This window comes from Ochlerotatus camptorhynchus, unplaced genomic scaffold (genome assembly GCF_037179485.1).
Source record: "Ochlerotatus camptorhynchus isolate MF236.1 unplaced genomic scaffold, CSIRO-AGI_Acam_v1.1 ptg000007l, whole genome shotgun sequence".
Classification (NCBI taxonomy): Eukaryota; Metazoa; Arthropoda; class Insecta; order Diptera; family Culicidae; genus Ochlerotatus; species Ochlerotatus camptorhynchus.
The window spans coordinates 3,709,949-3,998,306 of record NW_027040499.1 but is presented as its reverse complement, the minus strand read 5'-3'; the positions used below and the strand labels follow the sequence as shown (position 1 = coordinate 3,998,306).

The window sequence follows — 288,358 nt, the reverse complement described above, 5'->3', positions numbered from 1 at the left end:
GGCTTCTCAACAGTAGATTCTTCGTCATGTTTGATTTCAGAAACGATTTCTTCTACTTTCTCGATTGGCTCAACCTCGACAGGCTTAGCTTCTTCGACTGGCGAAATTGGCTTCTCAACAGTAGATTCTTCGTCATGTTTGATTTCAGAAACGATTTCTTCTACTTTCTCAATTGGCTCAACATCGACAGGCTTAACTTCTTCGACTGGCGAAATTGACTTCTCAACAGTAGATTCTTCGACATGTTTGATTTCAGTAACGATTTCTTCTACTTTCTTGATTGGCTCAACATCGACAGGCTTAGCTTCTTCGACTGGCGAAATTGGCTTCTCAACAGTAGATTCTTCGTCATGTTTTGTTTCAGTAACGACTTCTTCTACTTTCTTGATTGGCTCAACATCGACAGGCTTAGCTTCTTCGACTGGCGAAATTGGCTTCTCAACAGTAGATTCTTTGACATGTTTTGTTTCAGTGACGACTTCTTCTACTTTCTCGATTGGCTCAACATCGACAGGCTTAGCTTCTTCGACTGGCGAAATTGGCTTCTCAACAGTAGATTCTTCGACATGTTTGATTTCAGAAACGATTTCTTCTAGTTTCTTGATTGGCTCAACATCAACTGGCTTAGCTTCTTCAACTAGCGAAATTGGCTTCTCAACAGTAGATTCTTCGACATGTTTTGTTTCAGTAACGACTTCTTCTACTTTCTTGATTGGCTCAACATCGACAGGCTTAGCTTCTTCGACTGGTGAAATTGGCTTCTCAACAGTAGATTCTTCGTCATGTTTTGTTTCAGTAATGACTTCTTCTACTTTCTCAATTGGCTCAACATCGACAGGCTTTGCTTCTTCGACTGGCGAAATTGGCTTCTCAACAGTAGATTCTTCGACATGTTTGATTTCAGTAACGATTTCTTCTACTTTCTTGATTGGCTCAACATCGACAGGCTTAGCTTCTTCGACTGGCGAAATTGGCTTCTCAACAGTAGGTTCTTCGTCATGTTTCGTTTCAGAAACGACTTCTTCTACTTTCTTGATTGGCTCAACATCGACAGGCTTAGCTTCTTCGACTGGCGAAATTGGCTTCACAACAGTAGATTCTTCGACATGTTTGATTTCAGTAACGATTTCTTCTACTTTCTTGATTGGCTCAACATCAACAGGCTTAGCTTCTTCGACTGGCGAAATTGGCTTCTCAGCAGTAGATTCTTCGTCATGTTTTGTTTCAGTGACGACTTCTTCTACTTTCTCAATTGGCTCAACATCGACAGGCTTAGCTTCTTCGACTGGCGAAATTGGCTTCTCAACAGTAGATTCTTCGTCATGTTTTGTTTCAGTGACGACTTCTTCTACTTTCTCGATTGGCTCAACCTCGACAGGCTTAGCTTCTTCGACTGGCGAAATTGGCTTCTCAACAGTAGATTCTTCGTCATGTTTGATTTCAGAAACGATTTCTTCTACTTTCTCAATTGGCTCAACATCGACAGGCTTAACTTCTTCGACTGGCGAAATTGACTTCTCAACAGTAGATTCTTCGACATGTTTGATTTCAGTAACGATTTCTTCTACTTTCTTGATTGGCTCAACATCGACAGGCTTAGCTTCTTCGACTGGCGAAATTGGCTTCTCAACAGTAGATTCTTCGTCATGTTTTGTTTCAGTAACGACTTCTTCTACTTTCTTGATTGGCTCAACATCGTCAGGCTTAGCTTCTTCAACTGGCGAAATTGGCTTCTCAACAGTAGATTCTTCGACATGTTTGGTTACAGTAACGATTTCTTCTACTTTCTTGATTGGCTCAACATCGACAGGCTTAGCTTCTTCGACTGGCGAAATTGGCTTCTCAACAGTAGATTCTTTGACATGTTTTGTTTCAGTGACGACTTCTTCTACTTTCTCGATTGGCTCAACATCGACAGGCTTAGATTCTTCGACTGGCGAAATTGGCTTCTCAACAGTAGATTCTTCGTCATGTTTGATTTCAGAAACGATTTCTTCTAGTTTCTTGATTGGCTCAACATCGACAGGCTTAGCTTCTTCGACTGGCGAAATTGGCTTCTCAACAGTAGATTCTTTGACATGTTTTGTTTCAGTGACGACTTCTTCTACTTTCTCGATTGGCTCAACATCGACAGGCTTAGATTCTTCGACTGGCAAAATTGGCTTCTCAACAGTAGATTCTTCGTCATGTTTGATTTCAGAAACGATTTCTTCTAGTTTCTTGATTGGCTCAACATCGACAGGCTTAGCTTCATCGACTGGCGAAATTGGTTTCTCAACAGTAGATTCTTCGTCATGTTTTGTTTCAGTAATGACTTCTTCTACTTTCTTGATTGGCTCAACATCGACAGGCTTAGCTTCTTCGACTGGCGAAATTGGCTTCTCAACAGTAGATTCTTCGACATGTTTTGTTACAGTAACGATTTCTTCTACTTTCTTGATTGGCTCAACATCGACAGGCTTAGCTTCTTCGACTGGCGAAATTGGCTTCTCAACAGTAGATTCTTCGTCATGTTTTGTTTCAGTAATGACTTCTTCTTCTTTCTCAATTGGCTCAACATCGACAGGCTTAGCTTCTTCGACTGGCGAAATTGGCTTCTCAACAGTAGATTCTTCGACATGTTTTGTTTCAGTAACGATTTCTTCTACTTTCTTGATTGGCTCAACATCGACAGGCTTAGCTTCTTCGACTGGCGAAATTGGCTTCTCAACAGTAGATTCTTTGACATGTTTTGTTTCAGTGACGACTTCTTCTACTTTCTCGATTGGCTCAACATCGACAGGCTTAGATTCTTCGACTGGCGAAATTGGCTTCTCAACAGTAGATTCTTCGTCATGTTTGATTTCAGTAACGATTTCTTCTACTTTCTCAATTGGCTCAACATCGACAGGCTTAGCTTCATCGACTGGCGAAATTGGTTTCTCAACAGTAGATTCTTCGTCATGTTTTGTTTCAGTAATGACTTCTTCTACTTTCTTGATTGGCTCAACATCGACAGGCTTAGCTTCTTCGACTGGCGAAATTGGCTTCTCAACAGTAGATTCTTCGTCATGTTTGGTTTCAGTAATGGCTTCTTCTACTTTCTCAATTGGCTCAACATCGACAGGCTTAGCTTCTTCGACTGGCGAAATTGGCTTCTCAACAGTAGATTCTTCGTCATGTTTTGTTTCAGTGACGACTTCTTCTACTTTCTCGATTGGCTCAACCTCGACAGGCTTAGCTTCTTCGACTGGCGAAATTGGCTTCTCAACAGTAGATTCTTCGACATGTTTGATTTCAGAAACGATTTCTTCTAGTTTCTTGATTGGCTCAACATCGACAGGCTTAGCTTCTTCGACTGGCGAAATTGGCTTCTCAACAGTAGATTCTTCGTCATGTTTGATTTCAGTAACGATTTCTTCTACTTTCTTGATTGGCTCAACATCGACAGGCTTAGCTTCTTCGACTGGCGAAATTGGCTTCTCAACAGTAGATTCTTCGACATGTTTGATTTCAGTAACGATTTCTTCTAGTTTCTTGATTGGCTCAACATCGACAGGCTTAGCTTCTTCGACTGGCGAAATTGGCTTCTCAACAGTAGATTCTTCGTCATGTTTTGTTTCAGTAATGACTTCTTCTACTTTCTTGATTGGCTCAACATCAACAGGCTTAGCTTCTTCGACTGGCGAAATTGGCTTCTCAGCAGTAGATTCTTCGTCATGTTTTGTTTCAGTGACGACTTCTTCTACTTTCTCAATTGGCTCAACATCGACAGGCTTAGCTTCTTCGACTGGCGAAATTGGCTTCTCAACAGTAGATTCTTTGAAATGTTTTGTTTCAGTGACGACTTCTTCTACTTTCTCGATTGGCTCAACATCGACAGGCTTAGATTCTTCGACTGGCAAAATTGGCTTCTCAACAGTAGATTCTTCGTCATGTTTGATTTCAGAAACGATTTCTTCTAGTTTCTTGATTGGCTCAACATCGACAGGCTTAGCTTCTTCGACTGGCGAAATTGGCTTCTCAACAGTAGATTCTTCGTCATGTTTTGTTTCAGTAATGACTTCTTCTACTTTCTTGATTGGCTCAACATCGACAGGCTTAGCTTCTTCGACTGGCGAAATTGGCTTCTCAACAGTAGATTCTTCGACATGTTTTGTTACAGTAACGATTTCTTCTACTTTCTTGATTGGCTCAACATCGACAGGCTTAGCTTCTTCGACTGGCGAAATTGGCTTCTCAACAGTAGATTCTTCGTCATGTTTTGTTTCAGTAATGACTTCTTCTTCTTTCTCAATTGGCTCAACATCGACAGGCTTAGCTTCTTCGACTGGCGAAATTGGCTTCTCAACAGTAGATTCTTCGACATGTTTTGTTTCAGTAACGATTTCTTCTACTTTCTTGATTGGCTCAACATCGACAGGCTTAGCTTCTTCGACTGGCGAAATTGGCTTCTCAACAGTAGATTCTTTGACATGTTTTGTTTCAGTGACGACTTCTTCTACTTTCTCGATTGGCTCAACATCGACAGGCTTAGATTCTTCGACTGGCGAAATTGGCTTCTCAACAGTAGATTCCTCGTCATGTTTGATTTCAGTAACGATTTCTTCTACTTTCTCAATTGGCTCAACATCGACAGGCTTAGCTTCATCGACTGGCGAAATTGGTTTCTCAACAGTAGATTCTTCGTCATGTTTTGTTTCAGTAATGACTTCTTCTACTTTCTTGATTGGCTCAACCTCGACAGGCTTAGCTTCTTCGACTGGCGAAATTGGCTTCTCAACAGTAGATTCTTCGACATGTTTGATTTCAGAAACGATTTCTTCTAGTTTCTTGATTGGCTCAACATCGACAGGCTTAGCTTCTTCGACTGGCGAAATTGGCTTCTCAACAGTAGATTCTTCGTCATGTTTGATTTCAGTAACGATTTCTTCTACTTTCTTGATTGGCTCAACATCGACAGGCTTTGCTTCTTCGACTGGCGAAATTGGCTTCTCAACAGTAGATTCTTCGACATGTTTGATTTCAGTAACGATTTCTTCTAGTTTCTTGATTGGCTCAACATCGACAGGCTTAGCTTCTTCGACTGGCGAAATTGGCTTCTCAACAGTAGATTCTTCGTCATGTTTTGTTTCAGTAATGACTTCTTCTACTTTCTTGATTGGCTCAACATCGACAGGCTTAGCTTCTTCGACTGGCGAAATTGGCTTCTCAACAGTAGATTCTTCGTCATGTTTTGTTTCAGTAATGGCTTCTTCTACTTTCTCAATTGGCTCAACATCGACAGGCTTAGCTTCTTCGACTGGCGAAATTGGCTTCTCAACAGTAGGTTCTTCGTCAAGTTTCGTTTCAGAAACGACTGCTTCTACTTTCTTGATTGGCTCAACCTCGACAGGCTTAGCTTCTTCGACTGGCGAAATTGTCTTCTCAACAGTAGATTCTTCGACATGTTTGATTTCAGTAACGATTTCTTCTAGTTTCTTGATTGGCTCAACATCGACAGGCTTAGCTTCTTCGACTGGCGAAATTGGCTTCTCAACAGTAGATTCTTCGTCATGTTTTGTTTCAGTAATGGCTTCTTCTACTTTCTCAATTGGCTCAACATCGACAGGCTTAGCTTCTTCGACTGGCGAAATTGGCTTCTCAACAGTAGATTCTTCGACATGTTTGATTTCAGTAACGATTTCTTCTAGTTTCTTGATTGGCTCAACATCGACAGGCTTAGCTTCTTCGACTGGCGAAATTGGCTTCTCAACAGTAGATTCTTCGTCATGTTTTGTTTCAGTAATGACTTCTTCTACTTTCTTGATTGGCTCAACATCGACAGGCTTAGCTTCTTCGACTGGCGAAATTGGCTTCTCAACAGTAGATTCTTCGTCATGTTTTGTTTCAGTAATGGCTTCTTCTACTTTCTCAATTGGCTCAACATCGACAGGCTTAGCTTCTTCGACTGGCGAAATTGGCTTCTTAACAGTAGATTCTTCGACATGTTTGATTTCAGTAACGATTTCTTCTACTTTCTTGATTGGCTCAACATCGACAGGCTTAGCTTCTTCGACTGGCGAAATTGGCTTCTCAACAGTAGGTTCTTCGTCATGTTTCGTTTCAGAAACGACTTCTTCTAGTTTCTTGATTGGCTCAACATCGACAGGCTTAGCTTCTTCGACTGGCGAAATTGGCTTCTCAACAGTAGATTCTTCGTCATGTTTGATTTCAGTAACGATTTCTTCTACTTTCTTGATTGGCTCAACATCAACAGGCTTAGCTTCTTCGACTGGCGAAATTGGCTTCTCAACAGTAGATTCTTCGTCATGTTTTGTTTCAGTAATGACTTCTTCTACTTTCTTGATTGGCTCAACATCGACAGGCTTAGCTTCTTCGACTGGCGAAATTGGCTTCTCAACAGTAGATTCTTCGACATGTTTGATTTCAGTAACGATTTCTTCTAGTTTCTTGATTGGCTCAACATCGACAGGCTTAGCTTCTTCGACTGGCGAAATTGGCTTCTCAACAGTAGATTCTTCGTCATGTTTTGTTTCAGTAATGACTTCTTCTACTTTCTTGATTGGCTCAACATCGACAGGCTTAGCTTCTTCGACTGGCGAAATTGGCTTCTCAACAGTAGATTCTTCGACATGTTTGATTTCAGTAACGATTTCTTCTAGTTTCTTGATTGGCTCAACATCAGGCTTAGCTTCTTCGACTGGCGAAATTGGCTTCTCAACAGTAGATTCTTCGTCATGTTTTGTTTCAGTAATGACTTCTTCTACTTTCTTGATTGGCTCAACATCGACAGGCTTAGCTTCTTCGACTGGCGAAATTGGCTTCTCAACAGTAGATTCTTCGTCATGTTTTGTTTCAGTAATGGCTTCTTCTACTTTCTCAATTGGCTCAACATCGACAGGCTTAGCTTCTTCGACTGGCGAAATTGACTTCTCAACAGTAGATTCTTCGACATGTTTGATTTCAGTAACGATTTGTTCTACTTTCTTGATTGGCTCAACATCGACAGGCTTAGCTTCTTCGACTGGCGAAATTGGCTTCTCAACAGTAGATTCTTCGTCATGTTTTGTTTCAGTAACGACTTCTTCTACTTTCTTGATTGGCTCAACATCGACAGGCTTAGCTTCTTCGACTGGCGAAATTGGCTTCTCAACAGTAGATTCTTTGACATGTTTTGTTTCAGTGACGACTTCTTCTACTTTCTCGATTGGCTCAACATCGACAGGCTTAGATTCTTCGACTGGCAAAATTGGCTTCTCAACAGTAGATTCTTCGTCATGTTTGATTTCAGAAACGATTTCTTCTAGTTTCTTGATTGGCTCAACATCGACAGGCTTAGCTTCATCGACTGGCGAAATTGGTTTCTCAACAGTAGATTCTTCGTCATATTTTGTTTCAGTAATGACTTCTTCTACTTTCTTGATTGGCTCAACATCGACAGGCTTAGCTTCTTCGACTGGCGAAATTGGCTTCTCAACAGTAGATTCTTCGACATGTTTTGTTACATTAACGATTTCTTCTACTTTCTTGATTGGCTCAACATCGACAGGCTTAGCTTCTTCGACTGGCGAAATTGGCTTCTCAACAGTAGATTCTTCGTCATGTTTTGTTTCAGTAATGACTTCTTCTTCTTTCTCAATTGGCTCAACATCGACAGGCTTAGCTTCTTCGACTGGCGAAATTGGCTTCTCAACAGTAGATTCTTCGACATGTTTTGTTTCAGTAACGATTTCTTCTACTTTCTTGATTGGCTCAACATCGACAGGCTTAGCTTCTTCGACTGGCGAAATTGGCTTCTCAACAGTAGATTCTTCGTCATGTTTTGTTTCAGTAACGACTTCTTCTACTTTCTTGATTGGCTCAACATCGACAGGCTTAGCTTCTTCGACTGGCGAAATTGGCTTCTCAACAGTAGATTCTTCGTCATGTTTTGTTTCAGTAATGGCTTCTTCTACTTTCTCAATTGGCTCAACATCGACAGGCTTAGCTTCTTCGACTGGCGAAATTGACTTCTCAACAGTAGATTCTTCGACATGTTTGATTTCAGTAACGATTTGTTCTACTTTCTTGATTGGCTCAACATCGACAGGCTTAGCTTCTTCGACTGGCGAAATTGGCTTCTCAACAGTAGATTCTTCGTCATGTTTTGTTTCAGTAACGACTTCTTCTACTTTCTTGATTGGCTCAACATCGACAGGCTTAGCTTCTTCGACTGGCGAAATTGGCTTCTCAACAGTAGATTCTTTGACATGTTTTGTTTCAGTGACGACTTCTTCTACTTTCTCGATTGGCTCAACATCGACAGGCTTAGATTCTTCGACTGGCAAAATTGGCTTCTCAACAGTAGATTCTTCGTCATGTTTGATTTCAGAAACGATTTCTTCTAGTTTCTTGATTGGCTCAACATCGACAGGCTTAGCTTCATCGACTGGCGAAATTGGTTTCTCAACAGTAGATTCTTCGTCATGTTTTGTTTCAGTAATGACTTCTTCTACTTTCTTGATTGGCTCAACATCGACAGGCTTAGCTTCTTCGACTGGCGAAATTGGCTTCTCAACAGTAGATTCTTCGACATGTTTGATTTCAGTAACGATTTCTTCTAGTTTCTTGATTGGCTCAACATCGACAGGCTTAGCTTCTTCGACTGGCGAAATTGGCTTCTCAACAGTAGATTCTTCGTCATGTTTTGTTTCAGTAATGACTTCTTCTACTTTCTTGATTGGCTCAACATCGACAGGCTTAGCTTCTTCGACTGGCGAAATTGGCTTCTCAACAGTAGATTCTTCGTCATGTTTTGTTTCAGTAATGGCTTCTTCTACTTTCTCAATTGGCTCAACATCGACAGGCTTAGCTTCTTCGACTGGCGAAATTGACTTCTCAACAGTAGATTCTTCGACATGTTTGATTTCAGTAACGATTTGTTCTACTTTCTTGATTGGCTCAACATCGACAGGCTTAGCTTCTTCGACTGGCGAAATTGGCTTCTCAACAGTAGATTCTTCGTCATGTTTTGTTTCAGTAACGACTTCTTCTACTTTCTTGATTGGCTCAACATCGACAGGCTTAGCTTCTTCGACTGGCGAAATTGGCTTCTCAACAGTAGATTCTTTGACATGTTTTGTTTCAGTGACGACTTCTTCTACTTTCTCGATTGGCTCAACATCGACAGGCTTAGATTCTTCGACTGGCAAAATTGGCTTCTCAACAGTAGATTCTTCGTCATGTTTGATTTCAGAAACGATTTCTTCTAGTTTCTTGATTGGCTCAACATCGACAGGCTTAGCTTCATCGACTGGCGAAATTGGTTTCTCAACAGTAGATTCTTCGTCATGTTTTGTTTCAGTAATGACTTCTTCTACTTTCTTGATTGGCTCAACATCGACAGGCTTAGCTTCTTCGACTGGCGAAATTGGCTTCTCAACAGTAGATTCTTCGACATGTTTTGTTACATTAACGATTTCTTCTACTTTCTTGATTGGCTCAACATCGACAGGCTTAGCTTCTTCGACTGGCGAAATTGGCTTCTCAACAGTAGATTCTTCGTCATGTTTTGTTTCAGTAATGACTTCTTCTTCTTTCTCAATTGGCTCAACATCGACAGGCTTAGCTTCTTCGACTGGCGAAATTGGCTTCTCAACAGTAGATTCTTCGTCATGTTTTGTTTCAGTAATGGCTTCTTCTACTTTCTCAATTGGCTCAACATCGACAGGCTTAGCTTCTTCGACTGGCGAAATTGACTTCTCAACAGTAGATTCTTCGACATGTTTGATTTCAGTAACGATTTGTTCTACTTTCTTGATTGGCTCAACATCGACAGGCTTAGCTTCTTCGACTGGCGAAATTGGCTTCTCAACAGTAGATTCTTCGACATGTTTTGTTACATTAACGATTTCTTCTACTTTCTTGATTGGCTCAACATCGACAGGCTTAGCTTCTTCGACTGGCGAAATTGGCTTCTCAACAGTAGATTCTTCGACATGTTTTGTTACATTAACGATTTCTTCTACTTTCTTGATTGGCTCAACATCGACAGGCTTAGCTTCTTCGACTGGCGAAATTGGCTTCTCAACAGTAGATTCTTCGTCATGTTTTGTTTCAGTAATGACTTCTTCTTCTTTCTCAATTGGCTCAACATCGACAGGCTTAGCTTCTTCGACTGGCGAAATTGGCTTCTCAACAGTAGATTCTTCGTCATGTTTTGTTTCAGTAATGGCTTCTTCTACTTTCTCAATTGGCTCAACATCGACAGGCTTAGCTTCTTCGACTGGCGAAATTGACTTCTCAACAGTAGATTCTTCGACATGTTTGATTTCAGTAACGATTTGTTCTACTTTCTTGATTGGCTCAACATCGACAGGCTTAGCTTCTTCGACTGGCGAAATTGGCTTCTCAACAGTAGATTCTTCGACATGTTTTGTTACATTAACGATTTCTTCTACTTTCTTGATTGGCTCAACATCGACAGGCTTAGCTTCTTCGACTGGCGAAATTGGCTTCTCAACAGTAGATTCTTCGTCATGTTTTGTTTCAGTAATGACTTCTTCTTCTTTCTCAATTGGCTCAACATCGACAGGCTTAGCTTCTTCGACTGGCGAAATTGGCTTCTCAACAGTAGATTCTTCGTCATGTTTTGTTTCAGTAATGGCTTCTTCTACTTTCTCAATTGGCTCAACATCGACAGGCTTAGCTTCTTCGACTGGCGAAATTGACTTCTCAACAGTAGATTCTTCGACATGTTTGATTTCAGTAACGATTTGTTCTACTTTCTTGATTGGCTCAACATCGACAGGCTTAGCTTCTTCGACTGGCGAAATTGGCTTCTCAACAGTAGATTCTTCGTCATGTTTCGTTTCAGAAACGACTGCTTCTACTTTCTTGATTGGCTCAACATCGACAGGCTTAGATTCTTCGACTGGCGAAATTGGCTTCTCAACAGTAGATTCTTCGTCATGTTTGATTTCAGTAACGATTTTTTCTACTTTCTCAATTGGCTTAACATCGACAGGCTTAGCTTCATCGACTGGCGAAATTGGTTTCTCAACAGTAGATTCTTCGTCATGTTTTGTTTCAGTAATGACTTCTTCTACTTTCTTGATTGGCTCAACATCGACAGGCTTAGCTTCTTCGACTGGCGAAATTGGCTTCTCAACAGTAGATTCTTCGTCATGTTTTGTTTCAGTAATGGCTTCTTCTACTTTCTCAATTGGCTCAACATCGACAGGCTTAGCTTCTTCGACTGGCGAAATTGGCTTCTCAACAGTAGGTTCTTCGTCATGTTTCGTTTCAGAAACGACTGCTTCTACTTTCTTGATTGGCTCAACCTCGACAGGCTTAGCTTCTTCGACTGGCGAAATTGGCTTCTCAACAGTAGATTCTTCGACATGTTTGATTTCAGAAACGATTTCTTCTAGTTTCTTGATTGGCTCAACATCGACAGGCTTAGCTTCTTCGACTGGCGAAATTGGCTTCTCAACAGTAGATTCTTCGTCATGTTTGATTTCAGTAACGATTTCTTCTACTTTCTTGATTGGCTCAACATCGACAGGCTTAGCTTCTTCGACTGGCGAAATTGGCTTCTCAACAGTAGATTCTTCGACATGTTTGATTTCAGTAACGATTTCTTCTAGTTTCTTGATTGGCTCAACATCGACAGGCTTAGCTTCTTCGACTGGCGAAATTGGCTTTTCAACAGTAGATTCTTCGTCATGTTTTGTTTCAGTAATGACTTCTTCTACTTTCTTGATTGGCTCAACATCGACAGGCTTAGCTTCTTCGACTGGCGAAATTGGCTTCTCAACAGTAGATTCTTCGTCATGTTTTGTTTCAGAAACGACTTCTTCTACTTTCTCAATTGGCTCAACATCGACAGGCTTAGCTTCTTCGACTGGCGAAATTGGCTTCTCAACAGTAGGTTCTTCGTCAAGTTTCGTTTCAGAAACGACTGCTTCTACTTTCTTGATTGGCTCAACCTCGACAGGCTTAGCTTCTTCGACTGGCGAAATTGTCTTCTCAACAGTAGATTCTTCGACATGTTTGATTTCAGTAACGATTTCTTCTAGTTTCTTGATTGGCTCAACATCGACAGGCTTAGCTTCTTCGACTGGCGAAATTGGCTTCTCAACAGTAGATTCTTCGTCACGTTTTGTTTCAGTAATGGCTTCTTCTACTTTCTCAATTGGCTCAACATCGACAGGCTTAGCTTCTTCGACTGGCGAAATTGGCTTCTCAACAGTAGATTCTTCGACATGTTTGATTTCAGTAACGATTTCTTCTAGTTTCTTGATTGGCTCAACATCGACAGGCTTAGCTTCTTCGACTGGCGAAATTGGCTTCTCAACAGTAGATTCTTCGTCATGTTTTGTTTCAGTAATGACTTCTTCTACTTTCTTGATTGGCTCAACATCGACAGGCTTAGCTTCTTCGACTGGCGAAATTGGCTTCTCAACAGTAGATTCTTCGTCATGTTTTGTTTCAGTAATGGCTTCTTCTACTTTCTCAATTGGCTCAACATCGACAGGCTTAGCTTCTTCGACTGGCGAAATTGGCTTCTCAACAGTAGGTTCTTCGTCAAGTTTCGTTTCAGAAACGACTGCTTCTACTTTCTTGATTGGCTCAACCTCGACAGGCTTAGCTTCTTCGACTGGCGAAATTGTCTTCTCAACAGTAGATTCTTCGACATGTTTGATTTCAGTAACGATTTCTTCTAGTTTCTTGATTGGCTCAACATCGACAGGCTTAGCTTCTTCGACTGGCGAAATTGGCTTCTCAACAGTAGATTCTTCGTCATGTTTTGTTTCAGTAATGACTTCTTCTACTTTCTTGATTGGCTCAACATCGACAGGCTTAGCTTCGTCGACTGGCGAAATTGGCTTCTCAACAGTAGATTCTTCGACATGTTTGATTTCAGTAACGATTTCTTCTAGTTTCTTGATTGGCTCAACATCGACAGGCTTAGCTTCTTCGACTGGCGAAATTGGCTTCTCAACAGTAGATTCTTCGTCATGTTTTGTTTCAGTAATGACTTCTTCTACTTTCTTGATTGGCTCAACATCGACAGGCTTAGCTTCTTCGACTGGCGAAATTGGCTTCTCAACAGTAGATTCTTCGTCATGTTTGATTTCAGTAACGATTTCTTCTAGTTTCTTGATTGGCTCAACATCGACAGGCTTAGCTTCTTCGACTGGCGAAATTGGCTTCTCAACAGTAGATTCTTCGTCATGTTTTGTTTCAGTAATGACTTCTTCTACTTTCTTGATTGGCTCAACATCGACAGGCTTAGCTTCTTCGACTGGCGAAATTGGCTTCTCAACAGTAGATTCTTCGTCATGTTTTGTTTCAGTAATGGCTTCTTCTACTTTCTCAATTGGCTCAACATCGACAGGCTTAGCTTCTTCGACTGGCGAAATTGGCTTCTCAACAGTAGGTTCTTCGTCATGTTTCGTTTCAGAAACGACTGCTTCTACTTTCTTGATTGGCTCAACCTCGACAGGCTTAGCTTCTTCGACTGGCGAAATTGGCTTCTCAACAGTAGATTCTTCGACTTGTTTGATTTCAGAAACGATTTCTTCTAGTTTCTTGATTGGCTCAACATCGACAGGCTTAGCTTCTTCGACTGGCGAAATTGGCTTTTCAACAGTAGATTCTTCGACATGTTTGATTTCAGTAACGATTTCTTCTACTTTCTTGATTGGCTCAACATCGACAGGCTTAGCTTCTTCGACTGGCGAAATTGGCTTCTCAACAGTAGATTCTTCGACATGTTTGATTTCAGTAACGATTTCTTCTACTTTCTTGATTGGCTCAACATCGACAGGCTTAACTTCTTCGACTGGCGAAATTGACTTCTCAACAGTAGATTCTTCGACATGTTTGATTTCAGTAACGATTTCTTCTACTTTCTTGATTGGCTCAACATCGACAGGCTTAGCTTCTTCGACTGGCGAAATTGGCTTTTCAACAGTAGATTCTTCGACATGTTTGATTTCAGTAATGATTTCTTCTAGTTTCTTGATTGGCTCAACATCGACAGGCTTAGCTTCTTCGACTGGCGAAATTGGCTTCTCAACAGTAGGTTCTTCGTCATGTTTCGTTTCAGAAACGACTGCTTCTACTTTCTTGATTGGCTCAACCTCGACAGGCTTAGCTTCTTCAACTGGCGAAATTGGCTTCTCAACAGTAGATTCTTCGACATGTTTTGTTTCAGTAACGATTTCTTCTAGTTTCTTGATTGGCTCAACATCGACAGGCTTAGCTTCTTCGACTGGCGAAATTGGCTTTTCAACATTAGATTCTTCGACATGTTTGATTTCAGTAACGATTTCTTCTACTTTCTTGATTGGCTCAACATCGACAGGCTTAGCTTCTTCGACTGGCGAAATTGGCTTCTCAACAGTAGATTCTTCGACATGTTTGATTTCAGTAACGATTTCTTCTAGTTTCTTGATTGGCTCAACATCGACAGGCTTAGCTTCTTCGACTGGCGAAATTGGCTTCTCAACAGTAGATTCTTCGTCATGTTTTGTTTCAGTAATGACTTCTTCTTCTCTCTTGATTGGCTCAACATCGACAGGCTTAGCTTCTTCGACTGGCGAAATTGGCTTCTCAACAGTAGATTCTTCGTCATGTTTTGTTTCAGTTATGGCTTCTTCTACTTTCTCAATTGGCTCAAAATCGACAGGCTTAGCTTCTTCGACTGGCGAAATTGGCTTCTCAACAGTAGATTCTTCGACATATTTTGTTTCAGTAACGATTTCTTCTAGTTTCTTGATTGGCTCAACATCGACAGGCTTAGCTTCTTCGACTGGCGAAATTGGCTTCTCAACAGTAGATTCTTCGTCATGTTTTGTTTCAGTAATGACTTCTTCTACTTTCTCAATTGGCTCAACATCGACAGGCTTAGCTTCTTCGACTGGCGAAATTGGCTTCTCAACAGTAGATTCTTCGACATGTTTGATTTCAGTAACGATTTCTTCTACTTTCTTGATTGGCTCAACATCGACAGGCTTAGCTTCTTCGACTGGCGAAATTGGCTTCTCAACAGTAGATTCTTCGACATGTTTGATTTCAGTAACGATTTCTTCTAGTTTCTTGATTGGCTCAACCTCGACAGGCTTAGCTTCTTCGACTGGCGAAATTGGCTTCTCAACAGTAGATTCTTCGTCATGTTTCGTTTCAGGAACGATTTGTTCTACTTTCTCAATTGGCTCAACATCGACAGGCTTAGCTTCTTCGACTGGCGAAATTGGCTTCTCAACAGTAGATTCTTCGACATGTTTGGTTTCAGTAACGACTTCTTCTACTTTCTCAATTGGCTCAACATCGACAGGCTTAGCTTCTTCGACTGGCGAAATTGTCTTCTCAACAGTAGATTCTTCGACATGTTTGATTTCAGTAACGATTTCTTCTAGTTTCTTGATTGGCTCAACATCGACAGGCTTAGCTTCTTCGACTGGCGAAATTGGCTTCTCAACAGTAGATTCTTCGTCATGTTTTGTTTCAGTAACGACTTCTTCTACTTTCTCAATTGGCTCAACATCGACAGGCTTAGCTTCTTCGACTGGCGAAATTGTCTTCTCAACAGTAGATTCTTCGACATGTTTTGTTTCAGAAACGACTTCTTCTACTCTCTTGATTGGCTCAACATCGACAGGCTTAGCTTCTTCGACTGGCGAAATTGGCTTCTCAACAGTAGATTCTTCGTCATGTTTCGTTTCAGGAACGATTTGTTCTACTTTCTCAATTGGCTCAACATCGACAGGCTTAGCTTCTTCGACTGGCGAAATTGGCTTCTCAACAGTAGATTCTTCGACATGTTTGGTTTCAGTAACGACTTCTTCTACTTTCTCAATTGGCTCAACATCGACAGGCTTAGCTTCTTCGACTGGCGAAATTGTCTTCTCAACAGTAGATTCTTCGACATGTTTGATTTCAGTAACGATTTCTTCTAGTTTCTTGATTGGCTCAACATCGACAGGCTTAGCTTCTTCGACTGGCGAAATTGGCTTCTCAACAGTAGATTCTTCGTCATGTTTTGTTTCAGTAACGACTTCTTCTACTTTCTCAATTGGCTCAACATCGACAGGCTTAGCTTCTTCGACTGGCGAAATTGTCTTCTCAACAGTAGATTCTTCGACATGTTTTGTTTCAGAAACGACTTCTTCTACTCTCTTGATTGGCTCAACATCGACAGGCTTAGCTTCTTCGACTGGCGAAATTGGCTTCTCAACAGTAGATTCTTCGACATGTTTGATTTCAGTAACGATTTCTTCTAGTTTCTTGATTGGCTCAACATCGACAGGCTTAGCTTCTTCGACTGGCGAAATTGGCTTCTCAACAGTAGATTCTTCGTCATGTTTGATTTCAGTAACGACTTCTTCTACTTTCTCAATTGGCTCAACATCGACAGGCTTAGCTTCTTCGACTGGCGAAATTGTCTTCTCAACAGTAGATTCTTCGACATGTTTTGTTTCAGAAACGACTTCTTCTACTCTCTTGATTGGCTCAACATCGACAGGCTTAGCTTCTTCGACTGGCGAAATTGACTTCTCAACAGTAGATTCTTCGACATGTTTGATTTCAGAAACGATTTTTTCTAGTTTCTCGATTGGCTCAACCTCGACAGGCTTAGCTTCTTCGACTGGCGAAATTGGCTTCTCAACAGTAGATTCTTCGTCATGTTTCGTTTCAGGAACGATTTGTTCTACTTTCTCAATTGGCTCAACATCGACAGGCTTAGCTTCTTCGACTGGCGAAATTGTCTTCTCAACAGTAGATTCTTCGACATGTTTTGTTTCAGAAACGACTTCTTCTACTCTCTTGATTGGCTCAACATCGACAGGCTTAGCTTCTTCGACTGGCGACATTGGCTTCACAACAGTAGATTCTTCGACATGTTTGATTGCAGAAACGATTTCTTCTACTTTCTCAATTGGCTCAACATCGACAGGCTTAACTTCTTCGACTGGCGAAATTGACTTCTCAACAGTAGATTCTTCGACATGTTTGATTTCAGAAACGATTTCTTCTAGTTTCTTGATTGGCTCAACATCGACTGGCTTAGCTTCTTCGACTGGCAAAATTGGCTTTTCAACAGTAGATTCTTTGACATGTTTGATTTCAGTAACGATTTTTTCTACTTTCTTGATTGGCTCAACATCGACAGGCTTAGCTTCTTCGACTGGCGAAATTGGCTTCTCAACAGTAGATTCTTCGACATGTTTGATTTCAGTAACGATTTCTTCTACTTTCTTGATTGGCTCAACATCGACAGGCTTAGCTTCTTCGACTGGCGAAATTGGCTTCTCAACAGTAGATTCTTCGTCATGTTTCGTTTCAGGAACGATTTGTTCTACTTTCTCAATTGGCTCAACATCGACAGGCTTAGCTTCTTCGACTGGCGAAATTGTCTTCTCAACAGTAGATTCTTCGACATGTTTGATTTCAGTAACGATTTCTTCTACTTTCTTGATTGGCTCAACATCGACAGGCTTAGCTTCTTCGACTGGCGAAATTGGCTTCTCAACAGTAGATTCTTCGACATGTTTGATTTCAGTAACGATTTCTTCTACTTTCTTGATTGGCTCAACATCGACAGGCTTAGCTTCTTCGACTGGCGAAATTGGCTTCTCAACAGTAGATTCTTCGACATGTTTGATTTCAGTAACGATTTCTTCTACTTTCTTGATTGGCTCAACATCGACAGGCTTAGCTTCTTCGACTGGCGAAATTGACTTCTCAACAGTAGATTCTTCGACATGTTTGATTTCAGAAACGATTTCTTCTAGTTTCTCGATTGGCTCAACCTCGACAGGCTTAGCTTCTTCGACTGGCGAAATTGGCTTCTCAACAGTAGATTCTTCGTCATGTTTCGTTTCAGGAACGATTTGTTCTACTTTCTCAATTGGCTCAACATCGACAGGCTTAGCTTCTTCGACTGGCGAAATTGTCTTCTCAACAGTAGATTCTTCGACATGTTTTGTTTCAGAAACGACTTCTTCTACTCTCTTGATTGGCTCAACATCGACAGGCTTAGCTTCTTCGACTGGCGAAATTGGCTTCTCAACAGTAGATTCTTCGACATGTTTTGTTTCAGTAACGACTTCTTCTACTTTCTCAATTGGCTCAACATCGACAGGCTTAGCTTCTTCGACTGGCGAAATTGGCTTCTCAACAGTAGATTCTTCGACATGTTTTGTTTCAGAAACGACTTCTTCTACTCTCTTGATTGGCTCAACATCGACAGGCTTAGCTTCTTCGACTGGCGAAATTGGCTTCTCAACAGTAGATTCTTCGTCATGTTTGATTTCAGTAACGATTTCTTCTAGTTTCTTGATTGGCTCAACATCGACAGGCTTAGCTTCTTCGACTGGCGAAATTGGCTTCTCAACAGTAGATTCTTCGTCATGTTTTGTTTCAGTAACGACTTCTTCTACTTTCTCAATTGGCTCAACATCGACAGGCTTAGCTTCTTCGACTGGCGAAATTGTCTTCTCAACAGTAGATTCTTCGACATGTTTTGTTTCAGAAACGACTTCTTCTACTCTCTTGATTGGCTCAACATCGACAGGCTTAGCTTCTTCGACTGGCGAAATTGGCTTCTCAACAGTAGATTCTTCGACATGTTTGATTTCAGTAACGATTTCTTCTAGTTTCTTGATTGGCTCAACATCGACAGGCTTAGCTTCTTCGACTGGCGAAATTGGCTTCTCAACAGTAGATTCTTCGACATGTTTGATTTCAGTAACGATTTCTTCTACTTTCTTGATTGGCTCAACATCGACAGGTTTAGCTTCTTCGACTGGCGAAATTGTCTTCTCAACAGTAGATTCTTCGACATGTTTTGTTTCAGAAACGACTTCTTCTACTCTCTTGATTGGCTCAACATCGACAGGCTTAGCTTCTTCGACTGGCGAAATTGACTTCTCAACAGTAGATTCTTCGACATGTTTGATTTCAGAAACGATTTCTTCTAGTTTCTTGATTGGCTCAACATCGACAGGCTTAGCTTCTTCGACTGGCGAAATTGGCTTCTCAACAGTAGATTCTTCGTCATGTTTTGTTTCAGAAACGATTTCTTCTAGTTTCTTGATTGGCTCAACATCGACAGGCTTAGCTTCTTCGACTGGCGAAATTGGCTTCTCAACAGTAGATTCTTCTTCATGTGTTGTTTCAGTAACGACTTCTTCTACTTTCTCAATTGGCTCAACATCGACAGGCTTAGCTTCTTCGACTGGCGAAATTGGCTTTTCAACAGTAGATTCTTCGACATGTTTTGTTTCAGAAACGATTTCTTCTATTCTCTTGATTGGCTCAACATCGACAGGCTTAGCTTCTTCGACTGGCGAAATTGGCTTCTCAACAGTAGATTCTTCGTCATGTTTTGTTTCAGTAACGACTTCTTCTACTTTCTCGATTGGCTCAACATCGACAGGCTTAGCTTCTTCGACTGGCGAAATTGGCTTCTCAACAGTAGATTCTTCGACATGTTTGATTTCAGTAACGATTTCTTCTAGTTTCTTGATTGGCTCAACATCGACAGGCTTAGCTTCTTCGACTGGCGAAAATGGCTTCTCAACAGTAGATTCTTCGTCATGTTTTGTTTCAGTAACGACTTCTTCTACTTTCTCAATTGGCTCAACATCGACAGGCTTAGCTTCTTCGACTGGTGAAATTGGCTTCTCAACAGTAGATTCTTCGTCATGTTTTGTTTCAGTAACGACTTCTTCTACTTTCTCGATTGGCTCAACATCGACAGGCTTAGCTTCTTCGACTGGCGAAATTGGCTTCTCAACAGTAGATTCTTCGACATGTTTTGTTTCAGAAACGACTTCTTCTACTCTCTTGATTGGCTCAACATCGACAGGCTTAGCTTCTTCGACTGGCGAAATTGGCTTCTCAACAGTAGATTCTTCGACATGTTTGATTTCAGTAACGATTTCTTCTAGTTTCTTGATTGGCTCAACATCGACTGGCTTAGCTTCTTCGACTGGCGAAATTGGCTTCTCAACAGTAGATTCTTCGTCATGTTTTGTTTCAGTAACGACTTCTTCTACTTTCTCAATTGGCTCAACATCGACAGGCTTAGCTTCTTCGACTGGCGAAATTGGCTTCTCAACAGTAGATTCTTCGTCATGTTTTGTTTCAGTAACGACTTCTTCTACTTTCTTGATTGGCTCAACATCGACAGGCTTAGCTTCTTCGACTGGCGAAATTGGCTTCTCAACAGTAGATTCTTCGACATGTTTTGTTTCAGAAACGACTTCTTCTACTTTCTTGATTGGCTCAACATCGACAGGCTTAGCTTCTTCGACTGGCGAAATTGGCTTCTCAACAGTAGATTCTTCGACATGTTTGATTTCAGTAACGATTTCTTCTAGTTTCTCAATTGGCTCAACATCGACAGGTTTGGTTTTTTCGACTGGCGAAATTGGCTTCTCAACAGTAGATTCTTCGTCATGTTTTGTTTCAGTAACGACTTCTTCTACTTTCTCAATTGGCTCAACATCGACAGGCTTAGCTTCTTCGACTGGCGAAATTGGCTTCTCAACAGTAGATTCTTCGACATGTTTTGTTTCAGTAACGACTTCTTCTACTTTCTCAATTGGCTCAACATCGACAGGCTTAGCTTCTTCGACTGGCGAAATTGGCTTCTCAACAGTAGATTCTTCGTCATGTTTTGTTTCAGTAACGACTTCTTCTACTTTCTCAATTGGCTCAACATCGACAAGCTTAGCTTCTTCGACTGGCGAAATTGGCTTCTCAACAGTAGATTCTTCGACATGTTTTGTTTCAGAAACGACTTCTTCTACTCTCTTGATTGGCTCAACATCGACAGGCTTAGCTTCTTCGACTGGCGAAATTGGCTTCTCAACAGTAGATTCTTCGACATGTTTTGTTTCAGTAACGACTTCTTCTACTTTCTCAATTGGCTCAACATCGACAGGCTTAGCTTCTTCAACTGGCGAAATTGGCTTCTCAACAGTAGATTCTTCGTCATGTTTTGTTTCAGTAACGACTTCTTCTACTTTCTCGATTGGCTCAACATCGACAAGCTTAGCTTCTTCGACTGGCGAAATTGGCTTCTCAACAGTAGATTCTTCGACATGTTTTGTTTCAGAAACGACTTCTTCTACTCTCTTGATTGGCTCAACATCGACAGGCTTAGCTTCTTCGACTGGCGAAATTGGCTTCTCAACAGTAGATTCTTCGACATGTTTGATTTCAGTAACGATTTCTTCTAGTTTCTTGATTGGCTCAACATCGACTGGCTTAGCTTCTTCGACTGGCGAAATTGGCTTCTCAACAGTAGATTCTTCGTCATGTTTTGTTTCAGTAACGACTTCTTCTACTTTCTCAATTGGCTCAACATCGACAGGCTTAGCTTCTTCGACTGGCGAAATTGGCTTCTCAACAGTAGATTCTTCGTCATGTTTTGTTTCAGTAACGACTTCTTCTACTTTCTCGATTGGCTCAACATCGACAAGCTTAGCTTCTTCGACTGGCGAAATTGGCTTCTCAACAGTAGATTCTTCGACATGTTTTGTTTCAGAAACGACTTCTTCTACTCTCTTGATTGGCTCAACATCGACAGGCTTAGCTTCTTCGACTGGCGAAATTGGCTTCTCAACAGTAGATTCTTCGACATGTTTGATTTCAGTAACGATTTCTTCTAGTTTCTTGATTGGCTCAACATCGACTGGCTTAGCTTCTTCGACTGGCGAAATTGGCTTCTCAACAGTAGATTCTTCGTCATGTTTTGTTTCAGTAACGACTTCTTCTACTTTCTCAATTGGCTCAACATCGACAGGCTTAGCTTCTTCGACTGGCGAAATTGGCTTCTCAACAGTAGATTCTTCGTCATGTTTTGTTTCAGTAACGACTTCTTCTACTTTCTCGATTGGCTCAACATCGACAAGCTTAGCTTCTTCGACTGGCGAAATTGGCTTCTCAACAGTAGATTCTTCGACATGTTTTGTTTCAGAAACGACTTCTTCTACTCTCTTGATTGGCTCAACATCGACAGGCTTAGCACCTTCGACTGGCGAAATTGGCTTCTCAACAGTAGATTCTTCGACATGTTTGATTTCAGTAACGATTTCTTCTAGTTTCTCAATTGGCTCAACATCGACAGGCTTAGCTTCTTTGACTGGCGAAATTGGCTTCTCAACAGTAGATTCTTCGTCATGTTTTGTTTCAGTAACGACTTCTTCTACTTTCTCAATTGGCTCAACATCGACAGGCTTAGCTTCTTCGACTGGCGAAATTGGCTTCTCAACAGTAGATTCTTCGACATGTTTGATTTCAGTAACGATTTCTTCTAGTTTCTTGATTGGCTCAACATCGACTGGCTTAGCTTCTTCGACTGGCGAAATTGGCTTCTCAACAGTAGATTCTTCGTCATGTTTTGTTTCAGTAACGACTTCTTCTACTTTCTCGATTGGCTCAACATCGACAAGCTTAGCTTCTTCGACTGGCGAAATTGGCTTCTCAACAGTAGATTCTTCGACATGTTTTGTTTCAGAAACGACTTCTTCTTCTCTCTTGATTGGCTCAACATCGACAGGCTTAGCTTCTTCGACTGGCGAAATTGGCTTCTCAACAGTAGATTCTTCGACATGTTTGATTTCAGTAACGATTTCTTCTAGTTTCTTGATTGGCTCAACATCGACTGGCTTAGCTTCTTCGACTGGCGAAATTGGCTTCTCAACAGTAGATTCTTCGTCATGTTTTGTTTCAGTAACGACTTCTTCTACTTTCTCAATTGGCTCAACATCGACAGGCTTAGCTTCTTCGACTGGCGAAATTGGCTTCTCAACAGTAGATTCTTCGTCATGTTTTGTTTCAGTAACGACTTCTTCTACTTTCTCGATTGGCTCAACATCGACAAGCTTAGCTTCTTCGACTGGCGAAATTGGCTTCTCAACAGTAGATTCTTCGACATGTTTTGTTTCAGAAACGACTTCTTCTACTCTCTTGATTGGCTCAACATCGACAGGCTTAGCTTCTTCGACTGGCGAAATTGGCTTCTCAACAGTAGATTCTTCGACATGTTTGATTTCAGTAACGATTTCTTCTAGTTTCTTGATTGGCTCAACATCGACTGGCTTAGCTTCTTCGACTGGCGAAATTGGCTTCTCAACAGTAAATTCTTCGTCATGTTTTGTTTCAGTAACGACTTCTTCTACTTTCTCAATTGGCTCAACATCGACAGGCTTAGCTTCTTCGACTGGCGAAATTGGCTTCTCAACAGTAGATTCTTCGTCATGTTTTGTTTCAGTAACGACTTCTTCTACTTTCTTGATTGGCTCAACATCGACAAGCTTAGCTTCTTCGACTGGCGAAATTGGCTTCTCAACAGTAGATTCTTCGTCATGTTTTGTTTCAGTAACGACTTCTTCTACTTTCTCGATTGGCTCAACATCGACAGGCTTAGCTTCTTCGACTGGCGAAATTGGCTTCTCAACAGTAGATTCTTCGACATGTTTTGTTTCAGAAACGACTTCTTCTACTCTCTTGATTGGCTCAACATCGACAGGCTTAGCTTCTTCGACTGGCGAAATTGGCTTCTCAACAGTAGATTCTTCGACATGTTTGATTTCAGTAACGATTTCTTCTAGTTTCTCAATTGGCTCAACATCGACAGGCTTAGCTTCTTCGACTGGCGAAATTGGCTTCTCAACAGTAGATTCTTCGTCATGTTTTGTTTCAGTAACGACTTCTTCTACTTTCTCGATTGGCTCAACATCGACAGGCTTAGCTTCTTCGACTGGCGAAATTGGCTTCTCAACAGTAGATTCTTCGACATGTTTTGTTTCAGAAACGACTTCTTCTACGTTCTTGATTGGCTCAACATCGACAGGCTTAGCACCTTCGACTGGCGAAATTGGCTTCTCAACAGTAGATTCTTCGACATGTTTGATTTCAGTAACGACTTCTTCTACTTTCTCAATTGGCTCAACATCGACAGGCTTAGCTTCTTCGACTGGCGAAATTGGCTTCTCAACAGTAGATTCTTCGACATGTTTTGTTTCAGTAACGACTTCTTCTACTTTCTCGATTGGCTCAACATCGACAGGCTTAGCTTCTTCGACTGGCGAAATTGGCTTCTCAACAGTAGATTCTTCGTCATGTTTTGTTTCAGTAACGACTTCTTCTACTTTCTCGATTGGCTCAACATCGACAGGCTTAGCTTCTTCGACTGGCGAAATTGGCTTCTCAACAGTAGATTCTTCGACATGTTTTGTTTCAGAAACGACTTCTTCTACTCTCTTGATTGGCTCAACATCGACAGGCTTAGCTTCTTCGACTGGCGAAATTGGCTTCTCAACAGTAGATTCTTCGTCATGTTTTGTTTCAGTAACGACTTCTTCTACTTTCTCAATTGGCTCAACATCGACAGGCTTAGCTTCTTCGACTGGCGAAATTGGCTTCTCAACAGTAGATTCTTCGTCATGTTTCGTTTCAGTAATGACTTCTTCTACTTTCTCAATTGGCTCAACATCGACAGGCTTAGCTTCTTCGACTGGCGAAATTGGCTTCTCAACAGTAGATTCTTCGTCATGTTTTGTTTCAGTAACGACTTCTTCTACTTTCTTGATTGGCTCAACATCGACAGGCTTAGCTTCTTCGACTGGCGAAATTGGCTTCTCAACAGTAGATTCTTCGACATGTTTTGTTTCAGAAACGACTTCTTCTACTTTCTTGATTGGCTCAACATCGACAGGCTTAGCTTCTTCGACTGGCGAAATTGGCTTCTCAACAGTAGATTCTTCGACATGTTTGATTTCAGTAACGATTTCTTCTAGTTTCTCAATTGGCTCAACATCGACAGGTATGGTTTTTTCGACTGGCGAAATTGGCTTCTCAACAGTAGATTCTTCGTCATGTTTTGTTTCAGTAACGACTTCTTCTACTTTCTCAATTGGCTCAACATCGACAGGCTTAGCTTCTTCGACTGGCGAAATTGGCTTCTCAACAGTAGATTCTTCGACATGTTTGATTTCAGTAACGACTTCTTCTACTTTCTCAATTGGCTCAACATCGACAGGCTTAGCTTCTTCGACTGGCGAAATTGGCTTCTCAACAGTAGATTCTTCGTCATGTTTTGTTTCAGTAACGACTTCTTCTACTTTCTCAATTGGCTCAACATCGACAAGCTTAGCTTCTTCGACTGGCGAAATTGGCTTCTCAACAGTAGATTCTTCGACATGTTTGATTTCAGTAACGACTTCTTCTAGTTTCTCAATTGGCTCAACATCGACAGGTTTGGTTTTTTCGACTGGCGAAATTGGCTTCTCAACAGTAGATTCTTCGTCATGTTTTGTTTCAGTAACGACTTCTTCTACTTTCTCAATTGGCTCAACATCGACAGGCTTAGCTTCTTCGACTGGCGAAATTGGCTTCTCAACAGTAGATTCTTCGACATGTTTTGTTTCAGTAACGACTTCTTCTACTTTCTCAATTGGCTCAACATCGACAGGCTTAGCTTCTTCGACTGGCGAAATTGGCTTCTCAACAGTAGATTCTTCGTCATGTTTTGTTTCAGTAACGACTTCTTCTACTTTCTCAATTGGCTCAACATCGACAAGCTTAGCTTCTTCGACTGGCGAAATTGGCTTCTCAACAGTAGATTCTTCGACATGTTTTGTTTCAGAAACGACTTCTTCTACTCTCTTGATTGGCTCAACATCGACAGGCTTAGCTTCTTCGACTGGCGAAATTGGCTTCTCAACAGTAGATTCTTCGTCATGTTTTGTTTCAGTAACGACTTCTTCTACTTTCTCGATTGGCTCAACATCGACAAGCTTAGCTTCTTCGACTGGCGAAATTGGCTTCTCAACAGTAGATTCTTCGTCATGTTTTGTTTCAGTAACGACTTCTTCTACTTTCTCAATTGGCTCAACATCGACAGGCTTAGCTTCTTCGACTGGCGAAATTGGCTTCTCAACAGTAGATTCTTCGTCATGTTTTGTTTCAGTAACGACTTCTTCTACTTTCTCGATTGGCTCAACATCGACAAGCTTAGCTTCTTCGACTGGCGAAATTGGCTTCTCAACAGTAGATTCTTCGACATGTTTTGTTTCAGAAACGACTTCTTCTACATTCTCAATTGGCTTAACATCGACCGGCTTAGCTTCTTCGACTGGCGAAATTGGCTTCTCAACAGTAGATTCTTCGACATGTTTGATTTCAGTAACGATTTCTTCTAGTTTCTTGATTGGCTCAACATCGACATGCTTAGCTTCTTCGACTGGCGAAATTGGCTTCTCAACAGTAGATTCTTCGTCATGTTTGATTTCAGTAACGATTTCTTCTACTTTCTCTATTCGTTCAACATCGACAGGCTTAGCTTCTTCGACTGGCGAAATTGGCTTCTCAACAGTAGATTCTTCGTCATGTTTCGTTTCAGGAACGATTTGTTCTACTTTCTCTATTGGTTCAACATCGACAGGCTTAGCTTCTTCGACTGGCGAAATTGGCTTCTCAACAGTAGATTCTTCGACATGTTTGATTTCAGTAACGATTTCTTCTACTTTCTTGATTGGCTCAACATCGACAGGCTTAGCTTCTTCGACTGGCGAAATTGGCTTCTCAACAGTAGATTCTTCGACATGTTTGATTTCAGTAACGATTTCTTCTACTTTCTTGATTGGCTCAACGTCGACAGGCTTAACTTCTTCGACTGGCGAAATTGGCTTCTCAACAGTAGATTCTTCGACATGTTTGATTTCAGTAACGATTTCTTCTACTTTCTCTATTGGTTCAACCCCGACAGGCTTAGCTTCTTTGACTGGCGAAATTGGCTTCTCAACAGTAGATTCTTCGACATGTTTGATTTCAGTAACGATTTCTTCTACTTTCTTGATTGGCTCAACGTCGACAGGCTTAGCTTCTTCGACTGGTGAAATTGGCTTCTCAACAGTAGATTCTTCGACATGTTTGATTTCAGTAACAATTTCTTCTACTTTCTTGATTGGCTCAACATCGACAGGCTTAGCTTCTTCGACTGGCGAAATTGGCTTCTCAACAGTAGATTCTTCGACATGTTTGATTTCAGTAACGATTTCTTCTACTTTCTTGATTGGCTCAACGTCGACAGGCTTAACTTCTTCGACTGGCGAAATTGGCTTCTCAACAGTAGATTCTTCGACATGTTTGATTTCAGTAACGATTTCTTCTACTTTCTCTATTGGTTCAACCCCGACAGGCTTAGCTTCTTTGACTGGCGAAATTGGCTTCTCAACAGTAGATTCTTCGACATGTTTGATTTCAGTAACGATTTCTTCTACTTTCTTGATTGGCTCAACGTCGACAGGCTTAGCTTCTTCGACTGGTGAAATTGGCTTCTCAACAGTAGATTCTTCGACATGTTTGATTTCAGTAACAATTTCTTCTACTTTCTTGATTGGCTCAACATCGACAGGCTTAGCTTCTTCGACTGGCGAAATTGGCTTCTCAACAGTAGATTCTTCGACATGTTTGATTTCAGTAACGACTTCTTCTACTTTCTCTATTGGTTCAACATCGACAGGCTTAGCTTCTTCGACTGGCGAAATTGGCTTCTCAACAGTAGATTCTTCGACATGTTTGATTTCAGTAACGATTTCTTCTACTTTCTTGATTGGCTCAACGTCGACAGGCTTAGCTTCTTCGACTGGCGAAATTGGCTTCTCAACAGTAGATTCTTCGACATGTTTGATTTCAGTAACGATTTCTTCTACTTTCTTGATTGGCTCAACGTCGACAGGCTTAGCTTCTTCGACTGGCGAAATTGGCTTCTCAACAGTAGATTCTTCGTCATGTTTTGTTTCAGTAACGACTTCTTCTACTTTCTCAATTGGCTCAACATCGACAGGCTTAGTTTCTTCGACTGGCGAAATTGGCTTCTCAACAGTAGATTCTTCGTCATTTTTCGTTTCAGTAACGACTTCTTCTACTTTCTCAATTGGCTCAACATCGACAGGCTTAGCTTCTTCGACTGGCGAAATTGGCTTCTCAACAGTAGATTCTTCGTCATGTTTTGTTTCAGTAACGACTTCTTCTACTTTCTCAATTGGCTCAACATCGACAGGCTTAGCTTCTTCGACTGGCGAAATTGGCTTCTCAACAGTAGATTCTTCGTCATGTTTTGTTTCAGAAACGACTTCTTCTACTCTCTTGATTAGCTCAACGTCGACAGGCTTAGCTTCTTCGACTGGCGAAATTGGCTTCTCAACAGTAGATTCTTCGTCATGTTTTGTTTCAGTAACGACTTCTTCTACTTTCTCAATTGGCTCAACATCGACAGGCTTAGCTTCTTCGACTGGCGAAATTGGCTTCTCAACAGTAGATTCTTCGACGTGTTTGATTTCAGTAACGATTTGTTCTACTTTCTCGATTGGCTCAACTTCGACAGGCTTAGCTTCTTCGACTGGCGAAATTGGCTTCTCAACAGTAGATTCTTCGTCATGTTTCGTTTCAGGAACGATTTCTTCTACTTTCTCTATTGGTTCAACCTCGACAGGCTTAGCTTCTTCGACTGGCGAAATTGGCTTCTCAACAGTAGATTCTTCGACATGTTTGGTTTCAGTAACGACTTCTTCTACTTTCTCGATTGGCTCAACCTCGACAGGCTTAGCTTCTTCGACTGGCGAAATTGGCTTCTCAACAGTAGATTCTTCGACGTGTTTGATTTCAGTAACGACTTCTTCTACTTTCTCGATTGGCTCAACTTCGACAGGCTTAGCTTCTTCGACTGGCGAAATTGGCTTCTCAACAGTAGATTCTTCGTCATGTTTTGTTTCAGTAACGATTTGTTCTACTTTCTCGATTGGCTCAACCTCGACAGGCTTAGCTTCTTCGACTGGCGAAATTGGCTTCTCAACAGTAGATTCTTCGACATGTTTGGTTACAGTAACGACTTCTTCTACTTTCTCGATTGGCTCAACCTCGACAGGCTTAGCTTCTTCGACTGGCGAAATTGGCTTCTCAACAGTAGATTCTTCGACATGTTTGATTTCAGTAACAATTTCTTCTACTTTTTTGATTGGCTCAACATCGACAGGCTTAGCTTCTTCGACTGGCGAAATTGGCTTTTCAACAGTAGATTCTTCGACATGTTTGATTTCAGAAACGACTTCTTCTACTTTCTCGATTGGCGAAATTGGCTTCTCAACAGTAGATTCTTCGACATGTTTGGTTACAGTAACGACTTCTTCTACTTTCTCTATTGGCTCAACCTCGACAGGCTTAGCTTCTTCGACTGGCGAAATTGGCTTCTCAACAGTAGATTCTTCGACATGTTTGATTTCAAAAACGATTTCTTCTACTCTCTTGATTGGCTCAACATCGACAGGCTTAGCTTCTTCGACTGGCGAAATTGGCTTCTCAACAGTAGATTCTTCAACATGTTTGGTTACAGTAACGACTTCTTCTACTTTCTCGATTGGCTCAACTTCGACAGGCTTAGCTTCTTCGACTGGCGAAATTGGCTTCTCAACAGTAGATTCTTCGTCATGTTTCGTTTCAGGAACGATTTGTTCTACTTTATCTATTTGTTCAACCTCGACAGGCTTAGCTTCTTCGACTGGCGAAATTGGCTTCTCAACAGTAGATTCTTCGACATGTTTGATTTCAGTAACGGCTTCTTCTACTTTCTCGATTGGCTCAACCTCGACAGGCTTAGCTTCTTCGACTGGCGAAATTGGCTTCTCAACAGTAGATTCTTCGTCATGTTTGATTTCAGAAACAATTTCTTCTACTTTCTCTATTGGTTCAACCTCGACAGGCTTAGCTTCTTCGACTGGCGAAATTGGTTTCCCAACAGTAGATTCTTCGACATGTTTGGTTTCAGTAACGACTTCTTGTACTTTCTCTATTGGTTCAACATCGACAGGCTTAGCTTCTTCGACTGGCGAAATTGGTTTCTCAACAGTAGATTCTTCGACATGTTTGGTTTCAGTAACGACTTCTTCTACTTTCTCGATTGGCTCAACCTCGACAGGCTTAGCTTCTTCGACTGACGAAATTGGCTTCTCAACAGTAGCTTCTTCGTCATGTTTTGTTTCAGGAACGATTTGTTCTACTTTCTCTATTGGTTCAACCTCGACAGGCTTAGCTTCTTCGACTGGCGAAATTGGCTTCTCAACTGTAGATTCTTCGACATGTTTGGTTACAGTAACGACTTCTTCTACTCTCTCGATTGGCTCTACCTCGACAGGCTTAGCTTCTTCGACTGGCGAAATTGGCTTCTCAACAGTAGATTCTTTGACATGTTTGATTTCAGTAACGATTTCTTCTACTTTCTTGATTGGCTCAACGTCGACAGGCTTAGCTTCTTCGACTGGCGAAATTGGCTTCTCAATAGTAGATTCTTCGACATGTTTGGTTACAGTAACGACTTCTTGTACTTTCTCTATTGGTTCAACCTCGACAGGCTTAGCTTCTTCGACTGGCGAAATTGGTTTCTCATCAGTAGATTCTTCGACATGTTTGGTTACAGTAACGACTTCTTGTACTTTCTTGATTGGCTCAACCTCGACTGGCGAAATTGGCTTCTCAACAGCAGATTCTTCGTCATATTTGATTACAGTAACGATTTCTTCTACTTTCTCGATTGGCTCAATCTCGACAGGCTTAGTTTCTTCGACTGGCGAAATTGGCTTCTCATCTGTAGATTCTACTACATGTTTGATTATAGTAACGACATCTTCTAGTTTCTTGATTGGCTCAACCTCGACAGGCTTGGCTTCTTCAACTGCCGAAATTGGCTTCTCAACAATAGTTTCTTTATCATATTTGGTTTCAGTTAGGATTTCTTCTACTTTCTCGATTGGCTCAATCTCGACAGGCTTAGTTTCTTCGACTGGCGAAATTGGCTTCTCATCAACAAATTCTTGGTCTACTATCTCGATTGGCTCAACCTCGACAGGCTTAGCTTCTTCGACTAGTGAAATTGGCTTCTCAATTGTAGATTCTACTACATGTTTGATTATAGTTACGAATTCTTGTACTTTCTCGATTGATCCAACTTCAACCGTTTTAGTTTCTTGGACTAGCGTAGTATGCTTTTCAACAGCAAATTCTTCGTTTTGTTTGATTTCCGTAACGATGTCTTCTACTTTCTTGATTGGCTCAACATCGACAGGCTTAGCTTCTTCGACTGGCGAAATTGGCTTCTCAACAGTAGATTCTTCGACATGTTTGGTTACAGTAACGACTTCTTCTACTTTCTCGATTGGCTCAACTTCGACAGGCTTAGCTTCTTCGACTGGCGAAATTGGCTTCTCAACAGTAGATTCTTCGACATGTTTGGTTACAGTAACGACTTCTTCTACTTTCTCGATTGGCTCAACTTCGACAGGCTTAGCTTCTTCGACTGGCGAAATTGGCTTCTCAACAGTAGATTCTTCGACATGTTTGGTTTCAGTAACGACTTCTTCTACTTTCTCGATTGGCTCAACCTCGACAGGCTTAGCTTCTTCGACTGACGAAATTGGCTTCTCAACAGTAGATTCTTCGACATGTTTGGTTACAGTAACGACTTCTTCTACTTTCTCGATTGGCTCAACTTCGACAGGCTTAGCTTCTTCGACTGGCGAAATTGGCTTCTCAACAGTAGATTCTTCGACATGTTTGGTTTCAGTAACGACTTCTTCTACTTTCTCGATTGGCTCAACCTCGACAGGCTTAGCTTCTTCGACTGACGAAATTGGCTTCTCAACAGTAGCTTCTTCGTCATGTTTTGTTTCAGGAACGATTTGTTCTACTTTCTCTATTGGTTCAACCTCGACAGGCTTAGCTTCTTCGACTGGCGAAATTGGCTTCTCAACAGTAGATTCTTCGACATGTTTGGTTACAGTAACGACTTCTTCTACTTTCTCGATTGGCTCAACTTCGACAGGCTTAGCTTCTTCGACTGGCGAAATTGGCTTCTCAACAGTAGATTCTTCGACATGTTTGGTTACAGTAACGACTTCTTCTACTTTCTCGATTGGCTCAACTTCGACAGGCTTAGCTTCTTCGACTGGCGAAATTGGCTTCTCAACAGTAGATTCTTCGACATGTTTGATTTCAGTAACAATTTCTTCTACTTTCTTGATTGGCTCAACATCGACAGGCTTAGCTTCTTCGACTGGCGAAATTGGCTTCTCAACAGTAGATTCTTCGACATGTTTGGTTACAGTAACGACTTCTTCTACTTTCTCGATTGGCTCAACTTCGACAGGCTTAGCTTCTTCGACTGACGAAATTGGCTTCTCAACAGTAGCTTCTTCGTCATGTTTTGTTTCAGGAACGATTTGTTCTACTTTCTCTATTGGTTCAACCTCGACAGGCTTAGCTTCTTCGACTAGTGAAATTGGCTTCTCAATTGTAGATTCTACTACATGTTTGATTATAGTTACGAATTCTTGTACTTTCTCGATTGATCCAACTTCAACCGTTTTAGTTTCTTGGACTAGCGTAGTATGCTTTTCAACAGCAAATTCTTCGTTTTGTTTGATTTCCGTAACGATGTCTTCTACTTTCTTGATTGGCTCAACATCGACAGGCTTAGCTTCTTCGACTGGCGAAATTGGCTTCTCAACAGTAGATTCTTCGACATGTTTGGTTACAGTAACGACTTCTTCTACTTTCTCGATTGGCTCAACCTCGACAGGCTTAGCTTCTTCGACTGACGAAATTGGCTTCTCAACAGTAGATTCTTCGACATGTTTGGTTACAGTAACGACTTCTTCTACTTTCTCGATTGGCTCAACTTCGACAGGCTTAGCTTCTTCGACTGGCGAAATTGGCTTCTCAACAGTAGATTCTTCGACATGTTTGGTTTCAGTAACGACTTCTTCTACTTTCTCGATTGGCTCAACCTCGACAGGCTTAGCTTCTTCGACTGACGAAATTGGCTTCTCAACAGTAGATTCTTCGTCATGTTTTGTTTCAGGAACGATTTGTTCTATTTTCTCTATTGGTTCAACCTCGACAGGCTTAGCTTCTTCGACTGGCGAAATTGGCTTCTCAACTGTAGATTCTTCGACATGTTTGGTTACAGTAACGACTTCGTCTACTCTCTCGATTGGCTCTACCTCGACAGGCTGAGCTTCTTCGACTGGCGAAATTGGCTTCTCAACAGTAGATTCTTCGACATGTTTGATTTCAGTAACGACTTCTTGTACTTTCTCTATTGGTTCAACCTCGACAGGCTTAGCTTCTTCGACTGGCGAAATTGGTTTCGCATCAGTAGATTCTTCGACATGTTTGGTTACAGTAACGACTTCTTCTACTTTGTCTATTGGTTCAACATCGACAGGCTTAGCTTCTTCGACTGGCGAAATTGGTTTCTCAACAGTAGATTCTTCGACATGTTTGATTTCAGTAACGACTTCTTGTACTTTCTTGATTGGCTCAACCTCGACTGGCGAAATTGGCTTCTCAACAGCAGATTCTTCGTCATATTTGATTACAGTAACGATTTCTTCTACTTTCTCGATTGGCTCAATCTCGACAGGCTTAGTTTCTTCGACTGGCGAAATTGGCTTCTCATCTGTAGATTCTACTACATGTTTGATTATAGTAACGACATCTTCTAGTTTCTTGATTGGCTCAACCTCGACAGGCTTGGCTTCTTCAACTGCCGAAATTGGCTTCTCAACAATAGTTTCTTTATCATATTTGGTTTCAGTTAGGATTTCTTCTACTTTCTCGATTGGCTCAATCTCGACAGGCTTAGTTTCTTCGACTGGCGAAATTGGCTTCTCAACAACAAATTCTTGGTCTACTATCTCGATTGGCTCAACCTCGACAGGCTTAGCTTCTTTGACTAGTGAAATTGGCTTCTCAATTGTAGATTCTACTACATGTTTGATTATAGTTACGAATTCTTGTACTTTCTCGATTGATCCAACTTCAACCGTTTTAGTTTCTTGGACTAGCGTAGTATGCTTTTCAACAGCAAATTCTTCGTTTTGTTTGATTTCCGTAACGATGTCTTCTACTTTCTCCATTGGTTTAACTTCGAGTTGCTTAGCTTCTTCGAGTGACGCGATTGGCTTCTCAACAGTAGATTCTTCGACATGTTTGGTTACAGTAACGACTTCTTCTACTTTCTCGATTGGTGCCACATCGGCTGGCTTAGCTTCTTCGACTGGTGAAATTGCCTTCTTAACAGCAGATTCTTCGTTATGTTTGCTTTCAGTAACGACTTCTTCTACTATCTCGATTGGCTCAACCTTGTCAGGCTTAGCTTGTTCGACTGGCGAAATTGGCTTCTCAACTGTAGATTCTACTACATGTTTGATTATTGTTATTACTTCTTGTACTCTCTCGATTGACTCAACCTCGACGGTTTTAGTTTCTTGGACAAGCGAAGTAAGCTTCTCAACAGTAGATTCTTCGTCATGTTTGTATACCGTAACGATTGCTTCTACTTCCTCAGTTGGTTTTACTTCGAGTGACTTAGCTTCTTCGACTGGCGAAATTGGCTTCTCAACAGTAGATTCTTCGTCATGTTTGATTTCAGTAACGACTTTGTCTACTTTCTCGATTGGCTCAATCTCAACAGGTGATATTGGCTTTTCGATAAGCGAAGTTTGCTTCTGAATAGAAGTTTCATCGTCATGTTTGATTTTAGTACCGACTTGCTCAAATTTCTCGATTTGCTCAACCTCGGCAGGCGAAATTGGCTTCTCAACAGTAAGTTCTTCGTCATGTTTGATTTCAGGAGCGACCTTTTCTAACTCCTCGATTATTTCAGTTTCCAAAATTTTCTCTTTATTAAATGGTTCACTGCTAATGTCATCTTTGATGTGTTGTTCTTCGTCAATTATGTGGGATTCATAGTGTTTATTTTCGTCTAGTTGTGTCAAATGTGTTAGTTCTATCTTTTGTGTTTTTAGCATTTCCTGTACGGATTTTTCTGTGATATCTTCGCCGGATAGTCGGTCGAATCGAGCTTTGATGTCTGCAACTGATTTTTGCACTTGTTCTTCTTCCGGTGAGTATTGTCGTATGTCGCGTTTTCTTCTGATGTGTATTTGGTCAGTTTTGTCACCGTCATGCTTTTGCAAAATTTCTTGTCGTACAACTACTCTCTCCGTCGTAGTTCCAATTTTGCGGCTTTTGTCAAACATTTGCAATAAACTTCTATCAAGCTTTGAAATTTCACCTTGCTTTAGTTTTTCTTCATATTGCGCAACGATTTCCGATTCCGTATGTTGTTCACTTTCTGCTGCACTTTCGATCGAATCTTCTGTCAGCGAGAGTTTTTGAGTGGTGATGAAGACTTTTCCAATTGATCGCGTTTCCGTTTCCAACTGTTCCGTTTCGATAATCTGTCGCTCGCGTTGAGCTTCATCGGTTTTTGTCACGATCGAGTGGCTGTGGATGGTTTTTTCGACTTCAATTGCCGATAGGCTCGCTTTCGGAGTGTCTTCCAGTTTGGTTCGGGTAAGTTTGGGACTTCTCGGTGGCGATTCCCCCGGTACGGATTGTTTGCTTTCAAACAATTTGATCAAATCGTTTGCCCGTTTCTGTTCGAAGTCTTCCATTGCATCTTCTGTCAGTCCGGGAACGTATTTCTTGCACACAATTTTCTCGCAAACCGGTTCCTCAAGTTCTATCATGGATTCGATTTCTTTCTTCTTTTCGACAAGTTCACGCTTGCGTTGTTCCTGTAGCCCAAGCTGTTGGACTCCGTGAACGAGTTTGGTTATCTTGACTTCTTCTTCGGTTTGGTCCAGCGGTGCTGGAGCCTTGGTTGGTTTGATCATTTCGGCTGGAATTATTTGGGCTTCCAGGTCGATTAGGTCACGTTCGGTGAGAGCTTCCTTCCTGGCAGCGGGCGGTGGCAGTGTACGAACGGCTGAAGCATCAACCTGGTCCAGAACCTTCTTGTCGATCTGTTCGACGGCAATGCGCTTCTCCAGCTGTTTAATCACTTCGTGGATAGGCGGGATCGATTCGGACATAACGTTGGATTCTTCTGGTTGTTGTTCTTCGCCGAATAATTTTTTGAGTTCGCTTATCTTAGCGGATGCGACTTTCTGCTTTTTCGGAGAGTCATGTACGTCGGCGACCTTGATTTGGTAGTCTTCGAACTCGACCTTCTTCTTAGGTGAGCTTTGTACGCTGTGAATTTTCTGGTTCTGCTCTAAGATTTTGATTTTAGCTTTGACATCGCCCGAACCACGTCGTCCGGTAAGTAGCTCTTCGTCGGTCATTTTGGTAAGGTCGCGTTTCAGGATGGAAGTGATGTGTGCATCCAGTGGACTGTTGGAAGCATCTTTGGTTTCTACGCGGTCAGTTAGCGTACCGGCTTCGGAAGTGTCGAAAGCGGCGGATACGGAATGTTCTTCGAAATCTACCGGGCTTGTACCGGCGTGGGCGTACTGGATGTCTTCTTCCGCTATCTGAAAGTCGACTGTAATGTCCGTTTCGTCCGGCAGTATCGGACTCAAGCCGGCATCGGTGAGCTCTAGCTCTTCGATCTCTACGTCGACGGCAGTGTCGGTAACGATGCTGATTTTCTTGTTCTTCTCTTCCGAAGAGGAAACCACTCCGGGAGAAGTCATAGTTTCGGTGAAGCCTCTTGTTAGAGAGATTCCCGTATCGGTTACGTGACCGGATCCACTAGCTTCGGTAATCGGAGACTCACTACTAGAGTCAAAACTACTACCGAAAAGGTAGACACTCTTCTTTTTGGAAAATGAAACAGTGTCGTCCCGTTTGCGCTCGGTGCGTTCCGAGTCCTGATCGTCGTCTATCAGTTTGAACTGTTTGAACCGTTTGGTGGTTGTGGTCGAATCTTTTCCGTTGGTTTCACTACTTATCACTTCGGAGCTAACTTCTCGTCCATCTTTCGAAGTGGTCGTCGTAGTTAGACTGATGGTTGATTGTGAGCTGATTGAGATTTCGACATCTTTGTGTCCGTAGACAGTCAATCGACTTTCCGTGATGGCAGACGTATCGGAAGTTTTGATTTCCTTCCGACCGATGACCAGCTTAATGGCCGGCGCATCACCACGTGCATAGTGGTGTACACTGTCCGGTGATTCGACGACGTCCGTCATGGGGGAAGTGCCTCGATTGGAGTGGGTCTCGAAGCGTGCTTTCCGTTCGGGTTTGCTACGTGTCGTGGTCGGGTCTAGGTCTAGGTTGAAGTCTTTGCGTGCCTTGGTGGCTCTTGTCGTTTCGTCACTGTCATGAGCGTCTGGTGTCTGTTGTGGTTGTTGTCTGAGTTCGGTAAGGACGTCGGGCGATTGAAGACTCAGAGTGTCCAAATCTTCCGTCGATGCCAGTACTACACCCTGAGCGGTGGAAGACTGTGCGTGGGCAGCGCTCTTGGTTAGCTTGGTTTGCGCTGAGGTAACCGAATCCGGAGTGTCCAGCCAGTGATACTCTCGGAATGCCTCGAAATCCGTAGTGGAGACATTGTCCGGTACCAGCGAGTGGGCATCGTCTGCGAATGATGGCGGTGGGCGTCCCCCAGGATGGCGTTTGATTTGTTTGGTTGTATATTTTTTTTAGGGGTGGGAGTAGCAGTGAGTGTTTGGTTTATTTAGTTTTTGGGTTGTGAACGGTTCGCGCGGCGACGCAGACGTGTTAGAGCAGTACGTATCGGTGATTTCGGTGGATTTTTGAGGTTCGGTATTTTAAGTGGCATTCGTTCAAGTTAGTTAGAGTTAGTTAGGTTTATCCACCGAAAGTGATTGAGTGGTCGCAGCGTGTAATTAATTATAATAATTTGTTTTAAAATGGAGGAAATATATAACGTCGTGGATGCAAATTCGGATAGATAGAATATGATATAATGGGTTCCATTCAAATGACATAAATGTACATGTGTAAGGCATACATTCATTTGATTAACCTACAACCGGTCATGTTGACGCGATATGATGGGGGTGCATCTCTCAGTGGGCGATACTGGATGAATGGATTCGATTACCAGAACCACCCGACTAAACGACTTTACATGTAGGATGACCATGAGGGTTGTAGTTTATGAGTGTGTTGCACATTTGGGATGCCATTTATGTTTTTTTTCTGAATGATAATATATGACGTCGTGAGGGATGTTCAAAAACAACTAAACCGCATTTGTTTCCCGGAATACACTCTACCGCGCTATCTCGGAAAACTGCCACTAGGGTTTCTGTTTTGTTTGGAATTTCGTGCAATAACATTCACCGGTAATTCTCTTCAAGGTTCGCTATTCGCTACAAACGATCCCTGTTATTAGTTCCATTATAGAGGAGGTACAGCAAACTAACCTAATATACTTGTGGAATTCACTCATCCAAAATCAATACCAATGAACAAGACAACATAAAAGGAAAAATAAAATCAAACCATCCGAACTGAAGGCGCGAAAAGAAGCCAATGTAATTTGAGGTGGTGCTGTTTTGAGGGGATGGTGAAAAGCATGTTCACGGTTAAGGTCTTCCGGACTTGATGACCAAATTGGATCAAGGAGGAAGATGTGGAGTTTCATGCACGCGCGAAAAATTTAATGAAAAAAAAAATCAGAAATAACTATTCAAGGCTTTTGGGTGCTCTGTTTGTGGCGAGACGGATGCGGTGTTTAGCGTTGCGTGAACTGCCATAACACGACCTCATATATTATGCAGGGATATGTGTGGGTGTGTGTGGGTGTTTTTGGTAATGTATGTAGGTATGTGATTGAGTGTGACTTTTTCTATTGCTGCAAGAATACGTTACAAGTGAGCACTGAGACATTCAAAGCAATGTTACCGATAACAATAAAAAAAAGAAGTGTAGATGAGTACTCATTGCACTGGGAAGCCATTTGCGAAGTTGTTCGCCACGAGGATGCGCTGATGGAATGCATTGTTGTTGTTTTACAAGTTGTTTGCCTTGTTTTTGAATACGTTAACACTCTGAACCTCGGACTAAAATCGAAGGTCAAATTTATAGTTTGCATGCTAGTGGTAAGTGCACTAATTTTCGACCTGTTTGCCCTAAATTTTGTAAACGTTTTTCATAAAATTATCGTCGAACGTTTTGATAATGAAACACTTGATTTATGTCTTAAAAAAAGTTTAATTTTTTTTTATTTGTATGGAAGTGTTGAAAACACAGTAAAAGCTCAGACAAACTGACATAAAACATTGAATATTTCTCATTGTAAAACATCGTCGCAAAAACATTACCGCCATCTGTTGAGTACACTGTGGTGGGTAGTACGCTGAACAGATGGCGGTAGTGTGTAAACGTCAAACGCAAGGGAATTGACTATGCGCGCCACAGGGGGCAGTACTACCAACTGAGATACTTTTAAATTGACCGTTAAATGCTTGTTCGATGAACAACTTGTGAGTGTTATGTCTGTTTGTCTGTGGTAAAAGTATTCGAAGATTAACGGTGATTTGATTTGAAAAGTAAACGAATAAATTCTAACCCAATACAATATCGCATACAATTTTCCATTGGAAAAGACGTTAATTATAAAACAAGCTATCTAATTTAAAGTTGATTTAATTTTAGTTTGAATTTTACATGAGAGTTTTAAATTTCACTGCAAAACACTTTAGTTTACCGCGACACATTCAATATTCCATAATTTACATGCGCTGAACGTAAGATATCAAATTTTGACGTTTATTGTTTAACCACATTGGAAATTCTTATTTCACAATAACATGTGACACAATATTACATGATGATTGAATTTTGCATGTAACGTAAATTTAAATTATGCAAGAATACGACGTGTTATTTTAAAATCTGATCTCAAATATCTCAAATACGTTGATGCGGTTTTCTTGTTACATGCAGTAAAATTGAAAATCACACGTTTGGTTCGTTTGGTTCGTTTACCCTTATATCTTGACAGATTTTTGAGTTTCTATAACTAATTGAATATTTCAGGTCTGTTTACGCGCGTAAAATAAAAAACATAACCAGTTCAAAATATTCATGTAAATTTCACATAGCTTTAATGTGATCCCATAGTAGGAAATTTCACCACTAAATCACATGAACCTTATGTGTTCAATGAAATCTATATGATCATTCGCAGTCCGCATCGTGCTCTCTTGCGAACGTAATTCTAACGGAAATTTTGATAATTTTTACTAAGGAAGCATTACTGCTCTTAAAATGGATTTTTTACAGAAATCATTAATCGACATGATTACTGATATGTTGAAAACTAACTCCATGTTTGATGCTATTCAAACTGCTATTAGTAAAGGATTTTAAATCATTAAACATTTTCAATTGGAATGCTCGATCTCTTAAAGATATTTAACATTAAGAGAGTTCATAACGCGCATATTGCCGTTATATCTGACACGTTTCTTAAACCTGACCATAAGGTTAAAAAGGACGCATTTTTTTTTTTCATTTATCGAAATGATCGTCTTTATGGAGCCTGTGTGATGGCGTTGCTATTATTGTTCATAGACGTATCAAACATCAATTTTTTTCTTCGTTTTGAAACCATAGTTTTTGAAACTGCTTAGGCCAGTAAAATAATTTTCTCAAGGGTCTCAGCTCTTGGTCCACCTGAAAAATGTCCGTAGGAGGCAATATCAAAGAACACTCGATCCTGCCATGAAAGTTTTCTGGCGGGATTGGCAAAAACAAATTCAAAAGCGATTCTCTGCCTTGAGGCACATAACTTTTGAAAATAATGGGTTCCAAACCCTTTCGGAAGCTCACAAAAATTTTGAAAATACCTCAAAAGCACATTCCAGCGCTTAATGAAGGTTGTAAAATTTTGATCTCAAATTCGGAAAAGCTCAATTGCTTGTTAAGCAATTCGAAAGTTCCCATATTTTCAGTTTGGTCTTGTTAGTCCTATTGAGAATCAGGTTGCTCGGGAAAATATTTTTCATGATTCCTGGTGGACTGATTGGGAAGAATTAAGATCTATAACTAAACAAATTCAAAATATGAAAGCTCCAGGTGATGATGAAATTTTCTACATCCTCATCACAACACTCCCAGAGAGTTCCTGTTCTTTCATTGTGAAATTATTTAACAGATGTTTCTATATAGGCATACTTTCCTGATAAATGGAAAAATGCAAAAGTTGTTCCATTTTGAAGCCGGATAAAAATCCAGCTGAAGCTTCTAGCTACTGTCCAATAAGTTTGTTTTCTTCAATAATTAAACTTTTTGAATACATTATTTTGAATAGAATGATGCTTCACATCAATACGAACTCAATTTTTGCAGATGAGGGATTTCACCATGGGCATTCAACTACCCATCAACTCTTAAGAGTTACCAATTTAATTCGCTCAAACAACTCTGAAGGCTGCTCAACTGGAGTTGCTCTTCTAGACATAGAAAAAGCATTTGACAGTGTTGGACATGAAGGTGAAGTCATGGATTCTAAGTTTTTTTTTCCACCTAAGTAAATGTTCAGTGGTTGTGCTCAAGGACGTAGCCAGGTTTCTAAATCGTTATCATTTTTTTTTAGTTGATGAAGGATTAGACCAGATACCGACAGGCCGAACACCATTAGGCCGAACGCTATTATGCCGAACGCTTTTATGCCGAATGCGATAAAGCCGAAGAGGTCACTAGGTAAAATAAGCTATTTTACCGCATTAGAAACTTCTGTAAAACTACATAAGTAATGTAGGCAGATTGGCTCATTTGCATTCATTTCGTGCATTCATTTACATTCATTTGCCTCTAACTTTTTTCTTGAACAGCATTTCGCAATTTGATGTATAAAGCTTTTGTAGGTTTTGTTATTAGCTACAACTTTTGTTAACAAATTCGTATCTCTTATGCACGACGAACCAGAGCGAACAGAAGTCACACTGTTTTTCAGTGAATGTATTTTACATTCACTGTAAAACAGTAACAAGTTCTACCCGCTCTAGCTCGTGATGCATAAGAGATACAGATTTTAATTATAAGCAAAAGTTGTAGCTAATAACAAAATCTACAAAAATTTCTTACATCATTTTGCGGAATGCTGTTGATGAAAAAAGTTAGAGGCAAATGAATGTAAATGAATGTATGAAATGAATGCAAATGATTTTCCATGCCTGGCTCTAATCTTTGCCTATGGATCCAATGATTAGACCCATGGATAAAAATATCCTGTAGGGTAGAGCACTACTTCGTCGTAATCGCCGATTTCCGTTCTATCGACCAGAAAAGATCAATAATATCAATGATTTCACTGTACACAAATCAATAATAGGTTTGTTCCGATGCTTTAGTTCATTACCTACAACATAAATCCTGTTATAGCGCATTTTATGAATATTTACGCTCATTGTTTTAAAAACAAAAGAAGCGCTCCTAGCGAATCCCCTTTTTCTACGTTTATCCGTAGGACGAAGAAAATCTAATGGCGTTTCAATGCGTTAGGACGGAATTGAAGCTCATAAAACGAATTTCGAATTAAGAAGCAGTATTAGATTTTAAACAATAGGGTATACGTCCCTAACCTCGGTCTAATATGCAGCCATCGATTACGTTTTTAATCATAACTCATCAATGAATTTACCTGCAAACGATATTCTACTGCTAAATGGTATGCTTAGATATGCTTATCATGTCGTTTGCTATCAGAAACCACGAAAAGTTGAAAAACTTACTTTTTTTAAGACAATAACTCACGAGGGAAATGTATGTAATATGGGTCTATTGTCCCCAAATTGGGTCTATTTATGGATGCAACTTCGTCCTATCTTGTTTGATCCTCAAAAAAACGTTCTTGGTAACGTTTTCTGATGTATTTTTTTTATCACTATCACTGTTAACTTAATGCTCTTCATTCCTCAAAACATTTCTTAGAGAAAATTTTACGAAAACTACATTAAATCACTCAATTTAAAAATTAAAAATTAAAAATTTCGCTTATCGTCTTTTGACCGCAGAATATCTAAATCAGAACATTGTGATGTTCATTATACAGGTTTGGCAGAAAAAATCTCCCTTCCTGTTCGTTCCTTATCATCCAAATGCAAAACAACATTGTTGACGTTACTCTTATTGCTATATGCTGTCAAATGAATTTCATGGGCCATAGTTAGGAACATAGAAAAGAAATGTGTCCCTAAAGTTGGGTCCATGTTTTACTTGTGAAAACGTTGTTAAACAATTAAAATAAACATAAAATATTCAAACAGCAACTGTAAGTTTTACGTCTAGTGTGTATTATCAGGTAATTCCATTCAATAAATGCCATAATCAGGCCATTTGATGATCGTCAGTCAACCTTCCCATCTTAACCTTATAAGTCATGGCGGCTAAAAACTCCGAACATTGTGATATTCTCAACCAGTTTTATTACTTACGAGAGCTGAAAATGTATTGAAATGTTGTGATATAAATTGATTTGTGTGTGGTACACATTTATCAACCATCAGTGATCAATATTTTCCTTATTTTTTGTGTAATATTCCTTAATTAATTATTTATTTGCGTGATAGGCCGAATGAAAGGACTAGACCCACATTACATACCGTAACCCTATCTCAAAAATTTGTGACTCTTCATCAAATCCATGGAAGGGTGAATAAATTTAGAAGTGATATTTGACAGAAATATTCCATTTTTTGTTTAAACTCGTTCAGAAAAGAGAGGTAATGCGCGGGTTGTGCTTAGTAGGACGGAAATTAGATCAAAAACCCTATTCAAATTTTTCTTAGAACAATGCAGTATCTGGGCAGTACAAATGGATGTTTGTGATTGCTAGCCTGTGGATTTGAGGAAAAGTTTCAAGTCCCCGCATCCATTAATGTGTGATCTAGGTAGAGGAGTGTGCGTTTGACTATTACTGTCGCATTAATGACCCTTCGCTCATTTTCAACTACTATTCAATTTTCACAGTGCCGTAGTTTAGCGGAACTATCAACCTACCCTCTTCAGAACTTTCTCTAGTTGATAAATTATCACACTAAAGCTTCATGTTGATATTAGTATAGCATTTCCGAGAAGATGAAATAATGGTATATGGGCATATCGGAAATCATCCCCAATGCGAAGTTGATTGCTGCTAGCTCAGCAACATAAACGGAACAAGGTTCCTGAAGTTTTCGGAAGGCGAAATTCTACCTTATAAATTCGATCCCCGTGGCATTCTTCTCGGAATTCCCTTGGAACTCTCTTCAGAATCCACTTGATAATCCGTAAGATTACGTCTTTCGGTAACATATTGGGGGTGGAATTAAAAAAAAAAAACAAAAATCGACCGCGTAACGAAAAGTGGTCAGATTTTGTCCACTTATAACTCTGTCAATAGCTGATGGATTTTAATTCTAAACAAACCAATCGAATGGAAATTTTTCTGAAAATATGATAAAATGAGAATTTTATCATGACCTATTGAAAATAATACAAATGTCCAACTGTTGCAATGGTGATCAAAATTATCACCGATTGCCTGCAAAAAGCGCTTTCCCTAACATCTAATCGAATTCTATCCGGTCTCGCCGAACGGCGTTTATTCAATCACCGTGTTTGGTGGTATCCAGTCGGCTGTGCTTTCGGCACGTGATTTTGAACATTGTTCGCCAGTACACAACGAAAGACTGTCCGCATGCTGCTAGCTATCAAGGCTGCCCTCAAGAGCCCTCGATTGACCGAAGAAGGAGGAAAAAGCCACACCGCTACTGATCGGATTCAGTAGCTTTTCGTGCGTTGCTGTGGGCCATCTATGCCAAGCACGCCACCCTTGTTTCAAACAACATAGGGTTTCCGGCCTATTAAACACAACCCGCACTTATTCTTTCTTAATCTAGCATAGTTTAGCACCAAACGGAATGTTATTATTACTGATGGCGTACGTACCGTAAGATTCGATAAAGAGAAACCAATCATTGAGATATTGTCAAAAATCTAACACTGCTTCTGGACGCCAAACTCGGCCTACGGATTCTAAACTCGGCCTAACGCATTTAAACGCCATTAAAACGCCAATGAATTCTAGATAAACATTTCAAAAGGTCCTATCTGCATTGAACGATTCTCTTCATCGACTTTCTCTTCCATTAATAACTCATCTTCAAAAGTATTCCCTGCTGTGTTCAACGTTCTAAGCACAAGATAGAAACTGCTGCTATCAAACTGTGTGGCAAAATTAGCACCAAATGCCAAATGCATAGGTGTGGTTATCAAAAGAGAAAGTCGATGAAGAGAATCGATCAAAGCAGATAGGACCATTTGAAATGTTCATCGAGAATTCACTTCGGCCTATCGGATGAAGATAAAAATTGATTCGGTCGGACAGCTTTTTTTGTTTTTGGGAATTATGAGTGCAAACCTTCATATCACGCGTTCTCATTGACTTCGTTCGGTAGCTTATTAACTAAAGTATCGTATCAAACGCATAATTGACTGCCAGCCACAAGACCTCTAACGATCTTCGATAATGTACCCAGGAACCAAACGTTCGTGGTCAAATGCATAACAGTATTGAAGTGACAAATTCTCGCAATGACCGAATACCACATGACCTTGTCCATTAACCGGAAACACTTCGAATTATGGTAGGGTTTTCTCCAGGACCCCCTAGTTCGTGAGGATTCCTGACATTGTTGAAAATTATTATAGCATCAGATTGCGGGATTGCTTGTGTAATAGGATGCTTTGTCTATTGTTCATTAACTCTTGATTGCTTGTAATACTTATGAATATTTTAGGTGGACAAAAAGGCGAACTAAGAGGTGGACGCCTGAGCTTTTCCACATTTCAATCGTTGTGAAGCAACTGTAAACTCTAGAGGGAATTTATATCTGTAACTGAAACAGCTCGAGTTTGTTTGCCAACCTGGTTAAAATGTCATATTTAATTATCTTAAAGATAAATCGTCCAGCTCAAGCCTTTGTAGAGGTAAGAGGTGGGACCATCATCATCATCATCATAGAAAAAGCAAAAAAATCTCGAATTTATATAATTGATCGTGAATATCTCGCGTTCGGAAAAATTTCGCTAGCAATTCTTCCAATCAATTTTTGCTTTTTCATTATCTATTGAATAAACCGAAAATTTCGTGCCCGAAAATGGGTAATTTTGTCATCAGAAAATAAGGCGTTTCCGTGATTGGAAAAGTGGTTTCCCTAGCACAGTCGCCGAATATGGATACCTAGCACGTCAAATGTACGGTCTTGTCTTGGATAAAACCTCTTACTTTTTCTGGAAGCTCAGTACAGTGCACAGATATTCTATGATCTTGGTAGTGTTAGGAGAGCTTGAATATGGATCGTGGAAGAAGTTGTTACATCGAGAGCTTAATGGATTTTTCTACATATACGGTAACCTTTTCAAGAAGTATTCGAAAGATCTGCAGATAGACGAAGACTTCAGTAAAGTCCTTTGGATAATGTTTCACAACTTTAGGTAGATCAAGTTTTATTCTTAATGTCGTTGCTCATATATTAATTCAATTATAGGCATGTAAGACTTTAGACTGATCAAGTTAATTATTCTAAAAATCTTTAACCATAAATGCTAATTTCGTCTCTCAGATAGTCTCCCGCAATGGTAGGTTGAGTATTCAAAAGGTCTCCAGCTAACCGAAGATTTGTTTTCAGGACATTTTTGAATTATTCATAATCAACATCATCCTTAAAATGTGAAGTCAAAACCTTAATTTCTACAGCTAAAATCATAACTTGTCTGCTTAAAAATTCAAAAAGCTCTCCGAAGTCTTCTTCAATTTAAACATGTCTTCAAAAATCTTCACAAATCTTGAAATGTCTTCAAAATGTCGGCTGGAAAAAAAAGTCTTCACACATCTCTAAAATCTTCAAAATGAAGACAAACCTTCAAATCTGGCATCCCTGATCTCAGGTATGGAAATGCTTCAAATAACATACTGTGAATGATCTTTCCAATTGTTTGGGATTTTGTATCATTTCCAAATAACTAATGTGATTTGACAGAAAATGATGACCCGTTTGAGGAACATTCTTTGTATTTTCCGACAACGATATTTTCATATTTGCCTTGCAGTTATTGACCATTGAGTATGAACCTATGAGTTATATATTTTCTTACCACCTTCAGCAGGTTACTCCAAAGAATATCCCCGAGTGCTTCTATCCACTTTTTTTTCTTCCGCCCTAAAAATCACTACCAGAAACTTAAAATGCGGCACTACTAACGATCAAACAGTACACGAATCGAACTACTTCACTATATTCCACCAAAATTGTCCTCAAAATTATTCGATTCTAAAACCACAAGCCGACGATCACAACCAACGAACAGCGAGCTTGTGTGTAGCTTAGTGGGTGACTTTCGACACTAAACTGAGCAAATGCACGTTGCGATAAATGGTGACCATCATCATGGTACACAACGTTTGGCAAGATATGCGTAACAGGATTAGAAGTGAAGTTGACTAGCGGGCAATGGTGGTTACAGGACTGTACCTTACGCTGTTCAGTAAATAGTATAAGGTTGGTCTACTTCTTACCACCCACTCGACTCCCTCGGTTGGAAGCCTTAGAAAAGCGCGACCTGTTGTTGTGCAACTATCATAGTCGCTGCCACCGTGAAGGACGACGATAGTTTACCGTAGGGGACGCTGGGGATACTTGAACCAGAAAGTAATTGAAGATTATTGATTTACAATTTCATAACTAGCGGCGCCGGTGGTGTATTGGTAAGATTGATTACCTCGCACCCCAGCAGGCCAGGGTTCAATCCCAGTCGGCGCCGCCGGGATGTTCTGAGCAAGACCCCACAACGTCACTTTCAATCGAAAATCATCAAGTGACGATGAAGCTGTAAACCATCACTTTCAATTGAAAGTCATTCTGTCTTCTTTTCGAGCAGATCCCCGTCAACATCAACAGAACCACTTTCGATCTGTTTTCATGTTGTTTGTTTTGGCTTGACTCGTGATCATTTCTTCTTTCATTGTCAAATGGACTTACTTTTGCATTTAAGCGAAGCAGTTCGATCCAAATTCGCACAGTTTTTATGGCTTTTATTGATTGATCACTCGGTTCACGTGAATGTCAACTTTACCATTGTCGGGTGGTTTGTTTACCCCATCAATATGGGTATTTTTTTAATCGGGGTGACGTCTAGAGACCGAAAATTGATATGCGGCATCATTTTGAAATCCAAGATGGCAGCTTTTGACTTAAGAAAAGGTGAAAATACAGTCAAATACACATCAATATTGATATTTTTGTAATCAGTATGAAGTCTACAGATCTAAAATTGATATACCACGCCATTTAGAAATCCGAGATGGTGGCTTCCGATTTCAGAACAAATGGAAAATATTGTCAAATACCCATCAATATGGGTATTTTTGGAATCGGGATGGTGTTTAGAGGCGCGAAATTGATATACGACACCATTTTGAAATCCAAGACGGCGACTTCCGATTTGCAGAAAAGTGACAAATACCTTAAAATATGGTTATTTTCAGAATGGGGATGAGACGTAGATGCCGAAAATTGATGTCACGTCGTCTTTAAATCCAAGATGGCGGCGTTGATTCAGAGAAACTGTGAAATAATGTCAAATACCGATGTCCGACGCCATCTTGAAATTCAAGATGGTGGCTTCCGATTCCAGAAGAAGTGTCAAATGGCCTGCAAATGGTATCGAATATCTATTTTCAGCATCTAAGCGTCGTCCCCGTTCCGAAAAATACCCTGATATTAGGGTATTTGACACTTTTTATGAAACCTGATGGCCCCCATATTGGATTCCAGTATGGCATCGGATCTGGGGGCAAGACAGCTTTTGATCATGAGTAAAATTTGAGTTAATTTTGAGCAACTCTGAGTAACCCGAGTTGCTCAACAAGCGATGCACGGTAACACAGCAACCTTGTTGTGTTTATTCCCCAACTGTCAAAGAAAGACGTTCAACGGTGATAAATATTCCTAAATTCTGCAGCTTCTCATTGTCGAAAATAACGAGAGTAAATGATGGTTTACACTGGATAATCATCCATAGATAGATCACATGACCTTCCTACTGTTTCGTTCAAATCCTTTGTAAGCCGTTTTCAACCAAATCTAGTGCAGGCTGTTATCGGTCGACGTTGACCATAGCATTTGCAGATTCAAAATATGATAAATTTGGTTAAATTGACCCTAGTTTGAATATTCGAAAGGCATCAAAGTTACGACTACTACTACTACTACTACTACTATTACTTTTGTCTGAATGCCCAAGAATTAGTGCAGAACTTTGAGGCAGTAACCTCATAGTTCTGCACTAATACTTGGGCATTCAGAGAAGTATAGAAACATAATCCATTTGGTTGCTGGTTGTCATGATTTTCAGATAAATTAACTATAAGCATTTCAATTGTCACTTAGTTCGACCCGAGATTAATAGAAAACAATACATTGTCATTGTATAACCATATTTAAAATTTTAAGTTTCCATAAATCCAAATCAAGTTCACATCAATCTTGAATTCTCAACTTATTCATTCCTATTTGAGATGATGCAATTTGCAATTGTAGACGTGCAGAACCTCTGATTTGCCAAGCACATGAAGGTCTCATAAATTACGTCTACCTGGGTGATACGGATACAGTTTTCATGTGAAGCCATCTTCGGATATGGCATTTTTTACCTTATTTCCCTTCAAAGCAAAATTCTTAGATTTCATGCTGTGAATGAATTCAATTGATTAAATAAAGATTTGTATCAAGAATATAATAAAATAATTCTGATTCTCCTACTCCACTGACACATAATGTTTATTCACATTGTAGTTTGTATTTGTTGATGAATATACATAAGGCCAGACTACTTTGATCATTCTTGAGTAATTATGAGTTACTCACATTTACTCGGAGCAAAAATATTAACTTTGAGTACAGCTGGCTTGCCCCTAGCATCGGATATCGAATTAAAATAAAAATATAATCTGGATGCCATCCCTATCGGCAAGCGATATTGTGCGGATACTATATTTTGATGCTTGAAGACGCGATTCGTGACAAGTCGAATGAGCCCGAGTTGAAGTGAAAGTGGAAAAAAAACGAAGGAGGCAGTTTTCGAGTCATTCATTGCGTCAATTGAAACAAGTATTTGCTTCAAATGAAATGAACTGAAGCACTTGACGAACGAAACAAGCGATACTCAAGTCATGTTTGAAAGGAGGAATGTTCATCGTGACTCGATAACAAGAAACACAATGACTTACACGAAAGTGATATTGCTCGAAATGAAGCGATTCTGCGGAGAGTTAATTTTCTTTTCTTTGTTTCGAAAATGCACAGCCCTGGTTCTGAGGCATAAAATCTCTGATCATGCCTTCCTTCGGAAGGGAAGTAATGTCGTTGGTCCTCGGTTCATGAGTTGACGGGTCGGAAAACAAGATCGATGGAAAACAAATCAAGGAAAAACTACAAGGGACAGCCCTACGGGGTTGTACGCAATGGTGACGTAGGACTACGTGGTTTTATATAATAAATCTTATTTGTTAACTGCAGCAGGAGCTTGTGTTTTGTGTAGGAATAGGAATTTGAGCGGGATTCTCTCTGTTTATACTCTTTAGTATGACGCGCTTGACATAGATGACCCACAGCCGCTCACGAAGAGCTACTGATTCCGATCAATAGCGGTGCGGCTGCTTCCTCCTTCTATGGATGTTCATGTTGGCAGAAGCTCACTGCTTGCAGGCAGGCTTTCGTTGTCTACTGGAGAACAATGTTCAACGCCACGCGCCGAAAGCACTGCTGCTGATGCTGACGACCGGACACCACCACACACGGTGATTGGAACTGAATCCGATCAGCGGTTCACGGCAGTCTTGATAGCTAGCTGCTTGCGTTGAGCCTTTCGTTGTGTACTGGAGAACACCACCACTCACCACGCGGTGATTGAATAAACACCGTTTGGTGAGACCGGATGGAATTCAACTTTGAAATCTGTGCTAGGGAAATCGCTTTTCGCAGGCAATCGGTGATAATTTTTAGTATCATAGCAACAGTTGCACATTCGTGCGATTTTCAACAGCGACATATTGAAAAATGATCAACTTTTAAACTTAACGCGTAGAAATATTTCTGATCGATTGGTGGCAAAATTATTGAAATTGATCCAGGGGCAGCTGAGTTATTAACGTTAAAAATCTTTCATAATTTTGTTACATGTTCCATTTTCGGTTTTCACAAAGTGTACCCCCATATAGAAATCACAGACGTAGTCCTACGTCAAAAAAAATACAATTTCATAACCATAATTTTCAAAGAGAAAGAAGTGTGGCACCTAGAGGATTGCCAAATTTGTATTACGTAGATAACAAGCAATTTCCGCTGAAATAAGCCCACCAGTTTTGCGAGGATCTAGAATATTGGATGATATAAATTAATATATGTCTAAATATTCCTCAAGAAACGTTAGGGTTTTCATTTGGCATGTTTATAGTTTTTAGATAGGATATTGGATTTTTTTTTCGAAAGAAATGATTTTTTCATAAGCTTACCCCCACCAATATAAAAATTAAGCACGACATTTAAAAGCTTAAATTGTTTGCTATAAGTTACACATCAAATTATGATCGAAAAATTTGTTCAGCGTAAGGAACCATATGAAAAATATCGAACATCCCTTACAATTGGCAATGATTCATTATCTTTTCTTATAAGAGAAGAGTTTTTAGATTGGTGGGTGGAAAGCTTATGAAAAAAATATTTCTCCGAAAACATCCAAAACGGTGGATAATTTCAATGCAAGTATCAAAAATTCTAAGGCTGTGTTCCATTTGGCCAATTTTTACTTAAATTCGACTTATGGAAAATTTTCCCTGCTATTGTACCAGACTTATTTCTGACAGACAAGAAATCAATTTTGACGCACACCTTCTCGAAAATCGGCCGATCAACAACAGAGGGATTTTCGAACATCTTAATTTATTTTCGAAGTGTCAAATTTAAATGAAAATTCACCAAATGGAACACAGCCTAAATATGCCAACTTGTAAGCAATTTTCTGTTCAAGTGTCTTTACAATGTGTGCAAATTAACGCTTACATATACTTTGCACTGTTTCTGCAGTTGCCCTTCTGAGTTTTATTTTTATTTGTTTACGATATTTTGTGAAAACCCGCCTTCTGCAAAATTGAGGTTAAGATCTAATTTTCGGCCGCCTACTAAACACAACCTGCACTTTACATCTCTTTTGAATGGAATTTTACACAAAATAACATGTTTCTACTACAGATGACGTCTATATTTATTAACTTTTCCATATGTACCGTTGTATTTGATAAAGAGTTACAAATTGTTTATATTTTGTCAAAAATACATCACTGCTTCTTGATTCCAAATTCGGCCTACGGGTTTTAATTTCGTACAAACACATAGGAACGTCCTTGGATTTACTTCGTCATGCGGAAGAAGGTAAAAAAAGGAATGGAAAAAATTGATTTGATTGCCTCTTTTGTTTTTGAAAACAAAGGGTGCAAACATTCATTCTTTTTGCTCTTAGGGTGCGATGTCCAAAAATTCAATCCCATTTTTTTTGCGACGCATCATTTCAGATAGGCCGATGAAAATGGGATTGAATTTTACGAAATTGCATCAACATAAATTTCCCGTTAAGGGTTTGTGTTGCATCTTTTGAACTAACGTTTCGTATTGGTGATACTCTAAGGAAGCCTTAGCGTGAAACTTTAAAGGCACAAATGTCAGCTTCCACAAAACATACAAATTTGAAATTGCTACTCCTTGTTTGCTGTGCTACTACAAACATTGAGTAGCAATTTCAAATTTGTATGTTTTGTGGAAGCTGACATTTGTGCCTTTGAAGTTTCACGCTAAGGCTTCCATAGAGTATCACGTTAAGAGTACAATTGAATCGTTAACGCTGAAATCTTAAATATATTTGATGTTTTCTGCCGATAGGACGAAAATGGGCGATTAGACGTTTTACATTGAAGTCAATATTTGCACCATTTAATTAGCCTTCCTAGTACAATTGTACATTTCTAGAAATTAATCGGGCATCAAATGTATCCACCGTCCCCTATAGGCACATATTGAAAATACGCATATTGATTTCGCATGAAAGCAGCAACACTGTGGCGGTGTTGTGAAATGAGCTACTGGCCGTTGGAAACCAACATTTCATCCATGACGTTGCATATGGGTTTGAAATTTAAGTACGACTTTCTTCCGGCATTGGAAGTAAGCGTTTGCGGAAAAGCGAGGTGCAATATAATGTGTTCTTTTGCGTTTTATTTACCAAAGCTGGTTTGTACTAATTTTGGATTTCAAACATATCTCTGGTGATAAGTTAGTAAGATAGTATAAGTCATTTTTTTGCCTTTCTCATTTCGGTGTATCCAAAGTCTTTAACACCTCTAGAAAAACTAATTCTCGAACCAAGGCCAAAGAGGGTCAAGTGCAGAGCTGGGATTAGTACTATTCATTGGAATTGTCATCAGGGTTGTAGCTATATCTTGATTTGGATTGCAAAAGCAGACTGGTATCATGAGTGTATAGTCAGCTCTTCAGATTGAGACAGCGGATGAACCTTGGAATTCACCATGGAATAATAATTAGAATTCCCTTAAGGGAAAGAGGACGTTACACATTTTTCAGATATTCTTAGAAATCATTGAAAGAATTCATTGTTTACAAAACCCACCCTAATTCCAGCTCTATCTAGACATGTCAAGGTTAAGAGTCATTTGAGCATATCCAAGTCATATAGCATGATGCATGATGCATGATACTTAGTCCACATCGTGCTCTCTTGCCGTGCAGATCTATTTGCTTTTTTTATGAAGGAAGTGTTACTGCTACTTAAAGCTACAACAAATTTAAACAGCACTTTTCAGTGCCCAATATACCTGAAAATGTTCTACCTTGTTCGATTCTTATTCCTCTTCGATCTTTGTTTGGACCCTACCCGAGGTAATCTTGCTTGGATATCGATTTTGAAAATTCCTCTTCGATCCTTAAGATGCTTATAGTAATCTGCTTGGAAGTCGATTTGGATAAAAGTTTTATTGCCGCCATGGCGCCTAAGCACAAAAGAAAAGAGTAATCTCTTGATCCTCCTTCTGATGAAATTTATTTGAGCAATCAATTCGATATGCTCACGGATGATGAGAATGATCCATCATACAGGCAAATTAACTTGATGGCTTAATGCCAAGAAAGAAAAGGTCCCTCCTATTGTAATAACCACTTCCGATTTCCATGCTCTTCGCACGGAACTTTTGAACTTCGTTAAATTGAAGTGTATTGGCTGAAACCTAGGACGGATTCCAAAGTCTTCTTCAGTATATCACTGAGAAGCAACACACATTTTTTACTTATGACACTAAAACTGAACGTCCGTTCAAGGTTGTCTTGAAAGGTCTGCCCATTGGTGAATCCCTGGATGAAAGATGAATTGAGAAAATTACTTAGAGTTGAGCCTGTCCAAGTAATCAAAAGTCCTGGCGATGGCATCGGGATTTCTAATGATTTTTATTTAGTTCATTTCAAGACTAGTGAACTAAACAACCTTAAGGCCTCAGAAAAAGCTAGCCTTATGCTCCATGTCTGAGTGAAGTGGAAACACTTCAGGAAGACTGGATGAAATTTCCAAAACCTCCCCCAGTGCTGTAAGTGCCAGGGATGGGGTCACGGAACAAAAATTTGCTACATGCATGAATTGTGGAGATTCCTCTCACACAAAGAACGATCACGCAAAACCACAAATCCAATTTTTATAAATTTAAGACTCGCAAAGCGATCATACAGTCTCGTTTTAAGCGACGGGTAGGAAACGCTCCACGTTCCTGACCAGGTATTAATTTCTCTGCTGTTAACAACGGTCAGCGAGGAACAAATTCTACATTCATACTTCAAATTCTTTATCTATTCCTGCTGCTATCAATGTTGAGCAAGTAAGTGGAGCTACCTATACTGCATTATTTTATTTATCGAAATGGTCGTCTTGGTGGAGCCAGTGGTGGTGTTGCCATCATTGTTCATAGACGTATCAAACATCAAATTCTTTCTTCATTTAAAACCAAAGTTTTTGAAACTTTGGGAGTTACTGTTGAAGCAAAATTTGGACAACTTACGTTTATAGCTGCATATTTGCCATTTCAATGCGTAAGCAAAAGCATTTTCTCAAGGGCGACCTTGTGAAGTTGTTCGCCTCCCCGTGGTGCACCCTGGAAACGATGGACCACCAGTGCTGCGGTACTGATCCAGTCGGCTAATCGAACAACAAACGAGGGGAAGCGCCGGAAGGTGCCTTGCGATCGATGTCAGTAAGATCGCAAGTATGTATACTGACACACTGGCATTATGTAGGACACTGAGTGGAAACTTACCATAAACCACGCTACGGGCTGGCACTCAAGGTATTTCATTCTCTTAGTAGAGTCGGGTGGAACCGGCCGAAACGACGTTTGAGCTAATGCCTTGTTTGTCTCCGTCCCATAAAACCCTGGCAGGCCTTAGAATACGTTCCTCCCGTGCCACCCAGTTGGGGCTGCGGTGGGAATAGGTTCGGTTGAGTTATTCCCGTCTTACGCGATCTGGCTCTGAACATAACGCCCCATGAAGGCCTATGTCAACCCTCGTCATGGACCTCACTGCTCGCATAGGCACCCATGGGGATCAATCAGCGACTATTCCATTTGCACGGTAGGATAGCGGTCTAAGGGGGACCCAACAGTCGGGATGATTTCAAACAATCATCAACAAAACCAAAAACCCCAAACCCCAGTTGAACAAGTCGCCGAGGAGGCGACCGCGAACCCGTTCGCGAAGGGAGGTCTACCCAGATCTCCTGAACACAGAGAGCCGAACACACGGTCGAAATCTCCGCGCGATGCAGAGACAACGGCCGGGATCGGTGGACAGCCGGAAGAGCAGCCGAAGGACTGGCCCGGGCTAATCAGAACTATGAATAGCTTTGGGCCCCTCCCTAGGCTGCTGGCAATCGCGGGACAACTCGACGCCATAATAGAGTTCACGAGTACGAAGAGCAACATCGCGAAGGACCTAAAGCAGGCCTTGCGACAGCTCCGTGCAACCGTGAACGAGGCCCAGGACGACCACGAGCGGCTCAGGAAGCGACTAGAGGTCGCAGAGAGGGCGGAACAGAAGGAACCGAAGTCTACCCAGACGGACGCCTTCAACTTCGCGGGCAACAATACGATGTCCAGCGAGGCCCTCCACTTTGCCGTTACGCAGGGACAGAAGCGAAATCGGCCCTCACCTTCGCCAGTAAAGGGCGCAGCACGCCCTAAGAGACGGAAAGTCTCTGTGCAGGTGGAGAGTGCGGCGGTTGCCCATCAGTCCAATGCTTCAGTGGACGTACCGAAGAAGAGGGCTGGAATAGCCAATAGAAATACTGAGAAACCTAGCGGCTCCAAGGGCGGGAAGCAGGGCGGTAAGAAGGGTACCCCCCCGAAACCCCCGGACAAAACTGCCCCCAAGAGCAGTGCTGCCCGGACCAGGAACAAGGGCGAAGCTCTCATCTTCAAGACGGACGCGTCGAAATACGCGGAAGTCTTGAAGAAAATGAGAACGGACGAGCGCCTTGTGGAGATGGGCAGTAACGTGAGGAGCATCAGGCGCACTCGTACAGGCGAGATGCTCCTGGTGCTCAAACGTGGTGCTAAGGACCAGGGACCAACCTACCAGAAACTGGCAAAGGAGGTTGTTGGTTCTGGGGTGCAGGTGAAGTCGCTAGGCTCGACTATCACCATCCAGGTCAAGGACCTGGACGAAGTGACGGAGGCGACCGAGATAGTCACGGCGCTCCGGGAACAGTGCCAAGTCGAGGTACCGCAATCAGCGATTACCTTGAGGAAGGGACTGTTCTCCACCCAAGTGGCTACCATCAGGCTCTCTGCAGCTGAGGCCAGAAAGGCGGTAGCCGCAGGGAGGGTGCGAGTGGGCTGGTCGGTCTGCCCCGTCAGTATTCCCCGACCGGTGACGGCTTGCTTTAGGTGCTTCGGTCAGGGCCATGTGGCCCGTGACTGTAAGAACACCGACAGGAGCAAGCTTTGCAGATGGTGCGGCTTGGAGGGCCATAAGGCGCGAGGTTGCCAAAAGCCGCCGAGGTGCACTATATGCGCGGAGAAGGGGAATACCCCTACCAACCACATGGCAGGTGGCCCCCGCTGCCCGGGGTCCAAGAGCAATGCTGCTAAGGCAAAGAGCAATGCTCAGCCATGTTCGAGGTAGCGCAGTTGAACCTGAACCACTGTTCGGCTGCCCAGCAACTGCTGTGGCAATCGGCAGTGGAATGGGGAGCGGATGTCGCAATCATCTCTGACCCGTACCGCGTCCCAACCGGCAACGGGAATTGGGTCACGGACGCGTCGGGGATGGCGGCGATATGCACGATGGGGAGCTTCCCCATTCAGGAGGTAGTCGTGTCCAACTCGAGCGAGGGATTCGTGATCGCCAGGGTTAACGGAGTATACTTAAGTAGCTGCTATGCTCCGCCCAGGTGGTCTATCGAGCAATTCTCGCAGATGGTGGACAGACTGACTGCGGTACTTGTCGGCCTAAGACCGGTGGTCATTGCGGGCGACTTTAACGCATGGGCGGTAGAGTGGGGTAGCCACCACACCAACCAGAGAGGATGCATTCTACTGGAGGCAATGGCCAAGCTGGACGTTGTACTATCCAACACCGGCTCGGTCAGTACCTACAGAAGGAATGGTGCAGAATCCGTCATCGACGTGACATACTGCAGCCCGAGTTTGGAGGGCAACCTACACTGGAGGGTCGATGAGGGTTACACCCATAGTGACCATCAGGCGATTCGGTACAGTGTGGGGCCAGGTGAGAGGCGAGTGGCAGGAGGAAATTCTTCCTGCGCTCGAGGCTGGCGGACGTCGTTCTTCGAGGAGGAGGTCTTCGGCGAAGCACTGAGGCGGGAGCGAATAACCCCGGATCTGACGGGGGAAGAACTGGTAGCAGCACTGACAAGGGCGTGCGATACAACCATGCCTAGGAGAGCCTATCCCAGGCATGGCCACAGACCGGTGTACTGGTGGAGCGAGTCGATTGCTATCCTCAGGGCGTCTTGCCTCCAGGCGAGAAGGAGGATGCAACGAGCTCGTACGACTGAATCTCGCGAGGAACGCCGCGTCGCTCTCCGAGCGGCTAAGGCAGCCCTCAATAAAGAGATCGCCAGACGCAAGCGCGCGTGCTTTGACAGCCTATGCCAAAGCGCCAACACGAACCCATGGGGGGATGCTTACAAAGTGGTCATGGCAAAGACCCGCGGCGTGACGGCACCCCCGGAGAGATCACCAGCGGTACTGGCTCCGATCGTTGGGTTCCTGTTCCCGCGTAGGGACGTAGACTCCTGGCCGCGGATCCCAGGCGCGGATCAGGGAGAAGTGTCTAGAGTGACGAACAGTGAACTTGGCGGTATTGCCAGGTCGCTGGTGGTGGGCAAGGCCCCGGGCCCAGATGGGATCCCGGTTGTGGCTCTGAGGGCGGCCGTTGCGGAAAATCCAGACATGTTCCGTTCTGTTTTTCAGACTTGTCTGGACGTAGGCGTCTTCCCAGACGCGTGGAAGCGGCAGAAGCTGGTGCTGCTTCCGAAGCCAGGAAAACCCCCTGGGGACCCGTCAGCATACAGACCCATCTGTTTGCTGGACACCACTGGGAAACTGCTTGAGAGGGTCATCCTCAACAGGCTGTCGGCCTACACCGAAGGTGTAGACGGCCTGTCAAGCAGCCAGTACGGGTTCCGAAAGGGCAGATCCACGGTGGACGCCATCCGCGACGTCATCCAGACGGCAGAGGTGGTCCATCGGAAACGAAGGGGCATTCGCTACTGCGCGGTGCTAACCTTAGACGTGAAGAACGCGTTCAACAGCGCGTGCTGGGGGGCGATAGCCCGCTCGCTACACCAGCTCCAAATTCCCGGAGGGCTGTATAAGATTCTGGAAAGCTACTTCCAGAATCGTGTGTTGACGTACGACACAGAAGATGGCGAAAAATGCGTTAGAGTCACCGCAGGTGTGCCACAAGGCTCCATCCTGGGCCCGGTGTTATGGAACGTCATGTACGATGGACTGTTGAGGATAAAATTCCCGGTAGGCGTGAAAATTGTAGGTTTTGCCGACGATGTCACGCTGGTAGTCTGCGGGGAATCCCTCGAGGAGGTAGAGCTGACAGCGGCCCACTGCGTCAGGCTTGTGGAGGAATGGATGAGAACCAGGAAACTGGAGCTCGCCCATCACAAGACGGAAGTGGTCGTAGTCAACAATCGCATGTCAGTACAGCATGCAACGTTGACAGTCGGCGGAAGCACAATTAGGTCTGTGCGCTCTCTAAAACTCTTGGGGGTCATGCTCGACGATAAGCTCAGCTTCGGCTGCCACGTCAAGTACGCCTGCAAGAGAGCGTCTATGGCTGTGGGGGCATTATCCCGTATGATGTCAAACAGCTCGGCAGTGAATGCCAGTAAGCGCAGGCTCCTCGCTGGGGTCGTAGTATCTATCCTCAGATACGGCGGCCCTGCGTGGGCTGCGGTACTGGATATTGACTGCCACAGGCAGAAATTAGAGAGTACACACAGGCTAATGTGCTTAAGGGTGGCCAGTGCATACCGCACTATCTCGAGAGAGGCCGTCTGTGTCATAGCAGGGATGATGCCAATCAGCCTTATCATTAAGGAGGATGTGGCGTGTTATGACGCGAGGACCGTTCGAGGGGTGCGCAACAACGCGCGAGTTGTGTCGACCGCGAGATGGCAATTGGAGTGGGAAAACTCCACAAAGGGGAGGTGGACTTACCGCTTGATACCTTCCGTATCAAGCTGGGTCAACAGGCGCCATGGGGAAGTAAACTTCCACCTGACACAGTTCCTGTCAGGCCATGGCTGCTTTAGGAGCTACCTGCATAGGTTCGGACATGCAAGTACTCCCACCTGCCCCACATGTGCTGGTGTCGAGGAGACCGCCGAACACGTCGTGTTTGCCTGTCCACGTTTCGAGCCAGTATCGAGCGCTATGCTAGCGATATGCGGAGCGGATACCAGTCCGGACAACATCGTTCATAGGATGTGTGGTACCACCGAGAACTGGAGCGCGGTGGTGACTGCGGTCACCCACATAGTTTCGGTATTACAACGACAGTGGCGAGCCGAGCAGCAGTTACCTACTGCCCGACCAGATCGTTAGAGTATTGCTAGAGAGGCGCCATAGCGCTACAGCGGCCCCTCCCACGAAGTAATGCCTTCGGGCGGTTCCGGGGAGGCCAAGGGCCAAGCGCACAGGGTAAGGTTTAGTGGGTCGGGAGTGAAATTCTTCCATCTCCACACCCTGAGTTCCTTCTCAGGTGTCTGTGAGCAGATTCCCCCCTGTATAAAAAAAAAAAAAAAAAAAAAAAAAAAAAAAAAGGGTGACCTTCAGAAACTTACCCGTCATAGGTCTAAATACTTCATTATTGGTGATTTCAATGCAAAACAGCGCTCATGGCATAATGTTCAAAGCAATTCCAACGATAATATTTTGTTTGATGATTGTTCTGCAGGTTATTACCATAGAGGTTACTCTAAGACTAGTAGGTCCCGAAGGAACGTGCTCAACTTTTTGGCTCAGCTCTGGTACTATCTTCGGTCCCAAGCATTCGATTCACCCCTCGAAACATAGGAAAATCCACTAACCCCTCATTTTATCTGTCAAACTTTCATAGCGAATCAAAACAAACATTGTGTAGTACTAGAATTTCGACTAGAATGGGGTACGTTAATCGTTTGCTTGGGACCAATAGGCTAGTCAAGTAGTGAGCCAATTTAAAATCGTTAGTTTCGTATTGATTGTTGTTATTACTCTATCAAAATAGCCCAAGGTGCTTTTCTTCAGCAAGAAATCCCTCAACTGTTGATTTGGTCTTAACTGATTCATGTCAACTTTGTAGCCAATTGGTTACCCATGCTGACTTCGACTCTGATAATCTTCAGTAACTTTTGAAACATGCTACTAAATAATGTTTAATCCCAACAGCTCTACTTTCAATTACCATAGAGCTGATTTGGAGAAAAAATGATCATTTATGGAATATAACTTTGATCCAAATGTTAATTATGCTCTTGAATCTCTGACAACTTCTATAGTTGAAGCAAGAGCTGCCTCAGTACCAAACCAAAAGGTTAAATTCGATTCAATTATAATAGACGACGTTCTTCAGCTCTTGATCCTTCTGAAAAACGTCCAATATCAAAGAACACGCGATTCTGCCATTAAAGTTATCTTGGAGGATTTGCAAAAAAAAAACAAATTAAAAAGCGAAAACTCCCAAAACTTTTGTAAAAAACCTCAAAAACCTATTCCAGCGCTTGCAGAATATGGTAAAATTTTGATCACAAATTCAGAAAAAGCTCTGAAACTTGGCACGAGAGTTCCCATAATTTCAGTTTGGGTCTTAATAGTCCAATTGAGAATCAGGTTGCGAATTATGATCTATAAAAAAAAAAACATTATTCGCTTAACTGATGATGGAATGTTCTATACCTTCATAAAAAAAAACTCCCAGAGAGTACCTTGTCGTTCTTGATAAAATTATTTAACAGATGTTGCCATTTGGCATACTTTCCATATAAATTGAAAATACAAAAGCTGTTTCAATTTTAAAGCCGGATAAAAATCCAGCTGAAGCATTTTGCTGAAGCTTCTAGCTACCGTCCAAAAATATTGCTATCTTCAATAAGTAAACTTTTTGAAAAGATAATTTTGAATGGAATGAGATTCTGAGGAATTTTGTTAAGGAGGGGCTTGTTACCTTACCTTGCTGAAATTTTTGCAATACGTTTTTATATATTTTGAAGGTATCGTTACAGTTTATTTTCGACTATTTCATGGTTTTGTAAGCTCTTACATGCTGTTGTAGTTACGCTTTACTATTACCGTTGCGAGTACGTTGAACTTGGTCATTTTCACCAAAAATTGTAGTTCTAATTGTTTTCAAAATTTGACATAAATGCCAAGGCTAATAGGATCTTTAAAAAGGTTTTAAAAATTAGTAACTATTGGAACAAAAGCGCCCAAAACTATTTTGACAAGCGAGTACAGGATTGTTAACGGAATGACGACTTGTGCGAAGGAATGAGCATGTCAACCCTGTCCCAAAGTACCGCCAGTCGGGGTGACAGAAAATGATGCCGAACATGCAACATGTTTTAAAGATGATATAAAGGACAAACCCGAATTTATTGCAACGCACATAAACAGCTGTAACTTTTTAACTACGGTAACAAATTACTTGAAATTTTCAGAGAAGATTCTTAGACGAATTTTTAGTGAGACAACAATAGACTAAGGTTCAATAGCAAACTAATACCCACTTTTTTTTATTAGGGCTGGCTTTAAACTTTGTACAGTTGTGAAAAAGTCCATCCTCAGAATACCTTGAGGTTCTTTTTGAAATGTTTAGAACTTTATGAGCATTTTTGAAATTATTCTCAGAAGTTCTCTGGAATTATTTTAAGAACTCTTCTTGACTTTTACTCAGAACACCTTGGGACTGAAATTCCCTTAGAGTTTCAGAAGAATTTCCTCAGTATTATCCAGAAATTATTCCCGGAATGAGCTAGAAATTATCGGTACTCCCTTGAAATTTTCCTCAAAATGCCTTTGGAATTTCACTAAAAATTTAATTTCGGAATTATCTCGGAACTATCTGCAGGATTCACTAGAAATTATTCGAAGAATTTTTTTGCAATACTCCCCAGAAATCCCTTGGAACTGTCTTTAGAATTCAATATCCTTGAGGTTCTTCTCGGATTTCTTTTAGAACTCTCCTAATAACTCTTTTGAAATTCTTAGGAGTGGAATTATTTTTAGAAATCTTCATTTTTTTTCAGAACACCTTGGAATTACACTCAAAATTTGCTTTTCTCGCTATTCTTTTCGAAGTTTACTTGGAACTATCTGCAAGATGCTCTAGAAATTATCCGCAGAATTTTCTTTGAATTCTCCCCAGAAATATTTTGGAACTGTCCTAAGAATTCAATATCCTTGAGGCTCTTCTCGGAATATTTTTTACTTTTTTTTTCTCAGAACACCTTGGAACTTAAATTCCCCTAAGGTTCCAGAAGAATTTCCTCTGTATTCTTCCCAGAATGAGCTTGAAATTATCCTCGGAATTCCCTTGAAATTTTCCTCAACATCCCTTTGGAATTTGGAACTGTCCTAAGAATTCAATATCCTTGAGGCTCTTCTCGGAATATTTTTTACTTTTTTTTTTCTCAGAACACCTTGGAACTGAAATTCCCCTAGGGTTTCAGAAGAATTTCCTCTGTATTCTTCCCAGAATGAGCTTGAAATTATCCTCGGAATTCCCTTGAAATTTTCCTCAACATCCCTTTGGAAGTTTACTTGGAACTATCTGCAAGATGCTCTAGAAATTATCCGCAGAATTTTCCTTGAATTCTCCCCAGAAATATTTTGGAACTGTCCTAAGAAATTCAATATCCTTGAGGCTCTTCTCGGAATATTTTTTACTTTTTTTTTTTCTCAGAACACATTGGAACTGAAATTCCCCTAAGGTTTCAGAAGAATTTCCTCTGTATTCTTCCCAGAATGAGCTTGAAATTATCATCGGAATTCCCTTGAAATTTTCCTCAACATCCCTTTGGAATTCCCTCGGTATTTTTTTTCTCGAAATTATCTTGGAACTATCTGCAGGATTCACTAGAAATTATTCGCAGAATTTTTATGGAATCATCCCCAGAAATCTTTTCTTTTGGAATTATCCTCAGAATTCAATACCCTTGAGGTTCTTCTCGGAAGTCAAGTTTAAGTTGTCCGTCCATTCATCAAAACGTTGTAGTTTTTCTACCAGAAATATTCAATAAAGCTTGCCCCTCTATTCACCAGAACTGTGCAATTTTTACACCAGGAATTTTCAATTCAGTTTGCCCCTCCATGCAGCAGATTGTTGCAAATCTTATACCTGAAATTTTCAATACAAACCTGCCCCCAGAAAATTTTACACCAGAAAATTTCAATTGACCAGAACGATGCAAATTTTCCACCGTTAATGTTCAATAAAAATTGCTTCTTCAAACTTCTGATTGGTGCCGATATCCTTTTTCCATTTTCCACCAGACATTTTCAATATAGCTTGCTTCTACTATCATCAGAATGTTGCTGGTTTTCCACCAAATAAAGCTTGCCCATATTTTCAGATTTTTCATCATAAATTTGCAGTAAAGCAGCTTCCCTCCAATCATCAGAATGGTGCAAATTTTACACCAGAAATTATTATTAAAGTTTGTTTCTCTATTCAGCAGAAGGATGCACATTTAGGAACAAAATTTTTCCAAAAAGCTTACCCATCCATTCACCAGAACGGTGCAGATTTTCCACCAGAAGTTTTCAATATAGCTTAATTTTAAATAAAGCTTGTGCCTTCATTTACCGGAACAGTTCAAGTTTTCCACCAGAAATTTTCTGTCCATTTCATTTATCAGAGCGAGGCAAATTTTGCACCAAAAATTTTCATTAAAGCATGCTCTTCCGTTCGCCAGAATGGTGCACCAAAAATTGTCAGTGAAGTTTGTTTCACCATGCAACTTTGTGGTGCAATTTTCAGGCTTTGTCTCTTCATGCATCAGAATGGTGCAAATTTTCCACCATAAATTTTCAATGAAGCTTGCATTCATCAGAACGATGCAAATTATGCACCAGAAAAATGAATAAACCTTGCTTCTACATTCACCCCAGTGTTGCGAACTTTCCATCAGAAATTTTCAGTTAAATGTGCATCTCTAAATTTTTAGCGTGATTCAATTTTTCGAACCAGAAATATTAAATAAAAAGCGATTTACCACCACGAAGGAGATTTTTTTTTCAACCTTAAATTTATCCTCTTTTAACCCTCGATGAACCACCTTGAAAAAAAATTTCACCAGAAATTTTTTGTGTGGTGCAATTTTTGACCAAAAAAATTCATTGAAGTTTTTCCCTTCATGTACCTTTGTGGTGCAATTTTCAGGCACCATCTTAAAGGAATTGACACAATAAAAGGTTTTCAGTGTCCTTATATTATGAAATGAAGTTATATTACCTTCAAATCTAGTTATCAAGTTATTGTGTATCATAAATTTGTAAATGTGGAAATAAAAATCTTATTTATAAGGGGGGGGGGGGGGAATTGCCCCTACCTTGCCCCACCCTTGTGCACGCCAGTGAGAATGATGCTTAATATCAATATGAACTCAATATTTGCAGGTGAAGAATTTGGATTTCGCCATGGACATTCAACTTCTCATCAACTCTTCAGCGTTCTGACAAATCTGAAGGCTGATCAACTGGAGTTGCTCTTCTAGACAAAGAAAAAGCATTCGACAGTGTTTGGCATGAAGGTTTGGATGCTACATTGAAAAAAAAGTTAAATTTTCCACTCTATATTCAGCCATTCCATAGCAAAACGATATAGAGATCTCCAAGCGCAATCTCACGAACACTAAAATCCAACATCCATAAATTAAAATTAAGAAGAAGACGAACTTCTTCTTCTTCTTCGCATTTCAAGCTTATTGCATATCGCATATTAGCTTATTGCGTGCTCTCAACATAGTGTTCTAGATGCACTTCCACAGTTATTAATTAAGAGCTTTCGATGCCTGTACCATTTTTGCATTGGTATAATTGTATGGCAAGTCCAATCATACTTCTATGCCCAGGGAAGGCGAGAAATTTCCCAACCCGAAAAATTCCTAGACCGGACCGGGAATTGGACCCAGCCACCTCCAGCATGGTCTTGCTTTGTAGCTGCGCCTTTACCGACTGAGCTACACTCAAAAAATTTATCACATATCTAATAGATGAAAACCATGTGGATTTCACATAGCTAAAAATCCCACCACAAAATCACATGAATATTATGAGGCCAATGAAATTCATATGAAAAATCATATAACATTAACGTGATCGCATAAATGTTATGTGAAATTCAGATGATTTCCATTAATTTTATTTATGGATGAAAATCATTTGCGTTTCCAATGGAGGCTATGGAAACTATTTTCAGTGTAAGGGAGGTCCTTATCGCAATATATTAGAACCGTACTGGTTTATGTTGTCATTAGGGTGACCATTTCTATGTTAGGGTGGTTCAAAATCGATTTTTTTTTCAATTTATTTATAACGTCTGTAACATGGTAGTCTAGGAGTGCGCGCCGCCGTCGACGTCTTAGAGTCGGCGCGCCGCCGTAATGATTTTTGATACGCCGCCTTTATAGTTTATACGCTGGAACTGTTTACATGATTTTTGATTTTTTATTAATTTTAGAAAACGTGCTTATTGCTGCACAGCATTGTACAAAAAAAGAATAAATGAATGATATTTTTACCATAGACCAGATCGTTTGAATCGATCAACTGATTCCGGAGATACGGACAGAACATATTCAGGTTATCCAAAAACTAGATGAGAATTCAAACACAAATTTAATGGAAGTCATAATAAGTATCCAAAACTACATTGTTCATATCCAGATGTGTTTGCAAGTGGTCGACTCTGAAGAATGTTGTAGTAAATCCAGAAATTTAATTTGGCGTTCGATGGCTGTTAATTGAACCCACCGTCTTCGGTTTGATGATATCGTACCATAACTGATTATGGTATTTAATTCAGGATAATTATAATTATATATAAACCACCAGTTCCAATAGTGTTCCAAAACGTTGCAATGATGTTTCCGGCAATAATTTAAAACTTATCTTAAACAATGTTACCTGCTACTAGTCACATATATAGATAGATAATATTTTGGATTGAATTGATGTTTAAAATGTGACATTTTGACAGCCACCATAGTAATACCAACAATCAATACGAAACTAACGATTTTAAATTGGCTCACCACTTTAGTAGCCTATTGGTCCCAAGCAAACGATTAACGTACCCTATTCTAGTTGAAATTCTATTACTACACTATGTTTGTTTTGATTCGCTATGAAAGTTTGACAGATAACTTCAGGGGTGTGTGGATTCATGCAGAACATGCAGGGGTGAGTGAAATAGCTTGGGACTGCTTGGGACCGTTGTTCTGGTACTGAGTGAGCCAAAAATAATAATGATTTTCTTCGGGACCCAGTGGTCTTAGAGTTACCTCTATGGTAATACCATAGAGGCAACTCTAAGACTAAGAGGTCCCGAAGAAACGTGCTCAACTTTTTGGCTCAGCTCTGGTACTCTCTTCGGTCCCAAGCTAATCGATTTACCCCTCGAAACCTAGGAAAATCCACTAACCCCTCATTTTATCTGTCAAACTTTCATAGCGAATCAAAACAAACATTGCGTAGTACTAGAATTTCGACTAGAATGGGATACGTTGATCGTTTGCTTGGGACCAATAGGCTAGTCAAGTAGTGAGCAAATTTAAAATCGTTAAGTTTCGTATTGATTGTTGATAATACTCTATGCCCAGGGAAGACGAGTAATGTTCCAACGCGAAAAAGTCCTAGATCGGACCGGGAATCGAACCCAGCCACCTCCAGCATGGTCTTGCTTTGTAGCTGCGCCTTTACTGACTGAGCTAAGGGAGGTCCCCTTTGCCCCATTTCCCTTATTATTAACAATAAACGATCGCTTTTTGTCTTATAAAGTATGTTCGTCGAGTTCAAACTGTTTACATACATACAACAACGCCAAAAAAATCATTCCATTTAATTCAGCAACATCCATCGCACGAACAGCGTCTCGTTTTTGCCGAACAATCCCATCACTTCATCGTGAGTTACAGTGATCAATGGTACTCATGCTCTTTTGTTTGACTGCCTCTACACTACCTTCCACTAATTACTACATGATCCACGGACTGTTTTTGTTGTTGTCATAAATTGGAATGTAAGTTTTTTTTTATTCTGTTTCAATGTATATGTGTCAGTGTGCGTGTGTGTCTATTGGAATGCGACTTGTAGCGAACTTTGAGCTTTGAGCGCACTTTCAAGCTCGGAAGAAGAGTGACGCACGAATCCATGGTTCGAATCTGATTTTGAAGGCGATAAATTCTAATTGATGGTTTCAAGATTGCCACACTACATCAAAGCATATCAGAAGGAGGAGGAATAACCCATTGAAAGAGCGGTGGAACGCATTTGCATTCATTTGCAGGCGCAGAGCGGACTAACGTGTGACGGGGCTCTGTCGGAAGAAACGCACTAATGTTTACGAAGCTCTACGATATCCAAAAACATCGATCCTAACGAGAGGGAGGGAAACAGAGTTCTCTAGAAATGCTAATTTCATTTGACATATTTTTTTAATTTAACTTAAATTGCACTGTTTTTTTTTAGTTGTGAGACTGTTCTCTTCGAATGCTGAATGCGATGATCGTGAGTGACAGAATGGTGGAAAATAAGAACAAAAACTAAACATCTAGCCGATGGTGACATCTGTCGGTGGCTAACTAGAAATGTACTGAATGGAATGTTTGCTAGAGGGACGCGGAAAAATCTGTTCGCGATTCTAGTACAGCTGATGTGGATGATTGTTCCTATTGAAGTTTTAGATTGCATTTTTTTTTCGTTAAATAAACATAACCTCCAATTTTAATACAGCAAATAAGGTTTTCAACATCGGAAACCAATTGCGACGCACACTAACTTACCTTCCCTAGAGTGACAGTTAAGTGAAGCAGTGTTGCCAAATTTGTTAGCTTCCGAGAGACTTAATTTTGATACAGGTTTTAAAATTTGCCATTGCATATGTTGTTGGTGTCCATCGCAATATTAGTTACAAAAAAAAAAACTGAAGGAAAATCATAGGATGAATCAAGGAATAGAATACAATCGCACCGATAAACAAACCAAAAATTAGTAATACGGATGATACGGGTGTTAGTATTGTAATTGTAAGGTACTCAAAAGTAGCCAAGCTTAATTGAGGGAGAAATGTTAGTTTTTTTTTTACAAATGTAGAAAGTACGAAATTCGGTAAAACTAACAAACGGGTTATTATCAATGCATATCAAACCGAACCAACTGAAACAACTCAAACCATAAAGCAGTGTTTGATAACGAGGGGCTTGAAAGATTAAAATAATCAGATACACACTATTTAAAGTATATACGGAAAGGATCAATCTGTCTCTAGACTTTTAACAGGTTTCGTTGTTTCGTTTAAATACTGATTCTTGAAGTGATTGATTTACAGTATCGTAAGGAACAAATATCGGATGATAGTGGTTTGGAATGAGTTGGATGCTATTTTTGTATGTTTTACATGAGTACAGGAGCGGTCATAGACAGTGCACTTACCTTGCCATTTTTCGTGCTCGTCGTGATCATCATATTCATCTTCATGGTCGTACCGTTCCGTTACGTACTCCGGAATCGGATGAGGAGATTTTTGTTGAACATCTGTAAAGCATAATGGTGTTGAGAAAATATTCTTCGACAATTTAACTTATACACGCCCCACTCACCGTCTTCGGATTTGCTCAAATCCAACGTATAGGCAGCTATTTCAGTGTCCTGCATCAGCTGCACCTTGTCCTGGGCCTCCTCGATGATTTCGTCGATGAAATCATCCGGCGTAACGGCACGTTCATCTTCGGTGATCAGTTCGTTCAGCACCGATTCATCCATTGTCGTAAAGCTCAGTACTTCCTTGACTTCTTTAGTGGTGATCTCTTCGCACTCCTCAAAAACTGTGGCCGGCAGTCCTTCCGTCGGTTTTTCGTCACTGTCCGATTTCAGCAGAGAATCCTGTTCGCGTAGGGTCTTTTGCATGATTACTGTCTCACAAGAATCACTTGAGAACTGCTCCGAGCTCTTACGGTCCCTCAAAATGGGTATCTTCGAGAAAGTCACTTCCGGCTCCGGTGATTTGACATCGGATGTTTCCGGTTTATGTGCAGCAGGCTTCGCACTTTCGTGGAATCGCGGAATCTTCGAAACCGCTGCTTCCACATGCTTCACAACGGTCTGGGCAGCTTCGATAATGCTTTCCATGGCTGGTTCTTCATGCTTCTCCTGTTTCGGTTCTTCCTTTGGCTTCGGTGGCTCTTCCGGAGATGTACGCTTAGACAACACCGGAATCTTAGAAGTTACTTCTTGCGTAACTGTCTTCTTGACAGTTTCCACAATCGATGGCTTTTCATCTGGTTTAATTGCGGCAGTTTCCTCCGTTCGCCGGAACTCTTCACCAATTTCGGAAACTCTTTCCGCTATAAGTTCGTCGCCCTGGCGAATTCCCGTTTCGACTTCAAATTTCGTCTTTTCCGCACTTTCCTTCAGCGTACCGGTCAAATCCTTACTGATGACCTCTTCACGAACACTTGCGAAGCTTTCCTTGGTGAACGCCTCCTGAACAGTGGGCTCTACATGTTTTGAACTGGTCACAGTTTCCTTTGCCACTGCTTCTGCTGCCCTATCGATAGCTTCCTTACTCTGTTGGGTAGACTCCTTCACTTCAGACACTATTTCGGAGTCGCGAATCTCCTTCACTGTCCTATCGACTTTCTGATCAACGAATGTCTTGGTCTCGGAACTTTGCGCTGTAAACTCTTGCACTTCCTGTCGAAAACCATCTCCTAGACCTTGGATTTTCTTGGCGTCACTTTTGAAGCTCTCTGCAAATGATTCCGCCTTCGATGTCACGCTAGTGACCTTCTCTTCAACCTTGCTGAATACCTCGGATTTCGTTTGCTGGAACTGCTGTTCCCTTTTATCCATTTTAGTTTGTCCCTCACCCTTCATGTCTTGGAATCCAAGTGCCAACGCATGCTCTTGAGCGTGCACTTTCTGCTCGAACTGATCGAAAAGTTCCTTCTTCTCCTCGGCTACCTTGGTCAAGAATTCCTCTTCCATTTTTTCGAATTTTTCATCGATCAGCTCCTTCTGATGCTTAATTTGTTCTTCGGCAATATGCTCGATTTCCTGCTTATAGGCTTCCATCTCATGTATCTCCTCTTGTGCCCACTTGCCAAGTTTGACTTCGACTGCATGTTCCATCTGTTCCAGCTGCGCCTTTTGGCCCAGAATCTCCTCTTTGGCTTCCTTCGGCTTGATCTCTACGTCGATCTTCGGTTGTTGCTTTGATTGTTCTTCGGTGATTTGCTCGAACTCCTGCTGTAGAGTCCGAATCTCATCTTTCTCAGTCGACTTAACATGACTGACTTTGGTTGCTTCCAGCTGCGCTTTCTGGGCGAGAATTTCCTGCTCCTCGGACCACTGTTCCTTCTTTGATTTTAGTTGTTTTTGGAGTAGCTTCGATTGTTCATCAGCAATCTGCTCAAGCTCCTTCTGTTGAGCTCGCATTTCATCTTCCTCAGTCCACTTGACTTCAGCAGCTTCAAGCTGTGCTTTCTGGGCGAGAATCTCCTGCTCCTCGGACCACTGTTCCTTCTTTGATTTTAGTTGTTGTAGAATCGATTGTTCTTCAGCGATTTGGTCAAACTCCTTCTGTTGAGCTCGTATCTCATCTTCCTCTGTCCACTTGACTTCGGTAGCTTCCAGCTGTGCTTTCTGGACGAGAATCTCCTGCTCTTCGGACCACTGTTTTGAACCCATCGAGGACTCCTTGGCCCAAGAAGTACGCTTACTCGAGTCAGAGGACTTGGTTTCAAACGAGGAAATCTTATCCTGTACGTTCTTGAGGGATTCGCTGACCACGCCGGCTCCCGGCGTATCGTCCTCTAGGGATATGCTTGTTCGTTTAGTTGGTACAGGAATCCGTTCCTTAGGAACAGGTGGCTTCCCCTCGTCGTCTCCGTCATCATCATCGGGTTTCTTTTTGATATCTTTTGGTTTCGGTTCGTCCACCTTGGGTTTGAATTCTGGTGCGTCTTTCTTGGCGATTTCATCCACTATCTTTGCAGAGGTGTCTACCTTCTCCGTAGTCTCTAAGACCTGCGACTTGTGCTCGAATTCATCGACATTCTTCAGGGTTAATTTGAATTTGTCTTGCAGTTCCTTGTCGAATTCGTCCTTCGGCACACTGGATCCGTCCTTCAAGTGGGTGGTTTTCAGCTTGACTACGGGTTCCGGTATTACCGTAGATTTGTACGAGTTATCTATAGGTTTCTGCATTAGGATTTCCTCTTCGTGCTTCGCACGGGTATCGTCGATTACGCTCGATCGCTTGATGGTGATGATCTCTTCGACGATTTCCCTCTTCTGCGTCGATGCTGGGATGGACCGGTCGGCAGATAGACGCTTTTCGATCTGTTTTCGTCGTTCGGCCACTGTCTTCTTGATGGTTTCCTCTTCGGATTCCTCCGAATCCTCGACGCGCTTCTCTTCGACCGAGTACTTGCTGGATTCCTCCTTGGCGTATTGGTTATCTGGGGGAGGTGGAGGAAGGTGTTAAGAGCAGTTGTAGGTTGTGGATTGTAGGGGAAATTTGGGTTAACTTACCTTCTTTTTGTACCAACTTTGCTATGGATTCGGACTCGGCGATGATATCAACGTCGTGACTTCGTTTGCTGATCGAGAAGGCAGTTTTGTTTCGCATCGTTACGGTTGTGGTAGTTGTGGAGCTTCGTAAACACCGTTCGACGATGTCATCCCGATGGATCGTTCGTAGACCATTTTCCAGGATGTTGAAGTCGTTCTTGGCTTTGGATTGGAACTGTTTGAGCATGGCTTGCGCCTGCTGGGCACTGCTAGTCGGGTTTTGAGCGATAATGTTCTCGACGTCGGTTTCACTGATCCCGATTTCCGGAGCCAGTTTGACCCAGTCTTCGCCGAGGAGATTTGAGATGTCGACAACTCGCAGTTCACCAAGGTAGTTCTGATCGCGAGGTGAAGCGCGGGTGCCCCGTCCAATGCGGACTAAAATTTCCTGTGAGTCTTCTATCGTAGTCGTGTGGTCGGGGATGATCGTCTCTGGCAGTACGATGTTCAGGATACAGATCGGTTGCTGAGGTGGTTCTCCTTTCGCAATCTTCGGTTCACGCATGAACAGTGTTCGACCGACTATGTCGGCGTGTTGGTCTTTCACGCGAACCGCGAAGGGTAGCCGGTTTTCGCGGAATGCCTTGAACGCCAGGCAGAGCTGTTCGCCGGACTTGGTGATCGGTACCAGATTGCCGGCCAGCTCGATGTATTGTGGTTTATCTTCCAGTACTTCAACGTCGCGACTCTTGGCGACTTCGGTGAAGTGCTCCTGATGCTCTAGGGTCTTGTCTTCGCGATCGTCTGTCATGCAGAAGACGCGGAGCCGCGCCTCCAGTGGGTCGGTGCGTTTGGCGAAAACGACAAATTTGGCCATAAACGGAACGTGTATGGCTTCTCTGTTTGGGGAGGGTAAGGGGGATAAGATTCAGATTTTGTGGCTAAAGGAATGTGCTAGTTAACGGAAACCTACTTGTACAGTTCGGTCGCCATCTTGGTAGCGTCGGCTATGTTTCGGCAGTCCATAAGCCAGAAGCGCGCGGAAACTGTGGTGGTGAATGAAACGCAGTCGTTGACGAAGGTCAGCGGTGTGGAACCGGTAACGTCTTCCCACTGTGCACGAGTTGTACCACCTAGAGAACGCGGCAGAAGCATTCGGTTAAGCGTAACACGGGAATGGTCATTCGATCTATGCTTAGCTTAGGAGTTAACTTGGCAAGACTAGCTAGCTAGCGTTGATTGTATAGTAGATGGTGGTAGTAGTACAACAATGAGTTAACAATATCGAAAGCATACGCGCGGCTGGACTGATTCGGGACAGGACCCCGGATCAGTTCAGCTTCGGAAGCATTTAAGCGTGGGATCTGTTCTCGGGGTGCCTCGGAGTTGAATTTCGGTTTGCATTCCCCACGAGAACAAGTCCCACGGTGGCTGATTAACGACTAAATGGAGGTATAAAGCAAAGTAAGAAAATGAAGTAAACTGAAAGTTGGAACTCAAGTTGGGCCAATTTCGGTATAACGGAACGGAACTGAGAGTGAAATGATACTGAAGAACGCAACGGAAACTGTTCGACGAGTTGATCGAGAACTAACTGTTTCTTTTCTGTTATCATCGTTTGAAACCATTACTATCCACCGTATGTCTTTTTGAGTTGGAGATGAGAATATGGTGAGAATGATTGGATGAAAACACGATGATGGTAAAAGAACCTTCAAAACTTAAACTAGAGAACGTAACGCAACTTGGAAACTAGAGAAAGTGGGTCGATAGCCGCATGCAGAATGACAGTTGCTGTTTTGGATGGATCAAAACAATGGAAACAACGTAGTACACAAACACACGCAGGTGAGAGTTTGGAAAAGTCGAAGACTGCTTATCAAGAAGATTGAACACTCCGCGCCCCGAACATGACCGAGACAGAAAATTTGACGATATTCCGTCTCCCAGATCCGAACGGGAAGAGTCTGGCTGCAGTCTTGTTTGGCTTAATTTGCAGCGGACTTTTACTATAAAGTCTCGTTAATCTGACAAATCGGTAGCTGAGGAAAGCCAATAACTCGAGAGATGCCGATAACACGCAGGGGGAGGAGAAGTCTAGGAGTGGTCAGTCTTCTCAATATGTGTAATCATCGAAAGAAGTTGAAGGTAGAGATCAAATCAAATGAAAGTGACCGATATCGATATCGGGTTGCTGGATCGCCAAAAACGGATTGATGCTCTCTCAAATGTACGACAAACTGATGAAAATGTCGGAAACAAGAATCAAACGTAAAATGTGTTTATGTGTATGTAAGTGTGTGTATCGCCCGGACGTGAAGTGGTGTGAGTGAGTGTTATTCCGCGGAAGTTTTGACAGATGAAGTTTCATGCTCTGACGGCTTGTCTCAGCTACCGTTTTTGATTTTCGTTCAATGCGGCACAAATTTCGTACTATACAAAGTTGCAACAACAATTTGACACTCTTAATGTTTTAGAGATTTGTCCTGTACATTTACTGTTAGCTTCATTAGATCTGTTTACACACTTGCGGGAACGGTATAAGTTTTGCTGAAGGATTTTGCATGGCTTTTAGCAACGGTTTCAGAAAAGTCCCCTTTTGGGCAACTAACGTTTGACATTTTCTCAGTTGTCGCTTTGTTTTCCACTTTCAAACATACACAACTGAACGCATTAAAACGAAAAAGGAAAACGTAATTTGTTAACTCAAACATAAAAATAACGGAAAACGTATATAATTTCGTGTAAATTAGTAAGCACAAATTTGCTTTTCGTTGTTAAGGGCTATCACACTAACCAAAGGCTCTCATAGATGATTGATCGAAAAAAGTAGAAGTGTTGGCAATGCTTTTGTTTGTTTTGCTAATTAAATTTGGAAATAGATAAAAGAAAGAGGTTTGCATTCTCAAAGAAGGAATTCGTTCGACAAAAAAGAACAAAACTATTACGAATTTCTGATTTTCAAAGCCGGATTGGTTAGGACAAAATGCAACAACACAGGCGCACTTTTCGCTTCGTACTGGTTAAGATATTTGTTTATTTAGTGTTTTCAATGGCTTGAAGAAGGGCGGCGCAAGAAGAAGCGGAAATCATACGAGATATAAACAAACTGAGGTTAGGTAACGGATAAGAGTTGAACGATATTTCCTCAAAGAAACCGAGCGGTTCGTTTACTCGCTTTTGATCTGGTATTCCTGAGTAGGAGCAAAAGTATTGCTTCAAACACAATTTGGCGCATGGTGGAAACAGTTTAGGACCGTAACGAGTTGGTTAAAGTCAACGACAGTAAGCGTGGCTCGCGTGGTTGCAAAGATATTCGAAACGTAAAACGGGGGATTTGCTTTTTGTTTAAGTATTATCGTTCCAATTTTTGACTATTTGACAAAGGGGTGATATTGGGAAGGTACATCATTTAGGCGTTGTTAAACTGAGTATACATTTATGTTAAGTAAGTAAAACTTGAGTATCATATCAATGCAATATTTAACCGTGCGTTGGTGTGTTCTTGAATATATATCTTAGGTGCTAGTGTGGAGGGGGAGTAACATTATAATTGTTAAGGAGAATATGTAGCATTATTTTTAGCGAATCTGATTTCATTTTCACTTCGATCGAGAAACGTGAAATAATCTCAAATTTCCGCATTACTTCAAAACGATCCGAAAGAAACCGAAAAAAGGGTAAATCGTTCTTTTTTCACCAACGAAATAAATAACAAAAAAAATCAAATCTTTGCTGGAGAACATTCGGAGATTGAGACTGGAAACGAAACGCAAAAAAAAAACAAAAAAAAAATCGAATTGAAACAATAATAACGTAAAAGTAAAATAATCTTTTTTTTTTGCTTTTGCAGATTGCTTTTCAGTTAATTTGTAAATTAATTTTTAGCTTTTTTGGTTGGTAGTCTTGTTCTGTGTTAGTTACCTTTCAGAGATCTTTTCCGAAACACACCTTCAAGTGGGTTAATGGAATGCGTGCGGTAACAGGCATATTGTCGAAGTATTAGTACGAAAATGTATTCTTTGTATATTTTTTTACTAAATGTGGAAAGGGGGGGGGGGGGCGAGGTTAGAAGAGGAACTGAAGAACCAAAAATGGAAAACCTTCTACCAAATCACAACGGAAAACGTTGAACAAAAAATTGCACTAACGAAGTAAGTACTATGTGGAATCGACACATGAGCTATCTTTAGAAAGGGTGGACAAAACCGAAAACTGGGGAAGTGACGGGTGTATGTGTGTTTGTACGAAACCGAAAAAAAAATATGAAATGCTCAACTCAAAATGGATATCAAACCGGACGTAAATGTAGGTAAGTAATCTGAAATATCGAATATGGCCGACTGAAAACTGAAAGATTGGTTTTTCAACCCGAGAATAGAACAACAAAAATAAATGCGCTTCAAACGAAAACATGACATTCGTTAGACGACGATATATGCACACACTGAAATCTGGCAGCAGTGCTGCCGATGTCTAAACAAAAACAGAAAAATCGATTCACTTAATTTACTGGCAACAATAATTGAAATTTATCTCTCTCATATGATATGCTTTTCAAATCTGATAAATATAAACATAGGTCAGGAGCGAAACAGTGAGCAGTATGTTTTGAGAGATACGTATTCGTAGGTAGGAGATAGGTTATAGATAGATATAGTGAGAAGTACGGATGTTGAAGATGGTACATAGTAGATAGTGAGATACAGACAGAGTGATAGATATGTAGTAGGGAAGAGGCGTTAAACTAAAATGGAAGATTGAGATTAAGAACCATGGAACACAGAGTGCCCTCGTACGTACCGGTGATGGAGCACAGAAGTCGCAGGGTCGGTGCATTGCCCGAGTACTGGTTGATCATGCCCTGGCTGTGGGCCCGCGGTGCCGGCATGCTGAGCGTGATGGCCTTGTGGAATTTGCGGCGCCGTGGTTCGACGGTTACCACCGGTGAAACGGCTACGCCACGGCCCAGCATCTTGGCCGTCAAATCCGGATCGATTGGTTGAGCCTGTTTGTGGAGGATTGGGGAAGAAACGTATCGATGGTGATAGGGTCATATTCGTTCCTGTTTGCGCAAACCGTCGATTTGACAAAAAGTACCTCGTAGTTTATGTTTTGATGGCTCAGTGGATAGCAGTTGGTTCATCTACGTTTTATGTATATCTCAACTTGTTTACTCACTGTGGAGGCTCAGCTGAACGAGCCAGTCTTACCTCCGCAGATGACCATTAAAACCAGGATGAAACAACCTCGAGTGATCAGTGCGGTACATCAGTGAAAATTATGTGGTTCGAGTGTTTCATCATTACTGTTTCTGAGAGCGCAAAAAAAAAAAACAAACTACATAATAACATCCGCCAAGCTGAAAGCCAAGGATCAATGTTTTTGCAGCAACCGTCACATCCCGATGCATAAACGACAAGCAAGCCCTTTGTATCTGGTAAGAAGATTACTGGATACAAAGGGCCCATACGTAGGTTCAACCAAAGATGAATACTAAGATGAAACTTTCGGAAGAAAAACTTTCTATTTTAGTGTCCTCTTTCACGGTCCCTTTCATCCATTGAATACCCCTCGTATTCAAGGTAATTTTGTGGTTTTGCTGCCCCTTCGGTAGAGATGAAATTTTGCGCTCATTTTTATCAAAACAAACACACCAAAATCAGAGGTGTCCCATTTTTTAATTACTCGATTAACAACTAATCGATTTTTTTTTGTTCGCTGTGCTGCCATTTTTCTACCAATGAGAGTGCAGCACATGTTTGAAGCGATCGGTGATGATCCTCTTTATAAGTTAATGCTTATATCGGAATGATATAACCGATTGCAAATGTTTTACTTTTCGGTTCGTTCATCGATTAATCGATAATTCGAATGAAAATCGGCCATCACTAGCCGGGACGGGACTTGACAATCGAGCTTCTCACTCTTCTTAATGTTTTTGAAGAATGCCCTTCGGAAACTTGTGCGTGGTGTTTGACGGAGTTGACCAAGGATGCCAGGAATGTAAAATATTTATTCTATATTAATTTGGATTTTATGCGGAGTTCCTTCCGCATTTTTGCTCAACACAATAAAAACAACCATAAACAAACAACAATATCCAACGCTTAAAACACGCAATGCACTCAATTTTTCAACTTTCCTTTCGCAAATATAAAAAAAATTAACAATGCCATTCACGTCAACATTGATTCCGGCATCACTGCTAGCCAGATTGATGCGATCCCTCTGTCCTTTTTATTCCACGATTGCTACTGTCAAATCGACCAATCAGAAACTGGCTCGGATTTGACAGCAAATTGGCTCGAAATCGCTACCCGATTGTCAAGTCCCGTCCCAGAGGCGAACAAGATATTCAACTCGGTCCTCAACGAACGATTCTGCTACAGTGTTTGAAAATCCCAAAAGCAGTATAGTAGTCACTATGTTTATAGTCTGGCGGATAGAATCTCGGGGACCAGTTGAGCTGTCAAATAGTGGAACGAATCGAGCATATCACGACCAACAATAGAAAAGAGCACATCAGCTGTTGCGAACAAAACTTAGCAAACCCTTTTCTCGCGAACTCAACACTCGCCTACGTAAACCAACTCCATCATTGGGTTGGAGAAAGTTTCCCCTATCCAATGATGCTGTTAATTTGCGATCAATGTAGGGTAGACGTACCAGTTATGGCTATACGTTCCCATTATGGTGTGTTCCAATTATGGCCTATGGAATTCCATAGGCCATAATTGGAACATACCATAATGGGAACGTATAGCCATAACTGGTACGTCTACCCTATTGTTAATAAGAGTTGATAGTAACTTTTCGATTCTTGGTCTACAATATATTAAACTGGTTCCGCTTTTTGATAGATTGAAATTTTAATCGTCAGACTATAAATGTAGCGGCTATAAAAAGCATTTGTCAGTGACGAATGTTAATTTCGGTTGTCAAATCTGATGCCATATGCTAATTTTTCTCTGAACTGGCAATAGACTCCTGAGTTTTAATTACTTTTTCAGTCACGATTCCTCACAAAGGGGTATTCTACAGCTGTCAAACTGAATCCAATTGGAGATGAACTAGCCAGTTGTAAAAAAAAATCTCCTTAAAAAAGTTTTTTTAAACAAAACAAAAAGTTTAAATCCAACATGTTTTCGATTTTGAAGATCTGGTACCTATGGGATTTGACGTTTTAGAACAGAGGCATATTCTGATTCAAAGGCAACGGTTTCTTCGATATTTCATCAACATGAAGGTTTCAAACTGTGGCTCATTGATAACCTCCTGCTAGTGCTGCACAATTTCGACAATACACGGTGATACTCAAAATTCTGCTTTGGTCACTTGTTTGAGCTAACAGTCATCGTCAAGGCAAACCATGTCTATTGTCAGTGGCATTTTTGTCAGTGACGAACATGTGCTGATTTGTTTATTAGCTAAATTTAAAATGAAATTAAATGGCTTGAGGAAAACAATTACATGGAGCCATTAAAGTGAACAAGCATCTACGGCCTGAACAGCTTGGATAACAATAATGTGACTCAGAATGCAAGAAATTACCCTTTCTGTTACCAGGTGAATCTTTGTCATTGACGAAAAAATGAATGAGATTTTGACTAAGATTTTTTTGAGGATCAAGTCTATAATTGACTATGTGAAAAACAATTTTGTCAATATCCCGCAAAAGTCTGTCAATGACAATGACAAATCTCAGCACTGCCTCCTGCACTCATCTCACCACAGGCATAGGCATACTTCGATTGGTGACCGATTTTCATGATTTGTTTTGATAATTTTTCATTGAGTGTGTGTCAAACTGTTTTCAATTGGGTTCGTCAGGGGTATTTAGGTGAATGCATTTTCGTAATCTGCATTAAAAATTGAACCGAAATCTGAAATTGTATCAATTGTGGTACATTGGAACTGTTTTTAATAAGTGCTTTTTTTCCTTTATTTACAAGGCTTTCAGCCATTAGTTTAGTGTCAAACAGTGAAGTTATTATTTTGTTTTAAATCTTGATTTAAAAATCGAGATGTAGTAGATGCGATCGAAAATAAATCAGATTATGTATTATAACCGATATATAAGAACGCAATTGTATTTAATTCGATTGTTGGGAATTTAAAAATATCCGATGACAAACAGATTTTCATGTATGTGCAGAGTTCATGAATGAAAATGTAAAAATATCAAAAGTTGTGTCATACAGTGGAGCCATTCTGATAAACCTGCATTTATCCACCTATTGATTTAATGTGTTGTATGATGGGATTTGGCCCTTTTAAGGAACTGTAAGCTACCAAATGTGCGCCCGGTACATGTCCAGAAGTGTCTAAAGTGATCCTGGGCTTAACATAACCACCATTTCACTTGTTTTTGAATTATCATGTGATTGAACGTGAACGTGTCGCATGTTGGGTTTCGGTTCAAGTCAGAAATTGACCACTTACCCTGGGCTTTCCGGAACATGTCCGGATGTGTCCAATGTGGTCCTGAGCACTTAATATAATCACTATTCCGCTTGTTTTTGAATTCTACATCATCTGATAGAGCTTCGTTTTCTGAGCACAATGATTTTTGTATCGATCCCGTAGACATTCATCTCGATTTTTGAATCAAGATTAAATTTTTGATTGTTGACACTAAATCTAATCGTTGACAGCTCGCTCCATCAAGGGGTGCTAAGATGGTGATTTTTTTCTAATTTAATTGTACTTATTTAAAATAGTTTCAGTGTACCAAAATTGATAAAATTTTGGGTTTCGGTTCCATTTTTAATGCAGATAACGAATATGTATGTACCTCAACCCAATTCAAAAAGTGGCCCTTTCCCTTGGGGATCTCGGAACATGTCCGAATGTATCCAATAAGGTCCTGGGTACTTGATATATCCTCCATTCCACTTCATGTGTTTTGAGATGTTGCATGATGGGTTTTGTTCCAAGTCAGAAACTAGCCACTTCCCCTGGGATACCCGGAACATGTTCAGATGCGGCCAATTTCGTCCTAGACGCTCAACCATTGATCCTCTTCTTGAGTTTTCAATTGATTTTAGTTGTAATATCAGGCATAACATTTCATAATGGCACAAAAGCATTTGTAAACAAACTTTCTAAGGCCCCTTACACGCAAAATCAAAGTACGCCCACGCCATTAATACGCCAGTACAAGTCAAACGCATACTTTGCACGCAAGTATGTCTTCAAATTGACAGGCAAAAAAGTGCGCGTTTCACTTGCTCATATACTGTCTGCAGCAGGTGATACAGCTTTGTCACTATATAGGCGAGGAGGTCGCGGGGGGGGGGGGAAAGTGCGGTTTTAGAGCAAATTGTAAACAAACTCGGTCGCTGTCCCATACAAAAATCCAACATGGCTGAATCATGAGTTTGACACATTAGAACACCTATATGTAGTCACCTTGGTCTGCAGCTGTGGAATAGTTCTAGCGACGGTTCATTACTACACTGATAAATTAAACTATTCCCATTTTGCTTGAAATTTAATCAATTTGACAATATACTCAGTTTAATCACAGACAAACAGACATACCTCTGGCAATTTGTTCAGCGAACACGCATTTAACGGTCAATTTAAATGTTTTTAGTTGGTAGTACCGCCACCTGTGGCGTTCATAGTCAAAAACCCTTACATTTTACGTTTACACTCTATCGCCATCTGTTCTGCGTACTACCCATCACAGTATACTCAACAGATGGCGGTAGTGTTTTAGCTACGATGTTTTATATTGAAACATATTCAATGTGTTATGTCTGTTTGTCTGTAGTTTAATCATATCGAATGATGAAACATTAATACGCTCTTTCTAAAAAATAATCATCTGATATTAAACCCAGTTTAATCATAATTGATTAGATTGAAAATTATCTTGTTTGAATAAATTTTAATCAGTTTTGATTCTATTTTAATAATTTTGGATTGAATTTTAATCTTTTTTTTATTATATAGGTATTAGTATTAAAAAAAATTAATACTGGAAAGATTATTTCGAATTTAATGACTACTGCCGAAGTAATCATGGCTCGGACTCAATAAGGTGAAGCGGGAATCTGCATACTGTTTAAGCTTTTTTGATTTAATTTGTCTTTGAGTGTACCTAAAGCATTTCCAGTCGATGGTGTGTTGTAATGCAATTCTTCTTTACCCAACTATTGTGTTCCTCCTCTCGTCATGACCAACTTAGTCATCTTAGAGAGAAAACAGTAGAGTGGTTGTTGTGTGCTGTACCATCATCAGCATTGACAGTTTTTATGTGTCAAACATGTGCTTTACAACCTCTTTTTGTAATTTACAAGCATAACATCTAATGATTTTATAATTCCTAAAAACATTTTATATTATGAAGTAAGTCGACGCAACCTTGGTTTTGGATATATTGAAATGGACTCATCGGGAAGTTTCTGGAGTAATGGTTGTCTGATTTTGGATCTTCTGGTACTCTCGATACGTCCAATATAATAAATGCGATAAATTTTTGAGCTCCAGTGACTTTCAGATCACTTCAAATGCTATGAATTAATAGAATATCAACAATTATAAATACTTGTGAAATTCTCGGATCACTTTCTTCTTCTTTGGCTTTATGACGTCCCTACTGGGATTTTGCGCCGGTCCTCAACTTAGTGTTCTGTGAGCACTTCCACAGTTATTAATTGAGAGGTTTCTATGGCTGAACCATTTTTGTATTAGTATTATTAATTGGCAAGTAAAGGGTGTCCCACATCAAATTACATCACGGAAAAATCGCTATAGAAAAATACTCATTGGGTATTTTCTCTTGAAAATTTGGATAGAAGTAGTTTAGAGTGTTTTGTGTGGTAAATTAGTAAGTTTATTATTGTGTAATTGAAAAAATGGCGGCACCTGGAAAATCCTCAACTCTTTCATCGGGACATCGGAAACAACTCGGAAACGTGCAGTCAACGGTGAGTCGTGTGATTAAACGTTACTACGAAACTCTGGGCATCAAACGGAAGGAGAAATGCGGTCAGAATGGATGTTCTTTCAGTGATCAGGATCACAAGCGTGTCGTGAAAGCGTTTAAGCGGAATCCCAATGCTTCGGTCAGGGATCTGTCCAAGTCTTTCGTCCAGAGGGCCAAGGATCGCAAGGGACTGCATAAGTACAATCGAAAAATACTGGGCTATTATGAAGCAGGCACTACGGAAGCATCCCAAGAAGGTCAAATCTGAGGAAAACATGATGAAAAGGTCGGTTTCCGTACAGAAGAAGCTGCAGCTAGATGTTGTACAGAACCTAATGAGTAGAGTTAAGCATATGATGCGAGTGTACAGTTGTGGTATTGAAGTTGAATGAAATAAATATGCCAAAAGCTTACTGATGGGTTATATTTTATTATCTGAAAGTTTGAAAAGGAATCGGTCAACTACACGAAACGAAAATCAATTATTTTATTCATGCGATTCACTTATACATTTTTGCCAAAACATCAGCCTTATACTTTCCATAAGATAAACCACATAGGTCCTATAAGAATGCATAAAAGGTATGTGTGACCGCTTATACATATCATTTGACACATGATCTTCATTAACTTTTTGCGAAGCGTCTGCTTATTAGTTGACTTATACATTTTATGAATAATCAGCAATAGAAATTTGCCAAAAGGTATAAGGAGATTTCTATCCGTGTAGATAATTTTCTACAGCGTTTTTTTCCGTGATGCATTTTGATGTGGGACACCTTTTACAATCATACTCTATGCCCAGGGATAACGAGAAAAATTTTCAACCCGAAAAAAATCATAGATCGAACCGGGAATCGAACTCAGCGGCTTCTAGCCTGGTCTTGCTTTATAGCTGCGTCTTTACTGATCTTTTTTTCCACGTTTTTGCAGGAAATATTGAAAATCTTCATATTTTTTCATTCAATCTACTAAGCTTGTGCGCATCTCACAACCGCAAAGTAAATTTTGTGAATTGTAGATCTATTAGTTTAGAGAAATATTGCTTAATATTTCAAATTTATATATTTACCCTTAATAGATATAATATAAATGTTTAAAACTTAAATACAGTAATGACCCGATTTGACCAAAAGTTCTTGTTCTACATTTAAAGTTTGCATTTTTAATATGTTAAAAAAAAATTTGATGTATTTGGGATTTTGACATTTTTATTTACTAAAAAAAAACAAAGTTTGCTTATTTTTCCCAAAAATAATTTATTTTTCTTTACAGCTTTGTGTCAGATGTCATTTCGAACAGAAATGCTGTTACGCTACTAATTTTACAAGATCCAAAATGGTAAAATTTTAGCAAAAATCCCAGCAAACATTGGTAGCACAATAAGAGCTTATTCAGGCAAAAATTTGCTTTTTCAGTTTAAAAATTGCTTATTAAGCCTCAGCACAAATTGTTTGTTGTGATTGCTCATAACAAACAATCAGGGAACAACGGGGTAGGATGGCCACCGTAAGCTTGACCTAAAATTTGTCCAAAACTGGATAAAATTTCCGCGATAAATTTAGGGAAAATTGATCTTATAGTACTTTCCCTAATTACATTGATTTTCAGAAAATTTCCTTTTCATTTGATGATGTTTTACCACCGACGAAGTTTGACCACGAATCAAAAACAAACTAAATAATGAAAGAAAGAAATCATCCGGGTAAGCTGACTACCCTAGACGGCCACATGGAAGGTTAGTTCAGAAGTTTTTCACTATGCGACAAAAGTTTGCGTATGGACTTCACGTAGATGTCGTGACTTCGTAGATGGTGAAGATTTCAAGATAAAGCTTATATCAAGCTGAACATTGCATTAGGTCTTAAGTAACATTGATCGATTCTCTTCGTCGACTTTCTCTTTAGTTAATAACTTGAGCACAGAACCGTTTCTTTATGTGTTACGCTAGATAAAAGCTTCTTTTATCGATCTGTGTGCTGAAAATACCTGGGAATGTCTTTACATGGCCGTAGGGCTGCAAAGAGAAAGTCGACGAAGAGAATCTGTCAATGTTACTTAGAACCTAATGTAATGTTCAGCTTGATATATAGAGAAAGTTCGCAGATCAGAGTCAATGTTATAACAAGAGTCCCGCCAAGAGTGAAGCCAGAAGTACTAATCGAACTGTCAAGTGGGGTACCAAACAAGCAAAGTAAATAAATATTATTGTTCCCGCAGCCAGTGAACTACAAGTATTGCATTCATTACTGACAATATTTTAGTAATTTTAGATGAAAAACATTACTTCGCTTTATTTAGTACATTGTGGTATTAATAAGTTATACCAAGCAGTTGTTTGAACATTTTTCAGGTTCTATAATTGTTTGTGTCTCCCAGAAGCTCCGTTATCTACATGAAATTTTTCACATCTGCAGGGTTACTTCCACTCACTTGCTATAAAAAATTGTGTTTCCGAATTATGAATACATTAGATGTGATAATGATAATTAGTACTTGTAATTTACAAGAAGAGGTCGTGACGTATGTGTTTGACACATTACACCTGTCAAAATTGCTTTCAGTGCGTCACAATCAGCGATTTAACGATTCGTGAGCGCTCACTCAGAGTGAACGCTCGCGAATCATAAGATCGCCGATTGTGACGTTCTGAAAGCGAAATTGACAGATTTTATGAGTCAAACTCATCCTTCACACCCTTTTCTTGTTACTTACAAGTACAACATATCATTATATCATCTGGTGATCTCATAATTTAGAAAACCATTGTTTTATAGCAAGTGAGTGGAAGCAACCCTGCACATCTGAATGAAAGTCATCCGATGCTAACGCAAAAAAAAATCTGGTTGGCGTTTACTCTGACGAAATATAAATCACAAACAGTGCTGATTGTTCGCCACATTTTTTTCTTGGCGGGACTCTTATTATAACATCGACTCTGGGCATTGTTCATTTGTTTACATCATGGCTTCACCGGAGGAAGCACTTCGCGATTCGATCCTGCACGCTCGAAACGAAAATCCCGGTCTATCCGCTCCTGACAGTTTTCGATCAAATTCCTGGGCAGGAATTTGATACCTCGGTTGACCGGAAGAGTGCCCCGGTAGAATGTAAAATCGAAAAGAATCGGAAATTCCCCCAAAAGTTCCTTGTCCGGCAAGCATTCTGCAGTTGTGGGCTGAAAAGCGAAACTTTCGTTACTTCTGGAACCATGAACCAGCAAATTTACCAGGAAGAGTGCCTACGGAAGAGACTGCAGGCTTTTCTGGCTTGACTTGGCAAGCTGCTACTACTCAAACTCCACCAAACAGTTGTACAGCAAAAATGGCGTGGTTCCCTAGGAGATGAATCCGGCCAATACTTTGGAACTTAGGCCAATTGAGGAATACTGGTCAATTGCGAAGCACATACTAAAGGAAAAGGGTGGAACTGCTATTGACCTGAAGGATTTCAAGCGGAATTTGGCCGCCAAACAAGTGGGAACAGGGCTCGTGCAAAAGATGATGGACCGTGTTCGAAGAAAAGCTCGAGCAATGGCCTATGGTAAGAAGGAAGACTAAAACAATAGTCTTACAATAAGCGTAATACCTACTAATGTTTAGCTGTTACATGTCAACTAAAATATAAATAAAACGCATTTTTAAACCCCAACAAGATTTTTGTGCCCATTCCACGTTCTGCTAGCGAATGAGCAACATCAGGGTCTGTTGTCTCGTCACATGGCATTGCATTGAAAGTATTTTTTCACCGCGAAAAGTTTATTATTTGCAAGTAGTTTTTGTGCCTTAGGTGACTCGCGCATTTCGGAAGGAAGCAGCCGATCCTGGCGAAGCCTACGGTCGGTCTGTTCAACTTTAACCCGCTTCGACGATATCGAAATTCTTGCCGCAAAATTAGCCGTAGTTAGCAGCAAGAACGGTTAAACAGTGGCAATCACACGGACTGGAAACAATAACCAGCAGAAAGCAGTGAGCCACCGCACGGACGGTGTGTACGACCGGCATCTATTGTGGCAAAGCAGCAACAGTATAAGCAGTAGAAACGGTAAGGGCAAATAATAGCACGTATCTGTTTTTTGTATACCCATTCCTCTGACTGTTTGCTTGTGAATCGTCTGTATCTCCCCCAGTGGAATCGTTCCACATAGGGTGGTTCTTTAATAAAAAATTAATTACTTCTTAACGAAAGTTTTCAATTTCGTATGGATGAAGCTCAGGGGGGCGTCAAGCCTCCCAATGATAAAGTAAGAAAGCGTCATTACCAGGCGTCTTCTGCTTCGCCTTGGGTTGTCTACTTTCGGCAGAAAGAGAAAGCCCTAAACTTCTTAGGGATTAAAAGAACGTTGACGCGTCGTTTCCCGGGGACCGAATTTCATCAGGTCAATCGGAACAAACTGCGTATAACTGCACTCACATATAAAGTCGCAAATGAGATTGCTGACGACGAGGGTTACAATGAAGAGTATTACGTCTACATCCCATCTCGAGATGTGGAGATAGACGGCGTGGTCTCTGCAGTGAGCCTGACGTGTGATGACGTCATGGAAGGTATGGGGCGCCTTCAAAATGCTGCTACATCTACCGTGGACGTTCTGGGTTGCAGGATATTGTATTCAGCGACCACGGTAGATGGTCAAAAGACTTATTCCCCTTCAGGCTCATTACAGGTGTCTTTCGCTGGATCGGTTCTCCCAAAGTTCTTAGAAATTGAAAATGTTTTTTTCCCGGTGCGACTTTTTGTACCAAGGGTATATAATTGTACCAACTGCAAAAAGTTGGGTCACACAGCTGCTTTTTGTGACAACAAGCCCCGTTGTGGCAAATGTAGCCAAGACCACATGGAGGGTGCTTGCCAACAGGAAGCAACTAAATGTGCTTACTGTGGCAAAGAACCTCTTCATGCTTTGCAGGACTGCCCCGCGTACAAGAAGCGTACCAACAATGTGAAGCGTTCAATAAAAGAACGCTCCAAGCTGACGTTTGCAGAAATGGTTAAGTTGCAAAATGGAACCTCTGCTTCGTTGGCATCAGCCGCTCAAAATGAAAACACTTTTGAGATTTTGTCTTCCGATGAACTGGACTCTGACATAGCAGATGAGAGTGAGTCTCCGGAGGTACACGCCCCCGGTAAAAGGAAGCCGACTAGCTCCCCGGGAGTGCGCCGGAAAAAAAATAAAACCACTCTCAAAAGCATGCAAAAATCTGAAGGTAGCGGGGATTCATTGAAAAAGCCGAACAAATCGGTAATTGCTGCTCCAGCTGATCCTTGCTGCAGCTTTTCCACCCCGCCGCTACCTAATAAAGGTAATCGTAAGAGGTTACCAAAAATAAACACCACGTCTACTCGCAATTCAAAGAAAACTCTCCCGTCCAAGCGAGGAAAGATTAAATTTAAGGACATTGTGGATAATATTTTGAATGCCCTCGGCTTTCCCGACGAATCGCCACTTCGAGGGCTTATTGACCTGCTTGTTCCTATAGTCGGAAACTACTTCAAGCAATTGACTGCATCATGGCCCCTCATTGGTGAATTCATATCTTTCGATGGATAATTCGTCGAGTGAGGATCAAGATATGATCACTTTATTACAATGGAACTGTCGTAGTTTAATACCTAAATTAGACTCGTTCAAGTATTTGATTCACAATTCTGATTGTGATATATTTGCACTCTGTGAAACTTGGCTTTCTTCTGAAGATGAACTAAACCGAGATGATTCATATGGTGGCGTACTTTTGGGGATCAAAAAGTGCTACCCCTTCTATAAAATCTCAATCCCAATAATTTCAGGCATTGAAATTGTCGCTTGCCAAATAAATGTGAAGAACAAAGATCTTTGCATAGCTTCTGTATATGTCCCTCCAAGGACTTCCATAAACCGCCGTCAGCTTTGGAGTTCAGTTAATATCCTTCCATCTCCAGTTCTAATACTGGGCGATATACTCACACGGTACTGGTTGGGGCGAATCATACGATGACAATAGAGCGGGTATTTTCTATGATTTGTGCGACGATTTCAACTTGACTATCTTGAACACTGGTGAAGCAACACGTATAGCAAACCCTCCTGCTCGAGAGAGCCGTCTTGACATTTCTTTGTGCTCTAACTCACTATCATTAGATTGTCTGTGGAAGGTTATCAATGATCCCCATGGTAGTGATCACTTGCCAATTATTATTTCAATCAAAAGTGGTCGTCTAAAAACAGATCAGTCAATTCAAGTTCCTTTTGACCTCACGAGGAACATTGATTGGCAAAAATTTGTATCGGCGGTAACTCTTGGTATTGATTCTACCGATCCTCTACCACCACTGGAAGAGTATCGTTTCTTTACCGAACTGATCTACAAAAGCGCATTAGAAGCTCAGAAACGACGTGTTCCAAGTGCATCCCTCAAAACAAGACCCGCCACCCCTGGATGGGATGACGAATGCACAAAGTTGTATCTTGAGAAATCCGATGCCTTTAAAGATTATCGTAGACATGAAAGATCTGAGCTTTTTGAAAAGTATCTAAAGCTTGAAAAAAAGCTTAAAAACTTACTAAAAGCAAAGAAACGAAATTACTGGCGTACTTTTATCGAGGGACTTTCTAGAGAAACAATGGATATTCGACTTCGCTAAAAAGGTTTGTCCAGATTCTGTTCCAGCACAACCAACTTTACGGGATACAGCCCGAAGTAACGGTTCTCTGGATGAACCATTCACAATGCTGGAATTTTCAATGGCACTTCTTTCATCGAATAACTCTGCTCCGGGTAGCGATATGATCAAATTCGACCTTCTAAAAAACCTCCCTGATATCGCTAAAAGACGATTACTTAACCTGTATAATTCATTTATGGAATTCAATATAGTTCCACCAGCATGGAGACAGGTTAAAGTAATAGCTATTCAAAAGCCTGGGAAACCAGCGTCTGATCACAATTCTTACCGTCCGATCTCTATGTTATCATGCCTGAGGAAATTATTAGAAAAAATGATCCTATTAAGACTTGACCATTGGGTTGAATCAAACAATCTACTTTCAAATACGCAATTTGGTTTCCGAAAGAGTAAAGGAACAAACGATTGTCTAGCGATGCTTTCATCTGATATTCAACTGGCCTTTGCGCACAAGGAGCAATTGGCTTCAGTCTTTTTGGAAATTAAGGGCGCATTTGATTCGGTTTCCATAGACATACTGTCAGACAATTTGCACAGTAATGGATTACCCGGTATTTTGAATAATTTCTTGTATAATTTGCTGTCAGAAAAACAAATGACCTTCAATCTAGGTCAACTGACAACTTCTAGAATTAGCTACATGGGCTTACCCCAAGGTTCATGTTTAAGTCCCTTACTTTATAATTTCTATGTCAAAGATATTGATAACTGCTTAGATAATCTATGCACGCTTAGACAGCTTGCAGACGATGCCGTGGTTTCCATGAGAGGTCCACGTGCGGAAATCTTGCAAAGACCATTGCAAAATTCCCTAAATAATCTGTCTTTCTGGGCAAGAAATTTAGGGATCGAGTTTTCACCGCAAAAAACTGAATTGGTAGTGTTTACAAGGAAGCGGTTTCCAGCCCAACTGCGTCTAAATCTTTTGGGCAGAGACATTACCCAATCTTTAACCTTCAAATACCTTTGAGTCTGGTTTGATTCAAAATGCACTTGGGGTACCCATATTACGTATTTGAAACAAAAGTGTCAACAAAGGATCAACTTTCTACGATCAATTTCTGGGACATGGTGGGGTGCTCACCCGGAAGACCTCATTAAACTATATAAAACGACTATTCTTTCAGTTCTTGAGTATGGCTCTTTTTGCTTCCTCTCGGCAAGAAAAACCCACCTAATTAAATTGGAACGCATTCAATATCGTTGTTTACGTATTGCCCTTGGCTGTATGCATTCAACACACAATATGAGCCTAGAGGTCCTAGCGGGCGTAAAACCCCTGCAGAACCGTTTCTGGGAGCTCTCATTAAGATTATTGATCAAATGTAGTGTCAGTAACAACCTTGTGATTGAAAACTTCGAAGAAATGCTCGAATTGAGCATCCAGTCTAGATTCGTGCGAATCTATCTTAATTATATGTCATCGGATATTAGCCTTCCTTGCTATAACCCCTCTCGTGTATGCTTTACTAACTACAGTTCCCCCATTGACTATGATCTCTCCATGAAACAGGCTATTCAAGGAGTTCCAGATCAACTTCGACCTATCTTAATTCCCCGCATTTTCGCTGAAAAGTACCAACAAGTCAATTGCAATAGAAGATTTTTCACTGATGGATCACGCATTGATGGATCCACTGGCTTCGGCGTCTTCAATGGATACTCAACCGCCTTTCGGAAACTTCAGGAACCTTGTTCCGTTTATGTTGCTGAGCTAGCAGCAATCAATTTCGCATTGGGGATGATTTCCGATATGCCCATAGACCATTACTTCATCTTCTCGGATAGTCTCAGTTCGATTGAGGCTATTCGGTCGATGAAACAAGGTAGGCACTCATCTTATTTCCTTTCAAAGGTAATGGAGCAGATGAGTTTGCTGGTCGAAAGATCATATATGATTACCTTTGTATGGGTCCCCTCACATTGCTCAATCCCAGGCAATGAGAAGGCAGACTCTCTCGCAAAGGTGGGCGCACAACAAGGCGAGATTTATGATAGAAGAATTTCACATGATGAATTTTTCCCATTAGTACGTCAGAGTTCTCTTTTAAGTTGGCAAAACGATTGGACAAGTAATTCTCTTGGGCGGTGGTTACATTCCATTATTCCAAATGTTTCTTCGAGAGCGTGGTTCAAAGGTCTGGATGTAAGTCGGGGATTCATTCGAGTGATGTCAAGACTTATGTCCAACCACTACTCGCTAGACGCACATCTCTATAGAATAAACCTCGTTGACAGCAATATATGTAGGTGCAGAACCGGTTATGATGACATCGATCACGCAGTTTGGTATTGCCCGGGTAATGACGCCTCCAGAGCACGACTATTGGATACTCTAGTGGCCCGAGGTAGACAACCCTTCCGTGAAGTAAGAGATGTATTGGGAACACGTGATCTTCCCTACATGCAAGCGATCTACGAATTCCTTTGTTTGTCTGATGTTAGAGTTTGATGTGACCATCCCATCCTTTCCAAACAATTTCCCGCCATTGTGTCCCAGTCTTATTATCCTCCTGTTCCTGTGCTACTTGCCCCTGCCCAGCCAGGATTTGGTCATCCGTCCGAGAGTAGTATCTGAAGGAGGCTTCAGACACCAGTTTCCTACCTAGCTCCTTCCCATCGAAATTGTTACCCATTAACCTCGAGCCCGCCACGAGTAATTGGTACCCAATACTAACCTAGAACTACTGCTATTTAAAATGTAAAATCAAACATTACTGATTTTGGCTCCGCAAAGTGTCACACACGACTGAGCCTAGTAAATAAACGAACTAGTAAAAAAAAAAAAGATTTTTGTGCCCGTATTTTTACGTGTTCAACCTTAAATTGTGTGGCAATTAGAGAATCCAGCCGCCTCCAGCATGGTCTAGCTGCACCTTTACCGACTGAACAAAGGAAGTCCTTTTTTTCAAATGCACTGCAATGTATCCAATGTTGATGAGCGTTGATGAGCATAAATTTTCAAAGAAAATTGAAATATAATCGAATGATACCCGGAAAAAAATAACCATACAATTACCATAACATAAGATACAATCACAACATAATTCATTGCCAACAATCGATCCTATTGTACGTATATCATACAAGAAAATTAAAAATATTGTTATTACAATAGATCTTCAATACGTCCTATGTAGTATGAATTTTCAACAATAGAAAAACAATAAAATTAATGGTAAATGGCTCATGTTTGTTCGGGAAAAAGTGTTTTTTGTACGGTTAAGATACATAACAACCCCCTTGGTCTGTTGCAGATTTCTCCATTTACCATAAATTCTATTGTGAAAATAATTAATTCTGTGGTTATTGTAACGTTGTGGACAGTACGATTTTTTGTAAATACAATCAATTTTATTTTATGGTTACAATACATTTCATTGTACTTCTGCGGTTCTTTTTTTTTCACGGGTAATCGAAGCCTATGAGTCAACTGTATGACTACCATAATGAGGAATCAATTTAAAATTAATCGATTAGTTTCATTAATATTCAATTCAAACCAATTAGGTCCTTAGTAGCATTGATCGATTCTCTTCATCGACTTTCTCTTTATCACTAACTTGGCTACAAAACCATTGTGGTTTGCATGTTTGTCGTATCAGATGCTAGAGGTAGAGAATAGTTTCTTTTAACAAACTGTGTGTTGAAAATAATTGGAAATCTTTTACATGGCCGTGGGGACGCAAAGAGAAAACCGACGAAGAAAATCTGTCAATGTTACTTAGGCACTAATCTGCTTGAATTACTTCTATTTATCGAAAAAGTCCCTAAGTATGGCGAACGGCTAGCTCAAGGTTAACAACCAAGGAATCAAAAATATCTCCAAATTACAAAATGACAAGCGATCAACGAGCCGAACGATAACGCTTTATCATAAATGGAAAGCAATAATGATATAATCTTCTTCCTTTGTTTTCATGACAAACAACAATTGCAACACAGCTTGCTCGGGCCGGTAGGAAACGACCAAATTGTAGGCAAGCCGTTTCACGAAGTAAAGCCGCAGATGATACATGTATGGATGGATGTATGTTGATGGTATTGCGCGTTTCACACCAAATTGGACTAATAAGCGCGTTTTCACTTATTAAAAAGTGTGATAAAACTCCAAGTTTACGTCTAATCGTCTTGGTTTCTTCGGTGTAGTTATTTCTTATGATACAAGCAATAAGTGCTCCGAAGACATCAAAACGATTGGACGGAAACGTGCACTTTTATCGCACTTTTTGCATTTTTGGGACAGTGCAGTTTCAGATGTAATCAGCAATATGTTGATGGAAAATTGTTTGTTATGTCTTTTATCGCTTCCGATCAAGCTATGTCCTCAACCATGTAGGTGATCTGGATGTAATGTCGGCCTAAATGCCCCTAATATGGGACCATACATAAATTCAGCAATCGACTAAATTTTCAATAGTGACCAAACATATCCATTTATTTGCATATCAAGCGAAAACGTAGCCCTATATTGTCGCGAAGCGTTATGGTTCTGAGACGCTCGATGACCCTGGAGGGATCGTGTTTGCTTACTGAGCAGAAAATCATGGGTTTAATCCAAGCCCTCCGTCATGACTCTTAAAATTCATTATCACTAAACAAAATTAATATGTTCTTTCGATAGCCGGCTATCGAGAGATTAAATAAAAAAACAAATAAACAATAAATACTTTTGGTTGCATCGCCAACTTGAGGTGAATCCTAACCGAATACCCTACCCAACCCTCCAACTCCGTAGCACTTATGAGGGTGTCGCTAAGTCGGTGGCCTCTCGTTAAGTAAGTACTACATCAACATTTCCTTCCCTATCCCTAGTTATGGTAAATATGGGCGTGGCCGGGAATAGCGACTTGTTTAGATTGGAAGCAATGTTTACTCCTCAGCATTATTCCTTAAAGTAGTCTAACTGAGAATTTCAGAAGAGACGTGAGTGTCGCTAGTATCCAATCTACGAAGTATATCATAACAACGCTAACGCTAACGCTAATAGTGACCAAACATATCCATTAGTACCGTCCCAATGACGCGTTCATCTAGATAAAATTGATAAATAGCAGATTTTTAGCGATGGGCCCAATCTTAGAACCATAAACATTAGAGCCATTTCCCCTATATTGCAACAAAGCAGGCAAGCAATACCTATTTCATTATCCTTCTACCACTCCGATCGAGTTTTTTTTGCAGAGAGAGTTTGTCGTGGTAGGTAGTCGTAGCAAGCGTTTTGTCTGTTGGTTGCTTAATGTGTTTGGATTCGCAGTAAGCAACACAAACACTCTTCCAATAGTAATTCTCATATAAACAGTGCAGTTTCAACGGGCGATCGAAAGGTGCCTACATTGGATAATCAAGATATGATTTGGAATGGAATGCGCTGTATAAAGCAAAATGCATGATTTGATCCACCATGATGTAGATAGTTGTAAAATTCCTCCTTCGCTACAATGATTACGAGATTTTGAAGTACCTACTAGCTTCAAAATTCCGTTTGATATATGATGTTCACTAACAGTAGATGGGTTCTTCAATGTTATAAATATTCTTCACTAGTCTTTGGACCATAGTTGACCTTGCGTTATGCATACTGTTCTCACTTACTTTAAGCTGTCATCATATTCGTTTTAAAAGCATCATATGATTTTCGGATGCACGGATCCTCAATGAGACCATGGAACCATCGAACCAACCACCATCAAAACATAAACAAATTTCAGAAGCAAGGCGTTTTTCATCTGTTCAAAGTCCTACCAATGATAATGTGATCTAACCGGAGGAGTTCCTATGAGATATTTACACTGAAGGCTTTCTCTCCTGTATTACGCTATGCATTATAAGTAGTAACTAGTTGTTGTAGCAAATCAAGTACAAAATTACACCTAGGAAGCATCCCAACAATGTAGTTGACGGGAAAGCGAAACTGAAAGCTGATATTGATGGCGCAAATGAAATGAAAAAAAAAAAATACGATTTATGCATGAAATCAGAACGAAAGATGAACGGGTAACGAGGACCACGGCACGGCTCACGATTAAGTATTTAGTCATGTTTTCTTCGCTACTTGTTAACAATTTTTGCTTCATCGTTACTTAGGTTGCACAATCTTGTATGAGCATTTCGGGATGCCCAATAAATTTAGCATTTTTGAATTTTATACTCTTCGCGTTACGAGGAAAAATCTCAGTTATGCTTTCCTTATGCAAAACGTGGAAGGGAAAACTGTTATTCTCTAGTCAAAAAAAGAAGAAGAAGAAGTAATTAAATTTTGATCAAGATTACTCAAATTGATTGCTGTTTTTTTAGGTTTTTATTAAATTTTATTTTTTCACACAACCCTGCCTCGTGGATTTGTTTTTGTTTTGATTGTTTGATTCTACCGCAAAAAAGACCGCTCACCGCTTTGAATCTCTGTGTGTTTGAGTGGAACCGGAAACAAAATGCAAGGAAATGAAACAAACCAGGTGTTTTGGGTAGTTTTTCTTCAAAAGAACTAAATTTATTGGGCACTCTCTCTCTCTCTCTTTCTCTCTAGCGAGTCGACTAGCAATCATTGTTATTGAGTTAATTAATGGTTTCAATGTTTTCAACGGACAGATTGAAAATTGTTAATGTTAGTTTCATCGTTATTGTTTGTTTTGATTATACGGTTAAGTGGTTTATGCTCTAAATATTTGGGTAATAAATAATTTTGTTTACGTAGAAACTAGAATAAAGTTTGAGAAAAATGTGAGATCAATGACATTTTAACGTGGCGATTCGCGTCGAGATCAAATGTTTACTTTCCCGGCTATATCTTTGGCATTATTCGTAATACTTTGTTCGGAACGAACTTAAAACTTGTAAATGGTAATATAGAGTGGGTTATCCGACGGATTAAATGTACGTGTGGTGAGTATGTCAAATGGGAAGTGCATTGTGAGCAGAAGTAACCGTGTATGGTGTTCATGGTTGGTTTGTGTAAGTACGACATGAACGTTGATGCTCTTATCAGTGAGTATTGTTTTCGATTGCACATGTGTTGAGTAATGATTGGTACACGGTAAAAATTTGCGATTAGATTTGGCTACAAATCTAACAAAATCGATTACCGCATCCATCATTTTGTTTTGATTCTATTCTACGCTTGCTAGATAGATGACAGAGCATGTCGTTTTGAAGTGTTTGTTGTGTATACGTGTTACCGTTAATGTGATTCTTGCATTTTATATTGTGTACTTGTAAGTGGATAATGTATCTTCAATGTGTATATGATAGCTTCAAAGTTGGTTGTTTGGTAATGTCAGATTTCCATGTGTTTTGTCATAATTGCAACATTTAAAAGCACGAATCAAAATGTCATTTCACCTCATGCTTCGTGATTTACAGTGTTGAGAAAATATGCTAAATACTTTCATGTTGCCAAGAATGTGGCGCTTCTCGTAATGAGCAAAATAAGACTACGAAAACAGGTCATAAAAAGCAAATTTTGATTCGAAAAACCGTTTTCCTACGGACATGCAATTTGAACACGTTCAAAGCTTAAACTAAATTTTGCCATAAAATGAACACCTTCGAAATCCCTGGAAGCATTCCTGAATCAATGAATATCAATTTTTCTTTCCGAACATTCTCTTCTGCACTATGCAACAAAAAAAAAAACCTTTCCAGAATTGCCTTGTTTCCTACCATAATTTTCAGCTCGCCTCCTCATTCGTATCTCACTTCGGGCCTGATTCTTAAGAAATGCATTGCAACTTTTTACCAAATCAGCGAGAAGCGCTTCTTCTTGGGTACATGATTGACGCTGATCTTGCGCAGCTTTTCCGGCGCAACACCCTTGCGTGGTTTGAACAAATTTACCTGCAGACCGACTTTGATCTTCTTGGTGAGGGCACCCTGCGGGAAGACTGCCTGCACCTGCGGCACCACGGTGCTGGAGACCATACCGCCCTCCGGTCCGATGGCGTGCACCTCCTGGCGGATGCGCGAGATGACCGCAAAGTACTGCGGGAAGTCGTAGGTGACGTAGCGGCAGATTCGGCCACCACCTAGCTCGTCCAGTTGGGCCAGATCTGAAATGGCAAGGTAAAACAAGTGGCCATTTGTGAACAATTGGATGTGAATTTCAAAGGCATATGCTTGAAACTCTGAATGTTCCATCATTTCGGATATTTAGGTGATAGCTGATTGATGACTTGTATTAGATTGTACTATCGTCGGTCCCAAGCTAATCGATGCACCCCTCGAAACATAGGAAAATCCACGAACCCCTCATTTTATCTGTCAAACTTTCATAGCAAATCAAAACAAACATAGTGTAGTACTAGAATTTCGATTAGAATGGAGTACGTTAATCGATTTGCTTGGGACCAATAGGCTAGTCAAGTAGTGATAATACCATAGAGGTAACTCTAAGACAAGTAGGTCCCGAAGAAACGTGCTCAACTTTTTGGCTCACCTCTGGTACTATCTTCGGTCCCAAGCTTGTCGAATCACCCCTCGAAACATAGGAAAAACCAATAACCCCTCATTTTATCTGTCAAACTTTCATAGCGAATCAAAACAAACATTGCGTAGTACTAGAATTTCGACTAGAATAGGGTACGTTAATCGTTTGCTTGGGACCAATAGGCTACTAAAGTGGTGAGCCAATTTAAAATCGTTAGTTTCGTATTGATTGTTGATAATACTCTCTCCCGATGAGAAAGGTGACTAAAACCATTCGTGGCATTATTATTTAAGCGTGTTATCTATTCATAACTTTAGTAAAAGCAAAGGTGTGGCGGACAGTATTAGCATAGAGGTAACTCTAAGACCACTGGGTCCCGAAGAAAATCATTATTATTTTTGGCTCACTCAGTACCAGAACAACGGTCCCAAGCAGTCCCAAGCTATTTCACTCACCCCTGCATGTTCTGCATGAATCCACACACCCCTGATGTTACCTGTCAAACTTTCATAGCGAATCAAAACAAACATAGTGTAGTAATAGAATTTCAACTAGAATAGGGTCGTTAATCGTTTACTTGGGACCAATAGGCTACTAAAGTGGTGAGCCAATTTAAAATCGTTAGTTTCGTATTGATTGTTGGTATTAGCAACAATCAATACGAAACTAACGATTTTAAATTGGCTCACTACTTGACTAGCCTATTGGTCCCAAGCAAACGATTAACGTACTCCATTCTAGTCGAAATTCTAGTACTACACAATGTTTGTTTTGATTCGCTATGAAAGTTTGACAGATAAAATGAGGGGTTATTGGTTTTTCTTATGTTTCGAGGGGTGAATCGATTAGCTTGGGACCGAAGAGAGTACCAGAGCTGAGCCAAAAAGTTGAGCACGTTATTTCGGGACCTTCTAGTCTTAGAGTTACCTCTATGGTATTAGCTTTATCATGCATTCTTACCGGCCTACCATGAATTCATGACATTACGTTCAGACTGTAGTTGATATCGGTATAATATGAAATCAAGAAAGCCTATATCATAGAGGTAACTCTAAGACAAGAAGCTCCCGAAGAAACGTGCTCAACTTTTTGGCTCAGCTCTGGTACTATCTTCGGTCCCAAGCTAATCGATGCACCCCTCGAAACATAGGAAAATCCACGAACCCCTCATTTTATCTGTCAAACTTTCATATCAAATCAAAACAAACATTGCGTAGTACTAGAATTTCGACTAGAATGGGGCACGTTAATCGATTTGCTTGGGACCAACAGGCTAGTCAAGTAGTGAGCCAATTTTAAATCGTTAGTTGCCACCGGTTAGTAATCACCCATCAGTCCAATTTAGAGGCGCGTCCACCTTCAGAGATGTGGGTGGGACAAGGAACTATAGTCTCAGAACTTTTTGAATATTTTTGGAATCGTGAACTGATTCCGGAGATGTATGGCCGGAACATGTTCTGGTTTGAAAATGCCATGGAACTTAATGCGGCCTGAAATGAATAAAAGCTATCATGTGACGCATCAAATGACATAATTATTTAAAACCCTGTTAAATGGTACACAGTTCGAAAAAGTAGTGTAAATTTCTGTTCAACATGATGCACATAAATTGAGCGTCATATATCATATAAGTTTACATTATCTATCATGTAAAGTTCTGACACATTTCATGCAATGTAGCAAATATTGTATACAAAAGCCCATCTTTGTAAAAAACATTGTTTACAAGTTGCTCGGTTGCGTGAAATGAAATACAAGTTTACGTGAATGAATGTTACATCTTAAATAAAATTCAGAATTTTTATCTGTGTAGTAATAACTAAAGCACCGGACTACAGTGGCCCATCTGATCAGAAGGGAATGATTTGAGCTTTGGAGAGGATTAATTCAGGTTTTTAAACTTCTCTTTAAACGCCCCAGAAACACCAATGTTGCCTGCTGAGCAGTTGATTGAGCATGATCATAAGACATCAGCGCATTGAACCATTGATAACTTTCGATCCTTGCATTTAATCAAAAAGTAGTCTTCAGCAAAGTTGTAGCTGGGAGAATTTTCTACAAGGACAGTTGAAAGTTTTTGAAGCAGACCGATATGGTGAATTATTAGATAGACATGAACAAAAATCTTGGTTTTATCATAGTAATTTCCATACAAACTTCAAATGTTTTGTGCCATCTCAGTTTCTCACCAAATGAGTTCAAATTTTGAAAGGTTAGTCAGGATCCCATTTGGAATCGTTTAAGTATTGTGGAGCGAAAATTTCAAATTTTGCATCACTTTACTGTCCCACCGATGTATTTTTTTGTGTAGGACATGTCCAACGTGTCCCCCTCTGCACAGTGGGAAGAAATCAAAAATAGTGGGACATGGCTTTTTTGTGACGAAACTATTGAGTGTAGCATTTTGATGTCTTTTAAATGTTTCTTCATTTTTGAGTACTTTTATTGAGAAGTGTACATTTTTTTTATTAAGGGGGGTATACACTAAGATAATAAAAAACTTTTTTATGTCTATGAAACTTTTTCGAAGACGTCAAATTTCTATCTCTCAAGTGGACGAAGTTACAGGGTGAAAATGTAATACTAAGGCTTGTACCCCCTTAAAAACCATTTCTTACCATAACTTTTTAGTTTGATTTTTTTTTATTTTTTTTTTCAATGTTCTACAAAGTTGTAAGTGCTCTAAAAATGGACGTTTTTGCCCGATGAAGCAAATCGCTATCGCTTCATGTAAAGGAGTTACATACGTATTTATATTTTTCAACACTAATTTTAAAGGGGTGCATTAGACTGATGCAAATTTTGAAATTTTCGCTCCACAGTGCTCATACGGTTCCAAATCGGGTCCTGATTAGTCTGCCAAAATTTGAACTCATTTGCAAAGAAACTGACTTGGCACAAATCATTTGAAGTTTATATGGAAATTACTATGGGAAATCAAAACTTTTTGTTCATTGTCTTCTTACCATTTTCCATATTGCACTGTTCAAAAATTCAAAAGCTATACTTATGGAAAATTTTCTCAGCTTCAACTTAGCAGAATATAGTTGTTGAGCCAAACGTCAAATAAAATAGTTATTAATTGTTTAAGAGATTGATAATCTTATGGCATGATCAAGCAGCTGTTTTGTGAGCAACACTGTATCTTGCAGTGTGACATAGTAGCCATGATTTTTGTGCTCTATTCCAAGCGCCAGAAACACCAATGTTGCCTGCTGAACAGTTGATTGAGCATAATCATAAGACATTAGTGGCTTGAATTATTGATAACTTTTGATGCTAACATTATATTGAAAAGTGGTTAAGGACAAAGTTGTAGCTGAGAAAATTTTCTTCGAGCTCAGTTATCATTTTTTAAAGCAGAACGATGTGGTAAATTGTTAGATGGATATGAACAAAACATTTGGTTTTCCTATAGTAATTTCCATATAAACTTCAAATGGTTTGTGCCAAGTCAATTTCTTATCGAATGAGTTCAAATTTTGGGAGACTAATCAGGACCCGAGCACTGTGGAGCGAAAATGTCAAAATTTGCACCAGTCTAGGGTGCATCTTGCAGGTTAACCGGTAGAAGCAGCTAAACTCGACGTAATTTCGTGCAGCAACTTATACCCTACTCTTACATATACAATTCATAGGGGGATCCAAGAGGATGCCTAATGAATTTTCTAATATAATACCTCAATGTTTCGTTACGTTTTGCTGTTTTCATGAGCATTTTTCCAAGTATGTACATTAGAATGCCGAGGTCTACATCGGGATTTTAAGTAAGTATGTTCTTCCGTGGATCAAAGAACAGTATGGTCCGAAGCCAAATGTTGTATTTCAACCAGATGGAGCTTCGTGCCACACCTCGAACCGCACTCAGAAGTGGTTGCAGGAATATCTTCCGTTCTGGGCGAAGGATATGTGGCCGCCATCCAGCCCTGATCTTAATCCGCTGGATTACTCAATATGGCGCGTCATGAAGGCCAAGGCCTGTTCTAAACGCCACTCGAGTACAGCAAGCCTCAGACAAACATTGACCCGATACAGACTACATTATTAGAACCAGTCGTGCATTCCGGAAGCGTGTGGAGGCCGTAATTGCAGCAGGTGGAAAACTAAATTTCGAAAACGAAATTTTTGAGATTTTTTTTAATTTTGACATTGCTCGCATACGATAGCTTAGATGCTTTCAATGACCACCCATTCATATTATTGCCAAAAACGGAACGTACGGTACGAGATGTCCATGTTTCATCCATTTATTGGATTCTGAAGCATCGTGTTTAAATCATCGACTTAAACAGACTCGATGTTTTCACAATCATCTTGCCCCTTAAATGCTGCACAGTAGGCCTGGTCGTTTTGGTATGTGCAACGCATCTTAGATGTGAAACGTATATCAAATAGCCAAGAAAATGACAGATCATTTTCCAGGATGCTTTCAAGAACCGGCTGTGTTGGTTGGATTAGATAAGCTTAGGAATATGACCGCGATACCATATTTGAAAAAAACAAAAAAAATCAAAAATGTCCCTGGAAAATTGTCAAGGCCCTTGAATGATCTTACAGGAAGAACTTTTCTGGGAAATTTGATTAAATTCGAGGTTATCTCAAGGGCATTCTGTAAAGAGGTCCGTAGAGGCCGAAAGTAGGTTCAGTAGTCGGAAGTCAAACTTCCGAACTTTAATGTAGTGCTGGCGCCACAAAATAACCTTACTCACCTTCCGGCTCGAAGCAGTCGTTCAGCACATCGTGGATGATCTCGTCCGACATGTCGATGTTGTGCTCCCGCCAGGTTTCACCGTTATCCGAACGCAGAATCACAATCTCACGTTCCTTTCCGCGGAGTGATGCAAAGTGCGGTACCTCCATGATGACCGGTCCGAGGAACTTGGCTCCTACCGGGCCCAACTCCAGCACCCGACTGGCCAGCGCTTCGCCCTCCATCAACGGTGGCGGATGCAGCGTACGCTGTGGCTTCACGTAGCGACAGGTGATTCTGGTAGGTTGCGCAGCCGAACGCGGCGGCACAATGATGCGCACTCCACTGTGACGACATCCACGCATCGCTCCTCCACGGGCGTCCACCAGGAACGATACCAGGAAGCTGCAGAGGAAATGATAGCAAAGCAAAGTTATACGAATTACTTGAATTATTGAGCGGTGAGAAGAGGGATACTCACTTCTTCCAGTGTAACTTTCTGTTAGTTCGCATAGATCCGGCAGCGTGGTTAGAATTGTTAGAGTGTTAAACCTCAACCGAGAAGAAGGGTTGCTGGAGGAAGCAAACAACGTGGCGTGTACTTACCCGATATGTGACTGCCGCTCGATGTTGATGTTGTCGGCAAAGTCAGTAACGGAAATACCGGACTGTACCATCGACATGTGCTGTGGGCTGATGGAGTCCTCCATCGCCGTCGGCGGAAACTGGTGCGAATCCGAACTCTGAGTCATCTTGTTCGAATCGTGCCGCTCGTCACGGGTAACGTCGATCGGGAGCGAGTCGTCACCGAGCGATTTCATCTCATCGACGGTCAGATAGCGATACGGTTGATCCGAGAGAACGGTATCTTCGCCTCCTTCTTCCTCGGAGTCGGACATGAACGTTTCATGCATGGCTTCCGGAGCGACGACGCGGTACTTTTCCTCTGAAGGTGGCTGCTCCGGAGCGGTCTCCTTGTCGGTAACGGACTTCAGCGAATCCAGTACGCTGATGTAGCCCAGCTTCTGGGCGATCTTGAGTGACGTTTGACCACTCTGTAATAAGGAGGATGGTAAGAATTTTGAGATTTTCAAGGGAGTTGGGAGAACCTACATTAGTAATCGCATTAGGATCGGCATTGTTTTCGAGCAAGATGTTAACAATATGGCAATGCCCTTGCTGGGAAGCTTGATGGAGCGGCGTGTAACCGATTCCAGTAGGAGCGTTGATGTCTACGCCCTGCTGGATCAGGTAGCGTACCATGTTTGCCTGGCCAAAGTGAGATGCGACGTGCAGGGGAGTGTAGCCGGCCTTGGTGGCAGCCTGTGTGTCGGCGCCATGTTTGACCAGAACTTGTGCAACGTTGACGCGATCTTCCTGTGCGCAAAGATGAAGTGGCGTAAGACCGTTCCGTGCCTGATGATCTGGATTGGCCTTGTTTTCGAGCAGCAGAGCCGACATTTCATGATGCCCTTCCTGTGAGCTCAGATGTAGCGGAGTGAATCCGGCCTTACTTTCGGCGTTGGCATTTGCACCGTACTGCAGCAGTGTAGTAGCAATGCTCATCTGGTTCTTACGAGCGGCAATGTGCAACGGTGTGTGACCATTCTTAGCCGTTGCGTGTGGGCTAGCACCCTTTTCTAGCAGCAGTAATGCTACGTTTTGATTATCGTAATGGCTGGCGACGTGCAGCGGAGTAACGCCGTTCTTGCCTTGGGCATCGACCGGAGCATTCTTGGTGAGGAGTAGCTCGGCAACTTTGATGTGGCCATACTTGGCAGTCAAATGCATCGGTGTGAAGCCCTTCTTTGTCGAGGCATCAATCTGGGCACCATTCTCCAACAGAGTTCCGGCAACCTAGAAGTAAAATTTCAATTCGTTTATCCAGGAGATGTTTTGGCACAATTCGTGGATAAAAGTTGACCAGACTGTAACGGGATGGTCCGCGTACAAAGGTGCCTTCGGTAATTCAATCTGGTTGTTTAGCAGTTAGTACTTGCTTACAGTCCGGTTAGGTCTAGGATTAGTCATTTTAGTCTCTTCGGTGAATCTAGCATGCTTCCAAGCAAAACAAAACGAAAAATGAGGAAAACAAAATATAACTACCTGAGCTATGTTTCCCTTCTTCTTGACTCCAATCATTTCTGTCTATCGAAGCGGTTCAACCCTACTGAAATTGGCTGATGAATGATTAAACGAAACGAACACATAAGCACCAGAAAGTCCAGTAAAAGGAATGAAATAAAGGAAAAGTCTTTGGATTTACCAATAATTTACGATTTTATTCGAATGCACTAAAAATAGGTAACAGAAAATAACTAAAGAGAAATCATATTGGATGGGGTTTTAGAGCGAGAGAAGAATTGTTTAGCTTATCAAACACCGCAACATCAACAAATCCGGCATGGATTACAAACTATCCTGATCTTCTGTCTAACTGTTTTGTGCGTTTCCTGCTGGGCAGGTCGTTTCGCTTAAATCTATCTTTCACTGCTTACGAACTTAACCAAAAACAATAAAAAAAAAAAAACTGAACAGATGTGTACGATCGAACCAAAGTTGGCCTAGAAAAGTAGCACCTATATAGCCGTTGGCCCTAGATAAAGTACTCCTGATGCCGTATCCAGAACAACTGCATCAGATAGACGGTATCTATGTGGTCCATAAGCTTCTTAGCTACCAGATTCTTTACCTCGTCCTGCCCCTCCTTGGCAGCGATGTGCAGCGCCGTGTACATGTCCTTGGTGACGGCATCGACCTGGGCACCGTGCTGCAGCAGCAGCATGACGATGTCAACGTTGCCCAGCCGGGAAGCGATGTGCAGCGGAGTCTGCTGTTCACGGGCCCGGGCGTCGACCTGCGCTCCGTTGCGCAGCAAGATGCGAATGATGTCCGTCTGTGTGGTGCGAGAATAAGACAGTTTAAAATGTGTTGATAGTAGGTATGGTCTTAGCTGCTCAGCGGAATTTGCTTGTCTGTATTATGGGTTGGATACAAGTGGATTTCTACAATCGGCAGTGTGCATTCTTGAGAGAATTTCAAGGGCAAGTCTAGAGGATCTCTCATACTCTCTCGTTCAAAGTCTTGAGCAGAAATCGTCTAGACCAGTTTAGAGTGTTTCGAAACAAAGTACAAGGACCTTCTAGGAACGGCCCAGAAAACCAGTAAATGTTGTACAAGTCTAAGTCATGGTCTAAGAACCCTCATAAAACTAAATGGTTCCGTGGGTGGTAAAACTATACTGAGATTAATAACAACACAGTGGGATTACCTGAAATTTCAGCAAGAAAGCAATTTCCTACCCGCATTACATTGCAAATTCTGCCGGCCCTTCTCCGATCAATTCTCGTAAAACATTTCGAACAACGTCTCTCATCCTCGGAACTTACCTGATTAGCTCTGGCCGCCAGATGGAGCGGAGTCTCTCCGCGCACCGTCGGTACATCCGGACTGGCGTCGTGCTGCAGCAAGTAGATAACGATGTTCATGCAGCCCATGAAGGAAGCCACGTGCAACGGCGTCAGGCCACTTTCCGTAGTGGCGCTGATACTAGCACCGTGCTTCAGCAGCAGCTCGACGACCTTGATGCGGTTCTTCTTGCACGCAATGTGCAACGGAGTGAACCCGTTGAGTGCCCGTGCATTGGCATCGGCATTGCGATCCAGCAGAAGCTTCGCCACACGGACATGACCACAGTGGGCGGCTACGTGCAGTGCCGTCAGGTAATCGACGGTGACTTCGTCGACCGGTGCACGGTGATACAGCAGAATTCGGGCTGCATCTACGTGTTCGCCCTGAGCAGCCATGTGCAGCGGTGCCAAGCCGTTCTTCGTTTTGGCGCTGATGGGAGCTCCACGCTCCAGCAACATATCGACGACCTGCTCATGACCGGAGCGTGCGGCGCAGTGCAGCGGTGTCAGACCATCACGGGTCTTGCTTTCAATGTTGGCGCCCTTTTCCAGCAACAAAGCTACCATATTAGTTTTGCCCCACTTGGCGGCGACATGCAGCGGGCTAATGTTATGCTTGGCAGCGTAGTTCACATCAGCGCCCTTCTGGATTAACAGATTGGCCATAGCCTCGTTGCCGTAGTGCGATGCGATGTGCAGCGGCGTAAAACCGGACTTGGATGTAACGTCCGGATTGTGGTCGTTCTGCAAATAACAGTCATTAGTTTAGAAACCTTAAAATTTTCGATATATTCAGATGCACAAACCTCCAGCAGCAGCGTTGCGGCTTTAACGTCGTCCTTCTTCGCTGCGATATGCAATGCCGGCAGTCGGACCTTACCACGGGTGTCACTTTCAAGCAATACGGCCACCACCTTATCGTGACCTTGCTGCATAGCAACGGCCAACGGAGTAAATCCGTCCTCGGTGGCCAAGCTCTGGTTAGCGCCATTGGACAGCAGCAGGCGCACTACCGAGTCGTGGTTCTCTTGGGCAGCCATGTACAGCGGTGTGAAGCCATTTTGCGACTGCACGTTAACCGAAGCATTTTTCTGGATCAGCAGTTTGACCACTTCCTCCTGGCCGGCCAACGAAGCGATGTGCAGTGCGGTGTTGCCCTTCTTGGTGGCCGCGTCCACGGTCGCACCTCGAGCCAGCAGCTCCGAGACCACGGCAACGTGGCCATCCTTCGATGCGAGATGTAGCGCATTCAAGCCATTCTGAAAAACAGAGCGCGAAAGTATATGAAAATCAGGTCACAAGTACAGTTGTACGCCAAGGAGGCATAAATCAATTCCTTCATCCGCCCGCGCCCACCATTCCCCTCTACTAGTTGATTGACGCCGTCGAGCATTGTTTTCACTTTCATTTCAGTAGACCATAACCTAGCCCCGTCTCGGGAAGCCGGCAAGGACTTCGTGTTTTCGAACAAGATGTCACTGCGCATGTTAGCTGCGAGCTCTGGCTTCGACCGCGACGACATGCGCAGTTCCGGCTTTCCCATCGGGAGTTGTCGAAACCAAGGAATCGTTAATCTGCTAGACGGCCTCAGATTTAATATTCATGCAAACTCATGAGGTTTACCTCTAGCAAACATTTCTCGTCTACACATTAAACATTCTTTTCTCTGGCAAATCTTTCAACAGTCATCGTCCCTCTCAAAGGCGAGTTTTGCTGGAAAAGGGGGGCGTGGTGGAGGTCGGTCGCATGTATCGAGAAAAGTATCGACAGGGTGACGTCACCTACGATGCTGATGTGGAAAGAAAAGCGCACAGGTGGTGGTGCGAGGCACGCGGGCCGGATAAATATTTGCCGATGGCAAACAGAGTGCGATCGCGTTTCAACAACGGACGGTCGTATGGATGACGATGAGAATGTCTTACTTACCGCATTGCTAGTATTGATGTCGATGTTATTTTTAAGATGCTCTAAAACTTTTTCTAGATTGCCTGCTCTAGCTGCGCGCAGAAACGAGGTGTTTCCGTCAGACTGCAAAGGAGAGGAAAAACGAGAAAATGGATATCGATTAGATTCTGTTCTGGCGCTGCTGGAAGTGATGATTTTATTTTGAACATTTTATAGTCGTAAAATCTGCTGTTGATTTGAGCAAAATATAAAGTTTGACATCAACTCCGTTCGGTTGCTTTTTTTTTGCAGAAGGAATGTTCTTTTTGTTGTCTTTTTCGGTGCTGTTTTCTGAATCTGAAATGTACTGCAGTGGTATTTCCGTCCTTTGGTTGACGTAGGAAATCCGGGTTGTGTTTTTTTTTTCGTTCAAACTGAAGGTTGGTACTGCACTATGGCATTTTGCATGATTAGCATACTGACATTTTTTTTTCTGCTTGGTTTGAAAACCTAAAGCATTTTTACATTTTGTGTGGCAACCCGAGCAAAGCTGGAGATCAAATTGATATGAAAATTTGCTGTTGTAATTTGGAATACTCCGGTTGATCTCACGGTTGGCTGACTTAACGGTTAACACAGAAAAAATGAGAGCAACATTTTACACTGCTGTATCAAACGGAAAACTAATCCTGCTATCAATGAAATCAATTTAATTACTGAATTTGTATTCATAATATGAAACTGAATACGGGCCTGGCGTAAATGGTTGGCATCCATGCTTCTCACGTTGAAAAGCTTGAGTTCAATTCTCACCCCTAACTAGTCACGAATGTCCTGTTTAACAAAACAGTTTGACAATAATCGTTAGTTCAATTTTCAACAACACGTTTACAGCAGAACTTGAAGTTAAGTTGCTGAAACACAGAAACTGAAAGCAGAATATGTAATCAGCAAACTTTAATATCGATGCGCGATGGTACTCAATGCTCTTGGATTTCGAGGAAATTTTCAAACCGTAAAGATTCTAAATTGATGAGAAATTCGACAGTTACATTGTGTTATTTTCGTATCACTCTAGATACATGGATTGACATTGCCAAGTCACACTTTCAGAAATGTCTGCCTATTTCATTTTTTAATTAGCTCCTCAATTATATCAAAATTTATGGGAGAAGTTAAGAGAGTATCGTGGAAGGTTAATAGTGAACTCAATTGCCAATTGCCTTGCAGATTAAGGTAAATTTCCTGAATATCAAAAATTATTAGTGGGCTTCAGAGAAATTCAGTGAAATTTAAGAAGCACAAGAAACTTCATTGTAGCTAAGAAAATCATAGGGAATGCTTCAGAGAAGTTTAGTAACCTTAGAAAGGCTCTTCGGAGTCGTTCAAAAGAGCCTCAGGGAAACTTAGAGTAATTTTAGAGAAATTCAACCCAACCATAGAGTAGTTAAAGGTACTTCTAATAAGTTTGGTGACCTCCAAAATTGTCAGGAAATCTTGAAAACCCCTTTAGAAACCATTATTAAATTTAAAATTTAAGAAAATAACCGGGAGTTAAGAGATCATCAACTACTTTTAAAATAACCATTAAACCCAAAACAATTATATGAAGTTCAAAAATGCTTTGAAACCAAAAACGAAGTTCTGAACACCTCAAATAATTAAAGACTGGAACACGCAAAAATTGGTCGACAAAAAATCGTTTCTTTCAGTCAAAATTCAAATAGCTCAATTCATATATTTAAAGGAAAAAATGTTCGTTTCTTCTTTTGGTTTGCCAAATGCGAACTGCCGTGCCTTCCGCTTAACCCCTTCCATTAAACTTTGCACAGTGGTCTCATCGACCATATTCGCCGCCGAACGCCCGTTAGATTTAAACTGCTGCTCGTATTCCATGGATTTATAAGTTTTTTTTTTAATTCCGTTTGACCAAGGCCCAATACCGTTCGATAGAGCGGAGTTCTGGGCTGTTGGGAGGGTTGTGGTCTTTGTGGTCCACGTTGTTCGCATCGTACCACTCGATTGCCTTTTTCCCACAGTGGCAGCTCGCCAAGTCCGGCCAGAACAGCACAGGTCTATTATGTTGCTTTAGGAATGGTAGCAGCCGCTGTTCCAGGCACTCCTGGACGTAAATCTCTTGCTTGTTGATTCCCGTAGTAATGAAAATGCCGCTTTTTAGACCACACGTGCCTGTCAGACGAGATAATTTTACGGGAACTTCGATAGTTTGATGGTTTTGAAAATTTAAGCTACCTTCCCTTTTCCTGATGCGGTATAACACTCCTGTCCCGGAAGCTGCTTGAAATCCGCCTTCACATAAGTTTCGTCGTCCATGACGAAACAGTCAAACTTTGTGAACAGATTCGTAGACACAGCTTTCGGGACCGCTGCTTTGTAATCTCGGTTCGCCACCTTCACCTTCTTAAACGTCGTCAACCCGGCTCGTTTCTCGGCCCGCTGCACATGGGAGACATTGAGCTTGCCAACGACGTCCCGGATGGAGAGGTTACACACATAGAAATAACTAATTTTACACGAGACGTAATCCATATTGGACGTAAATCATGGAACGTAAACAAACAGTTCATGTAAAATTAAGTGTCCTCAAACCGAAACATAAGCAAATCGACGAAGAGAACGTTTCATTGAATTGATTTTCTTGTTTCTTTCAACTGATTCTTATGTCAAAAGTTCCGCTTACATGTGTCGGTCTCAGGGAACCTAAATTTACATGACATTTTCGTAGTGTGTAGGATTCCGCTTATATTTCACCGCCACCTTCTTGGTCGTCGCTGTCACGTCCGGATTACGATTACCGCCGCTTCCAGGCTTGTTTGCGGTCGACAGACGCTCCCCGAATACTTTTAAAACGTTTGTCACGGTCGATTTGGCCACATCCAGCAATGTTGCCAACTTGGCGTGCGAGAACGTCGGATTCTCTTGCTGCGCGAGCAAAATTTTGACACGCTGCTCCTCTTGCTTGGACGTCATTTTGAAAACTGGAGGGCAAACGGTGAAAACTCATCATATCAACCATTGTATATACACTCAACTTCCAAATGCAGCATTTCAGCACACTTAGAAATTATTAAAGACTTCTGTAATTTTTGACCGAACATCCAACAGCAGTTTCCCTAATTTTTAATTTCAAAACACTGTCAGTCTTGTTTATGCAATAGAGTCTCACCATTGTGGTGAAGTTTTCCATGTGAGGGAAGCCTTAAGCCTAACGAACAGTTCAGCTGTTGAAAGACAGTGATCATGTGATGTATGTAGGGTGGTTCTTATTACCATTGAAATTAAAAACATAACTTTTTTTTTGTATTTGCAGAAATAAATGAGTTTACACTTGGGCAAAGTTGTGCTACAACTAATTTCAACCAACTTTGTTCAACAAAACTTGTTTCTTTGTTTTGAATTGACCGCTTTGGACAATTTTTTCTCAATTGACCCATTGATTGCTCTATTTTTAATTTCAAGATACTCAGCTAAGTTGCCTGCAGATAGGACGATCGCAGTAGGCCGCGCTTGAAAGCTGACGTATTTTTCTTTTGTTGTGTATTTTTCGCCAGCGAATTGAACATTTTTTGCTTTAAATTTGTTAATTTGTGTGCTGAAATTTAGTTTCAAGTGTTCATAAAGTTATCATTTAGTGATGCCGTGAGTGACTCGGTTGACCTTGAATCTAACCTCCAAAATCTAAGACGCAGCTTTAGTTCCATTGATAGGTGTCGGTTTTCATTGCCTCCCGGGAGCCCGGTTCTCCGAGTTCGGATGCCACACTTTGGGCGTGTAGTTCCGAGATTCGTCACCGTGGGCGAGTTTGAACCCGGTCCGGTTGGTGAATTAGCCCGGGAACGTGCTGATAATGTGTCCGCTTGCAAAAATGCTCGGCTGCTGGTCTCTCGCCAGTGTCGGAGATTGCGAGCAATATGAAAGATGCCTCGCTGCATATGCCCAAGACTGGACGGGTGGTAGTTGGTGGTCGCGAACTGTTCCTGGGGAAAGCACTAGACGCGAACCTCGTGCCAGATGACCATGGCAATGCAAATTTGTGTTCGTTGAAGGAAGTATTACGACGACAAAAGTGCATCACGAAATGAGATCGAAAGCTTATAGAAAATCAAAACTACGGAACCCATTGGACGATCAAACTAACATGGTAAGACCAGTCCAAATAGGGGAAATGGCTCTAATGTTGACCTATGGATCTAAGATTGGGCCCATCGCTAAAAATCTGCTATTTATCAATTTTATCTAGATGAACGCGTCATTGGGACGGTACTAATGGATATATTTGGTTGCTATTGAAAATTTAGTCGATTGCTGAATTTATGTATGAGCCCAAATTAGGGGCATTTAGGCCGACATTACATCCATTTCCCCTAAATTTTAGAATTAAAAAAAAAAAAAAAACATAAACTAAATACGTGACAGGTTTCCTGCTGAATTCACATTGTAGGAAACTTCGTGAAAGTGCTGAAAATTAAAGAATCAAGACAGCCTTAGAGAAGTCCGTAAACTAGTTTAGATACTTTGCTTATTAGAAATATTACCTTAAACATTTGAATTAAGTGGATTAAAATTTCTTGCTGCTGTCCTAAAAATGACAGCAATTGGCTCGCGCAGCCCAACAAACAATTTGAACTAATTAAAAGCCATTTTTAGGTTAATAGGCATATTTTTTGCATGAATAAGCTCTCATTCAATTTTTAATGTTTGTTTGGTGCTTTCAGTTGTTCGTCCCTTTCTCATTGAATTTAAATGTAATGTAATGTAATTACAGTCGATTCTCCGTTAAAGGCTGACTAAGGCTGGCACGCCTCTAGTGTTGGGAATCGACAATCTTTGACAGTGGTTTGTTTACGCTTCAATAGAGAACAACTGGTGCAAGTTTGATCAAAGCAGTCGATCGCGTTCAGAAATAACGTCAAATGGAACTCGACTGAAGAAAAAATATTGTACACTAACACCAGGAAAATTCAGAGTGGTCCGGTTCCAAGCTGGTTAAAGTGCTGAAGATGCCGAAAACAACAGTTTGTCGAGTGCTCTAAACTTCAAAAGGAATCAGTGAACCTACGAAAAAACTGGAACCAGGGATCGTCAGCTGCGCGATAATGGGTAGAGATGCGTTAAAGCCAACCCCGGTCTTTCGATCCGAGATGTGACCAGAAGGTACAACGCCAACTTTCAAACGGTGCCGAACATCCTTGCCAGGGAAGGATACAAGTCGTACAAAGCTAGCAAACATTCGAACCGGCACATGAAGCAGCATTCCGTGGCCAAAAGCGTGCAAGGCTCTTGTACGACCGTGTTTTGACGAAACACAAGGGCTGCACTTCGGTTGATGACGAAACATACGTCAAACTCGATTTTAAGCAGCAACCCAGTCAAAAGTTTTACATCGCGACTGGACGTGGGGATGTGCCGGGAAGATTCAAGTTCATGTTTTCCGACAAGTTCGTGAAGAAAGCAAGTGATTTGCAATTGTGGCCTGAAAACGGAACCATTCGTCACATCCTCGACAATGACATCCCAAGTTTACATCGAAGAATGCCTGAAAAAGCGTGTATTGCCGTTCATCCTCAACCATAGGGGCAAAGTCATCTGTTGGCCCGATTTAGCCTGCTGCCACTACTCCAAGGTGGTTAATATGTGGTATGCTGCCAACAAGATCGATTTTGTCCTCATGCTTTCGACCAATCGAAAAAACTGGGCAATTTCAAAGCAGCGACTTTGACGAAGCGGCGGGGCAGTCAAGGACATCCAGCAAATGCGGGCAAAATGGAAGAAATGCGCTGATTCCGTATCCATTTCCACTGTGCGGGCGCTGATGGGCTCCATCAAGAGGAAGGTTCGAGATTTCGTTCGAATTGGAGAAATGTAACCTGTAACTTTGAAGTTTTAATAAAAGTCCTGCAAAGCAACCATTAATGGACGTTTTTAACCTTTTTGAATCACGAATTGCAGGTCATTTTGTGCGTACCAATTTACTGTACATTTACATCCTTGATTTAATGTGTCGTCTTCAGAAACAAAGTTTACTTTACGCTTCACTTCAGACAGTGATAGGTCATTCGGCCGAGTGCTATTAGGTCGAATGCCATTAGACCGACAGGCTGATGTCCAGAGACCGAGAGCAATTTGTCCAATAGATCATTATGCTGAAATTTTTAAAAGTTGTTCGCTTCTTATCATACGGTGTATGTGTTGCAAAAATCAGGTAAAATTATGATAATGAATACTTTAATAGAAAACTACGATAAGAGTGAGACAGGGATTAAAAAAAATACACTCCCAGATTGTTAAAAAATTGTACCGATGAATTCTCTAAGCTCAAACATTTGCTTTTCAAAATTTCGACCCGATGACCCATTCAGCCTTATGGCTCTACGCCAGTTTTTCATCGTGTTATTAATTTGAACAGCACATTCAAATTATGCTCCTATTTGTTGTGGCCAATTTGTGGCCTTGATTTTCATCCATAATTATGACTCACAGTCGAAAAATACTGAAAGGAAATCATTAACTTCCCCAACTGTACTGTCGGCATTGCTACATTGTGATTGCATTCGACATTTCAAACGCTCCTGCATATGATTGTTTTGTCATGCAAATTTATTCCATTCTAAATTGACAAACCACCCCAAAACAGACCGGAACAGAAAACCACACCCTTGTTCACACACGCATCATTATCGAAACTGCAGCAGTGGCACAACGAAAAAGCACGGTAAGTGCCAAACTGCCGCCATGCACACTGCTGCTGCTGCTGTTGCTAAACTGTAGGAATCCTCCGCCCAGTTGTCCCAGAACGCGCTAATCACACTACGGTCTTGACGACAAGTCGAGCAGTCGCAAACACAGGCTTGAGTATTAGGCGCTTAATGTTCTCTTTGCATGAAAGGGCAACTGAAATAGGCAAAAAAAAAACAACCTGATTGATGTATTCCCCGTCGTTCCGTTCCGGCGTTAGAAGGTGGCCATAGGCAAGGGTGCACGGGAAGTGAAAATCGATACCACCCGTCGTCGTCGTCGTTTCTTCTGTTGTTGTTTGTTGATGTCGTCATTTTCTCCGTACCTACGGTGGCATTTTCGTCAGTGATTAAAGCACGACTAATCTAAATGCCTAACTGGATTGGCCCCCGATCTCCTAGGAAAGTCATTTAAGGTTCAATAATATTTTTTTGTATCGCAGGCATTCATTTTTTTTATTGTTGAAGCAGCTCTTACTTATCTGTATTTAATTTTGTTTTATTGGACAGTTAAACTGATAGAAGCTATTAAATTCGTACACTCCAAATATTGATTGTATTTTTTTTAATGAAATTTGGTTAGCAAATAACACGAAATTTTGAGTGTTCACTCGGCTGTCGACAGAAGCAGACCACTCTCAATGTGTGTCACGCAGAGATGCCAGGCTTATTAAGAAAAAATCTGGCAAAACCCGAAAAAAAAATGTCTGGCGAAAATCTGGCACAGCAAATTAACATAGGAAGCTGCCAGATTTCTCAAAAAATCTGTCTGGCAGAGCAAAAATTTCTCTGGCTGTGCCAGATAAATCTGGCAACCTGGCAACGCTGAACTTGAACGACGTTTAAAAAAAAACGTTAAAAAAGGTTTTTGTTCTCTACACCAATTTTATATGTAGTTCGCACTTTTATGAAAGTTAATTCTAAAGCCAGGTCTTTATAAAAAAAAATTCTAAAGAAAGGTATGAACGTGGATTGATTTATTAGCATTGAGAGCCTCAGCTGCGTGAGAGCCTCAGCACGCACCACTACGTCATCTGAGATATATTAAAGTGAGCTGTTGCCCCGCCTACTGTTGGAGTTTTCAGTGCTAGACTTGAATACGAAACACAAAACCTTGATGAATTTTAAATACTTGTGTAGGCGTTCGTGAATCGCATGCCAAATACACGGGTTCGAATACAGGAAATTGCTCTTTTTTCTTTTTTTTTTGATAGAATATTGAAAAGCAAGGGGACAGTTATTTTTAGCTTCACGTACCCACTTGCAAATAGTAGATGTCACCACACGTCGTAAACAAAGGGATTGCCCTTCACCGCCGCAACGGTATTTCTCTATGGAAAACCAACTTTTTGTTTCTCCATGTGTGGATGTCAAACAACAGACAAGAATGCCAAATGAAAAGAGCTAATTTGGTGGTGGTGGTGAAATGAAATAAGTCCATACAAATTGAACCAAGTTTCATCTTCTTATATCATCGAATGGCAATAAAAATACTTTGGTTTCTTCAGTTATTTATGCTTTTGAATTCCTTCAGATTATTGCTTTGAGCAATATGTTTACAAAATGTTTACTTTTCCGTATTTCTCTAATGGGGTAAGTAAAGTAAACTGCTGAAATTGAAAATTAGCCAAATTGCATGATATATTACATATTTAGCTTAATGCATTTAAGGCCTTCGAAAGGAGGCACAAAGTTAATCACTGTACTCTTTTAAGCTAGTACCTCAAATTGAAAGTTTTGCAGTACTAGCTGCGTATACAGTATCTCAGCCGGTAGAAACTAACACTACTTGACTAGCCTATTGGTCCCAAGCAAACGATTAACGTACCCCATCCTAGTCTAAATTCTAGTACTACATTATGGTTGTTTTGATTCGCTATGAAAGTTTGACAGATAAATTGATTAGCTTGGGACCGAAGAGAGTACCAGAGGTGAGGCAAAAAGTTAAGCACGTTTCTTTGGGACCTTCGGGTCTTAGAGTTACCTCTACGGCATCTCCCTACTGCGGCTCTCCTTAATCCGACATCACGGTTTCTTTGGGAGCTTTTTTTTACATTGGTAACTTTGATTTGAATGGACTTGGCAGCCAGATTATTAAAATTGTCAGATTAGCGGAGGGATAAAGTAATAAGTACGCTCTTACTCGCTGCAAAACCATTATTTTTTTGTTCATCATCGACAATAACAGCGTCGAAATCACCGATAGTATCCTCGCTCAATTCTCATTTGTTTCGATGAATTCGATGACAATCACATATTTTCGTTTTACAAGTCATATGTTTAAACTTTTGGTTCTGTTCTGCTCAAAGACAAACGAGACTACAAAAAAAAAGTTTCATAAACTGATTATGAATTGTGCATACAAGTGTGCAAAAACCAAGTCGCTGGCATCACTGGACTTCCTATGTCACTGATGTTAATTTTGACATCAGACGCGCGTTCCGGTTTGATGGGCACGCGACAATGAGATGAATTTCAAGCTTGGATTTTATTTATTGTACATCATTTCCGCATTCGCCCTACTCAGATAACCCTTCTGAAACTTGTGAGTTTGACAGAACCACCAGCACCAAATTGTCGGGGTACACTGGCAATATACTGGAGTTTTCAAGCTGCCCCCGGGTTGGCATAAATATCAGAATTATGATTTATTTGAGCCACTGATCATTTCCTATTTACGTACATGAAATTTTGTAACTAATAAAGACTTGAGCGGATTGCTTCATGTGGGCTCAGACGGACCTTCTTAGAAACTTTCAAGGTGTTAAGAAGTTCCACTGGGAACTTGTTCGGAACATTGTTGCGGCCATGTTTCCAGCCTTGTCTGATGCTCTTAAGAAGTGCTTTTAGGAACTTTTTGGGAACTTTAAGTTGCTAAGAGTAGGCATCAGAACGTTTTGGGCCCTGAATTTCCTCGTGTACTTTCTATAGCTTCTAAAGCAGCCAGATAGTTCTGTTGGAACTTTATATGCACTTGAAAGGGGGTTTTTATCGTGGAATGTGGAACCTTTGCTTGCTTGGGATTTCTTAAAACAATGTCTTAATGACTTAAAAAAAAATTCCATGACGTTGTTATTTGGCGCTTTGAAACCATAAAGGACTCAAGCTTAAACAAAATAAACAAATTTATTCTAAGTAGGGGAAATAACGGCTTCGGCACTTCTTTACCTATTATCTTCATGGTGTAAATGAAGTCCTTGAGTGCTGATTTTTTGCATGAAGGTGCATCATATTCCAGAGCATCGTTTTGCAGAAAAAAAATTAACTCCCTAAGACTTCATTTACCTCCTTGACGGTAATAGGTAAAGAAGTGCGAAGCCATCATTGCTAACATTTCAACAGTTCCGTTTACGATCAATATTAACAGGGAAATTTTTATTATTTTAACCGGGTGAATTTCTACCCCTAGAGTACAGTGCGGAAATAGTCGGAAAAGCAACTTCTTGGAATGACAAAATTTCCATGTCAAGGACGTCTCCTCGTAACATGAAACGGATCATGAACTCGATGAAAACTTCACGGCGATTAAGCAAGTCGTTTATGTAGAAGTAGATTGATATCGACATGGTTGCAGTGGAATTTGTTTCATTATCCCCAATGACCTATTTTTTTTAAATTAACCTGTGTCAATAAATGTCATTTAGTAGGATTGTCCATTTGATTTTATCTCTCAAAGAACTATAGGGTGACTTTGGACTTCGGAACACCCCTGCTTGTTTCTGATGACGCTTAAACAGCTGATTATCACGCTGAATCCAACAGTTTTGTGTATCGCAAGTATCGGTTCTTTACATTTCCGTGACAATGCGAAGCATTTCTCCGGAAAAGTGCAAACTGAAAGGAATTGGAAGGTGTAAGCATCGGACCCGTTCCAAACGCGATTCGAAAGTATGGTCAAAGAAGAATACTAAGATGAAACATTCGGAAACTAACCTCGAGAAGACCGCGAGTAATCGGTTCCAATCCTTTAATTTTAGATTTAAGACATTTATAATGTATAAAGAAAATGATAACTTGGCTCTGTAAAGTTTATTCGATTGAGCCTGTACAAATAAAGTAATTAACAAAAAAAAAAAACAGAAACATTCGGAAGAAAAACTTTCTATTTTGGTGTCCACTTTCACGGTCCCTTTCATCCAATGAATACCCCCCGTATGCAAGGTAATTTTGTGGTTTTGCTACCCCCGCGGTAGAGATGAAATTGTGCGCCTTCTTATCAAAACAATCACACCAAAATCAGAGATTTCCCATTTTTTAACTACTCGATTAACAACTAATCGATTATTTTTTGTTCACTGAGCTGTCATTTTTCCACCAATGAGAGCGCAGCATATGTTTGAAACGATCGGCATGATATAACCAATTATAAATATTTCGACAGTGAGCATGCATAAGGGCCTATACGCGATGATCGATTCTCTTCATCGATTTTCTCTTTTGTTAATAACTCGCTAGATTCAACGTTTCTCGGTGCGTTAGCTGTTGCTTTTGATAACCAATACAAGCTGTTACTACTCTGCATTGAACAAATTCTAGAAAATTGTTTCGCTTAGCTGTAGCAATGCAAAGAGAAAATCGATGAAGAGAATCGATCATCGCGTATTCGCCCTTATGCATGCTTACTGTCGATTTCACTTTTCGGTTCGTTAATCGATTAATCGTCGAATGAAAATCGGCCATCACTAGATGCATGTGAAACGTCATTTCAAATATAAGGACCGTACATAAATAATGATACAATTTGAAAGGGACCCGGACTAATCACAAATTACGTCCCCACGGTAACTGAAATAAACACCGGTTGGTATGGTGATTAAGCAACTTTCCAGGACAAGCAAAAATCTGAACGTATACCGAACCCTGCTGACCGAAATTTGAACCGGAAAATGGTGCAATCACTCTCAAGAAAAAATCGGTAAAAAGGCTATGGTTTGGCAAGCTATTTGTGAGTGTGGTATGCTTTCCAAACCGTCTGTAACAACGGATACAATGACAACCGATGTTTACGTGCGTGAGTGTTTAAACAAGCGTTTGTTAGCCATGATTATTATTATTATTTAGCTTTATTTAGGAGGCTTTCAGCCTTAGGCTGGTTCGCCTCCACGTTAGCCATGATCCGCAAACACGACGCTTCAGTACTGTGGATAAAGCCAACAAGGTCCAATTCGTACCCAAGGAGATGAATCCGCCAAACCATCTCCAGGCCAGGCCAATCGAAACTTGTTGGGCCCTGACCAAAGCATATTTGCGGAAACATGTAAAGGCAGCGGATTCCGTCACAAAGTTTGCGAAACACTGGGAAAAAGTATCCAAAATTGTCGGAAAGGCATCTGTGCTGAAGCTAATGAGTAGCGTGAGATCAAAAATCCGCTCCTTGGCTTACGACTGATTGGATCATAGATTTTCTACGTTAAACTGTAAGACAATACTATAGAGAACATGAATTCGAAATAAAAATCGAATTTGCTGTTAACAGAGTTACGTTATTGTTTTCTTAAAATCATGCTTAGACATACTCATACTCACCCTATACTCATGTATATAGAGCATTTCAATTGAATTTTTCAATCGATTTTATCTATGTCAAACGTCAAATTGAAGGTTTTTTTTGGCAGTTTGTATGGTAGTTTACTGTAAAGCCTGATTTTAATGTATTTATTTTGTTGCCATTATGTTATGTTGTTTGTAATGTTTGTACTGTATTGTGGAAATACATGAGGATTTTACGCCAGTTTAATTAGCTTTTCCTTAACACATTTAATAAGACGACAAAAAAGACAGATGAATGATGAAAATAAACACATAAATAAAAATAAATTAAACGATTGAAAATGATCAATGAAATTCACGATTATTTTCCGTAACAGTTTATAAACTTATAAGAAACCCTGGTATAAAATAAAAATTATATAATTATATCAGAATTTTTGGTAAAACATCTGAATATCAATGAACTATATTTTTTTTTAAATAAGTAAACTGGATATTAATTTACACTGTGATTTAAAAAAAAATACTTTTCATGTCTTATCTAGATTAATTATCCCAATCCCTATCAAAATCATCTTTTTACTCTGATCAATCGGACCACATGCCAACTCCTGGTTCTGCATCTCTATCAAGTGCCGATCGATTTTCGTCAATTCAACACTCTATTTTGCAGTGCGATGTGTCCCCTTTTGGCATCACCACATCACACAAAAGAAGGAAACAGTCAGCCATTTTGGTTTTCCTGTTACTGGACAGGAAACTCGACGATTTATGCGATGACATTCAACACACCATCATCGTTTACCAGTGCAATAGCTCCCGCAAATCGATTATCGCTAACCACCCTCCAAATCGATCTAGCAGAGCAGCACCACCTGCTCAAAGGGCATAACACCGTTAAATAGTTATCGTTCGAGGCAAATAAAAAAAAAAATTCATCCCTCACGCTCTCCGGCAGGTTGACTGCTGCAGTAGCGCCTCGCTTGAAGCGCCCTCTTTTTCCGAGGCTTGCTTAAGAAGCAAAGGAAAATATCGATCGCAATGCGGCACCCTTCGACAAAGCCGCATCAACTGAGGCAGATTCTGCAGCGGGCTCGAGAGCGAAAAGTTTGAAATGCTCATTGGATTCGGCTAATTACAAAATTGGAACTGAACTGAAGTCGTTCCATTTAAAGGCTCGACTGAGTTGGCAGACTTTCCAGACAGAAGGGAGCCATCTTTTTCTCCGAGTGTAATCGATTTTCCCCCCCGCAGTAGTAGCCGTTCCTGCGAGTGGCAGAACCTTGAAAGTGAAAAAAAGATGGTGGACAGACTGGCATTTTCTCGCCGTGTGAAAATGTGGAAAATTTACCTGCGTCCCATTCTCGGTGACCATATCGCACTGGTCCTGCTAGCGGATTTGAGCTGGTTCTAATCACTAAATCCCATAAAAAACCTATGGCTAGGCAGCGTTTGATGAGTTGGTAAAGGCTATCGCTTCCTTAATTTGCACTAGTGTAGAAAATTTTTTTTATCGAGGGCGTGAAAAATCTTTTCCCTGGCTTCGTTTGTCTTCCTTAGCTGAATTTCAATGTAACAAATGGTAACTGTTTGAACTGAATATCTTCACACTTAAATGATTCTTGATTGCATAACTTTGGATTGGTGCAGAACACTTTTTGCTGCTCACTTCACTTTATATTTTTTTTATTAGCACTAGCTAGAGACTACAAGAGGATTTGGTTAAAAAGATAGCTATATATTGAAGGGGAACTCTTCCCCTGGGGAGATTTTCCAGGTATTTTTGTTCTTCTAATCCGTTCGAGAGCTGTACTAAGACTGATGGAAAATGGATCCTTGCAGTCAGGATATATCCTCTCGGTCGCCCGACAGGAAGAAAATTCGAACATTCGATACATTCCTGCGGGCGCAGGCGCCGGTTATTCGAAATCCGATCTCGCCAGGATTTGACAGGACCGGCCGAACGGAGCCCGAACGGCTGCCGTGTGCGACAAGTGCCGGTATAAACATAAACTTACCCCCCAAAACAACCATCACCACCCATCGCCGCCGCCACCCTCGTCCTCGTCGTGCGCTTTGTTATTGTATGCCACTCAGGAGGGTGCAAAACAAGCACGTGCTTCCATGAATCATGAATGCGGCTGTCGTCGGTAGTGGTGTCGTGAATGGTCCTAGTTTCGAAGTTGACTGTGTCACCAGTGAAAAGAGAGTCCCGTGCATGTGTGTTGGTATCCTTTTTCCCTATTTTATGCACGTTGTTCGTACTTCGTTGGGAGGTAATGCGGCCTTTACGTGATACTATACACTATCACCACCCTTTGAAGGCAACATAGCAGAAATGTCGCTCTTTTGTTCTTTGATTGTCTTTTCTTCGCTTCGATTCGAAGGGGAACTAGGCTATGACGAGATGCACTTGGAAGACGGAGGCAAATGTGTCTGAGGTGTTTTCATTATGCTAGAAATCGATCATTTTGAGCAATTTCAGTACGGGTGATACTAACTCCCTGTATCCAACCGGGGAATGTAAGATTCTCTTATAGGTTTGTACAGAAAATTAATCGAATGTTCGAGTATTTTTTGAAGTGTCAGGAATCACAGCACGAAGAACAAATTCTATTATGTGTTGGTAGACTTTTCAAATAATTTTGCAAAATTAATACTAGTTAATTGTATGAAGTAAAGGTTTAAAGAAGACAACAAATCAAGACAGGCAACTCTTCCATTTTCTCATATGATGTCTTGGGTTTAAATCTAATTTTGAGCTTATGTAATTTTTCCCAAAATTTTAAAAATCACATCTCAAAATTAAGTCACAAATTGGAAAATGGATGTAATGTCGGCCTAAATGCCCCTTATTTGGGCCCATACATAAATTCAGCAATCGACTAAATTTTCAATAGCGATCAAAAATATCCATTAGTACCGTCCCAATGACGCATTCATCTAGATAAAATTGATAAATAGCAGATTTTTAGCGATGGGCTCAATCTTAGATCCATGGGCCTACATTAGAGCCATTTTCCCTATGTTGATAAAAATACAACATTGCCACTTGATTCCAAACACGGCCTACGGGTTTCAATTTCGTACAAACACATAGAGACTTCATTGTTTTTTTTTTTTCGTCAAACGGATAAAGTTAAAAATGGAATGGAAAAGTTGATGCGCTTGAAGTGCTTCTTTTGTTTTTGAGAACAAAGGGTCGGATATTCATAGTTTCATACTATGCGCTCATGAAGACTTTGTGTTGTAGTTTTTGTACTAAAGTATCATACCAAACTATAATTCATTTCACCAAATGGGTCATTTCACCAAATGGGTCATTTCACCAAATGAGTCATTTCGCCGAAGGTCATTTCGCCGAAAGTGTCATTTCGCCGAAAGTGTCATTTCGCCGAAGAGCAAGCCATTTTCTACGGTTTTGAACTTTTCTCAAAGCTTTTAGTAAATTTTTAAATCAGTCTCGAAAAAATATTGAAAAGTTCGATTTTTCAACCTGGCATGCTATTCAAATCTAATGCTTCCTTCTTTTGAACATGAGCAGTTCTTTTGAGTTGTACTGGTTTCAGAAATTTTTAAACATTCAATGTATTACATTTTAAGAAATGTTTCCTGTTATTTCGAGTTGTGCTGATTTCGTTATTTTCAAAATAATCAATGTTTTTGATTTAAAGAAATGATTCATCATTCTTCTTCTTCTTCTTCTTCTTCTTCTTCTTCTTCTTCGCATTTCAAGCTTATTGCATACCGCATATTAGCTTATTGCGTGCTCTCAACTTTGTGTTCTAGATGTACTTCCACGGTTATTAATTGAGAGCTTTCGATGCCTGTACCATTTTTGCATTGGTATAATTATGTGGCAAGTCCAATCATACTTGATCGAAGAGTGCTGTGCTTGAAGACAGAAGCGAAATTTTTTTCCTCCCGTCATATTTTTGGATTTTGCGCTTTTCCGGATTTTTGCATAGTAAAGTGATATTGGTATTGTTGGGAACTACAGTGGATATAACAGTGGATCAGGATGGAACCAACCAAATTCAAATTGTTGGAGCTACGGTGGTAATCAAGGAAATGATACGCAGCAATGGTTTTCGTGATGGCAGAATATACATGGAACACGAGAAGAACGATAAAAAACAACGTAGCACAAGAAACAAGTAAACGGGAAAGGAGACGTGAACATCAAGGTACGATGGAGATTCACTCATCACATTGGAACAACCAGATGAGTACACTTGCTTTTTATTTTATTCTACACATATATCCCAATCATTTTATAACTAAATATGTGCCAGAATAAAAAATTTTTTTTTCTGGAAGTGAGAATACACTTGTGTATTTTTGCGGGGCTTATTGTATCAGAAAATGACCTCAGAATGTACGTGCAGAAACAGACATTCTTGAAATGGGTCCTTTGATGTACGATAGAGCTGTCACCTTCCATCTCCAGGGCTAAAAATATTTGCACATTCGACATACAGAAAATGCAGATAAGTTTCTTCCATAAAAACTCTGCGGGTACAGAGGGCGATGGATTGTACTCACACACACACACAAGTCCAATCATACTTCTATGCCCAGGGAAGTCGAGAAATTTTCCAACCCGAAAAATTCCTAGACCGGACCGGGAATCGAACCCAGCCACCTCCAGCATGGTCTTGCTTTGTAGCTGCGCCTTTACCGGCTGAGCTAAGGGAGGCCCCTAGAAATGATTCCTTCTTTTAAGCATTAGCAGTTCCTTCAGTTCGATTCATGATTGAAATTCGGCGTAATGACCCATTCGGCGAAATGTTCTTCGGCGAAACGTCCTTTTTCGAAATGAAAATGCAAATTGGATAACGATCTTGATAAACAAAATTACGAATTCTTTCCACTGTATGTTCATGAAACTTTTCCATAAACCACCATCATCATCAACATCAACTCCTGAAATAGGTTAAATTCATGTGCCAAAAATATTTTGAAATGTTTGATTATATTTTCTTATGTAATTTCCAGGGGGATGCAATGGACAGTATTTTCCATATGCATCATAGATTTAGCATGGCGTTATAAGTTTTAATTATTTTGATCATCGTAAAACACCAGTAAAATATTTTATTAGGCTTCCAATTTATCAGTTTATTGTTCCTCAGTGCTCATTGCCTTGAAAAAAGACATTGAAACAGATTGCAACTTTGGTTTTATATCTAAATTCCAAAACTAGTTCATTGATCTCAATTAGCCCATTGCCCCATTGCAAACAGTTTTGGGAAAAACCCACCAGATAATGGGTATTAAAATGCAAAGTACCAAAAAAATCAATGTGAGGTAGATACGTGATATAATTTGTCAGCCACAGGTAATGCCCTCTGGTAATTTCAGCTCGCTAGAGGCAATACCGTATACCTCTGTTAATATGAACGACACTTCGTGCAAATTACTGAGGTTATTTTTAATATGATCTTCTAGTAAGCCTATCACCAAGGGAAAAGGGAGTTTCTGGTAGCCTTATTTACTGTTTTATTTTGATTCTGCTTTCCGTTTTGCATCGTTCCATTTCATTTTCTTTATTCTATCTGTTAAATCGACAGTGAGCATTCATAAGGGCGTATACGCGATGATCGATTCTCTTCATCGATTTTCTCTTTTGTTAATAACTCGCTAGATTTAACGTTTGTCGGTGCGTTTGCTGTTGCTTTTGATAGCCAATGCAACCTGTTACAACTCTACATTGAATAAATTCTAAAAAATTGTTGCGCTTAGCTGTAGCAATGCAAAGAGAAAATCGATGAAGAGAATCGATCATCGCGTATAGGCCCTTATGCATGCTCACTGTCGAAATGCCGTTTGAGCTATTTTTAATTTGCACGGCGTGCAGATTAGCGGGGTTCAAACTAAAAAGTGTTTGATTAAAAACGGTGGTTTTAAGTGACTGTTTTTTATCATTAGAGGCGGAGCAATATTTTTACACTTTGAGAACGCCTACTGTGTTACCTGACTTAGCATCATTAAGGAATTTTTGAATACCAATTTACACTACTGTGTTACTTGACTTATAACGAAAATATGTTGTATACGAGTACCCCGAATACAACGTATAGTTCGTCTAACTTTACATTGCAAATGATATGCAAAATTAGACGAGTCATACGTTGTATTCGGGGTTCTCGTATACAACATATTTTCGTTATAAGTCAAGTAACACAGTAGTGTAAATTGGTATTCAAAAATTCCTTAATGCTTTTAGAAATGTAGGTAGCTGTCTTCACAAGAGCAGATGGGTATTGACTTCTCGAAGCAACATCTCACTAATACAACCTAGCTAGCTTAGCCGTGTAAAATCGATTCGTTTATTATTTTCAACCACGGAATTCAAGCTGAACATTGCATTAGGTCCTAAGTAACAATGATAGATTCTTTTCGACGACTTGCTCTTTCCATCCTCACGGCCATGTTAAGACATTCCCAGCTATTTTCAGTTATCTCTCTTCTAATACGACAAACATGACAAGAAATGATTCTATACCCAAGTTATTAACGAAAGAGAAAGTCGATGGAGAGAATCGATCAATGTTACTTAGGACCTAATACATTGTTCGTCTTGAAATCAGCTGTCCAAGTGTTCGACTTGACAGCAGTTTGTTTTATTTTATTTTCAACAGTGCGATCGGTTTTCGTCAGTGTGAACCTCAACCTGAGTTAGGTTTTAAAATCAAATGATCAAACTGACGTTTGTCAGAAAACAAACAGACCCAATCTTGATACCCGATACAGGTTGGATTTGCATAATAAACGAATTTGCTATTAGTGAAACTGCTCACAAATACTAACGGTGTTAGAGAACTCTATTATGGTGGGTTAACTTTACAACGAGTTTTACGACATTTGAGAAATTTTTGAATAGGTTCGCATACAAATTATAGGTTCCCATACAAATTTTAAAATTGTCCCGCAAATCCAGATCACAACCACATTCGCTCAAATCTGACATTGTTGTTGGGGATCTCAATCAGGGCTCTACATTTTCGAAAGTTCTAAAATGAATTCGTGTTTTGTTTCTCTCATACAAACGTGTTCAACGCTTCATTTCTATAACGCCTAGCTAGACTATCAGCAAGAAATGATAATGAAAAAGAAGCACGCTTAGAAGGAAACGCTGGCTGTGGATCTTCTCGTCGTTGCTTTGCTCATCGCTTTCAATGTAATAGCGAATTCGTTTATTATTCAGTTCCAACCTGGATCGGGTATCAAGATTGAGTCTGCTTGTTTTCTGACAAACGTCAGTTTGCTCGTTTGTTTTTAAAACCTAGCTCAGGTTGAGGTTCACACTGACAAAAAGTTCGGTTTCGCACTGGGTTGGAACTGGTGTTAACCCCGATAATAAACGAATTCGCTATAAGTAACGTCGATTTTCTAGTTAAACGAAACCTTATATGGCTTTCAATCCCCTTTCACGAACACTCTATCACCGCTCTTTAAATTTGTTTAAAATGCGTTATGTCCCGTTTTCGTTAATTTTGTTTTAGATAAATATGTGGATGGACGATAAATTAAACGTATTACGTGTAATCTCCAAGTGTTTTCACGTGAGAAATGCTTTAAATATGTAATTTCATTTTCCGTCATAGACGTCATGAAACCTCTGTTGATGTGTTTCATGAAAGAGAAAACTATCAAAGTGGAGCGCTCTTTCGCTCATCCGTTTCACCGAAGCTTGAAAGGAAGACCAATGGAGCGACGGGAGAAAGAGAGACAAGCGATTGAACATTTGTTTGTGCACGCCGACTGAGGTTCTAGAATGCTGCGAAGCTGTTTGACTTTAACAGAAAAAGAAAGCCAGCAGTCTCTTCGTCGCATCGATTTGGTCGATTGAAGCTGATATTGTGACGCCCTGACCTCAATACACATCGGAAGAGCAGTAGGGAAAGAGGGTTGTGATCCACTATACAAACATAACCCACCCTAATGAGCATTCATAAGGCGGCCCAAATAAAATCAAAATGCTTTTGTATAACAAGTGCATTGTCTCATTTTTTTTTGATTTTATGACTATTATGCGAACCTGTTGTAATTTTGAGGTGCTCATTTTGAGGTGGTTTTCTATTTAATTTTAATATTACTTTGTCGTAAAAAAATACTAAAAAATTGATACGCCTACAATTAAAAAAAAAATACGGAAAGAATTAAGCTTATAGATGATCGATCAATTAAAAGAACTAAATGCTCTTCACTTTTGTTTCGTCCACTAGCGGTCCTATGTCAAGCTTCCGTTCGTGCCCCTAGGCACAGACCCTTCTGTGGTGAACGACACTGCCAAAAGGTCCCACGATGAAATCCAGCGTCTATCCGTCAGGAAAATCGTTAACAGAATGAAGACAAGACAACACGTACAAATCCGCAAACCAAAACTTTTCATATCGAAGAGACAGTATGTAGTGCATGTAATGAAGAGCAGAGATTATTAGGTAAATGCGAATGAAAAGATTGAGCAGTGATTATAAGCAAATTAAAGGGTGATACGGTCAAAATTTGGTCAATATCAACTTGACGTATTTCTTTCAATTTTGCATTTAAAAAACCTGAACACCCCTCATTTTGAAGGTGTGTGTGTGTAGAATGTTGCTCCTATTTTGATTTTGGAATTCACTCTTCAGTTGTCAAAATGCCGTCCAAGCAAGAAGAGCAGCGTATCAAAATTTTGCTCGCGCATCGCGATAATCCGAGCTACTCGCACGCAAAGTTGGCAAAATCGCTAAAAGTTGCCAAATCAACCGTTACAAATGTAATTAAAGTGTTTGGAGAACGTTTGTCGACAGCCAGGAAGTCTGGATCGGGGGGAAATCGAAAACCGGAAGCCGCTGAGACGACAAAGAGAGTTGCCGGTAGTTTCAAGCGAAACCCTAACCTCTCTCTCCGAGATGCCGCAAATAAGCTGGGTGTATCGTCTACAACCGTGCATCGAGCCAAAAAATGAGCCGGACTATCGACTTACAAGAAGGTAGTGACTCCAAATCGCGATGATAAACAAAATACGACGGCCAAAGCGCGATCCCGGAGGCTGTACACGACGATGCTGACGAAGTTTGACTGCGTGGTAATGGACGACGAAACCTACGTCAAAGCCGACTACAAGCAGCTTCCGGGACAGGAGTTTTATACGGCAAAAGGAAGGGGAAAGGTAGCAGATGTTTTCAAGCACATGAAACTGTCAAAGTTCGCAAAGAAATATCTGGTTTGGCAAGCCATCTGTACCTGTGGCTTGAAAAGCAGCATTTTCATAGCTTCCGGGACTGTCAACTAAGAAATTTACGTGAAAGAGTCTTTGAATAAACGTCTGCTGCCTTTCCTGAAGAAACACGGTTGTTCCGTACTGTTTTTGCCGGATTTGGCATCTTGCCATTACGGTAAAAAGGCCATGGAGTGGTACGCCGCCAACAACGTGCAGGTGGTTCCCAAGGACAAGAACCCTCCCAACACGCCAGAGCTCCACCCAATTGAGAAATACTGGGCTATTGTCAAGCGGAACCTAAAGAAGACCAAAAAAACTGCTAAGGGCGAGCAGCAGTTCAAGGCAAACTGGCTTTCTGCGGCGAAGAAGGTGGACAAGGTGGCTGTACAAAATCTGATGGCAGGGGTCAAGCGTAAGGCCCGGCAATTCGGATTTGGAAAAGCGGAAGCCTAACTGAATATTTTTCCTGAATTTTATACTAATTGAACTTGAAAAAGAAATTTAATTTGATTTTTTAAATAAACGATTTCACCGATTTACACGCGTTTTCCCTTGACCAAATTTTGACCGTATCACCCTTTAACAAGCATAAATTTAAGAAATTAATACCATATAAATTTACAGTAATGTTGTTCAGTGTAGGCTGAAAAAGTAACGCACGAGATAACTCCCAACTCTATCGACAAAAACGATATTAACGAGACTTTATACCGTTTGAGCTTGATTTAATTAAATGGCAACGAAAAAACAGCAAAAAACGATAAAATTGTTGTCTAGTGATCGGGTTTGGATGAATCGTTGGTGAGATACGTGAACGGGATGCAGGATTCACCTAGAACATATTTCGGCAGAGTAAAAGAGAAAGAGATTGTCTCTTCGATTTGAAAAGTTTTGGTTTGCGGATTTGTACGTGTTGTCTTGTCTTCATTCTGTTAACGATTTTCCTGACGGATAGACGCTGGATTTCATCGTGGGACCTTTTGGTAGCGTCGTTCACCACAGACGGGAGACATAATAGTTTTACGAACCGTGTCTACACTACACCCAGAGATGCCAGATTTTTGTCTATGCAATTCCGTAGACTTATTCAAATCTACGGATTTCTACGGATTTTTTTTTAGTTCTAAGGTGATATTTTACGTAAAATTATAAATCGATGAAAGAATTTTTGAAAAACTACTAGGGACAGCCCTCTGGGGTTGTACGCAATGGTGACGTCGGACTACGTGCTCTTATATAATAAATGTTATTTGTTAACTGTAGCAGGACTTGTGTTTTGTGTAGGAATAGGAATTTGAGCAGGATAATCTCTGTTTATACTCTTTAGTATGACTATGATTGCCATGAAGCTTTTGATATGAATTTTAGTTGGGACATATTCAGAAATTTAACTCTTTTTTCAAAAATCTTGGTGGCCCTGAAAAGGACCGATGGTAGTACAGGCATGAATACCATGCTACTGTTGCACCTGTAGTTTTTGGCATTCTTTCACTGATTGATTCTCGAGGATCCTTGTTCAGTCATAGCAAGATGTGCGTGTGAGGACTTCCACGGTGCTGAAATTCAATCGTGTCAATCAGCTTGTTGAAGTACACACAGCACGTGACTGGATCATGATTGATAGTTGCTCTTTGTAGTGCAGTCAAGTTGTTGTTGCTAATACTGTACTGAATTCGGTATTGATTTGAGGAAGGATAGATTTCGCTCAATGCACTGCTCCATGAATAAAGTGGTCTTTAAGGTTGACACGTGTAATGTTTGCGGTCCCCGTGCACGTAAAAGTGCATTGCAAGCCTTAGGAAACTCTAAGGCGAAGAACTTTCATTGTCATATATAACAAATGTTGTGGTTTGGCCACACGCTTGTCGAGTTTCACTGGATGCCATCATGAAATATGTTAAAGAGCCTGAATTTATAAAGAGACGACATCTTATTCATTTGACAGGTCTTCTGCTCGATTGGAATGACTTTTCCTATGACTTGACTGATAATCGATTGTTCCAATTTTGACATGTCTCTTTATAATTCAGACTCTTTAAAATATGTCACCCGAACCCCTGGCTTGAATTTCCGTAGATGGCCGAAACATGTGGCAGGGAAAGCTATCTCTTCGCCGTGCTCGTTATATATTAATAACATAGGAACCCTGTTTTGCGCGGGAGTGGTCTCCAGGCATTTGTTCTCATTCCAAAGGAGCTTTTCCTGTTGCCCAATCAGCAATTCTGTTCCATTATCCACGACAATGGTCTCCAGCTCAATTTGAGGATCCACTGCAGGGGTTTCAAGATCATCTATGGCGATCTGATCAATTCTGATCCCGTAGCAGCGGTACAGTAGTGTCGTAATCTTATAAGAAAGCCACGATTTAACCGAAGTTTCCTTTATGAAGCCGGACAAGTACGACGACTGCTTTTTGATGAACACGTTCAAGGCCTGATCATCATCGAGCTGACGGGGAAGAGAACGTCGTCTCTCTTACACAATTCTGAAGGGAGACGTACACTGAAGAAAAAAATCCGTAGAAACTGTACCGAATTCCGTAGATTTTGCCTACGGATCCGTATTTCCGCAAAAAATTGTAAAATCCGTAGATCTACGGAGATTTCTGTAGATCTGGCATCTCTGAACCTTCAACTTTTTTTTAACTGTCATCCCATTATTATATGAAACATTTTATGCTGGGTGCGGGGATGGGGAGAGTGGAAATGCTAACTCTCTATCTGTAACATTTCGTGGGCTCTTCTCCTCACTCATTGGGATATCCTCCTGTTGGATGGCTTGTTTTTTAGACCGGTTGTATGATCCTGCTGTTGGAAGGAGATTCTCATTTATCCCGTGGATGCACGTGAGCGATGTTGCCCACGGATTTACACAAACCGTTTTTGGCCACCCTTCATACAATGATCAAGTCAAACAGCGAGGATAGTCCACAGTTGTCTTGCTACAGTGAGTGGTAGTTCAATATCATCGTCATCATCATCATCAGGCAATCATGCTCTTTGTTTTTTTTTTATTTCGTTTTAAGGTCATTTTTGAGTTGTTAAGGTCATGTTGGCCTTACATCATCTTTGTTAAATACTAGCTGAACGAGCGTTGCTACGCTTGCAACTAAACGAACGAAAATTTAATAGAATAGTTATGTAGAAATTTCTGTTTCATTTGCATGGAAGCCCCCCCCCATACAGAGAGGGAGGGGGTCACGAACCATCATAAGAACCTTCCCAGCCCCAAAAACCCGTGCATACAAATTTTCACGCTGATCGGTTCAGTAGTTTCCGAGTCTATAAGGGTTAGACTGACAGACAGAAATTCATTTTTATATATATAGATTGGTTGGTCCTGAGCTTATAAAATTTTCAAAATGGATCGCAATCGACAAAAGATCGAGAACCGCTACCACATGACCTAACACAAATTGAACTGTTGTAAGTTTGTTTTTTTTTTTCCCTTTGGTTTGTTTTTTTCCGTCGATCTTTTCCGTGCTGAGCACCAATGCTACCGACGTGCCAGGAAGGCAGCTCCCACACCTGGACCCTACCTATCGACCCATGAACTCATGAACCGGGGACCAACGGCTTTACTTCCCATCCGAAGGAAGGCGTGATCAGAGATGTTATGCCTCAGAACATCCCGGCGGCGCCAACTGGGATTGAACCCAGGCCTGCTGGGGTGAGAGGTAATCACGCTTACCACTACACCACCGGCGCCGTTCTGTAAGTTTGTTCACAAATTAAACTGTTGCATGAATATTGATAAATATCAATCCAGCTAAGCGATAAATTTTCTTTATTTAAAATGAACAAAATTTCAGCTCATTTAATGGATGGGCTACAAAAAAATATCAGTTTGAAAATGGATACTAAAATGTATATCCCTTAAAAACAGTTTCAGAACTCTGAAATTTTCTGGATAGAAATTAAAATTACGAAGTCCGATATCGTGTCAAGTTTCTCAAAATGTTTACTGTACATAGGGAAACAAATGCTTATATCACGGTCGATTTCAATTTCATGACAACCATGCATGTTCCTCAATTGTAACAAGAATAAGTCACGTAGGAGCATGACTGATTCCACAACATGATGAAGCTACTCAGAAGTAAGTTGAGCCGTCCCTGCAATTATGTGAATTTCCACTTTATACCGCACAGGACAAAAAGGACACTCGTGTGCCTCAGCTTGAGGTTTCATGTCAAGGTTAGTCCCATGTTAGAAAGTCGAGAGGAAACAGCAATTTATATAATTTGCACGCTCGTATATCCTTTTGCACCCACCGACAAGGACACACTAACAACCCCATATTTGCTAAATTAATTCTTCCCAGCTGGTCGTAGCCGTTTCGGCAAAAACGACTCATTCCATGCAATGGTACATATTAAAGCCGGTAGAGTTTATCAACTGATCCTGGGTGAAATGGGTCATTAGTAGTTTTGAAAAATGAAATACTTTAATTAGAGTATTTTTTGGAACAATTTTGAACACTCTGGAACTTGGAAAATGTTCCAAGCTCTGTGTCCGAGAAGGGACATAGGGTAGAGCGCTACTTCGTCTTAATCGCCCATTTCTGTTCTATCGATCAGAAAAGATAAATAATATCAATGATTTCACCGTGCAAAAATCAATAATAGGTTTGTTGCAATGCGTAAGTTCGTTAGCTACAACATAAATCCTATAAGAGCGCATTGTATGAATATTTACGCTCATTGCTCTCAAAACAAAAGAAGCGCTTCTAGCAAATCCCCTTTTTCTACGTTTATCCGTAGGACGAAGGAAATCTAATGGCGTTTCAATGCGTTAGGACGGAATTGAAACTCGTAGGACGAATTTAGAATCAAGAAGCAGTATTAGATTTTAAACAATATCTCAACAATTTGTGACTCTTTATCAAATCCAACGGTACGTATGGAAAGGTGAATACATTTAGAAGTCATCTCTGATAGAAATATTCCATTTTTTGTTCAAACCCGTTCAACAAAGAAAGGTAAAGCGCGGGTTGTGCTTAGTAGGACGGAAATTAGATCAAAAACCCTATATGCATGAATTGTACTTGAATTATTCAAGAAATGCCTTTAACCTGAGAAAAATAAAAAAAAATAAAGAATGTGTCGGAACAATTTTCATAATTCCGTGTCTTTGATTAATTTCAAGAATCTCATTTTAACCCTCCGTTACTCGCGCCAACTTTTATAACACGAGTACTCGCGCGTTGTACTTTGTACAACAGTGTGAGTTTTCCATTGCCATTTTGCAGCCGAGCTACCAATCGATATGAAACCAACGGGTATTAATTAAAAACTTGTTTTTAACTAAACAAGCTAAAATTTTATCACAGTTGACCCACAAAAATGCGGATATTAGAGAAAATGTGAATGGAAACCGCGTAAACGGTGTCCTTACTACGTGGGATTTGACCTAATTGGTTACAGTATGGAAAATCTCGAGATCCTGACCAGATAGAAAATTACTGTCTTCGGCAAAGTTGTTCTTGAGATCATAATCTTTTCGCTGGTGGAGAGTAGTTCAGAATTTTCTCACTACATAGCGCTAGAATACATGTGAAATTATCGCATGTGATATATCTCGAGATCATGACCAGATAGAAAATTACTATCGTCGACAAAGTTGTTCAGAAGGTCAAGGCCTTTTCGTTGGTGGACAGTAGTTCAGCGTTTTCTCACTTCGCGGCACTAGTATACATGTAAAATTCTCGCATATATAAAATATTTCTAGATTCTTACCATATAAAAAGTTACTGTCTTCGGCAAAGTTTTTCAGGGTGTCAAGTAGTTTTGGCTGGTGGACAGTACTTCAGAATTTTCTCAGTACACGGCGCTAGTATAAACGTGAAATTCTCATATAAAATATCTCGAGATCCTGACCAGATAGAAAGTTACTGTCTTAGGCAAAGGTGTTCAGGAGGTCATAGCTTTTTTTGCTGATTAACAGTAGTTCAAAATCTTCTCACTCTCACTAGGTAGTGCTCGTATACATGTTAAGTTCTCGCATGTGATACATCACTAGATCCTGACGAGATAAAGAATAAATGTATTTGGCAAAGTTTTTCAGGCAGTCAAGATCTTTTCGTTGGTGGACAGTTGTTCAGAATTTTCTCCCTACTCGGTGCTAGTATACACATGCAATTACCGCATATACAATAGCTTGAGATCCTGAGCAGATAGAAAGTTACTGTTTTCGGCAAACTTGTTGAGGGGGTCAAGAATTTTTTGGCTGGTGGACAGTAGCCTAGAAATTTTTCACCACATGGCGCTAGTAAACATGTACAATTCTCGCGTATGCTAAGCTCGAGATTCTGAACAAGTAGAAAATTACTGTCTTCGAAAAAGTTGTTCATGAGGTCAATGCCTATTGCTTGGTGCACAATAGTTCAGAATTTTCACACTACGTGGCGCTAGTATACACGCAAAATTCTCGCATGTAAAATATCTCGAGATTCTGATCAGATAGATTTCTCTAGTGGACAGTAGTTCAAAATTTTCTCACTACGTAGCGCTAGAATACACGTGGAATTCTCGCATGTGGTTTGTTTCGAGATCCTGACCAGATAGAAAGTTACTGTCCTCGACAAAGTTGTTCAGGAGGTCAAAGCATTTTTGGCTGGTCAGGATCTAGAGATATTTTATATGCAAGATTTTCACATCTATAGTAGCGCCGCAAAGTGAGAAAACTCTGAACTACTGTCCACCTGCGAAAAAGCCTTGACATCCTGAACAACTATGCCGAAGACAGTACCTTTCTATCTGGTTGGGAACTCGAGATATTTTATATGAGAATTTCACGTGTATACTAGCGTCGCGTAGTGAGCAAATTCTGAACTATTGAGCACCAAGCGAAAGGCTTTGATCTCCTGAAAAACTTTGTGAAAGACAGTAACTTTTAATCTGGTCAGGATCTCAAGATATATCACATGCGAGAATTTCACATGTATACTAGCGCTACGTAGTGAGAAAATTCTGAACAACTGTCCGCCAGCGACAAGGCTATGATCTCCTGAACAACTTTGTCAGAGACAGTAGCTTTCTATCTTGTCAGAATCTTGATATATTCCATGTTGTAATCAATTAGGTCAAATCCCACGTAGTATGGTCACAGTTTTCGCGGTTTCCATTTACATTTTCCCTATTATCCGCATGTTTTAGGTGTTTACTGTAACCAAAGTTTAGCTTGTTTAGATCAAAACAAGTTTTTTGAGGAATACTCGTTGGTTTCAGATCGATTGGTAACTCAGCAACAAAATGGCAATGGAAAACTCATGTGTGTTGTACAAAGTACAACAGCGCGAGTAACGGAGGGTTAAGGCTACCAAAGTGTTTCCTTATTGAAGATTGTTTGTTTAGAATCAAAGTTTGTGAATCTTTGAACCATTTAAAGATTCATAGGCTAAGAAAATGTTTTAAAAATTAAGAGTTTGAAAATATTTGAGTGATCTCGCAAATAGGACAATTTTCAGATTTGCAATTCTTAGCCTTTGATCTTTCATAGAAGATTTCTCTTTCTTGCTTCGAAATTTTCTTCTGATCGATTTTTCATAGCAGATTTTACCTTCCATGAGCGATTCTTTAGGAGCTTTTTGACATCTTGGATGAACAATGCATCAACATATTGTCGCTTTCTTTATTTGCTGCTAATTTTTTTTAAAGGTGAAGTTCGGTTAAAGCCTTATTTCCGATGAATCCCGTCTACACTTAGACAAATTAAGGGACCAAATATCAGCTCCAACAATAATAATATGATAATGGAACACATTGTATGCTGCAACCACGGAGTTGCATTTACAAAGAGTGAAGTTGGTGTAGTTTTCGAGATTTGTACTCTAGAAATTTGAAGTGATATTGCAAGTCCATCATCACGTTGGCCAAACTTGGACTCCATCAAGCATTTCCTAACATTGGAACAATGCAGATCCATTCGGCCTTATAACCAGTCACCCACAAAAGCTTTCATCACAAATGCAAACCATTCCAAACAAAGGACTCCGCATTCACATTAGCCAACTTTGATCGTTTATGTAAATTCCGAATACAAAATGAAATAACAACGGCCGAATTTAGCCAACTTAATTGACTCCCATCATCATTGTCTGATGCCGAGTGTCGTTTCATTCAACTGAAATGGCTTTTGGAGCGATATCAAACTGTTCCATCTGTTTGCTTCTGCTAAAAACCGATGAAGGTCCCTTCGGTATACGGCATGCGGACCGGGGTAATAATTTCCCTCAAGCTGCTAGATAGAAGCAATAAAATCATCACCCCTCAGTGGCATTGCATGTTCTTCCCACCCACCCACACCGAGTTTCAATTTCCATCGTAGAGTGGCACTGTTTCCCCCTTTTTTGAAAGTTTAATTTCTATGCCGTTCTGTTTCGAATGACCTTGCCGGAAGGTTGTCTCCCAGTTCGACCCTTCCCAATGACTAGGCATCAGCGCACAGATAACGGAATTAGGCCAAATCAATCCACTGAAATATGGGAGTTTCTTGCAATAGATCGTCGCTCTGCTGTAGGAGCTAATGGCATCCGCAACAAGAATAAATACATCGTTTTCGAGCGGAAAAAATATTCTGCAACTTTTTCTTTTTGTTTTGATTCTTATTTTGGCCTCGCTCGGCTGCGGATGGCATGGCATTTGGGATGGGACTGCCTCTGATGATGACACAATTCAGTAGCCAAAAAAAAAGTTGAATCTGCGTTTTATTTTACTGCCGCAACTGCGTACCAAAAAAGATATATTTGCTCCGTATCCACACGGGAGAGATCATGTTGAATAAGGGAAAATTGTGTACATATTTATTGAACATTTTTTTTTTTTTTTGAATCACTGCCATATAACTCAGATTTCCCATTTGCTGCGTTGAAATGAATACCTATGGATAAGCTTTAGGCGACGAATTGTTGAAAACAGTTGGAACCGGGGGAATTGTGCTTTCAAATTGCTTTTCTTCTTCAAGGCTGCGCACAAGGGATCGGAAAGGTAATCCAGTAGTAAAAATGTATATAGGGTAGAGAACTACTTCGGCTTAAACGCCCATTTTGGGCCTATCAAGCAGAAAACATCAAATAAATCCATGATTTCGGAGTAAACAGGTAAATTAAGCGTATGGTACGATACTTAAGTTCAAATGCTACCGAACGAAGCTATCCATATAAAATAATCCGTTAGAGATAACTTCGTCAAGATACTTAATTTGTCAATTCATAAAAAAAATCACTGGATAACTGTTCAAAAGACAGTTTTAACGTAAAACAGCAAAAAAGGTTATCTTCCATTTAATTCCACTTAATTAATTTTGGTATTCAACTACAATGTGCAGGGCTGGTAGCAGGTCACTTTTTAGTGACTTGGTCACTATTTTGAAGCAATTCACTAAAAAGTCACTTTTTCCACCAAAAAGTCACTAAAGTCACTGTTTCCTTAAAAATAGTCACTAAAGTCACTTTTTCACTGCTAAAATAGAGCAACATTTAAAAATATCAACAAAATGTTTAAATTGAGTACTTGGCACTAAGAAAGTCTACAGTAGTTTTAACAAAATATACATATCTGTTAAAAAAATTTAAGAACTTCAAACAAAAAACTTTAAAACACCAGGAAAACTATTGGGAAATGCCTTCAATTTCGATTAAAAATCGGAGAAAATATACCTCCTTTTCCAGAAAATTAATTGTAAACCTTGGAAACTTTCCAAAGGTATTTGTCTGTGATAGATTTTTAAAAGTCTTAATATGATTAAGAACTTTAAAAAATCCTTAGTAAATTTTAGGAGAATTTTATAGGATTCTAGGAATGACACCAAGATATATCAGAGGAGATCACCGTTTAACAAGAGTTCTGAGAAAAACTCTGAAGATTGGATGAGGATTCTATGTCAAATTCTAATAAGAATTCAAAATTAGTTCCGAAATTCCAAAAGATTTCTAAAGAGTTCGAAATAAACTCCGAGAATTTCAATGGAATCGAATTTTGAAAGTTCAATCTCAAAGGAATCCTGAGAAGAGTTTCAAAGTTATTTTGTGATGCCAATTCTGAGGAAATACTATGGGAATTCTAAGGATAATACGAATTTAATTCCCAACTGAATGCAGGGGAGAAGTCCAAGATTATTCTAAGCAGAATTTTATGAAATTTCTGAGGTTAATTGCATGGCAATTCTAAGGGGAATTCAAATAAATTTAAAATGGATTTATGGAAAGAGCCTTCAGCGAGTTCCTAGAAGAATCAATAAAAAATCGAAAATGATCTACTTTAAATAATCATGTGTTATTACTTCATGCATGAATTTAACGATTTACATAGTCGGAGATGCTTAACGTCAAATATCATACTTCAAGTGGAGATTTTATACGATAGATGAGAAGATTAAATTATAGAGTTGATAGTTCCGTTGTAGTAGGGGAAACGCTCATATAGTTGCGGTACGTTAGAAGCGTTAGGTTCCTATAGTTGAGTCATGGAGACTCAATACACAACTATAGGAACCTAACGCGTCTAACGTACCGCAACTATAGGAGCGTTTACCCTACGGCAGTGTGAAAATTGTATATACAAAGTAGAAAGCGAGCAATGGACAATTTTGAGGAAGGTACGAATCGGGTAGTTGTTTACGTCAGATGGCGACTTGAGTGTGAAACAATCGATAGAACTGTTTCCGCACATGGGAGGTACATGAGCAAATCGGTGATCATCCCTTTTGCCAAACATCACGTGTTTGGGAAACATCTCTCACCATCCCTCAGTAACGGATGAGCTTGGTAAAGGAGATGCTCTTTCCGATTCGTACCTTCCTCAAAATTAGCCTTTGTTCGCTTTCTTCTTTCTATATACAAATTTCACACTGCCATAATATAGCGGAACTATCAACTCTTTACTTTCATCTTCTCGTCTATCGTATAAAGTGTCCACTTTAATTTCTGATATTTGATGTTAAGCATTTTCAACTACGAAAATAATCTATTTCCAAGAATTTTGTTGATTGTTCTGCAAAAAATTTCAAGAATGCAATATTATTTTTGTAAAAGCTTATTTGCCTCTAAATTAAAGAGAAAGGATATTGTTCTAAAAAAGTTCTTGAGAACATTCTAAAGAAATTCTGTGAAAAGTTATTAGCGAATTATCAAAGTTATCTATCTAGACACATAATAATTTAAAAGATTTCTAACGCAGAATCAAATTCAAGACCATAAAAATGGGAATTACTTTTGGCTAGTTATCATGTATAACGTAAACAAAAGTAAATTATTCAAATCACTTCAAATGCTCTTCAAAGGAGATCTCGTTGTAAGATTCGATTAAATTAAAGGAATTTATGAAATTTAATTTTTATGTGCAATTACATAAAAAGTTTATTTCAATATCAAACCGTAGTTGAATTTCTAAGGCTGTGAACCATTTGTCGAGCTAAATTTAAGTCGTGGTTAAAAGTGACATTTCATTCCTAGTTGAACACTCAGTCGGTTAACAACGTCCCGGTCTCAGTCGCGCGGCATCTAGTTTTTTTCGGTGTTTTTTCCGCCCGAGCGGTTTTTTCACCCCCCCATTGGGTGCCCCAAGTGACCAGTGTGCAACAGAGGAAGTGGAATTCCATGGGCCGAGCCCCTTGGAGTTGCCATCCAGCTTTAGTTCACCCCGGTAATCCATCCGGTCGTCAAGCCATTTTTTCATCATCGTGCCGACCCACCAACACCAATCATCACCACCAGCAGCAGCAAACGGACCATCTAGCTGCAACGGCTGATAGGTTGTTTACAACCGGCATAAGTATTAGACAATACATTTTGCAAGTCCATTGCCTCCCTATTGTAGTTTAATTTTGCCTCGTGGCGCGTGACTCTGTCTCTCACCCCTGGTAGGGGAGTATGGGTCATAGTGAGACAACTTTTTGCAAGTAGATATAAGTTTTTTTTTTGTTTCGATTTTTTTTTTCTTTTTGATTTGTTCGTACGTCGGGCTAGTAATTAAAATTTATTAATTAGTGAAGGTTTTATTTTTTTTTTTCCTTCTTAAGTGGTTGCGCACCGCTTTTGCGCAACACTTATGGCATCTTCCGATGCCTACGTTACGCGAACCAGATACTATGAACCGTCTTCGAAAGGACCATGGGTTGTCTTTTTTCGGCCCAAAAATAAACCTTTGAAAACTCTCGACATAACGAGAGATTTGCTGCGTAAGTATCCGGGAATCTTGGTACACAAAGAAAGATTCAACAAACTGCGTGTAGAAGCACCGACTTATGATGTGGCAAATAAAATTGCTGATCACGAGTTGTTTAGTGTTGAGTACAACATCTACATCCCTTCTCGAGATGTGGAGATAGAAGGCGTGGTCTCCGACGCGAGTCTGACTGTCGAGGACTTGAAACATGCCTCGGGAACTTTTAAAAACTCGACATTCGCTACCGCGCTAGTGAAGATACTGGATGTAAGGCAACTGCATTCAGCATCTTTGCTAGACGGTAAAAAAGTTTATAAACATTCAGACTCATTCCGGGTGACTTTCGCAGGTTCAGTTCTCCCAAACTTTGTTAAAATTGATGGTGCTTTTTTTTCCGGTGCGACTGTTTGTACAGAGGGTATATAATTGTACCAACTGCAAAAGGCTGGGACACTCGGCCAGCCATTGCGGCAACAAAACTCGTTGTGGCAAATGTGGTGAAAACCACAAAGAGGATTCTTGCCACAAAGAATCAGTAAAATGCGCTTACTGTGGCGAGAATCCTCATCCCTTGCAGGAGTGCCCGATGTACAAACAGCACTCCGATAAAGTGCAGCGTTCAATCTCTGGACGCTCCAAGCAGACATATGCTCAAATGTTGAAGGCTGCATCAGCCGTCCAAGATGCAAACCAATTTTCGGTTTTGTCAGTTGAAGAATCGGACTCTGACTCATCCGATGAAGGTGATTCTACGGTGGTACACGCACCTTCAAAAATAGACGGTTCCTCAAAAAGAAAATGCCCCTCCCCGAAAGTGCGCCGTAAGAAAACTAAAGTCACCTCCAGACGATTGCCAAATTCCCAGGGTAATGGGGATGAAAAAACAAAACCGAAGGCTCCTGTTGATCCAATCCCTGGATGCAGCAAGAATTTTCCGCCATTGCCCAACAAAGATAAAAAAAATAAAAAAGCTGCTCCTCAAACTTCTCAAAAGAAATCCAAGTCCGAACGAGGTTTGCTAGCTTTTTCGGACATTGTGGAATTCATATTAAACATGTTCAACATACAAGACCCTCTAAGAAGCTTAGTTTCTGCCTTGCTTCCAACGTTAGAATCATATCTTAAGCAATTGACTGTTTCATGGCCCCTCCTTGCATCAATCATATCTTTCGATGGATAATTCGTCGAACGAGGTTGAAGATATGATCACTGTGCTACAGTGGAACTGCCGTAGTCTAGTGCCTAAACTAGACTCGTTCAAATTTTTACTTCACAATTCTGATTGTGATATATTTGCTCTCTGTGAAACATGGCTTTCTTCCGATAAAGAACTCAACTTCCACGATTTTAACATTATACGCCTGGATAGAGACGATTCTTATGGAGGAGTACTTTTAGGGATCAAAAAGTGCTACCCTTTCTACAAAATTTCCCTTCCTGCTCTATCCGGCGTCGAAATCGTTGCTTGCCAAATAAATGTGAAGAACAAAGATCTTTGCATAGCTTCAGTATACGTTCCACCAAGAACCTCCATTAGCCGTAGTCAACTCTGGAATCTAGTTTCGATTCTTCCATCCCCAGTATTAATTCTGGGTGATATGAACTCCCATGGTACTGGGTGGGGCGATCTATATGATGACAATAGAGCGGCTATATTTTATGATTTATGTGACGATTTCAATTTGACTATTTTGAACACTGGTGAAGCGACACGTATAGCAAAACTTCCGGCTCGAGAAAGCCGACTCGACCTATCTTTGTGTTCAAGATCGCTATCATTGGATTGTCAGTGGAAGGTTATCAATGATCCCCATGGTAGCGATCATTTGCCAATCATCATTTCAATAAAGTGTGGCCCTCACTCTGCAGAACCATCTCGGGTTCCATTTGATCTTACAAGGAACATCGACTGGCAGAAATATGCAACGGCGGTGACAATCGGTGTCGAATCAATAGATGCGCTTCCACCATTGGAAGAATATCGATTCCTAGCCGATTTGATTTACAAAAGCTCACTGGAAGCACAAAAAAGAAAAGTTCCAAGTGCACCCTTTAAAAGGAGACCAGCCACACCTGGTTGGGACGAAGAATGCACAAAATTGTATGTAGAAAAATCTGATGCTTTCAAAGCTTTTCGTAGACACAAAACCTCCACTTACTTCGAGGAATATTCAAAGCTTGAGACAAAGCTGAAACAATTAATCAAAGCAAAAAAACGCGGTTATTGGCGCAATTTCGTCGAGGGACTCTCACGAGAAACCTCAATGAACACCTTGTGGAGGGTGGCTCGCAACATGCGTAACCGCTCATCTTTCAATGAGAGTGAAGAATACTCCAACCGATGGATATTCGATTTCGCTAAAAAGGTCTGTCCGAACTCAGTTCCAGCACAAAATATTCTTCGAGAAGCGTCTCCTAGCGGCGGCTCTCTGGATAGACCATTCTCAATGCTGGATTTCTCTATGGCTCTTCTTTCATCGAACAACTCCTCACCGGGAAGCGATATGATTAAATTCAATCTTCTGAAAAATCTCCCAGATATCGCTAAAAGACGCTTGCTAGATTTATTCAATTCCTTGCTAGAAAACAACATTGTACCGCCTGAATGGAGACAGGTCAAAGTAATAGCCATTAAAAAACCTGGCAAATCAGCGTCTGACCATAACTCATACCGTCCGATTGCTATGCTTTCGTGCATTAGGAAATTGTTGGAGAAAATGATCCTTCGGAGACTCGATCACTGGGCCGAATCAAATAACTTGCTATCAAATACACAGTTTGGGTTCCGCAAGAGCAAAGGAACAAACGATTGTCTAGCGCTGCTTTCCACAGATATTCAACTGGCCTTTGCGCACAAGGAGCAATTGGCTTCAGTATTCTTGGACATTAAGGGGGCTTTTGATTCAGTTTCCATTGAAATTCTGTCAGACAATCTGCACAGATGTGGACTTTCTGGAATTTTAAATAATTTCTTGTACAATTTGTTGTCAGAAAAGCAAATGAACTTTTCCCTTGGACAACTGACAACTTCCAGAATTAGCTACATGGGCCTGCCCCAAGGCTCATGTCTCAGCCCTCTTCTTTATAAATTTTACGTCAAAGATATCGACAACTGTTTGGCAGAACAATGCACGCTAAGACAACTTGCAGATGACGGTGTGGTTTCCGTAAGAGGTCCACATGCCGTGGACTTGCAAGGACCATTGCAAAATTCCTTAGATAACTTGTCTTCTTGGGCTATGAATCTAGGGATCGAATTCTCGCCGCAGAAAACTGAACTGGTAGTGTTTACTCGAAAGCGGTACCCAGCCCAAATGCAGCTTAATCTTTTGGGCAGATACATTACCCAATCATTGTCTTTCAAGTACCTTGGGGTCTGGTTTGATTCAAAGTGCACTTGGAATGCCTATATTACGTATTTGAAGCAAAAATGTCAGCAGAGGATCAACTTTCTCCGTTCAATTTGCGGCACATGGTGGGGTGCTCATCCGGGAGACCTCATAACGCTTTATAAAACAACTATTCTCTCTGTTCTAGAGTACGGCTCTTTCTGCTTTCTCTCGGCAAGAAAAAGTTACCTAATAAAATTGGAACGAATTCAATATCGTTGTCTGCGTATTGCTCTAGGCTGTATGCACTCAACGCATAACATGAGTCTCGAGGTTCTGGCAGGAGTAACACCCCTCCAGAACCGTTTCTGGGAGCTCTCTCTCAGAATACTAATCAAATGCGGAGTGACGAACACACTTATAATTGCTAATTTTGAAGAAATTCTTGGGCTGAACACACAATCTCGATTTATGAGAATCTACCACCACTACATATCATCAGATATGTGTCTTCCTTGTTATACTCCAGACCGTGTTCACTTCACCAATCGCAGTTCCTCAATTGAATATGATCTGACCATGAAACAAGCAACTCATGGGATCCCCGATCAACTTCGACCTATTATTATTCCGCGTATTTTTACTGAAAAGTACCAACAAGTCAATTGCATGAAAAGATATTTTACAGACGGGTCCCGTCTCAATGGATCCACTGGCTTCGGTGTCTTCAATGAAAACTCTAGCGCCTTCCGCAAACTTCAGGAACCTTGTTCCGTTTTTGTTGCTGAGCTGGCAGCAATCAACTTCGCATTGGGGATGATTTCCAACATGCCCGCAGACCATTACTTCATCTTCACGGATAGTCTCAGTTCGATTGAGGCTATTCGGTCGATGAAACAAGGTAGGCACTCATCTTATTTCCTTTCAAAGGTAAGGGAGCAGATGTGTGTGCTGGTCGAAAGATCATATATGATTACCTTTGTATGGGTCCCCTCACATTGCTCAATCCCAGGCAATGAGAAGGCGGACTCTCTCGCAAAGGTGGGCGCGCAGGAAGGCGAATTGTATGACAGGCAAATTTCACACGATGAATTTTACCATTTAGTGCGTCAGAGTACCTTTTCGAGTTGGCAAACCGATTGGGACACTGGAAATCTTGGACGGTGGTTACATTCAATTATTCCTAATGTTTCTTCGAGAGCGTGGTTTAAAGGCTTGGGCTTAAGTCGTGACTTCATTCGCGTGATGAGTAGACTTATGTCCAACCACTACTCGCTAGATGCTCATCTCAATAGAATAAACCTCGTGGACAGCAACATCTGTCGGTGTGGAAACGGTTACGATGACATCGAACACGCAGTTTGGCAATGTACGGATAATGACGCCGCCAGAGAGCGACTTTTGAATACCCTCGAGGCCCAAGGAAGACAACCCTATGTTCCTATCAGAGACGTGTTGGCAACCCGTGATCTCTGCTATATGCAGTCCGTTTATGTCTTTCTTCAAATGTCTAGTATAAGAATTTAATTCCTTTTGTCTTTTGTCTCTCTTTATTAGTTTTTGTTTGTCTTGTCCCCCGTCTCGATGAGTCTCATCGTCGCCCACTGGTCACCCACCATAGCCGGTCGAACTCCGGACGAAGCTAGAACAGCACTACCGTTCATACTGGCGACAACGCTCTGATGAGACAACGAAACCCTACCCCAAGCTCCTCCCCTGATCCTATCCTTCGAAAATGTACCCTTCTAACCTCGAGTAAGCCGCGAGTAATCGGCCCAACTCCTACTAGACATAGAATTAAGTGAATCTTGTTACACACAGTGAACAATGAATTATCGGCTCCGTAAAGCTAACGCGATTGAGCCTTCCAAATAAACGAACTAGATAAAAAAAAAAAGTGACATTTCGAAAGTGATTCTCTATGTTCGAAAATCCCTGTGCTGTCGATTGACCGGTTTTCGAGAAGAACTCAGCCACGGTTGTCAAAATTTCACTTCTTGTCTGTCAGAAATAACCATGCTCGGATAGTAGAGTTAATCGATAACTTTACATCCGTCAAATTTTAACCAAAAGTTAAAAAAAAAATCCACCAAATGGTTCAGAGCCTAAGTTACCATATAAAAGGTTATTTTCTTAGTATTTCCAAGTCACTATTTGGTCACTATTTCCGTAATTTTAGTCACTAAAGTCACTACTATTATATCGCATCAGCTCTACCAGCCCTGAATGTGTTGAATCGGATACCAAAATAAATTAAGTGGAATTAAATGGAAGATAACCTTTTTTGCTGTTTTATTAAAGCATTCCGCTAACAACCCAATTTCATTACTTCACAGTTTTAAAGTGTGAAATGCAGTGTCTTTTAAGTTCTGTAAGTGTTGCTGAACGTTTGATATGTCTAGGCATCGAATTGAAAACATTTATTCCTTTAAAATATAATGAATTTTGTGAAGCACAAGTCAAGGAATGTGGTATTCTTATTTCAGCCGCGTTTCTAGTATTATATCTATGAAAGTCACTTCCTCTTTCAATTTGATCACACAAATATCGAGGCAGCAAACTGTTAACTACTTTAAAAATGAACACCATAGTCATATATACAATTCTTTGCTTCACCGACAACCGTTGTAAGGCGTCTAGCATCAAAGTTCAGGAAGTGAATCTATTACATCTCAAAATCAAACGCATTACACAAGCGCTGTAATCTCGATATTTGTGTTGCATTAGCCAAAAATAAAATGGATGGGAAAAAGTCTAGATGAGGAGAGATGATTGATTTGTATAGCTATATTTTACTGGCAATAGTTAAATCGTTTTTCAGTCGACATAGAATTCCATACTTCTTGGCAATTTTCTTGATGACATTGTCAATGTGAGAGTTGAACATAAGTTTGTCATCAATAATCACGCCAAGATATTTAATCTCGCGAACGCGATCAATAGTCTCATCATCAATTACAACAGAGACGTTCTCATTTACTCGATTCCGCGAAATTACCATAAATTTAATTTTACGTGTACTCAATTTCAACTGCTTATACTTCAACCATCTACTTAGAGAACGCAAATCTTCATTCAAGTGTAGAACGGCATCATCTTAATCCTTAGCTGCAATGAATAAAAATCATCTGCAAAATGATTATTTTCACGAAATCGTAAAACAAGTCACAAGTCATTAATATACATAATAAATAACAGGGGCCCTAATACACTTCCCTGGGGAACTCCAAGGTTATTCCCACCGGGACTGGAAACAGAATCATTAAAAACAGTCCGTTGACTGTCGAGTTCTGTCAGACAAATAGCTTTCAAACGATGTATATGCAGTACTCGTAATTCCAAAGCGCTTGATTGATCTTAAGGTGAAAGTTAATGTTTTTCCGTTGATACTGAATCCACACCCGTTCAAACCACACCCAAGTTCGAAATGCACCAATACCAACAAGCATTGCAAATTAGAAAAATGGGAAGTAATGAAATTTTGATTCATAAACACAATATTATTGTATAATTATAATAATTCTACTACTGAAATGACAACTTCAATTCCCAGATTCCAATTTCAGAATAGTCCTACTAATGCTCAGGGAAGTCTTGCCATAGTTCAGGGCAGGCCTGCCGAAGGTCAGCGAAGTCCTGATGAAGTTCAGGGAAGCCCTGCAGAAAGTCCTGCTAAAAGTCCCGCCAAAGTTAAGGAAAGTCCTTCCGAAGTTCAGGGAAGCCTTGCTGAAGTTCAGGGAAGCCTTGCCGAAGTTCAGGGAAGTCTTGCTGAAATTCAGGGAAGTTCTGTTGAAGTTCAGGGAAGTTCTGCCGATGTTCAGGGAAGTTTTTCCGAACTTTAGGGAAGCCCTACCAATGTTCAGAGAACTCCTGCCGAAGTTCAGAGAAGTTCTACCGAAGTTCTGAGAAATTCTGCTGAAGTTCAGAGAAGTCCTGCCGAAGTTCAGAGAAGTTCTGCCGAAGTTCAGAAAAGGGCTGCTGAAGTTCAGGGAAGTCCTTTCATTTCAATTCTTGGAAATCAGAGAAGTCCTGATGAAGTTCAGGGAACTCATGCCGAAATTCAGGGAAAGCCTGCCGAACCTCAAAGAAGTCCTGTCGTAGTTCAGGGAAGGCCTGTCAAAGTTCAGGGAACTCCTGCTGAAGTTCAGCGAAGTCCTGCCCAAGTTCTACCGATGTTCAGGGAAGTCATGCCGAAATTCGTGAAATTATCTAATTATCTTTAAAAATACCAAGATATATCCGAACACCTTCATCAAAAGGGCTGAAATTTTCACAGAGTATCATGAAATACTTGTGAAACAACATGTGAAAATTGAGGAAACTTTTGATTTGAAAAATATTTCATTTGGCAATGGCAAAGGTGGGTGATTTCTAAAATAGTTCCATTTATCTTTTAAAATATCCAGATATATAAAAAAAACCTCTATCAAGTAGGCTGAAACATTCACTTTGCTTACACATACACACACTTGAATTTGTTTTTATTATTTCACAAATACACGCGTTTCCAACACGACTTAGAAATACTCTCAATTTAGAAATATTTTTACTGTTTATTTTCAAGCACTTTCATAATGGAGTTCTTGCGATAACGCATAGATGACATTGCCGAATAGCATTCGTTTTTAACTATCGATAATTTTTGCAAAATAATTCGAATTGAAATACCAAAAGATATCTCACAATATGCATCAATTATTCGATTGAGCCTGTACAAATAAAGTAATTATTAAAAAAAAAAATGCATCCATTATTGCGAAAGAAACACGTCACGCGCGAGCTTGATCCTGCTGACGGTGCTGATGGTTTTTCTTGCTAATTCATTCATGGATCGCCCCATCGTGTGGCTTTTTTTCGCTTCTCTGTTTTGTGCGAGGGTTCCAAATCGCATTGTTCTTCAACCTGGAGCATCCCCGCATTTTTGCTGAAAAGTACCAACAAGTCAATTGCAATAGAAGATTTTTCACTGATGGATCACGCATTGATGGATCCACTGGCTTCGGCGTCTTCAATGAATACTCAACCGCCTTTCGGAAACTTCAGGAACTTTTTTTTTTTTTTGTTTATTAATTTATTTGATGAGGCTCAACCGAATTAACTTTACAGAGCCAAGGATTCTTGGTCACTATACAATAGATCTTAAAACTATAGTCAAAAGGTACAACACAATAAACATCCAATCTTCCGCTATCCAAAAAGCCTCCTCCATCAGAACTGGAGCCGCTTCCAGTAGTTTCATTGTATGGCAAATTGTTGTACGCCAACGAGGGTCAGAGCGCGTCCATTGCAACAATGGACGCAAAACGTGGTCAGCACTCACACACTCATCACGAAACGGTTGCTTTCCAAAGTCGACGACGCATCGACCGAAAGAACTGCTGATGAAGAACAATGAGGAGGGCCACACAATGGTTGCTGCTGAGAAAACAGACGATCGCGTAGCACACATCGAGAGTGGCCTGCTTTTGTCGACAGCCGAGTGAACACTGTTCAGGAACCTTGTTCCGTTTATGTTGCTGAGCTAGCAGCAATCAACTTCGCATTGGGGATGATTTCCGATATGCCCATAGACCATTACTTCATCTTCTCGGATAGTCTCAGTTCGATTGAGGCTATTCGGTCGATGAAACAAGGTAGGCACTCATCTTATTTCCTTTCAAAGGTAAGGGAGCAGATGAGTTTGCTGGTCGAAAGATCATATATGATTACCTTTGTATGGGTCCCATTCATTCGAGTGATGTCAAGACTTATGTCCAACCACTACTCGCTAGACGCACATCTCTATAGAATAAACCTCGTTGACAGCAATATATGTATGTAGGTGCAGAACCGGTTATGATGACATCGATCACGCAGTTTGGTATTGCCCGGGTAATGACGCCTCCAGAGCACAACTTTTGGATACCCTAGTGGCCCGAGGTAGACAACCCTTCCGTGAAGTAAGAGATGTATTGGGAACACGTGATCTTCCCTACATGCAAGCGATCTACGAATTCCTTTGTTTGTCTGATGTTAGAGTTTGATGTGACTATCCCCTCCTTTCCAAACAATTTCCCGCCATTGTGTCCCAGTCTTATTATCCTCCTGTTCCTGTGCTACTTGCCCCTGCCCAGCCAGGATTTGGTCAACCGTCCGAGAGTAGTATCTGAAGGAGGCTTCAGAAACCAGTTTCCTACCTAGATCCTTCCAATTGAAATTATTACCTATTAACCTCGAGCCCGCCACGAGTAATTGGTACCCAATACTAACCTAGAAATACTGCTATTTAAAATGTAAATCAAACATTACTGATTTTAACTCCGCAAAGTGTCACACACGACTGAGCCTAGTAAATAAACGAACTAGTTAAAAAAAAAACCTGGAGCATGCTTACGCACAGATACATGCAAAACCAAGTTGATTACTTAGGAAAACAAAATCTAATGCTTGGAATTGCGTTAAATGGTTTGCATTGAAATATTGCATTTTACAGGTATGTTGTCTTCGGAGGAAATATACCTAATAATATTTTAAAACGATCTACGGGAGTGAAACATGACCTTTCATACGAAATACTAGCGAGAACAACTTGGGTGAGCTGCGCACCCAAAGGAAAGAGTGGATCACAGATGAAACCTGGTGGAAGATTGAGGAGCGTAGAGAAGCAAAAGCCGCGATAGAACGGGCGTGAACCAGAGGAGCCAAGAACGAAGCCCGTCAACGGTACTCGGCTCTAGAGAAGGAAGTCAAGCGCTCTTTCAGACGGGACAAGCGAGCATGGGTGAACTCCCTGGCCGACGAAGGGGAGAAAGCCGCAAACACTGGCGATATACGCCTCCTCTACAATATCTCACGACGCCTGAGTGGAGCAAGGATGAACCCAAGGATGCCAGTGAAGGACACGACTGGACAATTGCTTTCCGACCCCACTGACCAGCTGAAACGCTGGTTTGAGCACTTCGATCAACTTCTTCAAGTTCAGCGCATCACTCGCGTCAATTCCGAGGCCCCATCACTGCAGGAGATTGAAGCAGCTATCCGAAGCATGAAATCCAACAAGGCTCCATGGGTCGAGATCGCATATCAGCAGAGATGCTCAAAGCTGACCCCATGCTATCCGCACAAATGTTGCATCAACTATTCTGTAACATCTGGGACACCGCGACTTTTCCGGCCGACTGGATGCATTGTTTTCAAAGTTCTGTGTAAAGTTATCCTGAATCGGATACAGGAGAAGATCGGCGCAACTCTCCGACGGCAGCAGGCAGGATTCCGTGCCGGAAGATCTTGTGTGGACCATATTGTCAAGCTCCGCATCATCCTGGAGCAGGCCAATGAATTCCAAGAGTCGCTTTATTTGGTATTCATTGACTACCATAAAGCTTTCGACCGTCTCAATCACGAGAATCTGTGGGGCGCCCTGAGACGCAAGGGAGTCCCGGATAAAATCGTCAACCTCATCGACGTGCGCGTGCAGAGTTCTGCATAACGGAGCCTTGTCTGACCCTATCCGGGTAGTCGCTGGTGTGAGACAAGGATGTATACTAGCACCGCTACTGTTTCTCATCGTAATCGACGAGATCATGGTAGGTGCAATTGACCGTGTACCGAACCGTGGGCTGCTTTGGCAGCCTATCACCATGGAGCATCTCAACGACTTCAATTTGGCTGATGATGTTGCTCTACTAGCACAACGGCGCTCTGATATGCAGAGTAAGCTCAATGACCTAGCCGAACGCTCCTCTGCGGCGGGTCTCACCATCAACGTCAACAAGACCAAATCGTTGGATATCAACACGGGCAACCCTTCCAACTTTACGGTAGCGGGGCAAGCAGTGGAGAAGATCGAAAGTTTCCAATATCTTGGCAGCCAAATAGCGTCGGACGGCGGGACCATGAGCGACATAGGTGCACGAATCAAGAAGGCTAGGGCTGCCTTTGTGAGTTTACGAAACGTATGCAGATCCAACCAGATAAGTCAACGCACCAAAATCCGAATTTTCAACTCGAACGTGAAATCTGTGCTGTTATACGCCAGCGAGACGTGGTGTGTATCAGCGGAGAACACTCAAAAGCTGCAGGTCTTCATCAACCGATGCCTGCGGTATATAATTCGTGCCTGGTGGCCTCACAACTGGATATCGAATGCCGAGCTCCATCGTCGATGTCATCAGAAGCCGATAGCAACAGAAATTCGAGAGCGAAAGTGGAGGTGGGTCGGCCACACACTTCGACGGGGCGGAAACGAAATCTGCAAGCAAGCGCAGGATTGAAATCCGGCAGGACATCGCAGTAGAGGCAGGGGGCGGAGCCTCAATAAGGAAATTAAGCAAGTCGATAGGAATCTGACCTGGGCCCAGGTCAAGGCAAAAGCGATCAGCCGCCCAGGATGGAAGTCTTTCACGTTGGCCCTTTGCACCGCTGGTGGTGCACAGGACCCTTAAGTAAGTAAGTAAATACGAAATACTTGTGTAATTGATGAGTAACGTTAGCGACCACTATGATTGTGGTCCTAAAAGTGAACTAAGAAAATGGTTTACAGAAAGTTGAAGCAATAAATCCATCTCCACTCCAAGTTATTTTTCCACTTCGCTAATACCAAATTCAACGAGGTTTCACAAGAATGACCTTCCCGATATCCCGGTTGTTCTGGTATCAACAAACTATTACTATTTAAATACTCCAACAGCTGGCCTTTAACAACAAGTTCTAAAATTTTCTCTAATGTGTGCAACATGTTGATTGGAAGAAACTCTTCGGCTTAAATCGTTCCAGCAACTTTTTGAATAGGAACCACTAAGGATTCCTTCCAAATTTGTGGCACATGTCCAGTTGGCAATGATTCATTAATTAGTTCCAGCAAGATGTGGCCAATGAAAGCAATCTTGAATAACTCTAGCATTAACATTATCTACTCCAGCCGATTTTCCTAATGAAAAACAAATAACTCTAAGTTCATCTAATGTGATTGGGTGAAAAACTTCAAATCTACAACTACTATTTACTGGCTGTTTTAGTTCGTCAGGTTCATCGACCAATTCAATGGATTGATTAATCAATGAAACACTGTCTACAAAATAATCATTAAACTTAGCTGCAATTACTTGTTCTGACTGTTCTAATGTGCCATTTAATGTTATGGACCGCGGTTTGCAATTACTAGGTTTTAATAAAGATTTCTAAATTTTCCATAACTCTTTGCTGTTGTTTCGATGCTGATCAATCTTCCTTTGAACATATTCACAAAGAGGTTTCTTTATCGATTGTGAATACTTATTACGCGCTATTCCAATGATTGTCATTATTTGATCTACAAAACTGTTTGTATCATTTGTCCCTTTTCTGTTTAAGACGCAAAAGATCCAAATTGTACCAGCTGTTCGAGTTTTTCAAAGAAACAAACTTTTGCTCAACTAGTTGATTGGTACACGTTTTCAAAGCGTTATTAAGAACAGCTGTAGATTCATCTAAGTTACCGGCCGCGAATGGAAAATCCACGCTCCTCTCAACAAGATTCGAAACAGCCTGTTTAGAATATTTCCTCCAGCACTTCAATTTAACTAATTAATCGTTGTTATTTATCTTATCTAATACATTAATCACTAAAGTCTCATGATCGGTTATTTTCAAATCAGTATCCGTATCTGAACAAATGGAATCAAAATTGGAATAAACGTGGACAATCAAAGTTCTACTGTGCCTGGAAATACGCGTATATTCATTTACCGTGATATGAATGTTTGTACACAATATTCTCAAAAACAAATGAAGCGTTCCGACCGAATCAATCTTTATCTTCATCCGATACGCCGAAGTGAATTCATTGACGTTTCAATGGCGTTTCAATGTGTCAGGCCGAGCTTAGAAGCAGTGTTAGACTTTTAACAATATCTCGACAATTTTTTTCTCTTTATCAAATCTTACGGTACGTACTGAAAGGTTAATAAATTTTGAAGCCATCAGTAATAATAACATTCCGTTTGGTACTAAACTACGCTGGATTACGAAAGACCAAGTGCAGGTTGTGCTTAATAGGTCGGAAATGGGGTAGTTAACCCTACCTACCTGAATGTTTTGAAATCTTAACGTAAGTCATAAGAAATACAGAGATGTTGAGAGAAAATGAGAAAAACTGTGGAACCTTTTAAGAAGTTCCCAGTACCAAGCCTGTCGTGTTGGTTACATATGGTCAGTCCGTGAGGGTTACTCCAAAAAGGAAGCTCTAGGCTTATGTGGGAATATTCTTAGCTGAGTTTTGGAAGCGTCGTGAGAAATCTTCCACTTTTGTAAATAAGAAGAGAAAATATCTAAACTTTTCTGCAATCTGCTGCAAATAACACGAAGACTGCTTCTTTTAGCATAAATGCCTGTGTCATCGGCGAACAAAGATTTGTGGCAAACCTGAGGCAAATCAGGGAGATCCAAAGTAAAAATGTTATACAATATAGGCCCAAGAATGCTACCCCGAGGAACTCCAGCTCTAACAGGTAGTTGATCGGATTTGGAATTTTGATAATTTACCTGCAGAGTTCTGTCAGTTAAATAATGTTGAACTAGTTTCATAATATATAGTGGAAAATTAAACTTTTTCAATTTAACAATCAAACCTTCAAGCCAAACACTGTCGAATGCTTTTTCTATGTCTAGAAGAGCAACTCCAGTTGAGTGGCCTTCAGATTTGTTTGAACGAATTAAATTGGTAGCTCTTAGCTTGATTTTAATCCGGTTTCAAAATTAGAACGGCTTTTGAATTTATCCATTTACCATAAAAGGATGCTAAATAGAAACATCTGTTAAATAATTTTACCAAGCAAGACAAGGTACTTACTGGGAGTTTTTGATGAGAATATAGATAATTCCATCATCATCTGGAGCTTTCATATTTAGAAACTTTTCAGTTGTAGATCTTAAATATTTTCCGGACAGAAAATATTAAGATAACCCCGAGCAACCTGATTCTCAATAGGACTAGTAAGACCCAAACTGAAATTTTAGGAACTCTGCTGAGCATGTTTCTGAGTTTTTTTTCTCGAATTTGTGATCAAAATTTTACCAACTTCTTTAAGCACTTGAATAAGGTTTTGAGGTTTTTTTTTCAAAATTTTAGTGAGCTTCCAAAAGGTTTTGGAACTCAGGTCTTATTTGGAAACGGATCAAAAGTTGAAGATTGTCGTCTATTATAATTGTATCGAATTTAACCTCGCATTTTGGTACTGATTATTACACTTAAAGGGTGAACACGAAATTATTGCGACACCGAAAATGTCATGCCAATTTTGTTATAATGTTTAGAATCAAACCAAAATTTTAGGGTAGTTTTATACATATATTTACTTCAAAAATCAAAAGAAAAGTTAATCGATGGAGCCTTGAGTGTAAAATTGAACGCATTTTCGCTTGATGCCCTCCATCAAAGTCTTTACAGTGTCATCCGGTACCAGTTTCTCAGTTTTTTTTTTCCATTTTCTTAACATGTCCTTCTCGTCTTTGACTGTCTTCTTGCTCTTCCGAAGTTCCCGCTTCATTATTGCCCAGTACTGCTCCACCGGGCGCAGCTCCGGACAGTTTGGCGGATTCATGTCCTTTGGAATAAAATGGACAGAATTGGCCTCATACCACTCCAGGACACTTTTAGAATAGTGGCATGATGCCAAATCTGGCCAAAATAGCGGAGCTTCGTCGTGCTGCTGCAAGAACGGCAAAAGGCGCTTCTCGAGGCACTCAGATTTGTAGATCTCGCCATTTACTGTGCCCTTTGTCACGAAAGGCTCACTCCTCAGTCCGCAAGAGCAGATGGCCTGCCAAATGAGATATTTGGAGGCGAACTTCGACATTTTCTTCTTCTTAAATTTGTCGTCCATATCGAACTTGCTCTTACCGGTGAAAAACTCCAACCCCGGAATTTGCTTAAAATCGGCTTTTATATACGTTTCGTCGTCCATCACACAGCAGCCATATTTTGTCAGCATCTTCTCGTAGAGCTTCCGTGCCCGAGTTTTAGCCGTCGATTGTTGCCGCTCATTGCGGTTTGGGAAGTTCTGTACCTTGTATGTATGTAGTCCAGCTCTCTTCTTTGCATTCTGGACGTAGCTCTGCGACATGCCGATCTTTTTAGCCAAATCACGGCTTGAGACGTTGGGATTTGCTTTAATCATCCGCTTCACCTTTCCCTCCGTCTTTTTGTTCTCCGGTCCCGGTTTTCTTCCAGCTCCTTTGCCGTGGTCCAACGTCAACCGCTCCTGGAACCGCTTCAACACTCTGGAGACGGTTGAATGGTGAATGTTCAACATTTTTCCCAACTGCCGGTGCGACAGGTCAGGAAATTCCAGGTGTTTGGAAAGAATTTGTTCTCTCAACTCGCGTTGGTTCACCTCCATTTTCGTTGAATCGAAAAACACGACTTCGAGTTTGACAGCATGTACACAATACACATCAATGAGAAAGTTTGCAAAATTTGGTTGATTTTTACCCAATGGTAAAAAAGTTATGCCCTGTTGAATGTGTCGCAATAATTTCGTGTTCGCCCTTTAGATTTATTTTTGGGCCGATATGGGCACCACCACAGCTCGGCATTTTATTTTGCTGATCTCAGTGAAAAACTTGCCGAGATTCAGCTAACAAACGGGAATTTTGCCAAATTTTTGCTAACAAACATAAATTTTGCTGAGATCTCTGTAAAAATTAAGGCCGGTGGTGCCAATCTCGGCAAAAAATCTAAGTGTGTATATTCCATAAATGTTCGATATTGTTCCCAATCAGCCCCGAGATTAATGTCGTCCTTCCCGATTTCCGGCTTTTGAGGCTGGATCGAACCAGCTCCGAGGGAGGAGGAGTGGCCATCGCTCTAAAGAGGAACATCAACTGTCGGCTGCTACCGAGCTTCCAGCTGAAGATGATTGAAGCCGTATAGGTGGAAGTTTCTACTCCTGTCCCATCACCATCGTTGCGGCTTACTGCTCCAAACAAGTCAACATCAGGGATGGGTCGGCAGCAGACCTGTGAAGAGATATTGTCAAGCTAACACAACACGGGAAAACTTCATCATCACTGGCGACCTGAACGCCAAACATCAAGCTTGGGGCAACAGTCGGCGCAATCAAAACGGAATCATCCTGAACAACGACGTGCAGGAAGTGCAGTACAACATCTTGAGTGCGGATACTCCCGCCCGGTTGAATCGGTCCGGAGTTCACGCTACCATCATCAGCAACATCGGCAACAACATCGCTCAACCTATCACCTACCAGGAACTCAGCTCGGACCACTATTCGGTGGAGGCTGAAGTTGGTTCCTCGGTGAACCGATTCGATGCTTCCCGGCGCAACAGCCATCGTGTCAACAGGGATCAATATCAACACTGCGTCGACATAACCATCGATTACTATGTCCAACCGGCGACGTCCGAAGACGTTGACAGGTGTCTGCAATCTATCGATGAGGCAATATCCCGGGTCATGGAACAGCACGTGCCAGTATCAAGGCAGTTGAGTTACACTTTGAACCTTGACAGCCCTACCAAAGATCTCATTAGGCTCCGTAACACCATTCGATGGCAGTATCAGCATTCTACCCAGATAACCAGAAGTCGTATAACAATGTACACACAGTATCGTAAATGGCTACGGTTTAAGTCAAAATCGCATAAAAGAATGGCATAGCTCGCATTATGTTTAAGTTAAATTGTATAGAATGCAAATTTCTGACCTATATGCGATGACTTATTTTTCCGCCGTACTGTATCACAAATTAAATCGGATTACATCGTAAGACTTTTCAAAATGAATTTGTTATTACAAATTAAATCGTATATGATGTTAAATCAACTCGTTTAAAATTAATTTAAAATTTGCACATATATGGCCTCCACTTTTGTACGTATATGCCATTTATTTGCATTCAATACGAATTGTTTGTTTGCATATATGTTTGTATATCACGAAAACAACTTTGAATATACGTGCATTCTGGTTGTCTGGGTAGTCTGTCTGACTTGAAGACCAATTGTAATCGATTAACAAAGATCATTCGGTCCAGGATGGTGGATCTCATATATAAGTCAAGCCCCATTCCACCACTTGTACCGGGTTTCGACCAAATTCTGGAGCCTGAGAAAGCTCCGTCCTCCCCTTCAAGTTATCGACCCACCAGCCTTCTCTCGGGGTTATCTAAGCTGTTTGAAAGGGCAGTCTACCACCGGCTCCTAGCAGCTGCTTTTTTTTCTTGTTTTCCGTGCTGAGCACCAATGCTACCGACGCCAGGAAGGCAGCTCCCACACCTGGACTCTACCTATCGACCCATCAACTCATGGATCGGGGACCAACGGCGTGATCAGAGATGGAAGGAAGGCGTGATCAGAGATGTTATGCTTCAGAACATCCCGGCGGCGCCTACTGGGATTGAACCCAAGCTTGCTGGGGTGAGAGGTAATCACGCTAATCACTACACCACCGGCGCCACTTTTCCTAGCAACTGCTGATGAAAACAACTTGTTGCTCCAACAACAGTTTGCCTTCCATAAAGGTCGCTCGACTATTCGCCAGCTGACTCGGGTGACACACATTCTCGGACGGAAAAGTCTGTATCCAAAACATCTGCCATGGCCTTGTTGGTCGTTGAAAAAGCATTTAATACTGTGGCCTGGTCTACAAATTGCAGCGATACGGTCTTCCAATCTTCCTTGTGAAGATCATAAAAAAACTATCGCTCGGACAGGCCATTCCGAGTCTCTCTGAATGGCATCACATCGGATGACTTCAACATCGGTGCGGGTGTTCCACAAGGAAGCATCCTTAGACCCAACCTGTTCACCTCCGGTATGCCGGCTTTCCCTGATGGTGGATCATTGTTCCTGTTCGCAGATGACACATCCATCATCTATAAGGGTAGGATCATCGGAGCTCTGGTCCCCAAACTTCAGAGAGGACTGGATGTCCTGTCTGATTATTTCAACAGCTGGAAGATCCGCATAAACGTGGTGAAGACCCCGTTCATAATATTTCCTCATTTCAAAACTCCCAGACTCTCACCCCAGCAGGCCTGGGTTCAATCCCAGTCGGCGCCGCCGGGATGTTCTGAGGCATAACATCTCTGATCACGCCTTCCTTCGGATGGGAAGTAAAGCCGTTGGTCCCCGGTTCATGAGTTGATGGGTCGATAGGTAGGGTCCAGGTGTGGTAGCTGCCTTCCTGGCACGTCGGTAGCATTGGTGCTCAGCACGGAAAACAAGATCGACGGAAAAAAACAAACCAAAGGAAAAAAAAAAAAACTCCCAGACTTGTTCCGTCTGAGAATAATAAGATCATATTAAGGGGGTATTCCCGATCTTTTTTTTCAAAAAATCAAATTTTTTTTTTTTACGTTTTTTTGTACTTTAGACTATATACTTTCATCCCCCCAAGCCGTTTTCCGATCAGCGAATTCGATGTCCAGGCATAGCTGACTAATGGTAAGAACCCCCAAATGGTTTTAACTAAAGTCAAAACTTTAAACGCGTTTTTCTCGAAACCACATTTTTTTTATCGGGCGAAGATTTTTCTCAGAAACTATAAGAGATATTGACTTGAATCTTTGCGCATTTTGTTTCTTATTAAATTCTTTGAAGCTTCTCCCACTTTCAGCCAAAAATATTAACATTTAACATTGTTTGAAGCACCTTAAAGTTGCAAAAAAGCGGGCTAAAAATCGCCTGTTTTTTCATATGGCCGCCATTTTGTTAATTTGCAAGATTTTTTGCTGCCAACGGGAGAAGCTCCAGAGAATCTTATGCAGATTATTATTTCATCACGAAATCTGTTTCAGATGAAGCCGTTCCAGAGAAAAGTCTTCGCCCGTCCAGGCGTTTGCGGCGAACAGGGGTCTGTTTGTCGCCATTTTGTGACGTCAATAATGTCTTTTTTTATGTCGAAAAAAAATTATTTGTAAACTTTAATGTTCAATAAACAAGAATCCCAAAGAGTTAGGCGCATTACTATTAATTTTCCTTGAAAAAAAATTAATTGAAAAACAGGCCGAAAAAAGGCAAAAGATTGGGAATACCCCCTTAAACGGCATAGTAGTGGAATGGTACTATACACTCGACAGCAAGCTGCTTTTCAGGGAACACATTTACAAAACGAAAACAAAATGCAACATCCTGATGAGATCCCTGTATTCGCTCATCAACAGGAGATACACTCTGTCCCTGAAAAACAAGCTTGCTGTCTACAAGCAAATCATCCTTCCCGGATATTCTACACATTTGTAGTTTTCATATTATGCAAAAAAAAATCGATTTTTTCGACAAAATCTAAATGAACCTCCCCTTAAGATGTACCGAGAATTTCTGGAAAGTAAAAAGACCTTCAAAGAACTTATGAAAACTTCAGAGAACTTGCGACGTGCTTGACATAGATGGCCCACAGCGACTCACGAAGAGCTACTGATTCCGATCAATAGCGGTTCGGCTGCTTCCTCCTCCTATGGATGCTCATGTGGGCTGCAGCTCACTGCTTGCAGGCAGCCTTTCGTTGGGTACTAGAGAACACAACCACTCACAACCATTTGGTGAGACCGGATGGAATTCAACTTTGAAATCTGTTTTAGGGAAATCGCTTTTCGCAGGCAATCGGTGATAATTTTAACTATCATAGCAACAGTTGAACAGTCGTGCATTTTTCAATAGTGACATTTTTAAAAATGATAAAGTCTTAAATATTACAGATGCGTAGAAATATTTCTGATCGATTGGTGATAAAATTATTGAAATTGGTCCAGAGGCAGCTGAGTTATTCACGTTCAAAATCTTTCATAATTTTGTTACATGTTCCATTTTCGGTTTTCACAAAGTGTACCCCCATATAGAAATCCCAGACGTAGTCCTAAGTTAAAAATACCACGAATTTGGAACGCCTACAATTAAAAAAAAACGGAAAGAGTTAAGATAAAGATGATCGATCAATTAGTTTTTTTGTCAAGCTTCTGCATTCATGTGACGTCTATCGGAAACTACGCACAATCTGTTTTTTAATTGTTCACAGAAGACAGTGCAGTGCAAAACATGTCTGGTACCTCTGTATCTGCATTTCGATTAATATTCGAAGTCCCTCCTCTTTTAAACATTCAACACACAAAATAGCTCACCCCTCACATAATTTCCCGCTGATTTTTATATAAGGGCGGGGCAAAATGTATCTTTTGTGCAAAATATTTAAAAAAGGGTGGACTTCGGATGTTAATCTAAATATATATAAGACATGTTTTGTAGTGTCAGGTAATCTATTTTGTAATGTGTGAAAGGGAAATCACAAATCGAGTGTCATCAAAATACATGGCATGTTGAGGGATTGAGCTCGTGAGAAAGAATTTTCTTTCTCAAATTTGAATGTTTTTGGCTCTCTGGGGACTGGTAGTAAAGCGGTTTAAAAATGTATGGGAAAGCCCTTTTTATTTAATTGTAGCATGTTTAACAATAACTCCTATTTTTAATATTCTGCACAAAAGATACTTTCTGCCCCGTCCCATCCATAAAATTGGCGGGAAATTCTTTGAGGGGTGACCAATTTTGTGTGCAGAATGTGTAAAGAGGGAGGGACTTCGGATGTTAATCTAAATGCATATATAGAGGTACCAGACATGTTTTGCACTGCACTGTCCTCTGTGAACAATTCACGGAAAACAAATTATGTGTAGTTTCCGATTGATGTCACCGCAAATAACAGCAGTGACATCTGATGGAAAATGAATGCAGAAGCTTGACAAAATGATTAATTAAAAGAACTAAATGCTCTTCACATTTGTTCTGTGCACTAGCGGTCTTACGTCAAGCTTCCGTTCGTGCCCCTAGGCACAGACCCTTCTACTTTTTTCTATCACTGATAGTATCATTGATAGAAGCAGTTGTGATAGGGGTAGAGAAAGGTGATAAAGATAGGTGTGAAAAATGGTAATTGATAGGGATAATTAGGATGCCTGATTATTACTCGACTATCCTTCGGCATTGCCTTGTGATTCTGCGTTTGAAAGCCCCATCCGTTTTATTTTATTTTTGTCTCTAGGCGGATCCATCTTTTAAGTTGTATTTGTAAACAGTGGGGGTTTTGTGATGCACTTTATTGACACCAAAAGCAGCATAATATGCTTTTTGCTCCCGTTTGAAACTGAACGGTTTTATAATTGCTTTTATAATGATAAAACACCTTTATAGAATATTTTGTCATGAAGTCAATAAAAAAAAATGATTTTCTGAACAGTTTTATAAAGAGATAGAGTGCTGCATTAAAATCATGTTTGAATCCAGATACTTCCTGATTGTAAGACTTTATTAGGTTTTTAAAACAACATAAAACTGAACTACTAATCAAGAATGTTTTGCACTATTAAATGCTGTATTTAATCTAAAAAGATTGCTTATTGCCGTTATAAAACCACAATAAATCAGAGCCAAATTGTTACTTGGGTTGCGAACTATAACATGTGGTAATAGTAAAATGTACGAATATAAATGATCGAATGCTTCTTTGACGATCACGATTTCGATCACGTCCAAATGAAAGACAAAATTGCGACTACTTTGCTCAAATTTTAAGACAACAGCATAAAAATTTAAGCCCATGAAATTTATGGAAAAATGATCCCCGATAGAATATTTCGAAACTTCATATGAAAAAGCAGCACCTAAGATTTCATTTGGTTGGTGTTTCAGTGTTGTTCTACCAGAGAAGGTACACAGCAAAAAAGGTGTGTTCTGGTCAGACGTAGTACATGCCAATGTATCAAAAATTGATGTAGTTGCAAACATCGGATGCAATTTCAATTGAAAGTTTTTGTACAACTGAAAATCTCAGAAACTGTGGATTTTTTTTCAGGTGTAAAAACTTGGCTTATTTCTAGATCATTGATTCTCACCGTGAGGTTCGCGAACCCCCACTAAGCGAAAAGCATATGAAAAGATGCGATGCTGAGCGTTGAGAATTGAAGCTCTGGATAATGCGAAACCCATAAACCTTCATCAATCTGTGCCATTTTCTTCAGATTTTTAGGTTAAAAATCGAATTGAACGATGCCTGTCATTTCACCACGCTTGTACACATTCAAAAGAAAAGCATCCCGTTCCTGTACAATAGATCAACTGACAACATAATAAATCCGTCATGGCACTCCCGAATCGAAAGGTCACACACTGATCATTAATTATTGCATGTCACTCGCCCAACAAGCCACGGAAAAATATAAGTCGACCCAAAATAAAACTTACGCCAAGACTCTGCAGCGATGGGAATCTCTTCTTCAAGGTTAGCATTTTTAGACGCTAGCCGTTGTCGTCGTCGTCGTCGTCGTCGTCGTCTTCGTTGTCGCCGTCGGTTGCTACCGCCTCTTGGGCTGAACTCAGCAGCTGTTGGCTTTTCTTCCTTTTCTGGGAAAAAATATCTATATTTTCCCACTTTATCTTTGTCACCCTGCTCTTTCTTCGCTTTTGCTTCTGCGTCACTTACACTCGATTCTTCGTATTCCACTATGCACTCCAATAAATCACATTCGCACTGTTATTTTCTGCTGGTTTCCAGATAATTTTCCTGCTTCAGCGTTATCGATCAGCTTCCCCGGAGACACATGCTTCTGCTTGGTGGTTGAGGTAAGAAATTAGAGAAAATTTTCTGGGTTGCCGTTGTCACAAACACTAGTTGAGCGGATTTTCCGAACATACGTCTCGGATTTATGGGGTTCAAAAACCGTCAATTTCATCAGGCAAATTCAAATCTGACACCTTTAGTAGCCAATTGCGCGCGAAGCGTAATTCACGTAGTGTCTACACCGCATCATCTAGTATTTTTACGATCAACTTTTCACAGTTTCCCTACGCCCCTAGTTGTGTGACGACATTAAATTTTATCCCATCACCAAGACCCTAACCCGAGCATGAAGCGATAACTAACCGGTAACATATGAATATCAGTTTATAGACAAAAGCACCTAAAAGGGTTATTGGATTGGCATTAGAAGACCTGTTCAACAACAAATTATGGTATTCTGGCATCAAAAAAAGCGTTAGTTACCCGTCAGTTATTATAATAAGTAAATTATTTATTAGTTAGTTATTCGTAGAACACATACCTCAATTACATTTGGTATTTTACCTCTTATGTCATGCTGATCAATACCATATATTGGTATCAGGTCAGAATGAGGTATTCATTCGTTATTTTCTCCTGCTCGGGAAGAGAAGCGTTAGCGGATTTGTGTTTGAAAAATTTTCACAGTAGAATGTATGCGCAACTCAATGTTTTCAAACGCGCATATTCATATAAACTCCAACCGGTGGTGTTGGTGGTGGACTATTTTCGGCGTTTTAAGATTGAATCATCCCCAGCATTGTTGTTGCGCTCTATCATCATCTTTATCGTGTGGTCGATCAGAAGTTGGAGCTCAGTTCATCTGCGTTCGAGGTTGTTTTATATTGAAGAGGAAGTCGTAAGCAGTGCTGAAAGCTAGTATTATTGATATGTTTGTTGATTTGCAAAACGGTCCAGCAATGCCGGATGCGATATGAGTTCATCGAGTTGAGGAATCTGTTGGACTCCATGTGTGCCTGAGTGATAAATGTTTATTTTTGCTCATAGTCAAGTGGAGCAAAACATCAAAGTTCTAAACGGCCTATGAATACCGCGTTCAGCGAGGACGTCCGGATCCTTTTCTTCTTAGTGGCTTCGATTCTCTTATACGAGCTTTCACCTGCTCTCAACTTAGTGCTCTTAGAATGCAATTCCATAATTATTTTCTGAGAGCATGAATTTGTATATTGGCAACGATACTCTATGCCCAGGGAAATCGAAAACAATTTCCTACCTGGAAGATTTTCTTGACAGGACCGGGAATCGAACCCTGTCTTTGGCTTGTTAATACCGTGCCTTTATTGACTAGGCTATCCGAGAAAGTATGCATGATCTGTAGAATGTCCGGATTCTACGAAGTCTGTATGGAAGCCAATTATTAAGTCAATGATTTCTGGGTAAAATGGGCACATGGGCACTTCATTTTGAAAAAAGCACCTTTGCCACCCTACAGCTTGATTCAAAATATGAGCCTGACGAAAAAAAACTAACGATTTATGAAGACTGTATGAAGATTATGATGAATCGCATGGTAATTTTCTTGAATTTCACTACCATCACTGTATCTTTGGTCCAAGTTGTCAGAATGTCGTCAAAATTGAATATGTGGTTGCCTTGACAGCAATAAACAACCACAATAACATTCAACGTGTTTTTTTTGTTTACTTGAAGTTTACGATTTTCTGAGTTGGGAGGAAATGCTATACTAATATCGACATGAAGCTTTAGTAAGCTAGATAAACTTCTGAAGAGGATAAGTTGATAGTTCCACTAGAGTACGGCAGTGTGAAAATTGAATAGAAATTGAAATTGAGTGAAGGGCCATCAATGCGACAGTATTAGTCGAACGCACATAACTTTACCTAGCTCATATATTTATGGATGAGGGGACTTGATGTATTTCCTCAAATCCACAGGCAAAAGAGTGCGCGTTTGACTAGCTCATATACTGTCTTCAGCGTCGTAAGCGTTGGCTGTACAAAGATGCAGATTGGCCAACACTTGAACATAGTATATTGGAATCACTTTCTACAGAAGAAATAGTACCGATCGAGCGTCTGGGAGAGATTTTCGTCAACGCCGCCAAAGTATCAATTCCAATGACATCTGCGAGCTGTAGGGGAAAATCTGAAATCTGGTGGACAGAAGATGTGAGAAGGGACGTTAAAACCCGACGCAAGGCTTTAAGAAAACTCAAGCGTCTATCCGCTGATGATCCTCAAAAAGAAGCCGCCCGAAAAGCTTTCCAAGAAGCACGATCTATTGCTAGAAGAACTATCATACAAGCTAAAGAAGAATGCTGAGAGACTTTCTGCGAGTCTTTTAATCCTACTTCACCTTCGGAAACGCTATGGAATAATTTTCGTCGTCTTAATGGTCAAAGGAAAACTATTCAAAGAGGGCTCACAATCGATGGAAAATACGTTATAAACCCACCTGAAATTTCCGAACACTTCGCCGATTTTTTCCAGGCATCATCGGCCTCGAAAGACAGTCAACTTCCAAACACCTCAACGGACGGGCCGGAAGCCGAGATGACCTTGACAGCAGAAAAAAAATTCAGTTTTGATACGTGACTTCTCTATTCATGAACTTTTCCGTGCTATTGACATAGCTAGAGGGCACTCAACCGAAAATGATGATGTTGGCTACCCGATGATTCTCCGTCTCCCATTTGCTGCTAAACTAACAATGCTCGAAAGTTACAACGCTGTTTGGTCTGAAAGAAGATTTCCTGAGTGTTGGAAAGAAGGAATGGTTGTGCCTATTCCGAAACCCGGTGCAAATCACCAAAAAGCAGAAAGATACCGCCCTATAACCCTCCTAAGCTGTATCGGAAAAATCTACGAGCGTATGATTAACCACAGGCTCATGAACTTTCTAGAGGAGCACAACATTCTGAACCCAAACCAGCATGCATTTCGGCCTGGTAAAGGCACTTCTTCCTACTTCTGTGATCTTAAAGAAATCATCGAGGAAATCAAAACTACCGGTTCTCACGCCGAGTTTACTATACTCGACATCCAAAAAGCATACGACCAAACCTGGAGGCCAAATATCCTTAAACAAATTGGTGAGCTCAACATTGGACACCGAATGCGAAACTGCATCACTAACTTCCTCGATAATCGTCGCTTTCGCGTTAGTTACGGAGGATCTTCATCAACTGAACGAATCCAGGAAAATGGAGTTCCCCAAGGATCTGTCCTCGCTGTAACACTGTTCCTGCTGGCCATTAATCCAATGTTTGACGCTGTTCCCAACAACGTCCGCGTCCTCGTCTACGCCGACGATATCGTTTTAGTGGCTACGTCAAAGCATCTCCCCAGGGTCCGAAATGCTCTTAAAAATGCAGTTGACTCTATCAATGATTGGGCTAAAAGTGTCCGCTTCTCATTGTCTGCTCCAAAATCTTGCATTATACACATATGTACGAGAAAAAGGCATCGATGGCGCAACTCTCGCAAGGATATCAAAATCGGCGATGAAACCATTCCGGAAGTCAACCTTGCACGATTCCTTGGCGTCTGGATCAATCGTAAGGGAGATTTTTCGGCCCACGGCCCAGATGGCTCTACAAAATCGAATACAATACATAAAAGCCATAGCACCAAAAGCCACTAGATCATCGTTGTGGAAGATCGCAGACTCCACATGCTTGTCCAAACTACTATATGGAATTGAACTGTTCGGTCTCAAGCTGTGCGACTCTTTTCAAACCACCTTCAATCAAATCGTTAGGATAACCTCGGGAGCAATACACTGAAACACTCATACGCAGATATTGCCGAATAGCAGAGAAATCAAAGTTAGACCATCGAAACCTTCGCGAAGCGGCAAATTTAGCACTTCTCGACGAAACCAACATGCATATTCCTGACATTGCGAAGCTTCATCGTGTTGCTAATCGACCGTGGCACAACGGAGGAATCAAAGCGGATTGGTCGATTAAGCAAGCATTTTAAAAAGGACAAAACATCAAAAACGCACATATTATCGTTCGCGATCATCTCAATACCAAATACAGTAAACACGTGAAGTTGTATACTGATGGTTCTAAAAATAACGGTAAGGTAAGCTTGGGAGTAATTGGGCCGAATATAATATTGGAAGGCAGTCTCCCACCTCAGTGTAGCGTGTTCTCCGCTGAGGCAGTTGCCTTAGCCTCTGCTGCTAACATCGCAACACACAACCCTACCATCATACTCTCTGACTCCGCAAGCTGCATTTCAGCCCTAGATAGAGGGAAATCAAAACACCCATTCATTCAAACGATCGAAAAAGAGGCAGCTTGCAAAGATATCACCTTTTGCTGGATCCCTGGACATTCCGGAATTACTGGAAATGAAGATGTTGATCGTGCTGCAGATCGGGAAAAGCTCGCCCGTCGAATTGAAAATGTTATTCCTGCATTCGATATCCTCAACTGGGTTAGAAAACTGTTACAAGAGAAATTTCAAGCCGCTTGGGACTTCCATCGTTCAACATTTCTCAAACGATGCAAGGCATCGACTGAAATGTGGATGGATAGAAAAGATCGTCGCGAGCAACGCGTATTAACTAGACTAAGATTAGGTCATACTATACTAACTAAAGAGCACTTATACAACAAAAATGTTTCAAAGTACTGCGACGTATGTAAAACCGAATTAACAATCGAGCATATCTTATTGCAGTGTGTAAAATACGATCTTATTCGCGAAGAAATAGGAATCAATAATGGCCTAAGCATTACATTAGGAAACGATTGGAACGAAGAATTGAAGGCTACAAAATTTCTGAAAAAATGTAAGCTGTATGATAAGATATAATCGAATTTTCTCCAAAGAGGCGAATGAACCCGTTGGTTTGAAACCTCTAAAAAAATGTACTGTCTGCAGCTGTCGAATATTTATTTATTTATTTGTCGTCAATCAGTGTAGACCGTTTTACAATTGTTGTCATAAGTGCTGGTTTTTTTTACAATTTTGTCTTGTTTATATTTTTTTACAATATGTCTTGAGAACAAGTTAAAAACAATACTTCTAGCTGACGTTATGCGAGGAATTAAAATATTGCTTTAATTTGGTTTTGTCATTGTAAAGTCAATGTTGTCGCAGTGCTTATTATACGTGTCCATCATTTGGTTCAAGGGTCCAAATTTGGCATAATTCGTACGATGACGATTTGTAGCAAATATATTTCTATTTTGTAAATGCCTAGATGGTGTATATAAATTTAAGGATGACAATAGTTCTATTGAATCAATGCGACGTGATACGATATCGTTTACGAAAGAAATTATAGCAAATTCACGACGCTCTTTTAATGTTTGGATATTTTTGAGCATACACCGAGCTGTGTAAGATGGCAGAGGAAATACAGTCCAACCTTACTTGAGAACAACAGAAGCTGCTTTTGAACGGACTCTATTGTTTCTTCGTGTGTGATTGAAAAAGGAGACCAAACTATGCTGCAATATTCTAATATCGACCATACATAAGCAATGTACAATATTTTTATCGTATACGGATCGTGAAAGTTAAAACAGAAACGTTTTATGAAACCAAGCATGTTGTTAGCTCTGTTAATAATTGTGTTATAATGATCTGTGAAAGTAAGTTTTGAGTCCAAAATAACACCTAGATCCCTGACTCTATCTCACTTTTCTACGATCTGGTTTCCAAAAGTGATTGTTATATCGGTTAGGATTCGTTTTCTACTAATGGTAATTGAGTTACATTTTTTTTTTTATTTAATTGTAGCAGGCTTTTATGACACCAAGTATGGAATATCTGTATTTCCTCTTTGAATATGATGATGTCTTTGGCATTTTTTATTTCCAAAAACAGTTTAATGTCGTCAGCATAGATTAAAACTTTCAACTTCTTAAGTATGAAAGATATGTCATTGACGACCGAAATGAGAGCCTTGAGGAACTTCTGAAGTGACATCAACGGGATTTGATGTTTTTCCTTTGTATTTTACTATTTGATGGCGGTCAGTTAAATATGATTCAAGCCACTTAAGGAGTGCGTAATGAATTCCCATTTTTTCGAAGTTGTTAGGTAAAGAAGAATTGCATTATAACACACCATCGACTGGAAATGCTCTCGCAACGTGGGGCTTTAGGTAGTGATGAAAACGTCAGAGTTGGTTGGAAATGCTAACATGAAGCTTTAGGATAGTTCCGTTAGAGTACGGCAGTATGAAAATTGAATAGAAGTTGAAAATGAGCGAAGGGCCATTAATGCGACAGTTTTTTCAAGATAGACGCACATCTTTTGCCTAACCCGTACGATGTACGCGGAGACTTGAAGTATGTCTCCAAGTCTACAGGCAAAAAATGTGCGTCCCTCTTTTGCTCATAAACTGACTGCGGCTGTGGAATAGTTCTAGCGACGTTTTCATCACTACCTAAAGCCCCACGTTGCGAGAGCATTTCCAGTCGATGGTGTGTTATAATGCAATTCGTCTTTACCCAACTAAATATGATTCAAGCCACTTAAGGAGTGCGTAATGAATTTCCATTTTTTCGAAGTTGTTATTGTCAACAGAAGCGGTTTCGAGAATTGGCCGTACCAGCGCGCAATACAAGGATTTCAAGCAATATGGATCCATAAAATCCTTAGCAATTTTCGAAATAAAGCCCAACTGTCGATTCGCCTTGGTAATTATCGAAGTGTAGTGAGAATTGAACGTCAGTTTTGGATCCAGCATAACTCCGAGATCAGTAATCACTTTAACTCGTTTAAGTGAAGTACCCTTGATGCGATAATCGAACAATATCGGTTGTTTTGAACGATCAAAGGTCATAACAGAGCACTTCGGTACGCTAATAATTAACTTGTTGCGATGGCACCAGTCAGAAAATAGGTCTAGAAGATGTTGCAAACGGTGGCAATCTTCAGTTGAGCGAATAACTGAATATATTTTCAGGTCATCGGCGTAGATAATCACGCAGTCCAAGCCTAATTTCGAAGCAACGTCGTTGAAAAACAGTGTGAACAATAATTGTAACTCGGTGGTCGCGAACTACGTACTTACCGCGCGCGGGTTAAACGTTTTGAATTAGTCCGCGACTTCGCGGTTACGGACATACTCCTTTCACCACAATGACTTCTTCGCTAGATGGTTGCGATTCTTAAGACTCAGTCGTCTTACTCTTAACCTTTCAGACTGGCAGGCTAGTATACCTAGTACCTGACGGTGGAAAGGAAGGGTAATCGAATGTGTCTTGTAGAATAAGCTCTCGTTCCGTCAAAATGACACGACACCTAAGTGTGTAGTCTACAATTGAAGGGAACGAAACACTTATTCAATTAGAACTGCTTACGGAGACCTTTTAGAGCAGATCAATTTAATCAAGACTTCAGACTGACAGGCTAGTAAACCTAGTACCTGGCGGTGGAAGTCAGAATAAACGAACTTCTCCAATTCCACTAATATCCGTCGAAATGACACAACACCTAAATGCGTAGTCTACAATCGAAGGGAGATTAGCGGCTTGGCCTAACCAAGGGTTCTTCAATAATGAGAACGAAGTTGCTCAGAATTGGTTTGAAAAGTAAGTGAAGTTTATTTCCAAAAATTTCCTTTATATACGGTTTTCTTGATTTACAATTATCGATTACTTCTAATGTATGAAAGAGACGAAAGTATTATAATCAACTATGCATTCCACCTATCTTTAATGCATCCTAATTAAACTTGGTATTTTGTTACCCTTTTCTATTCTGTTCGTGGACCCTTACATTGATTACGAATGGTCGTGTCTTCCGTGCACCAAAAATGCATTCTTTGTTCTTTTTCTAATTATCTATTGCCTCCGAACTATTTGGTTACATTGAAACTGATTGTATGCCCTGACAAATACGCTTCCTCTTGAATACCGATTAGGTTCTCGAATCGAAAACTGTTTTACGACCGTCAGCGTATGCCTTTCGTATGAATAGACAATGCGTTTAGAGTTTACGACCATAAACCTTTTTTACCAAGCCTTCGTCGCTTTTCTTTATTCTTGCTTAGCGCATTGACCTTATCACGCATATGCGTAGCCTAGGACCGTCAGTGATCATTTCTATTCTGTTTTGATTCTTGTCTTTAGGTTCGGTCCTTTTGAGATCCTCACAGCGTGGGATCGTTCTTAGTGTGAATGAACTATCGTTTTCGCTTTCTATGGACTGTGGTGGTCATAAATTTTCTGTTTATGCTCTTTGCTCCTTTATTCCTATATATCTGTTTAACTAGCTAATTATGTCGTCGCGTACTTAACAATAATGGTCCCAAGTTGCTTCCTTTAGGAACACCGGATGTATTGCAGAAGGTCGAAGAAACACAGGAGTCAAATTTAACGCGGAGTTTCCTTCCCGTTAGGTAAGAGTTCAGCCAAGAAACTAGCTTAGAGCATGATCCGAGACGTGACAGTTTAGCCGACAGCACATTGTGATCGATCTTGTCGAAAGCCGCTTTCAGGTCAGTATAGATGACATCAACTTGGGCCTTGCTTTCCATAGCAGTTATGCAAGTGTTGGTGAAGCTTAGTAGATTCGTCGTGACCGATCTTCCAGGCATAAAACCGTGTTGAACGGTAGAAATATGGCTGTGCGACTGGCGTAGAATCATATCGCTGACAATTATTTCAAACAGCTTTGACGCAGCTGATAAGCTCGTTATTCCTCTGTAGTTCCTGACGTTTTTCTTGTCACCAATTTTGAAGACGGGAAACATAAATGACTGCTTCCATACCTCAGGGAAAACCCCTTCATCGAGCGACTGGGTGAAAATTGCAGACAATGGCTCAGCTAAGTCAACAGCACAGCGGCAAAACAAAATCGATGGTATACCGTCGGGACCAGCAGAAAGCGAACTTTTCAACTTTTTGGCAGCAGATATGATCATTGCAGGATTATACTCCTCAAATGCCATATTCCCGGCTAAATTTAAGCAAATGTCTAAATAATATGCCAAAGTTTCTTCACTATTATATTTTTTTTTATAAAATTCGAGCGCTTTTTGCTTTCGATTTTTTAAATTTTTCAGTTCCCTGTTGTACTAAACCGGATGTTTCCCATAACTCTGACGTTTTCTTCTTTTAGTTGGCACTTCTTCAAGTATTATTTCAAGCAACACATTGTACAATACGTCAATTGCACATTCAACATTTCTTTCAGTTCTTAATATTGCTTGCCAATCGACAATGTTCAATCTATTTCTAATGTTATCATAATTTACTGAATTGTAATCAAAGATTTCATCAAATTCGCAGTCATTGGTTCTTTCATTTATGTGAACGAATAAAGAATATTCTATTGCTATGTGAAAGATTTCATTTCTCCATATGGGACTTAACGATTCAGTCACACAGAAATCTTCATGAGTATTTGTTAATAATGTTCTAGCGACGTTTATCACGACATTTATCGAAAACCCAAAACTTGATAACTTCAAAAAAATATAACTCAAAAGCGAAAAAAGGCATTGCTGATTTTTTGGTATGTTGTGTAAAAAGCCTAATTTTGTAAGAAAAAATATATAACATTTTGCGCCTTCTGTCTACAAACCATAAAAAGAAGAAAAAAATATAGGGAAAATGCAGGTATTATCGGCCTAAGTGTCCCTAATTTGGGCCCAAACATGAATTCAGCAATCGACTAAATTTTCAATGGCAACCAAAAATATCCATACGTAACGTCCCAATAACGCGTTCATCTAGATAAAATTGATAAATCACAGATTTTTAGCGATGGGCCCAATCTTAGATCCATAGACCATTGTAAACATTAGACCGGTTTTTTTTTTGGTGGCTATTTCCATGTTAAGCTAGTCCAAGAAAACTTTTTTTTTTCATATTGACTTTTTTCAAAAATTTATAACTTTTGAGCCACTGAGCCGAATTCAAAGATAATTATACCAGATGAAAGGTAATTAGAAATGCTCTAATGTTGGCCTATGGATCTAAGATTGGGCCAATCGCTAAAAATCTGCTATTTATCAATTTTATCTAGATGGACGCGTCATTGGCCGGTTCTTATGGATATTTTGGTCGCTATTGAGAATTTAGTCGATTGCTGAATTTATGTATAGGCCCGAATTAGGGGTATTTAGACCGACATTACATCCATTTCACCTACTTCTTAAGAAAAATACAATGGTATTCAACATTGGGATTTTGTATTGAAAAATATGAATTGTATTGTTTTTTATGTTTTTCATGGTTTGTAGACATAGGGCGCAATATGTTTTTATATTTGCCTTGACAATTTAGGCTTTTTTACACAACATATCATATCAGCGTTTTTTTCGTTTGTGAGTTATATTTTTTTGAATATTTGGGTTTTCGCTCAATACTCCTATGCGACTAGACTACCATGCGTCATGACCATGTTACAGTCGCTATAAATCAATGGAGATATGGACCAAAACTACCATTTTTTTTTAAATTCTGAGAACCACTATATCGTTCTGCTATGGACCTGCTTTACCAACCTTAGTTTCGAAATAATAACTGATCTCCTATGTGTGTGACAGATTTTTGCGTTTTTACAAACCGTGTTTTTTACATTATAGTAATTTTAACAAGTTTTAGGTCATTCGTGACTTGCCCTTTGGGAGCATCCATTAAGTACGTCACATTCCCAAGGGGAGGGGTTTTTATAAATATGTGACACACAATGGATTAGGTATATGAGAAACGTGGGGGGTTGATTTTCCCTAAATTTCACGTGACGTACTAAATACATGCTCCCTTTAGCGGGAGAGGCATGGATGCTAACCACAACGATGGAGCCGTCATCAACTCTACACTAGAGGTGGGCAAAATAGCTCATCTTACTGAGCGAATCAGACCCGTCCAGCTCACTAAGGGGAGCCGATTCTTTTGAACAGCTCTTCAGTTTACATTGAAATTTTAGAAATTTTGAAACAAATTCTAAATCGTGAGAGAAACCAATAGAGCTTAAGGTGATTCCTTGTAGAGTCCACAAATGGCCGCGACATAGGTTATACAATGTATAGCATGTATAGTATACATGCACTTCCACTTAGAATTTTCAATTTCACAAATCTCGGATCGGAAATCAGTGCCCCATTTCACCTAAAATTGCTACTTCATGTATGCTGCAGTGCAGCAAACATAGAGTAACAATTTGAATGTTGCACGTGCCGTAGAAGCTGATATTTGTGCACTTAAAGTTTCGAAGTGGTTCCGAGAATAAGGATGTCACAGCGATTCACCTTAAAACTACATAAAATCGTAAAAGTAGTCCGTAGTGTACAACATGGTTCTACTTTTCAATTGAAAACGTCACTAAGGCAACAACTGAACAACAGTGTAAAAGCTACAGCTATTCACACGCGATGATATGATTGACATCGTGTCACACGATGTTACACATTTGCTGATGCTATACAATCCAGCCTTCATGCAGCTGTTATTGCTGATGTTAATTCTCCAACAGAATTGCTCTCACTATCAGAGTTGCGACCTATCACAATCACGATCGTCAAACAGCTGATGGTAGTAACGCTTTGTACATTCCTATCAATGTGCTCGTCGAAGCTCTCTCCATGACCATCTATCAAGTTGACGAAAGAAGTAAAAAGCAACTGGTGAATGTCGTCTTCGGTTGTGATCCATCACCGATCTGGTCATTCCCGACAATCACGACACTCATCTGTGTTCGTTTTGAAGCAGTTGCTGCTTTGCTTGCATATGTGAGTGTGTTGGTAAGTGAGCCCAATAGCTTCAGTTTAATGTTGCCTGCTTTGTTTGTAACTAACACAGTCGCGGCTGCTGAGACGAACTTGGAATGCGTAGGCATTGTTTGCATTTTCTTCTGTCGTTTCGCTTTTTCTCATGATCGTACTGCAGAAGTCTTCACTGTTTTCGTTGTGCTTTTCATCATCAGCAGCGAGTGTAAAGCTGGGTTTAGACTAGGCAAGTCAAATGATCAACTCAGTTGAATTCAATTGGCTTGAAAAGTTGAGCCTGGTTCAACTTTTTTCAATTCAAGTGAGTTGATCAAGTCAGCTGAATGGCATGGTTTACACGTTCAATTCGCGTTCAAGTCAGTTGAATTCAACTGATTTGATCAATTGACTTGCCCTGTCTAAACCCAGCTTAACGTTTTATTTGTGAGCAGCGACCATTACTGGTGATTGTTGTTTGCCATGGCTCTACCTCTCACTCCGTGACAAAACGTTCTGTCAGCGATAGTCGGTTGATGCGTAGACGAGTGTCATGTGAGTGTCATGATATTTTGCATCACTGCTCACTATTCTCGGCTTCAGCTCTAGATCATCAGTTCTCCGGATCCAGAGCTGAATCGTGAAGAATCGAGAGAAAAAAAAAGATCTGAAGAGCTGCACGGGTCTGAGAGTAAGACCACAGACAAACAGACGTAACTCTTTGAAAAAGTTTTTCTTGAAAACATAGTATCTCAAAACATAGAACCTCAGCAACGACATCTCTCGGGTTTCTCGCGGAAAAGAAGCTTGCTCGCTAACTCGCAAACAATATTGCATAAAAGTTCTATAGAATGTATAGAAACGTCAAAGTGATCCGATGCCAGCGCTACGGCGAGTAGGTCGCGGAACTGATAATATTCAAATCAACTGTTAAATACGTAAACGAAGATACACAATAAAGAGTTACGTCTGTTTGTCTGTGGTAAGACGGGTCCGAGAGCTGGGCGGGTCCAAGCCAGGGGGGGTCGTGCTGTGAAATCGGCCTACTGAACAGCCATCAATGAGATTTAAATATGTAAGGCTCAGTGAATTTGTCATCTCTTTCGTTCTCCCGCTGTTTAAACGGTTGAAGGAGTGTGACGTCAAACTCCATCATCGATTTAATCAGCCGGAGAACGAAAGAGACGACAAATTTACTGGGCCTCACCTGTTTACGCTCATTGATTTTCCATATGTGAATTTGGATCCAAACATCAACAAACCATGGTTTATGGCTTTGTTGTCGTTTGGGACCAGTTATGCGAGGTAGGCTACGATTGTTCGTATTTGACAGGCACCCCCCCCCCCCCCCCCCAGGTCCAAGCACAGTCATCCTAATGAAGTGTTTACACTTCTAGATAGAGCTGGTATTAGGGCGCAACAGGCCCCGTAACGTGGGTAGATCACCTTTTCGTGGTACGTTACGGGATGTAAGATCTACCACCGATTCCTAGTCCTGACTACTTCAAACTAGGGGAACATGATTTTTCGGTAATCCAAGGAACACATCTTAGTCCTTGTTACTTTTTATGCCTTGTTGATAGTGACAAGACTCGGCTTTGTCTACCAAGGATGATCTTGAAACAATGCAAAAAATGAGTTAGTTGTCTTCATCTATGTGATTCCTAATTTTCTCTTCGTTGTTCCCTAGTTTGAAGTGGTTAAGACTAGGGTTCTGATGCATGGTCATTATCGGTGTCATACCTTAATTTTGTTGCTAAGGAATCCAATTTTGACTGACAAAGGGGCGCGCCTTTGGAGGGTGTTTCAACACTCCGAAGGGTATAAATAGCGGGACCTTTCAATTAGACTCGGATCCTTGCGATAAATGCAAGCGTGGCAACTGTAAAAAAATCGAATACTTCATCATTTCTCAATAGTGATGGAGTAACACGACATGCACTAAACTAAGGACACGGGATATACTACAATAGATCAATTTACTGGTCGCAGTAGTGTTAGGTCAGAGCAAAAAAAAAAAGGGCGCAACAGCCTTTGTAAACAATGACTTCTATAGATGATTTCTAGGAACTCAAGGCACGCCCACGCAAACCAACATAACCGTCGGATAGGGGAAGTTGATTTTCGTTGGCGAGCATTAAATTTCTAGAAATCATCGAAAGAAGTCATTGTTTACAAAAGCTGCTACGCCTGCTAATTCCAGCTCTATCTAGACATATGCTATTTCACTAGCGCTAATTAGTCAGCTGCTAGCAAAAAAAAAGCTCACCCGAATAATGTAAACAGGGCATCAGCGTCTACCACACACTAAAAAAAATTGAATTTTACTGGTGATGTAAACATCCATGCATGCAAACATTCATGCATGTAAACTTCCTTTTCACGTAAACTAGCAGCTTGCAAGAAATGTTGCAAACAAAGGTGGAAAGTTGCATACAATATATGGAATATTGCATGACATGTCTCATAAATTTACACGATTTATAATGTAAATTTGTATGATTTATGACGCTCCATTTATGTGCATCATAGTAACGGAAATTTACACTACTTTTTTTAGCTGTGCAGCATGAGATTTCAGAGGTAACTGATATTCATGCTAGTTGGCTAGTACACTAGCGCTAGCAAATCCACACAGATGTAAACACCCCATAAACAGCTCCCAGTGAATCATTCGGGTCGATGATTCGGATCCGGAGCTGAGATGTGAGGGGGTGAGCTGCATTTCGTTCTTCGGTTATTTGCTTTTGTGCGGATCTTTCGCTCCCTCAGAGAATGATGGGATGAGAGGTGAGAGCACATATGCTGGAGTAATAACATCAGCAATAAGAGCCGGGTACGTAAATATAATGGATAATACTGATAATACTAGTAGAAATTAGAAATACTAGAAGGAGAGATGAGCGGAGAGAATGTTTTGAGCCAAATGAACTGTCCAAATCTGAGCCAAACGAACATTCCCATTAGATTTTTTCCGAGGATTTCTTATTCTTACTAGATTAAATTTGAGAGTATTGCATTCGAACAGAAATTCAATCACCTTTATGTTTCGTGTGCTTCTCAAATTCAACTAGTTTTTGGAATCAAAAGCAATATTCTAGCTCTATTGATTAATTGATCTTAGTTGGTTTATTAATGGCACCAAAAAATGAGCACAATATTGCGATGCAATAAATTATTAATTTACACGTAAATCGAATCAAAAGTAAAAGTCATTTGAAATGCTACGTTTTAGCAAGGGTTGCAAGATAATTTAGATACAAATCCCTGCTGCCGAATTGTATTTTATTTTCTGAGTATTTCTAGTAGAAATTTAACATCGTGTAAAATACGCACATTTGTCGCTCACTCCCATACAGCCGCTTAGAAGTTTGCTTTAACCGTTGATGCTATCGATCAGTAGGCACATGTGCGCATCTTGGCTCACACCGTGACTGTTCAATGCGTAAATGGAGTAATGAGTTCTTTTTTGAGAAGCTCCTCTATAAGTGATGGATTGAATGGTTTAGACTAGAGTCGGTGTATAATGAGTCACGCCAAGAGAAAAACAGTTGAACTCGCATCACGGTTTTCGAAAGATTCCCTTTCTTTTCACTTGGCAACAGAGGACTTTTACATCAACTTCAAATGACTTCTAGCGAGAAAAAAAAATAGCGGCTGTAGTAAATCCTTATATCAGTAATTTTGTCAAATTATCTTATCAAAAAATAGTAGAAATTCTCATTACTGATCATTGCCAAACGTATCCCATGACAATTTAATGCTCAGTGCGTAATTATGATAATTTTTCCAATTATATTTTATATTTTATTGCATTACCTTTCGTGGACCTTTCATAGCATCGTAATGTTTGTTTTCTTTGCACGATAGGTAGCCGGTTTGACAGTTCAATAGGTAGACTTGGCTTCACTCTTGGCGTGACTCATTATACACCGACTCTAGTTTAGACTAGTGATATCAGTGAGCTGATGAGCTGCCGAACCGCGGGTCGTCAGTTCACTTTAGTGAATTGGGTCTCTCTACTCTACACCGTGTTATTCAAATGAGAACTGAGAACCTGGGTACCCTGTCACACAAGAACGCTTTAGCAAAACGAAAGCATTGTTTCAGCACTGATAAAAGTTTTTAATTACTGCAGCAATCTGTTACTGTTTCCAGTAATGTCATACTCTGCTGAAAGATCATTTTCAACAAAGAGCTTATTAATATGAAATGCATAACTAGCCAAGACCGACGGAATCAGTGACAGAAGTTCGAATTAAATTCAATGGTACAAAAGGTCAAATGGAAAAAAAGGTCGAAGTGTACAAACTTCGGCTGTAGTGGATAATGTTAATGCTAGAGTTATTCAAGATTGCTTTCATGTCATTGACCACATCTGGCTGGACCTTGGATGAATCATTGCAAATTGGACATGTGTCACAAATTTGGAAGGAATCCTTAGTGGTCCCTATTCAAAAAGTTGCTGGAACGATTTAAGCCGAAGAGTTTCGTCCCATCAACATGTTGCACACATTAGAGAAAATTTTAGAACTTTTTGTTAAAAGCCAGCTGTTGGAGTATTTAAATATGTAGTAATAGTTTGTTGATACCAGAACAATCGGGATATCAGGAAGGTCATTCTTGTGTACCCGCGTTGAATTTGGTATTAGCGAAGTGGAATAATAACTTGGAGTGGATCTAAAACGCGCTTTTGAAACAATTTCTAGGCCCTTATTGTTAAGATCAATCAAGCGCTCTGACAGAACTCAAGGGACTGATTTTAATGATTCTGTTTCCAGTCCCGTGGGGAATAACCTTGGAGTGCCCCAGGGAAGTGTATTAGGGCCCCTGTTATTTATTATGTATATTAATGATTTGCGGCGTGTTTTACGATTTTGCGATATTAGTCTTTTTGCAGATGATACTGTGTTATTCATTGCAGCTAAGCATTCAGATGATGCCGTTTTACACTTGAATGAAAATTTGCGTTCTCTAAGTAGATGGTGATTTCGCGGAATCAATTAAATGAGAACGTCTCTGTTGTAATTGATGATGAGACTATTGATCGCGCTCGGGAGATTAAATATCTTGGCGTGATTATTGATGACAAACTTAAGTTCAACTCTCACATTGACAATGTCATCAAGAAAATTGCCAAGAAGTATGGAATTCTATGTCGACTGAAAAACGATTTAAATATTGCCAGTAAAATACAGCTATACGAATCAATCATCTCTCCCCATCTAGACTTTTGCCCTTCCTTTTATTTTTCGCCAATGCAACATAAATATCGAGATTACAGTGCTTGCAGAATAAAATAATGCATTTGATTTTGAGATGTAATAGATTCACTTCCTCAACTTTGATGCTAGATGCCTTACAATGGTTGTCGGTGAAGCAAAGAATTGTATAATTGACTATGGTGTTCATTTTTAAAGTAGTTAACGGTTTGCTGCCTCGATATTTGTGTGATAGAATTGAAAGAGGAAGTGACTTTCATAGCTATAATACTAGAAACGTGGTTGAAATAAGAACACCACATTTCTTAACTAGTGCTTTACAAAATTCATTATATTTTAAAGGAATAAATGTTTTCAATTCGATGCCTAGACAAATCAAACGTTCAGCAACACTAATAGAATTTAAAAGACACTGCATTTCACACGTTAAAACCGTCTGTCGTTAAAACAGTTATCCAGTGACTTTTTTATGAATTGACAAATTATGTATCTTGACAAAGTTATCTCTAACGAATTATTTTGTATGGATAGCTGTCATAATGACTTTTTGATAATTATTATAGCTCTGCAAAAACTATTTTGTTTGCCACGATGGATTTTTAATATTTGATCACCGTTCTCTCGTGCGGATCCTCGACAAGTTATCATTGACACGGCTCGCACCGAACCCTCTAGCGGTTTACGTGTCTACTATCAGAACACCAGGGGGCTCATGACTAAATTGGACGATGTTTATCTGGCTGCGCTTGACGGGGAATATGACGTTTATGTATTCACGGAAACTTGGCTCGATGGGAGGATCAATTCAGTGCAACTGTGTGGTGACTCTTTTACTGTCTACAGACTAGACCGTAATTCATCCAACAGCATTCGTACTCGCGGTGGTTGTGTGATCATCGCTGTTTCCAACGAATTCGCCTCCTGCGTAATCTCCAACGAACTATTTACTACAATTGAAGCGGTTTGGGTTAAGGTCAGCCTCACTTCGCAGAACATTCTCATTGGAGCGGTGTATATTCCCCCTGAACGTCAACATGACTGCACCACAATGCAGCTTCATCTGGATGCTACAGAATTTGCATCGTCCATGGCTGATATAACGGATGTGCTTCTTCTGCTTGGTGATTTTAATCAGCCTGGGCTTAGCTGGGTTATGCGTTTCCAGATCCGATTGCATCTTCAACTACTCCTGCCAGCCGCTTGCTTGTTGACGGCACGGCTTTTCATGGACTGAGCCAGATAAACGGATCTCAAATTCGTTTTGATGAAACCATGACTGCCACTCGGCTCAATTTCCGGAAGACCAATTTCCGTTTGCTGAGACGTTCCTTGTCCCGGATCAACTGGAACGTGTTGAATGACCTTGATATCGATACAGCAGCCGCTCGCTATAATAGCCTTTTGCGCGACTGTGTTTGTGCTTCAGTACCGAAGTGCCAACCTCCAAGAAAACCGCCTTGGTCTAACGCTACTCTCCGCAACCTGAAACGAGTGCGATCTAGAGCTCTCCGTGCTCTCACTCATCGACGATGTACCCTTTTTTTTTTTTTTTTTTTCCCTTTGGTTTGTTTTTTTCCGTCGATCTTGTTTTCCGTGCTGAGCACCAATGCTACCGACGTGCCAGGAAGGCAGCTCCCACACCTGGACCCTACCTATCGACCCATCAACTCATGAACCGGGGACCAACGGCTTTACTTCCCATCCGAAGGAAGGCGTGATCAGAGATGTTATGCCTCAGAACATCCCAGCGGCGCCGACTGGGATTGAACCCAGGCCTGCTGGGGTGAGAGGTAATCACGCTTACCACTACACCACCGGCGCCGTTAAGGGATTCTGGTCGTTTGTGAATACTAAGAGGAAGGAAACTGGACTGCCGTCAAAAATGTTTCTCGGCAATGACGTAGCATTGACAACTGAGGACAAATGCAGCCTATTTGCTAGGCACTTCTTAAGCGTCTTCTCGAATGACTCCCCATCGCAAGCAGAAATTGAGCGAGCCGTCCGTGATGTGCCAACCGACGTCGTAAACATTGATGTTTTTGCCGTAGATGTACAAATGGTTCTCTCTGTGATGAGTAAAACCAAATCATCATTTTCACCAGGTCCGAGTGTTATTCCATCTGCAGTCTTAAAAAAATGCTCCGATATCTCAGCTGCTCCGTTGTCCTGCTCTTCAACCTGTCACTTCGTCAACAGAAATTTCCCGCACTATGGAAACGGTCTACTATGTTCCCTGTTTTCAAGAAAGGAGACAAACGCAATGTGGAAAACTACCGTGGGATTACCTCGCTTGGGGTTGAATCTAAGGTGTTTGAGTCGCTGATAAATGAGAGATTGTTTGCTTCCTGCAAGCATTACATAAGTACATGTCAACATGGTTTCTTTCCTGGCCGCTCCTTGGAAACTAATCTCGTCAGCTTTACGTCGTTCTGTATGGAAAATGTATGCAAGAAACTTCAAGTGGATGCCATCTACACTGATCTTAAAGCTGCGTTTGATAGAGTTGTGCACGACGTTCTGCTAGCAAAGCTTGAAAAAATTGGATGTTCTGTTTCCTTCTGCAGCTGGCTTAGATCGTACCTCGTGCAACGTGAAGTTACTGTATGCATTGGAAACTACTCATCGTACTGTTTCTCGAACAGATCAGGAGTTCCACAGGGTAGCACTTTGGGACCAATGCTCTTCTCTTTATTTGTGAACGATGTAACGTTTATTCTACTACGTGGAGGTAAATTGTTTTTTGCCGATGACTTGAAGATTTATCTAGTCGTTCGAGGCTATGCCGACTGTTTAGAACTACAAAACCTTCTTGAAATCTTTAATGATTGGTGTGAACGTAATTTTATGGTCCTGTGCGTCTCAAAGTGCTGCGTAATTAGATTCCGTCGAACTAGGACTGCCATTTTGTTTGATTATAACGTTGCTGGAACTGCAGTTCAACGTGTCGATCACGTTAAAGACCTCGGTGTCATGTTGGATGAAAAGCTCACATACACTCGCCACTTCTCAACCACGATCGACAAAGCTAATCGACAACTTGGATTCATGTTCAAGATATCTAAGGAATTTCGTGATCCTCTGTGTTTTAAAGCCCTTTACTGTTCATTGGTACGCTCCTTACTGGAATTCGCGTGTGTTGTCTGGAATCCCTACCAAGCTGTATGGAGTGGACGATTCGAAGCTGTTCAACGCAAATTCGTCAGATACGCACTGCGCTATCTTCCATGTAGCTACCCGCTGAATTTACCACCGTATGCTGACCGCTGTCGTTTACTGGGTTTGGATACTCTTGCTAAGCGACGAAACATATCGCAGGTCGTTTTCGTTGCTAAAGTTTTACTCGCAGAATATGATGTTCCTGAGTTACTGGCCAAAATTAATCTGTATGCTCCTGCCCGAACACTTATTCTTTACAATTAATTTGAAGCATTTCAACTTATTGTTTCCCAGAGTTGGTAAAAAATGCTATATAAAATGAAGTTTTAGCGTGATAATTTATTAGCAAGAGAAAGGTCTGAAGAGGGTAGGTTGATAGTAATGGTTTAAGCTTTTCATATTTTGACTCACAATTATATGTACTATTCATTAAAAAAAATTGTAGCAATTATTTAGTAGTTCATTTTCAGTCCCGCTTGCTCCTCGGCAGCCAAAGTTTATAGATAATTTTTATAATTAACTGTGGAAAATTTGCCTTCTTTTAGTAAGCGTTTATCATGCTAAATTTTTCTTCCAAATCACCACATGACCGTTGCTATAGGAAAAAAGAAACAGTGTTGATAATCTGAACTTTCACTGCAGGAATCCCACAAAGCTCCCCTCAAGTTCAAAACAGACAGAGGTGTGCGGTCAAAGTTGATCGTAAAATACCCCGCGAATTCATCCACTCCTTAGGGTCGCGTTTCAGTATGCCAGCAATTTCTTTTCATCTTCCTGCACATCCACTCACTACACTTTAACCACATCTCAGTAAATCGATCGAGGAAAGAAAAAAAACCGTCCTTACTTCAGTATGATTTTCGTGTCACGAACCGTCCGCGGTGCAGGTTGTACTGAATTTCGACGATCTTCGCTGTGCACGATTCGTGCTATTCTTAGCACGAGCACGATTCACGTCTAGACCTAAACTGAATGTGAATGCTGAGTGGTTTTGATCGTCGGACACAGGCGACGCCATACGCAACAGTTCATTGGTTGACCGAGTCTATTAGGCGAGAGGAAAACCAACAAACAACAAAACACGCACCAATGATCACAACTCGTCTAGATTTACACAATACAAACTATCCCCCTAGTGGAACATGGTTTTCTCATTTGCCGAAAATCGGATCCTCGCATTTCTCTGAGTGGATTGATCGGTAAAGCGATCTCACAAACACACCCGGTAAGCTCGGAGGAAATCGCTACAAAGTTCTAAAATTAGTTTCAGTTTCCCCTATGAGAATGGCAACCATTGCTCAACCATACGGCGCCTGACGACGCTCACTTAGTACCTTGTCGTCGTCGTTTCCGACCTGTAATTGAAACACGTGTCACAGGCGGAACTCGGCCCGGTGCATTGGTTTGTAGATGTATCCACACGTAGACCGTACCGACGGTATCAATATCCATGCAGCCATTGCATCTCCTCTCTCACTCTCAGCGGCGATCGTCATGCTCTGCTGCGCGCGGTGGGAAGCTGTGTCGCAGCTGATTGATTTACGTTTGCATCATAGCAAAGAAGCAGGTGAATTATATCCTCTGTCTACGTGCTATGAATTAAGATGCGAATTCATGGGATGAACTTAGTTTATGGTTGTAAGAATTTTCGATCCAAATTCAATGAACTCTCAAAACAGATGGAACTTATTACCAAGCTGGAATGATCCTCGACCCTAACGAGAAATAATAAACTAAAGCGGCATTGATGCATTTATAGTCTAAATTTTAGTGCAGGACATTTAGAACACCCCATCCTCTCATTCATGTTGAGTGCGTATGACAGTTAGCAGTGACAAGTTTATCAAAATATCACTCATGGGATATACGTTCCAACTGAAGTCATCACAACACGCTTCCAGTCACGCTCTATGTCACGTTAATCTTCGTAATACGTTCTGTCAGGTGTTATTTAGTATTACGCCAACTTTCTTGCCTCCCCCTTCTGTCAGTTCCTTCTAGGAAACCCTACCATATAGCCAGCTGGTGGTGCATCCCATTCATCCCACCCCCTCCTTGCAAGGATATGTGCAAAAAGTTCCATTTTTATCGCCTTCTGGCGCCACCAAGACCGCACCGTGACGAGTCGTCTTACAAGACGTTCCGCTGCCCCCCCCCCCCCCCACACACACACACACACACACAAACAACCACACCTACCGCATCAAAGCACGAAACATGAAAAATGATGGCGCACAACCAACGGCCATAAAATCAATTAAATTGCAACGGTTCTATGTATGCCAGCCCCATCTCCACCCGATGTGGAGCGTGGTTTGATGCAGGTTTAGATAAATTTTCCCACATGACCTCCGCCGACATTTGCAACCGGAAGACGGGGGAGGAAAGGGGAATTGTTTTATGGTCGCCGTCAGCCATCGCACCGTGGCCGTTACATAACCAGGACTGGTGTTCTGTGGCTGCAGAACAGGGCCCACATATGATGATGGGTGGTACAGTAAAAAGTGATCCACTTCCGACTTCCACGGGCGTCTTGGCCGAGCTCCATGGGAAATAAAAGGGCACTGCAGTTGCGAAAAATGTTCCAACTCTGCGAATCGGGCACGGTGCTGTACCAATTTAGCTCTAGATTTACGCTAATGGTTTTTCGATAAGAAATAAAGTGCCGGCTCCACACGGTACAGCTGTTGAGACTCGTTTGCAGCGATGAAAATTTGGATGGTTTTGAATGAAGAGAATTGAATTTCTCATGCTCTCGGGCGGCAAGACTATACTAAGGCTGTGTTCCATTTGGTGAATTTTCACTTAAATTTGACAGATGGAAAATTTTCAAATAAACCTGCTATTGTACCAGACTTATTTCTGACAGACCAGGAATCAATTTTGACAAACACCTTCTCGAAAAAAGGGAGATCAACAACAGAGGGATTTTCGAACATCTTAATTTATTTTCGAAGTGTCAAATTTAAGTGCAAATTCACCAAATGGAACACAGCCTAATGCTCTGAACCATTTGGCTATTTTTTTTATCTTTTGGTTAAAATTTGACAGATGAAAGTTATCGAGGAACCCTGCTATCCGAGCATGGTTATTTCTGACAGACAAGAAGTTAAATTTTGACAACCGTGGGTCGAAAACCGGTCGATCGACACACGGGGATTTTCGAACATTGAAAATAACTTTCGAAATGTCACTTTTAACCACGAGTTAAATTTAACTCGGCTAATGGTTCACAGCTTAAGGATGTGTATCACTTAAATTTGATGCTTCGAAAATACATAATAATGTTCGAAAATCCCCCTGTTGTTGATCGTCCGATTTCCAAGGAGAATTTTGTCAAAATTGATTCCTGGTCTGACAGAAAGAAGTATGGTACAGGTTTATTTGAAAATTTTCCATCTGCCAAATTTAAGTGAAGATTCATCAAATAGAACACAGCCTAAGGCTGTGAACCATTTGCCGAGTTAAATTTAACTCGTGGTTAAAAGTGGCATTTTGAACGTTTTTCTCTATGTTCGAAAATCCCTGTGCTGTCGATCGACCGGTTTTCGAGAAGAACTCAACCACGATTGTCAAAATTTAACTTCTTGTCTGTCAGAACTAACCACGCTTGGATAGCAGGGTTAATCAATAACTTTCCATCTGTCAAATTTTAACCAAAAGTTAAAATAATCCACCAAATGGTTCAGAGCCTTAGAAACGTACGAATAAGTTAGGAAAAGTAGGCTGATCGCGCATGGATAGGACCCGATTTGTACGTTGTTTGATAATTAAATGAAACGAGAACGATTATTTGACCGTCCTGCCATGGCGGAGGTATGAGAACTATAAACGTTTATTTATTGTAACATAACAAGGAAACTACAAAACAAGCAATGACAATGATACGGAGACAAGTGGTGACATCTATGGGTAGGTACAGTAGGTACTTTATGTTAAGGGTAGAGGCAGTAGTAGCAACAATCAATACGAAACTAACGATTTTAAATTGGCTCACCACTTGACTAGCCTATTGGTCCCAAGCAAACGATTAACGTACCCTATTCTAGTCGAAATTCTAGTACTACGCAATGTTTGTTTTGATTCGCTATGTTTGACAGATAAAATGAGGGGTTATTGGTTTTTCCTATGTTTCGAGGGGTGATTCGACAAGCTTGGGACCGAAGATAGTACCAGAGGTGAGCCAAAAAGTTGAGCACGTTTCTTCGGAACCTACTTGTCTTAGAGTTACCTCTATGGTAGTAGCAACAATCAATACGAAACTAACGATTTTAAATTGGCTCACCACTTTAGTAGCCTATTGGTCCCAAGCAAACGATTAACGTACCCTATTCTAGTTGAAATTCTATTACTACACTATGTTTGTTTTGATTCGCTATGAAAGTTTGACAGATAACATCAGGGGTGTGTGGATTCATGCAGAACATGCAGGGGTGAGTGAAATAGCTTGGGACTGCTTGGGACCGTTGTTCTGGTACTGAGTGAGCCAAAAATAATAATGATTTTCTTCGGGACCCAGTGGTCTTAGAGTTACCTCTATGGTAGTAGTCGTCTGCACGAACATACTTCCCCCAAAAACGAGTTTTTTTTTTATATTTGACTTGATGACAGTGAATTTGCTGTTATCTGTTGCACATTCTGTGATGATAAGCAAGCTGATTGTTTTCCATTGTTGACCGATGAAAAGAGTGTGCACTGTTGTTAACACGTAGTCTATTGAGTATCCGACGTAGACACTAGTCCGTTGAAATTGAGCATCTGCTGCTAGCCAAATACTGTGCAGTCTGCAGCAGTACCATAGGGTGAGCTAGACCCGATGCGAGATGCTCTGCCAGATGGCTACTGTAAAGCCACACCCTCGTAGCCGGCAGCGTAGTGAAATCCTCGATAGCACTGGTGTTAAATCGCAACAAGTGTTCGATATTTTGCGATCGGTCACTTTCACAACGGTTCGCGCAACTGGTCACGGCACCATTATGATCGCGCATTGATAGGACCCGATTTGTACGTTGTGTGATAATGAAATGAAATGAGAACTATTATTTGAAAGTCCTGCCATGACGGAGGTATGAGAACTATACACGTTTATTTATTGTAACATAACAAGGAAACTACAAAACAAGCAATGACAATGATACGCACAGATAAAAATTCTGAATTTTAATAGTGATGTAAACATTCATTCACGTAAACTTGTATTTCATTTCACGCAACCGAGCAACTTGTAAACAATGTTGTTGTTATTCGTGTAGCTCAGCATTACTCAACCATCTCGAAAAACGGTTCTTTTGAGGACCACCATAAGTTATTGTTGTTTAAGAGTAATTTTCATTGAACGTTCGCCTTGTTGCCAGCCAATTCACCCTCAAAACTCTTTGATAATGTACCCAGCAACCAAACGTTTGTGGTAAAATGCGTAACAGTATTGAAGTGGTACATAAAAATTCTCGCAATGACCGAATACCACATGACCTTTTCATTTAATTCATTTTGTCATCAGAAAACGAGGCGTTTCCGTGATGGGAAACAGTTGTTTTCCAAACACAGTCACCGAATATTGATACCGAGCACGTAATCCTACGCCAAATCTACGGTAGCGTCTTGGATACAACCTCTTACTTTTTTTTAACAAAATGAATCGTGATGAACATTTCAGCACTGAAAGAGGAAACATTTCAAAACAAACTGCTGTCAAAACATTCCGTATCCGACCACTAGGAGCACTGCAGTAAATTAACAGTGCGTCCAGATATTAAATGACTCAAGCTTTAAACCAGCACAGTTTTATGACTCGATCACAATAAAACACACGTTGGCCAAACAGGAATGTAAACAAACTTTATTAGAGTCATGGGGATTCCAATACTCCTGGCTCAGAGCTTTAGTGGACACCAAATGAGAAATAGCAATAGCAATGTTGCACTTTGGAAAATTGCTTGTAAAATAAAATCGACTGAATCCGCAGTCGTAATTAATTTTCAAAAATTCAAAAGCTTTTTTTCGCTCAGTCCAAAATTACGTTCATGGAAATGTGTTTATTGCATTCTACTTGCCTGCCGTGAACACATTTTATTTGACAGAATTTCGGTTTTAAGCGAAAAAACTGAATTTTGATTTCCAAAAATTAATGACGTCCCTTTTCCCCTTAATCATATTCACTAATGATTATTAATTTAGGATTATTAATTAATCGTAATCATTACTCATTAATCATAGAAATCATTGTGTTATTCATTAATCACAGTCATAAATATATATTTATTCATTAATCATATTCATTAATTATAGAATATTAAAATGTAATCATAGAAAAATTAATCATTATTTGGGAGCCTTTAATTGTGATCATTAACGTTCTGGAATATTCACTGTGCTTACTTTTGAGTGGCATTGTCCTTTCGGCCTTTTGTCCTTTCAAACTTTTGTCCATACGACCTTTTGTCCCTAAGCCCAAACATAGCAGAAATCATTAATCATATTAATTAATGGCTGTTAATGTAGGTTTATTCACTAATCATTATCATTAATCATAGAAATAATTGTACATTCATTAATCATAGTCAAGATAGATTATATTATATAATCATAGAATATCAAATTTGAATCATAGAAAAGTGAATCATTATCGCTCTGGTATATAACTACTTTATTAGAAATAATTACAGTGATTATATTAGAGATAAACCTGCCATTTCACCTTCCCCGCGCCCCGGTGTACCTTACCTATTCCAGAGCTATCATACGGCTTACCTTGGACAAGTTCACTATCATGTGAGCAGTGGAATGGAAAATCGATACCCTGCATCGGAATATGCAAATTAGTATACTGTTAGCCCAATCTCAGTTCCATGCTGCTCGACATTACATGCCTGCATGGGTTGAGATTGATCGCGATTTACGTAACCATGTTTGAAAATTGCGCAGGAGGATGCGGTTCGAATTTCAAATTTTATTCTGTTTGTGTTGGCTTGAGATCAAAAGTTCACTGCTGAAAGAGTTACATGCTGATGGAAGTTCCTAGAAATAAATCATCCCTGCATGCGGAAAATCACTTTTCCGGGCAGTTTCCACCCGTTCATCGCCGTAGCAATTTCCTAATGGACTTGGTTATGCTTGCCTGAAAATAACCATCCTGACAGGATAGAGCAAGCTAGCTATAAAATGCTACGTTAAGGGCCGAGCAGGAGCAGGTCTCTCCGTGGGTATTTTAGTGTATTTTCCCACTTCAATGCTTCCTCCCTACCGTGGTCCGTTCTAGTCAGTAGGAGGAAATGGTGTAGAACGCGCCTTTTGGTGTAATATGGCCAACAGCAATTGTTCGTGGACTTTTCAAACACAATTGAATGGTTTTTCAATCAGGACTGGGCTGGTGGGCTGCTGATCTATCATTTGGTGGAATTTTCATATTAATTACTTGGTAGAAGTCGATGGTCATTAGGGTGGTTCAAAATATCGGTTTTGCTCCACCAGGCTCAACCGATTCTACCGATTCTATGAGTACCGATATCGAACTCTTCCGTTGATTGTCACAGCCAAGGACTAGAACGATGAGAACAAAAAGTTCATTTATCCCATAGTAATTTCCATATAAACTTCAAAGGGACAGTGCAGTATAAGTTCGCTCAAATACTGAACTCAAATTATGGAAGAACTGCCCGGATCTTATTTGAAATTGATAGAGCTTGGTGTAGCAAAATCGATATTTTGAACCACCTTAATGGTCATATTACCCCACTGACGCGTATTACATCCAGTTCCCCTACCATAAAACTCCTCTATCTTCTGTTTTTCTTTTCCACCCACGACGCACAGAGGAGTAACTAGGACAACAATCTGGCCAATATTATTTACTACTGTTTTGAATGATGTTAATTTAATTAGTAGTAATAATTGATTTAGAGTTGCATTGGAACAAAAACTTAAAAAAAAATATTGGGATAAATAAGCCAAATTTAAATTTAAAATGATGAAAAATATAGAGTTTTCAAATGGCTCGAAAATGCCGGTTCGGATAAGTTCTCACCACTAATGTGTTCATAACAACTTGAAGTTTCATTCGTTTATAGGATCTTTGATCGAATCTCACAAGATTCGATAATTTTTTAACAATGACAAAGTACAAAAAACACTTAAAAATCATATTTTATTAAATTTCTTTAAAACATGCTACGGCAACTAAATTTTAAGATCTTTATCGATCAACTAGTTTGCATTAATAACAAGTAACTCATTTTCCGAGAAAAAAATACCCATTGATCATTTTGTTTAACTATGTTTTTTTAAATTATTTATAAGGCTCAATCGAATTAACTTTATAGAGCCGAGGCTTCTTTTTCACTATACAACACATCTTAAAACTATAGTCAAAAGGTACAACACAATAAACACTTTATCTCCCGTTATCCAAAAAGCCTCCTGCATTAGAACGGGAGCCGCTTCCAGTGGTTTCATTGTATGGTAGTATAGCCAACGAGGGACAGAGCGCTTCCATTGCAGCAATGGACGCAAAACGTCGTCAACACTCACACACTTATCACGAAACAGTTGCTTTCCAAAGCCGACGACGCATCAAGTCCCCGGGAAGGTGACAGATAACCTTAGTTTCACGTACCAACTTGCAAATAGTACCGTATGCGTGATAATGTTTGCACCATCGTACAAATTAGGTTCCCGTTTCACCTGTGCATACAATGCCTTGGTTTTCTTTGCATGCACGTAACCTATAGCTCATACCGTAGTAGGTTGTGTATAAAAGAAAATGATTTACTTAGTTTGACAGTTGCACCATAGAGGTAACTCTAAGACCAGAAGGTCCCGAAGATACGTGTTCAACTTTTTGGCTCAGCTCTGGTACTATCTTCGGTCCCAAGCTAATCGATGCACCCCTCGAAACATAAGAAAATCCATGAACCCCTCATTTTATCTGTCAAACTACCAAAGCAAATCAAAACAAACATAGTGTAGTACTAGAATTTTGACTAGAATGAGATACGTTAATCGTTTGCTTGGGACCAATAGGCTAGTCAAGCAGTGAGCCAATTTAAAATCGTTAGTTTTGAATTGATTGTTGGTTGCACCATGACGAAGTGGCAGCGTATTCGTGATTTGTCCCACGCGCAAATGTCGCAAAAAGACATTTCAATCGCCGTGGGAGTGTCCCGGTGGATCGTCAAAAGGGTTTTAGACCGAGAAAAGAAAGGACAACTATCCGCGAAGGTGGCCACAGGTCGTCCGAGGTTCGGGTGAATCCTGTGCGTTCAATAAGGAAAATGGCAAAGGAACACGGGATAAGTGACTTTACGGCACGGAAGATCGTAAAGGAAGATTGCGGGGCGGGGTCGAGGACACGAAAAAAAAAACTCACATGATTACCAACCGCATCCGGGAGCTACGAGTCGAACGATGCAAGAAAATCTTGAACTTCCTTAAGCGAAAAAATCCGGTAATGTTGTTCACCGACGAGAGCATGTTTACCGTCGATCCTGCATCAAATTCCAGAACCGACCGGTATATTAGTTTTCTTCCGATAAAAGACGTGGCCGACGAGCACAAGAACGTGTATCTGACCAAGCATCCTGCTAGCGTTATGGTGTTTGGATTGGTGGCTTCCGATGGCAAAAAAAATGGACCCGGTATTCATTCCGTGGATCAAAGAACAGTACGGTCCGAAGCCAAATGTTGTATTTCAACAAGATGGGGCTTCGTGTCAATCTTCGAACCACACTCAGAAGCAGCGAATCCAAACACATAAAGCAACCAACGATACAGACAAAACGGTTGCTACGACTACCATGACAAACTCGTTCTGTAACATAGCTCGATCCGAGTGGTAGAAGGATAATGATATATTGCTTGCCTGCTTTGTTGCAATATACACGGATGAGGACATAGCTTGATATGAATCGAGAAAAGACATAACAAAAAAAAAATCCCATTAACACACGTGTATCATCTTCGGCTTTACTTCGTGAAGCAGCTTGCCAACAATTTGCTCGTTTCCTTCTACCGCCCCGAGTGAGTTGTGTCGCACGGGCTGCTTGTCATGAAAATGAAGGAAGAAGATCTAGGCGAGTAAGAGAGGTGACACAGTCGGAAGAAGTGTTAGTTTGTTTACTAAAATGAACCGTCCATTTTGTTATGGCAAGGTTTGCTATAAGAAATGCTCCTCGTGTTTATTAGCGAAATTCACATCAAAGATTGATTAATTGCGTTGGAAATCAGTTTGGCACGGCATTTGTGACCAGCATACACCTTCCGGTCGTATGAAACAGGTCAAAAACTGTCCACATCCGCAGATAAAAATATTTGTTTTGAATTTCTGTATGGCAAAATAGTGAACTTTTCGTGAACATTAACGGCAAAGAACTCACCAACACTGGGAGACCGTGAGTTCCTGCCCACCTGTCTTAAAAACATGTCGGAAGAAGATTATATCATTATTACTTTCCACTTCTGACATAGCGTTATTATTCGGTTCGTTGATCGCTTGTCATTTTGTCATTTGGAGATATTTTTGATTCCTTGCTCAGAAGTGGTTGCAGGAACATCTTCCGTTCTGGGCGAAGGATATGTGGCCGCCATCCAGCCCTGATCTTAATCCGCTGGATTACTCAATATGGCGCGTCATGAAGGCCAAGGCCTGTTCTAAACGCCACTCGAGTACAGCAAGTCTCAGACAAACATTGACCCGTACCTGGAGAAAAATGGATCCAGACTACATTATTAGAACCTGCAGTGCATTCCGGAAGCATGTGGAGGCCGTAATTGCAGCAAGTGGAAGCTCGATCGATGATTAACATTGTTTAAGACTCTGAAAAACATCCCCCCTTTGAAAAAACTAAAAAACCCCTTTGAAAATAAATTATTAAAAAACTACAAAACGAAATTTTGGAGAATTTTTTTAATTTTGACATTGCTCAATGGTGCAAACATTATCACGCATACGGTTAATGTCGCCACACGATGTAAACAAAGGGATTGTCCTTCACCGCCGCAACGGTATTTCTCTATGGAAAACCAACTTTTTGTTTCACCATATGTGGATGTCAAACAACAGACAAGAAAGCCACATGAAAAGAGCTAATTTAAATTTTCGTGGTGAAACGAAATCGATCCATACAAATTGAATCGAGTTTCATCTTCTTATATCATCGAATGGCAATAAAAATACTTTCGTTTCTTCAGATATTTTTTGCTCTTGAATTTGATTATCCTTCAGATTATTGCTTTGAGCATAGTTGTGCAATAAAGGCTTGTCCTGGACCCGTAAAATAAAAAAATGTTTACTATCCCGTGTTTCTCTTATGGGATAAGTAAAGTAAACTGCTGATATTGAATATTAGTCAAATTACATGATATATTACATATTTAGCTTAATGCATTTAAGGCCTTCGAAAGACGCACAAAGTTCTCCACTGTACAATTTTAAGCTAGTACCTCAAATTGTACATTTTGCAGTACTAGCTGCATATACAGTATCTCCCTACTCCGGCTCCCCTTTATCCGACATCACGGTCTTTTATGGAGATTTTTTTTACATTGGTATCTTTGATTTTTATGGACTTGACACATTTATCAAATTTGTCGGATTAGCGGAGGAATACTGTAATAAGTACGCTGTTACTCGCTGCAAAACCATTATTGTTTTGTTCATCATGGACGATAACAGTAATAGCATCGAAATCACCGTTAGTATCCTCACATATTTTCGTTATAAAAATCATATATTTAAACTTTTGGTCCTGTTCTGCTCAAAGACACACGAGACTACAAAAAAAAGTTTCATAAACTGATTATGAATTGATTATTTTGTCAAGCTTCTGCATTCATGTTCCATCAGATGTCACAGCTGTTTTTTGCGGTGACATCTATCGGAAACTACACACAATCTGTTTTCCTATAACACTAGTTTACAGCATTTTAGAACTCGGTAAGGTTATGATCATTTCCAATGCAAAATCCTACGCTGAATTCAATGCCGTGGTCAAAAAAATTAAAGTAGAGCCATTTTTAAGATAAACAAAAATTTTGATTTTTTGAATTTTGGACAAAAGTACGATTACTAAAATGTCAATATCTTTGGAACTAGTGCACCAATTTTAAATCTTTTTTTTATGAAAATGAAGTTAAATAAATTTGCAATCGTTCACTAGAATATTATGTCTTAATTAAAAATTTAATTCCGAAGTCATTTAAAAATTTACAGCATTTTTTTTATTTTTCCTGCGAATTTTCCATAAAAAATCTTGTTTTAATCAACATTTTTAATGGGATAAAAAGATTAAAAAAATCATTCCATAACTTATTCTTAAAGTCCATTCAAAACCGAAGAAAATGAGCCTTTAATGGATGAAATCGGTTGGAAATTGTCGAAGTTATGAATTTTTTTGTAAAATCATGGAAATTGAATGTTCCAAGATTGGCCGTTGTCCCGCTCCTAGGTTCATGCACCACTTCCAGGAAGCCTTTCTGCGGACGTGTACGCATACGGTGCATTTCACTAACACTACCAGCTGTCACGCAAAATTAAATGGGATATTTTCAACAATATAATTTACGCTAGTGTTTGTGAGACCGCTCGGCGAGAACCTAACGCAACCAACTCAATTTGACAGCTTTCTTTCTTTAACATTGCTTAACGATGTATACGACAAAACGTGAATTCAAGTGTAAAAATGATCCTCAAAAGTTTTGTTACGCGTGTGGCAACTATATATTTACAAAATCGGTCAATTTCACTGCTTCGTTGCAAACTGCATACAGGCTTTATTTTAAAATTGATCCTGGAGACTTTGACGAACCGTGGATTCCAAAAGTATTATGTAGTTCGTGCAAAACATGCTTGGCTAGGTGGATGTCAGGCGCAAGGTAAATTGATTTTTTGAATAACTTTCATATAAACAATTTATGTACAGCATGGTAGTGCTTTGTTCTTTCCTGATCGACATTATCTTACTTAAACGGCGCCGGTGGTGTAGTGGTAAGCGTGATTACCTCTCACCCCAGCAGGCCTGGGTTCAATCCCAGTCGGCGCCGCTGGGATGTTCTGAGGCATAACATCTCTGATCACGCCTTCCTTCGGATGGGAAGTAAAGCCGTTGGTCCCCGGTTCATGAGTTGATGGGTCGATAGGTAGGGTCCAGGTGTGGGAGCTGCCTTCCTGGCACGTCGGTAGCATTGGTGCTCAGCACGGAAAAAAAAAAAAAAAAAAAATTATCTTGCTTCATCTATTTTTGATAAGTGTTAATGTCTTACTTACTAACTCACTTATTTGTTATCTGTCAGCTTATATTACATGATATAAGCCATAGTCTGTCCAGGGTATTAAACACATCCCAAAATATATAAAAAAATATTTAACGCGTTTAACTTCGTGCAGCATGTATTCAAGTATACAAAGTAAATCTATAAAAAAAAAGAAAATTTGGCCAGGACTTGTTCTAGCTACTCCTCTGTGCGATGGCGAGCATTTCCGTACTGCCAGAGAGCCGGACCGGACGGCAGTGGTGACGAAAGAAGGCAACTAAAAGTACGCTGATCCACTAAAAGTTTATCACATCTTTCCACGTCAAATGACGGTAGTAACTGGGAGGCTGGCGTTGAATTCAGCTGGAATGAGACCATGTGCCAAAAATCTTCCATTCGAGCTTTCCACCCTCCTCGGTGGGTGGGCAAAAATGACTGCTACATGTGCTGATTTGCATTTTTATTAGGAAATTCTGCTGAGTTGATATCTACGACTAGGGAACTTTGTTGGCACAGTGACAGTGAGAGACTTTTCTCATTTGGAAGCTGTTCAAATAGTACCAAGCAGCAAATGCGTATAAAGGAACGAACATTCACCTACTTTTGTGTGCCCGGAGAGGGGGAGGGCACTAGAACTAAGTGTTTTCATATTTATCGCTTACTTGACGAAATTGGTATGTCAATGAAGTTATCCAGTACCACACCATCCAGCATGTACTAATTTCTAGTACAGGAAGCCATCCAGTACCATACCATCCAACATGCATCATAAATCAACTATTGTATTCTTCACGGCGGAAATCGAGCAATTGTGCTACTTAAATAAACATACAAATCAAAACTTTCAACCATTAATGATATTACATATTTTTTAACCATATATGGGAAAACCAAGTGAAATACCATTCCAATTCTTCACCAAGAATATTCTAGAATATCAAAACAAGACATTGAAACATCATGGCTAATGGTTTCAAAATTGCCTGATTGATTTTTTCTTTTACTTCACAGAAGAGTGCTTCAAAGAAATTTGAAAATTCTTTTACAAATACTTGCTGGATGGGAATACTGAGCCAAATATAATTAAAGTGATTAATATAGTATACAGAAGTATGCGAATGCGTTTGAAAACTTCCTCATTTTTGATAGTAACAGTATAGTATATTAAAGAAAGACGAAGTCCTACGTCAAAACTGGTTTAAATCGCAAGAATGGCATCAAATTGTTGAAATTGATTTTTAAAATGCCCTGAAAACTCTCAAAATAATCTTGAAAACACCTAAATAACCAATAAATCCATAAAAACTAATGACTTGCCCAGGGATAAGATTTATATTTGTAACCTTTGGCGTAAGAGGCATGGATACAAACCATTACAACCCGTTCCTCTACCCTGTTATTACATAAACGATTTTAAAATAGCATAAAATTGCTTAATGTATGCAAAAATGCCAATACAGTCACGAAAACCGCCAGATAATTCTTGAATGTTGAAAGTAACATTTCTCACGAACGTCAAAATAAGGCTACAACAGCCAACAATGTTTTTTTTTTTTTTTTTTTTTGTAAAAATATTGTTTATTTAGTTTTTAATAATAAATAACACATTCAAACTTCTAGATTTAGAACAAACTCTAGCTCACCTACATCGATTCTACTATTAATATTGGCATTAATAAAGTTGATATATTTTATGAAAATTTTAAGTAAATTGATTCTTGTCTCTGTTGCAATTGTACCCAGGATCGGGCGTAGAAGGTCTTCGAAAGTAGGCCTTTGCCACCCACCGAGAGTCATCGTCATCCTTCGTTGCACGTACGCCCATGCCGCGGTTACTCGGGGGGACTCACTGAACTTGTGTTGCAAAGATTCGGTAACCACCATGCAGTGCTGACAAATATGGGTCGTTTTCACGATGATGTTCATCAGTCTGCGGTGCTCCGTTTTTTCATTCACTAACAAGTAGAGATCGCTGCGCTGGCTCGATGACAGTCTTCCTGATGAAATGTTTGCCCATATCTTCTTCCAGTTCAGGCCTGGCTGGTTCCGTTCCACTTTTGGTATCTCGGTTTGCTCCAGATAGAAGCGGTGAATTTGATCGCTGGTGGGGTTTTGTTGGATGTGGTGGGGATACAAGGAAAATTGCTGAGAGAGGAGTTTTAGGCAGGGAAGATCGGCAGGGAAAGGAATATTTTGGGCGAGAAGGGACTGATAGCGGGGAAGGGAATCGATCTCTTGAAGATGGCGATTGACGAGAAGCGCTTTGCACTTGATCGCTGGCAATTGCAGTTTTATTCCTCCATGCTCTTTACTGCGCGCCAGCTGCTGCATTGAGACACGTGCTGCCAATCCTCGAAACAGGAAAGTCCCCATTGTCGCTGTCAGCTTTGCCGTGTGGATACATTGCGGTGGTATTATGGAAGAGAGGTACCACACCTTCGCTGTGATGAAGGTGTTAAGTAATATTACCTTTTGCTGCATCCATATAAGCTGCCGAATTTTGTTGATTAGCGTATCCCAGTTTAGCTTCACCATCAGCCGCACTGAGTTTGCAAAAATAACACCCAGAACCTTCACCTTCCCTGTATTCTGTAGTCCTGGTATCATCAGTGGATCCCCATTGATGAATCCGACATCGATTGCCACTGTTTTATGGCGATTTAGTTTTGCCCCGGCAACGACTTCAAAGCAGTCGAACAGCTGAAAGATCCGTTCAATTGTTTGCGTTGATGTTGCTATCACCGTGATATCGTCAGCGTACGCAACGCAAAGATTACCGCTACACACACGCTCCACCCGTGTGAGGAGGGGATGGAGGTAGAGCACAAAGAGCAGCATCGACATCGGATCTCCCTGATGTACGGATCGTTCTATGCGGAACGACTGTGAAAGGTGCCCATTCACTAACAGTCGTGATGAAGAGGTATCGGCCACTCGAGAGAGCCAGCCGACGAAATCATGATTGATCCCCAGAGAGAGAAGGGTTCGATGAAGAAACTCATGAGAGACCCGATCAAACGCGTGATCTAGGTCGAACGAGATCAGCTTCCCTTTCTGTTTTCTTGCGATAAGCTGGGCCACACGATCCTTGAGCGAGAGTGTAGCTTGAAAAATAGAGCGGTCGGTGTTGGCGCATTTTTGAGCGTCACTCAGAACTCGATGTATCTGCAGCACGCGTTCCAAACGGGCCTTCATCATACGGCTAAGAATTTTATAATCGACGTTGAGCAGGCTAATCGGACGGTATGCTCTCGCTGTCCCATCGCCACCTCTCTTTTTGACCAGCACGATTGTGCCAGCGGTACGAAGTACAGCTCCTCCCGATAGATGACGTCGAATGTTCGTAGGTAGAACTCTACCGACAGGCCATCGGTACCAGGCGATTTTCGTTTCTGCGATGTTTGGATGGCATTTTTCAAATCTTCAATAGTGATCTGTGCCATTAAGCGTCCATTACACATGTCAATATATTGACAAACATCGTATTGTCAATTTTCCTTACAATATTATCAATACATAAATATTGACAACATTAATGGCAATACGCTAAAGCGCTCGTTACACGGGTAAATATATTGACAGAAAATTAACATACTGACAATATTATTGAAAATGTGATATTGATGACGATGGATTGATGACGAGTATTGTTGAACAACTGATTTTCATTTCTCTTTGTCAATATTCTTCCCCTACCCAAGAGGAGGGAGAACGTACGTCATTTAGATCGACTGACTCACAAGCACCTTCGCGCATGCAGCGAGATATGCAGTGTTGCCATCTGTTTAAATTTTCGTGTGTGATATGCAATCGATTTCAAACTAAATAAAAAAATGTATCTTTTTATAGTCACCAATCACCCAGGCTTCGTTTATATCAATGTACATTTTCTACCAAAGCACTAGCATAAGCATGTAATTTTTTTACTTTAAAATAAAATAAATACTATCAGCGTTTCACATACCTACATGTACCGTAAATTAATTATTATATGCATTCAAAGTGTTTTTTATGTTACTTCATACGCGAAGTTAACGATTTTCAGAGTTGGTTGGAAATGCTAACATGAAGCTTTAGTGTGATGATTTATTAGCTAGAGAATGATCTTTAGAAGAGGGTAGGTGCATGATTTTCATTTATGAATATTTACCAAAACATCAGCATGATAGTTTCTATTTGGGAAACTGCGTACCGTTAACGTGGGGTATTCCACACGTGTAGTAATTCCGCGCACTCGATTTGATTAAATTCTATCAATTTGGAAGTACATGTCCTGTGTATTTTCTGTGTCCTGTCAAAAAGTTACAATTTGGTATATGAATGACAAATCCGCGGATTTACAGCTCACGCAGAATAACCCACGTCACGAGACATCCTATGTTAATTAATAAACTATATGTGTGGTCATTAGTACAGTTTATATCACATTACTTTACATTGACTTTACTAATCATCAAAAGTAGTTTGCCAGAAAGTATAAGAAGATTTTCATCATGATAAAACAAGTGTACCATTATGATAAAACTAAGCATTATGGGGGTTACTCCGAGAGTCGAAGTGACTTTTGTATCTAGTGAAGTAAGAAAAGTCACGTCGTGGTAACGTCGAGGGCCACGCAATACAAAGAAGCGGTGCGTTGCAGTTAAAATGTAATCAAAAGTACTTAAAGTAATTAATGCGTTTTGAAGTAGTACTGACGGTAATTAAAACTATCTATCCGTAATTAATGTAATTAAAAGTATTGACAATGTAATTAATGTACTTTAATTACGAAATTTCGACTGTAATTAATGGAGTTAAAAAGTAGTTAATGTTCTACATTGTGTGATTAATGTAATTAAAGCAGCAGTTAATGGAATTAATTTAATTAGAGCCGTTGCCTGCGTTAGAGTTAAAGGTTATTGCGTGCCCCTAGGGTAACGTAACTCACCATTTGATTTGCATCCCACTTCACTAGTGACAAAAATCACTTCGACTCTCGGAATAACCTCTATGTTACCTCTATGGAATAACCCCCTATATGTATGGGTAACATTAGGTAAACATTATTGTTCTAACGAAACAGGAGAGTTCAGTGATATTAAAAATGCTATGCTATACCTATAACTAATGCTATAACTAATCACCTAGTTCTTACATCATTCTGAGAACTTAAGAGTAGACCTGGAATAGATCATTATTTAACACTATTTATTCTAAAAATCCTAAAAATTATTTTGAAAAAGGCAAGTATAAATAAATGTTGGGTGAAAGTTGGTTTCTATATATATCCATTAAACCAGGACTCCACTGTTTGGTAATTTTTGAACAACGGAGCTGTTCGGTAAAAGTTTACAAATCAGTGAAAAATTTAAAAAAAATTGGAAATTTATACCAAAAATGTTCGGACCAAGTTAACCTCTTTTGAACAATACAAAACCAATTCGTAGATTTTATTGATTTCCTTCGAGTAACGGTCATTTGAAATTTTTCCAATTTTTTCAGCTGTTCAAAAACCCGGCAAAATTTACCGAATTCAGTGTGTAGCTAGTATGTTCAATATATACAAGTTCAGCAATCGTTTCTGTTTGGACCCGAATGCAAACATGAACTCTAAACACACTTTCTTTCGCTGATCCATGTTTCTTGTGTGGGGAAATTGGGACAAGTAATATTGACTTCAATACATTGAGGTCAAAAAGACTTCTAACGTATTGCCATTAATGTTGTCAATATTTGTACATCGATGATATTGATGGTGAAATTGACGGTTTTTTGTCAATACATTCTGAGTATTGACAAAGTGAAATTAAAATCAGCTTTTCGTCAATACTTGACATCAATCGTCGTCTTCAATATCACCTTTTCAATAATATTGTCAGTATGTCAATTTATTGTCAATATATTGATATGTGTAATGGGCGCTATACAACGAACAACAAAAGCCATCGCAACGTTTCAACAACAACCGGTTGGTCTCTGCATATACGTCTGTCAAACGGATCGTGTCAAACTACAGTGAGATCAGATTTATAGTTGGTGCTATCGTTCCCAGAAGCTCCTTGTGTTTGGTAGATTATATGTTGTGGTCTGTCGATGGTATCGATTGCCCAGGCGCTTATTTACGAAATGTCCAATCTAGATGAAGAATATGTCTGCTCTATTTGTGAAAAAAGTGAGAATGACCTGTCACGGATGATCGAGTGCCTTTATTGCAATAAAAGCTGCCACTTTCGCTGCAAGAAGATTTACGGAAACGCGATTTCTAAGGCAAGGAAAAACCCTTTTTCTGCTCTGTTGAATGCATTGATATGCACAGCCGCTCATGTCAGCCCAAACAATCCAATGATCTCGATGTTATTACCGAGTTGCGGTCGCTCAACCAGTCGATTCAGGAAATCAAGCAGAAGTCGTTGCAGTTTCGAGCTGCTTTTGAAGAAACTAGGGTTCAAATGGCTGCGTCGATGGCTACTCTGGTGGAAACAAACAAGCATATTGAGGAGTCTCAAGGTTGAGGTTTCAACATGTTCAAAGAGGAGCTATGTGGCTTGAAGAGAGATAACTCTAAGTTGTCTAAAGAAGTACAGGAGTGTCAAAACAGAAATCAACAACTTGTCTCCACTGTGTACGACCTAGAGCTCGACCTCGATAGAGTGAATCGTTTGCTGTTGGCGAAAAATGCAGTTATGTTGGGGGTTCCTGCGTTGGAAAATGAAAACACCAAGGAAGTGGTACGTTGTGTGATGAACGCCGTTGGAGCTTCGTATAGTGCTGCTTGTATCGTGGATGCTAGACGTATTCATAGCAGGAATGATCGTGGTAATACAGCGCCAATCATCATACGGTTTGTCGACGAAAACAACAACGAGGCTTTTTTCGAGAAGAAGCAAGCTCATGGGGTCAACGAATCGGGTCACTGTACGTGACGAAATAGCATCCTTCGGGAAAGATCTTCTTCAAAAAACAAAAGATTTGCAGAACTCGTTAGACCTCAAATACGTGTGGATGGGAAGAGATGGCAAAATACTGGTGAAACGTCACGACGGCGCAAAAGTGGAGAAAATTTCATCGCAGAAGGATCTCGAATCACTATCGAAAGCATCTCAGAAGTGGGCACTCAACTCATCCGGAAACAACTCAACCCCGTCACTACAAGGACCATCACCAAAACGGTTCTTGGCTTAAATATAGCCTTAAATCAGTCGTAAACGTTTAAATTCCGAATTCGATAATAAGAACTATTATTTCAATGCGGTTACTGATCTAAATAAAAACCTACCAATACAATCGGACCGTGTTTCGATTAGAGTCCTACAATCCAATATTAGAGGCATGAATTCGCTTGAAAAATTTGATAACATTAAAGAATTGTTGGCAGTTTATTCTGGAGAAATTGATATTGTGGTAATTGGAGAGACTTGGGTGAAAGATGATCGTCGACAACTTTATAGCATTGATGGATACAAAAGCACTTTCTCTTGTCGTCCTTTGTAAGACAGTCGTTGATATACGATGAAATTTTAAATGAACACATTTGTGGGTTCCACCACATTCACCTTCGCCTTGCTATGAACGGTTCACACTTCGATGTGCATGACATGTACAGACCACCTTCATTCGACGTAGCACAGTATCTTTCAACTTTGGAGACGGTTTTATCAGATGCAAGAAGCGGATCATCTTGTATTGTGGTTGGTGATGTCAATCTACCCGTTAATCATCCGAACAACAGAGCAGTTGAGGAATATCTAAGTGCACTGCGTTGTTATAACTTCAAAGTAACGAATACATTTCCAACAAGACCGATCAGTAGCAATATTCTAGATCATGTGGTTTGTTCTGAATCTCTGCTGAACAACGTAGTCAATGAAACATTTTTTTCCGATATTAGTGACCATTGTTTCGTGCTTTCCACGTTCCAGAATCCCAAAATTGTGAACAAGCGTGTTTTGGAGAAAACTATAGTAAACCACGCAAAGCTACACGAAGAATTGGTTGACGCCACCAGGTCTCTTCCAACTGGATCCGCAGAAGCAAAACTGCAGTATATCATTAACCTGTATCAGGAATTAAAAGAAAATTGCTCAAGGAAAATAACGGTGCAAGCAAAGATAAAAGAGTCGTGTCCATGGATGATCTTCGATCGGTGGAAAATGATTCAAATAAAAGATAAATTCTATCCAGAAGCAGGAGACACCCTCTCGATACTTCCCTCCAGGAACAACTTGCCCATGTATCGAAAATGCCTCAGCGAACAAAAGAACAAGCCAAGAGATCATACTACAGTAACCTACTCCGTGATCAACATCCAAAAAACATGAGGAAAATCCTGGATCAAGTGCTAGGTCGCACATTTGATGAGCAGCAACAAATTGAACTCGAGCATTGCGGTCGTAGCGTTAAGGATCCCAAAGATGTAGCTGAAATATTCAACAAGTTCTTCGGTGGAATCGGACCCCAGCTCGCCTCCAGCATCACAAGTCGTCGAGATATCACCAAGTTTGAAAGTTTGAGACCCACCAGGAACTGCTTTTTCATGAGACCCAAAACGAAACAGGAAGTAATTGTGGAAATTAAAGAACTTGACAGCTCCAAGAGTTGTGGACCGGATGGTATTCCAGCATTAAATAGTTTGCAAATGGATGGAATTTTATTTTCCGAAATTTACGATAAACAGTGATCACGGTACTGTAGTTTTGACTTTGTAGTTTTTACAGGAGCTCAAATTGTCGGGTTTCTGAAGCTGTATAGATGATAAGGAGCCTCCCAACCGCAACATTTCATGTCGGAAGCGATGGGTTTAATTCCCGGTCCAACTAAGGAATTACTTATTATTACCAGCATTGAATTTCAATGAAGTGAACTCAAAACTAGATAAATCGAGTCTCTAAATTTTAATTTTACATTCATAGCGTGTAGAGTTGCACAACACAACAATAACCCAACTCGAATATCACCTCCCCTGACCCAGTTTTGATATACGCTAGCCAACCTGATTGGTTCGGGCATTCGTATCCGCATATGGAAAATACATAGTTGCTGGAATCGTACGATGAAAATGCCATTAAAAACTTTTCCAGATTTATGACTGTTTAGATCACAACCGTTTCCCACCTTTGTTGTACGGTGTTAGAATTACCAAAGAACAGAGACCGAAAACTGAAGGTTCCCAACTCACCCACACACTTTCGAATGTAGCTCCCACAAAAAGCATTGCGTACGTGCCTGGTTAGTCGAAGTTTTCAGTTACGTCCACCGGGACTCGTTTGGAGGTAGTTAATAAGTGTTGGAAGTGGGTCACCTGCCACGCCGTGGTGGTGGAAGGATCTATTTTTGCTTTGATACATAACAGCCTATTCTGAATAATTTACGACTCCCGGTAGTTTGTTGGAATAATTTTAATTTTAAGGTCTACGAATCCTTGAATGTTTAATTACTTTTTACGTTTCGTAATCACCCCGTAATGTTAAAGAAAGAATAAAAAACTTACCGAGCCGGAATGGTGATGGCTGTGGCCATGGTGGCTTCCGCTTCCCGCAGCCGCTGCTGACGCCTGCTGATGCATATGTTGATGATGCTGCTGCTGCTGGATCAGTGTCATTTGCTGTTGGTACTGCTGATGATACTGATGTTGCTGTTCCACACTGCCGCCATGCCGATGGTGGTCTGCCGACTTTGGCGACATCAGCTGGTGCGAGTGATGCGATTTAGAGGCTTTCCCATTGCCAATCTCTCGACTGGCACTGTGCGACAGTGTTGCATGGGACGGCGACGGGTGATGGCCATGGACATGGCTATGACTATGGCCATGATGCACCGTCGGAGGTGATGGCATATTGTGACCACTGTGTGGCAAATGGGACGTATGGTGTAGTCCCACCTGATGGCCATGGTGATGTGGAAGATGACCCTGTGCCGCTTCCAGCAGCGTGGGTTGTATGTGTGTCACAAACTGAGCCATGGTTGTTAACTAAACGTCGCACACACTAGGACACGGCACTTGAAATGATTTTATTCCACCGTTTAATTAATTTTTTTGGTAAGGAACTTCTTTAACGATAACTTTACACGTGTAAAAATTTCAATATAACGTGGTAAGGTAAGAGGTTTGTATTTGCTTCTAGGACTGGATCAAAAGCGACGAGTAACAATTTTTCAAGCGACGAGTAACTGCAAGTAAAGGGAGAATAGGGAATTTTGATTAGAAATTATTTGAATTATTTTTGGACCTAATATATTGAAGAAATGTATGACATTTATCCTGCCCACGAACCACATGTGTATAAATCTACCTGAATACTCATGGGATAACAACAGCAATCATGCAATCCTGCTACCAATACAATCTCTGTCAATTCAAATAATTGGCACCGAAGCCAGTTCCATCAAACAACCGTGTAGCTAGCATGTCCCTCGCTCCCTGGCAGCATGCCAGCTCGCACTGCTTCCTGTCGAATCTCACTGGCTGGTAATCTGATCAACTCCGTTTCGACGACAAGTCGCCATGGGACAGATACATTGCCAGTTGATTGAGTCGTCGTTTCGTATCGAGCTGGAGGAGTTGGCTCCAGTCATCTACCGCAATAAAAAATCACCCCCATCCCACACCAGTCATCCCGAAACAGTGGGCGTCGACGACACAGTTTCAATACAAAACCGAAACCAGTGACAATGGTGGGCACGGTGGGGGATACCGTTACCCACTGACAACATTGTCGCGCCTATATCCTAGAGTTCGATCAATTTGGCGCGCCATGAAAATTCATATCCTTTTTCGCGTAGCTGATGTTCCAGGGCTTCACAACAGTCCCGTTCTGATGGCGGAATAAATCGCACGATTTATTGCCCATTAGAGCTTGATTGAAATAAGCCTGGCTCTTTACGGTCCGTTTCGAAGCATTTTGTTAGGATTCTGACGTGCAGTGCTGTTTGGTGCGGAATGATGTTCACACATTTACAGAGCGCATCATTAAACGGAATACATTTTACAGCAACTTTAGTTTTTAGTTGTCTCAGTCATTTTTGAATATGGAACATGGGGCTCGGTGACCAAGTGGTTACCGCTTCTGCTTACTGAGTAGAGGATTGTGTGGGTTAAAGTTCAGATCTGCTCTACACAGTCTACCCTTTTTGTTTTAACCCCTATGTGTCAGTGTTCCACTGGTAGGAAGTAATATATATCCCCATATAAAAATTAAGAGAAGTGGGAATAATTCACTTTCGATGCATATTTAGGTCAAAAAAAGGGAACGACAACAGTCAGGGACTTCGTAGTTCAGTTTTATTTTCCTGGACATTATTTTCAATAAAAGTGTGTTTTACTTCGAATGTAAAGTTTACGATTTTCAGAGTTGGGTGGAAATGCTATACTTCTATCAACATGAAGCTTTAGTGCGATAATGTATTAGCTCGAGAAAGTTCTGAAGAGGATAGATTGATAGTTCCGCTAGAGTACGGCAGTGTGAAAACTTAGGTTCAATTTTCACCCTGCCGTACTCTAGCGGAGCTATCAATGTATCCCTTGGAATAAATTATCGACGTCAGGACCTATCGCGGCACACATATCGATTCGGACCACTACCTTCTAATGGTCAAGGTGCGCCAAAAACTTTCCGTTGCCAACAACATTCGGTACCGACGCCCGCCACGGTACAATCTGGAGCAGCTGAAGCTGCCCGAAATCGCAACTGAGAACGTGCAATGCCTCGACGACTCTTGAGGACTGCTGGAGCAACGTGAAAGCAGCCATTAACAGCGCTGCTGAAGGCGCCGTTGGGTTCGTGGAGCGGAATCGACGGAACGATTGGTTCGACGAAGAGTGTCAGACGGTTTTGGACGAGAAGAACGCAGCGTCGGAGGCGATGCTGCAGCAAGGAACCCGTCATAATGTGGAGCAATATAAACAGAAGCGAAGACAGCAAACCCATCTTTTCCGGGATAAGAAGCGCCGCCTGGAAGAGCTGGAGTGCGAAGGAATGGAGCAGCTGTATCGTTCTCAAGAAACACGCAAGTTCTACAAGAAACTCAACGAATCCCGCCAAGGCTTTGTGCCGCGAGCCAAAAAAAAAATGTTCCCGCAATACCATTCCAATAGCAAATTAAGCAAATGCAATACCAAAACGATACCATTTTGGTTTCCAAATATCAATTTTTGTTATTTAGAAAGTATTTTGCATGTAAGGTTTTGGTATTATTCTTTGGTATTTTACCTCTTAGGCCGTGGCCAGGGTAGACGCGACACGCGACGCGACGCGATGCGACTCACGTAAGAAATAATAATAAATAATAAGATTCTTTTGAATTGGTCGTGTCGCGTCTACTCTGGCCGCGGCCTTATGTCAGGCTGATCAGCACCAAATTTTGGTATCAGGTCAGAATAAGGTATTCATAAGTTATTTTCTCTTGCTCAAGTCGCGAAGCTCGGTGATGACCCAGGACTCGGTTAGGGAAGCTTCGGTGAACGAACATTGAACAAGATTACTGTTCTTCCCATCGATGGGAATTACCAACCAGCTGTGACGCTAAAGTGCATCAAAAAAAAGGAAGAAGAATCGGGGCAAATCCGATGGCACGATTGATCAAGACGATGTCACTGCGATCAACGTCAGTGATATCGGAGATTTCGGTGACGATACCGATAATGACAATGCTGCCAACATGAGTGCGGCAAAAGTGAAGCTGCCTCTGTTGGTAGTGGAAAATTCTCATCTGAACGAGCTCATCGTGGATCTGGCATCGCTGAGCGTTAAAGCCGAATTCAAATTGGGCCGAGTCGGCACCAAGAATTAGAAGTGGGATTCTTCATCCACAAAATCCCCGGTGAGAAACCATTCAAGGTCGTCATCAGGGGCCTACCAAACTTCGACCCAAAGTTCATCGAAGCTGAAACCAGGAATCGGTTCAAGCTGGCCCCATGTGCCGTCTATCGGATGGCAAGGAGAGACGAGAATGTGAAGGCGTATCCGGATTGCCTTTTCCTGGCACATTTCCAGAAGGGAACGGTGACGCTCAATGCGCTGAAAGCCATCCACTCCATGAATTCCATCTTTGTTCGCTGGTAGCCATACCATGGCGGCCATCGTGATGTGACTCAGTGCCAACAGTGTCTGAACTTTGGACATGGCACCTGCAACTGCAACATTGAGCCACGCTGCGGAAATTGCACTCAAGACCACGTCACCTCCGAATGTGCTGCTGATAAAACTGTGGTGTTGAGGTCGTCGTCAAGAAAGGAATCAAGTTCTACACCTTGCCTCACATCCACACTTCTATCATTGAGCCACTTAGTGTGGAGGTGGAAATGTCCGGTTCATCGTTATTTACTGCCCTCGGCAGTGTGCCGCCATCAACGGATTAGCAAGCAAACGATCTGACCAACATCACTCGTACTAGCTCCCGATTCATCGTTGGGGGCAGGGTTGCTTCCACTCACTTGCTATAAAAAAATATTTTTCGGAATTATGCAAACATTAGATGTTTTAATGATATGTTGTACTTGTAAGTAACAAGAAGAGGGTGTAAAGTATGTGTTTGATTTATAAAACCTGTCAATTTCAAGATCTTATGATTCGTGAGCGTTCACTCAGAGTGAGCGCTCACGAGTCGTAAAATCGCTGATTGTGACGCACTGAAAGCAATATTGACAGATTTTATGTGTCAAACATATACTTCATGACCTCTTCTTGTAACTTACAAGAACTAATTAGCATTATACTATTTCATGATTTTATAATTCTGAAAAACATTTTTTTATAGCAAGTGAGTGGAAGTAACCCTGGTTGGGGGCGACCTGAATGCCCGCTATAAAGGTTGGCGGTACTACCAGTGGAACCGGACGGATGTCTTTTGTTCGATCACGCACAACATGGGCTGTACACTGTGCAGTTTCCGAACGAACCAACATTCATCTCTCCGGCGGGAAATCCCTCCACCCTGGACTTTTTCCTGTCAAACATCGGACTATCCAAGCCGGAGGTGCACAACGATCTCAGTTCCAACCACTGCACAGTGGTTTGAATGCTCAATATCACGAACTTTTTTATTTGCGCCTTCAATGTCGGTTTTTTCACTATGATGTCTTTAGAAGAGTTTTTGCATAACATAAGGCGCAAAGACTAGTGATTGGTTTTAGTTCGGAACTCCACCACATGCGGCGCTGCAAAATCTAACTTTTTACATTTACAAGATAGATATGTGGTGTCTTCAGCAAAGTTGTAGATAATTTTACTACAAAAATCTTTGCTCAACACACAAATACTCTGTATTACTTAGTTTTTGAGATACGTAGCGTTTAATATGACTGTTCAACAAAATTAAATTTTTTTCAGTTTTTATAACATATTTTAAAAACTATAGGTTTTAGAAGACTATAATGTTGAACAAATATTTGTATTTTATCACAATACAAAACTTTGTTCAAAATGTCCAAAAGGTATCGATTACACAGACTGAGTTATTCACAAATTTAATAAAATTTTTTACATATTTTGTGCCCTCACAGACAAAATTCCGGCAAAATCCGGCAAAATCCGGCAGGTGAATCTTTAATAGGATGAAAGCTTGTTCAAAAGTGATCTCAAATTCCATTGAAACATTTGTCCCTTTTAGTATCCTCGTTGATTGATTTGTATTTTTAAAAGGTCGTTCCGTAGTTCAGTGACAGCGCGCATTTGTCAAAGACTGAATCAAAGTAGGCTCAGTGATAATATAACAAAGTTTGGCCACACATTGATCGGTTTTGCAGCATTAAACGCATATTACTTAGAAAATAATCCTTTTATAGTGAAGTGAAGGTTATTTTTTCAACATTTCCGTAGCAGATCCCAAAAGTGAGAAAAGCATGTCTTTCAACAAGGAAGGTAAGTACAACCATGTAGTTAATAAAGTATTCAGTGTTGATTCCCAATTCATGATATAAATGAGTTATCTATGAAAGTTATTTGTTTGTGAAAATTTCAAAAATAGTTTAAATTATAAGTTATCAAATAAAATTTCAGTTGAAATCGACAGGCGAAAGCTTTTTAAACTGTGGAAAGAATTTAGGGAAACGACATTGATAAATCAAACCTTGTGTCGAGAGAAGTTTTTGACTGTTACGGCATTGAAACATAATCAATGCCGTAACAGTCAAAAACTTCTCTGGACACAAGTGGCAGCTGAAATCAACCATTTTGTGAAGGCGACATGCAAATATTTAAAAAAAAGAAACTGTGGGAAACCCACAACCGGACTATGCTTGAAAGCAGTGGAGGTTATTTCGATAGCCCCTTTAAACTACCACAGAAAGTTGTTGATCGTTTCCCTTCTACTTCTGGATCTTCTCGTCGTGGAAGAAAATCTTTGGCGTTCGAAGAAAGCAGCGAGGTTGTTAAGAGACGCAAGACGTTTGCAATGCGGTCTAACTACCCAACAGCTGAACTTGCATTTGCAACCCAAATGAAATTACGTGAGGATGGTAAAAAAGATGCAGCGTTCATTGTAAAACAGGTAACGCAAACAACTCCGACAAGAGCCGTGGAAATGGGTTCGGCTTGCATAATCATGGCTTTGCCCCCTTTTCGGAGACGGAAGCTCTTGAGTTAATATTAGATCTTAATTTATCGAAAGACCAATACGAAAAGCTTCGTAATGGAGCTCTGGATCGGAATGTGCCTTTGTATCCGTCCTACTACAAAGTGCTGCAAGCTAAAAAGTGCTGTTATCCCAATACAGCGTTAGTAGTTTCGGAAACGTCTGCAGAAGTGAAATTAAAGGATCTCTTGGAGCACATGACAATGAGGATTGTTGGAAAAGTTTAGTGATGACGAATTGGAGAAAATGACGATTAAGTGGGGATTTGATGGCACAACTGGATTAACACACTGGAACACAAGCAAGCACTTGGCGATGATGACGGAACTAAATCAGATGCAAATATGTTTGTTACATCCATTGTTTGGATCAAATTGGAATCAAATGGGAACATTTTCTGATCCTCTCATCAGCAGTCTTAGAGCATCTCGAGACAAGCCGATTAATGACCTTTGTAGCGATGCGAAATACATGCTTGATGTGGAAGAGAAAGATGAAAATGTTTTTGATAACAATATTGTATAACCTTTGTTTATATTTTTGAAATATTTATATATACATACATATAATGATGTATAACGTAATACGTTAAATCATTTAATTATAATATAATAATAGCTAACTCAAAATTATATATTACTTTCAAGTAGACTACTGTGATTTATGATTATGGCAATTACTCTGATGTCCGTGGTCAAGACCTTTTCGAAATGCAAAATAATCAACGAGGATACTAAAAGGGACAAATGTTTCAATAGAATTTGAGATCACTTTTAAACAAACTTTCATCCTATTCAAGATTCACCTGCCGGATTTTGCCGGATTTTTGTCTGTGAGGGTACAAAATATGTAAAAATTTTTACTAAATTTGTGAATAACTCAGCCTGTGTAATCGATACCTTTTGAACGTCTGGAACGTATTAAATACAAATATTTGTTCAACATTATAGTTTTCTAAAACCTATAGTTTTTTAAATATGTTAAAAAACTGAAAAAAATTAAATTTTGTTGAACAGTCATATTAAACGTACGTATCTCAAAAACTAAGGAATACAGAGTATTTGTGTGTTGAGCAAAGATTTTTGTTGTAAAATTATCTACAACTTTGCTGAAGACACCACATACCTATCTTGTAAATGTAAAAAGTTAGATTTTGCAGCGCCGCCTGTGGTAGAGTTCCGAACTAAAACCTATCACTAGTCTTTGCGCCTTATGTTATACAAAAACTCTTCTAAAGACACCATAGTGAAAAAACCGACATTGAAGGTGCAAATTAAAAAGTTCGTGATATTGAGCATTCAAACCACTGTGCACTGGTGGCTGAAGTCGGCATCAACGTGGCTCCTGCTCCAAGCCTGCGCAAAGACTACCACCATGTCAACTGGGTGCAGTTCGTGGGCTTGACACCGTAGATGACATAGCACGGGCATTGGAAGGACTCCAATCGGCCATATCCGTGGCTTACGATGCATGCGTTCGACAAGTTTCTGTGAGGGGTAAGTTTGTTGCTAATGATTCCCACACCCAATTGCTGATTCGGTTGAGAAATGTTTGTAGACGCCAGTTTCAGAGGACTGTGTAGGATCTGGCAGCACGGTTAGGTAGAGGATGTAGATGAGGGTTTGGTAAGGTCCTGAAATTGAGGCTCCACTCCTTCCAAGCTTGAGGCTATCTCTTCTACTTCTTCTAGCGTACGGTGTTTTAGCAGCATACGCCGATGAAGTTCGTTCGAAAATCAACCTTCCACGATAACATCCATGATCATCAGCTCCGTAAGGACTCGAGTCGTTGCTTTTTAATATTTATCAAAACCGCACAACGACGCCTGCTGTCTAAGACGCACCTATAATTTTCAGAAGTATTGATTTAAGAAAACTAATAAAGGAAATAAAAAACACCAGAAGTGTTACCATGTAATGAGCAAATTTTTCACCCGATAACTGTTTCATCTGACGCAAGCGGTGACGTTCCAGAATATCTTGCCTTACAGGCTGGAAATACTTATCAAGCGCAGTAATAGCAACAACGTAGCATTTCTTCACAATGGACACAACTGGGAACTTTTTACCATTTGGAAGATTGGTGAATACTTTGTCCAACTGCGGCCCCCCCTAGATACATATAACAACTTTGCTCTTTTCTTATACTGGTCAGTTACATCGTTGGCATCAAAATATCGTTCCAAACCACTCTTCCAATCCTTTCACTCACGATAAAGTTTGGACTTTTCTACACCTCTCGTGTCGTCCATCTGGAACAATTGGCATAAACAAAATAATCATATCACTTTCAAACCTTGATTCTGAACGTTCTTAGTACTTGGTGAGATCATGTTCAGTTTGCTTATCATGAATCTTCAACAAACAAATCAAGAAACGATCAACGGTTTACAATTCCAATAGCCCCACACTATCGGCCCTTTTAGATTGGATTCAGCCTAGAAGAACACACACAATTGATCGACCCTTTCGATCTGAATTCAACACACGTAAATTTTCGGTTATTTTTATTTTTTTATTCTTATTTACTTTCTTTTACAATCGCCCCACACGATTGTTGATCGACCCTCACGATCAGATTCACATCTCGCAAACTCTCGCTTAGCCATCAATTATTTCGATTTGCATTCGCCCCTAACGATCCACTATGCACCGTTCGATCTCTCTCAATTGCCCACGCTATTATAGATCGACCCATTCGATCAGCATTTAATAAGTGCACCTCAAACTTGGTCATTATTAGGTTTTTAACGAACGTGTCAACAATTCGGGTAGCACTCGTACTACCAAACGAATGAGCAGGGATCAAGTAACTAGCCAATATCGAACATACACTGTAGCAGTTTACATTTTCATTTCACTTCACTAACCTGCTCGTTCTGCTCTCCGTCAAGTCAGCCCCACCAACAGCCTCGGAAGAAAAAAAAAACAATCTCGATCGAACAACGACGCCATGCTTGAGTACAACTAGCCAATGAAAATGATGAAGTCTTTTCTCCGAACCGCAGTTTGGTGGCCTAAACTAGATGCTGACGTCGAAACTTATGTGAAAAACTGTCGTGGATGTGTGTTGGTGACCACTCCAGATGCTCCAGAACCAATGCTCCGAAAAGACCTACCTTCTGGTCCTTGGGAAGACATAGCAATTGACTATCTTGGACCACTTTCCGAAGGTCAGCACCGCCGATATTTAGAAGTGTTTGAAATGACATCTACAGACTCTAGTGACGACGTCTTGGTGAGATGTTCAGCAGGTACGGCGTACCATCGCTTATTAAGGCAGACAACGGTCCACAATTTGCGAGTAAAGAGTTCAAGAACTTCTGTAAAGGAAATGGGGTACAAATAGTGAACACAATACCATACTGGCCAAAAAGGAATGGTCAAGTTGAACGACAGAACCGCTCTATATTAAAGAGACTACGTATTGCACAAGAGCTTGGCAAGGACTGGAGGAAGGAGCAGCACGAATTCTTGCTAGTGTATCACGCTACCAATCACACAACGACTGGTGAAGCGCCCTCAAAACTGATGTTTGGGCGGCGTATCAAGAGCAGACTTCCTCGTGTGCCTGTTTCTGTTGACGATGAGGCTGTGCGAGATTTCGACAGTCTTCAGAAAGAGAAGGGAAAAGTATATGCAGATGAAAAACGTCATGCTCAATCCAGTAACATCCACAAGGTGACCGTGTCTTCTTAAAGAGAATGAAGAAAGACCACAAGTTGGAAGTAGCTCTTTCCCCGGAAGAGTTTGAAGTTGTAAGAAAAAGGGGATCTGACACAACCGTCCGGTCGTCAACATCAGGAAAGGAATTCCATCATAATATTACCCATTTGAGGAAGGTTCTAGGCAGCGGTGACCAGGTTGCTGACATCGTGGCTGAGGTTTCAGCTTCAGAAGATGATCTGCAGCAGCTGACGAACAGGATATCGAAGAGTGCTTTAGAAGATGATATGATGCGTGGTTCCAGTTCAGCTATACCTCAAGAAGAGAATTCCAAACGCAAACGATGTGAACCCACAAAATTCAAGGACTATGTGCCATATTACATTCAAGAAACAAAAGGTGGGGTTGTAGGATCTGGCAGCACGGTTAGGGAGAGGATGTAGATGAGGGTTTTGACAACACGCCGAAGGGGGTATGGAGGAGGAGAGAGAAGAAGAAGGATGGAGGGGGAAGAGAGGTTTGGTGTACGGGACAGCGTTGCCAGATATACCGATTTCCGAATTAGATACCGATATACAGATAAGATTCCTCAGAATACCGATTTTTTTTAATTTTATACCGATTTATACCGATTTTGAATATTTCATATTTTTTTAGCCTTCAAAATTCTAAACAATCATCTCTAAAGATGCCTTATGCTTGATACACTTTCGACTAATGTTTGCATTTCCTCACCGTTGTTGGCTACCCATTAATCGAGAAATAGTCGATGGTTCTTTCCGGTAGTTCCTAGGGAATCGAGAAATATTTTTTAACTTCCGGAAGTTTTTATTCATTTTTAATTTTGCTGAAGTTTCATCCAACTTTCCCTGGAATTTTCTTCCACCTTACCTTGGAAGCTTCTTCAGCCTTCGCTCGAATGATTATTTCATCTTCTCCCGCCAGTGTTTTCAACTTTCCCGGAACTTCAAGGATGCTATCAGATTTTTTTTGTGGATCCACACTGGCTGCAGAAACATTTAAGAAGTTCTGAAGCTTCATTAACTTCTGTTAAAATTCGACCACTCGGAAATTTCAAAAAAGTCCAGCGAACTCCAGTGAACTTAGGGAAACATCATAAATATTTTGGAAACTTCACAAGTCCAAAGAACTTCCGAGAATTTAAATGGTTTTCAGGAACATTAGTGAAGCTCAGAGAACATCAGGACAGATCAATTAATTTCAATGAAATTGCTGAAATTATAAACGAGTTCTGAGAAACTCAGGCAATTCCCGAAAACTTCAGCAATATCCTCAGGAGCTCATGCAAATTTAGGAAACGTAAGGGAAATTACATGAACATTAGAACATTGTTAAAAAAATTTATGGTAAGTTCTATGCTTTTTAATATACTGCCATTTAAATTAGTAACTTTTTTAAATTAAAAAAATTGGGAAGATCAGAGAACTTCAATGCCGATGTTACAATAAACTCAAGAAAATTGTGAGAGCACTTAAGAGATTTCATATTCTTCAAGAATGACCAGATACCTTCAAAGCTGATTAGAAATATTTTGGTAATCTTATTATAATCAGGGAAGTTCCGAGCGCTTTGAGGATGGCCAGAGAACTCCAAAACAGCCCCTAATTTCAGGAAAATTACAAGAACTTTTAAGGAATTTCGAGAAATTATGGAATAAGTGCATTTCAGGAATGTTCAGAAATTTCAGGGTTATTGCAGAGTCTTCAGGGATGTTTTATGAATATCAGGAAAATTTTCAGGATCATTAGAACATTCCCCAGGAATCTCTTTCTTCCTGAATTATGTCCTTGTTTCTTTCGACTGTTCCGTAAGCGCTCTGGCTTCCGACTTTCTTCAGATGTTTCTTCCAATCTACCTTAGGAAGTTTCTGCCAGCGTCTCCAGGAAGTTCAATTAATTCTCCCAGAAATTTCTTTCGTCTTCTTCTGGAAGTTTGACCATAAGCCAAAGGTTTTTTTTTGTTCGACTTCTATTGGAAGGTTTTTCTGAGCTTCTTCTGGCTTTCCCTGGAAACATCAGGAAATTTACTTCTGGCTTCCGAAACTTTTCTGGCTTCGTTTGGATGTGACATCCGATTTATCCGATAGTTTATTTAAATTTTCGCACAAGTTTCTCAATTCGTGTCTTGGAAGTATCCCGGATGTTTTTCCAGCTTATCTAGAACTTCACCCAGGAGAGCTTCTTTCGTCTTTCTCTGGGTGTTTTTCAGCTCCATTCAGCAGCTAATTCAAACATTCCCCGGAGTTTTCTTCCGGAATTTTCCGATCATAGTTCAAAAGCTAAAATTTGGCTTTGATTGATGTCTTTCTCAGTCTTAAAACACTGCAACGACTACGATGTAATCTGCCCGACATTTCGGTCATGGGTTTTGCCTTTTTTAAGGGAAAATATTGTTTGTCGTTATTGTCAATAAATTAGTCGTTGTTGTGGCTGATTGTCCATATTTTGGTTTCATTTAATGATATTTAATTGAAAAAAAAACACTACTTGGTCACAATTTTGATCACGACTTGAGGACAACGACAATTTTAAAAATTAAATTAAAAAAATAAAGAGAGACTGAGAAAGCCGTCAAACAAAACACTTCCTTTCAAGTCCCAGCCGTCACCATCGTTAAAATTGTCGCTTTCAAAAACGGCAAATATATAAAATTAAATAAATAGTAAATACCGATAAATACCGATTTTTTAATACCTTTGATACCGATAAGCTTTAAAACAATCTGGCAACGCTGGTACGGGATGAACACGCGAATAAAGTGAGCTCTGAATAGGAAACTAATTACCCGTGTAATATCCGATTAATCCGAAGGGACATCACGACACTATAGAATGGAGATCTGGACAAAAAACGTGAAATGGCCGATCTGAACAGGCAGATTGCTTTCAGAATGGACTAACTCCAAAATGAAAGTTTCGGACGTGTTGTCCAGAATCTCGACAACCGCTCCAGATAGTTCAGGAAGGTAGTCAAGGTCTTGAAAACTCATCCCAAACCCGTTCCACATCTCAGAGACGAATATGACGACGATTGGCTCAAAGTCCGCTCGAAGATCAGGTTGCGCAAAGCGTTCAAAACATCGATGCCTCCCCTTGTGTTGTGCCTCCGGCGGATAAGAACACAGCACAACAGATTTGCTGAGCATTGAAATGCACCAAGAACATGCAGGCTCCCGGGTTTGACGACACATTCAACTTAATCTTGACGTGACTCAGCATGAAAGTGCGGTCTCTTTTGACCGTCATCGTCAACAGATGCTTGGAGCTGCACTACTTTCCTTGCGTCTTCAAGCTACAGACCAATCCGCCTCCTTTCAGCGCTGAGCAAATTGTTTGAGAAATTCATTCTCAACCGTCTGCTCTAGTTTGTCGAGGAATACAACATTCTTCTTCCGGAACAGTTCATGTTCAGGTAGAGGCATACCACCAATTATCAGCTATTTAGTACGGGTGATGAATAGCATCCGGAGCAACAAAGCTGTATCCAAGTCCACAGCCATGGTCTTGCTAGACGTTGAAAGGGCGTTTGACAATGTCTGGCATGACGGACTTGTGTACAAGCTTTGCAACTTGAACTTTCCTTTACATCTAGTTAAAATCACCCGTAATTACCTCCAGTAAATGTCGTTTAAGGTATCGTTGAATGGTTGCCTTTCGAACACGTTTTGCATCCCAGTAGGTGTTCCGCAAGGAAGTCTGTTGGGCCCTTTGCTTTACAGCCCAGTAGGTTCCGCAAGGAAGTCTGTTGGGCCCTTTGCTTTACAGCATCTACACTTCCAACATTCCTCCCCTCGGGGACGGCTGCGTGTGTTTCCTGTTCGCAGATGATACCGCAATAGCCGTCAAAGGAAGAATGCCTCGCGAAATAACCAACAAACTTCAACGATGCCTTAACGCCTTTGCTGATTATGCCACCACGTGGAAAATCAAAATCAATGCCTTTAAAACTCAAACAAGTATGTTCCTCCATCGGTAATCGCCCAAAACAAAACTGGCTCCACATTGTACTGTAATCATGGATGGCACAAGGGTTGAGTGGTCTGCCGAAGTAATCTATCTCGGGATGTTGTGCGATGAAAAGCTCTTTTTCCGTTCACATGTACAGAAAACCGTAGTCAAGTGTTCTGCCTTGGTTAGGTGTATGTATCCGCTGACTTCCCTGCGATGCTCTAAGCAGCTCCGGTGTGAGAATCATGTGCACAGGCTGATAGGAACAAAATCCAGGTCGGTCAGAATAGAGTGCTGAAGATGGTCATTCATCGTCCTTTCGATACAAGAATTTTCGATCTCTACCTAGAGGCGAACATTCCAAAATTAGATTCAAAAATTTCCGACATCAAGACTAGGTAGGTATGTAACACATCAGAACATGTTTTGATAAGCAATTTGCACATAATAGGATAGGTGTATATAGTAGGTGTAGGTTAGTTGTAGTGTGGTGGATACCGACCTAGCCACCGCAACGCGAGGCAAAGTGTATGTTGGTCAACCAACGTACGATGTGTCGTTTATGCTGGATAAGCATTACCAGTATAAACATCACATATCGTTCTATGGGCGATGAACTGCATTTGCTGACGCAGCGTATGCTACACGGGGCTATCGCCAGCCGTTTAGCAGTAAGTTAAAAAGGAGAAAATAAAACGATGATTCTTAACGCAACCACCGGCCTAGTCACATGATATCACATGGCGATCCTTTGCCAGTGCGTGATTTTGTAACAGTTACCAAGTGAAGTAATTTGAAAAATTGTAAGATTCCGTTGAAAACACAAGTGTGTACCATTATTTTGGACGCGAAAAGTGTATTTTCGTGAAAAAATGAGCTTACATACATGAAGTGATTTGTGAAGGATTAAAAGATGGGTCATAGATTTCACTAATTGAAGCGAACTAATTGCGCGAGTGAACCACGGCAAAAATGGTAAAAATTAAATTGGTACCTGCTACAGATAGGAGAGAAATATAAACAGTGCACAATGATACCAAAGCCGTATTTCGGAGGACATAAGTGCTTGCGCACAATCCGTTATATTTAGGCTAAACGTTGAAAACGAAAATTGAATAAGTGACTATAAACCTAACAGTGACAATGGGCTGGTTCTCGGCGGACGAGATCGTGACCAGCAGTGCTGTAGAAACGTCGCACACCACGTATCAAACAATTGCATTGTGTGCGTTGGCAGTGGTAGCAGCGGGATACGTGCTGGCCAGAGTGGCAGCAAAAGTACATCGTCAGCAAACAGAAAGAATTGCGGAAAGAACCGCTAGGCTTGTGACATTGCCAGTTTAGAAAAAAAAAGAATATAAGACTATAAGTGCGCGAAAGATCCCTGAATGGTGATCTCGGAAGAGAAGTTAAAGGCAACTCTACTGACAAATAAAAATAAAAAATATGAACAATGTCAGGTGAAAGAGACCTTAATGAGGAAATGGTGTACCAAGTCATTGAACATTTTGAACGTGAAAAGCGCTATTGGAAAAGGTTAAGTTTGAAACGCATCATATTAACCAGTAACGCAATAACGTCAAAGGAGTTAATCGTGGAGCAACTATTCGAACTAGCGGCAGGAGCTGCCCTAAGGACAGGAAAACAACGCATCCAGGAAGACCTACTATGGGACTACAGGGAGGTAGTCCAACTGATAGCTGATTATAGGGAGCGACGAGAAGTTCCAGCAGGAAATTTTAATTAAAATTATACAATTTTAAATTCATTAAGTGTTAAAAAAAATAATAAATAATTAATTTTCTTTTAGGTGTTGAAAAGTTATCTAAAGAGAAAAAAAAAACAAAACAGGTATGTTTTTAGATAAGCTAAGAAAGGAATGGAAAGCTTCTTCTCAGGAGGAGATAGCTTAATTAAATTACTGAATAGCTTGAAAAAACACAAGCAATTCAGTATTGAAACTAGAAATAGAAAAATTAAATTTATAAAAGAAACCCTCCAACAAATTAAACAAGCTGTCCTCTTGTTGAAAGGGACAGAACTAGAAAATAAACTTAAGAGCAGGTACGTGCAGCTCAAAGGAGTAGCCAATGAGTGCCTAACATTGTTGAATGAGCCTGCTCTAGAAAGGACTTTAGAAAACATTAAAGAAGAAGGAGAGGTAGAAGAAGATGATGAGGTAGAAGAGGAAGATGACGTAGAAGAAGAAAAAGAAGAAGAAGAAGAAGAAGAAGAAGAGGAACACGACGAAGTCGAAACAGAAGAAGATAGCGAAAAAGAAGACGAAACAAAAATGCCACCAAAACTAGATATTGGTTTGGCGCTAAAATTAGTGAAGCCTTTTGATGGCTCGGTTACGCAGTTAACGAGTTACATTGAAAGTGTGGAACTTTTAAAAGACTACGCGGAAGGAGTCCCAGAGGCGGATATCCTAAAATTCCTTAAAACAACATTAACAGGAGCAGCGCATGGTGCAATAGACACCGTTGCAACAATCGCTTTGGCTTTTGAAGCGTTGAGGCAAAAGTTTGCTATAAAAGTGACACCGAAAGCTGTGGAAAATGAGATGCACAGCAAACGGCAGAACATGAAGACCATTTCGGACTTCGGTTCCGAAATTGAAAAGTTAACAGCAAAACTAGCTGCAGCACACGTATCAGCGGGTACGTTTGCAAATGAGGCTTCTGCAACCAACATTGTGGAGCCAATTGCAGTAAATGCATTTATTGATGGGCTGAAAGACCCATCAACACGATTTTTTTTGAAGGCAAGAAATCCGTCTACGCTGAACAAGGCCATATCAGATGCACTAGAGTGCCAAGCCACTCCAAACACATCAAACACATTGGAAAATATGATGGCACTTTGGTGTACATCAAATAATATCGTAAGGGGAAATTACACACACAGAAGTAACCACCCCACAAGAGGAAGGTTTGTAAGAGGCCGCGGTTACGAAGGTAACCGAGGCAGAGGTAATAATCGAGGAAGAGGTTATTACCAAAATCAGAATAACTTCCAACAGGCACAACAATACTCGAACAATCAGAGAGGATACTACAGAGGACAATCTCAGAGGTATCCAAATAATTACAGAGGAAGAGGCAATGTCGTCAACATGGCTAATGCCTCCCCACAACAACATCAACAACAACAGCAACAACAACAACAGCAGGCACAGCCTGATAATTCCCAACGACAAAACGAAGAAGCAAATCTGATTGATCTTTTTCGCTAATTTTAGCGTAGAAAGAGCTCTCAGAGCTAAATTTAATTTATTCAACAAGTGCTTTGAGTTGATTGTGGACAGCGGAGCATCTTGCTGTCTAATCGACAAAAGGTACATACCGGAAAATTTACAAATAAATGAGTCCCAGACCCTTGAGGTTAGTGGTGTCAATGGGTTAACACATACTTTGGGATATGTGGATACTTTTTTAGGATATAATTCTATAGAATACCCCATAAGGTTCCATGTAATGAAACAATTACCACCCAATGTAATTGGATTGATTGGCACAAATTTCTTAAAAGACAATAATGCAAAAATTGATTTTGCAAAAATGAAAATGGAATTTAAAATCCCAGAAGAAGAGTACAACTTTATAATACCAGCCAGAACAGAGGTAACTAAATTTTTAAAGACAGGCTATACCGACACTTGTGTTGTATTGAATCAAGAAGTTCAACCACATGTGTATATAGCTAATGCATTAGTACAACCGGTCAATGGGAGAATACCCATCCGATTGGTTAATATTAAAAACAAGCCAATAAAAATTTCAAAACTACAACCGATAATCAAACCTGCAAATGATTATTTAATTGTAGAAACCAATCACAAAAAAGAAAAGAAAGACAGAATGTCACAATTGTTAAAAGAATTGGAATTAGGACACTTGTCTGAAGTAGAAAAAAAGCACATAGTACAAATTTGTACGAAGTATGCTGATATATTTTGCCTAGAAAACGACAGTCTGACAATAACTAATATTTATAGTCCTGTTGTTAAGGTTAAAAAGGAAGCACAGCCTATTTATAGCAAACCCTATAAATTACCACATGCTCAAAAAGCAGAAGTTGAAGAGCAAATTCAAAAAATGGTCAAAGACCAAATTATTGAACAAGCCACTTCCGCATGGAACAGTCCTGTTTTACTTGTTCCCAAGAAAAGCTCGGGAGACAAGAAAAAATGGAGACTTGTTATTGACTACAGAAAAATCAATGCAGTTATTGAGGACGATAAATTCCCTCTACCGAATATTGATGATATAATTGATGCACTAGCAGGTGCAAAGTATTTTACACACTTAGACCTATCGCAAGGCTACTATCAATGTTCGCTGAGACCTGAAGATAGGCCAGCAACAGCTTTTTCAACACCCTCAGGGCAGTATCAAATGACAAGACTGCCCATGGGATTAAAAATAAGTCCATCCTCGTTTTCACGTCTAATGACTGTAGCGATGTCAGGATTAGATATGACGAAGTGTCTTGTCTACTTGGATGACATTATCGTCTTTGGAAAATCCGTTGAGGAGCATAACAAAAACTTGATATCAGTTTTTGAAAAACTCCGAAAAGTAAATTTAAAATTGAATCCTAAAAAATGTAATTTCTTCAAAACAGAATTACTTTATCTTGGACATTTAATATCAGCTGAAGGGGTTAAGCCTGATCCTGCAAAAGTAGAAGCGGTGAAAAATTGGCCAAGACCTAAAAGTGCTGATGAAGTCAAAAGGTTTGTAGCTTTTGCAAACTATTATAGAAAACATATAAAAAATTTTGCTTCGTTATGTATACCATTGAATTATCTAACACGTAAACACATTACATTTATATGGAATGATGAATGTGAGAAATCGTTCAACATGCTTCGAGAGAAATTTTTAAGTCCACCAGTTCTCGATTTTCCGGACTTTTCAAAAAATAATACATTTTCTCTGCATACTGATGCATCTGGATATGCAATAGGCGCTGTCCTTTCAAATATGAATGGCAGACCAGTTGCTTATGCCAGTAAAATGCTGAATAATGCTGAGAAAAACTACCCAACAATTGAAAAGGAACTTTTGGCCATGGTTTGGGGCATACGTCATTTCCGACCGTACTTGTATGGGAGGAAATTTGATGTGTATACAGACCACAGACCGTTAGTGTACCTTTTCTCATTAACAGACCCTTCAAGTCGACTGACAAAATTCAGGTTGGCTTTGGAAGAATATGACTTTGAAGTGATTTACAAGCGAGGTTCAGAAAATGTGATAGCGGACGCGTTGTCACGTATTTCAAGCAAGGATCTCAAGGAATTCACTGAAAAAGCAAATTTAGTAACAACCCGTTCAAATACACGAGATAAAACTAGTAAATCTAATACGACAATTAATAATAGGACTGATCACCCTACATCACCGATTGTCAGTAATATAGAACTAGTAATTGACTCAAAATGTAAAGATGTTAAGTTTGACCCAGATAAAATTACAATACCGAGTTTCAAGACTTTGGTTCACCTACGGGGAATCATGGTGAAATTGACGGAATATTGCAAAAATAGAAAAGATATATATCTAATTATAAAGGAATCAAGTAAACATGCGCATGAATTACTAGAAAAAATAAAAGTTTTAAATATGAGGAGTACTCCAAGAATAATAATACTGGGCAATAAAATACAAGAAATTATAAATGAGTGTGATAAAAAACTTATACTCAACGATTTTCACATCTTACCGACAGCCGGACATGCTGGAATACAGAGAACTTATAGGACAATGAAAAAACGATATTTTTGGAAAAATATGCATAGAGACATAGAGGAATACATTAAAAAATGTGCCTTGTGTCAAAAGAACAAACTTCAAAACCAGAAAAAAGTACCAATGGTGGTTACATCTACAGCCAATGGTGCTTTTGAAAAAATTTATTTAGACCTAGTAGGTCCACTTTTACCTACAACAGAGGGATATCAGTACATATTAACAACTCAATGCGAATTAAGTAAATTTATTACAGCAACACCAATTAAAAACAAATCTACTCAAGCAGTTGCCAAAGCTTTTGTAGAAAATGTAATTTTGAACTACGGAATTCCTAGGGAAATAGCAACAGACAAGGGAACAGAGTTTATGTCAAAATTATTCAAAGATATTTGTAACATATTACAAATAGCTAAATTAAACAGTACAGCCTATCACCATGAAAGTATAGGTGCTTTGGAAAATTCACATAAAGTTCTAGGGAACTTCTTACGAATTTTTTCAACAACAAAACTTTTTGATTGGTCCTCATGGACAAAATTTTACCAATTTTCTTACAACAACACAGTTCATTCAGAAACAAACAAAACACCATATGAATTGGTGTATGGAAAAATTTGTAACATACCATCGAATATAACAGACAATACTAAACCAGACCCAATTTATAACATAGACGACTATTCCAAAGAGTTAAAGATGAAATTACAAATTGTTAAATCAAAATTAAAGAGAACAACAAATTCATATAAAAACGCAAGACAAATGAAGTATACACCAGGACAACTAGTATTGATAAAAAATGAGACAGGAGGGAAAATGGATCCAATTTACAAGGGTCCGTTCCCTGTAGTAAAGGATGAAAACCCGAACATAACAATAAGAATAGGAGACAAAGAAGATACAATTCATAAAAATAGGGTAAAACCATGGACGTGTGGTGGATAACTAAAATAATAATTACATGTATTAAATCATTTATTTTTACTCATTATTGTTTATATTATATTACCTTAATAATCAGTAATAAAAAAGAGATGAATATGAAATATTTATCACAATAGTTTATAAAGGAAACATTTACGCTTAAAATAACGTAATTGGTATGAAATACCTCTTGCAACATTTTTATAATAAATATCCTTATACAAACTTTTATAACATTTATAATAACATATACATATATAACCATATTCTACAACAATCAAAATCATTATAATATTTAGGAAATCAATTCATAAACCCGTAAAGGTAAAGTAGAGAAGAATTACCTACACTAGTATATAATTGAATATATGAATTAAATAGTTTTAAATTTTTAACTAATAGATAAAAATTTAAAATAATATAAATAGGGCGTGTGGTGGATACCGACCTAGCCACCGCAACGCGAGGCAAAGTGTATGTTGGTCAACCAACGTACGATGTGTCGTTTATGCTGGATAAGCATTACCAGTATAAACATCACATATCGTTCTATGGGCGATGAACTGCATTTGCTGACGCAGCGTATGCTACACGGGGCTATCGCCAGCCGTTTAGCAGTAAGTTAAAAAGGAGAAAATAAAACGATGATTCTTAACGCAACCACCGGCCTAGTCACATGATATCACAGTAGTTCTAAATAGTAGTTATAAGTAGTCTTCTTTTTTTTCAATTTCAAACAAACCAATCCCACAAATGTGGGAATTATCTAAACAGGCCTGATAAGACTAGGAACTCAAATAATAGTTTAAAAAATTTCAAATGAACTAAAGTTGCAAAGACACGTCCGAGAATTCAAACATGTAAACCACACATATTTATACGAGAAATAAACATCATTTAAAGTTAAAGATGAAGATGGATAAGCTAATCCCAAGCGCCGATCTACAGTGTATCTCAAAATTGATTGTACACCCTAGATGACAATTTTTAAAACATGGTGAATAACGGGTGTTCAATAAAAAATTAGAATTTTTTCGGACATATAGATAGTGAAAAAAAAAATTTTCAACGAATTCAGTATTTTTTATCACTGTCCGAATTGCATCCACCGTCGATCTCCCTTTCCGGAATCCAAACTGCCTCTCCGACAATCCGTGTTCACTCTCCGTGCATTTCGTCAGCCTGTTCAGGATGATCTTCTCCAAGAGCTTTCCGACAGTATCCAGCAAGCATATTGGCCTATACGATGCAGGATCCCCCGGCGGTTTTCCGGGCTTCGGCAACAGCACAAGCTTTTGTACCTTCCACCTATCAGGGAACTGACCCTCGTCCAGACATTTCTGCAGCACCATCATGAACATGTCTGGGAACGTCTGGATCGCCGCCTTCAACGCCACGTTGGGAATTCCATCCGGGCCGGGAGCTTTATTCGCTTTCAACCCTTTCGCTGCTGCTATGAGTTCCTCGTTGGAGACTTGTTGAACGTTGTCTTCATCTACCTCGCCATATGGTGTAGGTGGCCAGTTCGTTGGGTCATGCTGCGGGAAAAGTCCCTGCACGATGACTTTCAGCTTGTTGGGACACATTTCAACCGGCATCGTTGGACCTCTGATCTTCGCCATCGCGACTCGGTATGCGTTGCCCCAGGGGTTGGCATCGGCGTCGCGGCACAGCTCCTTGAAACTATTTGACTTGCTCAGCTTTATCTTTCGTTTCAGTGCAGCCCTGGCCTCTCGGAACACCACCCTGCGCTCCTCTCTGTCTGCTTCTGTTCTTGCTCTCTGAGCATGCCTTCTGGCTAGAAGACAACCCAAGTAACCAAAAGTTCCGCATTCAACACTTCCATGTTCCATAAAGTTCAAATAAAGTTCCGACAGAACATTCAAGTTCCATAAAGTTCGAATAAAGTTCTGACAGAACTTTCAAGTTCCATAAAGTTCAAATAAAGTTCCGACAGAACTTTCAAGCCACATGAAGCAATCCGCACAAATCTTTTTTTGTAACAAAATTTAATGTACGTAAATATGAAATAATCAGTGGCCCGAATAAATCATAATTCTTAAATTTATGCAACATTCTATCAAAAAAAAAATTAAAATGTAATTTCCTGGATTCGAACCCGTGTATTCGGCATGTGATCTACGATTGCTAACCACTGCGCCACAAGTGTGATGGAATACCATGTGGGCAAACACCAATTTAAATTCATCAAGGTGTTGTGTTTCGTATTCAAGTCAGTCAGCTGGCTCAGAAAACTCCAACAATAGGCGGGACAACAGCTCACTTTAATATATTTCAGATGACGTAGTGGTTCGTGCTGAGACTCTCACGCAGAAGGACTGGGTGTAATTCTTCAAACAGCTCCATTACTACTACTAATGCTGATAAATCAATACACATTAATACCGTGCCTTTAGAAATAACTTTCATAAAAGTGCGAACTAAATATAGAATTGGTGTAGAGGACAAAAACCTTTTTTAATTTATTTTCTAAAAGTTCCGTTCAAGTTCCGCCAGAGACTGCTTAGAATGCTCTTCAATTATGGTACCGGAACTTTCAAGTTCTTATAACGACTTAAAAATGAGGCTGCATAGAATTCTATAGACCACCTTCAACCAAGGTGCTTAAGCCATAAATAGCCTTTTATCAGAACTTTTGGTTACTTGGGAAGTACAACGGAGGGTGCTAATTTTCTCGTTCCACCAGTAAGCTGGACGCCGCCTGTTCGTTGGCTCCAGTTTTCTCGGCATAGTTGTGTCACATGCCCTTACTAATGATTCGGTCAACTCGTTCGCGCTTAGGCCCGGGACGCTGCTGTCTACCCTTAGAGCTTCGATGAAGAGATCCTTATTGAATGCCTTCGTCTTCCACTTCCGCTCGCTTACTTTCGTCCTCCGCATTTCCACCAGTGTCCGTTCGCCGATACTGTACCGGATCGCGTGATGGTCACTATGGGTGTACTCCTCGCACACTGTCCAGTTCATATTTGCCATTAGCGACGTACTGCAGAAAGTGACGTCGATAATGGATTCCCTACCATCTTTGCGGAAGGTGCTGATGGTTCCTTCGTTGGCCAGACTGACGTTCAACTTTGCCAGAGCTTCCAGCAGACTATTCCCTCTTGCGTTGGTACACCTGCTCCCCCAATCCACTGCCCAAGCATTGAAATCTCCTGCGATGATGACTGGTCTCCGTCCAATGAGCTCTCTGGTGAGCCCATCTAGCATCTGGTGGAACTGCTCAATTGTCCATCTCGGGGGTGCGTAGCAACTACATACATGATTCCATTGATTTTGGCGATCACGAAACGATCACGTATAAGCCCACCACCACTTGTTGAATGGGATACCTGCCAATGACTTGTATGGCCGCCATTCCTGCTATATCTGCAACCCAGTTACCATTATTGAGAGGGACTCGATATGGCTCTGCAATGATTGCAACGTCGCACTTTGTTTCCGTTGTCGACTGCCACAACAGTTGCTGTGCTGTGTTGCAATGATTGAGATTTATTTGGGTTATCTCCATTATTGCTGGCCCACCATCGCCTTCTTGAACTCTGGGCACCTGAAACTTCCCGTCACATGGCCGTTTGCGTCCTCCTTTTTGCAGAGCATGCCCCTCGGTTGCTTTGTACAGTCTTTTGCAACGCGCCCCTTCTCTCCGCATTTCCTGCACAGATCAGATCTGTCTGGGTCTTTGCAGTTTCTCGCCTGGGGACCGAAGCCCATGCATTAGCTTTCGACGGGCACACTGACCACCCAACCTTGATTCGGCCTGTCTTCAACAGCTCGTTAGCTGCGTCCGAAGAAAGTCGTATCGACGCCGTCTGCGTGCCACCATACGCCTTCCTCAACCGAATTGCCATCGGTACGTCTCCCAGGTTGCATTGCACCTTCAGCGCATCAACTCGTCTTCTGTTGTGATCTCGTCCAGATCCCTGCACTCGACCACTAACTCCTGGGATAAGGCTCTTACGTTCGCCGTCTCGCCAAAAGATTTTTCTGGGTTCGCCTGGTTTTCACCACGTTCTCGCCTAGTTGTTTCAACTCCGGATCCTCTCTCACTTTCCGGAGGAGTGCTGCGTAGGACGTTTTGTCCTTCGCCTCAACAACCAGTGCGTCACCCTTGCTTCTCTCCCTCCGCTTCCTCGCTTCCTCTTCCTTCTTCAAAACTTCATCTTCTTTTTGTTTTGTTCTTCTTCTTCTCCTTCTGGTTCTCGAATTTACGCCACCCACCATTTTCTCCCATCTCCTTGATGCCTTCCTCGTCATTGCGTTTTTTGGGCTCCTCCTCATCTCCTGGTGTGTCCCTATCTCTCTTTTCAGGACGTGGATTTGTGGGTCCCTTTGACGTTGGATATTGGTGTGAATATCTGGCTTAGCACAACGCCTGGCCGCTTTTCTTGAGACTTACTGCTGCTGCTGGAACTCGCAGTGGCCCCCAGGTTCGGCACTGGTGATCTGCAATATCTCGCTCCTTGCGAACACGTTCGCTCCTCCGTTTTCATTGTCTGGCGTCTTGCCGTCGTCCTTCATATTTTTTTTGGTTTCTTTTTCTTCATTGTTGTCTGTCTGTCTGTCTGTCTGTCTGTCTGTCTGTCTGTCTGTCTGTCTGTCTGTCTGTCTGTCTGTCTGTCTGTCTGTCTGTCTGTCTGTCTGTCTGTCTGTCTGTCTGTCTGTCTGTCTGTCTGTCTGTCTGTCTGTCTGTCTGTCTGTCTGTCTGTCTGTCTGTCTGTCTGTCTGTCTGTCTGTCTGTCTGTCTGTCTGTCTGTCTGTCTGTCTGTCTGTCTGTCTGTCTGTCTGTCTGTCTGTCTGTCTGTCTGTCTGTCTGTCTGTCTGTCTGTCTGTCTGTCTGTCTGTCTGTCTGTCTGTCTGTCTGTCTGTCTGTCTGTCTGTCTGTCTGTCTGTCTGTCTGTCTGTCTGTCTGTCTGTCTGTCTGTCTGTCTGTCTGTCTGTCTGTCTGTCTGTCTGTCTGTCTGTCTGTCTGTCTGTCTGTCTGTCTGTCTGTCTGTCTGTCTGTCTGTCTGTCTGTCTGTCTGTCTGTCTGTCTGTCTGTCTGTCTGTCTGTCTGTCTGTCTGTCTGTCTGTCTGTCTGTCTGTCTGTCTGTCTGTCTGTCTGTCTGTCTGTCTGTCTGTCTGTCTGTCTGTCTGTCTGTCTGTCTGTCTGTCTGTCTGTCTGTCTGTCTGTCTGTCTGTCTGTCTGTCTGTCTGTCTGTCTGTCTGTCTGTCTGTCTGTCTGTCTGTCTGTCTGTCTGTCTGTCTGTCTGTCTGTCTGTCTGTCTGTCTGTCTGTCTGTCTGTCTGTCTGTCTGTCTGTCTGTCTGTCTGTCTGTCTGTCTGTCTGTCTGTCTGTCTGTCTGTCTGTCTGTCTGTCTGTCTGTCTGTCTGTCTGTCTGTCTGTCTGTCTGTCTGTCTGTCTGTCTGTCTGTCTGTCTGTCTGTCTGTCTGTCTGTCTGTCTGTCTGTCTGTCTGTCTGTCTGTCTGTCTGTCTGTCTGTCTGTCTGTCTGTCTGTCTGTCTGTCTGTCTGTCTGTCTGTCTGTCTGTCTGTCTGTCTGTCTGTCTGTCTGTCTGTCTGTCTGTCTGTCTGTCTGTCTGTCTGTCTGTCTGTCTGTCTGTCTGTCTGTCTGTCTGTCTGTCTGTCTGTCTGTCTGTCTGTCTGTCTGTCTGTCTGTCTGTCTGTCTGTCTGTCTGTCTGTCTGTCTGTCTGTCTGTCTTTCTGTCTGTCTGTCTGTCTGTCTGTCTGTCTGTCTGTCTGTCTGTCTGTCTGTCTGTCTGTCTGGAAAGAATATTTCGAATTTAATCATGCATGACTACTGCCGAAGTAATCATGGCTCGGACTCAATAAGGTGAAGCGGGAATCTGCATACTTTTTAAGCTTTTTCGATTTCATTTTACATTTGAAATTTTGATCAACGTATGCTACATATGAAGATGTTTGAGTCTGAAGTTGAACTCAAAATGTATGAAAGAGACGACCCAGCCACGACCGAAAGTATTTTCCAATAAAGACACAACAATAACTTATGACCGAAACTGACTAAAGAAACACCGTGTAAAAGTTTCAAGTTACATGCTACCCATCCATATCTTCATAGTGTTGAAACAAGATTTTAGCCAAGCTCCTGCAGCATCCTTGAAATCTTGTCGCGTCCTTGTTTAACGAAATCTCCCACTTTGTTTATTTTCCAGCATAAAAAACTCGCACCGAAACAAACATGATATATCTCCTCGCGATTTGAAGTAGGCTCTCCGCCTTCGAGTTTCCCAAAACGAGAAGATTACATTCAACAAGCATCATCGTTCGTCGTTCAAACACAAGAGCTTCCTTCCAAAGTAAATGCCTTATTCGCCGTGAAGAATCACTGTTCTGGCTTCACTGCAAAGGAGGCGTAAGATAGGGTAAGATAGCCCCCGGGGCAAGATGACTTTCTGCAAATTTTGAATACATTTTCAATATATTTTCGTGAATTTATAAAGCAATATTTCTAGTTTGAACATTGAACTAGCAATTTTCCTTAACAGAGGTAAAAAAGGTATTTTAAACGCCAAAAAGTCATTTTACCCCCAGGGTGCATCATACCCCATCTTACAACAACTCTTTTATTCTAACTTTGGACAACAAGCTCAAGTGAACAACAGCAATAGTCGCAGCAATATTGAAGGACTGAAAAAGAACTCGTAACCAACCATACCCACCCTCGATAAGGAGGTCCTGGGAGGTGAAAAAGCGAGCGAAAATTTCCCCACGCCGTCCTCATAGGACTTGTCGAGTGACTGACTTTTGCACAAAGGCAGCCCCAAATTATGCATTATCTTTTGGCACGCATCCAACCGAATTCGACACTTTTTTTTTTCGTTCGTGCTGAAATGAGATGAAAAAGGATGCCGCGCTGAGGCTGTCGTTGCTGTAGATGCCGTCGGGAATTTCATAAAACGGTAATCTTTTCTGCGGTGGATGCTGTGTACCATCACCACCCATCGCAACACCCGCCGTTGAACTGACGAACGGATGATGGTCATCGTCTAAGCCGAAGCTTCGTAGCTTCCAAGGGTCGAGGTTAGCTAGCATAGCAGTGAGTGAGCATGCTCTCAGTCTCACACTCTGCTCTTCCGGCCGTTGCGATCGAAGAGATGGCATTTTGATAAGATGGGAAATACGTCGTGCAACATTCTCTCAGCAACGATACAACTTGGATGCAACTCAGTGGATGTTGTGTTGATTTAGAGAGCTGCCACGAGCGTTGCAATACTGAACCGATATCGTAATAAAACAATTATGGAGTTGGAGAAGTTCAGTTAGTTGTTTTTGAGTATTCTTTTCCTTTCGCTGTAAAACATTAGGGTTTAGATTTTTTGTTATAAGGCTGGTGATAGTTTGGATTTTATGTTATGTCATCCCTCCCCCTTGAAAAATTACATAATATTGAAGGGGCAAAAAAAATTAGACCTATTCAGAATCGTCAACCGCCAGCTCAAAATTTCACAAATCGTTTGTTTTGAGTGATACCGGACATAAATGAAAGTAAGCTTTCCATCAGCCTATGTATTTGTAATAAATTATTGCTCTGTTCCGTTTTTTACCCACTCGCTTCTCGTTTTTCCAAAGACGCAATAATTCAATTTGTTTAACATGACAGTAATTAGGATAAAAAGGCCTTTAGCAGCATTATAATATATATCATTCATCATGTTTTTTTTTCACGCGTTTCTGTGTTGAAGATATTATTTTGTAGTATGTACAGAGTGAGACAGAGTAACTGTCACCGATTTCACATTTATGCAATTTTCAATGGGTAAAATTCATATATGTTCCAGTTACTCTCACTCGCGCTCCTTTCGTGTGGCAATTCGGCTCCGGGGGATGATAGAATCAAGTTCAACTTGTTAAAGAACATCCCAGACGTCGCTAAGAGGCGCATGTGGAACTTGTTTTGTCAGTTCCTGGAGCTCAATATTGTTCCGGATGATTGGAGGCAAGTGAGAGTAATAGCCATTAAAAAGCCTGGAAAACCCGCTTCAGATCATAACTCGTATCGTCCATCGCGATGTTATCGTGCATTCGAAAATTGTTGGAGAAAATGATCCTTTTTCGCTGGGACAAATGGGTTGAGACGAACCACCTACTCTCATATACTCAATTTGGATTCCGTAGGGGTAAGGGAACGAACGACTGTCTCGCGTTGCTTTCCACAGAAATTCAGTTGGCTTTTGCTCAAAAAGAGCAAATGGCTTCTGTACTCTTGGATATCAAGGGGCTTTTGATTCAGTATCGGTTGAAGTCCTTTCAGACAAACTCCTTGAATGAGCTTTGAGAAACATATGAGCTTTTCTCATGGAAACTCTACAGCTTCTCGATTTAGTTACATGGGTCTCTGTTTAAGCCTCCTTTTGTATAATTTTTACGTCAGAGAAATTGACAATTGTCTAAGTGACAACTGCACGTTGAGACAACTTGCAGATGGTGGCGTAGTGTCTATGACAGGGCCCAAAGAGGTCGACCTGCAAGGACCCTTACAGGATACCTTAGATAATTTGTCTACTTGGGCTATCGAGCTAGGTATCGAATTCTCCTCGGAGAAAACTGAGGTCGTTTTTTCTAGGAAGCATAGCCCAGCACAACCGAAGCTTCAACTTTTGGGTAAGCCGATCACTCATTCCATGTCTTTCAAATATCTCGGGGTCTGGTTCGATTCCAAATACACCTGGAAATCCCACATTGAGTATCTGAGACGAAAATGCCAACAAAGGATCAATTTTCTCCGAACAATTACCGGAACGTGGTGGGGAGCTCATCCGCAAGATCTTCTAACGTTGTACCGGACAACGATTTTATCGGTTTTAGAATACGGTAGTTTTGGTTTCCAGTCGGCGGCTAAAACTCACATCATTAAACTGGAACGTTGTCTTCGTATCGCGTTAGGATGCATGCACTCGACTCATACGATGAGTCTAGAAGTGTTGGCGGGCATGTTGCCACTATCGGATCGGTTTTCAGAATTGTCCCTCAGGCTCCTCACCCGTTGTGAAGTTATGAACCCACTGGTAATCGAAAACTTTGAAAAGCTTCTTGAGCTGAACCCTCAAACTCGTTTTATGTCATTGTACTACGTGTACATAACTCAGGATGTCAGCCCTTCACAGCATAATCCTCATCGTGTATGCTTCTCCGACTTCGGCAATTCAGTTTTGATGTATCTATGACGCGGGAGATTCGTGAGATCCCAGAACATCATCGTTCCATGATTGTTCCGTCAATTTACGCTGCAAAGTTTGGCCAAGTTGATTCTGCAAGATCGTTCTTCACAGATGGATCACTAATAGAGTCGTCCGCTGGTTATGGTATTTTTAACGAATTTCATAGCGCCTCTCGAATGCTTCAAGCTCCTTGTTCCGTATATGTTGCTGAGCTGGCGGCTATATACTATACGCTAGAAACGATCGCCTCACTTCCACCAGATCACTATTTTATTTTTACGGATAGTCTCAGTTCTGTCGAGGCTATTCGCTCTATGAGGCCGGTAAAGCACTCCTCGTATTTTCTCATGAAGATACGAGAGCTTCTAAGTGCTTTATTTTTAAGATCTTTTGTCATCACCTTTGCATGGGTCCCATCTCATTGCTCGATTCCGGGCAATGAGATGGCAGACTCACTTGCTAAGGTGGGCGCTATGGAAGGCGATATTTACGATCGACAAATCGCCTACGATGAATTTTTCTTCATTTATCGTCAACAGTCACTCGTCAGCTGGCAGAATAAATGGAGCGAAGGAAATTTGGGACGATGGCTATATTCAATCATCCCTAAGGTGTCGAAGAGTCCTTGGTTCAAGGGGTTGGATGATGTCCAATCACTACTCGTTAAACGCTCACTTGTTCCCTGTTGGGCTGGGGGACAGCAATCTCTGTGAATGGGGACAAGGTTACCAGGACGCAGATCACATTATTTGGTCTTGTGCGGAGTATCGTGGAGTCAGATCTGAGCTGTACGATTCCCTTCGGGCTCGAGGTAGACAACCTAATGTTCCAGTTCGGGATATTTTGGCTAGACGCGATCTGGAGTTTATGAAACTTATATATGTTTTCTTTAAGAATATTAATCTTAGATTGTTAGTTTGACTAACCTTGTGTTTAGTTTTTGTTTTGTTCGTGTGGGTTTTTTTTTTAATTTTTGTTTCTGTAATAATTGTAGAATTACACTCTGGATACCAAATTGAATAGGAATAAGTTCATGTTTTAGGAATAATGAAATATTTGTATCTTAAATCATAAGTTAAACCTCCTCCTCCCTCTCCCCATCCATAAAACGGTAAATCTCTACTAACCTCGAGACGACCGCGAGTAATCAGTTCAGTTCCTGTAACTCTAATGATAACTTGGCTCTGTAAAGTTTATTCGATTGAGCCTGTACAAATAAACTAATTAATAAAAAAAATATATATGTTCCAGTATTCTTATTTTAAAGAGTGTAAAAATGTTCGCTTGTATTGATAGTAGGATTAGAAATTTCATTCGTTTTCTTGTATATTGTAATTGTATAAATTGTAACCTCTTCGAGTGAATGAAACATGCTTGAAATATTCGTTCTATATCAGGGATTCAACGTATTTCAAGGACTCCAGATGTGCTGGAACTCAAACGTACACACTCAGAAATACCTAATCTTACACGTGACGGAATCCATCTTTGACATAAAGGATGAGTCAGTCTCAGAGCACCTAAATTTACATCAGTTTTTCTAAATCTATACATGCCAGCTGTGATCCATTTTCGTGACAAAGATAATGGGAGAGATATCTTAATTTGTGTAACCTATAAATCTTAACGATATTAATACATGAATTTGAATGTCAAGCGCGAAAGTAACAATGTATAAATTGAAAGATAAATACACAGCTAAAAAAAAGTAGTCATGTCGGCCTAAATGCCCCTTATTTGGGCCCATACATAAATTCAGCAATCGACTAAATTTTCAATAGCAACCAAACATATCCATTAGTACCGTTCCACAGTGGTCTAGAACTGTGATAAGACGGTCAAAATCTCATGAATCTTGCATTTTAGACTAGTGGTGTCTTCAGGAAAGTTTCTGAATTTAAAAAGGCCCTCCTTGACAATGACAGAGCAGTGATTAATCCTCCTAATTTATTTTTCCAAAAACTCCTTATTCAGGATGGAAGTCTTTGGCAAAATTTTATAAAATATCAAAACAAGAAAGTTGGCTGAACACACTAGGTGGCTATTTCTTCATCTCGTTGAAGTATGGAACGGTTTTGGTGGAAAACCTCTTAATAAAAGTTTCTACTTAATAATTAATTTCTTTAAACTTCTACTGGTTTCAAATGTTCTACAAAATTGTTCAAAACATTAATACACATAAGTTTGATGAATATCATAGCACACTAGGTCGCTAAATAGGTGAGTTGTTATTGATTTTGCTCCAAAAATATAATTTTTAACCACATAATTACGATTTACAACCATTTTCCACCACATCCCATGACCAACTACTATTTTTAACAATTTTGTAGATTACTTCAAACCGGTAGAAGTTTAAAAATATTAATAAGTAGAAACTTTTATTTCGAAGATTTCCTCCAAAAACATTTCATATTTCAATGAGATGAAGAAATAGCCACCTAGTGTTTTCCGCAAACTTTCTTGTTTTGATATTTTCTAAAACTTTGCGCAAGACACCGATCCTGAATATGGAGTCACTTCTAGGAGGATTAATCATTGATTTGTCAATGGCCAAAGAAGGGCCTTTTTATATCCATTACCTTTCCTGAAGACACCACTGGTCTAAAATGAAATATTCTGGAGATAATGACTTTTGACCGTCTTTTCACAGTTCTAGATCACTTGTTTACCCCCCCCCCCCCCTGACGATAATAGGTTAAGGTATTGCCGAAGCCAACTTTTCCCCTATATCAGCTTTATATTGCATAAAAATCTGTCACATTATTTTAAGACCCCATTTTAAATTATTTTAAATTTTAAGAAGCTTAAACTATTATTTATTTAAAATTTTAATCTCTAAAATTATTTCAGAATCCCGAATCTTAAATATTTCTGTTCGAATTATTTAATTGAGAAGAAAAAAAAATTGAATTTTGGAATTTGGAGAATAATGGAATTTGTCTGAATTTGTGAATTGGGTGGATTTGTGGAATTTTAAATAGGTATTCGGAAAGTTTCAAATTCAGATCATTTAGAATGAAGAAATTTAGGAAGAGAGAATTTGGAATTTAAGGTTTAATTGAAATTCTGAATATGAAATTTGAAATTTAAAGAATTTTTTTATTTGGAATATAGAGTATTTTGTAAATTGGGTGAGATGGAATTAAGGTAATTTTGAAAAAACAAATTGGAATTTGAAGTATTTTAAATGAGGAATGTCTGGATTTGGGAATTTGGCGAATTTGCGGAATTTGAGCAATCTTGATAATTTTAAATAGGGAATTTGGAAAGTTTAAATTTTATGCTGTTAAGAATGTAGAAATTTGGGACGGAGAAGTTTGGAATTTAGAGTTTAATGAAAATCCAGAATTTGGAATTTGATATTATGAATTGAATTAGGCATTTGCTATTAGGGATTAAATTTGCAATTTGCAATTTGGAATTTGAACAGAGAAACAGCTGACGACTGAAAGTCTCATATTAATAATTTGGGATTTGGAATTTGGAATTTGGAATTTGGAATTTGGAATTTGGAATTTGGAATTTGGAATTTGGAATTTGGAATTTGGAATTTGGAATTGGGAATTTGGAATTTGGAACTCGGAATATGGAATTTGGAATTTGGAATTTGGAATTTGGAATTTGGAATTTGGAATTTGGAATTTGGAATTTGGAATTTGGAATTTGGAATTTGGAATTTGGAATTTGGAATTTGGAATTTGGAATTTGGAATTTGGAATTTGGAATTTGGAATTTGGAATTTGGAATTTGGAATTTGGAATTTGGAATTTGGAATTTGGAATTTGGAATTTGGAATTTGGAATTTGGATTTTGGAATTTGGAATTTGGAATTTGGAATTTGGAATTTGGAATTTGGAATTTGGAATTTGGAATTTGAAAGAATTGGGAATTGGGAATTTGGAAGAATTGGGAATTGGGAATTTGGAAGAATAGGGAAATGAGAATTGGCATTTGGAATTTGGAATTCGGAATTAGGAAGGATTGGGAATTGGGAATTGAGAATTGGGAATTTGTAATATGGAATTTGGAATTGCGAATTTGGAAGATCGATTTTAGAAGTAGGAATTTGGAATTTGGAGTTTGAAATTTGGAATTTGAAATTTGAAATATAGAATTTGAAATTTTGAATTTGGAATTTGGAATTAAGAATTTGGAATTCATGCAGTTAAGAATTTAGAAATATGGGAAGGAGGAGTTTGGAATTTAGAGTTTAACGAAAATTCAGAATTTGGAATATGAAATTTGGAAATTGGAATTTGGAATTTGAAATTTGCAATTTGGAACTCGGAATTTGAAATTTAGAACTTAGAATTTAGAATTAAGAGTTTAGAATTTTGAATTTTGAATTTAGAATTTAGAATTTAGAATTTAGAATTTAGAATTAAGAATTTAGAATTTGGAATTTAGAATTTAGAATTTAGAATTAAGAATTAATAATTTTGAATTAAGAAATTAGAATTTTGAATTTTGAATTAAAAATCTAGAATTAGGAATTTAAATTGAGGATTTAGAATTGAGAATTTAGAATTTAGAATTTAGAATTTCGAATAAGGAATTTAGAATTTAGAATTTAGAATCTAGAACCTAGAATTTAGAATTTAGAATTAAGAATTTGGAATTTGGAATTTGGAATTTGGAATTTGGAATAAGTAATTAGGAATTTGGAATTTAGAATTCAGAATTAAGAATTAAGAATTAAGAATTTCGAATTAAGAATTAAGAATTTAGAATTTAGAATTCAGAATTAAGAATTTAGAATTTAGAATTTAGAATTAAGAATTAAGAATTAAGAATTTAGAATTTAGAATTTAGAATTAGGAATTAAGAATTTAGAATTTAGAATTTAGAATTTAGAATTTAGAATTTAGAATTTAGAATTAAGAATTAAGAATTTAGAATTTAGAATTTAGAATTTAGAATTTAGAATTAAGAATTTAGAATTTAGAATTTAGAATTTAGAATTAAGAATTTAGAATTTAGAATTTAGAATTAAGAATTTAAATTGAGGATTAAGAATTGAGTTTTAATTATTTAGAACTTTGAATTTAGAATTTAGAATTTAGAATTTAGAATTTAGAATTTAGAATTTCGAATTTAGAATTTAGAATTTAGAATTTAGAATTTAGAATTTAGAATTAAGAATTTAGAATTTAGAATTTAGAATTTAGAATTTAGAATTTAGAATTTAGAATTTAGAATTTAGAATTTAGAATTTAGAATTTAGAATTTAGAATTTAGAATTTAGAATTTAGAATTTAGAATTTAGAATTTAGAATTTAGAATTTAGAATTTAGAATTTAGAATTAAGAATTTAGAATTTAGAATTTAGAATTTAGAATTTAGAATTTAGAATTTAGAATTAAGAATTTAGAATTTAGAATTTAGAATTTAGAATTTAGAATTTAGAATTTAGAATTTAGAATTTAGAATTTAGAATTTAGAATTTAGAATTTAGAATTTAGAATTTAGAATTTAGAATTTAGAATTTAGAATTTAGAATTTAGAATTTAGAATTTAGAATTTAGAATTTAGAATTTAGAATTTAAAATTTAAAATTTAGAATTTAGAATTTAGAATTTAGAATTTAGAATTTAGAATTTAGAATTTAGAATTTAGAATTTAGAATTTAGAATTTAGAATTTAGAATTTAGAATTTAGAATTTAGAATTTAGAATTTAGAATTTAGAATTTAGAATTTAGAATTTAGAATTTAGAATTTAGAATTTAGAATTTAGAATTTAGAATTTAGAATTTAGAATTTAGAATTTAGAATTTAGAATTTAGAATTTAGAATTTAGAATTTAGAATTTAGAATTTAGAATTTAGAATTTAGAATTTAGAATTTAGAATTTAGAATTTAGAATTTAGAATTTAGAATTTAGAATTTAGAATTTAGAATTTAGAATTTAGAATTTAGAATTTAGAATTTAGAATTTAGAATTTAGAATTTAGAATTTAGAATTTAGAATTTAGAATTTAGAATTTAGAATTTAGAATTTAGAATTTAGAATTTAGAATTTAGAATTTAGAATTTAGAATTTAGAATTTAGAATTTAGAATTTAGAATTTAGAATTTAGAATTTAGAATTTAGAATTTAGAATTTAGAATTTAGAATTTAGAATTTAGAATTTAGAATTTAGAATTTAGAATTTAGAATTTAGAATTTAGAATTTAGAATTTAGAATTTAGAATTTAGAATTTAGAATTTAGAATTTAGAATTTAGAATTTAGAATTTAGAATTTAGAATTTGGAATTTGGAATTTGGAATTTGGAATTTGGAATTTGGAATTTGGAATTTGGAATTTGGAATTTGGAATTTGGAATTTGGAATTTGGAATTTGGAATTTGGAATTTGGAATTTGGAATTTGGAATTTTTATTTTAGAATTTGGAATCTGGAATCTCAAATCTCGAAAGATAGATAGAGCAACTCAATACTGATTCGTGATTCTACATTAGACCTGTTAATTTTTACCAACAAATACCAAATCCCACCAGTCAACTAAAATTATTGTTCCTCATGCTTCTGAGACAAATTTTTTTGAGCTTCTTGACACATTTTCGGCAAGTTGATTAAAAGGTTTTGAATTAGAGACTGGCTCAACTCGTAGTAATTTTGTCAAATCATGTTTGATCAGAAACAGGGATTCACCACTGGACAGACCTTTCAAGACAATCTTGAGCAGACTCAGTTTTGGTGTCGTAAGTGAAAAATTTTGTGTTGTCTTCTCAAGATAATTGAGAAGATGTTTGAATCCGTCCAAGGTTTCAGCCAATACACGGCATTCACCCTGATGACCAATTTGAAGTGAATTTAACGAAGTTCAAAAGTTCCATGCAAACAGCATGGAAATCGGAAGTGATTATCACAATAGGAGGGACCTTTTCCTGCTTGGCATTAAGCCGGGAATGTTTAATGGAATTTTGCCTGGATGATGGACCATTCTCATCATCCGTAAGCATATTTCAATTGATTGCTCAAATAAATTTTTAATCAGAAGGGGGTAAAGAGATTCCCCTTTTCATTTGCGATTTTGCATTTTTTTTGGGACTTCTAAACAAATGAAAAAAGCATTGCGTAGCAGGGAATTTTAAAGTTGATCAATCTTAATGTACTGAGAGAAAACCAAGCTTTTCTGTCAACCAACGATGGACCACCTTAGAGCGGAAAAGATAAAAAGTAAAATTCCTACTTCACTCCGCTTTGCTTCGACATTTTTGGATGGCCTCTTCTATGTGCAAAAAACTGCTGAAGCCACATTTTGTTCCTTAATTGGCTTGATTGAATCCGTTGATGTGATGAGTCAAGCATGCATGCTTCTTATTTGGATTTCTTAGCCTTTCAGCTTCTGGTCCACATTTTTACTAATGGGCAGTCCTGTTATGCCAAATTTTGCGGCTGATTTCGAGTTGCCGATAATAAAACTGCTGGTTAACACACAGCTCAAATGGAAACGTTGCCGAAGAAAAAGAGGCTGCCGACAATATTCACACGAACCTGAGAAGTTTGGAGCGTTGTTAAAATACGTGCAAACAGTTTTGAGCAATTCTGTCGATTAGAATTGATAGAGAAGTACGCAGCAGATACATGTAAACAAACAAACACGTCATATGCGTGCATGACGCTACGAAAATGCTAATAGAAATGCGGACGCTGCTTAGATTGACGAGAATACGTAAATTCCCCAACATGTTGACTATTAACGGTACGTTTTCACCGTGCATAAAAGTAACTGAGTGTATTCCCAGTCGTTTATTGATACTTTAAATTGAAAACAATCTTACATAAAAGAATTCAACAGATCATCAAAAACTTACACTTTTCTAAAAAAAAACCAAATCATCCTTTTCACAGCACTGCTCATTCATGAAAGCTTGATAGTCCCATTTTTGCTATACTTTAGCGCGCCATTTAATATCAAAATTTGTCTAGCCATCCACTCGATCCTTGGCTGAATTTTTACCAAACGCCATTTCCAGTTACAGTAATCCCTCAATTTATACGATGGGTGGTACCGTCCACCCACCACTGACGGCTGTCCTTCCTGATTTTTTTGATGTGATTAGTGTCAACCATAAACTACACACGAAATTCAGATCACCAAAATCGGTAGAATTTTGCCGGGTTTCGGAACAGCAGAACAAGTCGATTTTTTTTTTCAAATTACCGTTACAAGTGAGAAGTCTATTCTATTTTATAGATTTCTCACTCTCTAGTCTTTACAAGTTTAGAATTTGACTTGGATTTTTCACTGATTATTAAACTTATATCGAATAGTTCTGTAGTGCAAAATTTACCGAACGGCGAAGGCCTGGGTAGTGTGTAGTTATCTACAGAAAATCAGCTGAATTGGTTGAATGACTGCCGAGAAATAACTGTGGGTGAATGGTACCATCCACCGCATAAATGGAGGGATAACTGTAATAGGATTATTTTTCTTGCGACTCAGCAGCGTAGAGCTCGCCCAACGTGTGTGCCATTCCCTTCTTCGCCCACAGCAGCAGTTCAACCATATGAATTTCGCTTCATCTTTCTATGCTTTGGTCTTCGTCTCAAGACCGGTCCCGGTCCTAGAGGTCGTTCAGAGGGTAAAACTGGGTACCCGCGTGGTTCGGTCCGGCGCGGATGGGGGCGTAGCAATTTCACTCGTGGAGTGCGTGGAATGAGAAAGAAATTGGAGCAAAACACCCATTCGAATCCAGACACGGGATGAGCGAAGAAATAGGACAGTATAATGCTACTTTGTGGAGAACGCCCCGTAGAGTTCGTTTATTTGTTGTGATGGCTGGATGTGGCCACGAATCAGTGGCGTAGGCAAATGGTTTCGAGGTAAACAATAATGGATGCAATTTATTCCTGGCAGAAATAAGCCAAGAGTAGCGATTGTCTCTTCCGACTGGTAGATTAACCCAATTTAGTTTATCAAGCTTAGTTCGTGACAGTGCACAATACCGGAAGTGCCGTTTAATTATATTACTTAGATTTGGATACTGCCAACCAAACTTCCACTCCGTTTGCGGTCCATCTTCCATAGATTCGTAGTGCCAACAACGCCAGCCAACAACCATCGATGTTGACGATGATGGTAAAACATGCAAAGTGGAAAATAAATCTCTACACGCGCGACGGCTGCACACTACTAAGCTTTCCAATCACAAAACCAAGACCCCCCCCCCCCCCCCAATTGTATATTATTCTACGAAAGTGTACATTGCACAGGTATCTATGTAGGGGACAGGCGGGTAAAATTAATATAGCAGGTTAAATGAACACTTGCATTTTAACGGCCAAAGCATTAAAATTCTGTAAATGTAAACAATTGTATTGTAACGATGGTAGAAGACGCATCGATTGAATGTGTGTGCTGAATTGATTGATATGTTGATAAATAAGCCTTTAAAAATGCTCTCGCAACGTGGGGTTTTAGGTAGTGATGAAAACGTCGCTAGAACTATTCCACAGCCGCAGTCAGTTTATGAGCAAAAGAAAGACGTACATTTTTTGCCTGTAGACTTGGAGAAATACTTCAAGTCTCCGCGTACATCGTACGGGTTAGGCATAAGATGTGCGTTTAACTTTAAAAACTGTCGCATTAATGGCCCTTCGCTCATTTTCAACTTCTATTCAATTTTCATACTGCCTTATTCTAACGGAACTATCCACCTACTCTCTTCTAAAGATCATTCTCTAGCTAATAAATTATCACACTAAAGCTTCATGTTAGCATTTCCAACCAACTCTGAAAATCGCTAACTTTGCGTATGAAGTAACATAAAAACACTTTGAATGTAAAAGTATTCATTTTACCCGCATTTCCCCTATCCAACAAGGGTAGTTTTTGTGTCGAGAAAGAAAAGCTCGCCTTGTGCATTACCATCCGGTGTGGAAGCTAAATCCTAACAAATATAACTACATACATAGTCGGTATAGATACTTTAACGTGATCCAACTAACTAGAATAGGAAGGTTCCGTTGAGACACAGACAAACAGACGTAACTCTTAAATAAATTTTCCTTAAATATATTGTCATGGAACTCACTAACGACATCTCGCGAGCTACTTGCCAAGTCTAGCTTGCTTTCCAAGTCTCAAACAATGTTGCATTCAAGTTCGATAGAATGTATAAAAACGTCAAAGTGCTCCGATGGCAGCGCTGTGGCGGGGGGGACCCGGGCATCAAGGATGGATCGCTGTTTTAGAACTTTTTCGTAACTATATTAAAATAGAATGCCAACGTTAAATCCAATTAAATTTTTAGTTAACCCATGTTAAAATAGATATTTTAGAGCTATTAATCCCCCTATCAAAGCTCAAAATATCCGCACCGTAGAGCCACACTCTTTGTTTTCACTGAAGTTACACTTGAGAGCGCTCTATAAAATTCAATTGGATTTAATGTAAGCATTCTATATTAAAAAGTAATGAAAAAGTCCCAAAAGAGCGATCCATCACTGTCGGGCATTTCATATTATTTAAAGTGAACGATTGATGAATAAGAGATACGTCTGTTTGTCTGTAGTTGAGGTATACCAGGAGTCTTTTTTTTTCTGTTCCTGTTGAATGGAAAGGCTGTTAAGAAATCCGTGCGTATGTGAACCGTGCTGTGCATATGGTAAAATATAGGTCGTTTGCTTTTTTTTTAATTTGAGCGATGGATTTTTCGTGTTCTTTGTGCTTCGAACAAGAACAACAACAGCAATTATTGTGGTTCGGTTCTGTGCTGCTAAATCCTAGAATCTCGTTCAACGTAGACGTAGCCAGAGCGGGCATAGGAGCAAGAATGTCCTCTCCCCCTAATTCAGTAGCAGCATAAAGCTTCGGAATTAAAAAAAACAGGTCCTCTCACTATCACGAGACAAAACTACCTATCACGAGATTTCTTGTCATTTTCCAATGATCAAGCACTCATGAGAATAATTCTTATGAGGTTCTGACATCAACATTTCTAACTGATTTAGATGAATTTGTGAGTATTCGCGTCTCAGTGTCTAGTAATTTTTAGAATATCGTGTAGAGTGCTCGTTAATATGTTGAAAAATTATGGCAGGTAGTTTTCGTATATGTGTGCAGTTTTTCTCCGTCAGTAAATCTGCCCTGGCAGCCTACCGTAATACGCAGCCATCCACCCACCAAAGTCTACAAAACCCACCACCAGATGGAGCCAAAACAGCATGTTAGGCGGCCATGAGAGGTGGCGACAAAAAGGCCATTATGAATGGCATAACGGACACGATGACTGGCGATGGAAAACGAATGGCCTGGGTCACTGACTAATAGTCAAAGAACAGTGACCCAAAGAACGTATTTCTAGGCTACATACACCGATCAGGTGAATCATCAAACAACCAAAGTTAAACGGTCAATAAAGTCTCTGGTTAAATAATCAAACAAGACAAAGCTTAGAAAACATTACTGTGCAGACATAACCCAACTAACATTTTCAGCTTTATAAGCCAACTTTTCCAGCTTTGTGCTGTAAAGTAGCTGTAACAAAGCTGCAGATACAGCTACAAGCAGAAGCTAGCAATATAGTTTTGGAGAGCGTTTACTTTACTTTTTCATAACCATTATTCAATATGTCAGTCGAACTGAATAGCATCACCCAATAAACGCTAATGTAACTTCTATGCAAATATTAATCAACTTTCAAATTTTAGCTTCAAAACAAAGCCAATAAAGCGAATATATTACTTAATTGATGGCTTCTACACAACCAACCACTCTTGCTGAATAACATAAACATCAAAAGCGCTTTTTCAACAACTAAACAACCTCCACTCAACTAACTCTGCTTCTTTACAAAGCTGAATTAAAGGGTTATACGGTCAAAATTTGGTCAATATCAACTTGACGTATTTCTTTCAATTTTGCATTTAAAAATCCTGAACACGCCTCATTTTGAAGGTGTGTGTGTGTAGAATGTTGCTCCTATTTTGATTTTGGAATTCACTCTTCAGTTGTCAAAATGCCGTCCAAGCAAGAAGAGCAGCGTATCAAAATTTTGCTCGCGCATCACGAAAATCCGAGCTACTCGCACGCAAAGTTGGCAAAATCGCTAAAAGTTGCCAAATCAACCGTTACAAATGTAATTAAAGTGTTTGGGGAACGTTTGTCGACAGCCAGGAAGTCTGGATCGGGGGGAAATCGAAAACCGGAAGCCGCTGAGACGACAAAGAGAGTTGCCGGTAGTTTCAAGCGAAACCCTAACCTCTCTCTCCGAGATGCCGCAAATAAGCTGGGTGTATCGTCTACAACCGTGCATCGAGCCAAAAAACGAGCCGGACTATCGACTTACAAGAAGGTAGTGACTCCAATTCGCGATGATAAACAAAATACGACGGCCAAAGCGCGATCCCGGAGGCTGTACACGACTATGCTGACGAAGTTTGACTGCGTGGTAATGGACGACGAAACCTACGTCAAAGCCGACTACAAGCAGCTTCCGGGACAGGAGTTTTATACGGCAAAAGGAAGGGGAAAGGTAGCAGATGTTTTCAAGCACATGAAACTGTCAAAGTTCGCAAAGAAATATCTGGTTTGGCAAGCCATCTGTACCTGTGGCTTGAAAAGCAGCATTTTCATAGCTTCCGGGACTGTCAACCAAGAAATTTACGTGAAAGAGTGTTTGAATAAACGTCTGCTGCCTTTCCTGAAGAAACACGGTTGTTCCGTACTGTTTTGGCCGGATTTGGCATCTTGCCATTACGGTAAAAAGGCCATGGAGTGGTACGCCGCCAACAACGTGCAGGTGGTTCCCAAGGACAAGAACCCTCCCAACACGCCAGAGCTCCGCCCAATTGAGAAATACTGGGCTATTGTCATGCGGAACCTAAAGAAGACCAAAAAAACTGCTAAGGGCGAGCAGCAGTTCAAGGCAAACTGGCTTTCTGCGGCGAAGAAGGTGGACAAGGTGGCTGTACAAAATCTGATGGCAGGAGTCAAGCGTAAGGCCCGGAAATTCGGATTTGGAAAAGCGGAAGCCTAACTGAATATTTTTCCTGAATTTTATACTAATTGAACTTGAAAAAGAAATTAAATTTGATTTTTTAAATAAAGAATTTCACCGATTTACACGCGTTTTCCCTTGACCAAATTTTGACCGTATCACCCTTTAACTAGTCGAGAAAAGTGATTCTTGTACACTATTATAAAGCCTCTACTCAGCAATGTTGTTGTAGAAGAGCGTGTAAATTTGTTTACGTCAGTTCAAAGTGTTGGCGCAGCGAAGTTGGTAGTATCAAGGTTTGCCAATGCGGTCGTCTCGAGTTCGATTCCAGATTCCGGTACAGTGAAAATAATTTTGGAGGTGTGCTTATAAATAATTTCGATCAATTTAATTCACAGTAAAATACACATGATATCAAGAGAAAGCTGTGTAGTGATTATCGGATAATCGGGTAATGGTTGAGTATGCGCCTTTCAAGTTCACACACAACTAAACAGCATGATATCAGCTGTATAGAAGCGTAAATATATATGCAACAAGAGCTTGTCCCAAACGTCACAACAGCTATAAGTAGCTGACTAAGTTCGCCAGATTTGCTTGTAAAGAGGATGAGTAAAGCTTGAGGCTGTATAAATGAAATGAGCAAAGCGATTACATTGCGAAAATTGTTAGTTGGGAAGATACTTGAACATAGTGAGAGGAAAGTGAAGGAGAGTGAGTGGAAGAAACGGACAGCAGGACTCCGCTGTAATGTTTTACAGTACCGTTGAGGTATACCTGGTAGACGTACCGGTAGGCTATGCCAGTCCCCAGCCAAATAAAGATAATTCCGGCACGAACCGCCGAAGCCGAGTCCGTCAACATACTCAGTGGCCCAGCCAGCATCAGAAGTGTCGAGAGAAGTTCAGTAGCGCGCGAAGAAGGTATCCGACGCCGCCATAGAAGAAAAGAAAGAAGGTGGAACGTGGAGCCGAGCGTCCTGAATGAAGACATGCAAAGAGGGCCACTATACCATCTTGGCCCCGGGTGAGTCGGTCTGGGGTCCATGCGACCATCGACATCTTCGTAAGCAACATGGGACACAACATCCCGCAACCTGTGGCATTCCAGGAGCTGAGCTCGGACCACTACCCGGTGGTGGCCGAAGTTGGATCCTCGGTGAACCGATTCGAAGCTTCCCGGCGCAACTACCATCGAGTCAACTGGGCGCAATATCAACACTGCGTCGACACAACCATCGACTACGATGTCCAACCGGGGACGTCCGAAGATGTTGACCGGTGTCTACAAACCATCGAGGAGGTGATATCCCGGGCCAGGGAACAACACGTGCCAGTATTCAGACAGGTGAGCAATACTCTGAACCTTGACAGCCCTACCAAAGATCTCATTAGACTCCGTAACACCATTCGTAGGCAGTACCAGCGTACTGGCCTGCCTAACTTGAAGACTCATTGTAATCGATTAACAGAGATCATTCAGGCCAGGATGGTGGATCTCAGAAATAACGATTTTGCTAGTAAGATCCGCTCTCTCCCAGATTGTGCTAAGCCTTTCTGGAAACTTACAAAAATTCTTAAAAACAAGCCTAGGCCCATTCCACCACTTACCCCACTGGATCGTCCCGGCGACTCAGTGGTTCATCCGATAACTCCTGAAGAGAAGGCTGCCGCGATAGGTCAACACTTCGTCAGCTCCCATAATCTCGGACAAAACATCGTCAGCCCTCATGAATTTGAGGTTGCTGAAAATGCAACCAATCTTCTTCAGATTCCTAACATTTTTCCAGAGGAATCCGAGATTACGGCTGACAAACTGTTGGCCTATATCAAATCATCTAAAAACATGATGGGCCCAGGTTTCGACAACATCCTGAATCTGGAACTCAAACACTTGAGTTCCAGATTCTACAACTATCTGGCACTGATTTTTAATCAGTCTCAGACTTGGCTACTTCCCCTCGTGTTGGAAGTCAGCTAAAGTCATACCCATCCGGAAACCTGGGAAGGATCCGTCCTCTCCTTCAAGTTATCGACCAATCAGCCTTCTCTCAGGGTTATCGAAACTGTTCGAAAGAGCAGTATACCACCGGCTCCTAACATTTGCCGATGAAAACAACTTGTTACTCGAGGAGCAGCTTGGTTTTTGGAAAGGTCGTTCGACCGTCCACCAGCTGACTCGAGTAACAAACATTCTCAGACGGAACATGTCTGTTTCGAAAACATCTGCCATGGCGTTGTTGGACGTTGAAAAAGCGTTCGACAATGTCTGGCATGATGACCTGGTGTTCAAATTGCAGCTGTACGGTCTTCCAATCTTTCTAGTGAAGATAATAAACAACTATCTATCAGACAGGACGTTCCGAGTCTCTCTGAATGGCATCACATCGGATGCTTTCAACATCGGTGCCGGGGTTCCACAAGGAAGCATCCTTGGCCCCATCCTATTCAACCTGTTCACCTCCGATATGCCGGCTCTCCCTGATGGTGGATCGTTGTCTCTGTTCGCAGATGACACATCCATCGTCTACAAGGGTAGGGTCATTGGAGCTCCGTATCACCGCGGCAAAGACCCAGGTCATTCTCTTTCCACACTCTAAATCTCCTAGACTTGTTCCGTCGGAGAATAACAAGATCTGCCTGAACGGCACAGTGGTGGAATGGTCCAAAGAGGTCGTGTACCTCGGGCTAACACTAGATAGCAAGCTTCTTTTCAGGGAGCACGTTGACAAAACGAAAATCAAGTGGAACATCTTGATAAGATCGTTGTATCCACTTATCAACAGGAATTCAACTCTGTCCCTGAAAAATAAGCTTGCTGTCAACAAATAAATCATCCTTCCTGTAATCGAGTACGGTATGTCAATCTGGGAGAGTTGCGCAAAATGCCATCACCTTAAACTCCAAAGGATCCAAAACAAGATCCTTAGGATGCTTTTAAACAGTCCCTCCCAGTTGAAATTTTCGCTCCACAGTGCTTAAACGGTTTCAAATTGGGTCCCGCTTAGCCTCCCAAAATTTGAACTACTTTAGTAGGAAACTGACTTGACACAGTAGCACATTAGTAAGAAACTGACTTGGCGTCAGTAGCATTGGTACTCAGTACGGAAAACAAGATCGACAAAAGACAAATAAAGGGAAAAAAAAATCTGTATCTAAAAAAATGCGCACCCTTGAAGAGTTCAGAATGAATTCAAGATGTAGTTCAGAGAAAATTTCCAATGGAGTATTGGAAATAAATTCAAGAGAGTTTTTACTAGAACTCTATGGCAGTAGTGTGAGATAAGAGTAGTGTTGTTAAGAATTTATGTGGAAAATTTCATGACGATTGCAAAGAGGTTTTCAGGATCCACGAAAATTAGTAAAATTTTCCAAATTTCACTGAATCAAGCAAATAGCGAATTCGTTTATTATTCAGTTCCAACCTGGATCGGGTATCAAGATTGATTCTGCTTGTTTTATGACAAACGTCAGTTTGCTCGTTTGTTTTTAAAACCTAGCTCAGGTTGAGGTTCACACTGACAAAAAGTTCGGTTTCGCACTGGGTTGGAACTGATGCTAACCCCGATAATAAACGAATTTGCTATAAGCGTGTGTAAAATCACAGTAGGCATTGGTTGTCAGGATAAGTTAATTTGCTTACATCATGGCTTCACCGGAGAAAGCATTCCGGTATATCCGCTCCTGGCAGTTATCGATCAAATTCCTGGGCAGGAACTTTATACTTCGGTTGACCGGAAGAGTGCCCCGGAAGAATGTAAAATCAAAAGGAAGTCGAAATTCCAGCAAGGCAAGCAATCTGCAGTTGTGAGCTGAAAAGCGAAACTGAGGCCACGAACCAGAAAATTTACCAGGAGGAGTGCCTACGGAAGAGACTACTGCCTTTTCTGGAGCAGCATGAGGTTGATTGCCTATTCTGGCTGTACTGGCTGTACTTGCCTATACTCGTCTAATGACGAAAATAACAAATGAAACATTCGATCTGAAAAGATATTACCCACTAAAAAACGAAACAATAATACTTGTAACGCTATCGAAGTTACAAAAGCAAATAAACAACACTGAGAGCGCTCATTCGATTATCGAGCTTCAAGCTGAAATCAAGTTTATTTAAATCCATTTAGTGATCCAAAATCAACCCCTCTTGGACTTTACAGCCACTACTCAAATTCTACCAAACAGTGGTACAGCGAAAATGGCACCACAGTGCACAGTGGAAGGCAGATTTAGATGGAAGGATATGTTTTGAACCTGAAATTGAAACTATAGAATTAAAATCTCAGCAAATTTATAGTTGAGCTACACACTTTGAAATAACTACCTTTAAACGAGACTTAATCCATATAAGACGTAAATCATGGAACGTAAACAAACATTTCATTTAAAATTAACATAACCGAAACATAAGCAACTCGACGAAGAGAACGTTTGGTTGAATTGATTTTCTCGTTTCTTTCAACTGATTATTATGTCAAAAAGGCCGGTGTCAGGAAACTGAAATTTACACGACTTTTTCGTAGTGTGTAATTTCAAGCAACTTTGTAAAAAAACTTTTTCGTATCTCTTAAGTTGACCGATTTTGATATATTTTCTTGAATTGGGTTGTCTCTAAAAACAGTTGTTTTGCTCCAGTTTTCTTATTTCAAATTTCTCAGCAAAGGTGTCTTCAAATAACTTTAAGATCTTTAGAAGGCGCAAATTTTTGCTACACAGAGCTTGTCGATGCCTTTTACCGATCAAGAGTTATTGATTTTTGACGTAGGACTACATCTTTAATTTCCATACTGAGCGTACACTTTGTGAAAACCGAAAATGGAACATGAAACAAAATTATGAAAGATTTTGAACATTAATAACTCAGCTGCCCCTGGACCTATTTGAATAATTTTATCATCAATCGTCCAGAAATATTTCTACGCATCAATAGCAATGCAATAGCAAAGATTTTCAAAGAGAAACTTTAGAAAAAGTGGTAATGCCAAGCATTGTTCAATGTACAATTAAAAATTGATAATTTTATCACTGTTTTCATGAAATAAACGTTTTTCCCAAACCCAGTCGTCATAATCGAGTACCACTTGGTTGCACATCATTCTGCTTTAACATGAAAAGATATAAAACAGCGCTGCTGTCAAGCATCAACTCATGACGATCATTCGCTGCTTGAACGTCGAGCAGTTCAGTTCGGGATTTCATTCGCTCTGTCTAAGCGTACTTACAAGTGAATCGACCGTTTGTTCGTTTAGACGATAGTTGATTCGGCCGCATCGTGTTAGTGTGCGTGCCCTGAGATGAGACGAAGTCGCTCGCGGAGCATTCAAAGCGGGGAAAATCCCGGTTAAGAAACCTCAAGAAGTGGCGTACCTATTTCAAATAGATACGCCATTCTCCCCACCGATGAAGTATACAGCCAGCCGGCTGCGAAGGAAAAACGCAGCAAAAAGAGAAGGAAGAACCGCCAATCCGAGAGACATGTGTCCGTCAAGTTCCTGTGAGGGATATGTTTCCTACCATTGATTATCACACCTAAATGATGATTCGCTTGAGAAATATTTGTAGACGCCAGTCTCAGAGGACTGAAGATCTGGACAAAAAACGTGAAACGGCCGATCTGAACATTCAGATTGCTTTCAGAATGAACTCACTCCGAAACGGAAGTTTTGGACGTGTTGTCCAAAATCTGGATGACCGTTCACGACCATTTTGGAAGGTAGCCAAAGTTCTGAAGTCTCATCCCAAACCTGTTCCACCTCTAAGACTCGAAAATGATGACGCTCGGCTCATAACTCCGAAGGAGAAAGCAAATGCGATTGGTGATCATATTGCTGCATCGCACTTGCTTGGCTCCAATATCCAAAGTCCGCTCGAAAATCAGGTGACGGTCCACAATTTAGATGCCTCCCCTTATGTTGTCCTCCCGGAGGATAAAATTACGGTAGAACAGATTTGCTCAGCGCTGAAATATTCTAAGAATATGAAGGCCCCGGCTTTGACGGCATTTTCAACCTAATTCTAAAGAGACATAGCACGAAAGTGTACAAGCTTTTGACCGCTATCTTCAACAGATGCTTGGAACTGCACTATTTTCCAAGCATCTGCAAGATGGCAAAAGGTATACCAATTCACAAACCGGGTAAAGATCCAACATTGCCGTCTAGCTACAGACCGATCAGCCTCCTTTCAGCGCTGAGCAAATTGTTCGAGAAACTCATTCTCAACCGTTTGCTCAAGACTGTCGAGGAAAGCAATATTCTCCTACCGGAACAGTTTGGCTTAGTATGGGTGATGAACAACATCGGAAGTAACAAGGCTGTATCCAAGTCCACAGCCATGGCTTTGTTAGATGTCGAAAAGGCGTTTGACAATGTCTGGCATGATGAAAGTTATACTCAAGCTTTGCAACTTCAACTTTCCTTTACATCTGATAAAAATCACCCGTAACTACCTTCAGCAAAGGTTATTCAAGGTATCGTTAAATGGTTGTCTTTCCAACACGTTCTCCATCCCAGTAGGCGTCCCACAAGGTAGTCTGTTTGGCCCCTTACTCTACAGCTTATACACTTCCGATATACCCGATTTCGGTACCGGGTGCGTGTTCTTCCTGTTCGCAGATGATACTGCAATTTCCGTCAAAGGTAGATTGCCTCGCGAAATCACCAACAAACTTCAACGATGCCTTGACACCTTTGCTGACTACGCGACGCAACGTGGAAAATCAAAAACAATGCCACCAAAACCCAGGCAATTATGTTCCTGCACAGGCAATCCCCCAATCTAAATCCAGCTTCCTCCTGCACAGTAGTCGAGTGATCTACAGAAGTAATTTATCTCGGGATGTTGTTTGATGAAAAGCTCCTATTCCGCTCGCACACAGAAAAGACGTTAGTTAAGTGTTCAAGCTTAGTTTGGTGTCTGTACCCGCTCATTACCTCTGTATCACTTGTAACAACAAACATGTAATCCCAAAATAAAAGAAAAAACAATCAATTTAAGTAAAATAATAAAAAATTAAAAATAGCATCAACTTATTTCCGCTTCAGTCAGCAATAGTAGCAGTAGGGAGGTGGTGGCTAGTCCACTCTTCTACACCCAACAAGCAACAATTGACTGGTCGTGGCAAAGGATGAAAGGTCTTGGTAAAGAAGGCGCCAAGCGTCATCGCAAAGTTCTTCGAGATAACCACCATACGTCGTCTGGCTCGCCGTGGTGGTGTCAAACGTATCTCCGGTCTGATCTACGAGAAAACACAAGGTGTGCTGAAGGTGTTCCTGGAAAATGTGATCCGTGATGCTGTCACCTACTCTGAACACGCCAAGCGTAAGCGGCCATGGATGTCGTCTACAATAAAACGGCCCTTTTCAGGGCCAACAAGCTTATAACAATAAAGAGTTGGAATAGAATTTATCTGTGCCTGTTTGTCAATATTTAGAACCACAGACCACACAAAATGCTCTCCAGAGTTGTAATCTTGTAACCAAACTTGGAAGCAGGGGGGCAAGTGATTTTGATTGATTCTCTTCATCTCTCTGAAAAAAATATTACAAATTTGGTACGCCTACAAATCAAAAACGGAAAGAGTTAAGATAAGTGATGTTTGATCAATTAAAAGAACTAAATGCTCTTCAAATTTGTTCCGTCCACTAGCGGTGCTACTTCAAGCTTCCGTTCGTGCCCCTAAGCACAGACCCTTCTAATTTTGTCTAAGGCCTGTACTCGAAAAAAAAATGCACCAGACAAAAGTGTTCGCCAAAAAATTATTTTAAATCGGATTTTCTTGAAACTTTCAGGGAATGAACTAATGCATATGGATTATGTTTCGGCATAATTACTTTATTCAATTTCCTTTCCATCGCTGAAAGCCCGCACCCTTCCCTTAAGACCCCTCATTACATTTTGTGCAATGGTGTAGCCGACCTTTTTGAACACTTTCATCCATTCTTTCTTCAACTCCAGCTCGTTTTTGAAAACCTTGGACGATTTTCGAACTTTGGCCTTCATTATGGCCCAAAATCTTTCGACCGGACGAATCTCTGGTGAATTTGGGGGGTTGGCGATTTTTGGTACAAAAACAACGTTATTGTCTCTGTACCAATCCAACGTCGATCGCGCGAGTTAACGACCCCGCTACCTGGACTTGTACAAATTTCATCGACGGTGTCAGCAACTTCTATCAACACGGCAACAGCAGCATGGCATCGATCAGCAGAATTCGTCAACCCAGCAGCAGCGGCATCGAGGGCGATCGTTGCACTTAGTACTCATCGCGCGAGGTGCTGAGTGTGCAGAGAAGGTGAACTGTAGCATAATTCGATTATAATAAATCAGTCTTAGTTCAGTAGTGTAGCGGTTAAGTTGTCTTTTATATTTTTTAAAAAGAAACCCAGGTCGGTGGTTTTCTAACTGGCGCCCGAATAGGGACCTTCGCGAGTGGGAATAGTATAAGTTGAACGGTAGTGAAAAATCTTAAAAGCGTTGAAGAAAAAGCTTTCTGGCTCACAGTTGAAATCTTAAAAGTGATAATCTAAAAAAGTTCACATTTCCGGTTCAAAGAGCCGAACTGTTAGTGTAGTGAGAGTGTTAAACTGGTTCAAAGAGCCAGCCTACAGTCAACGAAGCGGAACGTGAGGACACAGTGGAAAACTCCCGATCGGTGATAGGAGCCTCAGTAGCAGACAGCAAACAGGATTACTCCGGCCCACCTGCCTCCGTTTCCCCCAACGAGCGAAGACCAGCGGACAACCCAAAAGTCTAGCAGCCGACCATGCTAGCAGTACTGTAAGTAGCAATTCTACTATTATAATTTTTGTGTGAACAAGTAAATTTAAAGTTATACCAATTTTAGTATTATAATTTTTGTGCGAACAGTGATTTTAAAGTCGCGAGTGAACAGTTTTACATTAAAATTTTCCAAAACTAAGAAACAGTACAGTAGATTTAAATTTGTGAGTATAAAGTTTACATTAAAGCTCCCAAAATTAAGAAAAGGTGCAGGTTAGATTTTTACCATAAAACCAAAATGTCACTTCCAGTGCCAGCACCAGCGCCTGGCCTTGGGCCACGACCAGTACCAGAGCCGGTACGACCAACCGAAAATTTCATTGAGATTGGTAGGATTCCTGATTTTTTAAAAGATCTTAGATCTTTCAATGGAAATCCTACAGAACTAATGAACTGGATCCTGGATGTGGAAGGTATCTTTAATATGTACCGCCACATTCCTGTCGAATCATTGCAATATGACCTAATTGAAAAAAGTATAAGACGACGTATAACGGGCGAAGCAGCTGATGTGCTGAACGCCAATAACGTCGCGTCAAATTGGACTGAAATTAAGTCCACACTGTTGCTATACTATAGCGACAAACGTGAATTAAAGACACTCGACTTCGAGTTGACGACGATTAAGAAAGGGCAGACAGAGTCCTTATCCTGCTATTACAGCAGGGTGAATGAATTGTTGTCAGCCATTATAGCCCAAGTCCAAACCGATGAAAAATATAGGGACAATGCAGCGGTCTATATAGACTACTTCAGAGAAAAAGCCCTTGACTCCTTTATACGGGGCCATGAGAGGAATCTTAGCCTCTTGCTGAAGACAGCAAAACCTAAAACATTAAGTAGTGCGTACCAATTTTGCCTCGATTATCATAATATGGACATTAGATCTGGTCCACTAAGAAATGAAACGTCAAACGTTTCACTTCCAAAACCTAGAGAATTGGAGGTGCCCAGGCTTCCACCACGGCCACCACCAAGATTGCTAGTAAAGCCTCCTATGGCATTGGCTCCACAGCCACCACCTAGGAGATTATTTGCCCCATTTCCACAACGTCCGATGCAACATCAAGGGTTTAGTAGGCCATTTATGCCAACAAACCCACAGCGAGCAAACCAATTTGGTCAAATTAATCAACCGAAACCAGAACCGATGGATGTAGATCCCAGCGTTCGGTCAAGGAACATTAATTATGGAAACCGGCCACAATTCAATTTTAAGAGACCACATCCACCGTCTCAACAATTCCAAAACTTTAAGAGAGTTGCTCATCCGGTAGAGTATGAGGCAGATCCCTACGAGTACTACAACTATTACCCCGATCATTACTATCAGGAGGAAGAAATTGATTATTATGATCATTCCGATTTTTCTGAACAGTTTGAAATGCCGACATACCATGAAGATGATCCACAGCCATCAACGTCGAGTCAACAGAGCTCGGAGAGTAATGTGCTTAAAAATGACGAAAACACCGCTAATTTTTTAGAGTGGAAAACGAGTTGGTAAAACCAACTCTACCATATATTAATTTACAAACTACTATAGGCAGTTTCCCATTTTTGGTTGACACGGGAGCAAACGTTAACTTGATTTCACCGAAATTGGCTTATGCTTATGGTAAAACGAAACCATACGATTTCAATGCGAAGAACATAACCAGTGCTAATGGATGTTTCAATGCAACATCGGCAATAAATATAAATTTTTTCGAACCAAAAATTAACTTTCAAGCTCAATTTTTGTTACACAAGTTCCACCCATTTTTCCAGGGAATAATTGGAACTAGTATTTTAAAAGCACTCAACGCCGCGATTGATTTTTCGAGGGGAACTCTTTCCCTACAAAAAGGTAATGAACGGCTAGTTATTCCAATTTTGCAATACTGTCCTGGAACAGTAGAATCATCTTCTAATCTCACTTTTAGAACTGACCATCTTAGTCAATCGGTAAGAGACAAGTTAGAATCAATTCTGAATACTAACAAAGAAGTATTTCACGAACCAGATTCCAAGTTGACATGTGCAACTAGAATAGAGTGTTCGATTAATACTACTGATGACATACCAGTGCATCAAAGGGTTTACCCTTATCCCGCCGCCTATACCGATGAAGTGAACAAACAAATAGAAAAATTACTGTCAGACGGTATTATCAGACCATCGAGATCCCCCTGGACGTCTCCAGTGTGGATTGTACCGAAGAAAGCTGATGCTTCGGGCATAAAAAAATTTAGAATGGTGATTGATTACCGAAAAATCAATGAAAAAACCATATCTGATAGGTATTCAATGCCTGAAATTGGATATGTCATCGGACAACTTAAAGGACAGCAATATTTCACGACTCTCGATTTAGCCTCCGGATTTCATCAAATCCGAATGAAAGAGAGCGATATAGAAAAAACCGCATTTTCCATCAACAATGGAAAGTACGAGTTCACTAGAATGCCGTTCGGGTTGAAAAATGCGCCCGCGACATTCCAACGAGCCATCGATGACATCCTTAGAGAGCACATAGGGAAAATTTGCTATGTGTACATCGACGATGTGATAGTGTTCGGTCGATCGCTCGACGAACATTTGGAGAATCTTTCAAAAATATTAAAAACTTTAAATGACGCAGGGTTAAAAATACAGATGGACAAGTCTGAATTTCTGCATACCCAAGTAGAATTTCTAGGGTATATTATTAGTTCAGATGGAGTCAAACCCAATGAAAAAAAGATTGAAACAATTAAAGCATTTCCTGAACCTAAATCAATCAAGGATGTTCGATCATTCCTTGGTATGATGGGTTACTATAGAAGATTCGTGAAGGACTTTGCGAAAATCGCAAAACCCCTCACTAACCTTCTAAGAGGGGAGGGAGTTCATTCGAACAAAAAAATTTCTCTTTCCTCTGACCAAAAAACGTGTTTTGAAAGGATGAAAAATATTTTAACGTCATCGGATATATTAATTTACCCAGATTACAGCAAACCATTTCTCCTAACTACTGATGCTTCTGATTTTGCCATTGGAGCAGTATTGTCTCAAGGAGAAGTTGGAAAAGACAAACCTATTCATTTTGCGTCTAGGACATTGTCAAAATCTGAGGAAAAGTATTCAGTACCAGAGAAAGAGATGCTCGCAATCTTCTGGGCTTTACAAACCTTTAGAAATTACTTATATGGAACACAGTTCAAAATCTTAACGGATCACCAACCGTTAACATTTTCATTATCACCAAAAAACACAAACGCGAAGTTAAAAAGGTGGAAGTCGTATCTCGAAGAGCACGACTATCAAATTGAATACAAACCCGGAAAGACTAATGTAGTCGCCGACGCTTTAAGTCGGATAGTATGCTCTTTAACGGGTACACAACACTCAGCCGAAAATAGCGATGATTTTTACATTATTTCTACCGAAGCACCATTGAATGCGTTCAAGCATCAGGTAATTATTAAAAAAGGTATAAATAATGTTAAGATCGAAACCCCATTCACAAATTTCAAAAGAATAACTATTTATATGAATGAAATTAACAACGCTTCTCTCCTACAGGTATTGAAAACACATTTTGACCCAGGTAAAGTAAACGGATTATTAACAGAAGAGGAAATTATGGGTAGGGTACAAGAAGTCTATAAAGAACATTTTGGACAAAAGAAATCGTTAAAAATCCGTTTCACACAGAGGTTATTGGAAGATATCTGCCAGGACGATGAGCAGTGGAATATTGTTCGGGATACACACCTCAGAGCACACAGGGGTGCTGAGGAAAACAAACGACAAATTCTAAGAAAATTTTACTTTCCGAAAATCCAACAGAAAGTAAAAGATTTCATTACAAACTGTCGCATTTGCCACGAATGCAAATACGACAGAAGCCCTATAAATTTTCCCGTGCAAAAAACTCCTATCCCTACCGGTCCTTTCCAAATAGCCCACATAGATATCCTCTTCCTAGAAAATCTCCACTTTTTAACGTATATCGATAAATTTTCAAAATTTGCACAAATTAAAATGACCGAATCTAGAGCTGTAATTGATTTGGTTCCTGCTATTAAAGATATTCTTCTAAAATATAAAACACCAGGAGTTCTAGTTATGGATGGTGAGAGATCATTCATGACGGGAGAACTAGTAAACTTTTACAATACATATAATATTGAAACATACATTACAGCAACAGGACGCAGTGAAATGAATGGAGCCGTTGAAAGACTACATTCTACATTGTTGGAAATTTATCGAATTACGAAAACAGAAAACCCAGGAAGATCAGTGATCGACCTTGTGAATATTTCTATCCACAAGTACAATTCCACGATTCATTCCAGTACCGGATATACCCCTTACGAAATTATCATCCCTTCCAGCAAATCCTCGACTATAGTTGAGACTGTTTATCAAAATTTAAAGACCAAACAAAAAAAGGACTTGACATATATCAATAAAAACAAAAAATATGCAAACATAAAGAGTAACATAGAAGCTTTCGAGAAGACCAGACAAAGACTAAAGCACAAAAATAGGTATAAGAAAGTTAAAATAAGTAATGTTAATAGAAGTACTGTAACGACTGACGATGGCAGGAAAATACATAAAAATGACATAAAGATAAGACAGATTTGACTGACGCAAAATTTATCATTATTTACAGACTCTTGGCACTATTGCCGCAGATTTGGACTTTGACTATACAGAAAATCGACGGACCAATCTTCATTTACGACCATGGCATTGGCCGAATTCAATATCAATACTACTACTATATACACCATTTTAATATAGAAGCTCTAAGACTCCATATTGTTGATTTGAGAAATAAATTTGAAGAGATAGAGAGGAATCAATTTTCCGAAATTATAATACAAAAATTTGATGATATCAATGACTCATTAGGAAAGGTTATCCATTCTAAAAGGCAAAAACGATGGGATGCCGTAGGCACCGTTTGGAAATTTATAGCAGGATCTCCCGATGCAAATGATTTGAAATTAATTAATTCTAGTATCAATAATCTGGTATATAGCAATAACAAACAAGTAAAAATTAATCGAGAAATGACTTTACAACTTAAGGAAACAGTATTCAAAACAAAACAAGCCATTCAGCTATTCAGATCAAAATCCTCAGAATTGCATTCCATAAACATTCTCTTCAATCTTAAAGATTTAAACTACAAAGTAGAAAACATAATCGAAACTATAATGTTAGCTAAACTAGGGATTTTAAATGAAAAAATTTTAACCAAAACTGAATTAGAAATGTTAAGGAAGGATTTAGAGAGAGAGAATGTTACAGTTCATTCATCATCGGAAGTCGTCACGTACGCCAAAACATCCATAGTCACCAATCAACGAGAGATGCTACTATTCATCAAAATGCCAAAACTAGATTTCAGAATTTTCCGCAAAGTTCATATATATCCAACATTCCATAGTCAACGACAAATTCATGCAACCAAGAAGTTTTTCCTGATTCATCGAACTGCAAAATTTACCGTTAAAACGTTGGAATCAAATATCTACAATATTGAAGATACTGAAGTAGCCGATAGTACATGCATACCGAATCTGTTAGATGGAAAAGCAGCTATATGTAACTACACGTCAAACCCCATAGAGAAGGAAGTCATGCCAATCGACATGCAACACATACTTATCAACTCAGCAAGCAACTTTACCCTATCATCCGATTGTGGTACTACCGAGAGAACTCTTTCCGGATCATATTTGATCCAATACGAAAACTGCACGGCACGAATCGATAACGTTTCGTATACAAGTAAAACCCGAAATATTATTGGAAAACCCATTCACCTCCCTTTGGACGGAATACCTATCAGCAAACACGGTGACATACTGAACCTTAGTATGGAACACCTTCACAAGCTTCAAATAGAGGCACGGAAAGATTTGGATTTACTTCGTTTAAACAGCAATAGCTTGCGTTTTCCACATTGGTCAATTTTTGGAGGAATAACCATTATTCCTATCGTAATCGGTTTAGCTATTCTCAGTATTTTCTCCCACAGAACAACCAAGGTCAAGCTACATACCACCATTCCCGAAACCATTCCAAACGTTAAGGATCATCATGGAAAAACGGAGGCCAAGGAGATCACTCATAACTTCAAAAAACTTACAATAGCGGATATTATGCCCCTGGAGGTTCATCACTAAGGAGGGGCGAGTTAACGACCCCGCTACCTGGACTTGTACAAATTTCATCGACGGTGTCAGCAACTTCTATCAACACGGCAACAGCAGCATGGCATCGATCAGCAGAATTCGTCAACCCAGCAGCAGCGGCATCGAGGGCGATCGTTGCACTTAGTACTCATCGCGCGAGGTGCTGAGTGTGCAGAGAAGGTGAACTGTAGCATAATTCGATTATAATAAATCAGTCTTAGTTCAGTAGTGTAGCGGTTAAGTTGTCTTTTATATTTTTTAAAAAGAAACCCAGGTCGGTGGTTTTCTAACTCGCGTAATGGCATGATGCCAGGTCCGGCCAAAATAATGTCTCGCCTCCGTAGGACAGCAGGAAGGGCAACAGATGCTTCTGGAGGCACTCGGTGCGGTAAATTTCGCTGTTGATGGTACCCATTGTGATGTACGGTTTACTCAGTTTACCGCATTGGCATATGGCCTGCCAGAGCAAGTATTTTTTGGCGAATTTGTCCACTTTCTTCTTCCTTATGTCTTCCGGAACATCAAACCGTGATTTGGCAACGTAGAACTCCAGCCCCGGTATCTGCTTTGCGTCTGCCTTGATGTAGGTTTCGTCATCCATAACCACACACATCGGTTTCGTTAACCACTCTCGATACAGCTTCCTTGCGCGGGATTTGCCCGAAGCCCAGCTCGTTTCATGGTTTGCTGAACGAACCAGGCGGAACACTTTCCCTTCAGAGCCGCGTCGCGAATCGAAAGGTTCGGATTACGCTTGAAATAATCCAACACCTTCCGGGGCTTCACAGGGTCAGCTGTCTTCGATTTTCTTTCACTTCCAGCCCGCCGCTCGGACGTCTGGGACTCCTCAAAACGATTTTACCACCCGAGACACAGTTGTATGGGTGATTCCCAGTTGTCTTCCGGTCCATCTCATGGTCGCAGTCGGATTTTCCATGACTTACTTACTTACTTAAGGGTCCTGTGCACCACCAGCGGTGCAAAGGGCCAACGTGAAAGACTTCCATCGTGGGCGGCTGCTCGCTTTTGCCTTGACCTGGGCCCAGGTCAGATTTCTATCGACTTGCTTAATTTCCTTATTGAGGCTCCGCCGCCATGAGCCCCTGGGTCTGCCTCTGCTGCGATGTCCTGCCGGATTCCAATCCAGCGCTTGCTTGCAGATTTCGTTTCCACCCCGTCGAAGTGTGTGGCCGACCCACCTCCACTTTCGCTCTCGAATTTCTGTTGCTATCGGCTTCTGATGACATCGACGATGGAGCTCGGCATTCAAGATCCAGTTGTGAGGCCACCAGGCACGAATTATATACCGCAGGCATTGGTTGATGAAGACCTGCAGCTTTTGAGTGTTCTCCGCTGATACACACCACGTCTTGCTGGCGTATAACAACACAGATTTCACGTTCGAGTTGAAAATTCGGATTTTGGTGCGTTGACTTATCTGGTTTGCGTCTGCCTTGATGTAGGTTTCGTCGCAAACTCGCAAAGGCAGCCCTAGCCTTCTTGATTCGTGCACCTATGTCGCTCTTGGTCCCGCCGTCCGACGCTATTTGGCTGCCAAGATATTGGAAACTTTCGAGCTTCTCCACTGCTTGCCCCGCTACCGTAAAGTTGGAAGGGTTGCCCGTGTTGATATCCAACGATTTGGTCTTGTTGACGTTGATGGTGAGACCCGCCGCAGAGGAGCGTTCGGCTAGGTCATTGAGCTTACTCTGCATATCAGAGCGCCGTTGTGCTAGTAGAGCAACATCATCAGCCAAATCGAAGTCGTTGAGATGCTCCATGGTGATAGGCTGCCAAAGCAGCCCACGGTTCGGTACACGGTCAATTGCACCTACCATGATCTCGTCGATTACGATGAGAAACAGTAGCGGTGATAGTATACATCCTTGTCTCACACCAGCGACTACCCGGATAGGGTCGGACAAGGCTCCGTTATGCAGAACTCTGCACGTGAAAGCCTCATTCTGCGCTTCGATGAGATTGACGATTTTATCCGGGACTCTCTTGCGTCTCAGGGCGCCCCACAGATTCTCGTGATTGAGACGGTCGAAAGCTTTTTCGTAGTCAATGAAACTGGACTCTTGGAATTCATTGACCTGCTCCAGGATGATGCGGAGCGTGACAATATGGTCCATACAAGATCTTCCGGCACGGAATCCTGCCTGCTGCCGTCGGAGAGTCGCGTCGATCTTCTCCTGTATCCGATTCAGGATAACTTTGCACAGAACTTTGAGAACAATACACAGTAACATGATGCCTCGCCAATTGTCGCACACAGTCAGATCCCCCTTCTTTGGGACCTTCACTAAGATTTTCCATGACGGCACGCAAAATTCTCCGGCGATTTTCTTCTTGTTTCGATGACATCTCAATAACCACTGAACCGATTGTTATGAAATTTTGCACATGTAAACAATTCACTCCAAACTAGTTATACCCAGATTTTCATCAATTTTTACCCACGGATAAAAAAGTTACACACGGATAAAAATGGTGCATTTTTTTCGAGGACAAGCCTTACTAAAAATATGCCCTTTTCAAATGTTAATATCTCTGGTTGGGGCTCTCTCAATAATATGGAAAAAAAATAGAGGTACGTTATTTTTTAAATTCGTATATAATCAATTTGAATTTATTCATATTTTTTACTATAATTGGGTATATCTTTTTTATTAGAAGAGACTCAGACACCAACTTTTGCTATAAACAATCGTCTTAAAGAAGATGACTTTCAAGAGAAAATTTAAATAAAAAAAGTTAGTGCTGCACTGCTGCAGTGGTTCCCAAGGAGATGAATTTGGCCAATACTCCGGAACTAAGGCCAATTGAGGAATACTGGTAAATTTTGAAGCACATACTGAAGAAAAAGGTTGCAATTGCATTGATCTGAAGAATTTCAAGCGCAAATGGAATTTGGCAGCCAAACAAGTGGGAACAGGGCTCGTGCAAAAGATGATGGGCCGTGTACGAAGAAAAGTTCAACTGAAATAATGGTCTTACAGTAAGCATAATTCCTACTAATATATACAGTACTGGACAAAATAAACCATACGCTCAACCCAAAAAAGTACATCACTTCATATTTTTGCTATTTTGCACGCAATTTCAGCAGTATATTCAGAAAAGTTCAAGTATTTCTAATGATGCATTCAATTAGCTGAATGAAAATTGTTATAATATTCTGCTATTTTTGTTACAAATTTAAATAAATATATGCTCACTTTTGTGCTTAGACAAAATAAATCATACACTCCTAAGATTTTATTTTCAAGCCATCGAATAAAAACAAAATCTGAAGATTTGGCATCACAGCGTAATATTTGACAGTTCTTGTTCCGGGAAGCACCATTGTGTTTTGTTTGCGTCATTTGAAAAGTGAAAAATGTCGGAAAAGCAGATTTCGCTCCATGTTAGAAATTTGGTGATTCACGATCGTGAAAAAGGAATTTCTTTTCGGAAAATTGCCGAAAAGTACTCGATCTCAGTTGGAGCTGTTCAGCACATATGGAAAAATTACGAAACACGAGGCATATTACGGAAATATCATGGTATGGGGAGCATTTGCGTGATCTGGTGTTGGAAGCTTGGCTAATATAAAGGAAATAATGACTGCAGATGTGTACATTGACTTGTTAAGTGAAAATACGGAAGTTTCGCTACTGAAAACTGGCCTGGAATCCAATTACATTTTCCAACAAGATAATGACCCAAAGCACACAGCGAAGAAAACAACGGCATTTTTCAAATCAAATCGGATCAAAACGCAGGAATGGCATCCCCAATCTCCCGATCTCAACCCAATTGAGAATGTTTGGTCTTACTTGGACAACAAAGTGGATAAAGGATCGATGGGAGCGTGGGAGAATATAGATTCAGGATATCTACAAAACCTCGTCGAAAGTATGCCAAGACGGTTGGAAGCAGTGTTGAAAGCAAAGGGTGGTCATACCAAATACTGAGAGTGTTAAAATGTAATTTGAAAATTGAATTAAGCAAGAATTTTCAATAAAAAATCAGGCGTATGATTTATTTTGTCCAACTCGAAATTCTCCTTTTACAACAATCATTTATAAGATGATTGAGAAAGTCATACAATATATTGAAGTATTGCAGAACAAACCATTAATGTATGTTTGAATCTACCTCGAGCTCAAAAGAAAAATTATATGGGTGTATGATTTATTTTGTCCAGTACTGTAGCTGTTATATTGAACTATGAGAAATAAAACGCATTTTGAAACCCCAACAAGATTTCCGTGACCGGATTTTTTCCTTTATTCTAAGGAGAATTCCAAGTGAATTTTCAGAATAATTTAGAGGAAGACTTCAAGCTAATTCTGAGAAAAAAAAATCCTATACAATTTGGAGCTGAACTGCATGAGAAATTGAACGAATTTTAAATAGAATTATTGAATCAAAGTTCAGTGAACTCTTGGAATAATTATTTCAAAAATCAAAGATAATCTTAGTATGAATTTCGTGAATTTTGTGGAATCTTAAGCAGAGCATTTTTGGACTGTACGATAGAATTTAAGGGGCTCCCAGAGAGAATCTTACATTTATTTTAAAAGAATTCAGAAAATAACACCGTGAAGGGGAAGGATTCTAGAGGAAATTTTTAAATAACACAACTACCACGACCCAAAACTGCCCTTAAAAAGCATACCAGTCCCATCTTTGCTTGGTTTCCTATTCCACTGTTTTGCATTTATTGGTAGCAAACATCTTAAAATACTACGCATTTTTCAATGTAACGAAAGTATACTCACCAAAACAACGCCACGCACTAAAGACTATTAGCTTCTCGGCATACACACTATCCTAAATTATTCAACAAATAACACTGTATATTTCACCACAGAGTATTACACTACACACAATTTAACTATACACATAACCTAATTCAAAATCGACCTTCGTCTCTTCACACTTCAATCGTGCAGCAACACTAATTACAGGAATAATGCCCCATCGGTTTCAGATGCAAGACTCGAGCCACCCACTACTCATCGATCAGCTCGTACGCATTCACGTAGCACTTCCTCTCGCTTGTTTTCCTATTTGGAAAATATTCTGCTCCCAATATGCGTTCCAAACACTTCAACACATCAGCACACACTACGGTTCTTCATCAACGGCAGTAGATTGAATCATTCAGTGGAGCTGAAAATTAAATTTCCAAAACCTAATGCGTCAAATCCATTCCCGGTCGGACGGAAATTTCATTGGACATCCAGTCAAACATGCTATCCATAATAGCTCATTCTCCGTTGTGTGATTCGGCTCACGTCCTCGCCATTCATCCATCTAGATCTAGAATGCGGAAACGTCCACCCTCACCTCTTTGGTATTTACGTGTTTCACAACGCCCTCTAATTAAGATCAATTTTTACGAGCAGAATACATTCTCCTTTTCTGACACGTCGGCGGTAAACACCATCCTGAAGCTAACCGTTCAGCGTAGCGTAGCGGTCGGTGTGCTGGGATATGCAATTGTAGTTCTTCTTATTCTTACTTCTCTCTGACGGATGGGCATTGCTCATCCACTGCTCCCCAGTCCCCTTGCATCGTAGAGGTGAGATCAAAATACAAAACATACATTTTCCTCTTTCGCTGCTAGGATAAACAACTTTTCTCACCGCAGGGGTATCTTACGGAGAAAACTAAATGGAAAGAAGGAAAGGATGGACAAAAGAAATATTTTTTTACCTACTCCTAAAATGAATTAAATCCACTAAAAGAATTGTGGTCATTGTGAACTTTGTGGAAAGAATCTGGAAACTTTCGAAAGATTTATCTCATACCGACAAAAGTAAGAGGAAGAATCATAAATCGATTAATAGAGGCCAACCAGCCGAAGGCTGAAAGCCTTTTTAATCAAGAAACTAACAAAACGATCTAAACTTGTACATTACAAAAACTGTTGTAAACATTTCATTCACTAAGGATGTAAAAATGGCCTTCCATAACTCAGTCGGCCTGGGCAAAGCTACAAAGCGAGACCCGCAGATAAACATGAGAGTACCACGTACACCCGACGAAAAACGCTTTTCACATTATTTCAATTTCTCGCCTAATTCGTTACACAGTAACGACTTGATTTTAGCTTATTCGTCGAACAAAGTTTATTTCCCCAAATGCGCTGCAGCCATAAAGTCTAGATGACTGGTTGTGATCGAAAATAGTCATTCTAGAAAAACTTGCTTTTACGCTACAGTCCCCGGTTAGAACTGACACTACATTTTGTCGTAAAAAAAAGCAGAGGACGTAAGAAATCCATCCACGGGTTTTGTACACTCATAAAATAAATCAACCAGTGGATAATATTTACGCTCAGCCAATGAGAACGACCCAAATTTGAGTTAAGTTTACTGATAATCGCAAAAAGTGCAGGAACTCAGCGATTATTAAATTTGTCCAAAGGTTTTCCTGTGGAAAACCTCAAAAATCTGCCGGAAAATGAGGAAAATTTACGAAAATTTTACTCAGTCTAGAAGAAGTACTAGTAGGGCTAGACTGAGTGAATCCAATCTTTTCTTTTCTCATATTCGGGCATTTTTTTCCTGGACAAACCTGGACAGACCTGGAAAAACATGAGGCAAGTTTATTCATCGGTGAGTTCCTCCACTTTTTACGATTTATGAGTAAACTAAACTCAAACTTGAGTCATTCTCATTGGCCGTGATCTCTTAGTTGGAAATTGCACCACATGGACCATATGCCTTCAATGAAATCCATATGAATACCCACATGAATTTATTAGCTTATGTGATATTCAGATAAAAATCATTGATTTTGTAATTCGAAAAATATTATCTGCATTCCCAATAGAACCTATGTGCGAACTTGATTCAGTGTAGAACATTGGTAAAGATTGTCAAAAAGGGGGCTGACAAAATTGTGTCATTACTGTATTGGTACGATTCTACATCCAAGTAACTTGCTTGGAAGAATATTCAATCGCTAAGTATAATTTTAGCAACCGGAAGTGCATTCAAAGTGTTTTTATGTTACTTCATACGCGAAATTTGCGATTTTCAAAGTTGGTTGGAAATGCTATCCAACATGAAGCTTTAGTGTGATAATTTATTAGCTAGAGAATGATCTTAGAAGAGGGTAGGTAGATAGTTCCCTTAGAGTACGGCAGTATGAACATTGGATAGAAGTTGAAAATGAGCGAAGGGCCATTAATGCGACAGTGCAAGTCAAACGCACACTCTTTGCGATTTTAATTGTTTCTGTGAAAATCACTCGAAAGAATTAATTTTCCTATGCTTATTCACTGGATGACGCGGAGACGGATCTCAAAATCTAACCATTTTAGAACTGTCAAATCGAACTAATTTTTTACTCTCCCAGTAATACACGAGTATTGCATTTCATCAATTTAGAAAAGGTAGGCGTAGGACCGCTAGTGGACGGAACAAATATGTTGGGCCTTTAGTTCTTTTAATTGATCGATACATAATCTATTATCTTTACTCTTCCTCAACGCTTACACCATTGCACAGCGGTTGAAATTTTACAGGTGATCAATGTTGAAGTCAGCCTAACGGAATGACTGCAGTGGAACAGATGGTGAAGCTACTCAGAGAGCCTCCGATGTCCGCGTCCTACAGGGTCCTCCAGGGAAACTACCATTTTGGATCGAAGCGAACAAACTGGTGTGCTTGGGTATCTCCAGAGACAGTGGGCTCAGTTGGCTTTCCTGGCAGCATCAATACGCAGGTGATCATTGTAGTCAAACTCAGCTGTGCAACGTTAGGAGGATGTCGTTGCCGTTGGTAATGCTTTTCATTCCGATGTCCGCGTCCACTTTCTTGGTCTTTCAAATTAGTTGTGTCCCCACAGCTAATGGAATCGCAACTGATCATGTTCACTGAATTACAGTCTGTTTTATATTTGCAGAATAGCTAATTATGCCCCTCCATTTTTTGGAGTATTTTTTGTCAGAGCGTTCCTGTGGTACATTAGAAGCGTTTGAAGCCTATTGTTGTGTATGGAGGTCTCTATACACAGGCTCCTAACGCTTCTAACATATCGCAACAATAGGACTGCATTCACATCAGACCAAGACGTGCTTCGACCAGCATTGAATTGGATTGTTATGAAAGAACAACTAGCGCTACTAGACTCTTTCACACCAGTGTAAGTTGCATGCCGACCCGATGCTGGCGGCCCAGTCATGCTGCCTTTTGCGGGAAGCCTTTCCTCCGGTCAATGTGAGTGCATTCGTCGTCGTCGTCTTCGTATTGGTGCAATGCGTGCTGTTCCACTCATAAGTTGTGTCCGACCGAGACGGCTAATACAAAGGTGCCACAGTCGGAAGAAGTGTTAGTTTGTTTACTTAAATGTACCATGCCCATTTTGTTATGGCATGTTTGCTATAAGAAATGCGCCTCGTGTTTATTAGCTAATTTCACATCAAAGATTGATTAATTGAGTAGGAAATCAGTTTGGCACGGCATTTGTGACCAGCATACACCTTCCGGTAGTATGAAACAAGTCAAAAACTGTTCAAATCCGCAGATAAAATTTTTTGTTTTGAATTTCTGTATAGCAAAATAGTGAACTTCTCGTGAACATTAACGGCAAAGAACTCACCAACACTGGGAGACTGTGAGTTCCTGCCCAGCTGTCATAAAACCGTCTTGGTGTCCGACGCCTATCCGTCCGTTGCTCGAAAGTAAATGACGAAGAAAACAATAAGGCAAGCGTTTTTACTACCGCTGCTTTTCTCCTCCCTTCCATTCATTGGTGAAATGGTGAGCGGTCAACCGAGTGGTGAGCTCGCTCATGTGAGGATGCGCAATGTCTAGTGTGCTCGATTTGCGCTCTATCGTTACGTTCGTGTTTGGGATTTTTCGTTACATGTCTGGATTTTGATTTTTTTTTTAATGTGACTCCCAGTATAGAAATGAAAGACGTAGTCCTACGTCAAAAATACTCAAGACCACCTCGAATCATTCTATTTATAAAAGGATGTAGTGCACATGCAAACCACATTTATTCAAATAACATCGAAATCATTTCTGTAAACTTTATGATCAAACAATTGCTCATTTTCGCTTTTTGATGCAATACGGCCATTTAAGTACAAATACCTAAATATAATCAAGAAGATTTTTTTCATGTTGCAGTGGCGTCTCGTCCATATGTGTACCTCGTGCACTGCACAGTCTCGAATTTTCAAAAAGTAAAATTTATATTTCATAAAAATTAAGAGGCAAAAATTTAATACTCAATTAAAACCATTTTTGTCCGCCCTATTTATTGGTTTCATATGGATAGTAACTGAATTATCCACAACATCACTGGATAGGAGCTGAATTGTTTACCACATCGCTGCTCAACCTTCGTTTTACAGAAAACAGAAGCGAGGCATAGCGATCTTGTTTTCACGTTTTCACTGGGATTTTACCACGTGCAGACAACACTCTTTTTGGGCTTCTATGGCGAATGAGCGACACAAAACAAGCAAGGAAAATATGCCTTCGTTCTACCAAAGCCACCGCATGCTTAGTTCTCCCAGTCTGAGCACTTATGCTTGTGCACCAGAAACGTTCGAATTTACAACCAGATCAGTTGTATATGTATTGAAGTCACGTAAGCATAATTGCCGCTGTGTTAGTGTTTATTTTGTGCACTTCTATCTTTGCACAGTTTAAAGAGAAGAGAATAAATTGGCACGTATAGGCAACGTCGCATTTGAGTTTCTCTCTGAATTGATTGAACTTGGAGAGCCGGCATTCGTTGTATACCTACCTACACGCACACATCGAATTTTTAAATTTTTAAATTTTCTCACTACCATGTCTGCATTTCATTCAGTAGCCTCAGTGCATTGATGGAATATTGTTCATACCATAGTGCAAAATTAAATAGGAATCATGGAACAGGATATTATTGATGACCTCCTGAAAAGACCGTTTGCCAGAAGATCCATGGAGGAATAAATGCTTATTGCGAGAATAGACGTCCCACGACCAAAGTTGGACAACTTGAAAACGACATGTAAAAGAAATGGTAAAATCATAACGCGGAACTTTGCCGAAAATGGACAAGTGGAAATTGTTGGTTGTGTCATGCTCGAGGAAATTGCGCGGGATGTGGAGCATTTCGAGGAAATCGCAATTGGCATCAACTCTACGCTACTGCTTAGGAAACGGTGAGTAACGATGACAAATATCATAAACATGAGACTTAAGAAGAAAATCAATGTTTCTATGCAAGAGTAAGCAAAACTGGTAGCAGAACTGTTTCCCATCATCATTTCGTTTATGTTTTATGCAGGTACCCCCGTCGAAAGATTTGTATCCCATTTTTTTTTATTATGCATCAAAATTGGCTTCTACTGTTACAGACAAAATATAAATAAAATAGGTGCACAACTAGTGAATTTTCTCACGTGACGCCACTAAAATTACTAACTTACTATTATTCTGGAGTTACGATCAAATAATCTACTAGATGAACCATGACTTCAACAAGGCCCTTAGTAACGAAATATCTCCAAACAAGTGCATAGAGATTATGCACATCAATTACGTTTCAATTTTATGTGTATAAATGTTTTAGGTTCTCCAAATTGTCCAGAAGTTTGGGCTATATGGTCTAATGGATCTACCAATGCCTGTACGACGTCCTTAGTCTTGTCCAAACATGTGCATTGAGTTTATGCGCATCATTATAATCTATTTTGAGTTATATAAGATACTCAAGGTTCTCCCGATTGTCATGTAGTTAACGTACAATAATCTATAAGGGCCCTTAATAACGAAACATCTTCAAATAGGTTCACAGATATTATAAACAACATTATTGAAACGTTGTAATGTGCTAGGTGTTCCAAAGTTGTCGAAGTTGTTCAGGCTAGAGTCACGCCAAGAGAAAAACAGTTGAGCTCGCATCACGGTTTTCGAAAGATTCCCTTTCTTTTAGCTTGGCAACAGAGGACTTCTACATCAACTTCAAATGACTTCTAGCGAGAAAAAAATAATAGCGGCTGTAGTAAATCATTATATCAGTGATTTTGTCAAAGTATCTTAACACAAAATAGTAGAAATTCTCATTACTGATCATTACCAAACGTATCCCATGACAATTGAATGCTCACTGCGTGTTTATTATCATTTCTTCGATTATATTTTATATTTTATTGCAATACCTTTCGTAGACCTTTCATAGCATCGTTATGTTTGTTTACTTTGCACGATAGGTAGCTGGTTTGACAGTTCGATAGGTAGACTTCCCAAGTAACCAAAAGTTCCGCATTCAACACTTCCAAGTTCCATAAAGTTCAAATAAAGTTCCGACAGAACTTTCAAACCACATGAAGCAATCCGCACAAATCTTTTTTTTTTTGTAACAAAATTCAATGTACGTAAATATGAAATAATCAGTGGCCCGAATAAATCATAATTCTTATATTTATGCAACATTCTATACAAAAATAAAAAAAATAAATTAAAAAGTAATTTCTTGGATTCGAACCCGTGTATTCGGCATGTGATCTACGATTGCTAACCACTGCGCCACAAGTGTGATGGAATACCATGTGGGCAAACACTAAATTAAATTCATCAAGGTGTTGTGTTTCGTATTCAAGTCAGTCAGCAGGCTCAGAAAACTCCAACAATAGGCGGGACAACAGCTCACTTTAATATATTTCAGATGACGTAGTGGTTCGTGCTGAGACTCTCACGCAGAAGGACTGGGTTTAATTCTTCAAACAGCTCCATTACTAATACTAATGCTGATAAATCAATACACATTAATACCTGCCTTTAGAAATAACTTTCATAAAAGTGCGAACTAAATATAGAATTGGTGTAGAGGACAAAAACCTTTTTTAATTTATTTTCTAAAAGTTCCGTTCAAGTTCCGCCAGAGGCTGCTTAGACTGCTCTTCAATTATGGTACCGGTACTTTCAAGTTCTTATAACGACTTAAAAATGAGGCTGTTTAGAATTCTATAGACCACCTTCAACCAAGGTGCTTAAGCCATAAATAGCCTTTTATCAGAACTTTTGGTTACTTGGGTTGGCTTCACTCTTGACGTGACTCATTATACACCGACTCTAGTTCAGGCTATTTGATATGCTGAATCAACCAAGGCCTGCGCGACATCCTCTGTGACGACACCTACTCAAACATGTCCATAGAGTTTTTGCGTTTCACTTATAATCTATTTTGATTTTTATAAGCTGCTCAAGGTTCTCCAAATGATGCTGGAGCTCAGATCAAATGATCTAGCAGATCAACAATGACTGATACAAGGTTTTTTTTTTTTTTTTTTTTTTATTAGAGAGATTTTTAGCCTAAGGCTAGTTCATCTCTTCGACTGATACAAGGTCCTTAGTTACGAAACAGTTACAAATAGCTTTATAGAGAGTATGAAAATCATTTACGATTCAATTCCATGTGCAATTTCTCAATATATGGGTCGCGAGATGCGAGTTGAATTCAGTTTTTATAATTATATAGAATCAAACCTGAGTTGAAATTTACACCTGTGTGTAAATGCTTATAATGGCTTCAATTTAGAATTAATGATAAAGTATCTTAAAATATATAAAATCCTTAATTAAGGTTTCAAACTTGATGGTGGAAGGAAATATAACTCCGCTTCTCGTGATTCAAATTCGTTTGCGCTTTTCCAAGTAAAAGTAGACTTCACTTCTCGTAATCCAAATTAATTTTGGATTTATTTTTAATTTTTATTAATGATTTTAATTCATCCAAATTTGTCTTCGGTTCTCGTGATCCAAATTCGATTGCGCTTTTTCAAATAAAATTTGACTTTGCTTCTCGTAATCCAAATTCGATTTCAATTTTCCAAGTAATGTTTAACTCCACCAAACTCGATTGCGCATTTACCAGTAAAATTTGATTTCGTTTCTCTTAATCCAAATTCAATTGCGCTTTTCCAAGTAAAGTTTGTCTTCGGTTCTCGTAATCCAAATTCGTTTGCGGTTTTCCAAGTAAAATTTGATTGCAATTTTCCACGCAAAATTTGACATCGCTCCAAATTCGTTGGCGCTTTTCCTGATGAAAATAATAAAAAAAATTCAGAGTTGGTTAGAAATGCTAACATGAAGCTTTAGTGTGATAATTTATTAGCTAGAGAATGATCTTTAGAAGAGGGTAGGTGGATAGTTCCGTTAGAGTACGGCAGTATGAAAATTGAATAGAAGTTGAAAATGAACGAAGGGCCATTAATGCGACAGTTTTTAAAGATAGACGCACATCTTTTGCCTAACCCGTACGATGTACGCGGAGACTTGAAGTATGTCTCCAAGTCTACAGGCAAAAAATGTGCGTCCCTCTTTTTGCTCATAAACTGACTGCGGCTGTGGAATAGTTCTAGCGACGTTTTCATCACTACCTAAAGCCCCACGTTGCGAGAGCATTTCCAGTCGATGGTGTGTTATAATGCAATTCTTCTTTACCCAACTATTGTGTTGCTCCTCTCGTCATGACCAACTTGGTCATCTCAGAGAGAAGGCAGTAGGGTGGTTGTTGCGTGCTGTACCATCATCAGCATTGTTGACGGTTACTCCCGCCTTGAGTTGTTACATTCAAAGTGTTTAATAATAACTAATAATAACTATGGTGGGTCGCGACATAGAATTTCTCATAGTGGGTCGCAATCAACGTAAGTTTAGGAAACTGGCACTGGCATAAGCTGTTCCAGGTTCTCCAAATTGTCCTACTATTTAATCTACTGGATCCCCCAAGGCCTGCACAAAGTGCTCAGTGGTGACACATGTCCAAACAAGTTCATAAAGTTGATGCACAAAAATCTATGTTGATGTACATGAGTATATGAGTAAATGATGATGGAGTGGAACTCCAGGATAATTTGTAGAGCCTTCAGCATCTTATAAATATACCTAAAAAAGGATTACAAATTAACTCTATGAACATGTGTGGGTAGGTGAGTAGATCACACAGGCCTTGGTTGATCCAGTAGATCAAATAGGCTGAACTCCTGAACAATTTTAAGAACCTAGAACTTCATATTCACATGGAATTGAAACCTAAATGATGTGCATAATCTCAATAAACTCCCTGGCGTTGGTAGCATTGGTACTCAGTACGGAAAACAAGATCGACGGAAAATAATGCGTATAAGTCTGCTGTCTATCAAGCAGAACCGGCAGGCACTAGACCACCAAGCCTTTTTTCAAAATGTTTGTGGTTGTTTTTTTTTTACTTAAGAGGGTTTAAGCCTAAAGGCTGGTTCTTCTCTGGAAAATGTCTTGATTGTTGTTGATAAGAAGAATTTTTTTCAAAAATGTTAAACTACAATAGATTTTCGGACCAACGACCGAAAAACATTTGGTTACGTGTTCATAATTTTAAGCATTCCAAAAGTATCTATTTTTTATGAGCTCGGACAAGGAATTTGTTTGCATATTTTCCCCAGAAAAGTATTATTTTTCTCTACAATTTTGTCTCAGACGTCATTTTGATCACATGTTCCGTTTCCGAGCACATTTTCTATTAATTTCAAACACGCCATTTTGAAAAGTTTTACATCATCCAAAGGGCCGAATTTTAGTAGAAATGTGAATCATTGTCCATAACAAGCAATTATGCAAAGCTTCAAGCAAATCGGAGAAGGACAACATTTTTCGATTATGCCTTGTTCATATTACAGAGTTATAACCAAGGTTGCAAAGACTCATTTCAGCTAAAACAATGTTTTTCTAAATTATGAAATAATTAGATGCCATGATCAAATTTTTAATTGGTAGGATACAAGAAGAGGTTGCAAAGAATGTGTTTGACATATTAAACCTGTTTATTTCAGTTCATGAGAGTCACAATCAGCGATTTTTCACAAACTCACTCACTCACTCACTCACTCACTCACTCAGCGATCAGCAAATCGCTGATTGTGACTCATAGAAAGCAAAATTTACAGGTTTTATGTTTCCAACGCATACTTTGTAACCTCTTCTTGTAAGTTACAAGTAAAACATGCCATCATACCATCTTTTGGTTTTATTATTCCGAAAAACATTATTTAAGCTGAAATGAGTCTTTGCAACCTTGGTTATAACATGTTATAGCGCTATCTTGATGGTGGTTTCTGTGTTGCAATTATTTGACAACCGTTATAACATGTTATAACTTTCCAGTCTGGACTGCGTTTTAGTCATGTTGCGCGGAACAGCTCAGGTGCCAAATACAGTCAAACATTACACTCAAAATAATCGACACGTTGTTGTTATGTGAAAAATCACGTAGAGTATCTAATTTTCCTTTGCTGTCAATTTTACGTGGCCCAAGTAAACTCTACATGATACCACTTATATGTGAACTGAAACTCCTTTCGAAATCGTCAGATTTTTTAATGACGTTTACGTGAATTACACATACACAGATTCTACGTTCGTTTCACGTAAACCCTAAGTGATTTTCTCGTCTTAAAAAATAAATGAGTGATTCACTCATAGTGCTATACAATATGGCGCTAGTTCTTTGTGCAAGTTAACATGCTATTGAAATCCAGATTGGTTGGGGCTTTACTGAGACAATTTCGAGTTGTAAGTATAATTAATTAAAATTTTACAAGGAGATTATTTTAGTTTGTTCCTTTTTTAGTATGACGACAAAGAACCATCATGTATGAACTTCAAATCGAGCTTCAAGTCAAGTGGAAGTTATAAGCCGATGCATTTTTGTTAGTGTTCTTGTCTCTGTCGAATTTTATTTCATTTTATGTTTAATGCCAATGTGTTTTTTGTCTATTTATGAATGTCTATTAAGAAATAACGAATACATTTTATTTAAATCGAATCGGTATTTAATAATCAGTTAGAATCACTATGCATTTTATCGGAAGAATCACGTAACTTCTACGTGATAATCCAGTGACGATGAAGCTCACTGAATTGAGTGCCTCCATATGAGAATCACGTAAGGCTTACGTGAAAAATGCGATGGAAAAAAATCTATGTGTGTTTTCACGTAGCATTGATGTGAGGATTATTTTGAGTGTAGGTATTCCCGTGCCAAATTATGAATCAATATGACGCCTCATTTTCAAAATGGCTTATTTGATATGTTTGCATAAATTATAGCACGGAAACGTCTCTTCAAATTAAAATGACCAATGAGATTAAGTTCAAGAAAAATAAATGGCCTTTCAAAAAACTAAATACACACTGTAATAAACGACTCACTTGTCCAATTCCCAACTAAAAATTTTCGCAATGTAAACGCTTTACTCATTTCATTTATACAGCCTCAAGCTGTATTCGAATGTTATACGATATGAGGAGACTTTTACTCAACCTCTATAAAAGCAAATCTGGCGAACTTAGTCAGCTACTTATGGCTGTAGGGACGGTTGGGACAAGCTCTTATTGCATATCCATTAACGCTTCTACACAACTGTTATCCTGATGTTTATTGTATGTTTACTTGAAAGGCGCTTACTCTACCTTTTCCCGGTTATCCAATAATCACTACGCAGCTTTCTCTTGAAGTCGGGTTAAATATTTTTCACGCTATTTTTTTGATGGGGGCATTTACTAAGTTTATTTTGCTGTGAATCAAATTAATCGAAATTAGTTAGTTAGTTAGGAGCAGAGTAAAAGCTGTGAAACTGCACACGTCTAAGAACCTAGTTGACTGCGCTAACACAGTTTATTAGCTGAGTACAGGTTGTTTAGTTGTTGAAAAAACACTTTTGAGGTTTATGTTATTCAGCAAGAGTGGTTGGTTGTGTAGAAGTCATCAAATGAGTGACATATTCACTGTATTGGCTTTGTTTTGCAGCTACAAGTTGAAAGCTGGTTAGCATGTGTATAAAAGTGGCATTAGTGTTTATTGGCTGTTGTTATTCAGTGCGACTGACAAATTGAATAATGGTTGTAAAAAAGTTGAGTAAACGCTCTCCAAAACTATTTTACTAGCTTCAGTTTGTAGCTGTATCTGCAGCCTTTTTTCAGCTACTTTACAGCACAACGCTGCAAAAGTTGGCTTATAAAGCTGAAAATGTTAGTTGGGTTAGCAGCAGTTGTACCTCTCGGTATCGATCGACAGTTTGTTTACTCGATCAAGTTATTGTTTCACTGCGCAATGAACTCATTGCCAGCCGCTCGGTCTCTTGTCGTTGCCGCTGGAAGCCAAAATGTGTTATACGAGGAACACAATCAAATTCAGCTTCGTCAATGGAAGTGCAAAACCCACCATGGGCGAAATTGCCAGTTTTGTGAAAGCACTGTTTATAAAGTTCAAGTCAGAAGAATTGGTACTGCATGCATTGACGTTTAGCTTGGTAGATTAAATATTCCATTAATTAAACTACGCTCAATATGTAAAGGTGTCAACCACGATCTAAACAGCGTTGGTCCTAGGAAAATGCGAGAAAGTTAAGTGTGTCATCCGGGAGAAGTTCCTTGTAGAGTTGGGCCTTGACATGGACACAGGTATGCGAGGTGTTTACATGGATGTGGAAAGGAGATTCTCCTCTCCCTTTTAATATTCTCAATCGGAACAGGAATATATGTTATGATAAGAATAAGGATAAATTCTGTTCATGTAAGACGAAAGGGCACCGGATGAATTTCTACTCCAAGAAGAAGACTCGGAAGGAACCAAAAAAGCACCAACAGGACGATAAACCAAAACAAGACGAAGGAAAGCATCACCCGGGCGAAGTTCGCAGTGATAGCAGTTTGGATAGTAGGACGAAAATACGCAGATGTGGTAATCGAAGATGCCACAATAGACGTGACAACCCAAGATGCTGGAAAGGCAGGACAGGAAAGCAAGCAAGTAAAAACCAGGAACAGTCGGTAAAGGCGTCGCTACAAAGCAAGACCATGCTGGAGGTGACTGGGTTCCATTCCCGGTTGGGGTCTAGGAACTTTTCAGGATGGAAATTTTTCCGACTTCCCTGGGCATAGAGTATGATTGTACTTGCCACACAATTGTACTAATGCAAAAATTCCAGACTGGACCGGGAATGGAACCCAGTCACTTCCAGCATAGTCTTGCTTTGTAGCTGCGTCTTTACCGAATGGGCTAAGGGTGACCCTGGAACTACTATTGGACTTGCTTAAACATTCTCATGTAATTTTATGTGCCCCATGATGGGTTTTATTTAGCCCAAGTCAGAAACTGATAACTTCCCCGTGGGTACTCGGTACATGTCCGGATATGACCAATCTGGACTTGAGTACTAGATCTGACTACCATTGGACTTTTTTCCAGTTCTTATGTGATTTTATGTGCCCCATGATAGGGCTTAAGCCCAAGTTAGAAACTGAACACTTGCCCCGGGCTCCTGGAACATGTCCGACTGTAACCAAAAGGGTCCTGGGCACTCGAAATAACGATCATTGAACTTTTATTTTTTTTAATTCTGATGTGGCTTTTGTCTCTAGTTAGAAACTGCCCACTTTCCCGGGGACACAGGAACATATCCGGATGTGGTCAATTTCAATCAAGAGTCCAAACATCTTGATATGACCAGTAACCACCGTTGATCTTGTTTTTGAATTCTCATGTGTTTTGATGTGTCACATAATGTGTCTGGCGCGTTTCAGGTCGCTTGTAGTCTTAAGATACGTTCTCATTTTTCTGGATCCAGTTAAAGGATTCTAAAAATATTCTATGAGACAACGATACCTTTCATTCGACGCTTCTTGTGTCCAATTTAATGGAGTGGGTGCTGAGAAACCCGCCTTTACTCTAGTCTGTGATACTCGTAAGAGCATCGTGGAGCATTTCCAGGCCAAATAGCAAAAAATGAAATTAATTTCTGACCGCGAAAAAACTTTAAAATGGTGAATTCGATAATTTACATCAAATTATAACTCGAAAACGTCACATCCAATCGAATGGCTTCTGTGACAAAGTTGTCGGAAAAAATAATTGTTTTTGAGAAAAATAAACACTGCAAAAAGTTATTAGTAACTTTAGCTAAAAACTCCAAAAAAAGTGTTTAAAACTTAAATATGACCATGTTCAAAATTCCAAGTTAACACTTAAAAATTAACAAAAATCATAGAATAATAACAGGTATTCAGAGTTGGCTGGAAATGCTATTTAACATGAAGCTTTAGCGTGATAATTTATTAGCTAGAGAAAGGTCTTATAAGAGGGTAGGTAGATAATTCCGTTAGAGTACGGCAGTATAGCATTTCCAACAAACTCTGAAAATCGCAAACTTCGCGTATGAAGTAACATAAAAACACTTTGAACTTTGGTACTTTTTTAAACTATTTGATGGAAGTGACGTTTTCGAGTGTGCTTTTTCCGTGTTGGGTATACTACGACCATTTCTTTCGTAGACCCCCGCTAATTAGAACGGCACTTCATGCATATTACCGGGGTTCATTTTTCGTATGCACTTCTAGTAACCCTATAAGCATCATAAATGCATGTTTCTGGTAGCCTCTCAATGACGGTAGAGCAATTTTTAGTTTATACGGGGTGGTTCAAATTAAAAAGTGTGCATATTAAAAACGGATAGATTACCGGGGGGGGGGGATTTATACGGTATTGTGATATATTGTTTTATCAGTATTTCGTATCACTATTTTGTGAAGCGACCGACACAGACTGACCAAAAGCATTTTCCCAGCCAGGTATTACATTTCGAATGGAATGTACTGTTTGACTGGGATCTGCATTCTAAATATCGAAGGGTTCTGGCAGTCCCTTATCCAGAAAAATACGTCCTTTATTGAGGATTGCTGTACAAGAGTATAGCAAATGTTCAGTGTCTTCCTTTTCTATGCCACAGAATCGAAACATATCCTATTGTTTTCTATTAATTTCAAGTGATATTTACTTGGCCAATTTCCTGTTATCAAACCAGTATAGACACCGAGATCTTTCATTGATAATTCAAGAATTTTGCTACTAATTAAAATATTCAGAATTATGAACCGTTTCGACTGCCTAGCAATGGAAGTGTTGCTCCAGTTTGTCTCCACTTTCCTTTTATCCCATTTCTTGATCTCCGTTTTAAGAGAACGAGCAGAAACTCCACAGAGTTATTCTGGTCATATGAATTGTTGAGATGATCCTAGCCTATTTCAATGTTGCAAGATTTTTGCAAAATTCAAAATGACCCAATTTTAGCTCAGATGTGAATGATAGACTATAGCAAACAATTATGCAAAGTATTAATCGTTTCGTTTGCTATTTACTTTAATTTATTTATATTTTTCCATTTAGGCTACCCAACTTTATGCCACAGCATAGCTTCTAATTTAAAATCTATTAGAAAACTTAATAGGAGAAATGGCTCTAATGTTGGCCTATGGATCTAAGATTGGGCCCATTGCTAAAAATCTGCTATTTGTCAATGTTATCTAGATGAACGCGTCATTGGGACGGTACTAATGGATATTTTTTGGTAACTATTGAAAATTTAGTCGATTGCTGAATTTATTTATGGGCCCAAATTAGAGGCATTTAGGCCGACATTACATCCGTTTCCCCTATTAATAGAATTAAATGAAATAAGCAAGAACTAATAGGAAAATTAATCAATTGATAATTTTGCCAACAACAAAAAAATCATATTTTGAAAGACGGAACCACTCTTCGCTTCCATTTCACTCCCACTCCTTCACAGTCGTTAAATTGCGCACTTTTCGTCACCCAGCAAATTAACCCATTTATGTCCCATCCCGCATTCTCCCGCAGTCCAAGCTAAGAACCATGTATTTTTATCCTCCTCAGCACACGACACTTGTCTTGACCAACTATTATTGCTGCCACTGACTGGCCAAATTCTCCACTCGACGGAGACGCCCGGCACGCGGCCCGATTTTTTCTTCACCCCTGCGCCGGCCGCTCGTAAATCACTCCAAGGGTGCACGTTGATTTTGTTTAGTCCACCAAACAGCAACACTCATAAACATTTGCGTCTTCATCTTCCCAGAGTTTTTTATCATAAGCACTGATGGTTCACTTAGGGCGCCGCGCAAGCGTCTTTCGACAAGGCATCTTAATGACCTTTTGAGAAGATCAATCGAATGGAAAAAAAAAAACAATCTTCGATAACTCAAAGCGAAACGGAATGGCTGGGTGTCGTTTTTCATCCGGAGCATCACTTGATTAGGAAAATTTTCCAAGCAACTCATCTCCCCGGGTGAGGGTCACGCTAGGCGACGACGACGACGATAAGCGAGGTGCTAATTATTCATAATTGATGGCCACTTTTTCGGTGTAATCCACATAAGATCCACTACCTTCAATAGATTTCCGTACAGCTGGATTCTTGGTTGGGCTGTATGAAGTTCAGGATTGCTCCATTGCACTTGGGAAAAAACGGGAAGGACACTGATACTGATAGGAGAGAGCAGTGCAAATAAAATTGCTACTGCTGCTGATCACACCTACGACGGAGACGCGATACCGGATAACGCGTCCAACTTGGCGAACGATTGACGAAGGAATGAAGAGAGCTCCGGTTCTGGTTCTTTTCGAAGGCACCTCGGTTCGTGTGGGATTCCGTTTCCAGTCAGTGGCTATTGGCTCACCCAGAAGGCACCGATTGGCGGGCTTCTGGCTGGTGAGAAAGAGAGAATCGGAGAACATCAGGACCCCCCGGTGGGAGGACACAGTTGCAAGCTTTCAGCTTGTTTGTTGCAGTGGGTGGATGGAAGTTTTGCGATGCGACAAATGCTAAAACTTCAACTGGATTGTTTGTTTCAAACACAATCATTTCAATCCTTGTCCAAAAGGATATTAAATTTTCAGTGAAATTCACCGTTCGGGTTCTTGCAAATTTTGCTTTGTCCAGGATCTTAGTTTTTCTTTTTTGCTATTTAGTCTAATATCCCTTTATATTTCATTGCCCGAAATCAAATATTTTTACTCATGTCCAAAAAATTTAACTTTTCATTTTATATCGGAGATATGGAAAATATTTCGTACTACAAAATTTTCCTATACCATAATTTTAAAATTTGATCCAAGATCCGACAAAAAATCAGTTCACAGGATCCCAAAATCTTTCAATATTTAAGATCACAAAAATTATCCACAGCCTGAGATTTAAAAAAAATCCATGTTTAGTATCCTGATTCGTTTTAGCCCGGATTCTCTACTGCTGAAGCCCGTCTTTTGGTGGGGTCAATTTAAAGAGTTGGGACAAAAAAAACTAATCGTTTAGCAAATGTTGTGCCAATGCAAAGTGGTCAAAAATGGAAATTTAGCAGGAAAGATGCATTTAAAGCCTGAAATTTAATCATTAGAACAAAAAATGTAGCCTACAAAGTTGTTCCTTACAGTTCTTAAAACATCCTTGAAGTTTCCAAAAACGCACTGAAAAGCTCTGAAGATCCCTGATTTGTTCTGGACCTCCCTGATTTTTCAGAACTTTCTTAAAGTTCCAGATATTTTCCTGAAATCATGGATCGGTCCTGACATGTGAGTAGTTTTACATCAAATGACGAATCGGCTTGATGCAATCTGCCCTGATTTGTATGAAACTTGGTATAATTGTTTGTCATGGTCAATCTTTCACACATGAACTAAATGTCGGCCATTTTGAATCTCGCAACAACAAAAAAATGCGTATTTAACATTTTATAACAAATTATAACTTGAAAACGTTAATTGCAATCAAAACGGCAATTGAGGGAAAAGTTTTTGGTAAATATAATTACTTATCAGGAAAATATATCAGGTAAAAAATAGGGAATTTTGAGACAAATAAAATAAGGTAATTAAAGATTAAATAACAAAAAATCACCCTCTTCCATCTATTTGAATAAATTTTATTAAAAAGCTTATGCAAAAAGCTATCTTTTATGAAATCTTCAAGAGGAACACACAACAAATCCCTGAGCACAATTTTGACGTTGGATAACGGGGACAAAATTGAAAACAGTCATTTTGGATGCGTTACGAAAAATTAAAAGATTTTGAACGATAATAACTCAACCGTCTCTCGATAGATTTACGAGATAATGGCATCAATCGATTGGAAATATTTCTAGCAATTTGCTGAACTATTGATTTCATTCTGTAAACTATTGAAAAATGGTTAAAAGTAAACCATTGTCTAAAGATGGTGAAAATCGATTGATTTTTTTATATTCTTATACTTTCTCCAACCGAGACATCAGATGCGAGTATCTGACACCTCTGATATTTTCTGTTCTACTATATAAGCGTCCAACAAGGTCGCCCGTTCCATCATTGTCTATCCGATCGTCGACCCAGCAGCAGAGCAGCGGCAGCAGAGCAGCGGCAGCAGAGCAGCGGCAGCAGAGCAGCGGCAGCAGAGCCTGGGGGCGAAAGGGCAACTACACCGAGTGCGTTGGTGCCAGTGCTCCGGTATACTGGGCCGCCGTCATGGAATGCCC

General features: G+C 40.2%; 2 protein-coding genes across 4 annotated transcripts; both read right to left on the bottom strand.

The window, feature by feature from the left end:
- Positions 1–69,023: 69,023 nt before the first annotated feature.
- LOC135697184 (ankyrin-2-like) lies at positions 69,024–77,189 on the bottom strand. The gene is made up of 6 exons (XM_065216817.1): positions 77,018–77,189; positions 73,188–73,347; positions 72,236–73,113; positions 69,301–72,162; positions 69,134–69,235; positions 69,024–69,079 (listed from the first exon to the last, which is right to left on the bottom strand). The coding sequence occupies exons 1-6, from the start codon at positions 77,187–77,189 to the stop codon at positions 69,024–69,026; spliced, it is 4,230 nt and encodes a 1,409-aa protein (XP_065072889.1).
- Positions 77,190–96,287: 19,098 nt separating this feature from the next.
- LOC135697546 (ankyrin-3-like) lies at positions 96,288–286,426 on the bottom strand. 3 transcript variants are annotated; one of them, XM_065217303.1, is made up of 12 exons: positions 286,235–286,426; positions 269,774–270,167; positions 207,498–208,177; positions 108,268–108,369; positions 107,148–107,600; positions 106,321–107,085; positions 105,624–105,827; positions 104,045–104,788; positions 103,538–103,986; positions 103,413–103,430; positions 102,951–103,336; positions 96,288–97,864 (listed from the first exon to the last, which is right to left on the bottom strand). In XM_065217303.1, exons 3-12 carry the CDS (start codon positions 207,966–207,968, stop codon positions 97,551–97,553), a joined length of 3,906 nt encoding a protein of 1,301 aa, XP_065073375.1. In that variant the 5' UTR covers positions 207,969–208,177; positions 269,774–270,167; positions 286,235–286,426; the 3' UTR covers positions 96,288–97,550. The 3 variants fall into 3 exon arrangements, with proteins under 3 accessions (XP_065073375.1, XP_065073384.1, XP_065073392.1); XM_065217312.1 differs by lacking the exons at positions 207,498–208,177; positions 269,774–270,167; positions 286,235–286,426 and adding an exon at positions 164,384–164,810; XM_065217320.1 differs by lacking the exons at positions 96,288–97,864; positions 103,413–103,430 and having other exon boundaries at positions 103,268–103,336; positions 103,520–103,986.
- Positions 286,427–288,358: the final 1,932 nt, after the last annotated feature.

Excerpts from the sequence above, each read along its gene's own strand:
- LOC135697184 (XM_065216817.1), bottom strand. The coding sequence starts at position 77,189 with ATGCTGGGCCGTGGCGTAGCCGTTTCACCGGTGGTAACCGTCGAACCA. Across the intron at positions 73,114-73,187 it reads ATGGCGACCGAACTGTACAA|AGAAGCCATACACGTTCCGT; the intron begins GTAGGTTTCCGT and ends CTCCCCAAACAG. Across the intron at positions 69,080-69,133 it reads CGAGCACGAAAAATGGCAAG|CATCCAACTCATTCCAAACC; the intron begins GTAAGTGCACTG and ends ATACAAAAATAG.
- LOC135697546 (XM_065217303.1), bottom strand. The coding sequence starts at position 207,968 with ATGGCTCAGTTTGTGACACACATACAACCCACGCTGCTGGAAGCGGCA. Across the intron at positions 108,370-207,497 it reads GCCATCACCATTCCGGCTCG|TCTGACGGAAACACCTCGTT; the intron begins GTAAGTTTTTTA and ends TCTCCTTTGCAG. Across the intron at positions 105,828-106,320 it reads TGGCGGCCAGAGCTAATCAG|ACGGACATCATTCGCATCTT; the intron begins GTAAGTTCCGAG and ends CGCACCACACAG.